This window comes from Medicago sativa, chromosome 3, assembly GCF_051527215.1.
Source record: "Medicago sativa cultivar Bolivia chromosome 3, Bolivia_mono, whole genome shotgun sequence".
Lineage (NCBI taxonomy): Eukaryota > Viridiplantae > Streptophyta > Magnoliopsida > Fabales > Fabaceae > Medicago > Medicago sativa.
The window spans coordinates 90,069,783-90,330,408 of record NC_140751.1 but is presented as its reverse complement, the minus strand read 5'-3'; the positions used below and the strand labels follow the sequence as shown (position 1 = coordinate 90,330,408).

The following is a 260,626-nucleotide window of genomic DNA, read 5'->3' as shown; positions in this document are numbered from 1 at the left end:
TTGTCATAGACTCACGGCATCAAAAAATCCTCCTAATTCTTTTAGTTAGGGAATATGGGGTTTAGTCCATATTTTTTTCTATTGATAATCAAATTTTGAAAATTGAAATGTAAAAACAAGAGTAGTGGCCTATATTCGTCTATTAGTTGCAGCTCTGTCTGCTGTTATACTGAACCTGCCAATGTCTAGTTGTGTTGGTGTGAATTGTGATGTCTCTACGTTAATGTTTTTTCCATAAAACATCGGTTTTGTTCTACATAAATCGACTACCTACATTATAGTATATTGACAAGGAAAATCAATCTTTTGTCATTTCATTTATCTCATATGTCGTGGAAGAACGATCTGGTTGGTATTTTAAGTGTGAGTAAGAGTTCTTCTTCAAAAAAAAGTATGAGTAAGAGTTGATATATTAAATGAAAAAAGTGCATGTTGAATACTATATGAGTGATGCAAGTGAGAACTCTCGTAAATCTATTATGTTAAGATTTTGCGTTAAAATTTGGTCCAATTATACTTCTAAATTATCAGATGCACTCTCTCAAGGCTCACATTCAATTAAAATTGTGGTGTAGAGTGAAGAATACATATGCCATCATTGAATTTACCTATTTTATTTTATTCGTTTAAATCTCATAATTTACTATACTATTTCAAATCCGTCACCAACGCCTTGAAGGCTGAAGCTACGTTTCTCTGACCAATTTGTTGTACTAAGCATTTTGATATTCTCAAATCATTGGAATTACTATAATTAGATTTCAAAATAGTATATCTAAAAAAAATTGCACACTAATCACGAACACACGCACACTGCACAAGTAGTCAGTAGCAAAAGTGATAGATCATCACTAGCAGTGCAGCATCTGATTCATTTTGAAAGGTGGTGTTTGAGTGTGAGATATGGAGTTGGTAAAGTAGCAAATTCGTTCCTTGTGATGGTGAAAGATACTATAGTAACAGAGAGTAGTAAATGGTGAGCGTGAGTGGTAACAGTGTGGAAGAAGAAACACAGACACGGCAACAGCAAGCAATTGACAGCACAATGGAAATATTAGATGGCACTTGGCTCAAGTACATTGACTGCACCAACACAAAATGTAGGAAATGTTTTGTGTCTATCTCATCTTAACTTGACATTTCACATTTGTGAATGCAACAATTGTATTAATTGGCTTGCGACGGTCGGCATTGGGCAAAGCAAACAAATACAACAATGAACGATCTGTCTGTTATAAGAAAAGTGACACCACACTATTTATACTAAAAATAATTGTGGGCAATAATAGTCATGGTGACTAGCCACAATATTTCATCAATTTATAAAAATCTTAAAATAGTTTCTGATTATGTGATTTGCTGGTCAAAGTAGTCTTTAAGTTAAAATAGTTTATCAATGTTGACAATAACCTTTTTTTATAGAGACTGATATGACAATAAGTAAATACTTTTATAGATTGATATGACAGTATTAACGGAACATTTTAACACGATGACTATTTTGATTAAAAAAATGCACAATCAAAGACTATTTTAAAATTTTGATGCATCAATGGACTTTTGTGGCTGCTCGTTACACATTCAATGATCAAAATGAAACTATTGTATTTAATGTAGCAGTTTTATATATAAATATTTATTTATTTATTTTTGTTAATATCATGGTTTTTTTTTACAAAAGAGGGTTTGTTGTTTGTTTAAAATTATAATTTTTTTAAAATGTATACAAGTTTTCTTTTTTGACCATCATGTGCAAAGCTATGGGCGTGACAGTTCAGCTTTGGATCAATTTTTAGTAAAAAAAAACTTCAAATCGGTGAAATCTTCATTGGTTCGATTTGGTTTGGTTGTCAGTATTTTTTTGTTCATTCGGTCGGCTTGTTTGAAATACAATTAAAAAAAATCCATATTCTTATTATTTGTATCTCATGTAAACAACATACTCAAATATTTGTTCGAACTTTGTATTTCATATTTTGTTTTCCACGTTCTCCGTCTCCGTTTTTCACACAACTTTGTATAACTAACAAGAAAAACCTAATCAAGAGATGGACGATCTCAATGGCAATGAGGAACAATGGGTTAGGTATGGCTGGCGGCTACAATTTATTTTTTAGTGGAAATGAAATAAAGTTTGAGTGAAAAGATGATGGAAGTAAGTAATTGATCTCAAAATCAAAAAATGAGAACCGAACAAAACTAGATCAGTTTAGATTGGTTCGACTCAGTTTTGAACTGAACCAAACAAGGTCATATACTTTTTCGTTTTGGTTCAGTTTGAATTTTTGATTTTGTCCAAAGTGCTTACACCTCTATGTAGAGCTACTGAAATGGACTTGTATTTTAGCAAGGGTTGTGCTAAAAAAAAATACATAAAAATAAGAATTTTGTAGTTTAGGTGTTCCTAATTGTTCTGGAGGCACTAAAATACTTAAATACCCGTTTTGATATTTATCCGAGTTACTTTTTGATAATCTTAAAAAATAGAAAATTGTTGTTGACACATTGGAGAAGGCTGGGACACACATGTAAAATACGTTTTTGCCCCCTCGGCAGTTAACTGCCGAGGAATTTAAAATCCGGCTGCAATTAACTGCCGAGGAATTCCTCGGTAGTTAACTGTCGAGGAAAACTGTTTCATCAGATGAAACAGTCACCTGCTCCCCCTACACACTATTTTCATCATCTTCCATAAAACTTCATTCAATCCACCCAAATCCAACATTTTTTTTAATCAAATCTTGCTCAAAAATGATTCAAGCATCAAGCATAGGATGTATCAACACACTTTTGACGTAAAAAAACAGGTATTGAGCATTTTAATCGGTTTATTTTTTTATTATGCAATGGGTTTCTACGTCAGTTACGTAGAACCCTGTTATGGGGAATCTCGGTAGCTTACTACTGAGGAAAACCTCGGTAGTTTAGTACCAAGGAAAACCTCGGTAGTTAAGTACCGAGTATTACATAGGCAAAAATTTTGGAGCGAAAAATGGCAGCTACTGCCATTTTTTCAAAAAAAAATTTTCTTTGTTTTTTTTTTTGTTTTTTTGTTTTAGTTCATTATGGCATTGATGTTTATGCATTAGTTAGTTGTTAATTCATATTTATGTGTTGGTTAATTATAGTAAAGACCGAGAACGCGGAAGATGTTTCGGGAGAGACAAAACGTAATTTTGTCCAAATTTCCGGAGATGTCAAGCCGCATAAGGTTGAAGTCAAACCAAACATTGATGGAGCTTCCATCCATGTTGAAGCTTCTAAATATGTTATGTTGGAACAAAATGTGTTTAACAATGAACCTTAAAGGGTTTTGATGATAACAAGGTATGAAAAATTGTAAATTGGACTAGCTAATATTTGTTCAAGTGTACAGGACCATAATTATAAAGTTACATCATCATTGGTTCTGAATGAGCAAATAAAGAGCTATGGAAACAACAAAAATTTGAAGCTTGGACGCTCCTGAAGGCAACTTGCTACTGAAGAGAAAAAGCGCTCCTGAAGTCAAGCTGCTCCTGAAGAAATAGCGCTCCTGAAGTAAGCTGCTCCTGAAGAATAGTGCTTCTGAAGACAAGAGGTCCAGAAGCCACATCATCAGAAGCTGCGTCATCAGAAGCTGCAGAAGTCATATCATCAGAAGCTGCATCATCAGAAGCTGCCTCATCAGAAGCCATTTCACCAGAAGCTGAATATCAACTGGATTTGCAAAGAATCAAGAATTGAAGAATTATCAATGCAAAAGCTGTCTATTGGATTCGAAAACACAAACAAAGGATTAGTGGAGTTTGCAACGGTCATTTCAAAGGTGTTTGAAGGCGTGTGTTTGCAATTTGGACGAAAGCGTTGACATTGTACTTTGTACGAATTGTACAACCACGTTCTCCACTACTCTGTTTTGTGTCCGCGCTACAGGACAAGAAAACAGCTCCAGAATACGGTTTCGCCTGCATAGATGTTCCTTTGGATAAGGAATGGATTTCAAATTTGTTCTTCATAGGACAACAGCCAAATCAGGCAAAAGATTATTGGTGAAAGATCAAGCTTCAACAACGACTCTTTGGTGTGCTGGCAATTTCACAACGTCTCTCTCACACCTCTATATAAAGGAGTGAAGACCTAGAGAATTGGTAATGCAAGAACGCTAAACGAAAGACTCACAAGATTTTCACAAGTACCAAACCTCTGCTGAAATTGTTCTGCATTCACTTAGAATTTCTGTGTCTCAAAGTCATATCTTAGAAATTCTTAAGTCCATTGAGTCTGTATCTGATTTGTATTGTGAGCACCTCTGATTGTATATCAAGTGTTCAACCTTAAACAATTTTCTGTGTAATTTTGTTTAGTTAGGAAGTCTCTTGCAGTTGTGCTTGAGCAGGAAGTCTCTTGATTGTGTTCTTGAGCAAAGGAAGTCTCTTGCTTGTGTGCTTGAGCATTGGAAGTCTCTTGCTTGTGTGCTTGAGCATTTGTAATCAGATATTACTCATAGTGAAATCTCCTTGGAAGTGCAAGGGGGACTGGACTACTTCCGGATTGTGGAAGGAACCAGTATAATTGCTTTGTGTCGTTCTTCTTCTCTCTCTCTGTTTTATTCCGCTGCATTTAGATTCTGATTATCACTTCAGAAGCTGTCTCGCTTAGCTTCTGATCAGTGTGTTCAGTTTTTAGGAGAAACGAAGAATTTTTCTAAAACACAATTCAACCCCCCCTTCTTGTGTTTTTCTCACCTTCAATTGGTATCTAGAGCCTTGGTCTGTTGTGTAACACTTAACCGTGCAACAGTCAAAGATCTGAGAAAAACATGTCTACTCCTACTCCTACTGGTCCTGGTGATACTAGCTATAAACATGTCTCACATGATTATAGTGATAGTAAGAAAACCAGTATTGGAAAAGTTCCAAAGTTCAATGGAGATGCTGAAGAGTTCTCTTGGTGGAAGACCAACTTTTACAGTTACATCATGAGCCTAGATGAAGAATTATGGGATATTCTGGAAGATGGTGTTGGTGATTTAGTCCTTGATGAAGAAGGAGCTGCTGTGGATAGAAAGAAACATACTCCAGAACTGAGGAAACTTTACAAGAAGCATCATATTATCAGAGGAGCTCTTGTCACTGCCATACCCAAAGCAGAATACATGAAGATGAGTGACAAATCCACTGCTAAAGCTATGTTTGCTTCTCTCTGTTCAAATTATGAAGGGAGCAAGAAGGTCAAAGAAGCAAAGGCTCTCCTGCTTGTACATCAGTATGAGCTATTCAAGATGAAGGATGATGAAACCATTGAGGAGATGTACTCAAGGTTTCAAACCTTAGTTTCTGGGCTACAGATTCTAAAGAAGAGCTATGTTGCTTCTGATCATGTAAGCAAGATACTCAGAAGCTTACCTGCCAGATGGAGACCAAAGGTGACTGCCATTGAGGAAGCTAAAGATTTAAACACTTTAAGTGTCGAAGATCTTGTTAGTTCTCTCAAAGTTCATGAGTTAAGTCTTAATGAACATGAGTCTACCAAGAAGAGTAAATCAATAGCTCTTCCATCCAAAGGCAAGTCATCAAAAGCTCTCAAAGTAGTTGAATCTGAAGAGGAAGAACAGTCAAGTTCAGATTCTGAACCAGATGCTGCTGAAATGGCCATGCTCTCAAACAGACTTCAATATCTGGCCAAGAAGAACAGAAAGTTTCTCTCCAGAAGGGGTAACTCCAGAAGCTCAAAGAAAGAAGATCAGAAGGGATGCTTCAACTGTAAGAAGCCTGGACACTTCATTGCTGAATGCCCTGATCTTCAAAAAGAAAAGTCAAAGGACAAGTCAAAGAGGTCTACATTCAAACCAAGCAAACTCAAGAAGCAGATCAAGCAGAGTTTAATGGCAACCTGGGATGATTTGGGTAGTGAATCTGGATCTGATAAAGAGGAAGCTGATGAAGATGCAAAGGTAGCTGTTGGGTTGGTAGCAACAGCAACTTCAGAAGCTGGATCAGATTCAGACTCAGAAGATGAAAACGAGGTATATTCCAAAATTCCCAGAAATGAACTTGTTGAGTCACTTAAAGAACTTCTTACACATTTTGAAGTAAGAACCAATGAGTTGAAGGATTTAAAAGAAAAATATGCTGATTTGGTACAACAGCAAAAATCAACTCTATTGGATCTGAAAGCTTCTGAACAAGGACTTAGGGGCTTTGACTTCATGTGTAAAACATATGAAGATCAGCTCAGGTTCTTATGTCAGAAGCTACAAGAAAAGTGTAATGAAAAACCTTTAAGTAACCATGAAATTGCTCTTGAAGATTTTATTATATCTGGCATTGACAGAAGCAGAGTGGCTTCTATGATTTATAGCATTTACAAGAACAATGGCAGAGGAATTGGTTTTCCAGAAGTGAAACTTGAGAAAACCAATCTAAAATCTTGTTGTGAATGCATCAAGGAAGGTCTGAAAACATTCTTTGTACCAGAAGGGACTGAGTTGGAAACTGTTGTTCAATCAGAACCTGAAGCTTCTAGTTCTAAGGCTAAGGTTACTTCAAAGCCAAAGAACTCTAAGTCAAAGGCTATGATCAAATCTGATTCCAAGACCTCAAAGGTCAGGATCCTGAAAAGATCAGAACCTATTCCTCAGAGTCTGGTGAAACCAAAATCTGGGGTTCTGAAGTCTAAGTTTCAGAAGAAGACAGTTGCTGCTTCTGAAGTACCAAAACCTAAGGTGATGGTTAATCAGAAGCAACCCAACTCACAGCACAAGGTACAAGAAGTGAAGAGTAAAGCCTTAAGTACTAACCTTCCAGGACCCATAGAACAATGGGTACCTAAATCTAAAAATGTCAATGATGCAGGTATGTCTAAGAGCAGTGCCAAAGCAAAGATCATGGTACCTAGACAGTGGTTGCTCAAGACACATGACAGGAGACAAGTCCATGTTCCTCAGCCTAACAATGAAAGAGGGAGGAAATGTGAAATTTGGAGGCAACCAGTCAGGCAAGATCATAGGTACAGGAACTATTGGTAATTCCTCTACCTCAATTAATAATGTATGGTTGGTAGATGGTCTTGAACATAACCTTTTGAGCATTAGTCAATTTTGTGATAATGGTTATGATGTGTTTTTTGAAAAACCCAACTGTACAGTAATCAACAAGAAAGACAAATCCATTGTGTTCAAGGGAAAGAGAGTTGACAATGTCTATAAAATCAATTTTTCTGAACTGGCTGATCAGAAGGTGGTTTGCCTACTATCAGTGAATGATAAGAAATGGATGTGGCACAGAAGGTTGGGACATGCTAACTGGAGGTTAATCTCTAAGCTTAGTAAGTTACAACTTGTGAAAGGGCTACCAGACATTGACTATCATTCAGATGCACTCTGTGGTGCATGTCAGAGAGGGAAAATTGTGAAATCATCTTTTAAAACCAAAGACATTGTTTCAACCTCAAGACCTTTAGAATTACTCCATATTGATTTATTTGGACCAGTGAGTACTGCATCCCTATATGGAAGTAGATATGGATTAGTCATTGTTGATGATTACAGCAGATGGACTTGGGTGAAATTCATAAAGAGTAAAGATGTTGCGTGTGATGTATTCAGTAGCTTCTGCACTCAAATTCAATCTGAAAAAGAATCAAAAATTTTGAAAGTCAGAAGTGATCATGGTGGAGAATTTGAAAATGAGCCATTTGAAGCTTTTTGTGAAAAACATGGAATTTTCCATGAATTCTCTTCTCCTAGAACACCACAACAAAATGGGGTTGTAGAGAGAAAGAATAGAACTTTACAAGAAATGGCCAGAACCATGATTCATGAAAACAATTTACCAAAACATTTTTGGGCAGAAGCAGTGAATACAGCATGCTATGTTCAAAACAGGATCTATATTAGACCTATTTTGGAGAAAACAGCATATGAACTCTTTAAAGGAAGAAAACCCAATATCTCTTACTTTCATCAATTTGGATGTACATGTTACATTCTGAACAACAAGCTCTACCTAAAGAAATTTGATGCCAAGGCCCAAAGAGGAATCTTTTTAGGTTACTCTGAAAGGTCAAAGGCATACAGAGTGTATAATTCAGAAACACTTTGTGTTGAAGAATCTATGCACGTTAAATTTGATGACAAGGAGCTTGAAGATAAAACTTCAAAGCAAGGTGAAAGTTTTGCAGAGATACAGGTTCCTGAAGCTACTCCAGAACCTGATCAGATAGCTGAATCTGAAGATAGTCCAGAAGCTGAACCCACATCAGAAGCACAAGATGAAGCTGCTTCTGATGAAGCACAAGATGACTCACATCAAGAATATCCTCCCAGAAACACATTCAAACACAAGTCTTCACATCCTGAAGAGCTAATCATTGGAAACAAAGATAGTCCAAGAAGAACAAGATCACATTTCAGACAAGAAGAGTCAATGATTGGATTAATCTCAATGATTGAACCTACAACAGTTGATGAAGCACTTTCAGATGATGGATGGATCCTAGCTATGCAAGAAGAGTTGAATCAATTTCAAAGAAATGATGCGTGGGATCTGGTACCCAAACCTCAGCACAAGAACATTATTGGAACAAAATGGGTATTCAGAAACAAGCTGAATGAGCAAGGTGAAGTAACAAGAAACAAAGCCAGACTTGTTGCACAAGGGTATAGTCAACAAGAAGGCATTGATTACACTGAAACATTTGCTCCAGTTGCAAGATTGGAAGCAATCAGGTTACTTCTTTCCTACTGCAGTTAATCATGGCATAATATTATATCAGATGGATGTCAAGAGTGCATTTCTCAATGGTGTCATAGAAGAAGAAGTGTATGTTAAGCAACCTCCTGGATTTGAGGATATTAAATATCCTGACCATGTTTTTAAATTGAAGAAATCACTATATGGCTTGAAACAAGCTCCCAGAGCTTGGTATGATAGACTAAGTAATTTCTTAATCAAAAATGATTTTAAGAGAGGACAGGTTGACACTACACTCTTCAGAAGGACCCTTGGGAAAGATATTCTTGTTGTGCAAATATATGTTGATGATATAATATTTGGTTCTACTAATGCATCTCTTTGCAAGGAATTTTCTGAGTTAATGCAGGATGAATTTGAAATGAGCATGATGGGAGAGCTGAAGTTCTTCCTTGGCATTCAAATCAATCAATGCAAAGATGGAGTCTATGTTCATCAATCAAAGTACACAAAGGAGCTTCTGAAGAAGTTCAAACTTGAAGATTGTAAAGTGATGAACACTCCAATGCATCCTACGTGCAACCTGAGCAAAGAAGATGAAGGAACTAAAGTAGATCAGAAGCTGTATAGAGGTATGATTGGCTCTTTGTTATACCTCACTGCATCTAGGCCAGATATTTTATTCAGTGTATGCTTGTGTGCAAGATTCCAATCAGATCCTAGAGAATCTCATATGACTGCTGTCAAGAGAATCTTCAGGTATTTGAAAGGAACAACCAATCTTGGACTCCTTTATAGGAAATCCTTAGATTATAAGCTAATTGGATTCTGTGATGCTGATTATGCTGGTGATAGGATTGAAAGAAAGTCAACCAGTGGCAATTGTCAATTTCTGGGTGATAATCTTATATCCTGGGCTAGCAAAAGACAAACAACTATTGCTATGTCTACAGCAGAAGCAGAATACATTTCAGCTGCAAGTTGTTGTACACAACTACTTTGGATGAAACATCAGTTGGAAGATTATCAGATAACTGCTAACAGTATTCCCATTTATTGTGATAATACTGCTGCTATTTGTTTGTCTAAAAATCCAATTTTGCATTCAAGAGCGAAGCACATTGAAATCAAACACCATTTTATCAGAGATTATGTTCAAAAAGGAATTTTAGATATACAATTCATTGATACTGAAAATCAATGGGCTGATATATTTACTAAGCCTTTAACTGTTGAAAGATTTGATTTTATAAAGAAAAATTTGAACATGCACTTTGTATCTGATTAAATGCTTGCTTGCTCCTGAATAGGATTTTAGGATTCTGAAGTTAGTTCAGAAGCAGTAGTCCATCAGAAGCTCTTTATTGAGGTTCTGAGGAAAACTCGCTTCTGATGATGACGTCAGCATCTGAAGTCCAGAAGCTGGATTTATTGCTTCTGAATAGTTGAATTAGTGGAAACGTTGGGAGTTACTTTTTAAAAGTAACTTCTGGCCCACTAACTTGGTAGTTACTCTGTGAACTTCTTACGTGGCCTGTATGTGTTGGTGTATAACTAAAAAGGGCAATGATGATTTAATAGCTTTGAAAGTACTTTTCACGCGCCCCCAATTTTTGTCATTAATGTTATGTTTGTTTGTCTCTTTTGAATTGCAATCGTTTTACTTTTAACACTTTGTCAATTCACACACTACTCACTCACAACAAACACATTTGCTCTCAAACCTCTTGCGAAGTAAGCGCATTCTTCTCAACCTTAGAACCCTAAAATCTTCATCTTCTTCAAATCTTCGTCAATCAACAAATGGCATCATCAAGCTCGCAACGAGAAGTTTCAGTATCTACTTCACGAATGATCCCTGAATATGACTACAAAGGAAGAAGCATGAAATTGGAAGAATGGGAACTACAAGTTCAAATAGAAAATCCGGTAGATTTTGAATCACTCGCCTTCCATGAGTGTTGGATCAGAAGCTACTATGAAGAGCAGGAACTTATGCATTACTTCAAGATGTTGAATGGACCAACATACGAAGCATTGGTAAGACACTTCTGGGTGAGGGCCAAGGTTTATGACAAAGCTGCGTCTATAACTGAAGAAAGTCAAATGGTGTTGATTTATCCCGAACTGGAAGGGAAGACCAGAGAAGAGATGGGACTTGAGCCATTTACAGGCATTGAAATCAGGTCAAGTATTTGTGGTATTCCAGTAAGAATTGCGGAATGGCAGATAGAAGCTGTACTCTGTAGAGAGGCCTCTGGAAAATACTCTGGAATTGATCTCTCAAATACAGCTGAAGAACGCATCTGGAAGGAAAAAGTAAACTTGGCACTGTACAACTCAACGCAAGCAGGAAAGTATGCTGATCTAAGCATGGATAAGAAGCTGCTTCTGAAGATTCAGAATGAGGACTTACTCCCATGTGGTGGAAGTGAGAAACCCAATTTGGCACAGAAGGTCTTTCTTCAGCACTTCATTAAGAAGGAGAAAGTGAACGTGCCAAAATATATGTTCAAATACTTGATAGAGTGTCTGAAACAGAGTCAGCTGCAGAATAGAACCTGGGTACCTTATGGAAGACTCCTGTCAGAAATATTCTATCAAGGAGGAGTCTTGGACAAGCTGAGCAGTGCTGAAGCCTTCACAGATGAGCTGCTTGATACTAAAACTGGAAAGTTCATTAATGCACAAACCCTCAAGAATATGAAGTTGATCCCTGCTGTCACCAAGCTTCATACAGATTTGAGTGAATCACTTGTTAAGTCTGATCTTATGAAGGACTTTCCACCCATCTGCAAGAAGGATCCCATTGAAGTGCAGATGTACTATATCAAGGAACATTTTGAGGCAACCAATCAGAGAATCAGATTGGAAGATATTCCAGAGGAAATGTTTGGTGGTGCTCTGCCACGAGCCAGAGGCAGAAAGTCAAAAAGAAAGATGACTGCAGAGCAATATCTAGAGGTTGAACAATCTGCTAAAAAGGCAAAAGTTGCTACTGACAAGCTCAAAATTGGTAGTTCATCAGTACCTTCTATTGAAGAAGCCATTGAAGACATGGATTCCAGGATGATCATGGATGTTGGCATTACTCTTGATCAACCTGCAATACCAAAGAAGAAAAGGAAGCAAGCAGTAAGGAGGACCAAGAACTTCCCTCATGTTTCTAAGAAGACTGAAGTTGCTACTATTGTGTCAGAAGCTATTGGAAAAGCTATGGAGATTGCTGCTGAGCTACAAGAGTCTGTAGTTTCAGAAGCCAAGCAACTGTTGCTGATGACCAGTGAGTCTGTTAAAGAGGATTCTGATCCTGAACCAGAGAAGGTAATTAATATATCATCAGATTCCGCATCCTCACCATTATCAGATTCTGATGATTCTGATGATGATATACCCTTAGCCCAACTCTTTCAAAAACCAGTAAAAAGCCAGCCAACATCAACCAAAACCAACAAAAAGCCCTCTCAGTCAACTACTTATGAACCAGTTGGTCACATAATTAATGAGAAGTTGGCTGAAATGGCTGTGCAGAGAGAAAGAGTCATTGAGACTATCTTTCGCCTTAACCCTCAACCCCTTAACATTCAACCTCTCAACATGATTCCTCCAGAAAATGTTGAGTTTACCTCAGAAAAGGCCTCTGAAGCAACTCCAGAAGCAGCTGCTTCTGAAAACGTTGTTTCAGAAAACCCCCATCAACACACACCTGAACCACATAAACCCACAACACCCCCACAATCACCAATAGCCATCATTGACCCCCAACTCAACAATCAAACAACAACTTCACTACAACAACCACCAACTGAAACTGAATTTCAACCTTTACCTGAACACTCTCCAGAACCAACTCCCATGGATGTTGACATCTCTCAAGTCAATGTTCAAGACTCAACCTCCACCACACACATTGATTCTGACCAGCCTTCGTCTTCAAACACACAAACACACTTTACCATTCCAGTTCCTAACCCTATTCAAGATTTGGAAATCAATGATTCTGATCTTGAAATCCTTGAACAACCACCCACAGACATCCTGGAATCTGGATATATTACTTCTGAGCTTCTGACAATCCTTAGTCAATTGCTTAATCTTGTGGATCAACGAAGGACAATTGATCTCACAAGTGCATATGAAGACTCCTGGGCATCACTTCAGAACCGGGCAACTGAGCTAATTGAAAGCTTAAGGGCTAAGTGCATCAGAAGCAAGGAAGCTTCTGTCAGGAAGTTAATGGAGCATCTGAATCAGAGTCTCAGAGTAAGAAGTTCTACACTGCTCCTGGCAAACCAGCCTTTCTTCTCAGAAACGGACTATTTGACCAGAGAAGCCAGGTTGTGTAAGCTTCTGAAGAAACAGATGGCACAGCAGCAGCAAGAAGCTAGAGAAAGGGAACAAGCTCTTCTTCAGAGGCAACAACAACTTGAAGAATTGTTGAAGAAGAAGATTGAAGAAATGGAAGAGATGAAGAAACAACAACAAACCAACCCTTAGTTGCACACCCTTATGTTTTTCTTTGTTTGTTGTCTGTTTTAAAATTTCTTAGTCCTTGCTTCTGAAACCATCTTGTCTTATTTCTCTTGCTTCTGAATGCTTACTGATTCTGACTGTTTAGCTGCTTCTGACAATTGATATACATGTTCATATATTTTGCTCTGACTTATTTAGTTCACTTTCTTTTATACTCTCTCCTGTTTGAGTTTTTCTCATATCTTTTTGTCTTTTATGCTTAAATTTATTTTAATTTTTTTTGATAATGACAAAAGGGGGAGTATATGTGACAAGTATTTAAAGGCTCTGAGCCCCATTAATGGCATTTGAAATTTTTGAAAACCTTCTATCATTTTTTTTTACCTTATTGGTATAAGTTATGAACGAACGAAGGAGTATCAAAATTCAAGTAAAATTAATTGAACCATTCTTCTTATCTATAAGTTAATTCTTTCAATGATTCAATTTTGTTTTTAAGCTCTGATAATATTATTGCGCGAAAAATGAATTTAATTAACCTGGATAGAACTTAGGGGGAGCTTACAAACCTCACCTTAAAGACTATCAGACTCAGGGGGAGTTTGAGCTTACAAACCTCAGATTCTGAGCTTACAAACCTCAGAACCCCAAAGTCAACTTGTTAATTAGATTAACAACAATTGATCAATTTTAAATACTTTTGTTTGTCATCATCAAAAAGGGGGAGATTGTTGGAACAAAATGTGTTTAACAATGAACCTTAAAGGGTTTTGATGATAACAAGGTATTAAAAATTGTAAATTGGACTAGCTAATATTTGTTCAAGTGTACAGGACCATAATTATAAAGTTACATCATCATTGGTTCTGAATGAGCAAATAAAGAGCTATGGAAACAACAAAAATTTGAAGCTTGGACGCTCCTGAAGGCAACTTGCTACTGAAGAGAAAAAACGCTCCTGAAGTCAAGCTGCTCCTGAAGAAATAGCGCTCCTGAAGTAAGCTGCTCCTGAAGAATAGTGCTTCTGAAGACAAGAGGTCCAGAAGCCACATCATCAGAAGCTGCGTCATCAGAAGCTGCAGAAGTCATATCATCAGAAGCTGCATCATCAGAAGCTGCCTCATCAGAAGCCATTTCACCAGAAGCTGAATATCAACTGGATTTGCAAAGAATCAAGAATTGAAGAATTATCAATGCAAAAGCTGTCTATTGGATTCGAAAACACAAACAAAGGATTAGTGGAGTTTGCAACGGTCATTTCAAAGGTGTTTGAAGGCGTGTGTTTGCAATTTGGACGAAAGCGTTGACATTGTACTTTGTACGAATTGTACAACCACGTTCTCCACTACTCTGTTTTGTGTCCGCGCTACAGGACAAGAAAACAGCTCCAGAATACGGTTTCGCCTGCATAGATGTTCCTTTGGATAAGGAATGGATTTCAAATTTGTTCTTCATAGGACAACAGCCAAATCAGGCAAAAGATTATTGGTGAAAGATCAAGCTTCAACAACGACTCTTTGGTGTGCTGGCAATTTCACAACGTCTCTCTCACACCTCTATATAAAGGAGTGAAGACCTAGAGAATTGGTAATGCAAGAACGCTAAACGAAAGACTCACAAGATTTTCACAAGTACCAAACCTCTGCTGAAATTGTTCTGCATTCACTTAGAATTTCTGTGTCTCAAAGTCATATCTTAGAAATTCTTAAGTCCATTGAGTCTGTATCTGATTTGTATTGTGAGCACCTCTGATTGTATATCAAGTGTTCAACCTTAAACAATTTTCTGTGTAATTTTGTTTAGTTAGGAAGTCTCTTGCAGTTGTGCTTGAGCAGGAAGTCTCTTGATTGTGTTCTTGAGCAAAGGAAGTCTCTTGCTTGTGTGCTTGAGCATTGGAAGTCTCTTGCTTGTGTGCTTGAGCATTTGTAATCAGATATTACTCATAGTGAAATCTCCTTGGAAGTGCAAGGGGGACTGGACTACTTCCGGATTGTGGAAGGAACCAGTATAATTGCTTTGTGTCGTTCTTCTTCTCTCTCTCTCTGTTTTATTCCGCTGCATTTAGATTCTGATTATCACTTCAGAAGCTGTCTCACTTAGCTTCTGATCAGTGTGTTCAGTTTTTAGGAGAAACGAAGAATTTTTCTAAAACACAATTCAACCCCCCCTTCTTGTGTTTTTCTCACCTTCATGTTAGCCCCGGTGTCGTCCCACTTCAAGCCCACGAAGTGGACACGGCTAGGTTTTTTTCTGACGACATTAAGTTTCAAGATAGAGAAGAATTGCTTGGGTGGGTACGTTGTCAAGCAAATAAGGCGGGATTTACAATTGTTACACAAAGATCAAGCTTGATCCATCCAATATTGCGCCTAGTGTGTGAAAGGAGTGGAGCTCACAAAGTGCCTAAAAAAAACCAAAGCATGCGACAACGGGCTCAAGAAAATGCGGGTGCTTGTTCATGATTAGTGGATATCAAAGTACGCAAACAAAGGAATGGGGATTGAACATTCTTAATGGAGTTCACAACCATGCGATGGAGCCGGCTTTAGAAGGACACATTCTTGCCGATAGATTAAAGGAGGATGACAAGAAGATTGTACATGACTTGACCAAGAGCAAGATGCTTCCAAGAAATATTTTGATACACTTGAAGAACAAAAGACCACATTGCATGACAAATGTGAAGCAAGTGTACAATGAACGTCAAAAAATATGGAAGGCAAATAGAGGTGACAAGAAGCCGTTGCAATATCTAATCTCGAAGTTGGAGGAGCACAACTATACTTATTACTCAAGAACACATGGTGAAAGTAATACAATCGAAGATATCTTTTGGGCTCATCCAACATCCGTTAAGTTGTTTAACAATTTTCCAACGGTTTTGGTTATGGACTCCACCTACAAAACCAACTTGTATAAGATGCCAATGTTTGAGGTAGTTGGGGTAACTTCGACCGATTTGACATATTCGGTTGGGTTTGGATTCTTGATGCATGAGAAAGAGGAAAACTTTGTTTGGGTTTTAAAAATGTTGCGTAAACTTCTTACTTCAAAGATGAATATGCCTAAGGTGATTGTTACCGACAGGGATGGGTCTTTGATGAAAGCGGTTGGAATTGTTTTCCCGGAAAGTTATGCTATGAATTGTTACTTTCATGTGCAAGCAAATGTTAAACAAAGGTGCGTCTTAGATTGTAAATATCCTTTGGGAAAAAAGGATGGGAAAGAGGTGAGTAATCGCGATGTTGTCAAGAAGATCATGAGGGCATGGAAAGATATGGTTGAATCGTCCACTCAAGAGTTATATGCAAATGCATTAGTGGAGTTCCAAGATGCTTGTAATGATTTCCCACTTTTCCTAAATTATGCCATGACCACCTTGAATGAAGTGAAGGAGAAAATAGTTAGGGTATGGACAGACCGTGTGTTGCATCTTGGTTGTAGATCCACCAATAGGGTAGAATCGGCTCATGCTTTGGTGAAGAAATATTTGGACAATAGTGTGGGTGATTTGGGTACTTGTTGGGAGAAAATACATAACATGTTGTTGCTTCAACACACTGCGATACAAATAACCTTTGGTCAGAGCGTTACCGTGTTGGAACATAGATTCAAAGATGTCACTTTGTACTCTGGCTTAGGTGGTCATGTGTCTAGATACGCTTTGGACAACATTGCTATGGAAGAGTCACGTTGTAGGGAAACATTGTGCATGAACAAGGAAATTTGTGGTTGTGTTCAAAGGACATCTTACGGCCTACCATGTGCATGCAAAATTGCAACTAAACTCCTTGAAGAAAAGCCAATTTTATTGGATGAGATACACCACAATTGGCAAAGGTTACGCATGGGAGAAGAAAGTAATGAACTTGGTTTTTCGGTTGATGATGAGTTGAAGGGTATTGTAAAACGTCTCAAGAAACTCCCTTTCCAAATGAAGCTTGAAGTCAAAGAGGCTTTGCAGCAATTGGCATTTCCTGAAACCGCCATGATGTCTCCACCACCACAAAAAGCAACAACCAAGGGAGCCAAGAAAAAAGTGGGCATTGCGAGGTCTAAAGGAAGAATTACATCTACTAGCCGGATCCCTTCTTCTTGGGAGGTTGTTGATTCCCAAAATCCGGATAGTCAACCGTCACCATCACCAACGACATCATCATATAAAAGGAAAAAAGGTGTTCGTCTTGGTAAAGCACCAATTCCCCCACTTCCACCACCTTCTCGGTATCCAAAGCCTAAGGCTATCCCGGTTATGAGGCCTATTGATTATATGCCACGCTTCATGCTTCCATTTATTGATAAAGTGGTGGATGTTATTGGCGATGGACATTGTGGATTTCGGGCTATAGCCGAGTTCATGGGCTTAACCGAACAAAATCATCTCATGATTCGTACACATCTTATTCAAGAATTGAAAGATCATAGAGATGATTATGTTGAATTATTTGCGGGTGAGGATCGTTATAACTACATTTTAAATGGCTTACATCCTCCCGCAAATACAAAAAGTTGTGCACATCTTGTTGATAGGTGGTTGACTTTTTCGGACATGGGGCACATTGTTGCTAATTATTACAAAAGGTTTGTGGTTGTGTTGACAAATCTTGAAGTTGGTAACTCGGAATCTTTTTTTCCACTAAGAGGGCCACCACCGCCGGGTAAGCAAAAAACTCCCATCATGTGCCTTGGGGTAATTCCTAATCACTTTGTGCTTATTTACTTGAAGAATGGTTGTCCACTACCTCCATCATCTACGGAGTGGCACAATCACAAGAAACAAGATGCGGTGACTTGGGAAGATGAGTATTTGGATCAACATGAGTTGTTCCGAAAGCTCATGGCTATTGAAAGTGGAAACAAACCGCCAAAACCACAAAAGGAATCAAACAAAGCGGCGCCTATTTTGTTGGACACTCCCGAAAAACCAAAGCAACAATTTGAAGTTATTGCGGAAGATGAGGAAGATTTTATGTCACTTGATCTTCTCCAATCACTTGGCCTTTAACGAGTGATTTTTTTGTCGGTGTTAGTCCTTTTTTTTGGTAGAAATTACACCGACGTATATTTTGGGGTCAAAATTGTAATGTCAATTTTTTGTGGCCAATATATAAGTAACATTATGTAATTGATATTGATATATATGATAATATGACTTTTATTGACTTGAAACTAGTGCAATACTTATTTATAGCTTATTAATGTTTACGCATTTGTTTTATTCGTTATTACATTCCATTTAATTTTGTTCTAATCTAAGATTATTTTGTTAAAGCTTTTGTCAAGTGAAACATGTCAGAGGTTGCAAGAATTGAAGGGCGTGTTAGGTATTGCGCGTTTAAAAAGACGGTTAAGGTTATGATAACACCGACGGACTCTATTGATGATTTGAAGACACAACTTAACACTTATTTTGAGCATCTTGGTGAAAATCAATATACACGTCACTTGTCTGCTCTAATGCCAATGATAGACCTAGGAGAAGATAGAGATGAATTCGCATGGAAAACGGCAAGCTATATGCCTTGGATTATTAAAGACGATAGCGACGTCGGATTTATGTTTAGGAATATGGTGGAAAATAATGTATTATATATATATATATATATATATATATATATATATATATATATATATATATTATATGTTCGTTCCATATGCAATTGTAATGAATGTAAGTAGGGATTTAATTTAATGATGTGTAATGAGTTGTAATGTGTTGTTTGATTATGGACACTATGTTCCGTTTTGATGAATTTCAAACTTTTGTGTGGTTTGAACCAAATGTCGGTTTGATTTAATTATGGACAAATGTAAAAGATATTGTATTTTTCTTGTTTATGACCGAGTTTTATTGTTGTATAATTGAATTGCCTATGGAAATGCTCTGGTAAAATTACAGGTCAAAACTGGCCTAAAAACGGCTTGGTAAGGGTTAGCATTAATGCAGAACCTGCTGTCTGCATAAATGCTTTCCTCAGCAGTTAACTACCGAGGAATTCCTCAGCAGTTAACTGCAGCCGGATTTTGAATTCCTCGGTAGTTAACTGCCGAGGGGGCAAAAACGTATTTTACATGTGTGCCACAGCTTTCTCACATGTGTGAATAGCAATTTTCTAAAAAATATCTTTCGCTCCTTGTCTAGCAAAAGATACATTTTTCGATAACTTCCATGATAAAAACAAAAGAAAATCGTCGTTTCTCATATGTGTGGTATTTGTTTTAAAACATCAAAAACTTGAATTCTTGATAACCAAACTCTATTCTTCCTTCCCCCTTAATTAAAAGGCAGGGTGGTAGTTAACTATCGTTGTGGGTAATTACGTAATTTCAATATTTTTTTTAGCAAATTTATCAGTCACAAAAGCAATTTCCGTCCTTTTATGTGCATATCATTGACAATTAACACATAAGATTGGAATTATCGAAGAATACAATAAAAATTATTAACTGACAAGAATTAAACATAAATAATTTTTAGAACCCAAAATGGTAGATTAAAAACAATAAGAAATTTGCAATATAGAAAAGACAAACATGGAGGGGATGACATAACACTCGAGCTTCTAGGAGAAGATGAACGATAAGTCATGGAGGAACGATCAACAAGAGAAAACTTGGTTTTGATAAAATCAAAATGAATGGTCCAATCAATAACTAAAAAGAAACATAGCCTCACAAATACACAAAGTGTAATTTTGAACCAAAATTTTATCGTTTTTCATTGCTTTAAGCATGTCCTATTTATATAAAAAGAATGACCAACCTTGCTCACTTGAAATAGAAGAAAAAATAATGCAATAAATTAGGAATATTTTATTTTATTGCATTAGAATTATTCCTTACTCGTCAAGTTTTGTCTTCCTTGTTCCTTAATTTTTTTTGTTTGTTTGTTTGCCTTTCTTGCTCTCCAAGACTTTGTATCTACTGCTCATCAAAATTCATCTTCCATTATTATCAAGCTTTGATGGACACGATCCTTAAGCATGATTCAAACAACTTTTATTTCAATAAAACACAACAAACAAATGCAAACATGGTATGACTAACACATGGGTAATAAACAGCCCAAAACAAAATAAAGTTAAGTGTTTGTCTTAATGAACCATGTTGTGATCCACGCTTTTATTACAAATCACACAAACAAAAACTTCAACCTAATAATTCCTTAAAAAAAAAGAAAAAACTTCAACCTAATAATCTTATCCTCCATGTCCTCTACTTCTAGTCTATTTTGCACCATTAAGGAAGTCGAATTTGCTAAAGAGACTAAAAGAATACTTGTAAACAATTCTCTAAGATTTTCAACGAATATAACTTCTCGTCAATCATACATCTAGAGCTCCATATACAATCAAAACAATACATAGACAGACCGTAGACGCCGCCGGTACCTACTAAAGTACAGCACTTCCTACCAAACTTAATTAGGTTCTTTTTATCATTACTATTGACTGACTAGATTATTCTTTTCAAGGACGGATATCTTAAGATCACATCACCTCCCAATGCAAATAACTCAAATTAATGTATTAAAAAAAGATTTGTTCATCAAACTAACGATTTGGTTCAATTTCTTTAGGCCACTCAAAATAGATAAACTAAAATGTGATCATTTTTACTACATAATGCACGTTTGGTTATGATACAAATATACAATTATATTATTAAATTAAAATATAGAATACTGATGTGGTTGAAAGTCATAATATGATTGAATGCATGCCGGTGTAAAATTATTTTGGCAAATATGATGTGAATAAGAAGTCCTACTACATTACCTAGAAAAGCAAAGATTGAGCAAGATATAACTGAGAGAACTTTTAAAGTTTTAAGTTAAGATGTAGTATCCAACTCAGGTGCGTTTAGCCTGGGACAGTAAACTTGTTTCCCAGGATGGGAAAGTTACATTTTAAAGGGCACGTGGCAGTTACCACCGGTTGAGGCAAACAATAAAATATACCTTCTGCCTTTTTCCTGACCAATTTTCTGAACATGCAAACAAAGAAAAGCTACGCCTACACACTAGTGACTAGTAGGTACTAACCCTGCTCATTATTACTCTATAATTAAAAATAATTCCAACAATAATTTATTAACAAAACTAAAATAAAAATTCAAGATCAATTACGTAGCCCATTATTATTCTTTTAATCAAATAATTTCAATAATAAGGAGTGATTAGTTAACAAAATATAGTGGGTTTTTTTTGCAAAAAAGAGAAAAAGAAAATATAGTCTGTTCAAAACTAATTACGTACTCCCCCTGTATTATTCTTAAAATCAATATTAATTAGGTACGGATAAAAAAAGACTACACAAAAATAAGATATACTGCTAACAATTCTCCTTGAGCTTATTACCGAACTGCTTGACTTATTATATTAACGTACTGCTTAATTTAAAATTTTACCTGATAATTTTGTCAATTTTTTTGGATTAAATAAGTTTTTTGTCTTTATAAATGTATTAAATTTTGGTTTTCGTCTCTAAAAAAATTTTGTTTTATGTTTTGTTCCTAACGAATACAATTTTAACATGATTTGACCTTTTTTTGAACATAATATAAATATATAAATGTTGAACAAAATAAAAGGACATAACATGCATACAATTTGAACATAAAAAAGTTATAATTTTAACATTTACATGAAAATAAAATGGTTATTAAAAACCAAAAACAAAATATTTTTTTTGCGAGAATGAAAAACATTCAATTTAATTTTTTAGAGACCAAAATCAAAATTCGTTATATTTATAGAGACAAAAAACTTATTGTCCTTAAATCTGTCATAAAGTCGATAATCCGAAAAAATTGTCATGTGCAATCCTTTCGTTTATGTCTCGCGATCAAAACCCCTTTGGAATCGTCGATTTTTGCTACGCAAATCGCCATATTGTATCGGGTCAAACATACGGGTCGTTTCAACCCGACTTCAACCCAGACGGGTGAAGAAGACCCATGGCGTGTTTTCACGCGCGCCAAATCTTAAGAAAAAAAAAACAGTTTTTCAGAAAAAACAAGATAAGAAACAAATTAAATAAATAAATAAAACAAATGATAAATGGTTATTAAATGATTTTCGTGGGGTCCACATATTGGTCACACAATACTCAACAAAAAGTATCAACCATTACCAGGTAATTAATCCTGGCCATCCAAATATAAAACTATTAAATCAATGGCTAAAAGTGCAACTTTCCCATCATGGGAAAAAACTATCCATTCCCATACTAAACTCCACCTCCAACTCAATTGTGTGATCACTCTGGATGATCTTCTGAACTCCTTCGATACATTTTAGAAAAAAAGGGAGTGTGAATATTAAGCACGAAATTGATAGATAGACCCAATCCAATCCAATATCCAAAATGAAGTAAAAGTGGGTCCCATGGCGCCACAATGACAAAACAGAAATGAAGATACAGTAGTATTCTGGTTGAGTAGCAGAGTCACAATTTCAATGGCCACGGAACTTTGTGGCGGGTCTCTATTCTTATCCGTTAAAACTCAACGGTTACTCCATCATTCTCAACGAACACCAATAACCGCCACTAGATTCTTCAATTCCTCATCCAAACCTCGCTTCACCTTTCCCCGCCGCAACTCCTCCGTCTTCTGCCGTGTTGCTACTACCAACGACACCGTCTCTAACTTCGACTCCGCCGCTAAAGATGGCCAGGATCGTCTCTCTAAGGTTCCAGTGTCGAATATACGAAACTTCTCCATCATTGCTCATATTGACCATGGGAAGTCCACGTTAGCGGATAAGTTGCTTCAGGTTACTGGTACTGTGCCGCAGAGAGAAATGAAGGAACAGTTTCTTGATAACATGGATTTAGAGAGAGAACGAGGCATCACTATTAAGCTTCAGGTTCATATTCATGTTTTCCTTTTCTTATCTTCATCACTATGTTATATATACACGTGAAAATTGTGGTTAATTGTGTTAAACGAATGATTAATGATTAATGAACTCCTTTAACCATTCAGTTGATGTCAAATTTGTGTCTCAAAATATACAACCTAGCAGTGTGTAGTAAATGTTATTAAGAGAGATGGATTTTTTTCATTGTGTTTGGGAAAATATGATTTTCAAATGTTTTTGAGAATTTAAATTTGTATACAATGGTGGAGAAAGTATTAATCTGATTTTGATTTTGATCATGACAGGCAGCTCGAATGCGTTATGTGTTTGAAAATGAACCATATTGCTTAAATTTGATAGATACTCCTGGACATGTCGACTTCTCCTACGAGGTATGTGAATGTAGTAACTACATACTCTTATATTCTTTGGAGCCTATTTTCGCCCCATCTGTATTACATTTAGTCCAATAAGCTTTTGGTGGATACCAAAAAACCTCTTTGATTCTGGCAGTCCTAGGAGAGCGGACCTAGATCATGAAAGACTTGAGAATTTGAAATCCTTGAATAGAAGATGAAGTAGTGGATGATTTATGATTACCTGTTAGAGACACATTAGCAACTATTCTAATCAAGGCAGCTTGAAAGCTAGCTTTTTTACCGTCCAACCGAGCCTGATTTCTGCAATGCCAAATAGCGTGAACTATAATGATAATGCTCAAAAGAATCACATTTTACATTGTTTAGACCAAATCCTGTCACTCAGGAATTTATAGGTGAATAGCATGTTTTTGAAAATAAATTGTTGTGTTGGAACTAAAAGAAGAGAAAAGGTTACAATTTGGCTGGAATTCGACTTATGAGAAACCATTCTGGAAAACTATTGTGTCTAGCAAGGTTTTAAATTGCAGCCGCGGCAGTGTTGTCAAATAGCAGAAACGGTGCTATAGCGCTATTGCATAGCAGAATTTTTTGTTCTCCATCGCCACTTATGAGAAACCATTTTGGAAAACTACTTTTTCTTTGACAAGGTTTTAAACTGCAGCTGCGGCACTGTTGTCAAATGGCGGAATCGGCGCTATTGCATACCGGAATTTGTACAAACTGCAATTGTGTCCACAATAAGCTATTTTCCGTGATCTGCAATTGACAACACTGAGCTGCGGTGATCTAAATAACCTTGGCGTTACCTTTATTGAAAACGGCTTTGAAAAAAGCATTGAATCAATTACATTCCGAACTTACTATTCGGCCATTTCACTGTGTCAAATCATTCGATTGCGTTCATGTATTACATGTGATTAATTATACAAACTCATCCTCCACCAAGAACACTTTTTTTTGTTATTTTGGTCGGTATTAATAGCCCATCAAAACATTATCAAGGTAATAGTATGATTTTGACTATTCATCTGTGACTAGGTTTCTCGATCACTCGCTGCGTGTGAGGGTGCTCTCCTTGTAGTAGATGCTTCTCAGGTGAGGCTCCATGATTTTAATTTTCATATTTCCTTTCTAGGTGATATCCTCACCGTGAGCTGGTTTTTGCTTTTTCATGAAAAATTATTTCCAAATAACAGGGGGTTGAAGCGCAAACACTAGCTAATGTTTATTTAGCTTTGGATAACAACCTAGAAATTATCCCTGTAAGTATGCTGTTTTATTATTATGCTCTTAACTTTTCTTTTATTTAATTTTGTTTTATTTTAATACACTGAGATACCCATTATCCTTTATCAATTAGAATTTTGAATTCATAAACTCAAAATGTATTTTTTTAATTACGAAGGCTAGTTGCTCACTGTCATGCATGCCCACGAAAAAATCCTGTAATGTGCAATTCATATGTAAGACCATCTGTCGAGCAGCATCTCAAAACAGTTGTATTCTTTTATTGCCACAAAGTTGTGGCAATGGATTTTTCCTTTCCAAATTGCAGATGGTTTTGTCTCCATGTTTCGTTCACTTTTTCGGAAATTATAAACTTTTGAGATATTATAAGTGTATAGGCATGCGCACATATTTAATAATAATGCCAGATATTCTGTAACAGGTTTTGAACAAAATAGATCTTCCGGGTGCAGAACCAGATCGGGTTCTCAAGGAGATTGAAGAGGTTTGTTTTTAAACTAGATCCTTGATGTCATCATACTCTTAACCTTTCTGTTTCAAGGAGGGAGAGAGAGACTGTACAATTCTTCTCAGTTTAAGTTTGTTATATTATGATGCAATGATTTATTTGTTGTTCGACTGGACAAAATTTATACCAATTATTTGTGTAACATTCAAAGTCTCACAGTTCCTACTTCCAAGATTAATTCATAGTAATTGGAGTGGTTAGAGTTTACACGTCAGGCAATTTTAAATTTGAGAACCTGTTAACCAGGACTTTCTTGCACGAGCATTGCCCATTACTTTATTCTTAATTCATGAATCTCGAATCATGCTTATATATTTGTATAGTTTCTAAGTTGAATCGATTTCTTGTAGGTTATAGGTCTAGACTGTAGCAACGCCATTCTCTGCTCTGCAAAGGTCGGTTTTTGTTCTTCTATGTTCTTTGTTGTCTTATTTACCACTTGAAGTAACTCAGATTATGATACTACATATACAATTATTGTTTCTAAACAATGAAATTACTTTCTTTTGTAGGAAGGAATAGGTATAATGGACATTCTCAATGCAATTGTTGCAAGAATTCCCCCACCTGCTGATACATCAAAGAAGCCACTGAGGGCTTTAATATTTGATAGGTACTCTTTTGATTTTGTAGATGTTATTAAACCAACCGATTTAATGATGAAATGAAGCATCATGTTGCCAGTATACTATGAATTTACACGGACCCTTGTTTAAGATTTGGATGACACCGATACTAGGAAAGAATTTTGGTAAGCTCCTTGATCTAAAAATTGCCACATCACATGTACACTTCAGATGATAATTAGTTGGCTTATTTAAGTCCAATGATTTAATTTCCATGTCTGAGGTTCTACCCATAGTCCTACACTTTAGTTTAGTTGATTATTTTGCGTTGAAGTTTAGTTCCTCATAAGTTCATCTAAGTTCAAGGACCTTCTGTTTCAGTTTATGAAGACAGCTTCTATACCCCACACTCACATGCACATAGAGGTTGAATATTTTACAAGCATGCAATATTAAAATTCCTTTTGTTTGTGCGGTATTCTAAACCTTCATTACATTTTGTTTCAGCTGATATTTATTTACATGTGTTATTTATCCTTCAGTTTCTCATATAATGTTTCTATGAATCTTAGTGCAGTTACTACGATCCATATAGAGGTGTTATTGTATACTTCCGAGTTGTAGATGGCACTATAAAGAAAGGCGACAGAGTTTATTTTATGGCTAGTGGTAAGGTAAAGTACATTTCTTATTTTATGCCCCCTTTCCTCTTCTACCAAAGATTAAGTTTGGTGGGGAATTGGGGATGACCTTCAACAAAAGTTGCCTGTTCATAATTTCATTCTTTAAATCTTCAACGTAACTGCAAATAAATTCAAAAGTAGTCTAATCATTGATGAAAACTTTGTTACTGCGATGACTCCTAATATTCTTATTAAACTACAGGATTATTTTGCCGATGAAATTGGAGTTTTGTCTCCCAATCAACTTCAAGCTGAAGAGTTGTTTGCTGGTGAGGTAAAGTAATTCTTCTAAATGATTGAATTGATGGACATTTCATATTGCCTACAATGTGTACTACTGTTTTTGGTTCTGTAAAGATGACGAGGTAAAAGTATTGGTCATGGAACAAGATCTCAATAAAAGACGAAAGAGCTATTTTCATAAACTTTTTAATGAAGATCATGAGTATTATTGAACTCAAAGAACCTTAATGCTAGAGACGAGAATCCATATTACTCCTACTACCAAAGAATTCAAGAAATAAAGGTAATTTTTGTTTGAAGAAAATGACTAATGTTAAGGAAGTTGAATCGAATAATATATCTATTGAAGTATGAAACAGCCTAGATCAAAAGACATAAGATGGCTCACAAAAATGTTTGACAAGATTATGAGGTCTATGAAATAAATAAAAAGTCAAGAGTCTCTCTAGAGAAATAAATGAAAAATCATATAAAGCCTGGGAAAAGAAATAAATGAAAAACCAAAGATATGGAGACAAATATTGGAAACATGATTTCTGCACAAATACAAGCACAATGAAATGTATAGAATGAAAGTTTAGCAATGGATACAAAAATTGTGACATAGAAATGAAAACTGGAGAACATATAGTACCACTATTCTCATGTTTTACGTGCCTTGGGTCCACCATACAAAGTGGTGAAATCAACCATAGGATACAATCAAGGTGAATGAAATGGAGAATGTTTCAGGCAGGCGATAAAAAAGTACCACTCAAGCTTAAAGGAAGATTTTGCTGCACGATTATAAGAACTGCAATGTTGTATGGAAAATAATAATAGGTGGTAAAAAGCCAACAAGAAAGTAAAATTAGTATTGAAGAGATGGGAATGATACCAATGGATGAGTGGTTACAGAAGATAAGACAAGAATAAAAATACAATCATTAGAGAGAAAAGTGAGTAGTACCAATTCTAGAAAATGCTGTAGAGCCTCGTCTTAGGTGGCTTGTACATGTGTGAAGACCTATAGTTGTAACAATGAGGAGGTTTAATCAATGGAGGATAGTACAATAGTTGAGATGAAGAAAAACCATAGGCCAAATATTAAGAGATATTTAGTAGTAAATGGTCTATCTTTGGACCTATTACATGACAAGACTTTATAGCATCAATTGATCCACGAAGACACTCACCTTGTGGAAAAATAAAATCTAGTGGCTGTTGTTGTTTAGTACTTTCGTTTCTCCTATCCCCCCATCTCATTTCCATTGATTGTCCGATGTGAAGCATGAAAGCAGATAACAGATAAACGACTTTTAAGTTGGCATAACAAATATGATGAGATAATATATGCCACTGATGTATTGTTTCTCCTCCTGAACATGTCTGTGTTTGTCTATGCATGTTTTTCTGGCTTGACAATTTTATGCAATGTTGAGTTTGTTCTTTTCTTGCTGTTAATTTTGTAAAGAAAGATAAAGAAGCAATTTTAATTCATTCTGAACATTGATATCTCGTGTTCTGCTTGAATAGGTGGGCTATCTATCTGCATCAATAAGAACAGTAGCTGATGCCAGAGTGGGTGACACGATCACCCACCATTTTAGAAAGGCAGACAATTCACTCCCTGGATATGAGGAAGCCACTCCTATGGTGTTCTGTGGCCTGTTTCCTATTGATGCTGACCAGTATTGATTTCTTATTTGCATTTTTTTTCCTTCTTGAACAAAAGAATTGTATTGTATTGTATTGTTAATCGTTATTGTTGCCGGAGTTAATCAATTTTTTTTGGTTCTGTTACCAGATTTCCCGAGCTACGAGATGCACTTGAGAAGCTTCAACTCAATGATGCTGCACTGAAGGTGGCATTATATACTTATATGCTGGAAAATAGTGCATCTTTTGTTTCAGGCATTTGGCAAGGGGAAATAATTTGCATTTTTATGTATATGCTATCATCTTTCAGTTGTAGCTTGCACTTCATTAAAATTATTATTTTAGTTAGAATAAATTTAACTACCAGTTCACCTTTCTGTAAGTTGTTTAGCTTGATATTAAGTTAATTATTCTGTTGCACTTTTGACTTAAGATTCTTTCATGAAAGAAATGTTCATGTCAAATCTGCTAGGCATAAAGTTAACTTTAATTATAACATGTACGATCTGAATGTGTGGTTTCTCTTGATTTATAGTATATTTATCTATCTCAATACCCCCCCCTAAATATCCAATTTTCTTGCCATGAAGCTGACATTGGTATATTTTCTTTTCCGGTTTTCAGTTTGAACCTGAAACCTCTAGTGCTATGGGATTTGGCTTTAGATGTGGTTTTCTGGGTCTTCTCCACATGGAAATTGTTCAGGTTTGATTTTATTGAAACATGTAGTATCTACTCTTTGGCTTTAGTAGGAAATGCTTGAATGTTCTTATATTGCTTAGTTCTTAGAGATAAGGTTAAAAGTTCTGATTAATTTCAGAAACCTGGTCTTATATTTTCAAGCACTTTATATTACAGGAGAGACTTGAGAGAGAATACAATTTGAGCCTGATAACTACTGCTCCAAGTGTTGTATACAGAGTGAACTGTGCTAATGGTGATACTGTAATTTCTTCTCATTCCTAAGCTCCCTTTCTATGTAATACTTTTTTTTTGTAAACGATTCATTAAAATTGAATCTCCTTTATATTTTTCAATTGTGTAATATTGACACCATCATTTTGTCCAAATCACATAATGCTTGAAGGTTGAATGCTCAAATCCATCTTTACTTCCTGAGCCTGGTAAAAGAAGATCAATTGAGGAGCCAGTTGTTAAGGTTATTACTTGCACTTGTCGTGTTTATTGTTCACTTTTTGAAAAATTGAAGCAGTTCAGGTTAAACCTATTAGTTTATAAATATTGTGTGTGTCCACACATATGGTCTTAACTTGCAATTAATGCATACAGATTGAGATGCTTACGCCAAAGGACTATATTGGCCCGCTTATGGAACTGGCTCAAGAAAGAAGAGGGCAGTTCAAAGAAATGAAATTTATGAGTGAAATTAGGGCGTCGCTCACCTATGAATTACCACTAGCTGAGGTATTTGATTGCATTGGTTCTTGTGGGTTTACCCTGCAGCTGTAAATCATGTGCCTCTGTTTGACTAGTTTGGGCTTCCATGTATCTGAATCTCCTTGAATATCAATCTTGTAGATGGTTGGTGATTTCTTTGACCAGTTAAAGTCAAGAAGTAAGGGTTACGCTAGTATGGAGTATACTGTTACTGGGTAAGTATATCTGAAAGCATGATTTATTGATGATTTGCTGGAATACATGCTGTTGAGTGTTGGAAATTGTAAAATCCATGATTGCAAGACGTAATTAAAGTAATTTTCATAAATAATTAAATAGGAAATACCTATAGTTTAGGAATTTTAAGTTAGTGCTGCATTAAACATCTTGAAAATGAGAGGTAGGAATGGACTGGGGCTAAGAATTTCTCTCTAGCAATTCCAAAATGTTCCAAGATTCAAGTTGGTAGTAGGGGCTGGTTTCAATACAGGAATATATGGGCAACAGCTGCAACTAGACTTATGATGACACTTAATGAGGATTCTATCTTTGTCTCTCATTAAATGAAATTATAATGCTAAGTGTGAGAAGGCCGTTTTTGGCTTTGAATCCTCCTAATTATTTCAGATACCCTGTACTATGTTCACCCTGTTACCTTTTTATATACCTTGTACTCTGTACTGGAATGGAAGAGGAATGCCTTTTCCAATTTAAAGTGCATTATACTTGTATTTATATTTTTAAAGCTGTCTTTGTCTATCTGTTAAATGAAATTATAATGATAAGTGTGAGAAGGTCGTTTTTGCTAAGAATCCTCCTAATGTTCTAATACTTTCTGCTATTTAATTTTCAGTTACAAAGAAAGTGATTTAACTAAACTCGACATACAGATAAATGGTGAATGTGTGGAGCCATTGGCTACGATTGTGCACAGAGATAAGGTAACTTAGTAGTTCTCTTTTCTTTAGTTTATATATGGATTGTAAAAAAAATAAAAAATTGCCCCTCGGGAAATTGCCTATTACAATATAAATAAAACTTGACAGCATATTTGTGAGATATACTAATGTACCATACCAGGTTGGAAAACCAGAATTGAATGTATTCATTCAATCGGTTCTTTTTTTATCTGAAAGAAAATTCTGGAAAAAAGCATTCTTTAACTCTGAACAACTATTTTTTGAAAAAATATTCCAGCATTAGAAAATATTACAACATTACAAGTAATTATATGAAGTAAACTTGAAGGGAAAAAACTTATAAACAACTCCATTTATACCGTTCTTGCTGGTTTCCAGTAAAATATAGCACCTGCATTAAAATTTTCCACATTAAACAACCACTCAATAAATGGTAACCCAACCGTTTAATCTCCCCTAACATTTTTTTTCCCATCCAACTGCACTGCACTCCTCCTTCCTCTATTTGTTTCTGAATTCGCTTCCACTTGTCATTTTTTTGGCAATGCACTGTTTCTCCTCTCCATATATATTCCTTTGAGTCTTTGTATTGTTAAAATTAAATAAATAACCCTTGTTAAAGATTGCAGCTCCAATATTTCTTTTATTTAAAAGTTATAGAGGGGTAACCTTGGCGCAACTGGTAAAGTTGTTTTCATGTGACTGGAAGGTCACGGGTTCAAGTCCTGGAAACAGCCTCTTGTGTAAAAAACAGGGTAAGGCTGCGTACAATACACCAAATGGTGGGACCCCTTCCCAGACCCTGCGTATGTGGGAGCTTTAGTGCACCGGGTTGCCCTTTTTTTTTTTAAAGTTATAGTCAATAACCCTCTGGGGTTGGCCTAGTGGTGAAGGGTTGGACCTAGGAGTCTGCTCCTCTCTAGGTCTTAGGTTTGAATCCCTCAGGTGCCAACAATTCTTGTGTTGGGCCAATCCATAGAGAGCTTTGCTAGTGGATGGTGGGACTGGTCCCCCCGGATTAGTTGGTCCTTAGGCCAGATACCGAGTTTTCAAGAAAAAAGTTTTTGTCAATTCCTATTGTAATTTGTCCTGATGGGAGCATCCACCACCACTTTTTGTTCAACCATTGGATTTGCACACCCATCAGAATAAAAGTGTTGATGTTGTTGCTCCGTTCAAGAGGTCGTTAATTCCTATTGCTCCACCCATGAATAGGTATCAAAGTAATCATGCTCCTCATAGAGTGTATATGGATCTGAGATGAGTTTTAACGGAGACTAACATAGTAAGTTAGGTGTTACTTGTGAATTGTGATGTTGAAGATTTAATCCAGATGTTGTATTTAATAGGCAACAGTACAAGCATGTACAGAACAGTTTGTAAGTTTTGTCCTACTCGAATTATTTAATTCTACCAAATGATATTTTTGCGAGCATTTGGGTTGAAGAGAAATGGAAGATAAATTTCTACCTTTAGTAATCAGAACAGTTGATCAGACCTGTAATTAGTATCTTATTCATTGAGTCAATAATAAAAGAGAATCGAGATGTGAAAAAAGAATTGTTATAGTTACAGTTACAGTTATAAGAAGACAGACTAGGAGGAGGTTTATCTTCAGTTGGCTGTCATCTCTTAGGAAAGTGTGTTTCACAAATTGTCTTGTTTTGCATGAGCAATGCTTCATGTAATATGGGCTGTACCTTTATAGTTAAATTTGTCCCCATTTTCATGATTATGCTTTTTATTTTATATCAAAAAATTGTCAGAAAATCAACATATGACTTGTATTTTCAGGCGTATTCTGTGGGAAGGGCTTTGACTCTAAAGTTGAAGGAGCTCATACCACGGCAAATGTTTAAAATACCAATTCAAGTAAGATCGAATATTCCTAGGATATTAATTCATACTTAAAAAAAAGTTGTTCTATGGTTTTCCTGCTTTATATGTGCTTAACTTTCAGTTCGCTGTTTACTTTCTCTTTCTCCCTCTCTGATTCAGTTATGAAGAGTTGTTTAATTTAATTTTAAAGTCATGAAACTAACCACAATAACATATCATTGGTATCTCTGTTCTAGGCATGCATAGGAGCTAAAGTGATTGCTAGTGAATCTTTATCTGCAATAAGGAAAGATGTATTAGCCAAATGCTACGGTAAGACAAGTTGCAAACCTGGAGGGATCTTAAATAATTTTAACCGTGGTTATTTCCAACTTATTTTTAAAAAAATCCTGTCACTATGATTTATTTATCTATTTAGAAAAGAAAATTTCTTCCTCCCATGTATATATTTACTATTTAGAAAAGAATAATAAATGCATGTAGTAATTTGAAGACACGCTTATATTTACAGACAATTTTTTTTCTTTCTAAAAAAGTACTTATATGAAGGGACAGATGTATCTGTAAATAAATATGGGCAGTAATTTATTTTGTAGTACATTTGATCCTTTTAACTTATATTCATTATGCTTGCCTTATTTCTGATTGCCTGGGTTGCTTGTTTCCAATTGTTTTGGTTTTGATGATATTCTTCTAGGTGGGGACATTACGAGAAAAAAGAAACTGCTTAAGAAACAGGTACCATATTTTAATTTTCTCTTCAGTAGTATTTTTGACAGAATAGAAAATTAATTTTGTTTCACCAGCAATCGGTGGAAATATGAAATTAAATTGCTGATGCGAAATTCATGTATTCATTCTGAGCTTTACCTTAGATTGACCGGAATAGGACTAACGTCTTTCTCCAACCAGGCTGAAGGAAAGAAGAGAATGAAATCAATTGGTAAAGTTGATGTGCCTCAAGAAGCCTTTATGGCAGTTCTGAAACTTGAAAAGGAGGTACTCTGATCATGTTTGCATGTAAGTTGCAGCATTGTTTGGAAGCAATCTGATCAACAAACACGAATATAAACGAATGATATATACCTCAGATGAATCCCTTATAGTATCACATTTATTTTTCTCTAGCCCATATATTTTATTGCGTCCGCTGATTTCCTACTTCGTGGGCAAAACGAGTCGTGCTATATAGCACTGCTCAATTGTAAATATATCGGGAAAATTTGATGTATTCTTTTGTTGTAATATGATCCAAATGTAATCAATGATTATTAGCGGATATACAACATTTTGGTGGATTATTTCCTCATTATCTTTCTTTGACCTCAAAAGGTTGAAATATTTGGCCATGTAAGTGTTAACTCGTTATATATACACACAACCCGCATAAATGTTTAAGCCGATTCGGTTTTTTATGTCACAACTGGCATGAAAACTAAAATCATAAAAATAAAATAAAATATTATATAATATTTTTTTTTTGTAATCTTAGTGGGTCCAACGGGTAACAGTTTTACATTCTTTAAAAAAGAAAATTAGTAGTTTTAAAAATTATAAATAAAATTATTTGATCCAAAATTTTCAATCTTTCATGCAACATTTTCTCACTTTATAAAAATGTAGAATTGTCATTTATCTTCACTCAAAATAAAAGCTTTGAAGTTTGATTTATTTAATTTAAAAAGATTATACTCCGTACAATGCTCCGACCAATATATTTCATCTAGTACTTTTGTCTAAACAATCCACATAATGACATTACAAACTTCTAATACTTAAATCATAATAAGCGATTTTAAAAGCAGGTATGATTGATAATCTTAAAATTAAGATCAAATGACGATGTAAAAAATTGATAATCGCTCTTTAATTTGTAGTATATTTTTTCCACTTCATACATTCTCAAAAAACACCTAAATGTGTGGGATGATGTGCAAATAGCTTTAGATGGACAATGTAAAACAAAGTAACGCTATCTGAACTTAACTAAAGTCTTTTTTACATATTTTAGAACATACGTGCTCATCGCAAAATTATTCAAAAATCACCAGAAAAATTTACTAGTGTTTCAAAGAAAAGAGGGATAATTTGTGCCCCAAAAAAAAAGTAGCGATATAGGAATGTTATGTCATTGATTTATGGTTCACAATCACGAACTTTTCTTAAAGCTGTGCAAAAACGAAGGTCACTACATCCTCATTAACTCATTTAGTATTTAGTATATGAAAATTGCTAAACTTCCCGACAAAATGTCTCGGGACATATTCACGATGGAAATTGCTTGTTGCAACAAAAAAAAAAATGGCACCACTACCTCCGTGTTTTCCGCACTACCTCCGTGTTTTCCGTCAAAAGCAAATTTTAATTGGCTGATGGAATTTCTTGAGACATTCGGGATGAAATGTCTCGGGAAATATAGCATTGCTGTTAGTATATACACTGACTGAAAACCGTAATTCCACCATGCCCCAACACGAGTGGGGTCACATTGAAGCAAAGCATGAACATATATCGCCTCAACAATTTCCCTAATACAATAATGTGGACAATGACATATCTACATTGCGGAATTTCACCAAAACAATGCACCTTAATGAAGCCGATGGAATCCATGGCACCGTAGTTGCTGCAAAAATATTGGCATTGAACGCTTGCTGTAAGTATGATATGTGTACCCCCCAGAAATCCCACTCTTACGTTCATGCTTACTATTGCTTCTCTCCATTCATTTCAAAGCCAACCAGTCAAACTTGCAATTATCTGACCACATCTAGTCTGTCGATCACGTTCAATGCTCGTTCTTTGTCAATATCAAAATCAATCACAGGAAGCTTTGACAAAATCCTATTAAAAGACAATCCCTTGCTTTTATTTGATGAAAGACTGCTACTCTTGGTCAGTCTGCACTTCTCACTCAATGTAGGCTTCAGACTGTCAAAGTCCAAGCTTTTACTAATTCCTTTCATTTTTGTTTTCTTACTTACATCCTGCAGCATGTTTTGCTCATCGATTGTTAAAAATGATGACGGGGAATTTGGAGACTGCTTATTTGTCTCTTCTACGGTAGCCCCAACAGAGGGCTTGATGGCAGACTTCACTTTGCCAGCATTACTGCCAGCCTTGCTTTTGATGGCCAAGCGGTGAAGCCATAAGAGAAGTTCAAGAATATAATGTTCTACTTTGTCTTTATCAGCATAGTGGAATGTCTCAATCCGCATTGCACCACCTTGGAAAACTTTCTTATTCCCCTCAGAGCTTCAAGAACAATAAGTATTTATAATAAAAAAGGATTAGAAGTACAGAAAAAACAAAAGGGAGAAACATACAAATTTCTAATTCAAAATAGAACAGTAGGGACTAGCTGCTTACCCTGTGTTCGCCCACTCCCCTACCCAGCCAAAACCATGATGTGCTCTGAACCGATTTTGAAACAACAAAAACAGTTAGATTATCTTATATGTAAAGTAAATAAACTGATGATTAAAGTTGCTTTTCACGTGGCCACTAAGGAGCTTGTTGACAAAAAGCCAGATATCTTACTTGGATGTGTTTGTGGCAATTGGAACCAACCAATGTAATGTTTTCTCCATCTCATCTTTGATATCCGCTACAGTGAGCTGTGTAACCCAGAGAGCAACCACGAAGAAAGAACAAAAAAACCAAGAAACAAATTTAAGATTTTCTGCAGTGGGATGTGTAAAGCTAAGGGCAGAAGAAAATTGATTTCTCAAAATTTGTTAAGCAATTTCTTAGAATTTTAATTGTATATTATGTTACTGCAAGTTTAACAGACTACTAAAGTACGAAGGCAAAAGTCATATAAGAGAATAAGTATTGGCTGAAATAAAATTGTTAAAGAGTCCCACATCAGTTGAGAGATGGCCCGGATAAATGTTTATAAAAGGGGGCAATCAGCATCGCACAAACCGGTTTTGTGGGGTTGTGTTAAGCCCAACCACGATTTCTAAGAAAAATCAAGGGCATTTATTATTGAGTATTCATTATGATGGGTGGCTACTAATGTTAACTAGGTGGTTAAGAGTCATTGACTAGCAAACCAACTAAAGTCCCTCTTCAGTTGTGTTGTGGACTAGAGGCAAAGTGTGTAACAGCCTAAAGCCTTTCTGTATCTATTCTAAATTGTCCAGATCCATAATTTTTAGTCTGATTTTTCAACAAAGCGGTAAGAATAGAAAGCATAAGTTGGTTCATCATACCTCTTCTACAACATGAAAAGATGGCAATTTGGAACGTAAAGCTAATTTTATATTAGGGGGCAAGTTTTGATACAATGTATCCCTTGTATTTGCAGGCATAGAAATAGACCTGGCTACCTGAAAGCATTAAAAGGATTAAAAAATCAATAGCATGGACTCGGTACAATGCTAATCAATACAAAACAGGTTGTGGTTGATTTTCACTCTTAAGAAATAAAGATTAAAAAGTGAAATTTACATTTAACCCAACAACATGAAATCTGAAAGTTTACATTTAATCCAACAACATGAAATCTGAATGTAGCAGAAGGAAAATAACAGACAAGCAGCCAGAAGAAACTAGATACTTAAAACACAATAAGAGAAGCATTTCTAGAAACTCAATCATATTTTCACCTGATTCAGGATGAGGAAAAAAGAACAGTCATGGAATGAAATATATACAATATAGATTGACTTACAAGAGTATCAATTTGAAGCACTATATTTGCATAATGCAAAGCAAGACCAGCAGGGCCCAATCTTTGGCGATTGCCAATGTTTCCAATTATTGGCTTTTGGCCATCTGCAAGTACCCATGGATAAACAACATTAACAGTGCAAAGCAGAATACATCTTTCATTACAAACTGATTGCAACAATAACTTGATGAGATTAAAAACACAGTGCTGCTAACTGCTCCCAAAAAGTAGACACTTTTTATTCCTTATAAACTTAAAATTTATCAATTACAAAATAAGGCAAACAGTCTAATATGTCTGAGATTTTGACAGTAGCTAGCAAAATGTTAGTTAAGTCATCACAGCAATAAGAACTAATAGTTATTACATTAAGCGGCACTAGGACAACATAAATCAACTGAAGCAAACATTATATATGACTTTAAGTAGATCCAGACCTGCACTCCCAAAGTTATTGCTTATCTCCAAATGTAAAAAATGTACAATATCTACAAGCTTCTCAATAACCTGCAATCCATTAGATTATGAGTATACTCAAATTTTCTCGGTTTTTGACTTGTGAATGAAATGTACAAGATGAACCCATCTGTATGAATAAAAATTAATTCCCTATACTATCTTCAGTATTACCAATTTACATGTGGATCAGACTCAATGAAAGCTTAATAGAGAATTAAACAAATGGGAGGAGGATATGGAGAGATGAACACGTCAAGAAGTAATCTGTAATTACCTCCTCCAAACTTCTACACCAGAGTGATTTTTTCTTTAAATGTTTAATTTGCTTCCTTTGACTTTTAATTTCTGCTCTCAAGAATGCAAGGCTATCACCTATGAGGGGAAGAGTGATACTGCTCAATATAATATATATGAGATAAGAGACTAACACGAACAAATACTGCTCAATATACTGCAAAGTCAGACTTATGGGTAGCTGTGACTTTTTCTTCAAAAGTATTTAATAGTAAGCAATCGTCCATCCTTTCAGAATTGCATTCTCAGTAATAATATATTGTCCTGGCTCCAAATTTTTTTAAAAATATCAGTGAAAACTAGAAGTAGGTGTTTTGGTAACCGCAGTCTGTCTACATAGTATATACACTGTTACACTTTAATATGAATGACTTTGAATGAGACTCGATGACAAATTGAGAAAGCATTAGAAACAGAATAACAAAATAGGATAAGCTTAGAGGAGAACGTAGATATCAAGTTCTTATGTCCATTTCAAAGTCCTTGGTAAAAAAGTTGTTTAACACTAGCATATATCCTTTTCAATATTTCATAACTAATTACATGATCATTGTGGACGTAGTCCTCAGGTTCCACATTTATCGCAATCTAATTGATTACTGAACTTTGGGAAGAAAAAAAACTGATATCAAAATTATTCTTCATGTATGATTATAACTCGATAAGATCTCTGCGTTTTAGGTAAAAAAATTGCCAGTCACAAGCTACAGTTTAGAGTATCGTATTATATCATGGCTCATTATTCCACAATTACCTCTTTGATCGTCCTCTTCACCCTTATGCTCAATATCTTGTTCAAATCTGTCCAACGCATGAAGTTCGTGGTACAGCTCCTACGGTCACAGATAATTTGATTTCCAAAATCATTTACAAACAAATAAATAATCCCTCATAAAAAAACTATTGTTGAATAAAAGGAAAATAGATGGAGTAGAAAAATCACTGTATATTAAAACTTAATAAAGCATTTGGTTTGCAGTCGGATAAAAAGCTTTGAAGATAAATGCTAACAGCTCTAAGGGCACATGCTAATATAGCAAATATAAAAATTATGTATTGGGAATTGTGCCCATTTATTTATCAAAAAGTTGAAAATAAATATTTCTCAATAAATAATTGCTATTTGTGGAATACATGTTAGCAAGACCCTAAAATGTATACGAGTAGACACTAAAAATGGCGCAATAAAGAGGATCCTTGTTTACACCTCAGCTTATTTGATAAATATATCATTTTTAAATACTAATAATATATCTCCAAAATTATTTATGATTGACATCCCCTAAATAACAAGCATTTTGTATTATGTATGATGATAAAATCCAACTAAGAAAGAAAGGACACCTAACCATTATACAACAACAACAACCAAACCTTATCCAACCAAGTGGGGTCGGCTACATGGATCAAATTACGCCATAATATTCTATCATAAACCATATTTGGATCCAACTCATTAATCTCTAAATCTTTCCTTATAGTTTTTCTAGATCTTCTTCTACCTCTTGTAATTTGACTATCCTCCATTTGATCTACTCTCCTTACTACAAAATCTACATGTTAATTCCTCCATCTGTTCTACTCTCTTTACTACAAAATCTACGGGTCATCTCTCTACACCTAACAATTATATTGTTTTTATTTCAAAACAAGTGTAATAACGAAATTTTGATGCGTACTCAAAGCCATGTTTACATGATAACAAATTTTACTATATAGGGTGACGACAGAAATCAAAATAAACTGTACCACCCAGAGACTACCACATAGCTAAAGCATTTTTTATTGAACACAGATGAAATGGTTGAACTCAGAAGTTCTTCATTTGTTAATTGAGCATAAATCATCATGACACACGTAAAATGTATCAAGTACGAGAAAGTGATGGAGAAAAATAAAATTCACTTGGCAATTGATATGTAATGCAAATTATAAAGTAGATTGAAATCCATCTGTTAGAATCAAATAATCAAATTATAATCCTACTATTTGGATTAGAATCAGCAAATCATATCAATTAGCATTTATTGCATTTGCTCTATTTGCTACTATTAATAGATGCAAGTGTAGTCTGATTTACTGATTTAGACAAATAGAATCACGGATTCAATACCTTCAATCAATTTCCTATAATGCATTGTTTGTAAAATTGCAAAAAAGGTCCTATTTGGGAACAAACACTCACTCAACCGGTTAACAATGTTGAAAGAGGGGTATAATAAGTAATAATCTATAAACTTAATTTAACCGCTTGCATAATTGTTTTTATATTAAAAATACTTTTACCAACAGTCCTTTGTTTTATTGCCATATATTTCCAGCTTCAAATGTAACTATCAGTCCTCAAGCAAAGCTAAGTACTTTATTTGGTGACATAAAGGAATACACTCACAGCTGTAAGTTGGACTGAAGTCATCAATTGTTTCATCATTGATTCTGCCTCATCTCTTGAGAGTCTTTGAGCACTTGACTCTTTGCTAATCCTAAATTGTAAAACAAAAAAGACGACTAAGAATAAATATATAAAAGGCTAAATATGTATGTTTTGAAGACAAATGAAAGGCTAGATGAACGAGTAAGTACAATTTATATTACTTCTCAAAGTAACGGTCTAAGTTGTGCCACTGAGGATCCTTTGAACGATTTCCAAAACGAATGACCTCATCAGAAAAAACTTTCAGCTCCTGCCTGACAACAAAACCCAGATCACATACAACTAACTTTTATATTTTAAGGAGTCGCGCAAGTGCAAAACAAAACACTTGAGTTTTTCAATTAATCCAATACTTACCTTTTATCTGCGGCAACAATCCTAAGAAGTTCATCCTTATCCTTTGACACTAAATCATGCACAGTCTCTGAAAGAAGCACCTCTTCTTTTAGATGCCTAATACTTTTTGAGGAAAGAGATTCCAGTAGATGAAAACCTTTGACAATAGTGTTTGCAACCTCGAATGCTAAGATGGAAATTTCACTCCCCTTTATTGCAGCTCCAGAAACAAACCCACTGCCAGCATTTAAATTTGCCATGCTGCTCCCAAGATTGTCCAAAACCTCCACGGCCTTCCCCAATCCAGCTCGTCCAAGGCGCGAACTCACCTCTGAGACCTGAAATAGACAGAACTAAGCAGATGCTATTTTCCTTTTTCTCCCACATAATTCTATTTATATAGAAGCCGTTGAATAATCTTATACAAGACTACTAACACACCGACACATGAGCCCTTTATACCGTGTGTTATGATTCATTTTTAACTATGCAGAATAGGTAATAAACACTGGGTCATAGAAGCTTTCTTTGTTAACAAGTCAAAGAACAACTCTTCTAAATTCTTGAACAAACCATCGATTTGGCCCTAAACTATCATTCTCTCACACCAACTTAGTTCCTAAACTATTATTAATCCATCAAGTTAGTCCCTCACTTCCTTAAAAAATAAAAGGGAGAATGGTAATTCAGGGACTATCTTGGTGGATTAAGAATAGTTTATGAACTACTTAGTATTTTCTATAGTTTAGAGACTAAGTTGGTGAGAGTGCATCCACAAGTCCTAGTTCAAGTAAAATGTCGGATGCCATGATCGGGGTTCAAACCCTGGCACCTCCATTTGTGTGTGTGAGTTTATAATGGCTTTGCAATTTTGTGTATCTACCAAAGTAAATTGGTGAGAGTGCAGGCGAAAATGATGGTTTATTCTAAAATGGTAAACTAAGGGGATGAAAAGTTAGAACTTGTATTCAAAGGCAGTTAAGAACAATAATATCCTTATCACAACAAGCAACCTAATTTTGAGGCTCAAGCATAAATAAACATAAACAATAAACAACATAAATCTAAATGTTCTAAGTAGTAATAATAATAATAAAGAAACCCTAAATCCGAATTAGAAAAGTGGTAATTAATAATAATAATAATAAACAGAATTAGCATCGAGAATTTGAAGTCAAATCTGATCAACAGCAATTGAAATGAAATAAATAAAGTAATATCTGGATGAGAGATTGTGATAGTAGTACTTTAGCAACAGTAGTAGGTTGTTTAGCCCTAGGCTTATCGGCATAGAGAGGGATTCCGTCGTAGAAAACTTCTCCGGGGCCGGGAGGATTATTTCTGTCCATGGTTTGGGGTGGCTGAGGAGGCGTGGTGGGGTTAGGCTTATTATGATCGGAATCGGCATCGGAGGAATTGGCAAAGACACGGTCAACATCTTGGGAGGACCTTGAACAAAGACCTCCCATGAATTGAGAAAACCAAATCAATAATTCAATCTTTGAAGAAGAATTATTATTATTATTATTATTATTATTCGAACTCATTGATGATTTTTGGTCATTGGTGATATTAGTGAGTGAGAAAGAAAGAAAAGAAAGAGCAGTGTCCTCTGTAGTGTACTTATACTACTACTACTATTCTACTAAGGTCAGGTCTAAGGTGGAACAAGGTTTGGTTTGAAAGAGAAGACAACAATGACAATCAAGACTGTCTCGTGACTTGTTCATCACGTGCCTCTTTTACATTTTCAGACCAAAAAGTCTACCCCGCGTAACTATGTAACTAACCCCTTCATATTTTTCAATCCAGCCGCAAGACACTGGATCGAAATAAGAGGGACTAATTTAGTAGTAGGACTTTTTGAAAAATCCTCTTGGATAAGATTGGTCTTACATTAAGGAAATTGCGGACAAGTGCTTTTTGGATTTTTTTTTTTTTTTTGTGTTTGGGGTTCGAATCATACATTGTCCTTACTAACTGAGTTAAGTTTAAAGGACTTTTTGAGTATTGTTTAATCACTTAAAATTAGAGGTGGAAATGGGCTAGGCCGGGCCGGGCTTTGTAAGGCATAAATCTGACCTACTTCAAAAATTATAGGTCTGAGTCTGGCCTATTACCCGTCATAGGCTCATTTTCGAGGCCTGGCCTGGCCTTTTTAAAGACCTGATGAAGCCTGAAAGCTTATTTAAAAGTCTATTTTATGCTAAGGTCTGACAACACATGTAAGCTTACTCCTAAATATGCCAAAACCTATTAAGGCCTAAAGCACACAAATATGTTTGTTACTAAATAATGAATTCTTACGAAGGTCTAATCACACCAATATATCAGCTACTAAATAACCAATCATATGAAGGCTTGTGTTTATGAAGAAAAAAAAACTTCAAAAATATCAATAATGGAAGATATGTTATTGAAAAAAAAAATTTCAAAAATATCAATAATGGAAGATATGTTATATATGAAAAGCTTAATAGGTCGGCATGATGGGCTTAATAGGCTCTTTTTGCAAGCCTTAGCCTAGCCTGTTTAATTAAATGGGCCTTATAAAAAGCTTGAGTCTGGCCTTCTTAATAAACGAGCTAGACCGAGCTAGGCTATAAATAGGCTAGGATGTAGGCCTCTGTCGGACGGCCTGGCCTGTTCCCACCCCTACTTAAAATAAATAATTTTTGCATAAAAATTATGTAATTATTGTTTTCCTGTATGTTTTGATTTCAAGATGGATTTGTTAACCAGTTTTTTTTTTTTAGAAAAATTGTTAACCAATGTTGTAAGACACCCGTTAACAAAATGGAATATGAATACAAAATTTGTTGTGCTAATATGAATATTTAAAAAATGATTTAAATTAAATTGTATTATTTAAGATATTTGTCGGTTGAACTTTCACAACGTCTGACAACTGTAATGTGGAGCATTTAGAAACACCGCAATTTTTGAGTTTGGGAAGATGTCATAGAAACCAGCGCTACGGTGGTGGAACGAGCCCAGAATATGGTCATTGATTGGCAGTTGGCTAACACACTCGTTGTTCTTGCATCAACTAGTCAAAACCAGTCGTCATTGTCACTTAAGGGGGTACCTTCCACTTCGGCCTCACCTAATGTTCGAAAAGTGGCAGCCTCCTATATCGGGGAGATATAAATGCAACATTGACGCCGCTTTCTCCGCCTCCCTCAAGCAAACAGGTATTGGCATCTGTGTTCATGATGTTGATTGTACTTTTGTTCTGGCCAAAACTGTGTCACTACCTTGTCTTGTTTCAGTTGATGTGGGCGAAGCTCTTGGTTTGCACTCAGCTTTGCAATGGTTGAGTGACATGTAATTTGATAGCGTGGATTTTGAAACGGATTCTAAGTTGACTTATGATGCCTTTCTTTCTGACAGGAACGACACATCCGAATTTGGTTGCATTATTTCTTCTCGTCGTTCATTGTTTACTGCTTTATTTTCCAGCTCTGCAGTGGAGTTTGTTAGGCGACAAGCCAACAAGGTTGCTCATGCTCTTGCAAGAGAAGTCATGTTACTAGCTAGTCCTTAGGGGTGGCAAAACGGGCTTGACCCGCAGGACCGGCTCATTTGGCTCGTTATTTTTGGCGGGCTGAGTCGAAGTTTTGAACTCGCTTTTTATAGTTGGCTCGGCTCGGCTCGTCTCGTTGAAAAGCGGGGCGGGCATGGGGTGGGGCGAGGCGGCCCGCTTAACTCGTTGGAAACAATTATGTTACGACGACAACAGGAGGAGGAGGAGGAGGTGCACCATATATTCATAACTAGATGATGATTGACTTGGAGTTGATTGACTTAATAAAAGAATTATGTTGTTGCTGCGATTATTTTGTGAATTGTTTTATGCTTTTGGATTTATCTTGATTGTTTAGTTTATTTTGAGACTTATTTTATGCTTTTGAATTTATTTTGGTTGTTGGATTTATTTTGGAACTTATTTTATGTTTTTCGATTTATTTATTTTGAGACTTATTTTATCCTTTTGGATTTAATTTGGTTGTTGGATTTATTTTATGATTTGTTTTATGTTGCACATTTGCCTTATTTTGCTATTAATTATAATGTTGAATTCGATAATTTGTTAATTATCTTGTTTTTCACAAATTTATTTGCCACCTATTCTTTTATATATTTTTTATTATAAAAGCGACATAGTTTTTTTTTTGTAACAATTAAGTTGTAAAAGAAAAATCAAAAAAAGTTTTTTGTTTGGCGGGCCGGCCCGCCAACTCGCAAGTCCGCCACTAAACGGGGCGGGGTGAGATTTTGAACTCGGTCACTAATTTTGACTCAGCTCGTTTTTAGCGGGCTTAGACGGGGCAGGCCTAAACGGGGCGGGCCGGCCCACTTTGCAATCCCTACTAGTCCCTCTGTTTATTTTGAAATACACTTGTATTGAAACTCTTATTATTAATATGTTATAAGCATGTTTCCGTAAAAAAAAAAAAAAAAAAAAATCTACCATGAAAAATTTTTTACTTTGTTAAACGGCGCATTGTACTCATTGAGAACGATACACGGTGGATTAGAAATGGCGTGGCCGTATGCGTCTGGAAATGGAGTTCCACGTTGACTGTAGTACAACTTCATTCGGCGGTCCAACTATCAATAAATCTTGCAAGGAAGGCTTTACTGTTCTTCAAAGGATCCTGTAGATCGACCCTTTTACAAGGGTTTCCCCACCACCGTTCGCGTCCAAATTTCAAGCTCCCGTTGTCATTTTCGTGAAATCCATCTCTTCTCTTGCGGGTCCATGGAGATTTTTGTGTCAGGGTACATCTTTACATTCGTGGTGGACCATTATCGCTCCTTCCCGGTAAAATTATAATGTTTGTCAGTGTACCATTGAAAATGTCAGGGTCGGCGCGTTTCATGCCGGTATGTGAGATGCTGTGATCAATAATTCTTGCTTGTGGGGTTTCCAATTGAATAATTGAATTAAGTTCGACTCTCTTTTTATTTAATTTGTCGGGTAGCAGTTCTATGGGGTTCCTGTTTTGCTATTTAAGGTTGGGTTGTGTTTGTGGAAACTCCATCCTCTTCCCTCTTCGTATTTTTATTTGTGGATTTGTTCTCAAAGATGGAGAAATCAATTGATTTGTTGTCATTGTGCTAGGGCGTGAGTCATGGACAATTGATGTTTCTGTGATTCACTTAATGTTAGAATCTGGGAGGTTTATTTTCACATCAGCTATTTATAGTGATTCATTTATTGATGTTTCTATGATGCATATTGACTGTGTGTGAATTTAAAATCTAATTTGATCACATGTTGGAATTACGTGTTGCTGTTTTTCAGTTTCATATATGCATACAAAGGGTTTGATAAAATGCTGCAGTGAATTCTCATCAGCATTAGCATCTCCAGGTTTGATGTTTTTTTCTTTTTTAATCCATGTTTAATGACATACCATATAGGCTAAAATATTAAAATTTAGATCTTAATGGTATGTCATTAAACATGATTTGTAATAGGACACTGATATTGAATGATCCATGTAATTGGTAAACTTACACTAACAATGACATGGTTAATGGTGATATGATGTCACTTACAGTTAGGTGTTAATGGTAAACGTTTTAACAATTCGGCTAGAAATGCATGGGAGTTATTCCAATCAACTGGGGTTGAGGCACTTGTGGCATATGATTTTTCAGGTGCTGTTCTGCTAATTGTTACCATTTTTGGTGGATTGATAACTGGAACTTGTGCTGGTGTTTGGGCATGGGTTAAATGGAGTGATAGAGTTATTATGATTGGCTCCACATCCATGCTCATGAGCATGTTTTTGGTAAGTTCCAGTCTCCTTAAATCTTTAAACACATGTTTGGATTGACTGTTAGTTTGATAGGATCACGGTATGCCACCATGATTTTTGTAAAAATTATACTTTAGAGCTTCAACGAAATCAGTGTCACGGTGATTTTGTTAAATTCTCCGTGATTTCAAACATGCATTAAGTTAGTTATTTGTCTTGTGTGAACATGAAATATGTAACTTTGTTTTCAGGTTGGATTGGCAATGGTTGTGGTGGAGAGTGTTGTTACATCGATATATATATATATATATATATATATATATATATATATATATATATATATATATATTTCCTCAGCAGAAGACCCTTTATTGATTCAGAGATAAGATGCTGAATTTTTCAACCAGATGTCTGATACACTACATCACCGACTTCAATATAGGAGTGCTCGAGCTAGGGACTATTGATTCCATGATGACCCTATACGAGAAAACACCTCTATTTGAGATTCACATGTGTTGTTTTCTTTTGTTCTACAACAGTTTATTTATCCATTGTGTAGATCGTATCTATAACATGTTTTCATATAAATTTGGTGTTAAATGAATAGGAATAGGAGAAGGTTTCTGGTTGTGGTGTAATCAGCAATGTGGAATTGGATGAGTGAAAAGGTCATGGTTACATCATGGCTTGGTGTGTAGGAATGGGTATATAAAACTTCAAAATTGTACAGTTTCTTTTATTTTTGAAAAGAGAGCACAGTTACATTATTAAGATGGATTTAAAATTCCAATATCACGATCAGTAAAATTTCTTTTTAAACTAAATTATGTATTTTGATGTATTCATTATTGTTATAAGGTTGTGTATCCCCGTGTATGTCTTATGAATGGAGTTGGTACCCCTGGAGATTGTTTTCTAAGAGGATGGTTATTTTCTGCCGTTGTATGTTGTTGCTGGTTTCGGTGGTTTCTGGTTTCAGTTTTGCGCATTTTGCTGGAACTTTTTCGGATGGTGATGGCTTTGGTTTTGAGAAAATTGGGTAGGATACTCAAGCCTTTGGTGGTATTTTGATTGGTGCTGGTGTTTAAGGAATTATATTTGGGGCTTTTTTTTTTGTGCAGCATGTGTTTGTTTGTTTTGCTGCCGTAACCGTTTGTTTTGGCTTCAGCTGTGTTTTGCTTTTGTTCGGTTGTGTCAGCTGTGTTCTATATTGATTGGTGTAGATGTTGAGCAGTTGATGTAAAATGAGAATAGATGTATTATGTATATACATATCATTGCCTTCTTATGGTAATGCAAATTCAAATGTTCTCATTAAATTCATACCGTATTGGCAATGGTTCAAATTGGCCCATCCACGTGAGTCTCTTCTAGAAATCGAATAAATACATATTGATACAAGGTCAGTGTAATCGATATGGTTTTAATTGCATGAACATCGATATGGACATCAAAGGCGACCGAAACAATAATACAGGAACAATTAGAAAATGATATAGTTTTGTATATTTATGGTATCGTCCAGTGGCATTGTTGGGATACTGACTCACATATTCGATTTTGGTACACACTTAGTTTGATACTTGGTACGTGCTGCTATGTAAACAAAAGGTAAACTTACCCGTGCGCGGACGCACGGGTCACACACTAGTTTATTTACATAGGCCAGACCTACGCACAATAAATCTTGTCAAAAAAAAAATCTTGTCAAAAAAATACACACATGACTCAGCAAAGGTTATGCTAATATTTTTTTAAAAAAAAAGGTACAACTTCATTCGGCGGTCCAACTATTTATTTGCATAGGCCAGACCTACACACAATAAATCTTGTCAAAAAAAAAAATCTTGTCAAAAAAATACACACATGACTCAGCAAAGGTTATGCTAATATTTTCTAAAAAAAAAGGCTATGCTAATAAAATTGTCAAATTAAATTTGTGTGGTCTCAAATCTAAATCTAAAGTTTTTAACATACTCACAAAAATATTTAATTGATATATATATATACACACTCTTGTCGTCTTAAATTATAAGCAAAAAAAAATCATTTTTTGTCCTAAATTATAAACAAAGAAGACCAACTTTTATCATATTTAAATATATTATTATTATTATTCAAAAAATCATATTTTCTAAAGAGAAATTAAGGCTTTGTTTAGTAAAAATAGTCGATAACTGATAAGTAAGTTGATGGCTGAAAATGTATTGTTGATAACTTATGACTGACGATTTATAGCTGATAAGTTAATTAAAATGTTTGGTTAAATTAGCGTTTTAACTAACTGATAAATGCAAAATAACATAAAATTACATTCTTGATTCATAATAAAATTATATTAACTAATGGTATTTTGGATATTTGGTAATTTCTTGTTTTAAACAAAAAAAAATTAAGTGTGTCTATATATATATATATATATATATATATTGGTGTTTATTTCATTTCAGTTTTTATACTATAAAATATAAAAGTATAAAATTTTATTTTTAATTTTAAAACAAAAACAAGTTGGGTACTTGGGTATATATTGAAAGGACAAGTATATACACACCCCGCGAACAATTTTTTTTAGAAAAAAGAAACTGCTTTGTCAAAACATTTAATTTAGAGAAAAGCTAACTTTAATCCTTAAGGCACGGTTTAATGAATCAAATATAACAGTTTTTTATTGGAATGTGTGCATTGAATTTATGGTGTGTTTGTTATTACGGTGGACACCCACCAAACTTACGTTTTTTCCAACTCTACAAATTGAAGCTTCTCAATATCATGTTGGTTTGTGCATTGGGACATGAGATTTACAACTTTAACACCAAACCACACATTGACTTAATTTTTAAATTTGTATTGAATTGAATGCACAAAATTTGAGAAAATGCTTCCACTTTTGGGCTCCTTAACATGTAGACATGGCAACAAACCTGCCTCCACCCAGACCCGTCCACCCGCCCCGAATTTAACGGGGAAAAGGCGATATAACCGGGTGCGGGCGTGAGTGCGGAGAAAATCTGAGTTTTAAGTACGGGGCGGGGGGGGGGGGGGGGTGCTTATTGTAACATCCCAAACTGCTTTCAGGATTGCCGACTGACCCCACAAACCAACACGAGTCTTTTCAGCGTGTTTTGTCCTCACTCGCACGCTTACCGGAAAACTTCCCTGTAGGTCACCCATCCAAAGACTACTCCAAGTCAAGCAAGCTTAACTGTCGAGTTCTTATAGAATGGGCTACCAAAAAGAAGATGCATCTTGTTGATATAGGTAGTACCAAACAATTCTTATAAGTCTTCTTTCAACCATGCAGTCCCATACCTGCATGGCTTCAGGATCCCTCTCATTCCGATGTGATTCTGCTTTGCCTAGAAGCTGCCAGGAGTTGGACCACTCCCCGCCCTCATCAGCCTCTGGAGTTACATGCCCACCAAGCGGAGGCGTTACATGCCCACCAACTTCCGCTTAGTTCGTCCTCAAACCACATCGTACTAGGAGAGGTCTGCTCTGATACCATTTGTAACATCCCATACTACTTTCAAAATTGCCGACTGACCCCACAAACCAACACGAGTCTTTTCAGCGTGTTTTGTCCTCACTCGCACGCTTACCGGGAAACTTTCCGGTAGGTCACCCATCCAAAGATTTCCCGGTAGGTCACCCATCCAAAGACTACTCCAAGTCAAGCACGCTTAACTGTGGAGTTCTTATAGAATGGGATACCAAAAAGAAGATGCATCTTGTTGATATAGGTAGTACCAAACAATTCTTATAAGCCTTCCTTTAACCATGCAGTTCCATACCTGCATGGCTTCAGGATCCCTCTCATTCCGATGTGATTCTGTTTTGCCTAGAAGATGCCAGGAGCCGGACCACTCCCCGCCCTCATCAGCCTCGGGCGTTACATGCCCACCAAGCAAAGGCGTTACACTTATACCTTCCCCGCACACACCCTCTCCCTGCACTCGCTTTTTGAACTTTACCTTATTAAATTTTATAATCTTATTTTTATTTTCTGTGAAATAAGCACCAACCTATTTTAATATATTATTACTCTTTAGAAACATGTTTATTAGAATTATTTTGCTATTTTGAAAAAAGTTTATTAGATCTTTAATTATTAATATAATTATTTTTTGCGTTGCTATGAAAAGATGAAGAAATATGCATTTTTTAAATATTTTATAAAAAGTAGATTTTTTGCGGGTGGGGGTAGGGGTGGGGACGGGGTTGGGTGTTCAATTTTTACCCCATTATGGTTTGGGGACAATGGTGGGTGCAAGGAAGCAAGGGCGGCAATGCTTAAACTCGCCCCCCAGCCGCCCCGTTGCAATGCCTATTAACATGTTCCCTAAGGGCACAAGTTAACATGACCCTTTAATTAAAATAATAAGAGTAAAAATGGAATTAAAAGTGATAAGCTATAAGGTATAAGCTCAAACTCTACTTAAAATAGCGTCTGAAAATAAGCTATAAGCTCGTGGTGAATGATGTTTACCAAAGGGAACTTTTTTTGTCAGACGAGCTTATAAGCTATCCGCTATAAGCTATAAGCTAGCTTCTTTGCCTCACTAAACAAAGCCTAAATGCAAATTGCATTCATTTGGCTATCTCTTTCATTTTCTCTATAACTAATAACCAATGAAAATCGTTTTACATCTTTCTATGAAACTTATTCCAAAGATAACACAAGAAACTATACTACAAACTAATATGTTTTAGTTTTTTTAATAAGTGTGGAATGATTTTTTCCTTATAATTTGGGATGGAGGGAGTGTACATATATATATATATATATATATATATATATATATATATATATAGTGTGTGTGTGTTTTATGTTTGTGCGTCTAAGTTATTAATATTTGTGGTTGTGATCATAAAGAATCACCCAATCAATTGAAGATGCTTTAAGGGCATTGTTTTCTCGAATGGCACATGTACTAATGTGACACATTGATTTCTGACTGTTGTTGGATCTATACATGACTAGTTTCTACGTGGGTTAAGCGCTCACCTTGAATCGCGATGAGTTTTGATTGAATTTGGAACGCTGCGAGGAAATCATGAAGGAGGTTGCCGGTTTTCTCCCTCTCTATTTGCATGCTAGAACGATAGGATTCACCTGGTTGTTTTTTGCGCCTTGGGACTGAAGGTAACGACGATGGTACCGCTGTTGTAGAATGAACATATGGTGGAGGTACAACAATTGTAGAGATGGTGGAAGGTCGTCGCATTACTAGGGTTAGGGTTTTCCGAATTTAAAATTGGTGGAGAAGAGGATGACGTGGTTCCATCCCTTGGAACATTCTGTGGGAGTGGGTTGTCGTGAATGACGTTGGCTAGTGACCGGAATCATGTGTGAACCATTATATCTTTTTGTGAAGAAACAAAAAGGTTGTTAGGACTTAGGAGGTTTGTTCCCCTCTGAAGTCCTTATTGATCTTGATGTTGTGATGGCGGTTGTGGCAAAACGTCATCTTGATGCTCTCCTTGCGCAACATGTATAGGGTCAACCATTTATGACATGCCCCATCGTCGTTATGAGTTAGATTCCTGTGTCGGCCCCGATTAAGGGGAGGATTAGTTGCAACATTCGCTCTACGTACGAAGTTGTGCTAGGTCATCCTGTCATGCGTAAGCCTACCAACATCATCACCCATACCACAACCAAGAGAATAAGAAGAAAAAAAAACAATGAAACATCCTTTAAAGTATCTGATAAAACACCTAGAGCACAAAATATACATACAACGTCCATTGTGTTATTTGATTTCTTAAACTAACCACAATGCATTATTAGTATATATACTATACGTTAAGAGTAAAAAGAACAATCTAACTGATCAACAACTACCGAAACAACCGTCAATTTTAAACACAAAACCCGTAACATATAACGAGAAATAAGTAAAAAACCTAACAGATAAAAATCACAATGTATATGATTAGAGAATTGGAACACTTGTTGTTTGATTGCTTACTTGCTTGACTTTGAAGAATTTGACCGCAATGAATTTACTTTGTGAGTAGGGAGGGAAAAGAAAATATATGATGTGTTTTTGTTTTCAAAGTTTGAAAATGAACATGTTTATGCGTTTTTTTATATGATTAGAGTAGAACAACAATTAAATACTCTTTCGCAAAAAACAACAACAATCTCCTATACATACATTTTAACATGGTCTAAATAGCCAATCCACATGGCAATCTACAATTTTCTATCAAAGCCAATGCCACATGTCATCATTTTTTGCAAACCATTGAAACAAAAATATCGTTGACTTATACATAATAAATTCACATTAAATCTCCTATACATACATTTTTAAATCCACAAATAACTCTAAGATGAGTTATTCCATTGAATAATCAAATTATAAATAACAAATTTCACATGAGACAAATATTTCTTTCCGGTAAATATTAAAAAAATACGAGAAAACCTTTTGTTACCTATAACATAAATAAAATATGAAACAAATATTTATAGTGAAAATTATATAAAAAAAACACAAGACAAATATTTATAATCGATATAAACAAAAAAAACACGAAACAAATATTTTCCACCAATAAATATCAAAAGCACGGGACACAAATTTATCTTTGATACAAAAAAATATCATTCATGAATAACAAAACATGGGTCTAACATTCATCACCGATAAATGTAAAGAAAAACATGGGACATATACTTATATATATATATATATATATATATATATATATATATATATATATATATATATTAGTAATTGATACATAAAAACCACAAGACAAATATTTATCACTGATATATACAAAAACATGATATAAATATTTGTCACCAATAAATATAAAAAAACTGAACAAATAATTGTTGTTAATGCATAAAAAAACAAGAGATAAATATTTGTCTCCGATAAATATAAAAATAATACAAGATAAATATTTGTTACAGCTACTTTAAAAAATACACGACAACTACTTATCACTGATAAATATTAAAAAAACAAAATAAATATTTTTCTCTTATGTATAAAAAAACACGAGACATATATTTGTCATCAATAAATAAAAAAACACATGTGTAATATTTGCCCCTAAAACACAAACAAAATGTGAATCTATATATATATATATATATATATATATATATATATATATATATATATATATATATATATATATATACATACATATATACATCTTTGAAAAAAACACGATATTTTTATTAATGCATAAAAAATACGGAACAAATATTTCTCGGTGAAAAATATTAAAAATAAATATGACAGAACAATTAATCAGTGAATCTTAAAAAACACGGGAAACATATTAGTTATTGATAAATATTTTTTTTTTTAAATGATGCTAGATGCATAACCCAAATTCATTAAGAAAAAAACATAAATACTAAGAAAGAAAAGGAAAACTAGGTCAACGCATTTTCAAAAAGACATAAATCTAAAGTTATGCAAGCCTAACTTATTTCTTATGTAATCTAGGTTAATGCTATTAAGAAGAGAGGGGAACTAACAAAAAAATAAAGGGTTAAACCAATGTTAACTAACATATATGTGCATGAGTTTCTTTCTTTATGAATTAATTGATAGATATTAAGAAAACACTAGACAAATATTGAAAAACATGGGGAAATACAAGACTGAGGAAGAAGGACCTGACGTAGTAAGCCACATAAGCAAAACCTAACATCAACCCTCTACAACCATTACTACGGAAAATCCAGCGAACCCACGTATGCACGCGGAACCGAGTTGCAAAAAAATGCAGAATGGGTATTCTAAGCATTTAAATAGGCGTATGGATCGTTTGCCAACACAGAAACAACCCAAGTTCCAACAGCTCCCTTCAAAGTATTAGTAGGCCATAAACTCCCTTTCGAGCCACAACAACCAATTATGAATTGAATCCACAGAGTTGCAGTGGTCTTGAAACTTCAGTCCCAGTCCAGATCGAGGGATGAACAAACGATATAAATCTATCATTGTCCACCAACGACGCAAGAAGCAACCACAACAGATTAAATCTTTTAGGTATGATTGACGACTACTGTTGTCAACACGAGGCATCTACACACCTAACCCTTTCGAGCATCTTTGAGATAAAACCAGACATGTTGAATCGAGATATGCATCCAACAGAACAACGCCATAACTAAAGAACACATATCTTTAATCCAAAAAACCAAAATCAAGATTTTCAGACCAAATCAAAGAGTCGAAACAAAGCCACCACCCATCTTCATCTCCACTGAACAAAACGAAAATAAACGCAAATAAACATAAATGGAAAAAACATAGCAAAAACCAGATCGAGACTAACTCATAATCGCATCGACGCTAGAGCTCTACAAGACAACGACGACGTTGAACGAAACCAGTGACCACAACAGATTCAACACACACCAAAACTGTGAAAGGACAGTTATGGCGATGATTCATCGGCGACGATCCGAAGCCTATATATATAATTTTCATTTATACATTAAAACACGAGACATATATTTATCACTAATAAACATAAAAAACATGTGACACATATTTGTCATCATTGCGGCAAAAAAATACTAACATATTTAAAAATTTACGCAATAAATAATTTTCATCGATAAATAAAAAAATAAAACAATATAAGATTGAAAAATAATAGTCTAACACCCGTGCATTGCACGGGTTAACACACTAGTTAACTTTCATTTAGAAGGGAGCGATAGTTAATTGTCGTTGGGGACTATAAACACCAATACTCGATGAACAATTTTCTTAATCCAGTTAATTTTGAATTAATTTGTGAGTGTTTTGCGAGGCTGTCATTTTAGGGTAGAAAAAAGTTTTCCAGTCCGGAGTTACTCATTGAGACAAACTCCGAGAATCTAATCTAATCTACGAGTGACTCAAATCAAACCAAACCAAGTCGTAACAACTGTCCCAACCCCACTGCACAATTAATAAAGACAGAAAGAGGAAGCAGCGCGAGCAACGCCACATTTCCATCCAGTTTAAACTTTCTACTTCATTCATTCTTCATCTAAATCTAAATCTTATAATTCCATTCTAGCTAGGGTTCCAATCCAAAATCAAATTCTTCTTCATCAAATGCTAAATCATCATCAATAAAATAAATGTACACCTCCAGCAATTTGATTGGCTTCATCTTGGCCGTTGTTTCCGGCGCTTTCATCGGCTCCAGCTTCATCATTAAGAAAAAAGGTCTTCAACGTGCCGGTCTTAACGGCACTCCTGCTAGTAAGTCAACTCACTTAATTACTTACCCTCTTTTACCTCTCTCTCTGTTACTGTTACCGTTATGTAACTAACTAACTTTCCGTTTCAGGTGTCGGAGGCTATGGTTATCTTCTTCAACCTCTTTGGTGGATCGGCATGGTTACTAGTTAGTACCTAACATAACAACTTTTTTTTTTTATCTCAATTTTTTTTTTCCTTTTTTGTTACTGAATTTGCGAGCTTTATTGCAGTGATTGTTGGAGAAATTGCAAATTTTGTAGCATACATTTATGCACCGGCGGTGCTTGTTACTCCACTTGGTGCTTTGAGTATTATCGTTAGGTATTTTGAGTTGAATTTAAAGTGATTTATGTTCGAGTACATTCATGTAAAATTGAGTTGAACAGTAAATTCAAGACTAGAAATTAGTTGTAGACATAAAAGCTCCAAATTTTAGCTTATAGTTAAAATCAAGTTTACTTGAGATTATTCAAACAAATCAAAAACATACACTTGGATTCTCGTCGTGTAGTTTCCCCTTTTCCTTTTTAAGCTTTGAATTTGAACTCGATCTGCTTTTGTTTGTTTTTGCTTGTGGAAATGGCTAGTGTAGTGCTGTATTGGCTCATTTCATGTTGGGTGAGAAGTTACAGAAAATGGGCATGCTTGGGTGTCTTCTATGCATTGTCGGGTCCACTGAGATCGTGCTCCATGCACCCCAAGAAAAGTCTCTTACTTCTGTGCTAGAAATATGGCTTTTGGCTGTTCAACCAGGTATGCTGCTGCTGCTGCTGACTGAGGCTATTGGTGGTTTTTTGTTTTAAATATTTTTTCTATCTGTTTACTGAATGATGATTTTACTCTTTGGTTGTTCTGGATTCCAGCATTTCTCTTGTACACAGCCTCGGCAATAGCTGTGGCGTTCTTTTTGATTTTGTATTGTGCACCTCGCTATGGCCAAACTAATATTTTCGTTTACATTGGAATATGCTCCATAATTGGATCATTGACTGTAAGTAAATCTTCCAATCCAATTCATCTTTATCATTCTAGCTGTTGACAAAATTCAATAGTGGAGGCGGCCTTTTGATTTACGCTTCTCAACTGATAAAATATCTTGTTTCTCATTTCAGGTCATGAGCGTAAAAGCGATTGGCATTGCTATTAAACTTACATTAGATGGTGCAAACCAGTTTGTCTACTTTCAGACATGGATTTTTACAATGGTCGCCATTTCCTGCATCATTACCAGTTTAAATTACCTTAATATGGTCAGTATCATTCAACATTTTTTATGTTAATATATTTTTACGTATGGTTAGTTTTCGATTATGTGTAGCATCTACTTTTATCTAGTATAAGAAAGCATTTTGGTTTGCAGGAGGTGATTCATAATCTTATATGGTTCATGGTCACTTTTCTAGCTAGTGCCTTAGTATTTTCAACACGAGTTTATTGAAGTTTTTATCTAAATTAAATTGCATGTGAATTTAAGAAACTTGTTGTCTGCTATGAGCTTATTTATAAGTTCTAGATGTAACCTCTCATCCAGATAACATCCAAGTAATGATTGGCTCAGTTGACTGGACCACCTGAACTAATATAATTATAAGTTCTAGATGTAACCTCTCATCCAGATAACATCCAAGTAATGATTGGCTCAGTTGACTGGACCACCTGAACTAATATAATCTTGACGTCCTGATTCCCGAATTTTGAATTGCAAATTGTTGTTTCCATGTTGCTCAGTTGTCATAACTTGCTTGTTAAGTTTCTGGGCATCTGTGGTGATAGACTCTTGTATGGTTGGCATTGCAGGCATTGGATACTTTCAACACAGCAGTCGTTTCTCCAATCTACTATGCCTTGTTCACATCTTTTACAATATTAGCCAGCGCAATTATGTTTAAGGTTGGTATTTTATTTTATTTTATTGGAACAAAGTAAAATATGCATCTTAGGAGTAATCTTTTGGATCAATTTCTCAACTATCTGTGGTAATCCTGTTGTACTCTTCTCATTTAGGACTATTCTGGACAAAGTATAAGCAGCATTGCATCGGAGCTATGTGGTTTCATCACTGTTTTATCTGGAACAACTGTATTGCACAGTACCAGAGTACCAGATCCTCCAGTCAGTACAGGTAAGGCCTAATGCACTTCAGGGATGATCCCTTTGATGATGCAAGTCCTCATAATTATATGTGTCATTTTATTGAGCTGCAACCAAAAACTATTAAAATTTAATACAACCCCATTTCTTAGTCCTCAGTCAGAATATGGCTTATATTTTCTTGTTCACTACATGCTGAATTGTGATATATGAGTAGCCATGCAACAAACATTTGATGCTTTCTTTTTCGTATAAAATATTACTCCCTCCGATTCAAAATATATGTCGCAGTCAACCACTTCACACATGCCAATGCACAACTTTGACCGTTAATATCTTTAATTATCTAAAGTAAAAAACTAGAAAAATTTAATATTTTGTAAATATTTATCGAAACAAATCAAACAACATCTTACATTCTAACATTTGTCTTTTTATGTTAGTTAAAAAGTATGGTCAAAGTAAGTCATGTGAATAGTGCACATTGCAAAAATGCGACATGTATTTTGAAATGGAGGGAGTAAAGTTAAAGGGGGTCTTGGTGCAAGAGTCGGAGTTGCTACCATGTAACTACGAGGTCACATATACCGGTCTGCAACTGGTCCGAACCTTCCCTAGACCACACCATGACAGAGCTTTATATCATTAAGCTGTCATTTTATTTTTTTCAAATACAGTACTGTATTAAAAAGGAGAAATTTAATCGGGAAACATGATGAAAATGATTATATCATGGTAGTCAAATCGTGATACGTATCGTGTATCGTTCGACCACTTTTTTGAATTGTGTATCGTAGCATATCGTGCATCGTAAGATACATGAACAGAAAAAAAAATATGACTTAAAATATCATATATAAACTCCAAAATACTTCAAATATCATATGTGAATTTCAAGATACTTCAAAACTGAAGTCATAAACAAAAGTAGAGAGAAACCGAGTAGCGAAGAAACAGAGATAAAGAGCAGAGAGAAACTGAGCATGGAGAAAGAGAGATAAAGAGCATATATATAGACTGTAGAGAGATTAAACAGAGGTAGTGTGGGAGGCTGTAAAGTACAAGAACGCGTGCAGCTTTTGGGGATAGTTCCAATTTAATTGGAAGGTTACAAAACAAAACCCTAGAACAGAAAGCGGTTCACCCTGTAATATTTAGGTTCTTTTATTTGCGACTTGTGAGCAGTGCCCATACATAGTTTTTTGCTTTTTATTAAACAAATTTGTTATAAACAAAGATTAGGCTTCTGATGGCCACTCTTGTACCGAATACTTGTCATTGTACCAAAGAAAGTACGCTACTTAGTTGATATTATGTTTGATAAAATCTTTTATTTTTCCTGTACTGGTTGATGAATGTTCCTTTTATGTTGATAAGGGATCTTCTTAAAATGATATATTTAGTTTTCAAAACTTGACAACATGATTTTTAAGCCTAGTCCTTATTATAGCAATATTTGATTTTTCCCGCTTAATATGCTTATGCTATAGTTGATAGATCTATGGGGTTTAGTTCTTCACAGGAAATTACTACTGTAATATATGTATTGTCATGGTGATGACTGTAAAGTGAACCAAGCCTTCTAGGTTGAGTTAAGATGTCTTATGTGGCTGTTATTCAGAGTTGAATTCTTTACGCATGCTTAAATCCACCACCTTTCCAATTAAAGACTTGTTTTCATTCCAGCTTCTATGATTCACTTTCTAGACATGGGCTCTGTTTGGTAAAAAATAGCGGATAACTAATAACCTAGCTTAAAGCGGATGGACTTATAGCGGGTAGTATAAGCTAGCTGATAACGGTAACGGATAAGCTAACTGATTGAATTTCTGGTGTTTGATCAAATTAGTGGTTGAACTAGCTCATAAATATTAAATTACATAAAAAAGATATGTTTAATTAATATTAATTTTTTTTTCAATTAAGATTACAAGGGTAAAATTGAGAGAAAAAAGTGATAAGCTATAAGCTACTGAATTAGCTTATCAAAAAACATTTTAGGACAGTAAAAATAAGTTATCAATTTGTGAGAAAATGATGGTTACCAAACATGTCTTTTTTAGTCATGTGAACTTATAAGTTATAAGCTAGCTTATCATGCTTGCCAAACAGACCCTTACAATACATACTTTTTTTTAACTCTGAAAGCTGAAAAGCACCCGTAGCTTCAAATTAGTTTGCATAAATGCATATAAACCTACATCATGGAGAATGTTAGAAAATGAATCATTAGATTTCGAACAAAAATGTTTGGTTTGAGAGCACAGTCAACATTCAGGACACACTGGTTTCTTAGTGTAATATTTTGGTGGTGAAACTGTATGTAACTTAAGTTGAGAGGCTAATGCTGTTTCCAAAAATGTACTTTTAACCTTCCTTTCTGAACAAACTGAGAGAATTTGCCTAAATCATTTATCATCAGTGCAGATGTGTACAGTCCCTTGTCTCCAAAAGTATCATGGTATATCCAAGGCAACAGTGAACAATGGAAACAGAAGGAAGACGATGGACCGCCCCTTAATTTAATTAAGATTATCCAGCAAGATCATTTCAAGTGATATTGAAATCTTAAACTGGTAGGACAATAAATTACATCCATTCATTGAGTTAGCAGTATGAAGCAGAAATATGGCTGGCTTTTGTACATTAAACAAAAGAAAGAAATGTAGCTGTGTTATAGGGTTTGTCTCTGTGATCCCATCCATTTGGTTTAGCAAGAGATTCAAAAGAAATATATCACATTGTGTAGGAAGACAGAGGTAGTGCTTTTTTTTGTGTGATTTTATTCATTGATATCATATCCAATTAAAGCTTGGGTTCTATCATCTGAAACTAAGGAGGTGGTGTTTCACCCAGTTTGTATTTGTAGTAGTTGTTGTACAACCTGTTTTGTTTAGTTGTTGTATATTAATTTCTATCTTTTACCCTTTTCCTTTCCCCATATGTATTTTCTTTTTGCCCCCACCCTCTTTTTTTTTTTTTTTTGACAAGTTAACTGAATTATTTAAACGACCAAGATAGCTGCACTGTATATGCTGGCTGATAATTGCAATTTTAAATATTATAGTGATTGAACCTTATATCGGTGGAATCTGTTGACCAGAAAATGTTTGGAGACCATTAAAGTTCTTAAACAACGATTTTTGGAAACCCACTTGGGTTGGTCTTGTGGCGATGGCTTGAGACCTTAGAGTGTGCTCCTTTTTAATGTTTCAGATTCAATTTTTTGATGCAAATTTGGCTGAGTTAGTTTAACTTTAAAAAAAAAAAAACGATTTTTGGGTTGAAATTGTTTAGCATGAGATAATATAATAAAAGTTTTCCTAAACGCTAATCACAAGAGTATGGAACTCCTATGACATCCACAAGAAGGACTAACTGAAACTCAATTGAGGATTGTTGCATAAAATATATGAAATTGTATGAAGCTGTTTATGTTGCCAACAAGTAAAAATAGCTTTTTATGTTTTTTGAAAAAAACCATCGAGGTGTTTGAAGTGATTGTTTAATAACTATTTATTGTACAAGAGATGTATATATTTTTACAATTAAAGAGAAAATTACGTTGAACCTAGTATATTTTTAATGAAAAATTATGACAAACTTTGCATGAGCTGGAAAGAACTCGTAAAAATAAGTTTCCTCAAAAAAACTTGTAAAAATAAGTTGTGTACAAAAATATGCTCAAACAAAATATACGTATTTATTTCTCAAAAAAAAAAAAAATACTAAATGTTTTTTTTTTTGGACAGAATACTAATCTCATAAGTTATTTACAAATTTTAAACACTTTCATGACGAAAGACAAGTATGAATAAGCTATTTCAAATGCCTTCTATGAGACATGTTATATTTTAGATCAGTTATCACTTTCAAATTTAAACACTAGAACAATCATCAATTTTGTCCAAAAATAAATATTTTTTGTCGTTTTTTCTACACAAGAATTACGATCAGAAAGAGACGCATTCATCTTGTCATAGCAAGGACATATTTCTTCTAACTTTCAAGGGAATTCCTGATTTTAAATTTCGAAGGAATTAAAGATAGTTACGGAAATGTATTGGTTAAGTATTTATAAGAGAAAGAGTCTTCCACAAATGTGGCTGTAGTTTAGTGGTAAGAATTCCACGTTGTGGCCGTGGAGACCTGGGCTCGAATCCCAGCAGCCACAGAATCTTTTTTGAATTTGAAATTAAGATTTTTTTTGTTTCCTATTTCTGGCAATAATGTTTTTCTTAGTCCGAAGAATCAAGAAGCCTATAAGTATGGCTTAATATATTAATTTATATTTTATGGCTTAATAAAATAAAGCTTATAGCATTATACTATTTCCTCAAAAAAAAAAAAAAAAGCATTATACTATGTGCTTGTTTTGATAATCAACTTATTTATAGCTTATAGTATAAGTGCTTATCATGATATGCAACATTGAATTCTCTAATACCAGATACTTTTTATTACTATTTCTTGCAACATTGAAATCTCTAATTAAAAGTAAATATCTTTTGGAAAATGCTATTTATCTAGAAAAATAGCATCAAGAATTTTTCAAGACACATGTGGCAAATTTTAATTGCATGATTTATTTGCCCAATTTCTATTTTTCAGCTACACCTCCTTGAATTGTGGCAAATAGTGCATTGTGATTGGTTGCTCTTTATTCTTGAAGAATTCTTGATGTTTTTTTTTCTAGAGATATAACATTGCTCCTATCTTTTATATCTTTTATTAGTATTTCTTAGACTCATTTCGTCTTGTACCGTGTACGTGTACCATGTCTTCAATGTCGTCTTGTACCGTGTACGTGTGCCATGTCTTCAAAATTGATTAAATTTTAAAATGCGTTCCAATTTGAAAAATGTAAATTAATCTTAAACTCATCTAGCCATTAAAAAAAATCTTTAACTCCTCCACCATAAATAGAAGTGGCCTTGACCCGGTAGTTGTGTATCATCAATCAACAAAGTAATCTTAAAGCACGAACATGAATATAAAATTGTGTTTCATTTTCATGTTCGTCGTCATTTTAATCATTCAAATATATCCCTCTTTGTCCTCTTATCAATATTTTATGATGGTCCAAAAATGGCCAGCGACGTTGTGTATCAGGGGAGGGTGTGCAGTTAAATCCCTTCCAAACAAGTTCACTATCCGTGGTTTATGGGGGGACCAACTCATCTAAGTCATACCCACTCTATTGCTTGGGAAACGGAAAATGAGCTTTGCATCCAACCCTAGTGAGTTTCTTCTTTGCAAGGCTTTTTGGTGCTACATATATACTTGTTTATTTATTTTTTTTAATAAGAAAATCTTTCTTTATATATTGTTAGGTAGGACTGGAAATGAGTCGAGTCGAACCGAACTCGTCTAAGCTTGACTCGAGTCGATAAGAATTAGCTCGGCTAGAAACTCGACTCGAGTTCGAGACGAACCTTTTTTTTAACTCGAGTTCGGCTCGTTTAAAGTTCATAAATCACTCAGTTCAGATCGTTAGGTTCAACTCATTTGACAAAAGTTTTTTTTGTCAAAATGTATAGCCTGACCTTTTAAATAATTTAGAAAAAAAAAATTGAACTAAATAAAATAAAACTACAGACCATGCTGGTGTTAAGACTACTTAAGAAAAAAAGTAGAACTTTATAATTATATGAAAACTATAACTACGGTAGTGTAGCACAGTCCATGTAGTAGCGTAGTCCATGTAATGTGCAGCGCACTTCTCTTTTTATATCTACGTCTCCTAGATGTTTTCAAACTCCCCGATGTAGATCTAATTTTAGTATACATATGTGTTTAGTTAGAAGCCTCTACAAGTATGTTATTAGCTTCTTTTTTTTCCCTTTCTTTTATTATAATTATTGTTAATTAAATTAGTAATAATTCCTCTAAAAACAAGCAAATAAATACTCCATCCGTTTTAAAATGAGTGTCGCTTTAGGCTTTGACACACATATTAAGAAATAGAATGAAATAATCATTGGATATAACGCTTTTACTAAACTGCCCTTACTTTATAAGAAAAAGACAAAATTAAAGTTGCATTGAAAATTGTGTGAGAGAAAAGTTGAAGAGGGTAAAGTTGGAAGAAAAAAAATTAAAGTTGTATTGGAAATGTAAAGCGACACTCATTTTGAAACAAATTTTTTTGGCTAAAGCGACACTCATTTTGAAACGGATGGAGTATTAGACTAACACACACACATATATATTATCGAACCAGTTCATGAACCAATCGAATCGAACTATATACAATTCAAGTTCAGTTTATTTATTTAACGAACTTAATTTTCAGCTCAAGTTCAGCTCATTTGGTTCATGAACCAAGTTCAACGAGATAATTATATAATTGAGTTTCGAACTATTGTCGAGTTGGTTCGGATCATTGTCAGCCCTAATGCTAGGAAATGATCAAGTTTTGGCAGGAATGGCGGGGACGGATCCAGAAAAATTGTCTAGTAGAGGCAAAATTATATACTACAATTGTCTATTTCCATCGTTGTGGTTGCAAATCAAAGGTAAGCCGTTTAATTTTTACCCCCTCCATCGTTTAAAGTAAGTATTTACTCCTATTTGACAAAAAAATTGTTTCTACATACACACACACGCACGTCCGCAAAGACTCACACAAAGGGTATTTTAGATGTACTAGAAAACTACGTAGTTGTGCCTCATAAAACAAACCCAATGCCATAAGTACAATTATGCACTTATGGTTACTCTACTTGAAGACACTACTATATACTTACAAGAAATAAGGTTGTGCCTGTATGGCAATGGAACCACTTACATGGATTGTCCCCAACATAACAGCAGGTGTATAAATTGTAATAATAAGCAACAACTCTTATTACCTCCATGATGATTATTATTACTACCTCCGTCCCAATTTAATTGACACAATTTTGTTTTTCACACATATTAAGAAAAATGTATAAATAAAGGGGAAAGTGGAATATATTGTATTGGGAATGATAAAAGTAGTATTATTTAGTGTTATATTGTATTGGGAATGATGAAAGTTGTATTGAAAATTGAAATGGATCAGTTATTTTGGGACACTTTTTTTTAGAAAATGGGTCAGTTATTTCGGGACGGAGGGAGTACTAGATTTAATTGTAAGGTCGTATGAAATAATTTGAAATAAGAAGTGTGTATTTTTTAGGGTTAAATATGTTATTGGTCCCTACATTTTGCCCTCTTTTGACAAATAGTCCTTACATTTCAATAAATGATTTTAAAATCCCTACATTTTGTCTCCGTTAGCACAAATAGTCCCTGCTGTCAAATAATCCCCAATCACCAAACGGATTGCTGACATGGCAATTATTTTTTTGTTGATACGGGTTTATAATGGATTGGGCCAAACGAAATGGGTAAAATGACCCGACCCATGGATCTAACCCATTTTATTGGTGATTTTTTTTTTTGGTTAATTATGTTTCTAGTCCCTATAAAATAGCGACCTTGTAAGTTTAGTCCCTGCTTAATTTTAATAGCATTTTTAGTCCCTAATTTTGTTTTTCTGCACTGAGTATTAGTCCCTACTCAATTCAAATTTGTTTAATTTATGATTAAACTCTTAAATTTTTGAACAATTTTTTGCAGACATGTTTAGAACATTACTAAAAGTTCGTCCGCAAAAAATTATTGCAAAATTTGATTTCTACATCCAGATTTTATTACTTTTTATCTTTAACTTTTGTCGTTTTAAAAAATTCATATTTAATTCATTTCATGTCAGAAAATTCTAAATTTTAGTAAACGAACCTTTCATAGTGTTCTAATCTTGTCTCAAAAAAATCGTTCAAAAATTTAAGAGTTTAAGGATAATTAATCAAACTTTGTTTTAGCAGGGACTAAAATTATAAGTAATTTTTTTTTATAGGGACTAAAAATGCTATTAAAATTAAGTAGGGACTAAACTTACAAGGTCGCTATTTTATAGGGACTAGAAACATAATTAACCCTTTTTTTTTTATCAGCCATTATATTGGTGATTCAAATCCCTAAATTCCCAAAATTTTCCTTCTTCCTCCTTGCGCAATCTCTCACCTTTCCCAAATTTCTTCTTCTTCCTCCTTGCCATCTCTCTTCTTCCCCAAAAAGGAATTTCTCTTGACTAGATTATGGGTAAAAAATTTCTCTTTTTCGATCTCTCACTCATATAACCACCATAACGTTATATGATAAGATTTTGGAAGCAAAAGATCAGATTTTTTTTACTTCCATAATTAAATTCTCAAAATTTTTATTTCATTCATCAATCCCTCTTGCATGTTTCCTAGTCACAACCTTTCATAATCTAGTCCAAAGAACACAAAGGGTAAGTTGAAGAAAATTTCATTCCTTTTCATCTATGGTGGCCGAGCCACTTTTCCTTTTTTTTTTTCCTTTGAATTCTTCCCTCAAATCTCATGATTTTGTGTTGAACCAGCTTATTTCTTTTGAAATTTCAGTACATAGGATGAGAAATTTGATCCTTAGGGGCCAACACATCTTTAGAGGCATATAACAAGAAGATTGAAGGTTAAGGAGGAGAGTGGATTAAAGAGAAACATAGAAGTTTTAGGCTTTGACATCTACTGAAATGGCTCTTAAGGTGCTCGAACCCGAACTGGGTTTTGGTACTTGGATGGATGGAGAAGGACTTTGTGAAAAGTTTAGGGTTTCAATTTCTTCTTTTCTTATTTTAATTAATTGTATTTTGATGTTAATCACTTAATTAAACTACAAATTAACACTAATGATTTTATTAATTTACATTCATTTAATGTGTGGGACCCATTGCCACATATACATCCATGTGTATGGCCACGTTAAAAAAAATTTGGGGCCCACTTGGTGCCACGTCAGGATCTCGTTAAGAAATTGACCGCAGGGACTATTAATGATAACGGATTAAAAATGTAGGGATTTTAAAAACATTTATTAAAATGTAATGACTATTTATTAAAGGAGGGCAAAATATAGGGATTAAAAACATATTTAACCCTATTTTTTATTGTCTTAAATAAAGTTTATTATAAATCTTGCATTGCCTACTATACTAAAGTGAATAACTTAATTAACAGTGTTTTATCATCGAGAAAATATCTGGTGAGAAATGATTGTATTATTTTAGATTGAAAAGCATTCAGCAAAAACTAGAGCAAAATCAACGAATTTGAACCAATCTCCAATGTTCTCACAATTAAGCTTGTCATACTGTGTTTTATCTCCAATGAAGAATCAATATCATCTCCATATTCCAAGCAAATATTAATCAAGGATGTAAATTGACATTCATGGTCATGAATAGTATGATATATTTATACAGTGTGATGTTTTTACTCTATTCATCGGATAAATAAGATATATGTGTATGCCCTATATCCATATAGGTATCTACTAAATGGATACTCCGTGAATTTTTAAGTATCCACAACTAACGATACTTTCTAAAAAATGATCTTTGTTAATTTTTTTGTATAATTAATATAAAATTTAACAACAAAAGTTCATCACATTCATGTCACTTTCAATCTTACAACAAAAATTCACCACATTCATATTTTTTCTTTTGATCACAGCATAATAATATCCATATGTAATGATATTCACTCAAAGTAATATACATATACATATATTTCATTTCCAACAAAAAAGAAAGTTCACTACATTCAACAAAGTTTTTTTTTTTATATATATTTTTAGATTTTTTTGATGAAGTTGAAATGGTCTTTTATATTTAAGAAAGGATATTTATACCAATTCCTTATTTTGATAACATGAATGAATATCCGCATGCACGAATGCCATTAAATATGTATTTGTATCAATTAAATAACGGATAATGGAACTGTCTATTTATTTTACTCGTGGATAACTGGAATGTTGGAAATTTGAACTTCGACCTTTGCATTTATTATGCGATATCCTTACCAACTAATATAAACTCACGATGATCTCTTTGTTCTAATATTAGTCGATTAAAAGAAAATCAATAATGTTGTATGAATGATAAAAATAAAATAAAAACGCTTAGAATGAGAAGCTCACTGAGAACCCCTTGCATATAATATTGCTATGATTTTATTTGGATAATAAAATAAAAAATGCTTAAAATTTACTTTTGAAAGATATATATATATTTTTAAAAACATACTTGATTTTTATTATGTTAAAATCTACAACAATGAGTTTCAGAATTATTGAATGTCAACCTCACTCTTTTAATTTATAACAAATGAGTATGAACTATCTTTTACCATGTTCGGGGTAAGTTCTCATAAAGACTTCTTTTTTCAAATATAAGATTAAAACTATTTTTTTTTTAATTTATAACAAACAGACCCTAAATAACAACAATAAATAACTTCATATTATTGAAAATAGTCTCTTTTTATATGGGAAAAAATATTATTGAAAAAGGAAATTCTGTATGTACATTATAAGATAGAATATTTTTATCTTCATATATTTGGTTAATTTGATATGTACATTCTTGTCTAGATGTATCTGGTTTTGAAGTTTATATGGAAGGTGAGCAACTAAGACTGTCACGCCAAGCCACATGGGAAATATACAACCTAAGAAGTAATTCTTGAAGTAAACTTGATTCGGATATGCCTCAATGTTATGGGACTAATGTAGGTGCTTTTGTGTATATTAATGGAGTTTGTCATTGGATTAATAATACGACAAGCCAATATTGATGTCATTTGACTTGAGCAACAAGGTGTTCAGTACAATACCGATGCCCTAGGATATGAATGATAGTTTCGATATTGTATTTGTAATAAGGTACTTTTTTTTGAAGAATTGTAATATGGTACTTGATGGTATTAAATCATTCTATTGATTTGATATCAAATTATGCAAAGACAACTACTTTTCAAATATCAATTTTAGGCGAATTCCGTGTGAAGAAATTATGGACTAAACTCTTCACTTTTTGACCCTTACGTTGTTGAACATCCTATTGAAAAGGGAATGAATGATGATTTATTCTTCAGAAGAAAAGATGATGAACTAGTTTGGTTAATCAAGGCTGCTGAGAAATCTCATGTGCCTGGCTGCAATAGCTGATTCTCAACCCCAATCACCTACTACGACTGGCCAGTATCCTTCAAGTGGAATCATGCAGCTGGGAGGATACTTCATGCAGGATCAACAAGCTTAACAGATGACACAGCAACAACTAATGGCTGCGTTCCTCCGTTTTGTATGCTCAACATTTCCAACAGCAGCAAGCCTTGCAGAACCAACTTGGTATGGATTCAAGAGGAAGTCAAGGCCTTCACATGTTGCATAGTTACTGGAGGTTTTCCTGATTTCAGTTGCAGCTCGACAGGCAATGGTTTGCATGGTACTGGTATAAGCAACATTGGAAAGTGCTGATTTGCATTTTTTTTTTATAGGAAAACACAAGTGAAAGAAAGACACTGAATTTTTTTCTTTTTTGAAGAAGAAAGACGCTGAATTATTTCGGTAGATCAATTGAGGGTCCAAGTCGCACCTCATTCATAATTTTTTTTTTATTAGAGAGGACCAAGTGCACACCTTCGGTCATCAAAAGGTGTCCCTGTTGAATGTAACTTAAAATCTCATCATATTTCAAGAGAAGGAAGAAAAAAAACAATAGAAATTCACATCACAAGCTCAGTCACAAGTTAAAAAACAAAAATAAACTAGAGTAAATTACATCGGAGACAATTATGGTGCATCCATTTCTAACTAGACTGGTGTAAATACAACCTTGCATCACCATAGAAAATCAAACCCAAAAAGTAAACTATCATCCTTTCCTATTGTTGGTGGTAATACATCCAAACACGACCGAACTTTCCATGGCACAAATGTCCCCTCATGTGTTAAATTCTGATCACATAGCACACAACATATAGATAAAAAGGAGGGACCTGCCACAAAACTATCATCCTTTCTTATTGTTGTGGTAGTTCGTCCAAACACGATGGATCCCTCCATGGCATGAACGCTCCGTCTTGCGTTGAATACTGATTGATAAGATAACACAACATATGGATCAAAAGGAGGGAATACAAGAGAACCACTAACCAAATTACCAAGTCTAATTCTAAACTAATACCATGACGCAAGTTTTTGAAGATGATAACATTGATCCTACGATATAAATTACAAGAACATTCAAATCAGATGAAGATAACACTTGTTTGCGCCAATAAATTAGCGAAGATCTAGCAAAATTGTTACAAATAAACAAGGGAGCAAATTTACACACCCCAATATACACATCCAGTAAAAACATGAACTTTGTGACACTTCTGATTCTGGAAACACCGATGAATATGTAGAAATTAAAGATAGGGGTGGCAAGATTTGCTCCAATAAAAAGGTCTATATGTAACATAAGCTATGATAAAGATAATGCATTCTTTTTGTACTCGTCTTCCAAACAATATTTTTGCATTTTTTGTACATGATCTTTCTGCATTTCTATACTTCAAATTATAATTCCGGAATTGGACTCCAATAGATTTTCAATTCTCATATATTCCACCAATTGTAGAACTCAATTTAGACCATTCTTGATCAGTTGTTTAATTCCAGACAGTTACAAGAGAGTTTTGAAATCTAATTACTAACTATGCTGTAGACAGTGACATGCCAAATAATTACCACATATACGTGGGTTGACCTAGACGTATGCCTAGATACTCTCAATTCTAGCATGCATTCAGTAAATTAAAGTTTCTAAGTTTCTGACTTTCTCTCAATTCTGTCCCTAGCTCTTGCCATGTTTCCCAACACAAACATCTTGAGATGTGTTAGAAGTTAAAAACTTTCAGGTGAATATATAGGCATACATTATCAATTGAGCAGTGCATGAAGAACTTCTTTTTTTGAAAAATATGCGTGAAGGAACAAATAAAACATCTAGTGAGATGCAGAAGAATCATAAGATACTTACTTTCAACCAAAAGAAAAATCCGCGCAGGAGACGCAAAACTTTGGGGAAATCATCACGAGCTGCTTCTAATTCCTTTAGAAGATCTACAACATGAAACACATATCTCAGTTGCAAAATTTCAAATAACAAAGCGAGTATCCAACCCAATTGGGAAAATTGTTGCATCGCATTTTCAAAGTGGTTTGAACTGATCCAAATTCAAAGTGAAAACAGTAACTTCACATAAGCATAGACAAATAATAGCAAGCACATTAACTACCATATGTATACATTAAACATATTAAAGTTATAGCAATGCAGTTGTATGCTATTACTAATTAAGAGGATGGCCAAATCCTACTTACCAAGATGATGATCAAGAAAAGACTTTCCATCATGATCTCCCTTATAGGCTTTGCTACTCCCACGCAGATCTCTGTATTTTTGGACCGGCGTTCGAGCATTAATTTCTCTTGATAGTTTCTTATGCTCTTCCTCGCAGTAAGGCCTGTTAATTTCTTTCATGAGTTTTTCTCTAAACTCCGTCACTTTCCTTGGATTGACTTCATTATCCTATCAAAAAAGTTCATCCTTAAGCAACACAAATGGCCAACAAAAACAAAATCGACCAGCAAAGTACCAATTTGGATTGCATGCAGTCGAAGTTTGATAAAAGTTGGACATTCCAGACTTCAATCTCAATATTTTAGGGTTCAGATTAAAACATTAAAAAATAAAATCTTGATTCAACACCTGCCGATGTTCCAACTGCGTGCATATGACTTGAGTGCATACAAGCGTGCATATGACTTGAGTGCATACAAGCGTGCATATGACTTGAGTGCATACAAATCCAAACCAAAAAAGTACAAAGGCAAATTGCCTCAACGCCCCCGGCATTCACACAATCAGTGCATCAGTAACTATTGGATGGGATCAAGATCTGAACCATTTGGTCTCGATCCAACGGTTACCGATGGGCTGACTGCGTGGAAGTTACCGACTGGAAGCAACCGCATTCGAACAATGGCACATACACAACATAAAAGAAAAGATAAAATGTTGGCTATTAGAAAAAATAAAAATTGACAAATTTAAGATTGCATATTACCGAGCTTTCCACATTAATTATCTCAATCACATCATCACCATCACCATCATCATCTTGAATCTCCTTTTTCACACTTTCATCGACAAATGCAGCTTTCACAGCTGAACAACCTTCTTCCCCATTCACGTTCACATCATTCTTTTCTGGATTTTTTTTTGGACGTCCTCTTTTCCTTTTAAGAGCATTTCTACGTGCTTTTGAAGCCACGTCACTTTTCTTATTATTAATCCAACGTTTCTTAGCAGCAGATAGTTTTATTGCACCTTTCATTTTCCTACCCCTACCACCCTTCCTTGAAGTCACACGACTAAGTCTCTTTCCACGTTTAGAGTTCTTAACACCAAGCTTACCCTTTTTCTTTGAACATGATGATTCATCTCCAAATTTCACATACACATCATCCTCAACAATCTCAAGTACATAAGATTTTCCATCACGCTTCAAATGATTCAATAAAAACCTATTTTGTTCCTCCTCGTACTCTGTGAGATTTTCTTCATCATCATTGTTGTTGCTGTCACTGTTTTGTTCCTGAAGATGAAGCAGGTGAGATTGTATAATATTGGATGGACCATCTGTGAACTTTATCAAGTCTGAGTCGGCTTTTGGATCGTTAATATAAAATTTGTGAAGAAGGTCGTTGAGCTTTTCCTTTTGAGTATTAGGGTCCCTAATCTTGTTAAGAAGGAAATCATATAAATCTTTTTCATGATCCCATGTTCTCTTTCTAGGGTTCACTGAAGGAGGTACCATTTTTTATGTTAGAAATGGTTTTGATGTGTAATGAAGAAGAAGAAAGATGGAAGATAAAAAAAGAGAGAAAGTGGGTGAAGAAGGCTACAAATAAAGAGAGTGAAAGCGTGTGTGTAATAATAATGATGTATAGGTGAAACAAACCTGTGTTGCATTGCGTCATGCATGTGATGTTGGATAAATGCAGATAGATGTGACGAGTGATAAGCTGAAAGCGACAGCAAGTGTTTCTTTCTACTTTTACATTCTAAATAAACCAGACTACTACAGTAGAGACGATACTAGTCTGGTCGTGCCCTCAAACCAAATAGTCCCATTGTTACACTCTAGTTGCCTTGTCTTGTTTTATGTGGGTGCTTCCAACACTGGAGTATAAGCTTTTTGAGAATTTGAGTGAACCAATCAATTGTGTCTTTTAAATTATTTAAATGTCTTTTTCTTATAGTAATTTTTTACTCCCAACGTCCCGGATTACTGAGTCATTTACTAAAAAAAAGTGTCCCAAAATAACTGAGTCATTTCAATTTTCAATACTACTTTCATCATTTCCAATTCAATATATTCCACTTTTTCCCCTTTGTAACTCTCATTAATACTACTTTCATCATTCTCAATTCAATATATTCCACTTTCCCCTTTATTTATACATTTTTCTTAATAAGTGTGAAATGAGCCAAGAGCTCAATTAATTCGGGACGGAGGGAGTACAAAAATTCATTAATAAATTAAAAGAAAAATGTACACCCTCAGGTCAGTAATATAAGCAACAGTTTGATTATTAGATTCATTCATTAAATGACGTATATAGTCTAAATAAAGACTACATACGTCATTTAATGAATGAATCTAAAAATCAAATTTTTACTTATATTAGTGACCGGAGAGTGTATATATCATTAGCTACGAAGCAAACATAATATTTTTGAGGAAAAATTACATTCACCTTCCTTAAGTTTTCTTTAAATGACATAAACATCCTCTCTAATTTTAAAATAGTCATTGACCTTTTAAAGTTTTCATTAAATAGATTGATTCCTCCCTTCTCTCTAAATAGTGTTATCTTTATGTTAAAATGCAAATAGACTTGAAGATACCCTTCACCCACTAAACTTCTGAATTACCTAACTCCCTTCAATATCTACCTAAGTAATGAACCAAGAACCCTTTCCATCATGGCAGCTATGCTCTAAATTTTCATAGGTATGAAACAATGCTTCACGCTTTCACCAAGCGGTAGAAGCATACACGCCAATTTAAACACACAAAAGCTAATTAGTTTTCTAGTTTTATGACTAATTAGTATAAATGAAAACAAGTAGAAGAGGAATATAGTGTCATCACATCATTCCATGTTGTCATGTCTAAAGATTTGGATTAATATTGGTGGGTTGAATTAGTGGTGCGGATGCATTCAATCATATAGGGAGGGGTAATTCATAGCACTGAGGCTAGCTAATGTTAGTAAAGTAACGGATGGTTAATAGAGTTGAATTGAGGGGAGCTTACTATATTTTTAAAACTAGAGGGGAGGTGTGTGTCTTTTAACCAAACCTTAGGGGATGTCTTGATAATTTTCTCTATTTTTGTTGCCCCAAAAACAATGGTGGCCCTGACGGCCACCCCTGGAGTGGAGTCACTCATCTATAAATGAAATAAGAAAAATGACACTGAGTGTTATTAGAATATTAATGATACAAATCAGAATGATGATTTTTTTTGGTTATCAATATGTTGAATTTAAATGCGAGTGATTTGTTTTACATTAACTATGAATGCGTATAATATTGTATATATAAAAGAGAAGACTCATATAATAATTCATTCGTTTCACAATACTTGTCGCATTTAAGGAAATTACACATACCAAGAGATCAAATAAAATTTGTTATTTTGATAAAATTATTTGTGTTTTTTCTAAAATACCCTTACTCATTTATTATTTCATTCTATTATTTATCTCTCGACAATAAATAGGTAAGAGTATTATTGACAAACCAATAATTAATGTTGTATTGAAACTTGAAAATGATAAAAAAAATGGAAACAAAATTATTTTCCAGAAGCGACATGTATTCTGAAACAGAGAAAGTATGTCTTGAGACTTTTCTTTAAAAAAAAATATGACTTTGGACTTTTTTAACTAAATAATTTATTATTGAAGTCATTAACTAAATCATCCATTTGAACTTTGTTAACCATTTAATTTTTTTTCAAGAAGTTATGAATTTTTAGTTTTTGAAATAAGATAGCTACTTAAATAAGGAAGACGCTAACATTTATCTAAGGACAATTGTCTATATGCTAAAGATAGAAAATTCAAATTGAAAACTGTTCATTTATTTTTGAAATAGTTTAAAATTATTTTTTTATGATAATTATTATTTGTGGATTACTTTGACACATGTATACAAGTTAACATGGTCCATTTATCGATTACTCCCTCCGGTCCTTTTTACAAGAGACAAATGGGTCAACTAAAGTTGATGTATTTGGTTCAAAATGTAGACCAAATACATCAACTTTAGTTGACCCATTTGTCTCTTGTGAAAAGGACCGGGGGAGTATTAATCATCTTCTACAACAATTCTTTGTAGATTTTCTTTAAAAAAAAAATCTTGTCTAGATCTTTTTATCAAATTGTAACACTATCTCATGACACTATCTCATGACAAATGCGAGTAATAACTAGTCTGTTAGTTTTTTTTGTTTTTTAAAATTTGTTTTGAAGATTGGAGGGTTTTCGAGCATAACTTTTAATTTTAAAATTGAATTGGGTCTTGTTAACGAGTGCTCTCGAGACACTCTTTAAGTATTCTAAATTAGGAAGTTATTCTTTATAAAAGTCAAACAGTTCAATTTTCAATGCATTAAAATACACAAATTTTCATAAAAAATTACTATTTTAAGCTCTTAAAGAGTGCTTCGGGACACTCGTTAACATTTTCCAATTGAATTTTATATTCAATTCACTTTATCGTAAATTTATTTTGAATCAAAATAAATTTTTCAGGATTAATTAATTACTCAAAATTAAGTTTTGTCAGTCTAAAACCAGAATGAAACAAAACAAGTGAAGTGTGAGTTTGAGAGTTGGGGTAGAGGATTTAGGAATGGGTCGTAGTTTATCACGTTCACCTTCATATAGAAGAAGACACTCTCGTTCACGATCTCCCTCTCCTTCCCACCGCCGTTCTCGACACCACCGCCGCCGTAGACATAGAAGTAGAAGCTCTTCCTCGCTCTCTCCTCCACCCAGATCACGCACTCCCACTCTCAAACACAACAAAAAAGATCATCCACCTACTCTTAACAACAAAAGGTACATAACCATCCTTTCTTATCTTCTCTTTAACGAACTGATAATGGATAAGCTAGCTGATTAAATTTATAATATTTGGTGGTAAAACGAGCGTTTGAAGTAGTTTATGAATATGAAATGACATAAAAAATACGCATTTAATTGATATTTATATTTTTCAATTAAGATTACAGGGGTAAAATGAAAATAAAAAATGATAAGTTTAAGTTATTAGCAGCTACTTGAATTAGCTTATCAAAAACCGCAATAAGCTTATGAAAGTAAGCTATAAACTCGTGTAAAAATGGCAGTTACCAAACAGATTTTTTTCATTCATACGAGTTTATTAGTTATAAGTTATAAATCATAAGCTCAATTTTATGTCTTACCAATAAGACACTTGTTTGAGGTTATTTAGTGGCATAGGAGAACTTATGAAAAACAGCAAATGACATGCTGTTTTCAATTTATTTTTACAAGCTCTCCAAAGTAGCTTATAAGTTATAAAAACAAATTTCATACACGAAAACAATTTAACTTTATTTTATTATTTGTTATAGAAATAACTTATACATTTGTGTTTATCAAGATAAGCACCGCTTATGTTGTAAGTTGCAAATTAAGATGTTTATCCAAACAGGGTCTCCTAGGCCTTCACTGAATTAAACTTTGACTTTCCTTTGTCTTCTCATTGGTTAGTTTAATTGGCTAGTTACTTTTTTTGTGGTTAGTTTTATCAGTTACTTTCTGTTATCAGCCCCTTTCATATTCATATATATATAAAGGGTGCTTCTTTGTGTTGAATCAGTTCAATTGAATAGAATTCACTTTGAAATATTTAATCAGCAATTTTTTTCTTATTTTCTTCTCTTGGAAGAGATCTTGAGAATTCATATCTTTCTACAATTTATGATGTCGTCTGGGTATAGAAATTACATTACTTGCTTCTGCATTTTTCTTTTTCGTTCATGTTCAATGTTCATTTATTTATGTTCTTTATCATTTTGTATTTGGTAGTAGCAAGCGTCAACAAGACGAAGAATTAAAACTATTGGAGGAAGAGACTGCAAGAAGAATAGAAGAAGCTATCCGAAAAAATGTTGAGGAAAAGCTTAATTCGGAGGAAGTCAAGGTGGAAATTGAAAGGCGTGTAGCAGAAGGCGTCAAGAAACTGTTTGATGATGTTGAAGTTCAACTTGAAAAAGAAAAGCAAGATGCTCTTACTGAAGCTAGAAGGAAAGAAGTAAGTTTTCTGATTCAATATGTTACCCTTTTTCTATGAGATGGCGATTGAAGGGGAAGTTATTGTTTATCCATTCTGTAATTACATTTGAAAAAGGTTTCACGTGTCAAAATTGAAATTGTGTTAAATTTCCGGCAATCGGTAATTTTGTATGAATGAAGTCTTAGTCTGAGATACACCACCTTGCAGAACCCAGAATCTCTGCCCCGTTCGTACAAGTAGTAATTAGATCATAAAAAGGTTTTTGGATATTCCATAGGATTCCCAAATTTGATTCAAGATTTGTATCGAAACATTAATTCAAATTTCCATATCTTTAAACATCTTTATCTGGTACACAATGCGCCACCCTGCAGAAACCAGGATTTTTGCTCTGTTGGTGACAAATAGTAATCAAGTCATAAAAAGGTTTTCGATTGTTCAATGCGATTTCCAAATTTGATTCAAGATTTGTACTGAAATATTAGCTTAAATTTCCATATCTTATCTTTATCCATTAGCACTATGATAATCAGGTGACTGTGTTGAATGAATCTCCACCATTAAAACCTAACCAATGTACGATTTGTTATTTGTATCTAAAAAAGTGAATACTACTTTTAATGTATGGCTTCTAGAATTGTGATGTGTTTGTTGAAATTCTGCAGGAACAAGCTCGTAAAGAGAGAGAAGAGCTGGATAAGATGCTTGAAGAGAATAGAAGGAGAGTGGAAGAGTCTCAGAGAAGAGAAGCTCTGGAACTGCAGAGGAAGGAGGAGGAACGACAAAGGGAATTAGAGATGATTCGGAGACAGAAAGAAGAGGCGGCTCGGAGAAAGAAGTTGGAAGACGAAGAACATGCTAATCGGAACAATTCTACGGGTAAGAACAAATCTAGGGCTAACTCGTACGGTTTGTAATTAGTATTTTGAAACGTGATTTTATACCCCCAAACTTATCTGTACAACTGTACCCTTGTTAGAAACCCTGACCTTGAATGAATATTTGATATTCCTACTGTCGAGATACAGCTTATAAGATCAAAGAAAATTTTAAATGTTTATTAGTTAGTACTGTTTTGATGTTTATTTTCTTTGCATAACAAAATGGTTTCCTCTTTCAATGATTTTGGAATTTTCATTCTGGAGACAGTAGTCAATGATTAAATATACACTTATAAAAAATAGTTTTGTAGAGATTTCCAATCAATATCTGTTTGAGTTGCACTGATGGACCAGTAGAAAATTGCTTGGCCCACCTTGTCCAGTATCTACTTCCTAGAATTAAAACTTTCAAACTTGAAGTAGTATAGTATGCAATATGCTAACTAGACTACGGTAGGAGTGTTTCCCAAACTCTTGTCTAATTAACACATCTTTGCAAAGATCTTTTATGGTTGATCATAAGATTTGTTGTTGATCACAGCTAAGTAAATGCATTACGATGGTTTAGAAGCATCAAGCATGACACTTATAGACTAGGAGAAACGAGAAGCATTGTAATCGTCAGTAGTACTATGATTCGTAAAAGTAAGGTGTAGCACTAGAATACTAAACACATTTCATATATTTTTTTATAGGGTAGTGTTAACTTGTGCCCTTAGGGCACAAGTTAAGGTTCTAAAAAGGGAATTAAATAATAAATTATATCTTGAAAAGAGGAGATTTTAAATTTCTAGAACATTAAATGCACAATTTCCAACAAAAAGTTTCTATCTTTGATTTCTTAACTTGTGCCTTGAGGGCACAAGTTAACATTTCCCTTTTTTATATTGTGTCTCATTGACTCGTTCTTACAAGTTAAAGACAATTTTTCAAGTCTAATTTACACTCATAATTCCCACTTCCCATGAGTAGAGAAGCTTATTTATTTGCCCCGAGTCCTGACCCATGTGACCTATTTACCACTTGCCCTTGGTGGAGCCACAAGTAAAGATGGTGTGGCATTGTTGCCTTGAAGTTTCAAAGCAAAAAGTTGAGGTCTTGTGGATCATTGTTGTGTTATATTGCAGACTTTCAGGTAACTGATAATTGTTTGGTGATTGAGGAACGTGACAATGATCACAGATGCGCACACACTACCAAAAATCATATCTACATCATGCTAGAATTGAGTAAGGGATAGCTTTACTCAAAGGGAACAGGTCCAACATGCCTCATACATAGACCCGCCACCTTTTCAACTTTACTATTGTTTTTGGAATAATGTATGCGATCTTCCTAAACCTATACATAGTCATTGGGCTGTGTCGTTCCAAATTTACCTTCTAACTGGAATGGCATAAAATTCGTAATAACGAGAACAATTGAATCTGACGTACAAGTTGTTTAGAATTTTGATTTTTGATGAAAAAGTATTGAAGTAATAATTTGGCCAAATATCTCCCTGGGTCCTTTAAGTTTCGCGTTTGTTTCAGATAGGTCCTTTAAGTTTCTGTCAGATAGGTCCTTTAAGTTTCTAAGGTTTCAGATAGGTCCTTTAAGTTTCGAGTTTGTTTCAGATAGGTCCTTCTATCAACCTCCGTTAAGGACCTATCTGAAACCTTAGAAACTTAAAGGACCTATCTGACACCTTAGAAACTTAAAGGACCTATCTGAAACATACGTGAAACTTAAAGGACCCATGGAGGTATTTGGCCTAATAATTTAAACAAACTTAAATCTCAATTCATTTGTGTAGAATGTAACTTTCTACAATCTCTAAGGGTTGATTTTGTGGAGCCTTGATAGAGTTTGTGCATGTAAACATGTTAGCGTCCCAGTTAGTCTCTCTAGGGTGTAGTTAATGTAATTCTTTTCGTAAGTGAACATTTGAGTCTGAAGTTTTTACAACATTCTTTTATCTTTCATTTTTCATAGTCTCTTTGAGATGAAGTCAATGTAACTCTTTTTGTAAGTGTTCTTCTGAATCCGAAGCTTTTATTTCTCTTGAATTAAGCATCTCTCACCCTAAATTTCTTGCAACAAATAAAGATTAGGATATTCCATGACTCAAATGGCTTTAGATGACCACTTTGAATTCTTAACCCCTTTCAAATCCGTTGGGTTTTCCTTGTTTATAAAATAGATAAACATAAATGATACTCCCTCCGTCCCGAAATAACTGAGCCAATTGCAATAAAATATTGTCCCAAAATAACTGACTCAATTTACTTTTCAATGCAATATTAATTACTTTTTTTTTCCAATTATACTACTTTTATCATTCTCAATTCAACATCCTTCACTTTGCATTTATGACAATAAAAAATGCACCAATACTTGAAAAGAGCACTTAAAATCATTTTTCTCTCTCATTCATTTATATATTTCCTTTAATATGTGTGAAATGAGCAAATGATTCTCTTAAAGTGGGACGGAGTGAGTAGTTTAATGAGATTTACTAGTAAGATTGACTAAGGGTGCGTTTGTTTTGGATTTTTTCCAAAAAAAATCTATTTTTTTCTTTAAAAAAATCACTTTTTTCATTTTTAAGTGTTTGTTTTGGATTTTTAGAAAAATCATTTTATCAAAAAAATCTATTTTGATCCTAAAATGAAAAGCTATTAGGATTAGCTTTTCTCAAAATCTATTTTTTTCAACAACAAGGAGATAACACATGTGCATGTTAGAACTCATTTTTTTAACAAAATGGATTTTTATGGATAGTAGGCAAACACAAATAACTTTAGATTTTTTTTAAAATCTCTAAAAAAAAATCTCTAGATTCTTTTGACACAAAATCTATTTTTTTTAAAGCTGAAACAAACGCACCCTAAATGAAACGAGTTTCACCTTTATTTATCTTTTATAAATAGACAGTAAAATAAATGAAGTAAAACCAAACTCAAAGGAAATTTTGAGAATATGTGCAACAGAGATAATTTTGTTTAAACATATATTTTTTAGTTTGTAATGATTTACATTTGATTGTGTTAAAATATGCAGGGATACTAATGTTATAAGAGTTATGGTAACAAATGTCCTTACCTCCATCTTAAATTAAGTGTCGTCTTTGTTATTTTTGTGTCTCAATTTTTTTTAGGGGATTGTTTCAAATTATTTATCTCTTTTATATTACCAATATAACATTTATTATTTTTTTCACCAACATGCCCTTCTTTATTGTTTTAGTAAATGAAACATATTTTGTCATAGAAATCAACACTATTAATTATTTCCTTAATAATCGTGTAAAACTAAATATATTACCAATATAACATTTATTATTTTTTTCACCAACATGCCCTTCTTTATTGTTTTAGTAAATGAAACATATTTTGTCATAGAAATCAACACTATTAATTATTTCCTTAATAATCGTGTAAAACTAAAAAAAGACACATAATGTGAGACAAAGTAAGTACTGTTTTAAAGACACTTGCTAAGGAATTTAAAAGATATTTTTTTAAGGGTCTTGCTAACCAATGCTCTCAGGGCAATGGTTAAGGAAACTATAGATACTCCCTCCGTCTCTAAATAATAATCGTTTAAGGTTTATGCACGATTATTAAGAAAATGATTAATTGTGTTGATTTTGATGGTAAAATTAGTACTCCCTCCGTCCCTATATATAAGCACCCTTTGCCTCTAACAAAAGGGTGGTTATATATAGGGACGAAGGCAGTATCATTTACTAAAATACCCTTATTAATTGTAGTTAGTGGAGTAGTTACTCCCTCCGTTCCTTTTTAATTGTCACATTTTGACTTTTTACACAAACCAAGACAACAAATACTTTTACTACTTTTGATACAACAATTTATCTTTTTCCTATAATAACCTTTTTTTTTTTTGAAGAAATTTTTCCTATAATAACCTTAATCATTTAATACTTCATTTCATACATTTCTCTCTCTGCAATAAATATATAGGGGTAATATAGGTAAAGCCACATTTAATGATGCTTTGAACTTTGAAAACGACAGTTAATTAGAAACAAAAATTATATGCAAAAGTGACACTTATAAAGGAACGGAGGGAGTAAGTTGGATGAAATTCAATAAATATGGCTATAATAATGGAAAAAAAATGTTGCATTGGTATTCTAAAGTGACAATTATTTTGAGAAAAAAATGGGTAAAAAGACAATTATTGTGAGACGGAGGGAGTAGAAAATTTGTCTTGAAAATGTAAGTTTTGACTTTTGATTAAGTAATAATTACAAAAGTTGCTTGTTTTGGTTGTTTAACCAATGCATCGAAGAAGACACTGTTTAACATTTTTTTTTAAAACATTTTTGAAATTTTTAAAGATTTGTTTACACAAATTCTAAAAAATTATTAGTACATTTGTTTCCTTAAGAAGGTCAGCATTTTCCATGTTTATAAATACAAATACATTATCACATTGGGCACACATTAATATTGTGTACCAACCAATTGTTAAGTACCACTTTCATTGTGCTAAAAAATAACATAAGTAAAGAGAAACAAATAGGTGGGGTACTGGGTAGAAACTACACCCAATTTTTGTCACATTTGACCATTATGATTAACATTCTAAATGTTGAATGTGACTTAAGCTACATCAAGTATTGTGTAAAGATAAATGTAAACATCACACTATACCCAAAACAAAATGTAAACATCACGTATTCACATTCAATCGGACTATTTTTTTTTTTAGAGGAATCTGACTATAAAATATAAAATATAATTAATTTGCAATTATATTAGGATAATATCTTTGTCTGTAAGACCTTCTCACCAAACTAAAAAAGGATAATCAACCTACCTTTGTGTTTCCATCTCTCTATGGATGCGTGGAATTGAAACAAAGTTCAGTTTCCACTCTTTAGATCAAATTAGTAGATCAGTTTGTCCACCCAACCTATCTAATCCAATCACTTCCGCAACTTTTAGATAGAAATCCAATTGCGAAAGAAACCTAGTAAAAAAATAAATAAAATAAAGGCACTAATAGGTTAACAAAAAGGTGTGGGTATACCATAAAAAGATTAAAATTAATACTACAAACTTATTTCATACACTACACTACTTTTCTATAGGTTTAATGATTTGTATTCATTTTATGTTCACCAATTCATGATACTCCTTATTAATTAGTCATCCAAAATGATGCCTATTATGAAATATTCCATTCACTCAACCACAGAGAGAAAACTACAAAATACAAATTGATAAATCATAAATCCAAGCCAACCACATTCTCCCACGTTTTAACACCAAGACAAATCATAGCCTGCCCTCGTTTAATCCAAGAAAACTTCTCTTCATTGTACGTGTTGGAAAGTCCTAGCTTTATTGTCACAACAATGTTGCCTTAGCATAAATATTGCCACTACGTTTAGGAAATAATAAAATCTTTACCTACCATAACGCAAGACCCGGTATTTGTTGCGACACTACACTCAATCACTCATATCTTAACTTCCCATTCACCACTATACCTATTACGTCTCTCTAATTAGATTACCCTTTATCTTCTCCACCACATTATAATGGAAAAAACGTTACAATTAAGATCCCCATTTCTCATGTGATTAAATTGATTCTTCAGTTAACACCTAAATACCATTTCTCTAGCCAAAAAAAGTTATATATATATTCCCACAATTACAATCACCCTTCACCTTCACTCAACATAATTCATAACTACATTATTTATATAAGTCCTTTTTGTATAACTTAATGTTCATGGCTACACAAAATTGTTCAAAATGTGTCATGTTGGTGACACTACTGGTAACAATTCTCTTTGTTCATCCAACATCCTCAACATCAAGAGGGTTTCTCAACCATCACCAAATTTCTCAAGGCGGGTTCCGAATCACTCTTCGCCATGTTGATTCCGGCAAGAACTTGACTAAACTCGAGCGCGTTCAACATGGCATCAACCGGGGACATAGCCGACTCCAAAGACTAAATGCAATGGTGTTAGCATCATCCACAACTGAGGATTCATCTCAAGTGGAAGCACCGGTTCACGCCGGAAACGGTGAGTATCTAATGGAATTATCCATTGGAACACCACCAATTTCTTACCCTGCAGTTTTGGATACAGGAAGTGATCTCATATGGACTCAATGTGAACCTTGTTCACAATGTTACAAACAACCAACACCAATTTTTAATCCAAAAAATTCCTCAACCTTTTCTAAACTCTCATGTAGTAGCAACCTATGCAATGCTTTACCTTCCCCAACTTGCAGCAACAATGGTTGCAATTATGTTTATTCATATGGTGATTATTCTATGACACAAGGTATTTTAGGTAGTGAAACATTCACTTTTGGTGATGATAAAAAAAACCAAGTTTCTGTTAAAAACATTGGTTTTGGTTGTGGTGAAGACAATGAAGGACAAGGGTTTGAACAAGCTTCAGGGTTGGTTGGATTAGGACGTGGTCCTTTGTCTTTGGTTTCTCAATTAAAAGAACAAAAATTCTCTTATTGTTTAACCTCAATGGATGACACAAAAGAAAGTGTTCTTTTGTTAGGTTCTCTTCCAAATGTTAATGCCACAAAACAGGTAACAACTCCACTTATTACAAATCCATTGCAACCATCTTTTTATTATATTTCACTTGAAGGTATATCTGTTGGTGACACAAAATTGTCAATTGAGCAATCAACTTTTGAGGTTAGTGATGATGGAAGTGGTGGTGTAATTATTGATTCTGGCACAACAATTACTTACATTGAAGAGAATGCTTTTGATTCATTGAAGAAAGAGTTTACATCTCAAACGAAATTACCGGTCGATAAATCGGGTTCAACTGGATTAGATGTTTGTTTTAGTTTGCCATCAGGGAAAACAGAAGTTGAAATTCCAAAATTAATTTTTCATTTCAAAGGTGGTGATTTGGAATTGCCTGGTGAAAATTATATGATTGCTGATTCAAGTTTAGGTGTTGCTTGTTTAGCTATGGGAGCTTCTAATGGAATGTCTATCTTTGGTAATATTCAACAACAAAATATGTTGGTTAATCATGATCTTCAGAAGGAAACTATTACTTTTGTTCCTACTCAATGTAATAAGTTGTGATGAGTATTTGTGTCATATGAACATGGACTCATCAAAATATCTTTGTTTCTCTCTTTCTAAGTTACCTTTGTACTAATATTGTTATGAATCTCTTAGTTCCTTAATAATATGAAAGTTTTCTTTCCACAAATCCAAGTAATCTTGATCGATCATGTTGCATTGTATACATTAGTTGACAGTTTAGTTGGTGATATAGTATGAATGTAAATTTTACCTTGTGAAAGATACAATGTTTGTTTTTGCCCAACGACCACACCCACCTTAAAATTGAAAATAAAAAATTAAAATTAGAAAGAAAAAAAATATATACAAATATTTTTTATTTTCTAGTTTAAAAATCTTTTTAAACAGAAAAAAAAAATTATTATATCAATGACCAAGCTCAAGTATGAAAGCTCTTGCTTCATCTTAGGTAAAATTGACATAATCACTTCACATATAAAAAAGCAGCCTATAAAGTATTGTTTCTAATGCAAAATGCCTAACAAATAAAAAAGCAGCCTATAAAGTATTGTTTTGTTTGTTTCTAATGCAAACTGCCTAACAAAAAAGAAACCCTCCTATCACAGCATTATCTTCGATGGCCCAAGGGTACCTTCCAATCCAAGAATCTAATTACAACTCCATAATAATTACCAATGATCGTCAATTTGACGTACTAAAGTAATTTTTTTTTTTAGCAAAAGAAAAAGTAATATATAGTACTAAAGTAATATATAGTACCACTTTTTATAAAATTAAAGTACGGATGTTGTTAAAAATAATGTCTAAATATATTTACTTGTAAAAACAAATGTCTAAATATATTTAAAATATTTTAGATTTAAAATAAGATATTATTCTGATATAATTTATGTTATGTTTAGAATTTGTTTCTTACTTTAGGGATATCTTAATTAAGATATTCTTTGAAATTTGAATTACAATTTAGACCTATACGAAGAGCGACAATAAAAGTTTAGAATATGAATTTTCCCTACAAAATATATCTTGTATAATATTGTAAATACAAACAATATTATATCCAGAGTTTAATCGGGATATATATATATATATATATATATATATATATATATATATATATATATATATATATATATATATTCAAGAATTGTTCCACCCAATACTCAAACTAAGATTCTCTCAAACGATTCGTCATTTGAGTTCAATCATCTGTTTGACCTAAATGTAGTTTATTATTTGTCGTAACGTAGGTTAATATGCTGAAATTACTGAAAATATAGGCTAATATGCTGACATTGCTGAAAAGGTTAAAATATTTATAATCAAATACAAAATACAAAATCTAATTTTATAATAAGTACAGTAAATAAATAAATAAAAATATTCATATTTATTTGCGTAGGTCAACATGATAGATTAAAAAAATTGTAGCGTGACTTTTTTATGGTATATAATACCTCACATAAACTAGACCGCACATACCTGTTAGTTTGTTTGACCTATTTCAACCCGAATTTTAACATTTATTTTTGTTGAGGCAACCCCAACTTTTACCATGGACCATATTAAACTTGTCCATCAAGACCAATCTACATTTCCCCATTAATTTTTGTTGAGGCAACCCCAACTTTTAACATGAACCATGTTAAACTTGTCCATCAAGACCAATCTACATTTCCCCATTAAATTAAGACTATTACTTTTCTCATCCTATTTCATTCTCGCATGTCCAGTGTTTTTTTTTCTTCCAAAAATGCCTCTGTGATTTTTGGATTTTAAAATTTGAACTGAGTTTTTCCTTTGTTATAGGGTGAAAAAAAAAATGAGTTTTTCACCAATTCGGATTATATAATCCGAAAACCTCAAAAAATAGGGTGCGGTACTTGATTTTTTCGGATTATAGAATCTGAACACAAAACACCTTATTTCAAGGGAAAAACAGTTCGAACTTCAGATTATATAATCCGAACTGTATCAGCACCAATTATGAACTTGTTTGTATGGATAACCAATTTAAGAACCATATTAATCTTCATAACTATCATCCTCCTGTTTTAGGTCATTGTTAGTTGTTTCCAGTCAAAAAAGGATAATCGGGCTACTTGATTCAATTGCTCCAAAACTTTCAAAGAAAATCAGAAAAAAAAATCAAGGATCAAGACTCCCTTATAAGGGACTTCTTACGGGACTCCACCTATCGAAATTCAAAATTCCATCGCATAGACCCATTTTTAATTTTTTTTATTTTCATATTCTCAGGAAAATTCAAAAAAAAAAAATTGCATTAGTTTTATTTGATTTTTAGAATTTTTTGGTGGTATTTTTATGATTTTATTTTATAGGTTTTTAGCTTTTTTTTTACTTTGTTTTTTGGTTGTTTTTAAAAGCAAAATTCAAAACTGCTGAAATTGGAGAGATTTTGATTTCTGATTATACATAAGCATATTTCAGATTATAAAATCTGAACCAGTGAAAAATCATTTCGGATTTTAAAATCCGAAAACCTCATAGGCATTTTTGTAAAATATACAAAGCGCGCGAGAAATGCATAGAGTAAGAAAGGTAATAATCTTAAATTAAGTAGAATCACAGAGACATTTTTTGTCCTCGTGAGCTTAGCTCAGTTGGTAGGGACAATGCATAATATATGCAAGGTCCGGGGTTCAAACCCCAACCACCAAAAAAAAAAAACATTATGTCTTTTACACACTTTATGTCTTTTACACACTAATAAATTTACTGATAATCTCTACCAAAAAAAATTAACTTATAAAATATGAAATAAGGAATGATTAATGATTTTCCAAAAATTATAAATAGTTATAAGGATTCAATGGAAAAATATAAATTTATTTTATTTCTCTATCATATGATAAAATAATAATTTTGAAAGGATTAATGATTTGCCTCGATATATTTAGGCTCTGTTTGGTAAACCCAAAAAAAGAGCTTTTAGCTCTTAGCTTTTAGCTTATAAGCTCATTTGACAAAAAAAAAGCTCTGTTTGGTAACACAAAAGCTCTATTTGGTACAACGAGCTTATAGTTTATTTCAGGAGCTTATAAGCTATTTTTCAGAAGCTACTTCAAGTAGCTTTTGAGCTTATAGCTTTTAGCTTCTCATTTTTTCTTCCATATTTACCCTTATTATTCAAAGCAAAAGCTATCAGCTAATTTTACCAAACACTTCAACTAGCTTATCAGTTAAAAGCTATCAGCTAAAAGCTATCAGCTAACTTATCAGCTATCAGCTAATTTTACCAAACAGAGTCTTATTTTTACATAGAAATGTATTTTTAAATTTGCCTCAATTTCTTTTTTTGAGCCTAAACAAAAAAAAAAATTGATAGGAGAATTCATTGACTACTTTTTTTTTTTTTTAAACACAAATTCATTGACTACTTAAACTCAATCACTTGGTTAATTCAGTTGGGTTTCACAAATTTAAAAAAAAAAAAAAAAAAAAAAGAGATCGGGCTTCATAATTATTTATGTAGTCCAAAACATTTAGGCACCTTATTTCCCCAACTTATTTTTTCTGGTGCACCCTAGTCAGATTATAAAAAATCCGAAATATTTAACAAGTTTTGGAGAATTTTATAGGGTGTTTACGCTGCTCAGATTATAAAATTCATGCTCTTAAGGTAGGGTGCACCCTATGAACCTTTTTTTGCATAAGCTTCTCTCATCAGAGATAATCCTATTAAAAACATGTTCTGCGTTAAATATGGATTTCATTTTCGGTGTAATTTGAACCGTATTATGAACTTTTAATAATCTCAACATTAAAAATTACTTTTCTGACCACCAATACTTCCTAAAAACACATGAAAATACATTTTTGTCTCCAACGGTAGTTAACTCCTGTTCAGTCTTTCCGGCTGCAGTTAACTACCATTGGATCCCAGCTACAGTTAACTCCAGCTGGTTCAGGTGCACTTAAGTTCGGTTCGTGGCAGAGCATCAATTGTGATTTTACGCGTTTTGCTCGAAAAATCAAAATAAATCGAGACTTATTCGGAATGTTGCGAACCTTGGAAAATCCTCTATATGTATTTTTATAGTGGTGTCTGTAAAGATTCGTAGCATTTCGATTAAAGCTCGATTTATTTTGATTTTTCGACCAAACCGTGCAAAATCGCAATTTATTTCCAAGTGCGAGTCCGGAATAGTGACCTAGATGTTGAATTTTTTCACGATTTTTTGCACATATGTTTAGAACAAAAAAAAACAATATCTCCCACAAAAAATTTAAATTTTTTCGACAAGGGACGGATTAAATATAAATTTTTAATGCGTCTAAAATTAAATAGACCAAAACATCAACCTAGAAATCGAATTTTGAGCTGTTTTTTTGCAGACGGCTCTATAAAAATACATATAGAGGATCTGCAAATTTTTGTAGTATTTCAACTAAGCCTCAATTCATTTTATTTTTTTACCGAAACGCGTAAAATCACAGATATATTCCTAACTGCGCATCCAAAAAAGTTACATAGAGGTTGATTTTTTTTTCATTATTTTTTGCACACATGTTAAGGACATAAAAAAACATTTCCCACAAAAAATTAGAATTTTCCAACAACGGACGGATTAAATATGAATTTTTAATGCGTCAAAAACTCAAGAAAACAAAACATCAAAACATCGATCTAGAAATCGAATTTTGAGCTGGTTTTTTGCAGTCACCTCTATAAAAATACATATAGAGGACCTGTAAAGTTTCGTGGTATTCTGAATAAGCCTCAATTTATTTTGATTTTCGACCGAAACACGTAAAATCACAATTGATTCTCTGCCAGGAACTGCACTAAAGTGCAGCAAAACCAGTTGTAGTTAACTGCAGCTAGAGTCAGCGGTAGTTAACTGCAACTGAAGTCAACGGTAGTTAACTACCGCCGGAGACAAAAACGTATTTCCATGTGTTTTTAGGAAAAAACACATGTGTGAAAAGCAATTCTCCCCAACTTTTTATGTTCCTTTCTTGATCTTGGCCAATGTTTCTTTTGAAGGCAATATTTTGATGACCAAAAAGGAAAAAAAATTCTTTTCACACCCTCCAACCTTCATATACGCTCTATTTTTGAATTCTAAATCCAAAAAGTAAAAGTTTATGAAAGACTTTTGAATGTGCTTTACGTTTTTGGAATAATCCAAAATTCAATAGGCCGCACGATAAACCAATACTATGTGATAATAAATTTTAAAATAGAATGAAAAGTTAAACGAAGGTAAACGCATTTTTATTTTTATTTTAAATAAGTTTAAGAAAATTGCTTTTATAACATACAAAACTTTCTAAAAATACATTGGAAACAACGTTTTTGTTATTTTTATTTTAAATAAGTTTAAGAAAATTGCTTTTATAACATACAAAACTTTCTAAAAATACATTGGAAACAACGTTTTTGCTCGCAGTTAACCACCGCCGGATTTCCGACAATAATTAACTACCGTTGTATACCAACACAACTTTGTTGGGTTAATTTCAAAATGTTTGTAAGGCCCCGTACCCAAACCGATGTCTATGTCGCTTCTTACTTTGCCTCAGGGTTAGTCAACAGGGGTGTAACGGAGTAGTCGACCAACCTTTACTACCGGTAAGAAAATTTCCTTGAAAGATACCAATATTTTTATACAAATTTGTTTGAGAAAATAATAAAGACGTTACTTTCGTTGGTTGATTTAAACTTCCCATAGAGGAATTGTTGAAAGATTACGTTGAGATCACGATACTTCTTAAAGTACTTGTTGTCTTGATTTCATTTTCTCTTAACCTCTCCCTGTTTAACCCTCATGTTTTTTAATTTCCATGTACTACATCGTGTAAATTTGTCTAGCATCTTTTATTATAGTATACACTTTGTATAACTGCTCCCTGCTCCACTCTAATTGATAAGGTACAAATTTTATTTTTCATCTCATTCATAACAGCTTAATTACTACTCCCTCAGTTACTTTTTAAGTGTCTTTTTATGGTGAATTTTTCGTTCTTATTTAACTGTCTAGTATTTTAAGGGTATGATTTGTGCAAAAATACACTTCACTATTTTTGTGTTAAAATTCTAAAACAACACTTAAAAAGGAACGGAGAGAGTAGCTTAATAATAATACTCTACATATCAACTTAATTATAATACACGCATATTTTATATATAACAATGTTATAACTTATATTATATATTACTAGCATTTTAAGACATTCTTTTCTTGATTAAGAGAGAGATATTCAATTTATGAGTATCATAAAGAAGTTGGCTTTAGTTTTTTAGGAAAATTGATTGCTGGAAAATTGATTTCAATTGTTCGTCTATACTTCTACTTCTAACTCTTCTTTTTCATTTTCTTTTATGTTTCGTAGCTGAATCACCTAAGAAAACCACCAATTGGGATGAAAGGCCATACAACATTTGAAACCAGATAAGTTTAGATAAGGGCGGAAGGAGTAATAATTATTAATTAACGTTAAAAACTTTACACACGCTAAACTTAGGTTTCGACTACGCCACTGGTCGAGGGAATATGGTGGCTCTAATTGCAGAACTACATCTTCTAAGGGCTCTCCATAAAGCAAGAAGGCTTAACCAAAGAAAGGTGACAAAGTGGTTCGACCAACTGAGTCGTCGCCTCTATTGGTTTAAACCAAATAGACCCTAAATTTTAAGGGGTAACAAATTGAAATAGATTTGTAACCAAAAAAGGGTATGAGAAAATAATTTTGAGCCAGAAAATATCTTAAGTGGTTGACATTGTCAAGTTTTTTTTTATTTTTACGATTGTCTAGCTTGGTTGACATTGTCAAACTAATTAATATACTTACTTTTATTTTCATGTGATGTGAGCTCAAAGACTAACATTTAAAAAGTCTAACAATAAATCTAGCATCAACAAAAAAAAAAATGCCAACAACTTTAAAAACAAAAGTCAAAACTAGAAGTGCATCAAGAAGTTTACGATTTGTACAATGTGGGTGGTCCAACGGTCGGTCACGCCCAATGGTTCCAATGCCTTTGGATATTCCATCACAAATATTCTTCTTATAAAAAAGTTGATTTGGGACATTTCTTTTCATTCATGGTATGGTACCATCTTTAGCCGAAATTGTGACCTGTCGTGTTGCTTGTGTCCCTATTAAGAATTGATTTGTGATCTTATCCCATGGACTTTAAAGGAGGCCACCAATATCATCACTATAATTGGTTTGATTTAAAAGCTTATCTTAACCAACCATCTTGAAATCAAACAAAACTTTGACCATTGCACTCTTGTATAATTTGGATACAAATTTTGGATTGGATAACGTTATTATATGTATAGACCACCTTGATATGGATTGTGAATGGCAATGCAGCTCATATATATTTTTGATACCCTTAGACAAGGTAACAAAATGAATTTAACCAATGGAGATATAAAATTGATTGAATAAGTAATATATGGTCTGAGTTGGTTGGAACTTGGAACCACAAAAAGATGGGGTAGTGTACATGCAATGCAAAATGACTCTTCATACACTCAAATCAATGAGAGTTTTAGGAGAGTTTTTTTTTTTTTTTACCGCAATAGAAAACTTACCTTTCGCATAAGAGAGAATCGTTTTATAGGTGAAATGTAAAGGTGAGTCTAAAATTGTTATTTGGTTGTGATTAATTTGATGCGGCTCACAAATTTATGTCTTATTTTTACGAAAGAGTCATGGTTTCTTAAAAATATACTCCCTCCGTTCCTTTTTAAGTGTCACTTTTGGAGAAATTTTTTGTTTTTATTTAACTGTCACTTTCAAAGTTCAATGCAACAATAAATGTTGTTTTACCAACATTACCCTTAGTTATTTATTGTGGAGAGAGAAATATATGAAATAAGATATTAAATGACTAAGGCTATTGTAGTAAAAGTATAGATTATTGTATAAGAAAAAGTAATATTTATTGAGTGTCTTGGTTTGTGTAAAATGTTAAAAAGTGACACTTAAAAAGGAACGGAGGTAGTATATATCAAGAGAGTCGTATTTTAATCACAGATCATATAAATTGTTGAAAACAATATGGTTTATGTAGCTGGATTGTGGATCATTCACGAGTAGGGTCGAGATTTATGATCGAATTGAATCTTGGTCCAGTTTTAAATAGAACGTTTGTGTCGAGAATAATTCAAATTATTTCAACTACGCTTGTTAGTTAGTACTTTCTATTTATAGTTAGTTAAAGCGGTGGCGTTTAATTTGGGAAAGGAAACTTTTTTCCCATCATAGGAAAGTGAGTGTTTCAGCCATAGATCTATTATTTTTTAATTGAATGGTCCAGATCTTTCACCGGCTACCTCTTTGCAACTTGTTGATAGACAAAAAATGAGATCCCACACATCATTATTTATCTATAAATTCCTCTAAAAATTGTTTTTTTATTTTATAAATCAAATTATTATGTTTTTAAAGATGGGTCATACGAAACCCCACACACTTTCTTTCATCCTAAAATTAGGGCTATTTTGGTAATCTCACATCTCCAACACACTTTCTTTCATCCCCACCACCGCATCCTCCATTGACACCAGCCACCACCATCCTCAAGCTTTTCTCAGAAAACCCCATCGCTCCTGTCCTCCTCTCCGCCGCCTGCCTTACCCTCTCCGGCGTTGTCACCATCGTCTCTCTCTCTATTCCTTTCTCTTCTTCCTGTTCGAGATCTCTGAAATTTATGAATGGCATCTAAGAAAATAATAATTTGATTAAATATTAAAAGGGTTGTTTCCAGCATCAGAAGAAGGAGGAACAACAATGTAATAGCACATAAGCATCAATATGCTACAGCTGTCCACTCATATCAGAATATTTTCTATTCATTGCATTGACCTCAATATTCATATCAGAATATTTGGCATTCATTCATTGACCACAATTGTATCATATTAGGAAGTATTATTAATTTCCTTTCAATCACACTAAATGGTGATTGTCTGTTTGTATCTATATAATGTACCTTGTATCACATATTCAAATTAATACAATCAGTTGATTTACTTTATGGTTTTCAGAGCTCTTTAAGCTTAACAGCAATTTTTTTTTCGATCCCAAAAAAACAAAAACAAAAAAATGGCCATACCAACATCAGATGCTTCTGTTATCAACCCACCACCACCACCACCACCTGGAAATCAGTTGGTGTTCCTAAATGTTGGCTCTCAGATATACATCAAACTTGATGGTGAAAATTACCCAGCATGGCTCATTCAATTTCGAGCCCTTCTCACAGGTTATGACCTGTTTGGTTATGTTGATGGCACTAAACCATGTCCTTCCAAAACTCTGCAAAATGCAGCAACCATAAATCCTGATTACACTCACTGGATCAGGCAAGATCAACTTATACTTCATGCCATCATCTCATCTGTTGCTGCAACAGTTGTTACCCATCTCGGCACTGTCACCAATGCCAAACAGGCTTGGGACATTCTCAAAACCATGCATGCAGGAAAATCAAGGATCCGCATCATGGCTTTAAAGCAACGTATCTCCACTTTTGGGAAAGGAACTCAATCAATGGCTGCCTATCTCCAAGGTATTAAAGCCATTGCTGATGAATTGTCTATCATTGACAATCCCCTTGATTCCACAGATCTGGTTATTCACACCTTGAATGGTCTCACAACCGAATACCGTGAGATTGCAGCTGCTCTTCGAAGCAGAGAAAGTCCCATTGAATTTGCTGAACTCCATGAGAAACTCATGGACTTTGACATGCTCCTGCATCGTGAGGAACCTGCTATGTCAGATTCTCTAGTTGTTACTGCAAATGCAGCGTCGAGATCCCGCGGCCAACAACATCAGCCTAGGTACAATGGAAATCGTACCTCTCATACCGCTGCTGAAAGAAATGAACCAAAGGTGGTCTGTCAATACTGCAACAAACCTAATCATACTGCAAGAAATTGCTTCAAAATCAAGGGCTACCCTCAGAGAAATGGAGGCAGACCACAAGCTAACACAGCTGCTCGCCAATCTGCACCACACCATCCTAGCTGGATCATTGACACAGGAGCATCTCATCACATTGCTCAAGATTTGGAGCATCTCACTTTGGCTGATTCCTACCCCGGCTCAGACAAAGTCTTAGTTGGTGATGGCACAGGTTTGGAAATTACTCACATAGGTCACACAACTTTGAACACAAAACACAAATCACTTAATCTCAATCAAGTGTTATGTGTACCAAATATGAAATCAAATTTACTTTCTGTTTCCAAACTATGCAAAACTAATAATTGTTCTGTTGAATTTTTTCCCTCTTGTTTTGTTGTGAAGGACTTGAACTCGGGTCAAGCTCTGCTGCAAGGACCAATTAAGCAAGATCTATATCAGCTGCCATGTCAAATCACTCCACATACCAACCCTACAGCACTCAATACCAGTCTCCACTCCACCTCAACATGGCATCATAAACTAGGACATCCCTCTCCAGTTATTATGAAGCATCTGACAGCTAATCATCAATTACCAATAAAACTCCCATCATCTCATGAATGTAGTTCCTGCTATTGTGCTAAGAGTCACAAATTACCTTTCTCAAATCATCATATTAGAAGTACTAGACCTTTAGAACTCATTTATTCAGATGTATGGGGCCCAGCTCCTATTAGATCATTAGATGGCTATCTCTATTATGTCATTTTTATTGATCATTTCTCTAAGTATGTTTGGCTGTACCCTATGAAAAATAAATCAGATGTTTTCAATATTTTCGCCCAATTCAAAACCATTGTGGAAAAACATTTTAATTTGCCTATACTTACATTCTTTTCTGATAATGGTGGAGAGTTTGTAAAATTAAAACATTTTTTGGCAACACATGGCATCTCTCACTTAACCACACCTCCTCACACACCTGAAATCAATGGTACTGCTGAAAGAAGACACCGACACATTGTTGAAACCGGCCGAGCACTACTTCATCATGCTAAGCTGCCTGGCCAATTTTGGAGTTTTGCTTTCAGCACAGCCACATATCTCATAAACCGAATGCCTACCCCCATTCTTCATATGAAGTCACCTTACGAAGTCCTCTTTGAAAAACCACCTGATTATAATAGGCTACATGCTTTTGGTTGTCTATGTTTTCCTTGGTTAAGACCTTATACCAAACATAAACTACAAAACAGATCCTCTCCTTGCATTTTCCTTGGCTACTCCTTATCCCAATATGCCTTTTACTGCCTTGAACCTATTTCTGGTCGTATATACACTTCTAGACATGTCAAGTTCATTGAAAATCAATTCCCTTACTCCAACTTAGCTAGTTCAACCACCCCATCAACATCAATACCTCCCATTGATCCCACACTCCATACAATTATTCCTTCCTATATTCAGACCCAACCTGTCCAACAAGTGTCTCATCCTACAACAAACTCCACACATAATGATCTTGCTTCCATAGTGGTCCCTGCACCAGAGCTTCCACTTGCTCAAGCTGACGCAACAATACAAGGTACTCACACTATTCCCTCTTCATCTATGTCTTTACCATCTACTGTCCCCTCATCCAGTGGAAATACTATCATTACACGCTCCAAAAATAATATTTTTAAACCAAAGCAAATTTATGCTGCCACAAAACATACCTTACTTGAAAACTTGGAGCCTTCAACCATCAATCAAGCCTTAAAAATCCCCCATTGGAGACAGGCTTGTTCAGAAGAGTTCAATGCACTCATGAACAATGGCACATGGACATTGGTACCGAATGATACTAGCAAAAATTTGGTAGGCTGCAAGTGGCTCTTTCGAATCAAAAGGAACCCAGATGGTAGCATATCTAGGTACAAAGCCAGATTGGTAGCAAAAGGCTATACTCAAACACCTGGGTTAGATTTCAAAGAAACATTTGCTCCTGTCGTTAAACCTCAAACCATAAAAGTTGTCCTTACCATTGCCCTTGCCTCTGGATGGTCTTTGCATCAACTAGATGTCAATAATGCCTTCTTGCAAGGTCAACTAACTGAAGAGGTTTACATGCAACAACCACCTGGTTTTATCCATGCTGATTTTCCTAGTCATATTTGCAAATTAAAGAAAGCAATTTATGGTCTCAAACAAGCACCTCGTGCATGGCATGATGCACTCAAAGAATTTGTACTATCATATGGCTTTACAATGAGTTTGAGTGATTCTTCCTTGTTCATATACAACAAAGAAGGAATACAAGCCTTCTTGCTAGTCTATGTTGATGACTTGATTCTCACAGGAAGTGTTCCAATATTTCTCAAATCATTTATGAAAGAACTGTCAAATCGATTTTCAATCAAGTATCTTGGTTATCCACATTACTTCCTTGGTGTTGAACTTATCCCTACCTCTGATGGTTTGATTCTCTCTCAACATGGACATATCAGAAACTTGTTACAAACATTTGACATGGCAGGAGCAAAACCCACTCATACTCCTCTTTGCACTTCCACCCCCTTCAACTAGTTGACGGATCTGCACAAGCTGATTCCAAAATGTTTCGCAGCATTATTGGAACTTTGCAATACATCACCTTGACTCGGCCAGACCTCTCATTTTCCATCAATAAACTGTCACAATTCATGCACCAGCCCACACAGATCCATTTTCAACAACTTAAACGAGTCATGCGATATCTCAAACTTACCATCAACTATGGCTTGAAACTTAAGAAACCGGCTCATATGAAATTACAGGCCTTTAGTGATGCAGATTGGGGAGGCAACTTGGATGATCGCACTTCTACATCAGCGTTCATAATTTATTTTGGAGGTAATCCAGTGTCGTGGCTATCCAAGAGACAAAGAACTGTGGCACGATCATCAACGGAAGCTGAATATCATTCTGTAGCAAACGCTGCAGCAGAGGTCATGTGGTTAACAAACCTTCTTAGTGAATTACATGTCAAAACACCAGCTCCTCATCTGTTTTGTGACAACATCGGAGCCACCTACTTATGCTCTAATCCAGTTTTTCACTCTCGAATGAAGCACATCGCACTTGACTACCATTATGTACGTCAACTTGTTCAATTGGGTCAACTCCGTGTGTCTCACATTTCCACCAAAGATCAACTTGCAGACATTCTCACAAAGCCTTTGTCCAGACCCAGGTTCACTTACTTGAGAGACAAGATTGGCCTCACCAACTGTGACTCCATCTTGAGGGGGCGTAATAGCACATAAGCATCAATATGCTACAGCTGTCCACTCATATCAGAATATTTTCTATTCATTGCATTGACCTCAATATTCATATCAGAATATTTGGCATTCATTCATTGACCACAATTGTATCATATTAGGAAGTATTATTAATTTCCTTTCAATCACACTAAATGGTGATTGTCTGTTTGTATCTATATAATGTACCTTGTATCACATATTCAAATTAATACAATCAGTTGATTTACTTTACAATGGTGATATAACATTGTCAGAATTTCATGAGTTTCAACTTCACTTTCCAATGCCAATTTCTAATTCCAAAACAATTTCAATTTCATAACAACAACTTCACTTTCCAGAACAACAACTTCACTTTTCAATTTTCAATTCCAAAGCTTTCACCTTTTCTATTCCAATCTCAGATTATGATCTGAATTTATGGTGTTGGTGTTATTGGTAACAAAATATGTTGTTATATAACAGATCAATATAAAATGAAAGAAGAAGAAGAAGAAGATAATGATATACTTCAGATTAAATTTGTTATGATTCGTCCAGATTTCAGCTGTTGAAATGAAGGGTGGAAAGAAATTAGTTTAAACATTAACAAATGGCTGAGGTAATCTGTGTTCTGTGAATCTAAAAAGAATTGAACTGGTGCAGAGGAGGTACACTAGAATATACAAACATTAAAAAACCAATTTCATTTTTATTTGTTTTTTCTTAGCCAGTTTACCCACCGCCACCTGTCCTGGAAAAGGACACTTTCCCATGGTGGGAAAAAATTGTCCTTTCCCAAATTAAACGCCACCAGTTAAAGCATATGACAATATAAAAGTGCAACTCTCTATTGTAAAATTCAATTAAATTTCATAATTTAATAAAGTACTCATTGAATACACTTATCATTCTCTAACACTTGTGTGTAATCATTCGCAAATCACCCTAACAAAGTGAGGGAATATATCAGATTTTACTCCTCTAACTTTCACACTCCAATTTAAACTCTCTTTTGATTTGTTTTGTCTTACTCCATCCGTCCCGGAATATCTGACCCATTTTCTAAAAAAAAGTGTCCCAAAATAATTGAATCATTTCAATTTTCAATACAACTTTCATCATTCCCAATACAATATAACACTAAATAATACTCCCTCCGTTCCTTTTTAAGTGTCACTTTTGGAGAAATTTTTTGTTCCTATTTAACTGTCATCTTCAAAGTTCAATGCAACAATAAATGTTGTTTTACCAACTTTACCCTTAGTTATTTATTGTGGAGAGAGAAATATATGAAATAAGATATTAAATGACTAAGGCTATTATAGTAAAAATATAGATTATTGTATAAGAAAAAGTAACATTTATTGAGTGTCTTGGTTTGTGTAAAATGTTAAAAAGTGACACTTAAAAAGGAACGGAGTTAGTACTACTTTTATCATTCCCAATACAATATATTCTACTTTCTCCTTTATTTATACATTTTTCTTAATCTGTGTGAAATGAGTCAAGGGCTCAGATAAATTGGGACGGAGGGAGTACTTCTTTTTTTCTCCATTTTAAACATCATTGTTGCTCTTATTTTCTCCAATTTTTACTTAAAACCACCAAATATTTCCCTCCCAAAAGGTAGAGAATAATTTGTCCAATTATTATATCCTCTACGTATCTTCTATTGCTCTGGCATCGACCCATCCGTACGTACCCCAGCCTAGAGCGTAGGGAGTGATCACCATCATTGGATGCCATGCTGCTTTCCAAATCACACCACACAACATTCCCATCTTTTTTTTTTTTTTGGCTAAATTGCATTTTTGGTCCCTTAAATATTTAGGTAGTATCACTTTGGTCCCTTAATTAAATTCCGTTTTATTTTGGTCCTTTAACTTCTCTCCGTTACACATTTTGGTCCTTTCCGTTAGTTTTAATTCAAAAACAATAGGTTTTCTTCATCATCTTATCATCTTTTTCATCTTCATAGCATTTCCATCAGCCTTCAACAACAAGAATCTGAGAAAAATTTCTGAAGAAAATGAAGAAAATCTAACGTTTTTGAATTAAAACTAATGGAAAGGACCAAAATGTATAACAGAGAGAAGTTAAGGGACCAAAATAAATCGAATTTTAATTAAAGGACCAAAGCGATACTAACTAAATAGTTAAGGGACCAAAAATGCAATTTGGTTTTAGCATTTTCGATCTTTTGGTTCAATTCATATTTGCGTCAAGTGTGACAGCTAGAATTAGAAAGCTTATTTACTTGAAAAAGTTGAAATTAGTAAAAGTTCTAGAAGAAAATTTTAGAATTTTTACTATAATTATATTTTCATTTTAGAAAATGCTCGTGGGACACTTGATTTCATTAAATAGTTTAATAATTATATGATATGGTATAAATAAGTTGTATAAGTTTATTTATTCACATTTCACTATTTTGTAAAATTATATTTTCTCTGGACTATTTTGTGATCAGAATATCTTTTAAAAATAGGATCGAGGGAGTAATACTTTACTTTTGCAATTGATTTATCTCACAAAGGGGACATTGGCAACTTGGCAATTTAATTTACTCTATCCGTTTTAAAATACTTGTCGTTTTTTTAAGAATAATTTTATTTCATTTTACTTATCACTTTCAAGTTTCAATGTAACATTAAATATTGGTTTGTCAATAAGATTCTTACATATTTATTGTAGCGAGATATAATAAAATTAAATAATAAATAATTAAAAGTATTATATAAAAAACATAAAGAATTTCATCAAAAATAATAAAATTGATTTGATTTCTTAAAAAGTATTGTGAATAAGAAAGTAATTTGAGAAACATGGTGATTGATTATAAAAAATTGTGCAGGATCTTAGGATTAATTTGTAATTATTAATTCTTGGTCCCGATTCCATGATTAAGACGGAGAGATCCAAGTCACCAATATACATCACATCATCATTTAACTTAAGTGAGGCCATGTGTTATTGTGCAATGCATTAGATGATTTTAGATCCAAATCACCAATTTAAAAATATATTTTTTTCAAAAATATAGTAACACGTGTTCAATGTTAAAGAAAAAAGTCTTCATAGAAACGGTTTTCTTAAGAAGGTTGACTTGCATGAATCATTTCTATAAGATACACCTTCCGATCACTATTATAAGTAAAAAACTACATTTTAGATTCATTCTTTAAATGATATATGTGGTTCATAATAAAGACCACATACATCATTTAATAAATGAATCTAAAATGTAGTTTTTTGCTTATAATAATGACCGGAGGGTGTAGTAGACATGAATGGGTCAGCTAGGAGCAATTTAAAAGAGATACTACTATATAGAGCCAAACATGCACCTAATAAATAGTTAAGATGAAGTGTTGGAGACACTTCATTTTTAACATTTTTTTTTGACATTTATATTTTTATTGAACAAAATTATTATGGGTTCATACTTTACCAATATATTATGCATAAAGTGGTGAGATTTATATGAATATTGTCAAATAAAACGGTGAGTGTTATTAGTATTTCGAAGTTCTATTTAAAGAATACAAAGAATGTTGGCATGAGTGCTCCAACACCTACCGCCGGCCAATGACATTCTTCTTTAATTTAGTCATTCGTGTTTATCGCAAACAATATGAAAATCATTACAAAGAGATCAATTGTGAAAGCAATCGGGTATGATATATATGGTCCCGTAGCTCGTGCCTTGTACTACCTTTGTATATGCTCTAAAATCTTGTCATATCAAATTTTATCTTGAATTGTTGATAGAGACAATTCCACTCGTGCATGCTTCGATTTGAGAAGGTTGTTGCATCTATGGAACGGGAACCAGGTTTTTTTTTCTTCTCAAAACAAATAGAGAGTTCAATTAGTTGGAAAAGGTTAAGAAATGTTTTAAGAGTACATGTTAACAAATTCAAGATAAAAATATTGTCTTAAAATATGTTTTTAAATGATTAATTTTGAGAAAGCAAAGAATTAAATACACAATCATTAAGATAAAGCTTTTATTTTTAGTCCCTTAACATGTGCCCTAGCTAATAGCACTTGTTAGCAAGACTTTTTAAAATTTGGGTCATGTTAACCAGTGTCCCCGGGGCACTGGTTAAGGAAGTTAAAAGGGGAAGTTTTAAATTAAAAATGTCACTTTTTATACTTTTATGACCTTGAATGCACAAGTTTCAATGTAACATTACTACATTTGGCTTCCTTAACCGGTGTCCCGGGAGCACCGGTTAACATTTTCCTTTAAATTTTTACCAAAAACTACAAAATATGAATAAACCCTTACTTCTCTATATGCAAAGTTACTTTTTATTTTTGTTACAAAAAGAGGGCAAAGCCCCGAGAAAAAAGAAATTAAAAATTACACAAACATTATGAAACATGCAAACGCCAAAAATCATAAAAAATGTACTTTTAAGTTCTTTAGGAGAAGTCCCTAGAAAATGCAAATCAAAAGAGTTCAATTAAGTGAGACTGAAATAAGCTAACCAATCGGTTGATTTATTTTCTTCACAGCAGGTGTGATTAATCTGGACATGCCAATTCATGTTCTTGAGATCACGAATGTGCTTTATCAGCGTAGGGATATTTCCATTAAAATTGTAACTTCTTGTTATCACGTCGACTACACCTTCAAATCAATTTCTACTTGAAGATGACTAATTCTTTATCTTCGAGCTAAATCCGTTATGATATGCATGCCCCACATCTCATCATAGAGCACATTACACGAGCCAATTTTATGGGTAGAATGGCTCAAACAAATACTATTGTTCTTGTCTAGGAAGAAACTGCCGCACCTTAAAAGATCAATTAAATTTTTATGAGCACTATCACATTTGAGTTTGATCTATCCTTCTCGAGTCTCGGAAGAGACTGCCGACTGCCGCACCTTAAAAGATCAATTAAATTTTTATGAGCACCATCACATTTGAGTTTGATCTATCCTTCTCGAGGCTAATCCAAGAAAAATTAGAGTATTACTTTTCCCACCCTATGCCTTTCCTAGCGCGCCCTATTTTTTTCCAAAATTACCCTCGGGGATTTCCGGATTATATAATCCGGAATGAAGCAATGCACAGAACTGAAACAGAACTGAAACAGATTTTCATGTCATCGTGGTTTTTATCATTTTTTTTCAATAAATCATTATATATGTTTGTATAAAAGACAATTAACTTAAATATTATATCAAAAAATGATTATATATATATCATTATACCAAAAAAAAGTTGAATTTATATCATTACACATTTCACCTAATGATATACATTTCAACTAAACTAATGATATATATCTAATCTATGGCGCCGAAAGATCAATGGGACTATCATCCACTTCAACCTTCACACCAGGAGCAGGACCAGCACCAACCCTTTCATCGGGATCAAGATTTTCAACAACGTACAACTCTTCATCATCTTCTAGGACCTCAACACCCGCCGCCCGACTTAGCTCATTATAATCTGCCATCCGGCTGACATATCTATCAGGCCATGTGTCTGCATCCTCTCGATGGTATTGTCTCCATAGAGCGGAAGTGGGAGGCATCGGACAACCATCCTTCAATTTCAAGGCCATAAAATGGCTGTCATTCACATATGTCAGACATATCAACGGATCGATAGTTGGAGGCGGCGGTGGACCACATAGAGGGAATAAGGTTTCTGATTTCCCAATGGACAACACAACAACCGTTTGGTTGAATTTATGTGCGATGAGGAACCCCATATCCGGCATTGTCATCCATTTATCCGGTGGTGCAATGCCAATACCGGAGTAGGATAGAGCGTCCAAGACCTCGTTATACCGCCTATCATCATTAATCATTCTCCGATAGCGGTCATTTTCTACACCGATAAGCTCTTTGTAAAGGTTGTACCGGACTAATACGTGATCATCAACAGTCAAGTTACGTAGGACCGCAACTGCTCGGAACCCACAATGGCCATCATCGGGTACATCCGTAACCTTTTCAATAAAGCCATGCATCCAAATTGGGATTTGGTCTTTGTTTGGTATGTGGACCTCAACGGGTGTTGGCTTCTTGGGATTTTTTGGAATTGGCTTAGGAGGAGTAGGAGACATGTTGCTTTTCTGTGCTCTCTTTCTACTTGTCCCTGTTGACCGTGTCTGTGAACCCTGTGTTTCTTGCTCTTGGGAGTCAACAATCTCCCATAGGGAAGGGGACCGCCTTATCGATCGAATGCTTTGCTTATCTTTCTTTGGAGCTCCTTTGGTGGTGACCTTATTTGGCGGTGGACGCATAGAGGTGGTTTCCGGTAAAACAAATTGTCGGAATTGTTCTTTCAAATGCACTTTCATGTTGTAATCGGCGTCCTTGAACCGCGCCTACAATGTGTAACAAAACAGTCAGAGGAAAACCAGTCAGAAACATGCCATTCTGTTACTACTGGTGACTTCCGGATTATACAATCTGAAATAGACAAGCTAATTCGGATTGTATAATCCGGAACTTCCCGATACACCCTTTGCATGAGCCTTAAATGCACTTGCATGGGGCGTAAATGCTACTTATCCGGATTACATATTCCGGAATACAACTGTTATGTCCGGATTATATAATCCGGATTGCACCAGTACATAATACAGAAACAGAAATCCTGGGCAGAACATAAACAGAGACAGTTTTGAAAAAAATACCTGGAGAATATCCCATTCTGGCAATAGAGAGATGTCTTCTTTTTTAAGCTTCGGGTCAACCTCGTACTCGAACCCAACCTCTTCCAGTGGGTGTGAATTTCTTCCAAACGAATGGCGGTGCCGTTCTTGATCTTCAAAGCTAGCATACATGCACACGGTAACCCGTATGTGATCAAACTCAAACAACCACATCTTGATTTATCCGTACCAATTTCAAGTGCTTTATTGTACTCCACTACGAGATGATGCAAAGCTTCCCTTGAAATGTTCCAGATCAACCTAGACCACAACACCTTGTCTTTGAACCGATGTTCAAGCATGATAATGCTCGTCTGAAACGAAGCATGTATTGCGGTATGTTGCAGCTCTAGCATGGCATGAACGGATTTCCAGTTTGTGCTCAAATCACCCATACTACTACTCAGATACTTTTTCAACCGAGCGTGTGCAGATTCAGCTCTGTTTGTTGTAGTATTCCCCATATGAAGGTGTTTGTCAACCCAAAACCTCACAAACTTATCCTTAACCGGATCCAAAATTGTCTTTTCAACATAATCCAAAAACTTGGGAAATTTTGCGCATACAACTTTGAACCGGGTCCAATTATCAATATATGTTTCCTCCGTGTCGGAGTCCACAATAACCATCCATGCAGCCATCACAGTCTTCACAACCGAACCAGGCTTAATCGGTTGCCCATTCTTGCCTTTGCTCTCACATTTTGTCCAATGTGATATGAGCACAACAGAGTAGTAGCTTTAGGGAAAACCTTTTCCACGACATTGATCAAAGCATTGTCCCGATCAGTGACAACTACTTTGGGATAGAGATCTTTGGAGTGCAACATCTCACGACACCTTTCAAGAGCCCAATAAACATTGTCTTGCCTCTCAGACAGCATATAGGCAAAAGCAATAGAGTATGTTTTCATGGTAGAAGTATTACCGACAAACTCAAGCAATGGAAGACGATACTTGTTTGTCTTGTATGTTGAATCCAACACAAGCACCGTGGAGAAAGTGTTAAACAACTTGATAGACTCTGGATGTGCCCAAAAAACATCACTGACTTCATCAGAATCATGATACTTCCTACAATGAAAAACGTAACCATTATCAACCAAAGACTTCAAGAGATGTTGCATGTCATTCCTCGTACTAGAGCTGTCAAAACGGGCTACCCGGCCCGCGTCGGGCCAGCCCATGATGGGCTCGCGCTTTTGCGGGCCGGGCCAAAAAGGCCCGGAAGATAAACGGGCTCAAAAAAATTTGTCCAAGCCCGGCCCTTTGCGGGCTACGGGCTTTCGGGCTAGCCCGGTTATTTAAAGTTTTTAATTAAAAAATTACACTAAAAAATACAAATCAATGCTAAACTTCACAAATTACCAATGTTAATTTGTTATGTGCCAAATATTACATTTTAAAACAAATTTCTAATAACACATAACATAGAAGTCTAACCATACTTTCCAGTTCTTAGTCTAACCATATAAAAATGCATTACTGAACCATTGTGGAAACTAGGAAACAATGTCCAAGCTCTCAGTCTAGCAGTATAACTACTGTTAAAGGAATTCACAATATGTGAAAATTGACAAATAAAAATGCAAACGAATTAAGAATTTTGTAAATTGAAAAAATGAAACTAAACTCAACTTACATCGCATACATACAATGACTTTGGCATCTTTGTCTTGCCTCCTCTAAATGAAGATTGTGCTTGGTTTGAATGTCTTGCATCAGAATCGGAATGATTACCATTTTTAAGATACTCACCATACAACCTAGTCAAATTATCCTTCACCATTTTTTTTTTCTTGGGCTGGGCTGTAGGAAATTATAAATTATAATAATAAAAAATAATTATAAAATAAACGGGCCACCCGCGGCCCGGTCGGGCTAGCCCGCGTCGGGCTCGGGCCTCTACGGGCTTGGGCTAAAAAGGCCCGGTTTTAAACGGGCCTAATTTTTTATGTTCAAACCCGGCATTTTTCAGGCTTTTACGGCCCGGCCCGGCAGGCCCGGCCCGTTTTGACAGCTCTACCTCGTACCCCTATTGGACCGCCTATATCTGTAAGTAACATTATAAACGTGTTTGATGGTAGTTGAAGTGGTACGGTTCCTCTTCTTTAAGTTGGTAAGCATTTGCCTCGGAGGAACATTAGATTCCACCATCTCTTCAAGGTGAACACGTTCATTTGGGTTTAGACGACCGACGGTTTTATGACCTTTCAACACATCTGTCATGCCATAGTTGTGTTTACCATCACCAACTTTGAGGCTCCACTCACCACCAGTCAACAAGTAACCTCTCAGCCTAAATGGACATTCACATTTAACCGAACCAGCTATCTCACGCCGACTCTTTCTCTTTTACTCAGTGTATGAACCTCCCCTTTCACATATCAAAGTAACAAATGCATTTCTTCCGTTGCCACCGTTATCGAATTTACCAATAACAGTGGAAAACCCAAGCTTCCTAGCTTTCTCCCGAACCCACTCCAACAAATCATTCCGTGTTGCAAACTTGTGTTTGGTGGTAAAATGTTCGCGCTGGTCAATACAAACAGCAACAACTGGAGGTGGTACAACATGAGGAATATGAGGAGGAGCATCCACTACTTTCGGGGGTGGTGGTGGGGGATTCTCGGATTTGGCATCTCTGGAATCATGCGCATATTCAAGTAAAAGAAGCTCTTCCACAACAGGAGGTTCATTATGAGGTCCATCATCATTCAGGTCCATCATCATTCGGGGGATCAACAGGAACAACCATAACTGAAAACAGTGCAAAACAGAGTCAGAAAATGAACACAGCTTCTCTACTGCTGGTGTTCGGAAAATGTTATCCGGAATGCATGAACACAGTCCGGATTACGTATTCGGATAAGTACATTGAAGATCATACAACGTGATCAAATCTTAATCGCCTAAAAATCGACTAGGGAAAGGTTTATATACACATTACCTTTGCATTCAGACGAAAATGATGATGTTAACACCCTTTGATGGCCAGATTGCTGCTCCAAACCAAGATTTCGCCCAAATGGAGTGTTTTTTAGAGGTGTAGGGAGTGTTTTTGATAAAGGTGGTCTGCTTCAGCTAGGTTCTGGAGAACTATATATAACCTAGCTATCCGGATTACATATTCCGGAAAAAGACGTCTACTTTTTCCCGCTCGTTTTGAATACAGGGCGTACGGAATATCTTCTCCGGAATACAGCTCTTATGTCCGGATTATATTATCCGGATTGTATTTCAACTGACCAACCCCAAGTTTCGCAAGTCCTCACGAGACAGGGTGATTTTCAAACGGTACGGATTATACATTCCGAATATTGTCCGGAATATATTTTCCGGATAAAGGGTATTTTGGTAAAAAAAATAGGGCGCGCGAGAAGGCCATAGGGTGGGAAAAGTAATACTCTAAAAATTATTATCATTTTTATGAGGCCCTCCCCATTCAGAAGAGTTTGATCGCATTTAATTTATCCAATGAGAACCCTAAATCACATAAAATTTAACTAAGCTCTGTCTCTGATTTTTCTTCTTCTTCTTTTTAAGAGGTGGTCTGTCTCTGAATATAAGCCTATGATAGTACTTACATTTTTTAAAGTTTTACTTGTTCCCGTCCGTTCTCACCTGCTTACATATGTAAACACTAATAGATAATATATTAGATACTTCAAAAAAAGATAATATATTAGATTACCACGGAAGTGAATCGATGAAAGAAAAAAGTAAACAAATGATTTATATGAAAAGTGCTCAAAGATATTTGTGGGCTATGGCATCATGAAAATGAAATGGACCAAAGTATCGAGCAGTACAACAGATGGTACAAAGGATATCTCCACTCCACCGACTCCACCGATAACAACGTCCTCCTGCACTTCACGCTGCACACAGTGGCGGACCCCTTCATGGGCTGGGGTCCACCCGGAAAAATTAAAAAATCAACGATTATAGGTCTATTTTGCGAGATTTTATATAATTTTGTGTCGGTTTTAGGTTTCGGTTGATCCAAATTCCCGCAAAGTGGTGTAGTGGCCCACCCGAAAAATTTAAATAATTCAATTATAGATCTATTTTGTGAGATTTTATACAATTTTATATCGGTTTTAGGTTTCAGTTGATCCAAATTCCCGCAAAGTAGTGTAGTGGTCCACCCAAAAAATTTAAATAATTCAATTATAGGTCTATTTTGTAAGACTTTAAAAAAAAATTCAACGGTTAATTTTAGTGGTCCACCTCAACTTTTTTTTCTGACTCCGCCACTGTCTACACATATATCATACCCCATGACCTATCATTTTTTTTTTTGAGGGACCCCATGACCTATCATCAAAGTGCTTTCGAAGACGACTCATCATACCTTTATTTTATTGCCTAATATTATATTCTGGGAGTTCAGATCATGTAAGACTGCAATACTCGAAACTTCTAATTTTTTTTTCTGGACAAGGACACGAAAATTCTGTTGTAATGCTTTTTCTATATAATCTTATCCCAAAAAAGAAAGTATATATAATCTATTTGTAAAAGAAAAGTCTATATAATCTATAACTATTACTACCGTCCCAATTTAATTGACACAATTTTGTTTTTCACACATATTAAGAAAAATGTATAAATAAAAGGGAAAGTGGAATATATTGTATTGGGAATGATAAAAGTAGTATTATTTAGTGTTATATTGTATTGGGAATGATGAAAGTTGTATTGAAAATTGAAATTGATCAGTTATTTTGGGACACTTTTTTTTAGAAAATGGGTCAGTTATTCCGGGACGGAGGGAGTATATCTTTATAAGAATGTTTTATGAAATAATCTAAAAATCCTAAGGTAGTACTACTTAGGATGCAATTTTTAAAGAAGGCGCGCGGAACACATTAAGATTTGAAGAGGTAAAGGTGAAATATTATGGATTATAAAATGTAGTTGGATGTAAGCACAATCAACAAGGCGATTGATGATTCTACAAAAAGAAAAACAAGGCAATTCATGTTTAATATGACATCACCACTAATTTAGAGTTAAGAGAGTCAAGGTGAAAAATTGTTGAATGTGACTTAAAAAATAATAATTTGATGCTACTTGGTTCTTATATAAAGCAGAAATACAATATTTTCTTGCTCAACAAGACATATGGGTCACAAGGTTATTTCTTGAAGGGCAAGACAAGTAAGACAATTAGCTCACTTATTTACCTTCTTGCTTAGCTAGTCTGCAAGTGCAAGACAAACAGATCAATGTCTATATAATATATAAGATGTTGGTCTTAAGTTCTGACATGAGGTGAGAATGAAACAAACTAGAGCTTACCAAAACACATTGGTGAGCGAATTCATTTAGTCTCCTCGTCAAGGAAAGAGATCGAGAAAAGGGTATAATTATGGATTATTTGTCGAATGTTAATATCATTGATACTTGTAACCTTCCATCATCCCGAATTCTTACATCAAAATCACTTTGAAAATTTAATTTGAATTGTAGGTTTGTTCTAGGCCACCAAATTCTCAGAAATGACCTTAAAATGCATATGTGTGGACTTTGTCAATGAATCATGCCATGAAGTGAAAAACTACAAGTCGAATGTTAATAAATAAAGCCAATTTTTTTTTAGAATCATATTGTTTAGATAACATTTTGGAATTACTAGCAACAATTCACCGAAAAAGCATGTTGAAATAACTACCTATATAATACGATTTTTTTTAATAGTATATATGAATTTTACCCCATCTCTCTTTGTATATGTATATTTATATTTCTATACTATATATAAAGAAAATAACATGTTCTAGTTTTTTTTGGCTGACTTTTTCTCTTTTCAAAAATACCTTCAACTTTCAATATTAACATCACATATAACAAATAGATAAGCGTAAATTCAAATATTAAATAAAAGTGTAACAAACACGATATATATATATATATATATATATATATATATATATATATATATATAGGACATAAACTATGAGAATGCCTATTTTATATGAGAATGATTATTAATCCTTAGATTAAAAATAAATGGTTGAGATTAAAAAGTCTCATTTTAAAACACATGTACATGTCCCTATTCTATCAATTTTCATAAACTGATTCCTTATCTTCTCCGATCCACCATCTCTTCATCTTCATGATTCCATAGCAATACCATCCAATTAAAAAGAACAATTCCTCTTAAAGAAAAAACACGACATAGATTTCATCGTCCATTGTCAATATAAATAGCTTCTACATCCATCAAGATTTGCTTACAATGAAAAAACAAGGGTTGTTGATTGATTTAATTGAGAATCCCCAATTTACTTCCATCAAAAGCTTATGTTCACGACATAGATTCCATTTTTTTTATTAAATTACTAATTCAATTAAGATCTGTAAAATATTAAGAATCCCCAATTCATGAAATTGGATTTAACCTAATGAAATGTAGACAATGGAAAACATGAAATCAATTTCAATCCAATACGTAAACCACATGAGAAATAATGACGTGGGGTTATCTTAGCATAAGGTAAAACAAAAAAAGAAGAAGGTGAAGGTGATGGCTGATGAGTTTATGAGAAATTAACCAAAGAAAGAAGCCGAGTGTATAGTTTACTCTAACTTGGAGAAGATGAATTGGGTCAATGAGAATTGATAGAATAAGGGAAGACGTATATGTGACTTTTTAATCTAAACCATTTATTTTTAATCTAATGATTAATAATCATTCTCATCATTTTCATATAAAATAGACATTCTCATAATATATGTCCTATATACGTGTGTGTGTCCAATTTTTTTAAAAAAGTAACAAACTAGATCATTATATTTATACTTAGTTTTTCATTATCTCAATTACCTTTAAACAAATTTTCTATAATAAAGATCGTTGATGGTGTCATTAAAAAAAAATAAAAATTTAGATTTTTTTTGTTATATTGTTGTTGTCATTGAAATAAATAATCATTAGTTTGGTTTGTAATTATAAACATTTATTTTTTTATTTTTAATCAAAATCGAAATTTCATAAAAAAATGCCGTTCATTATTTTAAAACGCTAGGTAATAAAAAAGGGAAAAAATAAATACGTTAGCGCAATAAAACGTAAGTGCGCATATTTTCGCTAGTATATCATGCTTGTTTTTGGAAGTCAAACTCTAGTTTAGTACTCCCTCTGGTCACATTTATAAGCAAAAAAACACTTTTTAGATTCATTCAATACATAATGTATTTGGTCAATAATATAGTGCAAATACATTATGTATTCAATGAACCTAAAAAGTGTTTTTTTTGCTTATAAATGTGACCGGAGGGAGTAGTCTCTAGTGTTTTGTCAAATTCATTAATAGTAATAACATGTGCACATTAGCATAAAAATGATTACTTCCATCGGTCTTATTTATAAGAAACATTTGACTTTTTTGATTCATTGTATAAATGATGTGTTTAGTCTATATTCTAGACAAAATACATTAATTACACAATAAATCTAAAAAGTCAATTTTTTCTTATAAATAAGACCGGATTATTGTTATATAGTATTATAGACACATACGACAAAATATCATATGCCATAACGTAAATCTGACGTAAATTAGTGATATAAATTTAATATATAGTTTCCACCGTTATTTTTACAAAGAGAATATTTTACTTTGTTTGATTGCTGCTGACTATATATACATATGCCAAAATTTAAAATAATAAACAATACAAAAAATCAACTATACCAAACAAAAAGATAATAATATTTTTTGACATAAAAATAACAACAGTATATATAGTTTTTTTTGTCAAATATAGTTTGTTTGTTTTCTGACAAAAACAACTTTACCAAAAAATAATAAAAAGCAACAATCCTTAATTTATTTATTAAATTACAATGGCCGGACATCCGTACCGTACATGCACATAGACTAAGAGCAAGAAGATTAGAAGACGACAGTATTTGACTACAACCGTGACTGTGCAGTGTTGTCTTCTTACTTCTTAGTGCTACAATTGTTTTCTTTTTAATTTTATCTTTCATGGGTTTATATGTTTTTTAATCAGTGGTCTTCAAATTAAAAAGGAAGAAGAAAAAAGAAGTTAGTGACACTACTTTTGGAATGTGTTGTGCTGATCTTGCGGATAGCATTGCATTGAGAAATCCTATAAAATTTTCAAAAAGCGATGGTAAGGGGACAATGATATATAGGAGTATCTATGATTTGTTATTGTGCATGGTGACCATTATCCTTTTGTCCAGGTTAAGAACATTTGTTTAATTACCATTAAACACGTCAGAATGTACCATATAATTCCACAACAAGAATGTGAAAACCAATCAAAGAAAAAAGATATAATGTCTTTTGAAAAAAAAAAAGAAGAAAGAAAGTGCGAGTTTGAGTAAAAGTAGATGAAAATAAATAAATGCGAGCATAATCAACAACCAGGACCAATTCACCATAGGTTGTGATAAAATTAATACTGTATGACATTCAATATTTTTTTTTTTTTGAGAGAATATGACATTCAATAATTAAAAAGCACAAAAGATGAAAAGGTAGTATACGATGATATGATTGTAATGCTCATGGTCCTAACATATAGTCCTCGATCTTATAATTTTCAGCTTGTCACGCCTAGTGATATCTTGCTTAGAATACAATTCTCTCTTTCAAAAGTTACTGTGATCCATTTTTTACAAAACAAATTTACTATGATACTGATTCATCAAAATTCTGTCAATATGTGTTATGGTTGGTGATAACTTTCTTAGTAAATATTTGTTCAAAAAACTTTCTTAGTATATTGCTATGTTTTGCAATGTTAGATTTTGAGCTTATAGGTGACAACACAGCTTTACAAGAATCCACTTACAGATTAATAAAAAAATTGATAATAATCGTGATGAAGCATACAAACTAAGTTGACACTTCTTTCGTGATGAGATTCACGAGAAAGTGGCAATAGAATCACTTCATTTGAAAGATCATACTTGTGAAGCTTTTGGTAGATCTATAATAATGACAAATTCTAACTTGTCAAACTTAGATAGAAACGGTATCCATGACATGCAAATTTTAAAGCTTGTTCTCACTGTGACCCGACAAACTATGAATTTTCTAAATGATTCATGGGCTAATATGAGTGTGAAGGAAGATATTTAATTTGGTAAATACAAATCAACCATTTTAATTGGTGGTTTCAATGAAAAAGAAAAACAAGTTAAAGCAGCGGATCATGACTCGCATAAGATTTAAGGTAGGTTATTCCAATAGCTCATCTCACTAATAATTTCACGAGCTTTATCTATTTTGCTTTGTATTTTTATATGTTGTTATTTTACTTGAGAGTTTTGGTTCTTGTCCCCTCCCTTTGTACTTTTTTTCTTTTATTCGTAAATTTCAAGGCGTCGTGGCCGAAAATCCCTTTACTCCGTTTCTTTTCTTTAAAAATTACAGAAGGATGACATCTTTTAAATAAATCATAAACGATCGTGTAAATATTTGGTTCAAGTTTTTTTTTATGAACAAAATATATTCATTGCATAGGCGATATAAAGTGGTCTTGGGCGCTCTAACCTTTTTCGGTATTGGTCCTGCACCACCGGATAAATGGATGACCATGCCAGATATGGGTTTCCTCATAGCACATAAAAACAACCACGTCGTTGTTCTACTATCCATTGAGAAAGGGCGATCTGAAACCTTTTTTCCTCTGTGGGGTGAACCGCCACATACTGAGCGATTGTTGTGTATGACACATGTGAATGACAATCATTTCTTGATAATACATTTGAAGGATGGTTGTCATATTCCTCCCACTTGCCCACTATGGAGACAACATGCTCGTGATGATGCAAAAAGTTGGCCTGATAGATATATCAGTCAGATGGCTGACTATAATGAACTATGTCGGGCGACGGATGTTGAAGTCATAGGTGATGACCAAGATTTGTACATTATTGAAAATCTTGATCCAAAAGATAAGGTTGTTGCTGGGAAGAAGGTTGAAGATTGAAAAGGAAGATAGTTTTAATCACGATGATATTGATATAGATTTTAGGGCGGTTTAGATTAAATATATATCATTAGGTAAAATATGTAATGATATAAATTCAACTTTTTTTGGTATATATATAATGATTTTTTGGTACAATTTTATCATAATTGTCTTTTACTTGATTTTTTATCTTCAAAAAAGTATGAATCCACAAAGACATGCAAGTCTGTCAATTCTGTCTAGTACTGTCTATATTGTGTTAGTTCAAATTTTATAATCCAAACTGGATTCGGATTATAAAATCCAAAGGGTATTTTCGGAATAAAATAGGGCACACGAGTAACCCAAAGGGTGGGAAAAGTAATAGTCATTTTCTAAATGATTAATGGGCTAACATGGGTGAGAAGGAAGATATTGTTGATTTGGTAAACACAAACCAACCATTTTAGGAGATTTACTTTTCTCACCCTATTGCCTTCTCGCGCGCCCTGTTTTTTTGACCAAAATACCCTTTATCTGGACTATATAATCCAGACAATATTCGGATTATATAATCCGAAAGGATTTGGAAATCACCCTGCCCCATGGGACTTGCGAAACTTGGCTTGCTTTGGTCAGGGTAAAATACAATCCGGAAAACATAATCCGGACACAATGGTTGTATTCCGGAGAAGAAAATCCGCACGCCTTGTATTTAAACCGGGCGGGAAAAGTAGTCGTTTTTTTTTTCCGGATAACGTAATCCGGAGAGGTAGCATTTACGCCCCATGCAAGTGCATTTAAGGCTCATGCATAGGGTATATCGGGAAGTTTCGGATTTTATAATCCGGATGTCCTTATGTATTTCGGAAAATAGAATACGGACTGTATCAGTAGTGGTAACAGAATGCATGTTTCTGACTGTTTTCCATCAACAACAATAATGACAGTTTTTTACACATTGTAGGCCCGGTTCAAGGACGCCGATTACAACATGAAGGTGCATTTGAAAGAACAATTCCGACAATTTGTTTTACCGGAAACCACCTCTATGCGTCCACCGCCAAATAAGGTCACCACCAAAGGAGTTCCAAAGAAAGATAAGCAAAGCATTCGATCGACAAGGCGGTCCCCTTCCCTGTGGGAGATTGTTGACTCCCAGGAGCAAGAAACACAGGGTTCACAAACACGGTCAACAGGGACGAGTAGAAAGAGAGCACGGAAAAGCAACATGTCTCCTACTCCTCTTAATCCAATTCCAAAAAATCCGCAATTGAAGCCAACACCCGTTGAAGTCCATATACCACACAAAGACCAAATCCCAATTTGGATGCATGACTTTATTGAAAAGGTTACGGATGTACCCGGTGATGGCCATTGTGGGTTCCGAGCAGTTGCGGTCCTACGTAACTTGACTGTTGATGATCACGTATTAGTCCGGTACAACCTTTACAAAGAGCTTATCAGTGTAGAAAATGGCCACTATCGGAGGATGATTATTGATGATAGGCGGTATAACGAGGTCTTAGACGCTCTATCCTACTCCGGTATTGGCAATGCACCACCGGATAAATGGATGACAATGCCGGATATGGGGTTCCTCATCGCACAGAAATTTAGCCAAACAGTTGTTGTGTTGTCCATTGGGAAATCAGAAACCTTTTTCCCTCTATGTGGTCCACCCCCGCCGCCAACTATCGATCCGTTGATGTGTCTGGCATATGTGAATGACAACCATTTTATGGCATTGAAATTAAAGGATGGTTGTCCGATTCCTCCCACTTCCACTCTATGGAGACAATACCATCGAGAGGATGCAGACACCTGGTCTGATAGATATGTCAGCCGGATGACAGATTATAATGAGCTAAGTCGGGCGGCGGGTGTAGCGGTCATAGAAGATGATGAGGAATTGTACATTGTTGAAAATCTTGATCCCGATAAGAGGATTGGTGCTGGTCCTGCTCCTGGTGTGAAGGTTGAAGTGGATGATAGTCTCATTGATCTTTTGGCGCCATAGATTAGATATATATATCATTAGTTTAGTTGAAATGTATATCATTAGGTGAAATGTGTAATGATATAAATTCAACTCTTTTTTGGTATAATGATATATATATATATATATATATATATATATATATATATAATCATTTTTTGATATAATATTTAAGTTAATTGTCTTTTATATAAACATATATAATGATTTATTGAAAAAAAAATGATAAAAACCACAATGACATGCAAATCTGTTTCAGTTCTGTGCACTGGTGCATTCCGGAATATATAATACGGAATGTCCCGAGGGTAAAATTGAAAAAAAATAGGGCGCGCGAGGAAAGACATAGGGTGGGAAAAGTAAATCTCCCATTTTAGTTGGTGGTTTCACAGAAAAAGAGGAGCAAGTTAAAACAGCGGAATGTGACTCGCATAAGATGATTTAAGGTAGGTTATTCCGATAGCTCGTCTCACTAATAATTTGGTAGAAAGTTGTTCCTCTAACTTTTAGACAATTTTATCTGTCTTGCTTTGTTTTTTTATTTTACTCGAGGGTTTTGGTTCTTGTCTCCCCCTTTTTGTACTTTTTTCTTTTCTTTTATTCATATATTTCAAGATGTTGTGGCGGGAAATCCCTTTACTCCCTTTTTTTCTTTAAAAATTAAAGAAGGATGACATCTTTTAAATAAATCATAGATGATCGTGTAAATGTTTGGTTCAAGTTGTTTTTTGTTGATAAACAAAATATATTCGATCCATGGGGGATTTCTTTTACACATTTCATGAAGTAATTGAGGTTCATGTAAGACGTGACATCTCTAAAGATATCTCCTAAAAAAGCTCGAAACATATTTTTTTTAATACAAAACAATTGGTTCCAAACCAAATGGTTAAGGGCTCATATTATAATAAAAGATTTTTTTGTGTGGTGGCCGGGGTCAAACCTCATACCTTATCTGTATTATGCATTAAAGCTTAATACAACTGTGGTATTTATTATGTTGTTTAAAATTAGGGAAATGTTAACTTGTGCCCTCAAGGCACAAGTTAATGATTCAAAATAGAAATATTCTATTGTAATTAATGCATTTGACTTTAACTTTTTTACTTTTCAATAATTAAATGCACAAAATTTAAGAAAATGTTTCCATTTTTGGGTTACTTAACATGTGCCCTAAGGGCACAAGTTAACATGACACTTAAAATTATAGTAATCAAAAGGTACATTTTTTTCCTTTGGTACTGAAAAAGGTAGTACATGTATATACTGATACCTAAAAATATTGACCCTTCAAGTAGGAAAACATTTATGTGTCTCTAGAGAGTCAACCTTTTTAGTAAAGTAGTAACGGTTAATTTCCAAAATAAACATTTTTTTAAACTTTTTTAAATAAAATCAGAATTATTTTATAACGGAAAAAAATTGGACTATATATTAAAAAAAGGTTAATATGTCTTTACCCCCTGTAATTTAGGCGAGTTCCGGTTTTCCCCTGTAAAAAAGATTCTTTCGATTCCAACCCTGAAACATGAAGATTCTTTCGAAAACCCCCCTGATTCCATCTGCACACTCCAGGTGCTGACGTGGCATGACGTGGCGCACCACTGTGTATTTATTTTAGTTTTTAATTTTTTTTCGCATGACATGTGTGTATATACATACCACATCATTAAATCATTTTAATAAATAAAAAAACATTAAAAACTGAAAATCTTTTAAAAATAACAAAAAATCAGATTATTTTTTTAAAAAAAATAAAAGATTGATTTTTTTAATTTTAAAAATAACAAAAAATCAGATTATTTTTTTCAAAAAATAAAAGATTGATTTTTTTTAATTTTAAAAATAACAAAAAATCAGATTATTTTTTTCAAAAAATAAAAGAAAAAAGCAGAAAAGACATTTAGATTTTTTTTCGAAATTTAAAAAATTAGAAAAAAGTTCGGATTTATTTCAAAATTTAGAAGATATTTAAAAATACTGGAATTTAATTTTCAAAATAAAAAAGTTTAGATTTTTTTTTAAATAAAAAAACTGGAAAATATTTAAAATTTTAAAAATCTGGATATATATTTTTTTAAAATCCAATTACAATATGAAAATTAAATTTTAAAAATCATTTAATCTGAAGAAAAAAAATCTATTTTAGTTTAATTAAAAATTTAGGAAAAAAATATGAGAAGCTTGAATTACATAGGAATATTTTTGTAAAAAGAATTATTAATGCGTGTAAAATTTTAAAAAGTGTCTTATTTAAGAGACATTAAAATTTAAAAAGTGAGTACCTCAAATTGCTCTTCCAATCTCTTTTGAACTTCAATTTGTTGCCTTAATGCGTCTGCTATTGGGATTTCTCTGTGAATTTATAGTTAAACTAGTTAGGAAATATAATAAGTTGCATTTACCTAAAAATTAAAATGCTAATTACATAGGCAAGAAGTTTTAGATGAGAATTTGGCTCATGAAAAATATAGTCATACATACATATAATGAATGATAACGATTAAGCAAAATAAGTGAATTTTGATTAAATTCTAAACATCCACTTGAATCATACAGATTCATACATATAATTAGAAATCGATTCGAAAAAGATTTTCTAAAAATTTAGGAAAAAATTTTCGAAAAATACCTGAAGTTAAGATTTTAATAATTAAACTAAAATCGATTTTTTTTCTTCAGATTATATGATTTTCAAAATTAAATTTTCATATTGTAATTGGATTTTAAAAAATATATATCCAGATTTTTAAAATTTTAAATATTTTCCAGTTTTTTTATTTCGAAAAAAATCTAAACTTTTTTTATTTTGAAAATTAAATTCCAGTATTTTTAAATATCTTCTAAATTTCGAAATAAATCCAAAAATTTTTCTAATTTTTTAATTTTCGAAAAAAAATCTAAATGTCTTTTCTGTTTTTTCCTTTTATTTTTTGAAAAAAATAATCTGATTTTTTGTTATTTTTAAAATTTAAAAAAAATCAATCTTTTATTTTTTTAAAAAAATAATCTGATTTTTTGTTATTTTTAAAAGATTTTCAGTTTTTAATGTTTTTTTATTTATTAAAATGATGTGGTATGTATATACACACATGTCATGCGAAAAAAATTAAAAACTAAAATAAATATACAGTGGCACGCCACGTCAGCACCTGGAGTGTGGCAGATGGGATCAAGGGATTTTTGAAAGAATCTTCATATTTCAGGGTTGGAATCGAAATAATCTTTTTTACAGGGGAAAAACCGGAACTCGCCTAAATTACAGGGGGTAAAGACATATTAACACTTAAAAAAATAGAAATGTGACTACTTTAAAAAAGTACGACCATTAAAAAATAGAAATGTGACTACTTTAAAAAAGTACGACCAAGCACTATATAATAGTGGATCAGGGTAAATAACAATGACTTCAAATAAAAAGCTGACAAAAATAATACTACCTCCGTCTCTAATTATAGGACCCTTTTGATAAAATTACGAGAATTAAAAAAGTGGATATTTATATTAAAGTTGTTTGTAATCACTATTGTTTTTACAATTTTATCTTTAAGAGAGAGAGTTAATTTATGTTTTCCATATGTTATTTATTGCTGATTGAAGAAAAATATGTATAATAAATAGGGGCATGTATGTAAAGAAATTTTCCCTCCGTTTTAAAATACATGTCCAAGTCAATTACTTCACATATGCCAATGAACAATTTTGACCGTTAATATCTTTTATTATCTAAAGTAAAAAATTATAAAATTTAATATTTTGAAAATATTTGTCGAGACAAATCAAACAACATCTTACATGCTAATATTTGTATTTATACATTAGTTAAAAAGTATGGTCAAAGTAAGTCAAGTGAATAGTGCACATTACAAAAATTGGACATGTATTTGGAAACGGAGGAAGTAATTAATATAGTTGGAAATAGCCAAAGGACCTTATAAAAAGGGACAAAAAAAATCTCAAAGGGGTCTTATAATTAGGGACGGAGGTAGTAATGAATTAAAATAATACTCCCTCCGGTCCTATTTATAAGAGAAATTTGGGTCAACAAAAGTGAATGTATTTGGTCCAATTTTTTAACTAGATACATTAACTTTTGTTGACCAAAATTTCTCTTATAAATAGGACCGGAGGGGGTATTTTAAAGAGTTTAATGCTGATAAGTTGACAGTCTAAAACAACTTTGCACGTATAACTAATTAATTTGATCTCAATTCTAAGTAGTTTTTAACAAATGATTATAAGTAGTTTTTATACTTTTCTTTTTTTAACAAATGATTTATACTTTTCATGCATAAATAATATTTTGGATGCATTTGATAATAAATTCAAGCAAAGAGACAATTTTTTTTTGGGTAAAAAAAGACAATTTTTATAAAACTCTAAAATTTTGATCTAGAGTCAAAAAGAAACGTCGTATTTAAATGTTAAATTTTATCCAACGTTGGACTAGTTACATCTCATCACTCTAAATATTTTTTATATAACATTCACATATAATAATTTAAAATAGTGTTTAATGATGGTGGATTGACGGTTCAAGATAATTTTGCACACAAAACCAATCAAAACATATAGAATTACCATATCAGTTAATATTTTTAATTTACGTGACAATTAATAATGTTTTGATTAATCGTGTGTGCAAAGTTATTTTGAATTGTCAATCCACCACCATTAAACTTTTAATTATTGGGTTTGCTATAATAGACCCACTCATTTTAAGTATATTTTAGCAAGTAGTACCTTTTCTCTTGGACCAAAAGACCCATATTTTTGTTTTTTTGGGAAAACTAAAACTGAAGAGCACAGATGTAATTGTAATTTTTTATTTTCTTTTTGCTTTTTTTTAACGAGGTCTCCCTCATTCTCTTTCTTCCTTTTCTTCTCTGTGCTATCCCTCTTTTCCCTCACCACTTGCCATTAACGTTTCTGATCAGTGCTTTAGAAACACAAATTTTTTTAACCAAAACTCAAACGCATCATAACTAAAGAAAATTCCATATGATTTTCACTGTCATATGCTTCCATAGTAGTCGAACTTGGATTTGGCATTATAAACATGGGTCAATTTCTCAATCTGATGGACGTGATGCAAATCACATATTTGTGTTACTAATTATTTAATTTAATTAGGTCTTTTTTTATAAAGATATTTAACTAGGTTCAAAGCCATAAAAGCAATATGCCAATACAAGGAGTATGCGTATAGTATTCAGAAAGAGGGATACCAATGGAGAAGAGAATGAGGGAAGAGAATGAAGAAAGAGAATGAGAGAGACCTCGTAAAAAAAAATTAAAAAGAAAAGAAAAAATTACAATTACATTTGCACCCTTCAGTTTTAGTTTTCTCAAAAAACAAAAACATGGTATTTTGGTTCAAGTGAAAAGGTGTTACTTGCTAAAATAGACCTTTATGAAAATGAGTGGGTCTATTGTAGCAAACCCCTTTAATTATATACTCCCTCCGGTCTCAAATGTAAGAAACTTTTCACTTTTTTGGTTCATTCAATAAATAATATATGTGGTCTATAATAAAGATCATATACATCATTTATTGAATGAATCTAAAAAAAGAAAAGTTTCTTACATTTAAGACCGGAGGGAGTAGATTCAACATGAGACTGAGGCTACTATCATCTCAGGAAAAAAAAAAAGAACATTATACTACATTTTTTAAGAACAATTTGAGTGTAAATTTGACGTTATACTCTCAATTACGGTGAAAATTTATCACATAGAAAATGCATAAAAATGAAACTCATTGATTGTTTTTATATTTACAATCAAATCAATGAAGACTATATCAACCAATAAGACTACATAATCAACTAAAAAAAATCAGTGGAGACTATAGTGTTGATTTCATTTGAGAGGCAGGACACAAGTAACAAGTCCCGTCACAATCCCCACCCCAACTCATTCCAAGAGTTGTTCTGTTTCGTTTGTAATTGACCTCGCTGTTGATTGTTACCCTCCCACTCTCACAAGGGTCGCCACACAGCCACACAGAACTGTCCACCCCCAAATAGCCCAGTCCCCACCACCACCCCTATTTCATTTCATTTTATTCCCATATTTCACTATACACACGCCATGAAATTATTACCGTTTTACGTATCTTTTGATAGAACTCCGAATTACCATATCTTTTTCTCTAAGAATCAAAAAGTTAACAACGAAAAAAAAAATTGCTACTTTACCGACAACAAGTTGTTGTAGAGAAATTGGATTCAAATGCTTAAGTAATGTATCATACGTACGAGATAAAAAAATTGTGGTTGAAATGAGAGATTTGACTAAAAATGATTGATAAGATTCTTTAGTCGAGATTATTAACCAACACAGCTGTAGATACTTCACGTCAAAAACATAATTATTATAAATAAAATTATTACCACTTTAATTCTTCACACCAAAAAAAAAATATTTAAAAAATAATAATTTGTTTAATATTGCTATATATATTGAGGTTCATTCCCTTAGCTTTGGCACTCAAAGTCTCACACTCATTCTCTCTTCACCAACACCATAGGAACAAGCAAGAGTTAACCAATTATTATCAAAATCATGCAGGAAGACAAGAAGATGAAAGTGAAGAAGGGATGGCTTGCAGTTCAAGTGGGTTTAGAGGAAGAAGAAGAAGGTGGTTCTTGCTCTCAGAAATTTGTCATACCTATCTCTTATCTTTACCATCCACTTTTCAAGCGTCTTCTTGACCAAGCTTATGATGTTTATGGCTACCATACCAATGGTCCTCTCAAGCTTCCATGTTCTGTGGATGATTTCCTTCATCTTCGATGGCGAATTGAGAAAGAATCTCCTAACCAACATAACCATAACCACCATCAGCATCGTCTTCCTCATGCTCTGATTTTCCATTCTTGTTGACTCGAAATTTAGAACTCTTTCTTTCTTATTTGCCTTTTTAAACACTGCTATGATTGGATATTTGAATAGCTTTTAGTTTTGTTTAGGAAATTGATATGATACCGCTCTGTAATTTTTACTGCCAGAGAGAGGGAAAGTTGAAAAAAGGAATAGTACTATGCTTGGAGACAAATCTTCATAAGCAGAGAAAACATGTCTAGTGTTTGTTTGTGATTGTATGTTTTTGTGTTTTGGTTAATTTGCTGGGACATGGTCTGGAGAGAATATTGATGAAATGAAATTTTATTATTTTCTCCTTAACTTTATTTTTTTCTCTCTTTTTGTGAGTTTTTCATTTGGATTTGAAACACCGCTTCCGGCATTCACATATTCAGGGATATCAATGATAGTTCTCTTGATTGAAACTAGACCATCCGAAATTCAAGATTGGAATTTCAGTTATTTTAATCAAAACATACATTGTATTCTAGACCGTTTTATCTCGATCCAACCACCATGAACGTTTCAGATGGTATGAATGTGTAAATTTATTGTGTGAAGCAGATTATTTTTTAATCTTTATTATCCAATTTTAGAGAAAGGAGCTATGATAATTCAGAGTAGTATGATTGCTCTAGGCAAGTAAACACCAATGATATTTGTATTAGTCAGATATCTAACTCAGAATGTTTTGGGTCAGTTTTATTATAATTGGAACTCATTACTTACTGGAATGCAATACAATAGTTATTGGAATATAGTATAGTGCTTTTATTTAGATTAAATTCAAACTAGTATACTTTGGTATATGATATATGAATGAATGAATGGTGATGAGCTAGTCCCATTATGTGGCAAACAATTGGAATATAGAAATGGTGGGTTGAATTAATACTTGGTGGAGCAATGAAGAGAGGAATAGTAGTACTAGTGAGAGCCAGCGCATGGATACACTTTACTACTGTGCGTGCAATGCAACAACGCTGCAACTGGCTTTGCTTTTTGGAACATTCACAACAACTAACCTGCTGCAACGGATCGCTTATGTTGCTTGCTGCCTCCTTTGTCCCACTTTACACTCTTTACTTGTCTGCTGCTAGGGCTGTACATCCATTTTTTCTTTCTTTCTTTCTAGCTAGTTTATGCCTTTTTTTTTTACAAAAATTCTTTCTTACAATAATAAATTTATAAATCTTTATTGTCTTTTGTGTGGAAATAAAGGGGTAGTCCCCCACAGACAAAAAGAAAAAAAGAATTTTGTTTTACAATAAACTACTAATTAGTTATATTTAAAATAAAAGAAAAATCCGGTCAAAATAAATAAGACACCATAAAACTTTTTCCTTAAAAAAAATTGAGACCCAACGACATAGTATAATTTAAATAATTGTAATATTTATAAATACTCAATTTGTCCCTCAGATTGAATGAATCTCAAAATGCAATGCATTAATGAGATTCATCATCGTGTCTGAAATAGTTATTACATTCATAGTTGACGATATTCAATTGGTTTCAAATGCACTCATGAAATTACAAATTTAAGTATCATTATAATCCCAACAAATACCATAGAAAAATGAATTTTATAATCATTTTGCAATTTCAATAATCAACTTGAAATATGGTAAAAAAAAATATCGACAATCACAAACTTGAATAATTTCATTAATAATAAAAAACAATGTATGTTTTAGTGAACTTATCTTAATTGAGAGAGATGCATTGTAATATGGAAGAACGGGAATTCGAACCTCATATACCCACTTTATAATATAAAAGACAACACTTTTATAATATAAGATTCATATTTTTTTTTGTTGAATTATATATGATTGCATCTTATATGTTATTGTAGAGTTTCCTAAATGCATTACTCGATTAGTCCAAGCTAATAGAAAATAGTGGCGAGCTAGGAAAAAAGTTCGAGCGGCGCACCAAAACAAAATATAATATATAAGCAAAAAATTTGTATTGTAATAAGTATTAAACATAAAGTTTCTCTAAAAAAAAAAAATATTAAACATAAAGTTGATCACCAAAAAAATATGCCGTATTTTTTAAAAATTTAAAATAATTTTTTATGTGTTTCAAGTAACTTGAAAGTGTGATTGTATCGCGTACTATGAGGGAGAAAATGGTGGACCGCAAAGTAATTTTTTAATAACAAGGGTATTTTGGGAATGTCCCATATATTAATTTCTTTTGTGTGGAGTGGATTGTGACCCATGAGATATACTTGCATGGTCACAAGCCCAAATAAATATTATTTGGGCACACATGCAAAACCAAAAGAAAAATAAAAAAGAATATATATAGTTGAATAATGTCGATCGATGTGATTAAATAATTTTTCTTTAATTTTTCTCATTTCATGTGTGAGTGCCTATGTAATATTAATTTGTGGTTGTGCCCATGAAAGATTTTCTCTGTGACCCATATATGCCCTAACGTGACTCAGCCACTGCAACAGACCGAACCAAGATTTGCTGCAGTTGAATTATCCCACAGTTACACACGGTTTTTAATTCAGGTCATTGGATAGGATTACAAAATTGTGAGACTTGTAACATAAACCCATCCAACAGCCAAGAATAAAATTGTGGGAAAAATTACAGCACCAAATCCGTGTCCACAATAGACCCTTTTTTGTGAGGAGCCAACCATGTATCTTTGATGTTGTCTCCTTGTCCAAGTGCATATTTTGTTCGCAATTATCATGTCCATAGTCTCATTGATGATACAATGATGAGTTGGAATCACACAATAGTTTGGAATGTATATAACATGGATATAGATTCCGTTATCGTGAATACTTTTCCTGTCCAGATTCTTGATGGTAAATTAATTTAGAAAACAAAGAAAATAGATACGTACTCAGTCAAAAGTGTGTATTGTCTTTTTGTGGAAGAGTTGGTAGATACATTCCAATCGTGAATTACGAGTTTTTGGTCTGGTATTTTGTGTTTGTGCCTCTTAAAATTAAGAATTTAGTGTGACAAATGCGTTGTGGTGTAAATTGTCCCACAAATTATGCTAGTTGCAGTGGTCAAAGTGAGGACTAGTTGCAGCGATTGCATGCACGAGGACTAGTGTGTTAACCCGGCCAAGCCACAATGTCTTGCTCCCAGTGTTTCAGGTTCATGTGTCTTCATGTGATTAACTTTATAACTGGTTCATAACACAACCAAATAAAATATCAACCATGTGTATTTTCCTTCTTAAAAAAAAATAGAGAAATTCTTGTGTAGATACGCACCTAACACTTGTCATTTACAAACAACGAATAAGAGTGTGACACATAATTAACTTAAAAAAAAAGTAAAATAAATTTACTAAAAATTAGAGTCCTCTTTTCTCTTTCTTCCACGGTTGTTTCTCTCCAACCATTGTTTTCCTGCTCAAGATCATTGCTGCTATCAATGAACAGACTGCTGCTTAGAATAAGAAAAAAATCTTCATCTTCTTCCTATTAAGACTATCTTTAAATCCAACCCAAAAATTCATCTCTTTCACCATTGTTCACTTCATAGTTCATAACGACAAGTGACTACCGCTATGGCTACACATGCAAAGGGTACCCAAAACCTTACCCATCGATGGATCAAACTTTAGCCCACATAAGCATTATTCTGCATTGTTGCTATAATTTACTTTAGCCATTACTTACAAATTTATTTATTCATTTGTTCTAAATTTCAGTTTTTTGTTTTATTTCTTTAACCCCGTTTTGCTAAAGAAAACATCAGTATTTTTATTTTCTCTTTTGAATGGCAAGATAACATAATAGTATTTTCAAATTAAAAAACAAGACGGGTTATCAGGCTGCATTAACAAGATGAATTTGCCTTAGAAGCATGGTAGATCCGAAGAAAAAATAGCAGTATTGTTGGGCAGTGGCGGAGCCAGGAAAAAAGTTGGGGTGGGCCACTAAAATTAACCGTTGAAAAATTGTTTAAAGTCTCGCAAAATAGACCTATAATTGAATTATTTAAATTTTTCGGGTGGGCCACTACACCACTTTGCGGGAATTTGGATCAACCGAAATCTAAAACCGACATAAAATTGTATAAAATATCACAAAATAGACCTATAATTGAATTATTTAAATTTTTCGGGTGGGCCACTGCATCACTTTGCGGGAATTTGGATCAACCGAAACCTAAAAACAACACAAAATTATATAAAATCTCGCAAAATAGACCTATAATCGTTGATTTTTTAATTTTTTCGGGTGGACAGTGGCCCACCCCAGCCCATGAAGGGCTCCGCCACTCCACTGTTGTTGGGGAACTATATATGCCAGAAAAAGTGGATGATGGGAGAGAGAAGGAACGGTTTTTCATTTTTTTACTAAACAATTATTTATTTTTCAATTTTTAATGATGTGTCTGTTTTAATTATGTGTCACACTCTTATTCGTTGTTTGTAAATGACAAGTGTTAAGTGTGTTTCTACACAAGAATTTCTCAAGAAATTATCAACCAAATAAATACTTGTAAATATGTTATTGTAAAAAATATATTATTGTAAGAATTAAAAACGTGGCAGGGACATTGCATAATTTATACAAGGGGTCAGGGTTTGAACCGCAGACACCCACTTCTCCATATTTAATTGTGTGAGCTGCAGGCTACTAGACAAAAAAAATTCGTGGTACAGTAGATTGATTTGATTTTAGGAGGTGATCCTAGTTGTCCGTAAAAGGTGGCGAATGAATTCAATCGAACAGTAAAAATAATGTAAAACAAAATAATTATCCGTACTTCAACCGTCACCTCCCTAAATTATTCCCTCCCTCTCTCGTGCGACGCTTCTCCTTCTCTACTACTCGCAACCACAGATCCATCCATTTACGAACCCTAGTCCTCCATTCTTCCATAAACCCTCACACAACAACAACTCTCTCTCTCCAATTTCCTCTCTCCTCTTTTCCCCACACTACAAATTCTAGGTTTCGAAGCAAGCAACAATGGAGTTGCCCGAGGGAAGTAAACAAACGTTTACCAAAAATAATGAAGAAGAAGAAGGTACGCAATTTCACTTCATTACTATTTAATACCTTTGTATGTAAATTCTTGTTGCGTTATACTTATATCCGTTCTTAATTATTTGAATCTCAAGAAAGAAAATTATTATTATTATTATTATTACTAGACTAGACTTTAATTAATATCTGCATAGCCTATGGGTTTGATGAATGAGAAGAGTAGAGTAGAGACGATGATTTTGTTTAGTTTATTGAACTGAGTGCAATTGAAGGTTATTATAGGTTATGCTGACTCTCGTACTTTCATTTTAAGGATTGAAAGCATGATAATACAATGGGATTGGTTATGCTTTCAGATACGAGGCAGTTAGGTAGCAGTAACTAGTATGTATTTGAGGTCTTATATGCGTGTCTGTTTGGTTCTGCGATGACAAAAATTGATTTTGAGTGAATTGATAATGTAAAATTGAATCTAAGTGGGTTGAAGATAAATATGATTAATGTTTAACTGCATTCATGTAAGAAAGGGATGAACAATAAGTGTAAACTTGGTTTCAACTATGGAAGGGATTGATTCTAGAGGAGTAAAATTGATTTTTGCATGTTTGTATGTTTTGAAGTGGAACTAATTCTACTTGAAGCTAGAATTTGTAGCTTTTGGTTTCTACAATTGATTTTAGTTAAATTCACTTTCACCTAAATATATCCAAACATAAACCGCTCTACATTCAATCCATTTTTAGCCATACTCAATTATATAAATTGATTCATTTAGAATCAATTCTCACCACGCAGAACCAAATACACGCCAAGTTTGAGTGTAAAAATCAACTGTAGAATCAAAAACTCCAACTTCTAGTGTCAAGTTAGAATCAATTTTGGATCCTTCATAAGTGGAAATATAGAACTTCAGGTACACTTTGAATGGCAAATCTTTTTCTGTTTTTTGTTTTTGAAGAATACCATGATCCATTTCCTTATTTTCTCAATTTTATTGTAAAAAATTGAGCTTTCAATGAGCATCATTTAAATATGCTCCTTCCCCTCATTATCTTAGGGTCAGTTTAAATTGACTTATTTGAACTTGTGTAATAATAAACTTGTCAGACTGTTTGGGAGAACTTAGAAAATGTCTTATGTGTTATGACATGCCCATAAGCAGTTTTCAGCTTATTTCCATAAGTTCTCTAAGATAGCTTAGGAAAATAGCTTATAGCTTACATTGAAACAATTACTCTATTATGTATTTTGTTATATAGAAATAGCTTATATATAAACACCTATACAATAAGCGCTTAATTAAACTGGTTATCCAAACAAGTTGTAGAGAAAAACAAAAGACTGAAGAAGTCACCTTCCTAGGAATGCATCATTTCCCTAACTATTTATTTATTTATTACCTATTGGTGCTTCAAATATAGGCAAAGGCTATATTAAATTTGAAGCAGCGAATTGCTCATTTATCTCTTTTCGCAGACCATCTAAAGACTGCAGAGAAGCTCGAGTCTGAGAAATTAGCTAAGATCAATTTCAACTCTACCCGTATAGTTGATTTAGATGCACTTCTTTGTGATACCTATGATAGAGATTGTCCAAAACCAGTTCATTATCAGAACAGGAGAGATTTGATTCGCATCTTCAATATGATGGCAAAGGAAATATATGGTAATCTTTTCTTGTTTCCTAAAAAATCTAGCTTGCAAAATTTGCTTTCAAAAGAATCTAAGAAGTTGGTAACATATTTCTTACGTGATTGGATTTAATTGTACTGATTACTCAATGTTTCTTTATCATTTACGTGCACTATTTCAACTTTTTTCCCATTTTGATTGTATTGGCCTGATTCACCCCATTTCTTCTTTCTGATTTCATATTGGAAACACGTCTTTTGGTAGAGAAACAATTTTTGCATTGGGATTGAACAGTTAACAATGTAGGAAAACAAAATCACGCTTTTTTAAAATTAAAATGACCTTGTACCTCTCCTTTTTTATCATCTATTCATTTTCATTTTACACCTATTGGTCCTTTTACTTCAATTATAGCTCAATTTTTAGTTTATCCCCTAACTAAAACAATGCCTACCTTTGATAATACATTATTTTCCCTTCAGGCAATAGTATGGTTTCCCCTGTTGTGGAAGAATATGGATCATTTGTAATGGACATTTTCAATGAAAGAAGTGATCTTGACTTGTCTATCAATTTCAGTGATTCCATTGAAATTAATCGGATGAAGAAGATTCAAGTCCTTCGGAAGTTCAGCAAGAAGTTACGGTCAATTCAAAGTAAGCTTATTATACTATCAGCTTTTATTGTTAGCTTTTGCCAAAGGAAAAGTTCTTCAATAAGCATCACTTACTCTTGAATTCTATCTATCAACAACATACTGTTCTATGTATGCATGACAGGCAGAGTTATTTTTCAAGAATATGATCTCATAGCTTTATATCATCCGAGTTTGCTGAACAATTGATTATTATCATGGTTCTTTTACCTAACTTAATTTTTTATCTTGTCTGTGTATTAATCTTTACACTAGTCAAAATTGTTCATGCCACACCTTGATTGAATTGTGGCAAGGCCACTATGCCTTGTTTTATATTTTTGGGATTCTCAAAAAGTGCCAAAATTCCTATGTTTGTATGAGATTAAATTATTTGAGAGAAAAATTGCAGTTTCTCTAAGATTTGGCTCAAGGGTCATAAATACCTGAAAGTAACAAGTTCTAGATGCAGTATAGATATGACAATGGGTCTATAACTTCTTATATGGTTACCGCAAATTTGGACATAACTAATTTTCAAAACATAGTGAGTGGAGTAAGTTGGATGAGGCAGCCGGAAGAGACTGAGACCAGATATAGCCTCACATTGAGGTGTAGATTAACATAATTGTTTGTTAATAAACAAGGAGCACATCCAGCGCCTTCTTCAAAAGAAGCTTTTTCTTTTGTTATCCAAAAAAAAAATCTCACTCTTTTTCAAAACTGCATCAACTGTTTTTGTTTTATGTTTTGTGGATACATTGTTTTTATACGTTCCACCTTGAAATGCGGGGTAATAAATTATTTAGAACATGGAACTAATTGGATATTTGAGAATATTTGTACTGAAAGTCACATCGTAATTAGCTTTTAAATAAGAAAGCTGTAGGACAACTTAGTTTTAATGAGTACAAATATTTTAATTGAAAAATAAATGTTTTGGTTATCTTTGTTATGCTCTTGTTAAAAAGGATTCTGACATGGGGTTTGGTTTATTCTATTTTTGCAATGCTGATATGAATCTACAGCTTCTAAGTTGTTGTAGAAATTATAACATCGATGGCTTTTGTGTTGCAGAAAGTGGGCATGTTACTGCTTTAGAAGTCATCCTGTCTGCCAAGGTACCAATTGTAAAAGTTACTGATATTGGAACAGGTGTTGAATGTGATTTATCAGTCGAAAATCGGGACGGCATTGCAAAATCCCATATTATCCGTGCAATTTCTGCCATAGATGGAAGATTTCAAAAGCTATGTCTACTGGTAATTATGATACTTCTGCACTTTTGATGTTATTTCAGTAAAGTTCAGCGTCAATATGTTTACTCTGTTTTAAATGCTATTGCAGATAATTTTTTGTGGTGTTTGAGTTAATATTTTATTTAATACCAATTTGAAACGAGAAAAGGAAACAGATGGAAAACCTGTAGTGATATTGAAATTGTGATAAACAATCAGTTTGGTCATGGTTAAACACAGGCTTTTTGTTAGGTTAAATTGACAGTGACAAATTGTGTGTGGGCGAAAAAATCTCTCTCTTTCTGGTCTGAAGGCGTGTTGTTGAAACATAACAGTGACAAATTGTGTGCAACTGTGATCTCTATTTCTGGTCTGAAGGTGTGTTGTTGAAACATATTGAAGTCAAACTGTGTGACGAGTTTTGTCAAAAAGTTACCATTGAACTGGCTTTTCAAAAGTTTTTAGTGAATACATCTGAGCTTAATCTTAGTTTTTACATACCCTTCTTTGCTGGTGGTATCATTTGTAACGCACTAGTTTTACTCTCTTAAATGTCAAACCTACTGTCCCGGATACATGTTTTTGTATAACTGACTAATTTTTAGAAGTCATTTTGGTTCTTATATATGCATATTGTAGATGAAATCATGGGCTAAGGCACATAATATCAACAGTTCCAAAGACGCTACTTTGAATTCTTTGTCGATTGTATCGTTTGTTGCTTTTCATTTTCAGGTATTGAACATTTTAAATATTTTTTGAAGCACATATTTATTTTGGAAGCATTACTTTTTATATCAGAGTCGAGAATTGGATTTAGTCAGTTAGTCAATAATTCAATGGATTTATATTTGATTGTTAATTTACAGAGCTCTTAAACACAAGTTGTGGCAATATAATGCAATTTTCAGGATAATTTTATTGATAAATATAGTTGTTCAGCATCATTTTAATCTGTTGTCATTGGCTAAATATTATCAGTGTTGTTATTCATTTAACATGTTATTTTTTATATTAGAAAGACACATTAGTAGTTAATTAATCAACTAGCGTAGGTGAGATGATTTGTTGTGCAGAGAAGACCTTTTCCAAATTCTTTTTCTTGAAAACGCATGGTTTACATGGTAAAATATCAAGCGGGATATGTATATAACTAAAAATTGATTGTAAATATTAAAAATTTCTCACCATGAATATATCTTGGAGTGATACATGAATCAGTTTAGAAACAAATTAATTCAACATTACTTACATATTTCCCAAATAGTACCTTGTGATGCCTTGTCTATATGTTATTTTCTTCGCTGAGTTCTAATACTATATTTTTCATTTATTTCAATTGCAGACTTGCGATCCTCCCATTTTACCTCCATTCTCTACTTTACTTAAAGGTAAAGTTTCTGATAGATAAAAGTTTTTAATTGAATATTTAGTTGTCCTTGAATTTATACGAACATTCTTTATGATTGGAGACGTTGACCCAGAAAAAAATGTGTTTATCTATTCCCAACCTGTAACACCTGTGTATGCAACAATCTAGGTCCATCGTTCATGTATTACAACTAGACTATTAGTACAAGTCCACTCTTACAAAAGTATTATCACCGAAGACTTTTAAAATACTTGGCATCCCATAGTTGTCAAAGCGGAAACGCGGCGCGGCGCGGCCACCCCAAAAATTGACGCGGCGCGGTAAGCGGGCGCGACGCGGGCGCTTTTACATGACGTGGACACTAAAACTAAATATTTTATTATTAATTAAGGACTAAAAAAGTATGAAAAAAATATATTTAGTATTAATATAGATGAGAAAATTTTATTTTGCATTCACATTTAGACTTCATCTTGATCATATTAATTCCTAGATCTCTAGATCTCTAATCAATCTTTCACTTCTTCCCTTTCTTCTTCATTTTGACTGTAAAAAAAAGGATGATTAACAGAGAACAGAGATGAGATTTTGTGGTTTCTGATGAGATTTTTTTGTTGACCCGCTTTTTGCCCGCGTTGACCCGCTTTTTGCCCGCATTGACCCGCTTTTTGCCCGCGTTGACCCGCTTTTGCCTAACGCGCGACTCGGTCGCGTTCTGACGCGCTAGGCTGTTTTCAGCCGCTCCGCGCCGCGATCGCGCCGCGTTAGACCGCTATTGACAACAGAGTGGCATCCTATATTCTTAGCTTGTTTATAGATGAACATACTAGCAGAGTATGTTAAATAAAGTCTGGCTAGTATGGACCTCCTTGATAGGTGGTTCATGATGGACCCTCATATCTTATAGTGCACATTGCACACCAACTTTTTTTCATTTCTCCCTCTTCCTTTTCGCGTGTCCCTCCTCCGTGCACATTGCCAACCACCGATCTTCATCCCTCGCCACAACACTCCTCGTTCAGGATAACCACCAGCCAGTAAGGCCCACCTTGACATTACTACCTTATTTTAGGATAAATATTACTACCTTTTGCCTGTTATAATCCTCACCATTGCTCGCAGTTGATACATTTTGCAATACTCGTTTTTGTTTGACTGAAGCACACACCACACCAATTGCCGTATCTATTCTGAACACCAATCTCATTTAAGAACCTACAAATGGAGGACACCATGATAATTGAATTTTAAAATGCCTCTTAGCCTCAAGATCTGCCTACAATTAATTTCTAGGACTGTGTTGCAATTAATTTTGATATTTGTGTATAATTGTGTTTCAGAGGGAGCTGACCTTGAGTCTGTGACGAAGGCTGTTAAAACTTATACGAACTATGGGAATAAAAACAAACAGTCATTGGCCCATCTTTTTGTTACCCTTTTAGTCAAGGTAGTTACAATGTTTTTCTACCTACTGAGAATTCTGATTTACTATTATATGTTGTTTTATATATGATAATAATTCTCCTGCCTCTGCATCCAAACCACCGGCACAAGTGTCGTTTCACAGTCCTGCATGCAAAGTGTTATAGCCATGCATTCAAGATTTTTATCCCCTCTTTGTTTGATAGCTCATCCTTTTGTGACCTATTATCCGATCACTAACCTTGTGCTTTGTCTTCAACATTATTGATTCAGATAGTAACATTTTTATGTTGATTGTTGTTCTGATATTTGGAAAGGGGTTGTGGATGTTTTAAAAGACCTCATACCCAATCACTAAATCCCGTGTTTTGTCTTCAACATCCTTTGCTTTTGTGGCCTCTTTATGGTGGAAAAAATTGGAAATGGTTTTATTTTTGCTTACGTATTATGCTGCGAAAGTATGTTGAATACTTGCTTTGTCTTCAACATCCTTTTCTTTTGCTGGATCACCAACCTTGTGCCTCGTCTTCATGGTCCTTTATTTCGAGTGTTTTTTGGATTTTAAATTTCTGGTTCCGAAAAGAAACCTGGTCTTGTTGCCAGAAACCTGGTCTTGTTGCCAGAAACCTGGTTGGGAAGATGATGAGTGAACGAACGCTATGTCATTTCTGGCCTCTGTCTGAAATACTGCGCTTGTGTGGTTTCCAACCAACTCTGACTTTCTTCTGCTCTCCAGTTGAGTCTGTTCTGGTTTTTGTTCAGGCACCTATGTTTTCCAATTACCCATTAACAATGTTAACAGTAGGCAGATCTGTGTCATGTTTTTGGCCATTAAAAGACAATTTTTTCCCTGTTTTATACTTTTTATCTCGTTGGAAATTTGGTTATGAGGGGTACTAGAGGATTACTTAATTGTCTTGTTCGGGCCATAATATATATTATGTATTTCAATTTCCCGGAAACATGTTCATTTGGTAATTTCATTTTAGCGCAGCTAGCATCAGTTGAAAACCTTTGGCAGAATGGATATTGTACGAGTTCATACAAAGGGTCGTGGGTTTTAAAAAATTGGCATTACTCAATGAGTGTAACTAAATTCTTTTCCATCACCCCTATTTTAATTGGATTATTACCTATGATATTTAGTTTATTTTGATTTTTGATTATATATTTTCTTGAACAGGTGGAGGATTTTACAGATCTATCACAAAATGTTGCTCGAGCAGTTAGAGCTGAAGGGTTTAAGACGATCTACAAATGTATCCATAATTCCATTGACTACCTTTCGCGGTTTTTAAACGGCGAGATCCAGGGAATTGAGTTAATGGACCATTTGTTTGGAAAACCTATGCTTTTTACTCTAGGCGTTGAGGGTACTTCTAGCAACATCAATGAAAATAAGAATATCCCTCCCACTTTGCATAATCCCCGTCCACTGAAAAAGAGACGCATAGTTAAAAACCAGGCTGGGGATTTTCATCAAACTGAACCCCGGGGTGCAGATCAGGTGCATGTACCTCCTAGTAGTAATGTGCCCAATGGAGTTGAGGGTACTTCTACTAGCAACACCAAAAATAAGAATAACCCTCCTACAGGTAAGGTGCATGTACCTCCTAGTAGTAATGTGCTCAATGGAGCTGAAAGTACTTCTACTAGCAACATCAATGAAAAGAAGAATAGTCCTCCTACTTCGCGAAATCCCCGTTCACCGAAAAAGAGAACTGTAGTTAAAAACCAGGTTCGAGATTTTCAACAAACTGAACCCTATGGCACAAGTCAGGTGCATGTACATCCTAGCAGTAATGTGCCCAATCGACTTGCTTCTTTCCCTCCCCCACTTCCCTACCAATCTCGATACCAATCATCGTTTGCTACACATAGTACAGATTTTATGGAGCATCATGGTTATGTTCCAGGACATGTTCCTCCTTATTTCGGCTTAAACCCAGCTGGTTTCCAAGGTTCTTATAATCCTACCTCACAGTCTAATCATGTTTGCCAACAAATACCCGGGGGCTATGTTCAGACATTTCATCAAAATGCGGTAGCTTCAAATCCCTATCATGGTTCATTCCTGCATTCCTCACTACAAGGAAGAGACTATGCCTCACTACACGCAAGAGACTATGCCATATACAGTCGGAGAAGTGGTTGATTCGATCTTATGGGGGTTGATTTTCATACATACATTTTTGAATTAACACAATTAACTAATGACATACATGTTGGCAACCAATTTCCTTATATACTCTCCCAATTCTCGTGACTGTCTTAAATCAAAACCTCCCGAATTTGTATGTAGTGTAGAGTTGAAAAGTGTTTTATCATTGTTCTATAGCTTGGAAGCAAGATCGGGAAATTCCTTTACTTCTAGTTTAGCTCTTCTTTATTTGGGAAAGCAGTGTAGGATATGGTGATAAAACTTTCCACTAACTGTTTCATGCAGGTGTGTTCTGTTGTGAGTTGAAGAATAGATTTTGTAATCAATAGACCAGGAATAGAAGGGCAAATTCTACTCAGGATCTTTTATTTTAGGCTTAATACATCATTTGGTCCCTTAACTTATTTTTGGTTTTCAGTTTGGTCCCATAACTATAAAGTGTCTCAATTTGGTCCCATATCTTTTCTGCCGTTTACCATTTTGGTCCTTTCCGTCTGTTTTTAATCCTAAATGTTTAAAGTGGACCAACATTATAGGGGTCCACCATAGACCTTTACTAAGTTTTTAAATTTTAACCATTTGATATTTTAGTTAAAAAGATGATCGTTGGATTGTGCATGTCTATTCTATCTTATAGTGTACCATTTATTAACTAATTTTTCCTGTATTCTTCATCCTCTTCTTAATCATCATATTCAACATAATTTTCATACCAACAACCCACGAGCCCAGAATTTTTACTTCTTTCTCCTCATTTCTTCTTTTTCTTTTTCTTTTTTTCCTCTTCCCCTCATTCTCGTTCTTTCCCCCTTTTCTTCTTCTTTCCTTTTCCTTTCCTTTTCTTCATTCTCAGTTTTCCTTTTCTTTCCTTTTCCCTTTCTTCATCATCGTTTTCCTATTTTCTTTTTCTTTCCTTTTCTACTTTTTTCCCTTTTCCTTTCCTTTTTTTATTTTGAATTCCAAATCCTTCATTCAAATAAAAAAAAGGATTTGGAATTAACAACATTCAATCATCAGCAGCAACAAAATTCAAATTCATAAACAACTCAGCAACATTCAAATTCATAAACAAACCAATAAACAATTCAAATTCTTTCTTTATGAAATTCTCCTCTTCGCCATACTTTTAGTTCTCACCTTAATCTCTATAGGTTGAAATATAACTTTGTTTCTATCTATTCTTCATCACATTTTCAATTTATTAAATTGAGTTTGTTTGTAGGTTGGTTATTGGCATGGAAACTGGTGTTGGTTCACGTTCCTTTGGTACAAGAGATTTTTGGTCTAAAAAAAAAGACTGATTGTCTTTCAAAAATTTACAGCAATCTTAATAATCCCCCAATTTCATCTTCCACTTAGGTTCGTAACTTCTCTCACGTTTGTTTTTGCACAATTCTTGTTGTTGGATTTCGATTTGGGGTCATGAGATTTGGTGTTAATTCACGTTTGGTGTTTCGATCTGTTTATTCACTTTTGGTGTTGCTGCTGTTGATTACTATTTGGGGTCTCCGAATTCATTTTTGAGATTTTATGATTACTGATTTTGTGTGATTTTGTGTGATGTTTTGAATCTGTGGTTTGGATTTTTTGTGAATTTAAGTTTCAGTTACAGAGAAGTGATTTAGTTTTTTGGAAAGAAAAAAAAAAAATCTGGAAATAGTTAATGAAGATATGAGGAAGATATGAGGAAGAAGATGAGAGAAGATGATGAAAAATGGAAAAAATTAGGTGCTGACAGTTCACCATTAAATACAATGGGTATGCAATCAAATGGTTAAAATTATATCAAAAAATTTAGACATTAAAAAACTAACGGAGAGGACCACATTAGTAAACGGAGGAATAGTTATAGGACCAAATTAAGACACTTTACAGTTAGGGGATCAAAATGAAAATCAAAAATAAGTTAAGGGACCAAACAATGTACTAAACATTTATTTTATTAGTGTATTGCTGTTGTCATTTGTCTTTTTTTTTTGTTGACTTAGTTTATTGAATTATTTAGGAGAACAATGTTAGAGTGTACTTGGTTTTCCGTCATTGTCTCTTACCAAAGTCATGTTTTACCATTTAAAAAGACAAATGACATACATGATCTATCGAATTAACACGATAAATTATATTAAAATAAAGTATCGTTTAATATTAGTGCTATCTTTTGCGGTTGTTTTTAGACATTATACTCCATGTTGACAACTTGAGCTTAACAGTGATATGAATATGATATGATTGTGAGATAGATATGTATATATTTTTTTTAAGTAGATTATTTAACGAGTACAGTATGCGTGCAAATCTGCAATTTAAGAAGATAATGAATAAATGTAATTTGGCACTATAAACGTTTGACACGAAAAAAAAATAAAAAGCATTTACTAACACAAATAAAATACAATATACTACCTCCTTTTTTTTTGTCAAGTAGTCTAGTGACTAGAACTCATACAATTTAATCGTGAAGAAGTGGAGTGTCCGGGGTTTGAACTCTGGCCCCTGAATATAAAATGCAATATCCCTAACATATAATAAGTTTACATCATTTCTTCGATGATGAACGATAAATACTATTAAATTGTAAAAAAAAGTAATTACTCATAAATTTGATACTACTACTACTAACATTCTTTTTTTTTTTTTAAGACTACTACTAACATTCTTAATTCTTGTAATTTGTATAATTGGAAATGGAAATAGTACTTATTGAGAGACTGGTATACACATCATGTCATGTGATTATAACTTTGACTAAAATCTAGTTTTATCCTTACAATATAAAAAAAAGATATAAAGTAAAATAGTAGTAACTCAAAAATTGATAGAATATAAAGTAAAATATAATGAATGACAAAAAAAATAAAATGATTTGGAATGATTGTGGAGTGTTGAAGGTGAAGAGGGTTAAATAGGTAAATTGGCGGGAGGTGGTGTAGGCGCGTATACTCTAGACACATTGAACTTTAACTAACCGCCATTTACCAGAAGAAAGAAGAAAGAAAGCATACGTTGCAGTATCACTAGCCATAAGATCATGATGGCATGAAATTAAATGTTTTCCCTTTCCCTTCACAATATACGATTATCTATCATTTAACTTCAATTCAATTCAATTCGTTACTTTCCATTGATGATTGATTATTCTTCTTCAAATCAACAAACAACTTCCTTAATTTCTAAGCAGAAATGTGGCACCGTTTATCATCATCATCCAAATTCAACCTCAGAACTCGTGCTTTAGGGTTAGGGTTTCTTAGACGATCATTCTCCTCTGAACCGGGAAAGAGATTCGCTGCGTTATGGGGCAACGGCGATTACGGTAGATTGGGTCTCGGTAATTTGAATTCTCAATGGAAACCTGCTATTTGCACCTCCTTCCATAATCAAAACGTTCAAGCAATTGCTTGTGGTGGTGCTCACACGCTATTCTTAACAGGTTCACTTTCTCTATCTCCCTTCCTTCCACTTCCATTTTCCATTTCATTATTCTTATTTTTTTCTTCTTCTTTCAATTCGGTTGAGATCGATTGATTCCTTCCTCGCTTGATCAATGATGTATTTAGTATTTGATGGTCTTAAATATATGCAAATGTTAACTATCTTTATCATATTTACTGCTATTATTCCTAAATTACCCTTCATCCTATGTTTGGTTTCATGTGAAATTGATTTGAGTTTTAACATTTTCAGTTGCTCTTGAGTAGAATTGATTTTCCCTCTACATTTGATTCTAACTTGAAGTTTGAATTTGTAGCTTTTGAGTTTAAACGTGATTCTTACACTGAAATTTATCATTCAACTCACTTTTATGTAAATGTATACAAACATCAGTCATTTTACATTCAACTCACTTTTAAAGCAAAATCAGTTTTTCAAAATAAATTTTTGTTACCGCAGAACCAAACATGCACATAGATTTTATTTTTCAATTATTTTTTTGTTCTAATGGAATCCATAAGGCGCAATTTAGAAAATATAATTTTTTTTTTGGTTGCTTTGAGACATGTAAAGTAACCCGAGGGAGTACTGTCTATCAAGTATAAAATTTTTGTTATTATTCTAAGTGGTTGCGTAATTTTATGAGAATTGATCGGTTGATTTTTTTTTTTTTGGGGTTCCTTGGAATGTCTATGGTTTCGAGGTTGCTTGCTTATTTTAGTAACAGTTTTCTTTATGCCACTGGATGGCTACAATGTGGCAGTCTTTGAAATTGGTGATGAGTCTGGTGACTATTGAAGAGTCTCCGTAATGTTCGAGTAGGGGCTTACAAATTGTACTCCTTTCACAGACAATGGATGTGTTTATGCTACTGGTCTCAATGATTTTGGACAGCTCGGTACATCGGAGAGTAAACCCTACTCAGTTGTATGATTACTTCGCCTTTTTTCCTGTATCTTTGTCAAGTAAACCGATGACAGTTGCAACATCTTGTTCTTTTGCTCTAGTGTTCATGAGTGCGTTACTTGCCAGCATTTTCTTGTTTTCGGTATTTTATTCACTTGTTTATAATGTTTCAGGTGCCACTTCAAGTTTTTGGGCATGAGAAGAAAGTTGTACGGATCTCTGCTGGTTATAATCATTCCAGTGCAATAACAGGTCTGTGTTTATGGATACCATTGTCATTCATCCCAATAATAACAAGCTTTGGCCCTCGATAACTTTTATTTGAAGTTGACTGATGTTTTCCCCTTCAGAATAAATATTTTATAACTTACGTTTTTTCAAGAAAAAGGGAAATATAGTATGTGACTGGTTAAGAAATCCGTTGTTGAACACATTGCAATAAGTTAATCTTAATCTAATAGTAGGTTCACCAAGAAGCTATTGTCCAAAACCATATATCTATATCATATCAATATAAGAAGTCATCAATTAATCACTACTTTTTTTATTATAAGTAACTAGTAGTTGGATTGTTGAAAAGCAAAAATTGTACAGATGCTTGATTTCAATTTGTCCTGAGCTTATATTATTTTGGCATGTATAGATTAGTTACCAGAGGCTGCTTAGTGCTTTTATTTTTTGTTTATTCCTTTTAAAGCTATTAGTATTATTTGTTAATGCGTTTTACGTTGTGAATTTCTGCACATTCTATAACTTATTGTTTTTAAACAGAATTCTCTCTCTCCCTTTCTTACTTGCAGTGGATGGAGAACTGTACATGTGGGGAAAGAATACAACTGGGCAGCTTGGACTTGGAAAAAGTAAGAACTAGACCTTGTTTTAGCATTTTGACAAGTTGAAGAGCTTTTTTCCACTGAAACTAATAATATTATATGATTTATAAAAATGGGTACTATACTACTATTAGTAATAGAATCCCCTATAGCTGATAAGGTTGGCTGGTGGAAAGTGGAAACTACTATGAGTATAATGTCATTTTACTTACATGCAGAGGCTCCCAACATAGTTCCTTTGCCAACTAAAGTGGAATACTTGGATGGAATCACCATTGAAATGGCTGCTCTGGGTTCTGAGCACTCACTGGCTATTAGTGGTATGCAATAAACAATCATAATTTTAATTCATATTGGTTGCTGATGCTAATTGATCTATTTTGTTCCTTTTTGTAATATTTTTTTAATTTTTAGATTAATTATTTATATAGTCTTGAGCTACAGAAGAATAGCGATGGGATAGGTCAGAAAAAATGATATATCCCAATTTAAAATTTACAGGTTTCAGGTTGAAAAAGAGAGAAGAGATTTTGAATAAATGGTCGGCATATGAAATTAATCGGGCAAATTACAATGTGATATGAAAGGCAGAAAAACAATCCCTATTTATATTGGGAATCTGGTCAAATTGACTCCCAAAGAATGTAACCCTAATACTAATCAAACAAAGAAAAACTTCAATGAAAATCCCAAAGAATAATTTTCTGTTTATTATAAGATATGTAAAAATAAGCTAACACAATTATTCCTCAAAAAAAAATTATTTCTAAAATGAAATAAATTTTCCTCATCTATTATGTGCATCATTCTCTCCCTTTGAGATACAGTACAGATAATTAAATTATCACTATCCAAAACACACAATTTTTAGACAGGGTGTATTTTGCTTAAGAATTAGGATTACATTGTAATTCCGTGTAAATTGAGACTATTTTGGGGCAGTCCTTCAAAAAATGCATGAAAAATCCCTGGAATGGAAGATATGAAATTAATAATGGTAAATTGGTAACAACATACTTAGATCTATAAAACATTAGAATGAGCTTAGCTGTAAGAAAACTAGAATATCAATATGATTTTATCTTTATATCTAGCTTTAGTTGATGCTTTGACATCCTGTATTATTTGACTTAGTTTTGTAAGATAATTCCAGGGATCATCTGACAGCAACTTAGAACTACCCTCAAAACTTGAAGGTGATTAACATGAGAAAGATGGTTGCATTGTTTTTCGAATCAAGTTCTCTTACAGTAAAACTAAGACCCTTTCAGAAAGTATAGTATACAAGTGGAATAAAAATTTAGATCACACTTAATTGTGATTATTAAAGTGTAAAGTGATTTTCAAAGAAATCTTACAGATGAGGTCTCATAGCTATTTCAAAAAAAGAGTAACGCAATCAAGCAAACATCTACACATTCTGAATACAATACGTAAGTCTTAAATCAGTGAAGAATGCATATGCTAGTGCTACATGAATGTTCTGTCTATACCGGGCTTATGAACTTCAAGCTAAAAGAGCTTTTGTATGATGGCCTTGGTAATAATGAGATAATGTATGAAATATAACCAATTACCAGGCACAGACCTTGTTGCTTAAACTTTTAGGATCCAATGGTATTTGACAATGTGGATTCTCTTCATGATATATATTACTTGAGCTTGTTGCTTAAACGTTATTTCTTTGCTAGATGGAGGAGAGGCCTATAGTTGGGGAACAGGAGCGTCTGGTAGACTTGGTCATGGTCATGAGTCAAGCATACTAGGATTCTTCAAAAGTTACAGGTTTTTTTTTTGCTTCTTTTCTTTTAAAATTTTTAGCTGCATTAATCTGTATTTATGTTTTATTATTACACTTTACCCCCGTATGATTTTTTCCCAAAATACTTTGCCACCTCATGGTATAAAATCTAAGACTTACCCCCTTTGTGCTCAGCCCCATTAAATGTTTTAAATTAAAACATAGCATTGTACTATTTTTTCTCTTTTTTCAATATAATTTATAATTGGAACATACTAAAAACCACCAATTTTTCTTTTCGTCTTTCATTCTCCCAGATCAAGTGAGCATCCATTTTTCCACCTTTTCTGCTATCCTCCACTCATTAGAGAAGTTTGGAGAGTTTTTGAAAATTACATCTAATATATTTCATTTTTGCATTAGAGTAAAACCCAAACTATAGCACCGTCGTTCATTTTGGAAAAAATGCTGTTGAGCATATTGGGCTTGGAGTTGCCTATAGCGATTTCCATTTGTATAACCGCATGCAGATCTCCTCTATACATTCATGGTTAACGTTTGAGACAAATTGATTAACTGTAAACACTAAAGAAATAGGAGATGCAGTAAAAAATGTAACATTAATCAAGACCCGTTAATTTAAATATAGATCAAGAAAATTCTAATAGATAATTAAGCTTATGTAGAGCACAAGGCTGTTTAAATTTATACAAAATTTTATACACAAAAAATCAGTAGTCTCCAGGAATCCTTTTCCCCCTTCCGCGTAAGAATGTCTTGGGCTTGTTTAGTTTCAATTTAAAAAAAAAAACATATTATGTTTTTAGTTCAATTATAAAAATGTCATTGACACCTTATTTTCAAAGTTTTGTAGCAGCAGTTAAGACGAGAATTTTTTTTTTTTGTTAGAGTAATTCAGAATAGCTAGCTTGCAGTTCAGTTGGGTAACTTACAATTATTCAGTTGTAGAAGTGGTTCGGACCACCTCATTGTAAATACTGCACTGTGTAGTGTGTACACAGGTTCTCAATCAATGAAATCATTTTTCAGATTCAGCAATACATACTATCTTTAAATTCTCTCTTCTAGAAAGTTTGCATGCTATTACATTGCTAAGATCAATGACTGCAGAAAACCCCAAACTTCCTACTCCACCGCCCTAACCACCACCACCACTCAACCCACATATTTGGTTCCACTTCAGTTGGACCACATCCTTCAATCTCCTCGACTTCTTCTCTACAGTGCTTTGGAGATCTGCAAAAGTTATATTGATTCGCCATTCTCTTATAAGAACTGTTGCCCTTTAGCCTAATTACCTGCCCATCTTGAAAGAAAACAATGAACATTGCTTTTCAGTAGTTATAACCATCCCCAAAGTTTCCAACCACACTATACCGAAAATTGCATCCACTACTATGAAATATAGCAGAAATTTAAATCTATCAATTCAGAAAGGATTTAAAAGAAAGAAAAAATGCTTGTAGCTTTTACCCAATGGAAATACAAAAGTGAATGTGACACTGTTATAAAATGAAGTGTGCATTCTGCACTTGTTATATTAGACAAAGTTTCAACATCCACAACTATTTTGACTATGGTTCTAATATTGAGATCTATTTTATTTTCACCTTTGTTAGTCCAAGTTTCAACATCAACAACAATTTTGACTATAACTCTATTGTGTTGAAAACCCGCCTTGATTAAAGATAAGGTTTATAAGGTTGAGTCAGGTCTCACCTTGCAAGCCAAATTTGTAGGGTTGAGTGAGATCCTAAGCTCAAGATGAAAATGGAATATAGTCTATCTGAGATCTGTTATTGTGTCATGATCTCTGTTATTCCACACGCTTTGTCCACACCCCAGATGTCCAGTCCTGTCCTGGGCATCATGGGGTGTGTTGAGATCCTGTTGTTCCTTCGTATTAGTTCAGGCTTTATAAGTCTATCCATAATCTTTAAAAGGCATGTTGAAAGTTCAATATTGACTAGAGATATGGCCTAAGTAGTTCTTATAAGGCTTGGACAGTCCTAGCCTTACCAATCAGTTTTGTTGGGTTGAGTTAGACCCTAAATCCAAATTCTAAGAGATTAATTGTAAGCTAACCATACTTTTCAATTTATGTAGATCTATAATAATGTATTTTTTGAAATCATGCAGTGAATACAGCCCAAGGCTTATAAAGGATCTCGAAGGAATCAAGGTGTGATGTTAAATTTACTGCCTGGTTGTTTCTTATATAAGGTTGATAAATTTATTTCAAACTTGTTATTTATCACCTATGTATTTTGGCTTCATTCTTGAAATATTTATAGGTAAAATATGTAGCTGCTGGGATGCTGACCTCCGCTTGTACTGATGGTAATTGAATTTAATTATATCTTTATTTTTTTCTTTCTACTTTCTCGTTCATACCTTTGGTTGTACATCTGCATTTGGAATTAATCTTTGATTTTTGCTCTAACATGCAATTCGTGCAGAAAATGGCTCTGTGTTTATATTTGGAGATAAAGGGATTGACAAATTGGTAGGTGCAATCGGTATAAATCATTATTTTTTCTCCTCTGCTACTACTTGTAATGACAGATATTTTCTTCAATCAATATACTCAGCTCTTGAAGGGGACGAGCAATACAACAAAACCATCGTTGATCAGTGAACTTCCATACGCTGAAGAAGTTGCTTGTGGTGGCTATCATACCTGTGTCTTGACAAGTAATCATCAAGTTCTGAACTTACACATGTGTTGATTTGTGATAATTTGTTTACTGCTTCATTCTATTTGGTGTTTGTTGTATAGATTTTGGTGAACTTTATACTTGGGGTTCAAATGAAAATGGCTGCCTTGGCATAGGGTATCCTTTTTATTCTTAAAACTTGTTACTTTGTCTTTCTCATTTTCTACATTTCCATTCCCTCATTTCTCTTTCTTTCAAGTGTTTTGATTCTTCAAATCATTTTTATCTAGGTCCTCATATGCCATTCATCTACCTGAAAAGGTTCAAGGGCCATTCTTGGAGTCTTCTGTTGTTCAGGTTTCTTGTGGCTGGAAACATACAGCTGCCATTTCTGGTAAGTTCTTTTCTTCGTATAAAAGACAAAGAAGTACCTTACGTTAAGTGCTTTTTCTTGTTAATTTTTTTTTGGTAACATAAAAAAAAATAGGTGAATGCATGCTTTTCTTTTCTCTTATTATCATAAAAGATTGTTTCATCAAGATGGACAAGGCATCAAACAAAGCAACACAAGAATATTGATATTGAGTATGTGTCTGATAGTTTTGATGTTTTATAGGAACCCTGTGTCATCATGATAAAAGAAAAATTCATTTACGAGAATATGAAAGACTTAGCAAAACGATGGTAAGGTAATAATTAAGATGTAACAAGCGTGTCTTGGCAGAACAACAGTACGGGAATCCGTAAGATGTAACAAGCATGTCGTTTGTAGTAACATAGTCACCCCTAGCAAGTTTCTAAAAAGAATTTTATGTGTTAAAAAAATAATTGCCGTAAATGAGCGAAAGAATGTATCATCATCTTTCAAGAAAAAATTGTGGACTGATTTTGAAGGCTAACATTAAGAGTGTCATTCATGACATTGTATTAAAGAGTGAAATCTAGAGAAAAGAGAACTTTCGCAAAAAATGAGATTGGCATTTCTCTGATCAGCATGAGAAAATAACTTTCTGGGCATCAAACGTGATTCACTATTTCACATGAGAGAGCGAATATATGGCTGGAAACATAAAACACTTGCAATCCCCATAAAATTCAACCATGTTGGTTTAAATCGCATTAAAAGTTTTGGCAGTACTATTGAAATCTACCTATAGTCCTTTGTGAACTGGGATTGCTGAAACGCCTGTATACGGTTCACACTTCTTATATATTTGGATCAATGCATCTCTTTTTTTCCCAACCTCTTTTTCCATAAAAGAAAAGAAAAACATCTCTTTCAATATTCTCATATACGAACTACCAATGAGTGATTCTACTGACAGCCATGGAACATGTCAGAAAATTTAGGTGCTATATCTTCAAGTTATATTGCTTCTTACACTTGTCTAATAGGCAATTAGTTAATTGAATTTAGGAATGAGGAAGTTTGGACTTAAAGAACTTTATAGGTTTCTTGCCTCTTGGAGAATTTCAGCCTTTTATTTATTTAGAGTATTTGTTGGTGGCTTACTTGCATGAGTCTGGGTTTTTTAGAAACCACAACAACACTGCACGACTACTAGATGCCACTAATGGTAGCTTCACAATATCACATCCATTTTTGCCTTGGGATGCGATAATTCTGACTCCACCGCACATCCCTGTGCGTAAACTGGGATAGCCTTCATGGATTTCTGCACAAAGCTGCAGGCTTTGCATGGAGATATAATCACCTTTTCCCATTGTAACATATGGATGACCCCTTCCATTATTCCTTTTTGTTAATTTTTTTTCCTTCATTTAAATTCATTTAATATTTAACTTACTCTCACTTTTAAGACTTGATGTGTATACTTTATACTGTATTGGTAGTTGTGAGATAAAAGGATTTTATTGCTGCCGTCTATGCTGAAATTTTTCGTTGATTTTCAGGGGGAAGAATCTTCACATGGGGTTGGGGAGGTTCAAATGGAACTTTTTCTGACGATGGACATTCTTCAGGTGGACAATTGGTATGCTTCTGTTTGTTATAATTTATGACTTCATGTATTTTTAAGTGTTAATCGAGAGACGGTTATCACAATGGTCAGGATGTCGTATTCTATGACAAGTCCTCTGACAGGAGAACCAAAAAAATTGTTTAGAGTAGCAAGGCATTTTATAATTAATCACAATTTTTCAAATAAAAACGACCACCCATACACTTAGAAACTTTCTTCATATTAATTTAGGAGTCACATTTGCTTAGGAGTGTGGTCAGTTTGATTAGTGGGCCAGGTGCAATACCTAGATGAATTTGATTAGTTTCTTGCCTTTGATTTTGCAAAGTATACAATTTCCTGCGCTGCAGTACTATAAATGAAACTTATGCTTTCAACTCAGGGTCATGGAAGTGATGTGGATTATATAAACCCTTCAAGAGTTTGCTTTGCAGAAGACGTGAAAGCATTGCAAGTTTCATGTGGTTTCAATCATACAGGTGCTATATTTGAGTATGCATAGGTTTGGCTGCTCTGGGAATTCATAATTATTTGTAACCGATAGAAAACAATCGGAAAAAACAGTAATTCATGCGCCCCATGTATCTTTTGTAGATCACCATATTTGCAGAATGTATAACCCCACCCATCCAAGAGGCTCTAGGAAATTGCAGCACCCCTTAAGTGAGGGTGAGGCATATATTGTCCTGTTTGTATTTTATCATTCTTTTCACAAGAAAACAAAATCACACATACTGTATATAGTTGCAAATAAAACTTCCTTGATGTACAAAACTTATGAAAAGAAAACTGCTTCAAATAAGAAGTGTATGCAAATGATGGTAGAGTTAGGATATATTTTGTTTTTGTTATTTGTGTGGCTAAACTGAGTTATTGAAATTCCTCTTAATATATGACTTGAGGTACATACTCATGTCCTTTGATCTGTTCCTCAAGAAAAGTTAGTGGGATGCTTGAATGATCGTAGTAGGTGTTGATGCAATCATATAAGCCTATATCATCTAAATTGTCACCCTACAGGTTGATGCTTTTGTAGCATTAGTGTGTATGGATATTCTCATTTTGCAATACACCAACGAATGCATTGTATCCATCAAGCATCATGCATGTAGGGATGGGAATCCTAGCGACGTTGTAGGACAGAGATAATTTTCAAAATTACAATGCACTTCATCTTTAGTTTTTAATGTTTTGGATAGCTACTAGCAATATGGAGGGAAGGATTAAATTTGTATGACAGTAGTCAGAGAAGACCACCACCCTGTTTTTCAGCAACAGCTTCTATTACTAATACTATCCATCTATTTTTAAAAGAGAAAAATCACATTTTGGACCATTTAGTGTCATCCAAGTGCCAATAAATTAGTGATTTTAAAAATAAAGCTTGCGATGTGATTTTGTAGAAAAATGCAAGCAGCTGTGCTTTGAAGTTGTAAGCAGCTGTGCTTTGAAGTTGTAACAAAGCAAAGTGTATGGTTGATTATGCGGTGATAGGAATTGATTTTGTAAAATTGATTCTCGGTGAGTTGAAGATAAAATGAATTGTGTTTGAATATATGATATCAAAGTGAGTTGAGTTATACAGTTGTGTGTAAAAAGAAAATCAATTTTAAAATCTAAAGTTACATTCTCAACTTCAAGTAGAATTAATTATGAAGGCAAAATCAAATTTACTTAAAGCAATCAAACATGTTAAAATTAACTTCGGAGTCATATTTGATCTATATTGAAGTTGAACTAAATATACATTAAATCATCTTTGTATTCTGTCATGTGATATGCACAAAACTTCCTAATAAGTGGAAGATGGGTGATAAGTAATAACAAAGGGACATGACTTGCCTGTTAAGTTTTGGCTCGAGCATTAAGAGAGTTGATACGAACTTCACTCCCGTCCTCTATACAATCATTACAAATGCCTATTACTATTTTCTCCATTTTTAAGAAAATAATTGTTTTTCCGTTAAATAATAACTAAATAATTGTTTTTAAATTTTAAAGTTTTTTTTGAAGGAAAATTTTAAAGTTGTTTTACTAATTATTTTTGTTCATGATTATGCGATCTTATAATTTTTTGGCTTAATTATATATTTTTTTTTTGAGGGAACTTAATTATATTTTTTTTATCTTTTTATTTTCACGCGTTCATGTAATTGGGCATCTTATTTTATGCATGTATTTTGAATTCTAGAATCTAAACCAGTATAACATATTTTTCTATTTTTCAGTTCACAATATACCAACAATTTATGTGATCCACAACGCACATAAACTAATATAAATTGTTGTGTTGGATTCATTTCCATCCACATGACAAGACAATTCACTCCAACCCAGTTGAAATGCACTTTGACCTAGTTGTAAAATACTACAACGAAGGGAAACTTAATTTGTTTAAGATCCATAATGATGTTATACTGTCTGAATTGAAGAATCAACTAAATGGTCATCTCAACCATAGTCGAGAAGGATGACCAGTGTTAAGTATCATCGTCCGTCAATCGACAGAAATTGACATGTTTGGTTCACCAACATGTAACTTCAATACAACGAAGATGTGATAATCATGTTCTCTATAGTTGGTCAGTATATAGAGAACTTGTTCATGCTATTCAGGCGTTTGACTCTCCATGAATATTTGATGAAATTGGGATGTGCACGGTTGAATCAGAAGAAGAAATTATTTTGTCTCATCCATGATTTGGTTTGTGTTTAATTTACATTTTTAGGTTATGTCGTTGTTGTAGTTGAAGTATGGTGTTGTTGTTTGTTTTTTTGGTTGATGTCGTTGTTGTAGAATTTGATTTAATGAAATGGATGTTAATCAATTTTTTATTTTTATTTTCATCTCATTGAGTTCGAATTCTAGGATCCAAAATCTCACATTAATCAATTTCTTAATTTTTTTTTTCCCTCTCATTAAGTTCGAATTTTAGAATCTAAAATCCCACATGTTTCATATTGTAAAACTCGAATAGACAATTTAAGAAGATGCATGCGATATGTAAAGAAAGAATTTCACATAAAGTTACTATCCATGAGGGAACTACAAATGTATACATGCACATATCTTTTTAAGTTGTATATATGAAAATGTGGACTATCAGACTATGGTACCATATTCATTGTATTCCCTAGTTCTAAAGCTGATATTTACGTGAAACTTCTAAACTGATTCATTTAGACATGGGTTTGGGTGATCAAACCTCACAAGGATCAAACCTCACAAGTCAACGGTTACTTTTGCAGGATTTTAAACATATTGATATAGCTTAGGTAATAGTATTTTATTTTTTATTTTTTATGTATTAATGAATGTCTTTTTATTGACAACGGTCTGTAAATTTTGACCATAAAAAGAAGCAAATCTATAGTAACAAAAATTGAAAAAATCTTGAAACTATTGAGTAGTTAAAAAAACACAAAACAGTTTAATGTTTACTGAACTAAATAAATAAAGCATTTGAATTTACTCAAATTTACGTTTGATCAGTTAATTAAAAAAAACTTGAGTAATTAAAAAAGAGAGATTAAAGAGAGAGAGAGGGGCGTGCTGACATTTGATGTCTAACACATCCTTACAAAATTGGTTTATAAGGTGATGAGTGTCTCCTATTTATAATTCTTGTCAAGAGTCTTATCTATCCGATATGGGACTTGAGTTTTTTCCAATACACCCCTCACTTCCAACACTCTTTTTGGGCTTGGTGTGTGGGATAAGTAGGTGGCGCTTGAATTCAACAAGCTCTGATACCATGTTAAAATTTAGGGCCTAACTCACCTTAACTCAAATCCCACATCGGATGGATAAGACTATTCATAAGAGTTTATAAGGAGGAGACACTCCTCACCTTATGAACCGGTTTTGCAAGGATGAGTTAGTCCCCAAATTTCAACAGAGCGTGCAGATGGATATGTGATAAATATTAAGTAGAGATTGAAAAGAGAAATGGCATTTGTACGATCATTGTTTGACAACTTTCTCTCTCACACTCATAATTATGTTTTTATTTTCTCTCTCTATTACTTTGGTTTGTGTCGAATCACTTTTTCTTTGTAAATTTATGGTTGTCTTATAAGTTTGTCATACAAATGGTTGTTTAAATAACACACCTCAATTGAAAAAGGCTAAAAACAATAAGTTACACCTTTCAAACTCGAGTATAAGCACAAACAAAAAAAAAATCAAATAAAGTATATGTATCCAGTTCAAATTTTTAATCAGATAGATCAATTTTATTTAACTTTTTTTTTTCTTATATTTGAGACCAAAGTTATAGTAATGAAAGAATCGTATTAAAAATGTGAGTAACCCGTTTTGGTCTTGTTCCTGGTGTTTGACTGGGAGACAACTTATGGTAACATGTAACAAATGACTTTTTTCACCAACGCCTATAGGTCATTCATTCACAAAGAATATTGCTTTTGAAAAGTTGAGATCATCTAGAAGTGACTCAATTTGAGAGATTAGTGAAACTAGTTTATGAAAATGGTCTTTTTTTATGAGTCATGTTATTTAGTGTCTCCGTGACACTTTTTAAAAAAGCAAAAAAGAAACACCTTTTTGTTGATGTCAAAGGTATAAAAAAAGGAAAAGAGGTCAATACAAAGCTAAACAAAACAAAACAAAACACACGTTTAACGAAACAAACAAGGAGAAGAGTTCTATTATTTACTCATAGAAGGTACAAGGTAACTTAGAGAACCTATTCAAATTCAAAAGCTTAAAGTTCAAATTCCTCTCTAATTATTATTTTTAGTATTCAAACCTTAAAGTTATTTTTATTTTTTTTTACTTTCAGACCTACAAGATATATAACTGTACAAAATAGATGATGTGACGAAGGGTAACTAGAGTTCGCTATAATAATAATAGGGAGGAAAAAAAATCTTTAATCTTGTAATTTGATGTCACGAATGTGTAAAAGAGAATAATCTTATACCATAAGTTACATTGTGAAAAATGTGTTAATTTTACATAAGTATTTTATATTTAAGGATTAAATGTACTTTTGCCGCATGTCATTTTGGGGAATTCCGGTTTACCCACTATAATATTTTTTTATGGATTCCAACATTTTTTTTTGAGAGATTATGGATTCCAGCATTGTAATTTAAATATTTTTCTCTTTTATACTTTCGTGACATCAAATTACAAGATTAAAGATATTTTCTCCTCCTACCATTTTGACAAATTCTACTTTACCCTTGTCACATCATCTTGTACAATTATATGTCTCGAAGGTCTAAAAACAAAGAATCTTTAAATTACATGATTTGAATTTGAAAAATAATAATTATATAGGGATAAAATGGAATTTGAACAACCGGATAAAAGTTATTTTTCATTTATGGGATATGGTTAAGTAATTCATTTTATTGGATTGACTTGTTTATATTGATTTTTTTTTCATTTAAAATGATAATAAAATACCAACCACCCTTTTCAGTAATATATTTAACATGTTTTTGACTCAATACTATATTTAAATTCTCTCTTAATAATTTTAACTATTTTAGCCATCATTTATAAATAAAGATATCATAGTTAATAAAACATATTTCTAAAAAATAAAAATGACTATACTGCATAAAATTAAAAAGGTCAAATACCACTTTAGGTCCTTTTAGTTTGACAGAATTCCCAAATTAGTCCTTTAAGTTTCGAAAGTTTCAATTAGGTCCTTTTAGTTTGACAGAATTCCTAAGTTAGTCTATTAAGTTTCAAAAGTTTCAAATAGATCCTTTTAGTTGATAAATTATTTCATTGTCACCGTTTCAAAAGTTTCAAATAGGTCCTTTTAGTTTGAAACTTAAAGGACTAACTTGGGAATTATGTCAAACTAAAAGGACCTAATTGAAATTTTTGAAACTTAAAGGACTAACTTGGAAATTATGTCAAACTAAAAGGATCAAAAGTGGTATTTGACCAATTAAAAAATGAACACTAGTTTTAATAATCATATAAAGTTTTCTAGAAGAGTCTTATACCATAAATTATTTTAATATTCATGATATTTTCTAGAAGAGTCTTACCATAAGTTATTGAGGGAGTACAATAAAATTACAAAGTAGTCCTCAGTTAATTTTTTTTTAACTGAAGAAATATTAGCAACGCTCTCTTTTCAACCTACTCTCTTTTATTGAATGAAATTCAGGCCAATCTCGTTAATTTATATAGAACTCAATTATAAAGGGTGAGATTTATATTTGATTCAACAAGAGAGTGAATATTAAAAAACGCGTTAAAGTTAGAATATTGCTACCGATTTTATTTGAACATAATAGTCCTTGGTTGGTGATAGGTAGTGATGGAGGGGCATCTCTTCTAAATCTCAGTTATATTGATTGTTGTGTTGGATTGGATAAGTACAAATAATATTACATTGTTTTTTTGTTGATTGATATTTATCTTTGACTTAAGGATAATAGTGGTAATTAAAAAGGGATACTAAATTTTGCAAAGGTAAATAGTAATTTTAGGGACATGTTGGAACATGTGAACGCGGTGAATAAAAAAAGAAGATTAGTGAGAGTCAGTGCTATGCAGTTGTGCCTATATATATGAGACTATAGTTAGGGTTTTGTCAGAGTGAAATAAGAGAGGGTAAGCGGCAGAATAACATTCAGATGAAGGGTGTGGGTTGGTGATCTATGTTGTGGGTTGTTGAGGGGAATGTTGCCTGGTTCAAGGCTTTTCATAGTTTGATCTATCTACTATGATGAAGGCTTCGGACCAGGCTTCATTCCCCTCAAATTAAACCTCTTTTCATTTGGTCACACGTTGATGTGATCATAATTAAGCTAGCCAAACATGCAAAGGTTAGGATAAGAGGAACGCTGTCTGGCTCGAGGAATGCTCAGATCTATTCTGATCTGATCGATATGTTCATATCTAATTGATTCTCGGACCAGGCTTCATTCCTCCCATCCAACATTTGCTACATATTCATTCCCCACTGCTCAATTTTAATTTCTTCATCCTCTTTGGTGATACTTACATTTGCTTTTGAGTTATATGTATTACATATGCTAATTTATATTTCTGTGTTTTTTTTCTAGTCAGGATTTGAGTACCACAAAAGAACCAACGTCTCTTTAATTAATTTTCAGTTTAATACATGTTCAAATCTAGATCCAAGGTTAGTGAATTTTCCAGATGTAACAAAAAATAATACCATCAATGTTACTTCAATGCTTATTAATCACATATATATTCATTTCTTGTAAAGATTGTTATCAAGAGAATGATTGAAATTGTTGAAACTCGGTTTTTTTTTTGTATGAATATTTTCTTCTTATATACATACATACATATATATATATATATATATATATATATATATATATATATATATATATATATATATATAAAGACACACACACACACACACTCACTAACATGTTTCATGGTTTTTGTGTTACAGAATATTGTCTGATCATTATTACATCATGAAAATTTGTCTCTTGTGGAATGGATTGATCAAGTACTACTCATGAACATGTGGATCGATGGAGGAATCAACATTTCTTTCCCCAATCTCATCTCACAGGAGAAGAAGATACAAAGACAACGACAACGACAAAGTCCATAGTCATGCATGCCGCAACTCCCACGACCCTCTCTCTTTGTAGCTTTCTGTAATTTAAGATTAGTTTAATTAAGGAGTATTAATTTTGTTGAGAGATTAACAAGGAGTATTATGACTATGTATTATTATTATTATTATTATGTTATTATACAAAAGAGAAAGGAAGGTTCATATATATGTTCAAACAAAGCCCTCGTGTTGATTTTTCGTGTATAAACAAGAAATAAGGTGAAAGTATGTACAATGAAAACCTATCAGATGTGAAATTCTTTCGTTCTTTGTCTGCAGGGTGAAAATTTGTCCTTTCACACCCTTTTTTAATTTATTTTTGAATTAATTAACTTGTTTTCAGCTTGGAAGTGAAAATTTTTATAGGGAAAGGGAGCTTCCCTCAATTCACTGAGATAATTAAGACCACATTATTTTCAGCAATCTGTCTGTCTAAATGAAAATACCTGTACTACAGGATGAATTAACAATTACTACCAAGTAAATCTAGCAATACAATCAACGTAAAAGCTAATTTTTCACCATAATAATTTTGTCAAAAAATAAATAAAAATTTCACCCTAAGATTTTTTCCTATAATTGAAACAAAACAAACAATTATATACGTATTTTAACATAAAATGATCATGTAATAATATATAGTATATATAATATAGAATACTCAATATATAATTGTGTTAATTTTAAGCTCTTGTTTCAGAAATATAGTCTTTGGTTAGAGAGTCATGTTAATATTTTGATGTTGTTATGTACTTTTCTAGCGTCCCTCTTTTGGGAGACTATGGAGTCTGTTTCTTTATAATTTTTTAGTCTTTTGAGTCTTTTCCTCCTCTATTTCACAAGAAAAATTAGTCTCGTTTCTGAATTATGTGTGATGGTGTACTGTGTGAAACAAGGAGGGAATGATAGGGGATTTGAAGGAGATGAACGAAATAGATAAATTTTATGTGTGTGTTGTGTACATACACTGGAATAGTTAATGAAGATTAACGGTAGAAGCTAGCTATGGATTCTCTATGTATGCATAATGCATGCATGTGTCACTCTATCTTGAGAATAGATATGTTTTTAAATGTCTCCATACTCAAATATACATATATGATGGCGCAAGTACCACCTTCTTCTCTCTTCTATTACAGTTACTAGTACGTGCGCGCGTGTGTGTGAGATGTGTGTGTTTTAGTGCAACGTACGTATTTATGGCGCTTTTAAAGTTGTTGAAAATTCTGAAACAATCTTTAGAAAGAAAAAGCTTGGATCAACTTCTTTTCAAGCTCTGCGCATTTGAAAATGAAAAAAGAGAGGGTGAAAGAGAAAGGAGAAAGAAAAGAGAAAGAGAGTAGTAATATTAAATGACTGACTATTTGACAAATCTTGGAAAATGAAATGAAAATGATGGAGAGAAAGAAAAGAGAGGAAAGAAGGGGAGAGTTTTGCATGGATGAGATTAGAGAAAAAAATACAGAAATTTTTAAGTTTTTGGAGAGAATTGAATTTGTAAGAATGATAAATTAATATTTATGATTAAAATATTTTTAACTTTGAAAGTATTATAACAACATAAATTGGATTTGAAAACCTTGCCCTAACCACTCAAAGGCCTTCTAAACTCCTCATTCAATACAATTTTTTAGTTTTCTTAAATCAGGCGAATTTTGTGTGGGGAAGAAAACTAAGCCATCCAAAACCCTCCACCCTTATAGCCCACCATTCTTTCCACTTCTCCCTTTTCTTTTTTTACAAACCCTCCCCTCGGAATTCCCAAAGAGAGCCTTATGGAAACAATATTGCATATAATTTATGGTTTGCGGTTTCATTTTATCATCAATTTATTATTATCACTTCAACTATTTCTTTCTCCGCTTTCTTCAGTTTCCTAGAGCGAAGAAATTTTCTTCCCTAGTGTGTATACTTAACTATATTTTTACTCCCGTGCATTGAGGAGTTCTCCCGTTTATACCCGAAATAGAAGAGTATCTAATCAACCTAATGTCGTAGATTTCACTTTGAGTATTTTTTTTTAGTATCATTAATATCTGAGTAATATTAAGATTATACAATCCAACCAAATCGCTAAAATATATTACGTCTTTTTCGTGGCTCGAGTCAACAAGGCTACGATAAATGACAAATTTGTCGTCCAAGAATTTTTAAGGTTCCTGCATTCGCAAAGCTAAACTCCAATCTATGGATTCATGTCATTTCATTTAAATCAACGTGTGTGTGGCTCATTTGGTTAAGTAATATTGAGTTATTTTTTTTGGTAAAAGTAATATTGAGTTTAAGGAGAGAATCACAATTAGATCTCTCCATAATACATTTTTGAGAAATGACAAATAACTTTAATTTGCAGCATAAACACTCGAACATAACGATTCAATCTCTGCATAATACATTTTTGGGAAAGGGCAAATCTAAAACACCCAACCTTATTAAAAATGTTGTTACTCCTATTTAGAATCAATTTCACAAGTCTACTAAAACTATTAGAACCGATAATGGTAATGAGTTTCTTAAAAAATGCTTGTATAAAACTAATAACAAAATTCACTAAAATTCATGTGTAAAACACCTCAAGAAAAGAGAATTGTTGAGAGAAAACACCAACGCCATTTGAGTATGGGCCAGAGTCTTAAAACTTGTTTGTTAAACTATTTTTAAAATCACAGTTTTGAAAACTGTTTTGAATTTTTTAGTTTTGGGGACTAAAAAAACTAAAACATGTAAAATGATAACTATTGTGAGAAGAGGACTTGAATATTTCAAAAACTGAAAACAAAAACTATTTTAAACAGGCCCTTAGTTTCTCTCAACTTCCAATTTATTTTTGTATTTATGCTATGAATCATGCTGTTCATTTAATAAATAGGTTTTCTATTATTTATTTTTTTTGAAGGAAAGGTTTTCTATTAAATCTCTGAATTTTAGTACACCTTATAAAATTATATTCAATACTGATTCTTATTTGCAAATTGAGAGTTTTCGGTTTGATTAAGTTTTGCTCCTACTTTATTTACTCGTAGAAAAAAAAAGTGATTCTCGTTCTACAAAATCTATTATCTCAGTCAACAAACTGGGATTAAGGGTTACATTCTTTTTTATTTCAAATCAAGACAAATTTTCATTTCAAGTGTGTCATTAAACCCAACAAGTATGACTCTTATTTGATATAAACATTCAAGTGTGTCATTAAACCAACCTAAACATCATAACCATCCTGAACCAAGCAACATCATCACTATCCCTACTCATAAGAAAGCTATAAGATAAGATGCAAATTATTGATTTTCAAACTTAAATACAAGGTAGATGGTTCAATTAATAGTTAAGGCACTTTTAGTTGTAAAAGGTTTTACTCAAACTGTCTTATTTTGAAAGCTTCAACCCTAATGTAAAAATGACTACCATTCACATTCTTTTATCTTTAACATCCTCATCTAATTAACATCTTTATCGTGTCAATAGAACATTCTACACCGTGATCTAGATGAAGAGGTTTATATATGAAACTTTCTCCTAGTCTTACCTCTCCATGTAAGAATATTTTTTGTAAATTAAATAGGTAGTAGACAGTCTAACACCAAGCTAACAAATATTATTTTGAATGTAGTAATGTTTTACGTTTAATATTAGGCTAAATACTTCCAATTGCCCTTTAAGTTTGGCTATTTGAAACAAATTTGCCTTTTAATTTTATTTTGCAACAAATTAGTCTCTTAATTTGTTTTTTTGTAACAAATAAAATTTGATTTTTTTTTGGTAGAATTTGATCCTTCATTTCGGATAGGCATGGATTTATTAAGGTCATTCTGCAATTATTATCACATCATTTCAAGTACTTCGTCCGTTTAGGTGGTTTTTCTCAAAGAAATATCGTCTGACATTGAATATTATTTGTCTATCTTTTGTTTGAGTTATCAGGATGGAAGGATGGAAAGGAACAAGTGTCTTTTTTAGCACAAGGAGGAAAAATTGACAACATTATGTGACAAAATAAAGTACCAGTCTTACACGTGGTTGGAGGCGAACTATGTGACTTTCGCTTTTGACTATCATTATTGGTGGTTTAACACTCTTTAGTGTTTGTGTACAATTTCTTAGCTTGTTTCATTTTATCTCGCTTTGGTTGTTTCGAGTTGTATCTATAACCGTATAAACTCTTTTTAAGTTTGTTTCTGGTACATCTTGTACCTGAAGTACTTATTCGGCTTTTTAATATATTCAATTTTGGCTTCTTCAAAACAAAACAAAAAAGTCTTAAAATATTTACTATGTTACTATTTTTTTCATCAAACTTGGTTAAAAATGTTTATTTTACAATTTAACATTTGATGCGACAAATACAAAAAGTGTTTATGATTACTTACACACATTTTCTTTTTTTTGTTTCCAACTTCAAACCTAGTTTTATCGAGAAATGTTTATAAATGAAGTAAGGGTCTTGTTATTTTGTGCCCTTAAGACACAAGTTAAGGAATCCAAAGTAGAAGTTTTTCATAGAAACGAACAAAACATTGACTTTAAAAAGTTGAATGCACAACTTTTAAAACAATTATTTATATTTTAAATTCCTTAGCATATGCCTTGGACACATGTTAGCATTTGCCATGAAGTAATCGAATGATTTTGTTTCAAACCAAATCTGAATGACTATGAATCTTACTTTGAGAAAAATGAATATGGATCAATCAACTTAACATTAAATGTATGTATAAACATTTTTTAAATGAGTTTGATGAAAAGATGATAATGGTGAAATATAGGAAGTAAAAGACCAATTTGTTGTATAAAAACTTAAAATTTAATTTGTTACAAACGTTTAACTTAGTTTTGACTTTCTTTCCGTTAAATGGTCAAATGGTTACATTGGAATAAACAGAGTTTTCGGAGTTCGAACTTCAACCCTTATATCAAATAGTCTAATGATTTTGTGAGACCCGTGTAAGTTTTAACCAATAAAAAAGTGCCTTAGAAAGCGTGTATTAAAAAATCTTTGTTGCTAGCGTTCCTCTACAATGTTCTTATCAACCGAAAAAAGATTAAACTCATTCATAAAAAAAAATAAGAGTAAATTACACTCCCCTCCCCTCAAAGATGCTTGAATTACACTCCCCTCCCCTCTTATGTTAAAATATACACTCCTCTCCCTTGAAAAGTAAAATTTATATTCCCCTCCCCTATAAGATGCTTGAATTACAACCCCCCCTTAATAATTAAATATGCACTACATTTTAATCTATTTTAGCATAAATAAATATTTTTATGATATATATTAATTTTGAGCCACCATTTGAAAAAAAAAATTCATTTCTTTATAATTTAAATGTCAATGATAATTAAATTTAAATATTTTTCTATTAATTTTATAATTTAGAGTATAAAATTAAATTTTAAATAACCATATTTTATTGTCTTTAGTAATTTTTCGCATATTTTAATCTTATTTTGGGTTGTTTCCTATTTTGTAATAGGGTTTAAAACTATATGTTAATAAAATTGTAAATCAAAAATAGCTAAAAATATGTATTCAAATTTTGAATATATTATTATTATTATTATTATTTTTAAATTTTTTTTTTGAATATATTAAAATAGACCAGCAATTCTATTTTTTTTCAAAATGTGTTAGATTATTATTTTTTTTGCTAAATTATTAGAAATTAAAAAAAGAATATTGAGGGAGTAAAGTGTAGATTTTAACATAAGAGGTGAGGGGGATGTAATTCAAGCTTCTCTTAGGGGAGGGGAGTGAAATATTTTCTAATATATTTTATTTTGAATAACAGGGGAGGGGTGTATATTTTAATATAAGAGGGGAGGGGAGGGGAGTGTAATTTACTCAAAAAATAAAAATAAAAACGTACAAGTTCAAAACGATGCGTTTAAACTGGCATAAGGCGACAGTATACTGAGTCTGCGAAGCATCGTCTTCCTGAATTCAATTCAATTCCATTCCATAGGGTTTTCAGAGTTCAATTCTTCAGTGCCAACAACGCGTCTTAGATTAGATCTACTCATTCTTATTTCAATTTATTAACTAACTAAATTCTACTCAAGATCGCAATTCCGTTCGGTAATTTACGAAATCGATCAATTTTATCATTTTCAGCGACACGATTCGATTTCTCGTTCCTTGATCACGTCCAACTGTGTCATAACAAGGTTTGATTTTCGTTATTTGAGTTTAGATCTCATCTTAAATTTTCATTTTTTTTCTCATTTCTATCCGCATTTCTGTTTCACAGGTACAGTTGGCAAGGTCTTCGATAAATGGCAACCACCGCTTGTTTCATCATTGTTAGCAGAAATGATATTCCCATTTATGAAGCTGAAGTTGGAGTAGCTGCTAAAGTATTGTTCAATCTTTTATTGGTTTATGGATTATTTCTTTTAGTTGATTCTTGTTGGAAGTATTGGATTTTTTAAATTGTGATTATAAATTTGGTCTGACACTCATGGATCAATTTAATTTATGGGATGTTAGAGGCCAATTATTGTCTGAAAATGTTATGGTGAATTTGATTTTACATTATAATTTGTTCACCTGATTCATTATAAATTAGAAGTGAAAACATTCGAGAAAGTTGGTGTAACACCTATTGTAGAAAAGATGGTGGAAACTCGGCTTAGGTAGTTTGCACATGTAGAGAGAAGACCTGTAGATTCTGTAGTAAGGAGAGTAGCTCAAATGGAGGGTAGTTCATTACAGACAGATGAAAGCCTAGAATAACCATAATAGAAACTATTAAGAATGATTTAGAGATCAATGAGTTGGATAGGGATGTGATATAGAACATTATGGCGTGGCTTGATCCATGTAGCTGATCCCACTTAGTGGGATAAGTCTTGGTTGTTGTTATTGTTGTATTCATGTAAATGCTTATGTTTTTCTTCCATAACCTTGTTTTTGTGTGGATTAGAAAACAAGGGATCTTGTTTTCTTCACCGAGTTTAAATTATTTTGCAATCTAATGCCACTCTATGACAGAGGGAGGATGCTGCTCAGCTGCATCAGTTCATCCTGCATGCAGCTCTTGATGTTGTACAGGACCTTGCATGGACTACTAGTGCTATGTGAGTTACATATTGAGCTGATATGTGATTCAAGTTCAATTATAAAACTTTGGTTTCATGATTATCTCTTTTTGCCTCTTGTTTTTGTTTCCACAGCATTTTAATCCTTAGCATTCTCTTTGCAGGTACTTGAAATCAGTGGATCGGTTTAATGAACTCGTGGTGTCCGTGTACGTCACAGCTGGTCATATCCTTTATCATAGAGAATTATTTTATATATTAGATAAAAGTTATTTTGATTTTCCATATTTTAGGATTATTTTTGTTTTTCTTATAATAAATAAAGTTCTGAAAACCCAACTATAAGAACCATTTAATTTAATTTGCTTCTTTAATGGGACGATCATGCCACTGTGTTCCCCTACCCTCTACTCCCCTGCCCTTCATAGGAAGTGGAACAAAATAAAAGAGCCAAGAGTGGACAATGATCAATCAAACCTTACATCCACATACATCTTTATGCATTTTGTTATTTTGTGATAATTTCCTTGACCTGTGGTATACATACCCGATTTATGTTGCTTCACGATTCTCGTAATGATGATGGCATTAAGAGCTTCTTCCAAGAGGTGCATGAGCTTTACATAAAGGTAATCTTGCCTTCAGTGCTATAGTGTGGTTAATATGCTGCCTTTCTTTAATTATTTGTTAACTTCCATTCTATCTGTTAGGATATAGAATAATAGCCGATTAGAATAGTTAATGTAGTTAAGGGTTGTAAAGTTAGTTACTTGCTTACTATTCGTTGGTTATTTGGATTAGTTAGAAAGTATAAATAAGAGACCACGGGTAGATATCATCTTTTGAATATTGTGAAGTTTGTGAATACAATAGCATAAATGAATTGATAGAGTTCATGGTTCATGATAAAGTCCATGCTTACCAATTCTTGAAGTATGCTTTGATAGCTAGACAAAATGACAAATAAAACAATAGCTGCTGTAATATTATTTTCTGGTTTCATCAATGTTAAATGAACCATGTTGTACATGTTCCCTCCTTATTAGTAATTAGCATTTACATGTTTCACATAGCAGGCATATGCCTATTTGCCCAGCATATACCTGGTACATATTTTGAGTAAAATGACAAAGTTGTGTTTTCAATTTTTTTATAAAAGTTTGCTGAATTCCATTTTAAGTGTGTTATGATGTTGACTTGGCCATTTTATATATATACACCCCTTCTTACTATCAATATTTCACCATAGGAGAACATGATTAGTTACCCCCCCTTCTTACTATCAATATTACACCGCAGGAGACATGATTAGTTGCCTTGTATATGACTAGTACATCATTTTGAACTAGAATATCGAAAACCACATTTTAATTTTTTAACAAAAGTTCCACGAATTCCATTCTGTTTGCATTATAGGATTTGTATTAACTTTATTTGTATGTTTGGAAAATTGCAGACTCTTCTTAATCCTCTATACTTGCCTGGCTCCCGAATCACATCATCACATTTTGATACAAAAGTACGTGCCCTTGCACGAAAGTATTTGTAGAAAACTACTAGTCTGCTCTTGATGATCTGTGGTTGACAAGTTGCTTGTTCACAAAGCATTGAGGCCCTTACTTTTCCTACCTTAGTTCTTGATTAGCTTTGAAAAGCTTTTTTATTTTACGGCAATGGTAGATTTCCTGTTGTCAGTAGAATTGTGTACTCCAGTCATTAGCAGAAGGCCGTGTTTGGAAGGTCGTTTACAAAAGTTGTTACATTGCTAGTGTTACAATTTGCGATGCTTACTGATTTTGTTCTTGATGATCAACTATTTGATTTTAAGTGGCAAAGAAATATTGTTGCCCCCTTTGTGCTTCAAAAGTTTGACAGTAAACTATCTCTATTCATTTTGAAAGATTACTGTGTCGCTTGTGTTTTCTAAACACTTTTTTCAGCACGTTTCTTTTTATAAATTGTTTTCCTTGTATTTTGTGAAAGACAGATGTTAATGTAAAAAATTAGTTTAATTAAAAATAAAGGACTCCTATAGTGACAGAATTTCTGCAGTACTACATATTATAGTTTTTTTTTCTTTCTTTCTTTCAAACACAATATGTAATTTTACCAATATTATAGTTTAATTAAAACTTTAAGAATTTCATTAAGAGCCCCTCCAATACCGGTGTCGCATATGTTTTGTAAAAATTGTAATGTTTCGTTTTAGAGGTTGTTTCCTTATATTCGTGAAATTTACAAATGATAATGTAAAAATCAGGTTAATAAAATTGAAGGAGTCACATGGTGACATCATTCCTGGAGTATTACTTTATAGCTTAAATTATTCTACCAACACAATAAGGACATTTTACCTTGTTTTTGATTTAACAAATAGATTGCTAGTCACTGCTTTAACCCTTCCCAATATTATCTTTCAATAAATCATTATATTGTCAAAAAATTCAATAAATCATTATAGGTTTTGTCAAAAAATAAATCAGTATAGGTTACTATCATCCGTTTAAGTTATATTACAATTTTAAATTTCTAAATGTTATCCAAAGCAATCTAAATCAAAATGGAAAACAACACAATCGAATAATATTGGATAAGTTTTAATCTCTGTGAAATATTTCAGATTCTTTTTTCAAATCACGATATCAATACATGTTTTTTTTTTTATTAGTACGAGATATTGCATTAATCTACTATTTGTTGTAAATTTGATCAAGTGAAAACCAATCCAATCTAGTCGGATTTTTTTTAAAGGAATCGTCCATATTGGTCTGTGTGTGATTTGAATCTTTAAATCAACAATTTTTTTTAATTTAAAATCGATCTTAACCGCATTATGATCACCGTGTACTCCAAACCAATATAATGATCTCAAATTACTTTATACCAGACTAGCATTATGTCGGAACTTCCGATATGGATTGATCAACATAAGATTACTAAATAAATGATTTTTTTTTACAAATACTAAATAAATGAATTTGAATGGCTATAAAAAAGTTTTGATACAAATAAAAATTTCAAAAAACGTAACAGAAAAATGCTTGATATTTAGATCAAAATCCCTCTGTTTCTTTTTTTTTTTTTTAGGTGTTTAAATTTACAACATTGACTAAAAAAATTTACTATAACATTAACCAATGTTTAATATTTTTTAGATCAAAATCACATTAAAACACCTGAACTTAATTGTCATTCAAAAATTAAACAAACCACAAACACGTTCACAGTATTAACAATCCCTCGGCAACCCACGATATGAACTAAACAATCAGATAGTTGATGATCTAGACAAAATAATATATTAAGCTGAAGAATCTTTCAAAAATATTCTTTTACATGTTCTCAATTTTCACCTAATACGAATTATTTTTTGATCAAAATTAAAACTGATTACAGAACATCACCGTATACCACAGCTGGAAAAGTTGCAGATATCCCAATATGAACTGAACAATACGAAATTCAATAAATATAAATAGAAGAATACCGTGCCATTTGATAATTTTATGCCACGACTTTATATCAACATGTACTCATTTGTAGAGAGAAGAGATTACTCGGTAAACTTACATCAGATGAAAAAAAAAAATGGCTATTAGAAGAGCTTCACATCATTTGCCTATTCAGTTTGAGCAAATATTTGATTTACGACAGAACTCGCAATTTATGCAGTGATGACTGCATGTTCTGTTTCCAAACTGGCAAACATATCACTGATTGGCGCGCTTTAAGTAGACCAATATACTGATGCTTGTTAGAACAACAGCACCTGCAAAAATTCCAGAGCGGAGAGACACTATACTGGTTTTCTGCTTAGTGGCTATATCAGTGTTTGGTTTTAGTTTGGTAGAATCAGCAAACTCCAAATTCAATTTTAGAGCCTGAAATACAAAGATGCTTGCTACAATCAGTTTGATGCATCATAGCCAAACCCAAGGAAGCCAAAATAATCAAATGAAAAGACTAGTAAAACAGAAATCTTTACCTTCAGTCCTGCAGATCTAGCATAGCTGACAGCAGCAGCAAGATCGTTATTAGTAGCAATTATAATTTTATCACCCTCATCATCTTCATACTAGAATGGAAGAAAAACCGATATCATTATATTAAATACATATAGCAAAACCAAAATGCAGACAAAACTGAATTAGAATAAAACACACCAGCAGCCTAGGGCGTTCTCCATCATTAACAGGACCAATTCTTTGCATAACAGCTGATACAAGCTCGTCTTGATTTTCAGAACCTACAAAAATTGCAGAGGAAAATTCTTGTAAGTTCCTATAAGTATAAAACATGGTATGAAAAAGGGAAAAATTACGAGGCCTAGGATTTATATGCAAGATGTCAGTAGCAAATCTTTCCCCAAAATGTCTACTCACCAGAGGTAAAGCGATGCACTTGGCCATTGAGATCCTCAAATTTAAAAGTAAATGAATTTCCAAAACCTGCAGATTGATATGTGGACTTTGTGGTATCTGCCCCATCCAAAGTCAGTTGTCCAGAGACTTCACTGCAACAAAACAAATATAACTATTTGCAGAACAGAACAAAACAAAACACATAAACAATTCCACCGAAAAAATTATATAAACAACATAGGTATTACCGAAGTACCTGTTAGTGTCGTAATCTTCAGGAGGCTCAAGAGCAAAAGCTGAGTCCCAAAACTTTTGCATAATTGTGCTTGCCACATCATTAACATTTCCGGAAGAGCTACTTTCGACCTACAGAGTACATAGGACCAAAGGTTAATACAAAAAGGAAAATGAGGCATTAGTTAAGGAAACAAGTATAGTAAGAATTTCTTGGAACTTGTGTAATCAAATACTTAAAAGTGTAGAAAATGTTGTTTACAATGCAAAACTTACCTTTTTAGTTTCCTTACTTAGTGCCCCAGGGGCACTAGTTAGCATGACCCATACAAAAATGCATTTAGTTTTTATCATAAAAGATCTTACTTCATTGTTATATAAGGTAAGAAGACGCCCCATAATTATAAAGGGCTAATTATAAAGTAGGAATGGGAATGAAGTGATTGGTGGTTCGGCAGACCTACAAAACTAACAAAATAAAGACATTTGGGAAAATAGCCAAATTATTACCAATACGTCAATCGTTCAAATATAGTAGGAAACTATCAATATTCAATAGACCAATAATCTCAAGTCTAAAAGGCAGAAATAGTTTACAACAGCTTGATTCCTATGACATAATTAAAGCAAAACATTTGAATAATGGTTGAAGAATATGCATATGCCATTTATGAAACTAAAGAAATAAGAGCCGACTTAAAATGTCAGTAGCCCCTCTTTTTCCATGTCTAGTTATCACCTAAAAACAGACATGCATCATAACCAGATTCCTGAATATATCCTTCAACATATGCAATAAATTCCAAATAGACTTTATAAATATCGCAAACATGAATTTACCAGAGAAATTGCAGCATGAGTTATCTGCAAAACATCCACACAAGCAACGACATTTCCATCTGCGAAACAAATAATATTCAGCACAAAGTTCTAAGAAATTATAGAAGCGGTTGAGAAGGCAAAGTTTACCTTTGTCCACCACAGGAAGATGTAAGAACTTCCCATCATGCATCATATGCAGAGCATCAATAATTGTTGTCTCTAATGTTGCACATTGTGGGTTTGGAGTCATTACCTAATAAAGAAGAAAATCAAATCAATTCTAAATACTTAGCAATGGAATCTCAGAAGAACAAACAACTTTCCAGTAATGTTACTTCAGAAAACAAAACTACAACAACCTTTTCCACTAGGGTCGACTCTGGTGAAAGATTTGGAGCCATAACACGCATAAGAATGTCTTTCGAACTGCATAGCAGATCCACAGAACAATATATAAGGCAAAGGAAAATATTGTCCAAAGTGCATTTCATATGTATCGATCAAGGAGATTTCTGATCTAAAAAACATAAAGTCGTATATATGTCATTCCGTAACAGAAAGAGAAAAAAGCCTCAGAAAGGGATTTTACGTCAATATCCCCTGAATCTTGCTTTCTGTTACAATCACAGATGAACTGACACGCAACTCTTGCATTCTTTTTGCAGCTACATGGACAGGATCTGATGCCGATGTAATAGCAACCCTGGAAATACATAAAGCTACAGAATTTTAAAAAACTGTTATAAAAAGAATCCTTAGGCAATGCATAAATACACAAAGAAAATATGATGTGAAAATTACTTTGTATTTTCACCGAGTATAGTTGACAAGGAAGGCTTGAACATGCGCTCCCTCAATGTATCAATGAAAGCATTTGGAGCTGACAAAAGTAGTGGCAGTTAAAACAAAAATTCGGCATCATTGCAATATGAAGGGAAAATATGGCAATTTTCAATACATTCAAAAATTTCTATGAGAAGCCACAAGTTTTTGGCTGCAAAACTTTAAAGTTTTAATGCACTTGACTTGACAGTATCCAGTCCTTTACCTTCTTTTCTAAAACTTAGCAGAGAAAGTCTTACAAATTAACCTCAAAAGTATGTCACTGAAATATAGATATGCAAAGAAAAAACACCAGCACTTAGACCATGAAATTTTTTAAATTACAGCAGAGGAATTTCTGCAAAAATTCATTATATTTTTTGTTTAGTAATATTAACAATTAAGTACCCAGGTGATTGACTGCTCATGCATGATTCACATTTGTCACTCTTTCAACAGTAACTTAAGAGTCATAAATGAGAATGTATTTTTTGTTTAGTAATATTAACAATTAAGTACCCAGGTGATTGACTGCTCATGCATGACTCACATTTGTCACTCTTTCAACAGTAACTTAAGAGTCATAAATGAGAATGATTTGAGGGGTGAAAGGGAATAATATGATCTCATTAAAAGAAAAAAGAAACAGTGAGCCAAAGCACTCATTTGATAATTCTCCAAAATTATATTTTACTGTCAGTTCCTTTGTGCATTATTTCCTTCCATAAAGATAAAAAAAATGCTTTAAATTTTGTTTGTAAAATCAGTGAAGTCATCTCATGAATTAGCCAGAAATATAGATCCCAATAATAAATAACAACCGAAATGGCCATTCAAAAAAAAAAATAACAACCGAAATTTTTTCCCACTTGGCGGGATTGACTACAAAGATCAAATAACACCAATATGTCCTATCCTAATATCATTAATCATGTTTAATGCAAGTTAAAACTGTACCTTTCTCTAAATGATTTGGCTTATTGTTTTCCTTGATTTCCCTCTACAAATAAGTGATAACTACTATACCATCTACGACCCTTACTGGAGGCTCAAATGGTCATCTCTAACAAGCCCTAATCATCTGAAACAGGCCTCTACAATGATTTCGCAGTAGGTGCTACTTCAACTTTCTCTTTAATGTTTTCATTTATAATCCTGCAGTGTACTTATGTGTCCGCTCATCCACTTCAATGTGTTTATCTCTACAATAATGAGCTTAATTTCTTGTTGACTCTTTATCACCCAACCCAACATTCGATCTCATACAACATTCCAAATCTTAAAAGAATGAAATAAAATTTTCCTTAGTGATAAATGACAGTTTTTCAGTTGCAAATTACTCCCAAAGATGAAGTATTATTTTGCTTCATCCACCTTTATACCGCTTGCATTTACCTCTATTTTCTCATTATTTTGTATGATGATGGATCCAAGATAATTAAACTATAAAACTTATTGATACAACTAATAAATTCAACCATGGCTGTTATAAGCATATACAGTCGTACCACATGCAAGTAGAAGCAATTCATAAGTTCATGTATAAGCAGTACCAAATTTGTATGGTATGCATAGAGGTAACTGTTAAGCAATCTATGTTACTACCTCGCTGATTTTCCACCCCCTCAACTGCAGCAGCAGCAATGGCACTCCCTTGCTGAGAAGCCTTCTCCACCCTAGCTATGGCATCATAAAGACATTTGGTGATATCCAATATGGCAATGACTTCACCGTTTTCCACAACTGGGAGGTGCCTGAATTTACCTATCATCAGTTAAGAAAAAAAAAATATAGTCATATCTCTCACTCAATGAATTAATTTCCAGACTATGACTCCATTAAGCAATATGTAAACACAAAGAGAATCTAATAAATTCATTTATTCAATTCAAGCATCATCAACTGGTTAAAGAAGCAGAAAAGGTAAAGAGAAAATAAAACACAGGCAGAAACAAAGTTAAGATAGGACCCTACAACAGACAAGAAATAATCATGGCCCTGCTTGCTGGAAATAACTCCCAAAAAAATTGTAACAGCAAATACTAGATTAGTTGACAGATAAAGGTTTTGTTGTCAAACAGTAACCACACATCTATTTCTTTCAGTTCTGAGCTGGAGGAGCACGACAAATAACATGAAACAAAGGAGAAATCAAATCTTAAAAATTAAGTAACAAATTTAGCACAAGAAAATTTGAGGAATCAAAGGGTGAAAGGAAGAAAACAGAAGAATTGTTTTCTTTTGAAATTCATGTAGGTAAATAGTGTGAGCTGTAAACTTGTACATAGTTATTGGTTCAAGGCGACAAAGTTGTCTCCCAACTCGAAGGCCCCAAGTTATTCGTTTGAGCTAAATTTCCATATTTAGCTTCCATAACACTTCCATTGAAACACACAAATTGAAATGCACCAGTAGATGTCAGAATGTGACAGAGAAAACAACAAAGCCCTAACCTGCAAATAATCTCCATTCCAGGATCTAAACTGTAGGAGATAAAAGATAAACACAGCAACATCTTGATAATTTAAAATATCATACAAGATACAACGCTCACCAAGACAACGGTACAAAAAAAGAAAGAAATGAGTGTAACATCATTGTGAGAATAACAGCAACAAAAAAGGGGATGAAAGAAGAATGCAAAGAAAGTAAGTAACCCTGAATCATCTTTTGAAGAGCATCAATGGCGAGGGTATCAGATGTAACAAAGATAGGATTGCGTGTCATAACTTTGGAGACATGTGTCTCATCCGGTGACAATCCCTCAGCCACAACTCTAGTAGCAACATCCTGAATCAGAAACGTATGCAAAACACGTAAACAACATTGAACATTAATATTGAAATTGAATAATATTGAAAGATAGATAGAGAGACATACCTTGTCAGTGAGAATTCCAGAAAGAAGAGCACTGGAATCAGTTAAGAGAACGGCATCAACACGGCGAGCGGCCATTCGTCTACATGCATCGGTAACGGTTGTCCCATCGGGGATGGTGAGAGCCTTCGACAATTTCACCTTCTTCACCGTTCTTTCTCCTCCATCTCCCCTGTAACAAATTAATAATAATAATAACAGCCACAATTATAAATAAATCTACAAAAAAATCTAGAATTAATTCCATAATTAATTGTAATATAGATTTGAATGTGTGCAATGCATGGTAGGAACAGGAATAGAGATTATACATGGTAGGAGAGGGAGGTTTTCCGTTTCCATTTTCGGCGGCGTGGGATTTCTTGGAAGGACGTTTTGTTGTTGTCTTCTTCATTTTCTAATCTCTTTCGCGCGCTCTACCAAATGTATCAATAAACCTGTACCACTATACAATTGAATATACTATGGAGTACTACGCCCTACCCCACATATCTCTATTACAATTCACAACAGGTTTGTTAGTTAGTTAGGGTTCTACTTTGATTCCATTCTGTCACCTCATAAATTATAAATTGGTTTTTTTCCCATTCATGAAAGATTAATGTATAATACAATATGTATGTATGGCTAATATTAATCAGCCATTGAGTGGGTACCAATGGACATAATAAATATTTTTTAAATAAAAAATGCTTAAACGCTTGAGAATTCAAAATGGCAATTAGTGGAGTGACATGGGAAATTTGAAATGTCATTTCATATTTTCATCCTTATTTAATTTTGAGTAAACAACCATTTTTCCTTGATAACAAAAAACAATTGTCCACAAATTTTAGTTCAACTGATAAAAATGTCGAAATTATTAGATCGGATATCGTGATAACGTTTGAACCTCACCTCCTCATTGATGTATGAATTTTTAATGGCTCTTCAAATCTATCAACCGAATAAAACCAATTTCTCTTTCTATAAAAACTTTTTTTTATGTAAACAACCATTTCTATCCATGAATAATTTCAAAATTTCAAATAAATTATAGAATAAACATTTTGTTTGTCATTGTAAATACTAAATTGAGGGTCATAATATATTTAGCGACAATGGGATAAGTCATATATGGTATCAATTCCTTTTTTTTAATGTGTTTTGGATGGTGTTCGTGATAATTTATATTTTGACTTTAGTAGTTTCCTTAGAAAAGGACATCGTTCTTCCTACAGCTCAACATGTGTTTGACGAGTGCTTTTTCAGTAAAACTGTTCAGAATATGAAAGTAAAATTTGACATGACCACAAGACAAACAATTGTTAGGTGTACGAAAACATCACATGCTCAGGATTTTGTTCTAGCTATACATATTGATGCACCATATGCTCCCATAGAAATTGCACTATCATCAAGTATCGCATCATGGCTCCATTATTTCCTATTGATGAGGTTTGTCATGTTTGTAGCAAGGCGTACTTGAATATGTTTGGGAAGCATGCATAATATTATAAGTAACTTCCGGGCTTCAAATGTAGGCACCACTTTGTTAAGAATGTTCTATTCAATATCTTTGGGCGGAGGGAGTATTTGTGAAGAAAAAGACTTATGAGAATTTATTGACCAACCCATTAGAAGGAAGATCGAAACTTAAGTCGGCAAATGGTCTCATGTACGAGTGGGTAAGAGTGAAACATGCATGTGGATTTGACTAGAGTTTTTTCACATGTGGGATCGGGGATCAGCCATTTTATCGTGGGACAACAACCCTCAAAACTGCTTCAAGCAAAGTGACTAAACATGAAAAAAACATGTTCCGACAATCAATCGACATGTATTGTGTCTCATAGATCTATGAATATAGTTTTCAAAAGAATTAATTTTGTTATTCAAAAAGAGTTAGTGACATAGTTTGTTGATTGCTTGCCTTTCATTTATGTGTCATTTTTTATATTTGTTAGAGACTTAGAGTAATAGTAAGAGTGTCTCACACATTCTTAGACCAGAATAATGGTTTGTTTATCATTTAGAGAGTTGCTTTTTTGGCATCAAATACCTCATAATGACACATGTAAATGGCGCTTTTGCCTCCAACGGTAGTTAACTGCCAGTGGTTTTGTCCGGCGGTAGTTAACTGCCGTTCACATGTAAAGCATAAAAAAAAAACAAAAAAAAAAAAAGCTCCAACGGTAGCATGAAAACTATATCTTTTTTTACTTTTGCTGCATCTCTCTTCAAATGTTTATTATTCTAGGAAGTACTAAACAGTGAAAAAAGTCATGGTTATACTCCCCTATGAATGACTGTCTGTTCAGTTTGGTGTAAATACTACCTCTTCTTCCTTGGTTCATCTTCGTGGAAAACAGAACCACACAACTACAGTTCAGATATAACATGTAACTACAGTTCAGATTTAATGGATTAAAATAGGTATTTCCGGTTGTCCAAGTTGTTGCTTTTTGAATCCAAGATGGATGCGGTAATATTTGTATAAAGACTTAACTGCTTGGATGCGGTTCACACTACCTACTGCTAGCATCAATTATACATCATACTTTCACTATTATACTCTTGTTTCACCAATTATACAACTTCACCATTTTTTTCCCTCATCAATCTGTTGAAGAATTGCCTCTTTCTCCATGGCCAAGCTTTTGTTTTTTTCTTCATATCCATAAATAACAGAAACATTGGACTTTTGTTTTGAGTTCCTCTTTTCATTTGTATGTTGCAGCAATTCATATCCTCCAAATTTTGACAAGTAAATAACATAAGTTTTTGAGTAATTAATTTATGATTGTTTTTCAACAAATCAACAAAGATGAAAAACATTTTTGAGAAATTAAGAAATTCATGAGTAATCTAGTTGTTTTGAAAGTTATTAATCTGCTCTAGCTACGAGCTTCAAGAAATTGCTATAAGACTTCAAGCATCAGATAAGAATTTTATTTGGGTATTGAAGAAAAGCAACGAAGATGGAGAAGAAGTGATGTGTAGTCTGAATTGAAGAAAAGATTTCAGCTGTAATTAACTACCGCTGGCCCCAGCGGTAGTTAACTGCTGCCGGGTTCTCAACAGTAGTTTACTACCACTGGAGGCATTTAAATATTTTACTTGTGTCATTGTGAAGTTTTTTATGTCAAAAAAGCAATTTTTTATCATTTATTTTGGCGTGCGGTGTGGGCGTGGCCATGTCATGATGGCATGGGGTGACTAGAGCCAAGAGGTATGCCCGAATAAGTTTTTTTGTGCTAATAGAACCGCATGAATGTTTTGGGAGGTGTTATTAGAAGCAGCAAGCAAATATGAACTAAAACCAGTTGCGTGCCGTGTGTCATGGAGAACAATGTACTATGCTGTTGAAGTCGACTGTAATACATTTTCTTTTTTTTTGAAAGGATAATAATACATTCTCTGGGATGCTTATTATTGGCTATTGAAGTGAAGTAAAATAGAAAAATTATATTTGATAATATAGGAACAGGGCCGGCCCATAGCCCGTCGAGGCTGGGCTATGACACCGGGCCTCCATTTTTTTGGGGCCCAAAATATTTTTTTTTATATTCAATGCCATAAAAAATGATTTATATACGTTCAGTGTTGGGTAAATAACAGAAAAAGTGCGCTAGTTCAGAGGTATTTCTCTTTGATTTGCAGCTTCAATGACCTGTGTTCAAGTCCTGGCAGGGCTCCTTTTTAATTAACCTGTGTTCAAGTCCTGGCAGGGCTCCTTTTTAATTAGCGTTTTTTTTTTTATATATATTTTTCCCACATAGGGCCTGTCATTTTGGCTCAAAAATTTATTTATTTTCAACATTTAACCCAATCTAAACCCTTTGTTTTTTGTACCCATTTTTTTTTAAACCATCAATTTTTTGTGTGTTTTTTTTTTGGGGCCAATTTCTTAAATTAGAACTGGGTCTCTAAATTGTTTAAGACGGCCCTGTATAGGAATGACATCTTGATGTGAGGATTTTTTTTTTTGTTATCTTTTTTATTCTGCTAGTAAGATTTTGTTATCTTTTTCATAAATGAATTTGTGCACTTATTTATTTTAAAAAATTATAAAAAAACAGCAAAAAATCATAAAAGACAAGAAGAAATGAGAAGGATTAGTATCTATTTAGTTCAGCTTTTGCATCATTCAAAAGCAATTCTGGTAGCTTTAAAATGAAAACTAGCAATTCCAACATGTTTTGTTCAGTTTCTCCAAATCAATTCTCATCTCAATTCTGGTTGAAGCTACAATTCCTAACTTTTGAGTTTACAAAATCAACTCTCCATTAAATTTTATATTTTAATTATTACAACTCATTATTTTCCTTTTGTCCTTTATCAATGCTCCTTCTTTTTGGTTTGTATTTAATTTAATGAACCAAATTTAATCAAAAAATCTAATGAACCAAATTAGCCCCAGAAAATATTTATGGTCATGAGTTACCAAATTTTGGATTTTTCTTTACAATTTTTCCGTCCAAATTTACTGTATTTTTTCTTTTACGTTATATTTTATCATTTTTGGCAACCAACTCTATTATTATTTAACTTAAATATATTTTTTTATGTAAAATACATAGAACAAATATTTTGTTAAAAAAATTTAGTTTAATGATCGTATTTTTTTTTTGACAAAAGGTTTAATGATTGTATTTATTATTTTTAAATTAATATATAGAAAAATTTATTTATTTAAATTAAATAATATATCTGCATTTAGTATTGATCTACATATACAATCAACTATGTCTATTTTAGTAATTATACATTCAAAAACAATTTTAATCAAAACTCTTCGAACAACATCCATTCAGTTTAATCAATTCTACATTATTGTATCCAAACATAAATCAATTCTCTCAGAATCAGTTCTTTCAGAATCAGTTCTTTCAGAATCAATTCTCTCAAAATGAATGTTGAACCAAACACACACTAAGGAATGTGGATGGATAATAAATAATAATGGACAATCAACACAGTGACAGTAGTGAATGAAAATGAATCTAATGATAGTAATATTGTATCCACAGTTTGCATATGCACAAAACAACACAGCGAACAAACAATGTAAATCAATACTATTTCAATACAATAACAACAGCAACAAGAACAAAAGACAAAAGCAAAAGAAAAGGAGTATTAATGGCAGTAGTGAAATTAGAGAGCCAATGAGCGGGAACTAAGCGCATTTGTTTGAGACAAAGTTACTCTACTACTACCCACCTTGAATCAACTAGAGCGTACTGTAAAAAAGCAGCAGTAGACTTTTCTTGTGTTTGTTTGTTTGTTTGTTTTAAGACCCAAATCCACAAATGGTCCCTACCTCCTATGATGTTTTTGTTTTTCTGACATTCCTTCAATTATTTGTCCCTGTCTTTTAATTAGTGATGATATGCCTTTTGTTTACTCTCGAATTCAGGGTGGAGGCGTGAAATTGGGGAGACTTGCAATTTTGAGTGTAGTAAAGAAATAGACACCCTCATCCCTTTCACTCCACATAACCGTTAAAAAGTAAATTCTAAGCAAATTTTCTTCTTTCTTAAATACTGAGTCAGCTCTAATCTTTCTTTTTATATATTAGCACCAGGTCAAGTTATGAACTTCTACTTTATAGTTATTTTAGATATTAAGTTGGATGTTTTTACTGAATTATTATTATTATAGATGGAACGAAGGAGTTGGATGTGGCATAGTAAGTCATTTGAGAAAAGTTCCAGTGAAACTCACAGTTCTTCTGACTCAATGTCATCTCATTCTGAAAGATTATCTGCTCATGATCAGGTACCTCTTTTTTTGGCTACGTTATTGTTAACTTCTATTTTCAATACAGGAAGGAGGGGTCCTAGGTAGGTAGCTAGCTGTTCTTTGTGTTTGGGGTTATGTGAATTCCCAGGGTAGTCGTAGTAACTAGTAACCATATTTGGAAGTGAAGGTTGTCATTTTTGTTAATAGGATGAAGAAGAAGAAGAAGAGAGATTGAGGGAAAGCTAAAATGTTTTGGCTTTAACGCTCTCATTAAAACAAAATTGAGGAATTTTTAGCAATGATAAGCATTCTAACTAAGTTAATTATAATTAATCAACTTGCAACCTCTGTAGCACCAATACTTTTGATTGAAGGCGTGTCTGATGTCTGGCATGTGTCAGTATCCTACAGCACCGACACATGTGATTACATTGAATTATGTCATTTTCTCAACTTATTATCAGTGTATGTGTCATGCCTGGCCTCCGTGTTTGTGCTTCATAGCTTGCAACAAATCATAACTAACTACCTTAAATAATATTCAATTCTAACACTAGCTTCATGCCACTTAAATACTCCACCGGACACCTCATAGTCATACTACTCGACGTCAGACTTAGGTACCTCATAATACCCAAGTCCCTATTAAAAACCTTGTTGAATCAAGAATACAAGAGATTGTGTTGCTTACATGATTTTAAGTTTATAGGCAAGCTGAAATCATTGTTTTATTTTATTCTACGGTCTTACGATGAATCCTGTTCTGTCCGCTTTTAAGTTTGAGATCCCTGATTGTTCAAATTGTTGCTTGTTTGAGACGGAAAATTACAAATCTGATGTTTTCTCCGTGCTGTACAGGTATATGCCACTCAAACTGTTCCATCTCCAGAAGTCATTTCCGAGGCTGCGTCAAATGAAGAGGTTGTTACTGATGTGCATACTCTAACTGGAAAATTATCCGCCGCTCTCTTAGACATTAGTGCCAAAGAAGATTTGGTAAAGCAGAATGCCAAAGTTGCTGAAGAAGCTGTCTCAGGTATTTGTTGTTTGTCCATTTTAAATTTCTCCTTCATTTGGCTGTCAATTTTATCCAGTGAGAAAGCCGAGGCATTGGTATCGACCTTTTTGTTTTTTGGTCTGATTGTTGTATTTGTTCAAGTTCTGTCTCCGTTATGGTTTATAAAAAAATAAAAAAAAGAATACCTAATATCATCTAAACATAGGTTATCAAAGGAACCAAAGACTGCTATATTAATATTTGATTATATTTAGGCTGGGAGAAGGCTGAAAATGAAGTGATGACTTTAAAACAGCAACTTGATGCTGCAAAACAGCAAAATGCGGTTCTTGAAGATCAAGTTAGTCATCTTAATGGGGAACTAAAGGATTGTATGAGGCAGCTTCGACAAGCTAGAGAAGAGCAAGAGCAAAAGATCCTTGAAGCTGTTGCAAACAACTCTTGTAATTGGGAATCCAAAAGAGACGAGCTTGAGTGGAAAGTTACTGAGCTTGAGGTTCAACTTCAAACAGCTAAAGAAGATGCTGCTACATCAGTTAACTCTGATCTTCTGCAGAGGCTTCAGGATGTGGAGAGGGAGAATTCAAGTCTTAAAATTGAACTACAATCTCGACTCGAGGAACTAAAATTCAAAACCATTGAATGGGATTTGAGCACCCAAGCTGCAGAAAGAGAAAGCAAGCAATATTTGGAGAGTATAACGAAGGTGGCTAAGCTTGAAGCTGAGTGCCAGAGATTGAATGTCGTGGCTCGCAAAACATTCTCTGTCAACGATCGCAGGTCTTTGACTTACTCTTCCGTTTATGCAGAGTCATTCACAGATAGCATGTCAGATAATGGAGAGAGGCTATTGGTGGTTGAAAGTGATATGCGTAAATTCGGAGGCAGGGAGATAAATGAAGGTGAACCAAAGCATTATGACTCATGGCCGTCTGCTTCAATTACAGAATTGGATCAATTTAAGAATGAAAACATCACTGCACAAAACCGTATTGGCCTTTCAACTCAGATCGATCTGATGGATGATTTCCTCGAAATGGAAAGGCTTGCTGCATTGCCAGATACTGCATCAGACCAACCAAATGTTGGCCAGGGAACAGACACAGTGTATGCTGAAGTGGAAGCATTGGTTCAAAAGAATGATGCATTGGAGAAGAAGCTAGCGAAAATGGAGGCAGATAAAATTGAGCTAGAGATGGATTTAAACGAGTGCCAAAAGCAGCTCGAGGTATTACAAGGCCGGGTAAAGGAAGCAGAGTTGGAGGTAATTGAGCTTCAAACTCAGTTAGCTTTTGCAAATAAATCGTACGAAGAAGAATATGAAGAACTTAAAGCATCCCGAGAAAAAAATGAGAAAGCTGAGTCAAAACTGAGAGCTGCTCAAACTGAGGCGGAAGAATTGATCTCAAAAATCTGTTCACTGGAGGAAGAGATTGACAAAGAGCGGGCTTTGTCTGCAGATAAACTCGAGCTAGAGGTGGATTTAAACGAGTGCCAAAAACAGCTCAAGGTATCACAAAGTCGGGTAAAGGAAGCGGAGTTGGAGGCGATTGAGTTTCAAAAACAGTTAGTTGTTGCAAATAAATCGAACGAAGAAGAATATGAAGAACTAAAAGTATCCCAAGCAAAAAATGAGAATGCTGAGTCAAAACTGAGAGCTGCTCAAACTGAGGCAGAAGAATTGATCTCAAAAATCTGTTCACTGGAGGAAGAGATTGAGAAAGAGCGGGCTTTGTCTGCTGATAATTTGGCCAAGTGTGAAAAGTTGGAAGAAGAGCTTTTGAGAGTGAAGCAAGAAACTCAACTCCATCAAGACACTGAAATACTGCATAGGGAAGGTATTGATGGCGAGTTAATGTTCAAGCAGGTAAGTTTGGTAATACACAATGAGAAATCTATAATCTTATGTACTGCTATGTATTTTGCTTAAACAGAATAGCTAACAATCTCACTCTTTTTGGAGGATGGAAATTGATAATTGTGAATTGCATGATGCTTAGAGCTAAGTTTTAGTTAAAATTTTAACATGTGAGGCTCCAGATTCCAGAAAATATTTTGGAATTTTGGTTGATGATTAAATAGCTAAATTTTTCATAAACCATCTTATATTTTGGCATCATTTGATGCAGGAGAAGGAACTAGCATTGGCTGCTAGTAGATTTTCTGAGTGCCGGAAAACCATCGAATCTCTAGGACAGCAGTTGAAGTCCCTTGCAACATTGGAAGACTTCATACTTGATTCAGAGGACACTATGGAGTCAACTAGTGAAGTTACAACCCCAGCTCCCCAAGATGGCGGTGAGCAGTTGAAATTACATAATAGTGATTCTGAATCATCAGCTTCGCTAAATCCATCTATTAGCTTTGGAAAAAGCCACTTCAGTTTTGGTAGGTTCTATCCTACAAGGTCTTAAGCAGAACAGGAAGACATTGTAAAAGAGGTAAGAGAAAAAATAAAGTAAATTGTAAATGTGCTTTATAATAAGCATTTAACGTGTATAAATCTAAACTTAGGTGTACATATATCTAGATAGCACTAATTGCAGAGTTGACACTGTTCATAAATTTTTCCTTTTTGCCGGGAAGGAGTTTGAATCATGCAGCAGACTGTGTCCCGTCCATGACATAACATTAGTGTTTCAAGTTCTTTAAAACAAAGTGTTTTACAAGTTTGATTAGTTAGTCTCATAGACGGTTTAAATGGACCAGACTCATAATTTTGAAAAATAATAGGTTGAAACAATGACTAATATGTTACACCTAAATTCCCATTTCAGGAAAGAAAAACGGTTTTCATATACATTCTCTAGCTCTTGTAGTGTCGTTTGAATATTGCATATCTGGGTAGGGGAATGAGTTAGGAAAGACATGCATTCGTTAGTAATATTAAGTACCAAACTATAATTTCGACACTCAAGGAATTGAATAAAAAGGGCAAAAATCCGAAATTTTCATCAAAGGCATCAAGTTTTATAATAATGGATGAAATCCAATCCGCCTAAAGGGGAAAAAATCTTAATAGCTCAAACAAACTACAATGAAAGCTTTCCTTTAGCTGGAAACAATGTGCTACTGGTACTATTCATCCTTTTATCTTCTTAGCAGATCATAGTAAAGCTCTGGCTTTCTGTAATCTGGCATGCAGATAGCCTGAAATCACAACAATACCAGATCTTTTCATTTATAGGCATGGAAAATTTATGAAGCATGCAACTCAAACGACTATATCTCCATAAAATTCTTCATTTGTTTCTGTTATAAACTTGCAAATATAATGACTCTTTAATATGCATATGCTGTAATCATTACATATATAATGATTCATTGATATGCATGTTCTTCATTTGAATTTGAATGATATAAAAGAAATGACCAATACTGCACAAATGAATATTATACAATGAAAGAAATGTTTACCTGCATTGCAAATGCCAAGTGGATTAGTGTTGCTTCAGACCAAGGCCTTCCAATAAATTGAAGACCAATAGGCAAACCAAATTTATCATACCCAACCTGTGAAGTGTGAAACACATATAGATGTATAGTATACAAATAACAATTAAAGTCTTGTATAAATAAAAATAAAAATGGTATAAGTATGATGTAACTAACTAAGGGAGAATATTTGCTCAAAAAAAAAAAAACTAAGGGAGAATATAACCCTACCGGGACAGTGACAGCAGGAAGTCCTAGGAAGTTTCCTGCTATGGAATAACGAACAAGTGCAGCTGAAATAACGGCAAACAGTTATTAAAAATAAAAAATAATACCAATTAATAACCTAAAAAAATATCATGTACAGTTCAACAAACATATAAATTCCTTGTATACCTCCATTGACATAGTCAAGTTCACCGGTCTTCAAGGCATCATCTTGAATTGGATATGCTGTCACACTGTTAAATATATCATAAATATGTAATTACACAATCAAGAGAAAATGGAAATGGTTAAAATAAATCATTTTTTGAAATTCAATAGAACATGACAAACCCCGTTGTTGGTGAGACAATGACATCCGCTTCGGCAAATATTTTCTTGTGAAACTGCAATTGGCGATTCCTGTTCACATTTAAAGAACAAGTTGCCATAAACACACAAATTTCAATGATTTGTAAACAGTGAAACACCGGCATTGAAACACCTTGTTTCAGTTACCTGATTCTTTGAGCTTTAACATACTCTATGCCACTGAAAGCACCATAGATACTTTGTGCTACCCTTACATCCCATCCTAATTCTGCAAAATTCCTTTGGTAGTAATGTAGTGATGTCAAAACTATGCTCTTTCGATCTAGAGGGAAACAAGGAGTAAAGCAAAAAGTTTGTAAGATGGCATACTTTTCTTTATAAGAATCAAGCGCAGTGGAACACTCCGATCCGATTGTTATATAATGTGCCAGCCGCATCACTTCTATTTCTGGTACCGTGACATCTATTATCTTGTATGTTTGAAAAAATATATATTAGCAGGTAAGCAAGTATTGGCTCTGATGTTTCTCAGATGTAGGTTAAGTAATTATTTTTGAACTGCTTTTCGAGTGTTCTATCTTTTAGTCCCTAAAATTGAGTTTGAGAAATTCAATACTAGAATTCATGAAATTCAAAAATAATGATTCGAAATTGAAAATATTAGATCACGTTAGCGCTTTGGGGGATATTTTCAAGACTGAATTTACCTACCCAAAATGTCCAATACGATCGATGATTTTCAATTTCTGAGATCATGTTTCAATTTTGTTAATTTAAGGACCAAATTCCTGGCAACTCACACTTAAAATTAAGATCCCTTTTTTTTCTTTCTAATTCACACCAAATAGTCAATCAGTTTAGATTTGTTGAAAAGGGAAAGAAGAAACCATTATCTAATAGAGTTTTTCTATTGTTCAATACCTTCCAGTTGTAATGATCTTGAAGCTTATGCAAAGCTAGAGAGCAGCATACTTTGACATCATTACTGCAATCATCAAACCACTAATCGATGGAAGTAGTGGTTAAAGAACATAAATGATGTTAGAACAATCTAGTTTTTTAATAATGATAATGCATGTTTATATCCTACAAATAGGTGTCTAACCTTCCCGTATTTCGCCAACCTGATGTGAGATATGGACTTTGTCAAGCTTAGCCGTGGAATATTTATCTTGGTCTGAAGTATTACACAAAGGTTTTAAAGGTTCAAAGAGATTATTAAAAGTGTATATCTAATCAGAATCATATGTGATATTTGAAACATTGGAAGACTAATAAATGATCAAAATCATTAATTTGGAAAACAAATTCTTACCAATACACTTGAGGGATGATGAGATTGAATTTCGCCACTGAGAGCTGCATAACTGTAAACAGTTGAACAATAGATGCTGTAAAACCAATCTTAAATCTTCCTTGAAGATAAAGTATCAAAGAAAAGGCTACTAACACAATCATTGCATCCTCAACGGTGCCTGCTAGTATTCCAACCATTCCAACTGTCCAGTTTATAGGAAGAACTCTGAATGTGGCAAAAGGGCATTCTTTTAAAACATTACGACAACCCTCCTAATATTTAATATGATATGGCCAAAATGAATACTCACCCGTCATGTGGTATACGTGCGAAAGTTGGCTTCAAACCAACAACACCACAAAGAGCAGCTGGCATCCTTACAGATCCTGAACAGGTGCAAATATCTTAGTAATTCACCTGTTTTTCTCTTACAAGTATATATATATACAAGGGAGAATCTCTCAAAATAAGGAAAAATAATAATCTAAGGAAACTGTATCAACGCATATAAATCAAATACCTCCCCCGTCAACACCAAGGGCAACAGGGCACAATCCTGCTGACACCAAAGAAGCAGATCCACCAGAAGAACCTCCTGCAATTTTTTTGCAATCATATGGATTTCTAGTAGGCCTGTAAAGTAAATAAACAGACATGTCAGAAGACTCCAAATATGTAACATAACATGAATGAGCGTAACACGTTGTACTCTTACCCATAATGTGGATTTATCCCACTAGTTCCAGATCCAAGTTCGTGCATATTGGATTTCCCAACAAGTATGGCGCCACATTGCCTTAAACGCTTAACACAGCAAGCATCATCTTTACAAGGCCTTTCTTTATGGAGCCACTTGGTACCTCCTTTAAGACACCATTTTAAGATGCTTTAGTGAATTATGAAATCAACAGCTTAACTATTTGAATAGATGACATCTGAGAAAACAACAGCACATTACACTACCTGTTGTTGGATAAGGTAAACAATCTATTTCGTCCTTTATAGCAACAGGTACTCCGTCTAGCACAGAAATTGGTTCCCCTGCAAAATATTGTTGTATCCGATTAAACGGTCTAGGCTGTTAATTTTATCAACTAACAATATTAATTTTAAACAATCTTGGGCGTTAATTTAGATCATACAGTTGAGATTGACACCTGCGCGACGCAGTTACTGCAACAAATTTGTGTTCTGGTAAAGAAGCATGCATGGTACTTCTGAATGCAGGAAGCACAAGTATTCGTGCTTACGAGTTTCAATAACACGTCATGCATCATTTAAAGGTTTAAAAAAGTTTTTGATTTTGATTTTGAATTGAAACTCGAGTTGTTACAAATTACCTCTTTGATACCGAAGAGTTGATTCAGTTGCTTGTCTTAGTATATCTTCAACATTGTAGTGAATAAAAAATCCCATTTGGAGTGAAGGTTTTATAGATTCTTCAATTGCAGCAACAAATCTTTCTGCAACCTGTGTAAATGAAAATAAAGAAGAAAAAAATCTAATGAGTAAAGTACTATCAGGAGTCAGGACTCAAGAACCAGATCAACCACTACAAATATGAAGGACTTGTGGATTTACTCACTAGACGTACTAAAATTGAATAACCTACATCTTTATACCATAACTTTATGCACATGCATGCTAAGTTTTCATGAGTGAAACATCTAAAAAGAACATTAAAAATGAAATACCAAGCGTGGTGTTATATCGCCGGATCTGTAAGCTTTGGAATAATCCATTATTGTCCAGCGACAGAAAGGATTTGTTCCATTTGGTTTTTTTCCAACAGATATAGGCAAGCAATCTATTGCATGTTGAACTTTCTCAGGTGGAGATGAGGAAGGATCTATGCATTTCACTTCTTTTTCTTCAATGTCTGCAAAAATATACTTAAATCATTTATCTTCTATCTACCAAGGTAAATATTATTCAATCAAATAAGGCTTATTTATGACCATAAATAAATCTCCTCAAACCTTCAAAATTATGTAATGGAACATACAAAGGTGACTCTTCTAGCTCTGCATTTGTAATAAGCTGCATAAATAAAATAAATAAAAACAAATAAACACTTGTTATATGTTGTATAATGTTGTGTATTTATGAACCAAGTGCATACTACCTCATGAATAAGATTTTTTTTGAGCAAAATGTACAACAATATGTTTCCAAGTATTGGCAACTCCAATAAATAAGTGAAAATCTTGACCAAAATTCCTGTCATACGAGGAGCTGCATGCAATTGAGAAAATCATTAGCATTTTGTTTGCATGCATAACCATTGAAAGCAACTAAAGTTTTTAGGTGTGACAATATTAATGTTATTGTATTGCACATTTAGAATCTTGTGTAAGAAAACCATTACCAAACAAATACCAACAGAATAAGAAACAAGAAACTATAAATGAGAATGCATTTTGGAACCTTTGACATTGGCTTGGAGGTAGAATTCAGTGCTGTAAGGGCTTAAGTCGACATCATTTGCAGGTGTGTAAACCACACACTTACGTTTGAACAAAGTCATTATCCAAGTTGTTGCTATTTGGAAAGTGAGACAGAAAAACAAGAAGAGAACAAGAAGTTATATATATAACAGGATAGTAAAAATAGTACAGTACTACTTTACTTATAACAAGACTTGGCGGAGATTGCAAGAAGAAGTAGTAACAGAGTGGAATTTATACCGAGAGTTAAAATATGGTGCAAGTTTCATGTTTTCTAGAAAATTGGTGTGAAAAAGTTGATAAGAGTTGTTTAAAACAACACACTTCTGACATTTTTAACCTTAGTTTTTCAAGAATTATTAAATTTTTGCTTATTACAAGTCACAAGTCAGAGGCTGACTTATAATGTTAGAACTACTCCATTTGTTAGGTAACGCTGCTAAGGAAAAAGGTTACAAATAGTCAAATACAACTATAAAACATGATTAGAGTGGTTTGTCTGCTTTTACTCCTTCACTTATTTATTTTATAGACGAAGTGACAAATATCATCGACACATAAGTGTGAGGTCCCGAGATTAAACTCATGTGAAGGTGTCCAACTTGGCAATATCAATATTGCTGTTGTGTTAGACCTTACAAACTCCTTCACTTATTATTTGTCTTTTTTTTTTTAATTTAGTATCATCTACGCGAAACTACAGAGATTAATCTATCTGGTCGGTTAAAATCATAATGGGTGGTAAAACTCTCCATAAAAAAACTTAACATCGTTGTATTTCTAGTGCTGGATTCCAACCTACAACCTCTAGTCATGACTAAATGACAAAAATTTTAAAAATAGTAATATTAATTTGTTGATTATGTATTACTAATATTTTAAAAAATTTATAAGAGTATTAATTTAGCTTTCTAATTGATATTCATTGCTTACTTGTTGATTACACTCCAAGGACACTTGTTTAGAATTTTAAAATGGAAAATTTGTCTGGAAAATTGTGCATTTAAGATATTGAAACAACAAAAAATAATTTTTTATATAAAATTTATCAATTATTTTTATTTTTGAATCATTAACAAGTGTCCTAAGCATAACCCAATAATTAATAGTGTTTTTTATATATAATCTAGTGGCTAGAATGTTATCTCTTAAGATAAATTAGTGGAGAATTTAAGTTACAATGTAATTATCAGCTGAGTTATGTGATGGAAACTAATAAAGTGTGTTCTGATGAAGAAAGTACAATTTGAAATTTGAAAATGTTCTATTAAAAGATACTATAAAAAATCTTAAGAGTGAGCTATATTAGGGACATGTGGGTAGTGTTCTGATGAAGAAATATTTAGTACAGTTTGAAGTTTGAAAATGTTCTATTAAAAGAGACAATAAAAAAAAAACTTGTCATACATTAAGGACAGGGGTAGTGTCATGCGATTTAGGTTGGGATATTAATAAATGAGAGGATCGGTATATTTTGTTTTAGTTTTTTTTTTTTTAGGAAAATTTTAATGTTGACGAGTGTTTTTAAGGTTTTGTTTAAATAAGTTTGTATTTTTAAGATAAACTTTCTTTTTGTCATCATTTTAATTTTAACTAATGTTTTTAAGACGCTCATTAGCATTTTTTTTAAAGAGTTAAATTAGCTCACTGAAATTTGCATCAGAAAGAATTAAACTTGAGACATTTAGAAAAACATACTCCAAGGTCTCACGTCAATATCACTATACCAATTTAAATGGGTTAAAAAATAAAAAAATAAAAAAAAATAAAAAAATAAAAAATAAAAATAAAAAAGTAAATCGAGAATATGAGAGCGAGTGACGTGAGAGAGAGACCTCGCGGTGGCCGGAGTTTAGACCGATGGCAATCGCACCGGAGCTTTTCTCCGGCTGAGAGATACTCTGGGGGGGGTAGGGGTCCAGCCTGGGTGGCAGAAATTGGGGGGGATAGGGGAGATTGGTCTGTAGTTAGGTCTAGGAAGCGGAAAGCGACGCAACCGGTGGATCGAGGACGGGACAGGACAAGGGTTTCAGAGCGACGTGGCGGCAGGGATCATGGCAAGGGTTATGCACGGCAGTATCTTGGAGCGGATGAAAAGGAATTACACAGGGAATCACGTTGGCATGATAGGGTTTCTATTGATCACAAGGGTTCAACGGAGCAAGTGCATGGCAGATTGGATTTTGCTCCTGTGAAACGTAAAGCTGCGTCTCATGATGAGGGGCGGTTTCAGAACAGTGGTGTTAAGGCCTCGTTTTACATCACCAACATTCCAGATTCTATGCCACTGTATCGGTTACGACAATATTTTGAGGTATGTGGAATTCTTTCAGATGTTTATATAGCCAGACGTCTTAATGCTCGTGGTCAGGTGTACGGTTTTGTTAGATATTTGAATGTGAAAAATAGAGACAAACTAGGGCAGGCTTTGAATAATATTTGGATTGGTGATTATCGAGTCTGGGCTAGAGAGGCTAGGTTCGACAGGTTTGCGGTGTTTGATGAGGATGTTAGTTTTGATATGGCTGATGGCCGAGCTGAAGTGAATGAGGTGGAGGTTCAGCCGGTTGTGATTACACACGGGAAGGGCATTAGGAATGTGAGGATGAGGAAGGAGGAGATGGAAGTGAAGGAGAGTGAGGGAGAAAAAAATGTGTTGATTGGAAGGGTGGATGTTAAAGTAGTAAACAAGAAGGAAAAAAATGAGTTGAAAATTCAAAAAAAAGAAAAGAAGAGTGAGGATGAGGGAGTAGTGGGGAAGGAGGAGAACGTTTTGACGTTGGATGCAAAGAAGGAAGAAGTGATAAAATTATCGGCAATGGAGGATGGGAGGTTGGTGTGGAAGGCGAAGGAGAAAAAGGAGGTAGGGTGTGATGGTGTGTGCAATAATCATATGCGGTATCAATCAAATCCGGAGGATTGTTTGTGGGCTAGTAAGGGTATGGTGGCAAGGGTGGTGTCGGGGGATTCATCGCTTTCGTTACAACAACGGGTGGAAGAGGCAGGTTTTTTGAATGTTGTGGTTACACCGATGGGGAGCGATAGGGTTTTCCTTTATTGTTTGGGAGATGGTGATATTTGGAAGGTTTTTAACGATGCTATTCATTTCTTCGGCATGTTATTTACTGACTTGCATAAATGGTCGTCGGAGGATGTTAATTATGAGAGGGGTGCATGGCTACGAATTTACGGGACTCCTATGCATGCTTGGAATGATGTGTTCTTTAAATTATGTGTGTCGGCGTGTGGAAGATATATTCGGTCGGATAATTGCACGGTGGATAGGGCGCGGTTCGACTATGCCCGCGTTCTTATTTCGACATCTTTTATAGAGGTTATCAATTCCTCTACTGTGATTGTTATAGATGGATCTGAATATGCTATCAAGTTGGTGGAAGAGTGGGGGTGTAATCTAGGGGAAGACGCGTTCTTGTCGGAAGAGGAGTTGGAAGCACCGCTAGATACTTTAAATAATATTCAGGATGCAACTGGTATGGCGGACTGTCATAATGAAGTTGATGCATTGGTGGATGATTTAAATGATGATTGGTTGGAAAATAATGTTGATCAAGGGAGGATATTAGAGGAACAAGGGTGCAGTGCTGTTAATGTCCAGAGGGTTGCGCCTGTGCAGGAAGTTAATATCGCTGCTGTACAGTTTCAGCAAGGACCAAGAGCAGATAATTTGTTCTTTCCAGATGTGAAGCATGCGTCCAGCAGCTGTATTCCTGTGGCGGGGTCAGGTACGGTTAGAACAGACCAGCAGGTGGAGTCAAATTCTGCTCCTCTAAGTAACCCGAAACAACAAAAAAAGAAGCATGTAGGGACTGTTTTTAAGCATTCAGCAGGCTTTATTAAAAGAATTGCGCGGCTGCCTTCGAAAGATAGAAAGCAAATTCTGAAGTTTTTGAGGAATCAGGAACGTAAGAGAAAAGGGGGGTCAAGAGCTTCAAAAGAAAAGTCTTTGTCAATTTCTAACTCAAATAATTCGTCTAATGTTTCTGTTAACAATGATTTGGAACATTGGGCTATTCTTCATGATAAAAAGCAGTCGGTACCGGAGGATGTTCGGGAGATAGGTGCGGTGTTGGGGGTGAATGTTACCGGGGACAGACATTTAAATTTATTAACCAAGGAGGGTAGAAGAGAGTTGAGGGCGGAGAGAGGGAGTATGTTGGAGGAGGGGAAGGAGGTGGAAGGTGGGAGCATTAAGGGAGGGGTGTAGGGTCTGGTGTAGTGGGTGAGGGTGGGGGTGGAGTGTGGTGGAAATGAAGATTACTTCTTACAATGTAAGGGGGTTGGGGGGTTTTGAGAAGAGAGCAGAAGTCCGGCGTTTTGTTCAAGAGAAGAATCCGGTAGTGGTATGTTTACAAGAATCTAAGTTGAGTATGGTTGACGGCTTTACTGTTAAAACTTTGTGGGGTACCGACAGCTGTGGGTTTTCTTATCAGGCTTCTTTTGGGGCATCTGGAGGTTTAATCACTATGTGGGATACGTCCGTAGTGGAGGTTTGGTGTACTATGAGTTACAGACATGTATTGATCATTAAAGGAAAGGTTTTAGCCACGGGTCAAGATTTTATTATTGCTAATGTGTATGCACCGTGTGATACAAATGGGAAACAAGCTCTTTGGACGCGTTTGTCACAATTCATTCTTAACAATGGCGAGGCAAATATCTGTGTTTGTGGGGACTTTAACTCTATTAGATGGGAGGAGGAGCGGAGAGGAAGAAATGTGATTTTTAGACAGTTGGATGCAGATAATTTTAACAGTTTCATTGAAGGTAGTTTTTTGTTGGATTTACCGATATGTGGTAGATTATACACTTGGTATCGTGGTGATGGTATTTCGATGAGTAGGATTGATAGATTTTTGTTGTCTGCAAAATGGTGTGAATCTTGGCCAAATTGTATTCAAGTGGCTCATCAGCGGGGTCTTTCAGATCATGTTCCGTTAGTTCTTTATGATGATGATACAAATTGGGGACCTCGCCCTCTGCGGTTAATGAAGTGCTGGTCCGAGTATGATGGGTATGTAGAGTTCGTACGTGAAAAATTAAATTCTTTTACTCTGGAGGGATGGGGCGGTCATGTTCTGAAAATGAAGTTTAAAATGATTAAAGGATGTCTCAAGGAGTGGCATCAAAAACATTCGAAGAATATTGACGGGAAGATTAGGGATGTTAAAAATAGACTCTCTATTCTGGATACTAAAGGGGAGGAAGAGGAGTTGTTGGAGGAAGAAGCTAAGGAGCTTCGAGAGTTGTCTGTTGATTTGCATTCTATGTCTCGAGTTCATACTATTATGAATTGGCAAAAGGCGAGGATGAAATGGTTAAGGGAAGGAGATGCGAATTCCAAATTTTTTCATAGTGTGATGTCTTATAGACAACGCAAGAATTCTGTAAATATTATAAATGTGGATGGTGTGCTTGTGGAAGGGGTTCAGAATATTAGGACGGCTGTTTATAATCATTTTGCTGGTCATTATCGCAGTCATGATGTGGTGCGGCCAGAGGTTAATGGCTTAAACTTTAGAAAATTGTCTTTTGCGCAGTCAGGCAACTTGGTGCGTCCTTTTTCGTTGGAAGAGGTAAAACAGGCGGTGTGGGATTGTGATGGGTTTAAGAGTCCCGGACCTGACGGTATTAATGTGGGGTTCATAAAAGATTTTTGGCATGAATTGAAAGATGATTTTATGAGATTTTTTGTGGAATTTCATCGGAATGGGAAGTTGACAAAGGGATTAAATTCGACATTTATTGCGTTGATTCCTAAGGTGGATAGTCCCCAAAGGCTAGCTGATTTTAGACCAATTTCACTTGTTGGTTGTATGTACAAATTGTTGGCTAAGGTCCTTGCTAATCGACTTCGGACGGTTTTAGATTATGTGGTGTCGGATGCTCAGTCAGCTTTCGTTCGAGGTAAACAAATTCTAGATGGTATTCTTATAGCGAATGAGGTGGTGGATGAAGCTAAACGCATGAATAAGGAGTTATTATTGTTTAAGGTTGATTTTGAAAAGGCCTACGACTCTATTGATCTCAATTATTTAAATTCAGTGATGTTGTGTATGAACTTTCCGACACTTTGGAGAAAATGGATTATGGAGTGTATCGGGACAGCCACTGCTGCAGTTCTCGTTAATGGTTGCCCAACAGAAGAGTTTCCTATCCAAAGGGGGCTTCGCCAAGGAGATCCTCTTTCGCCATTTTTGTTCTTATTGGCGGCAGAGGGTTTCGATGCTTTGATGAAGGCTTCGGTGTCTAACAATATTTTCCAACCGTATGGTGTGGGTCCTATTGGGGAGGTTAGGTTGTCTCATCTCCAGTTTGCTGATGATACTCTTATTCTTGGTGAAAAATCTTGGCTGAATGTGCGTACGATCCGGGCTGTGTTGCTTATTCTTGAGGAACTATCGGGTTTGAAGGTTAATTTTAATAAAAGCATGTTGACGGGTGTTAATATCTCTACTTCTTGGTTGTCAGAAGCGGCTGTGATGTTGAATTGTAGAACTGGATTGATTCCCTTTGTGTATCTGGGGTTACCTATTGGAGGTGATAGTGGGAAACTAAGTTTTTGGAAACCGGTTGTGGATCGTATTACTGCTAGATTGTCGTCTTGGAATAATAAGCATTTATCGTTTGGTGGTCGCCTGGTTCTCTTGAAGTCTGTCCTGTCTTCTCTCCCGGTTTACTTTCTTTCCTTCTTCAAGGCACCTACAGGTATAATTTTCTCTATCGAATCTCTTTTTAAAAAATTTTTTTGGGGGGGTTGTGAGGTCTCAAAAAAAATTGCTTGGATAAAATGGGATACAGTTTGTTTATCTGTGAATAGAGGTGGCTTGGGGGTTCGGAGGTTAAGGGAATTTAATATGTCATTATTAGGGAAGTGGTGTTGGAGGATGATGGTTGAGAAGGATGGGTTGTGGTATCGTGTCCTTAAGGCTAGGTATGGGGAGGAAGGAGGCAAGTTAAAGGAAGGGGGTCGAAACTCATCTAGGTGGTGGCGGTCGATTTGTAATGTGAGGGATGGTTGTGGGTTGGCTGTAGGCAGGTGGTTTGATGATAATACTAGGCGGGTGGTTGGGAGTGGTTGTAACACTTTTTTTTTTGGACAGATAACTGGCTGGGTGGAGTTCCCCTAAAACTTCAGTTCAGCCGTCTATACGATTTATCTGTGCATAAAGAATGTACCGTGGAGGATATGGCGAGAGCGGGGTGGGAGGAAGGTGGTCTTGGGTGGGTGTGGAGGCGTCGTTTGTTGGCTTGGGAGGAGGAGAGTGTGAGGGAGTGTGTGGAGTTGTTAAATAACATTGTTTTGCAGGTTAATGTTCAGGACAGTTGGAGGTGGTTACTTGATCCGATTCACGGATATACGGTTAAGGGGGCTTATCATTTCCTCACTACTTCAGATGTTCCCGCAACTGATGTCGCTGTTTTTGACGTGTGGCATAAAATGGTTCCTTCAAAGGTATCTTTGTTTACTTGGCGCCTTCTTCAAGATAGAATTCCAACAAGATCAAATTTGGTGCAGCGACATGTTCTACATCAAAATGACATTGTTTGTGTTGGAGGATGTGGTGTCCCTGAATCGGTGGATCACCTTTTCATTAGATGTCAGCTTTTTGGGCGAATTTGGTATCTTGTTTGTTTGTGGATTGGTGTCCCTTGTGTTTTTTCAGGTTCGGTAACGGAGCATTTCTCTCAGTTTATTCATTTGGCGGGTATGCCGCGGTCTTCTCATTTTTACTTAAAAGTTATTTGGCTGGCTTGTACATGGGCAATCTGGAAGGAGAGAAATAATTGTGTCTTCAACAATATGGTTATTGATCCTTTTAGTATTGTAGACAAAGTGAAAATTAACTCTTTTTTATGGCTCTCGTCAAATGTTGTTCCTCTTTCGTTTGGTCTTCATGATTGGTGGAGAGACCCAATATCTTGTATGGGTATCATGTAATTTATTTTTATTTAGTTGTATTGGGTGCGGGCATCTTTGTTAGATGCCTGTCGTTTGTTTCAGACTTTTGGGTGATTCATCACTTTTAGCACACCTTGTGCGGGGTGAATCGCTTCTCTTTTGAGCAATATATTCCATTTTGATTTGTTCAAAAAAAAAATGGGTTAAAAAATATTAAGAGAGGATATTAACTCGTTTGTTGTCGGCTAGCTTATTTGATATATATGTATATATAAACCGCAATCAAAATCTCTCATTTCAACAGTTGTGAATTTTGTTTTAAAAACAACCTAAAAAATGTTTTGATAATTTAAATGGACTTATGGAAATTCAAAATGTAAAGGATATTGTGAGATGGAGGCAGTACAAGTTAAAAGTAATTTTCATATTCATGATATGTGAAAGCATTACAATGGCTTTATTTGATAATAAAATAGATAAGTTAATCGAATGAGTTAGAAGTGTTTGGTAAAATTGGACGAACCGAAAAAATATAAAATGATATGAAGGACATATATTACAAGATACTTATTTAATTTTCATTTTACTTGTATCATTTATAAAAAAAAAAAAAAAAACTGTTATTTTATTATTTTTTTAGTATTTGTTGTCATCTTTTATTTGGTGAAGAAGGGACCTAAGGCTTAAAACAAACTAGGAAGCCCTAAGGAAAACAATTTCTAAAGAATGACTCAAAAAAATGTGCGAGATGAAATCAGAATAATACGAAATCAGAATAACTTTAAATCTAAATTCAGCTCGTGTTTAATAAGGACATCAATTTGATTGACTTCTCGAAATATATGCATCCACTTGATAGAACCCACAACATGACTAAACTTAAAAATCTGGAGGACAGTGTGATGATACTCACTAAAGGTAGAAACCTCATTTTAAATCATATGAATGGCTTTGAGTGCATCACTATCAACAATAACATTCCTTAAAAATAAAAAATAAAAAAACATTTCGAAGACCGTGAATCTTAGCCAAAGCTAAACCATAGTAAATTTCCCAAAGTTCATCTTACAAAATTATGATATGTATTATGTGTTATTGTTATGTAATTTATGTTTTTATTAAAAAATAAGCTAATATAAATGATTAAACAATATAATATAATTGAGTCAAAAACAAAATATATATATATATATATATATATACATATATATATATCCTGTCAATATATATATATATATATATATATATATATATATGTATGTATATATATGTGTATATATATATATGTATGTATGTATGTATGTATGTATACTTTTCGGAAATAAATAAAAATATTTCTTAGATTATGTATAGAATATCGAGTAGGTACAGGGTTTTCTCTACTGAAAATATAGTATAATTGTCACCAACAATAATTTTGAAAGGTTGTGAAAAATGTCCTCCTTAAAAATATTATCTCTTTATTAGAGGAACTCAAGAGTGTTCACCAAAAAAGAAAAAAGAAAAAAGAAAAAAAAAAAGAGGAACTCAAGAATTAGTGGTCACCCGATCGTTAATGCAATTTACTACTCGAGTACATATTTAAGTGGTCCAATGCAATTTTGTTTTTTGAAACACCAATGCAAAAATGCTGCCTCACATGATATTGTCTTTTTTAATTACTTGTACAATTTATAGTGTGGAAAAAGGAAGCTTAAGTTCGGTAGAAATTGCATGAAAGAGGAGTCTGTAAGTTTCAAAAGCACGTAAGTGAAAAACATGCGGTGCTCTACTACCAACCAAGGGTTGTTAGAATCATTTATTAAGGGTCCTGTGTGTGGCTATGAAGAACACTTTAATGCTCAATTCAAACAATTTTAGTTTGGTAGGTTGAGAATTTGAAGAATATACCATTATGTATAACGATATTAAAAAACATGTGTTCATTAGGCATGTTATTGGAGATGTTATGTTGGGGGTGGTGGCGAAGTTAGGATCCTTTCTATTTGTCAAAATAAATGAAATATACAATTTGAAGAGATATATATACAAAAAAATAGATAGTAGGTCTTACCACTATATGGCTGGGAATAGGTCAGGCTTTTTAGAAAGCTTGTTTAGTTAAAGGCAAATGTTAACATGTGGCACATGTTAAGGAGCTCATTATAGAAATATACATATTAAAAGTCGTGCAGTCAACTTCTAAAATGTTAAAATACTATGTTTCCCAATGCAAAATTGCTTTTTTTGGATTCCTTAACATGTTAGTAGGCTTCAAGAAAAGCATGTTAAGCCTAATAGGCCGGCCTATTAATACTTATTTATTAAAAAATGTTTTTTTATATTAAAATAATTGCATATATTAAAAATATAAACATCTTTTTCTCTATCTATTAATCCCTTAATAGGCTTTGTTTTTATAGGCTTTTAAGTAGGTTTTAATCTTCGATCAAAAAAAAGTAGGCTTTAATCTAGTTAAAATTTACTTGTAGTGAAATAGGCTTTTAAGTAGGCTTTAAGGCATGTTTAGCCTATTTAGTAGGCCAAATGAACTATTTGATGGCCTTAATGTAAAGTAGGTCTGTAAGTAGGCTTTCAGACCAGTCCAGGCTTTTAAATAGGTCATGTCAGGCCAAGAAAAATGGCCTATGATAGGCCATAGGCCAGACACAGGCCTGTAAAATTTTTCGTAGGTCAGGCTCAGACCTATCAAAGCCTGGTCTGGCCTGACCTATTCCCACCCCTACTTACCACTAAGTGAGTCTCATCAACATTAATTATTTTATATTTTTTAAATTTTTTTGTGTGTCTTTATCTCTCAAATGAAAGAAATGAAGAGAATAATAAATTGAGAGTATCTTTAGACTCAACCTACCAAACTAAAATTGTTTGAATTTTGTTATTATAGCTTAAAATTTTTATATGTTGATTTAAAAATATTTCAATTTAATTTCAAGCGTTAAAAATTTTAATTGTCTCTCTAAAAAATATTGTAGAATTTAGTCTAAGTACTTTTCATGAAAAAAAAATTGTTTTTTTACTCAAAAATATATTTATTCTATTTTATTTTTTTTAGAAATTTTACAAAAATTATTCAAGAAAAGGTAAATATGATTTCAATATTACAAATTTTGATTTTGATTAAACTATTAAAATATATTTCATAATTTTCAACTCTTCAAATAGAATTTCATCATCAATCTTGACAAAAAAAAGAATTTCACCGTCAACATCATCAAAACTATCTCTTTTAGATAAATTTCAAGATACTTAAGGTGCAATTTTAGGTCATTATTAAAAATATTAAATTTTTTAATATTACAAAAAATAAAAATATTCTCATATGTTATGCTGCTCACATTCGGTGCGTCAATTGGTTTCTTTCTCATTTTCATAGAGCTAGTGGAGGCAAAACTCACACACTAAATATAAAAAAGAAATGTATTGTAAATTCAAACTCGCACCCCAGCATATCACATGCTTATGCACTCTATTTACCATTTGAATTGTACTTACCAAACAAAGTTAGTCAATTGTTCTTTTCAAAATAAAAATAAAAAGTTAGTCAACTGTTTAATTTATACACTATACAAAATATAATGAATTCAAAAAGATTTCTTAGCCGATTTAGGGTGCGTTTGTTTCAGCTTTAAAAAAAATAGATTTTGAGTTAAAAGAATCTAGAGATTTTTTTTTAGAGATTTTAAAAAAAATCTAAAGCTATTTCTGTTTGTCTACTATCATAAAAATCATTTTTTTGAGATTTAAAACACTTCCACTTGAGTTCCTTGCATTAAGAAAAAAATAGATTTTGGAAAAGCTACTTGAAATAGATTTTCATTTTGAGGCTAAAAATGATTTTTTTAGCAAAATGGATTTTTTAAAAATCTCAAACAAACACAACAAAAACTAAAAAAGTGATTTTTTACTCAAAAAAATAGATTTTTTTCAAAAAAAATCCAAAACAAACAGGCCCTTAGTCTGTTGTGTGCTTTTATATAAATTTTTGTTATACTAATATTTTTTCCCTATGAATTTGACATTTTTGATCAAACATACATTCACTCTCCATTTCACTGGAAACTTTTTCAACATTAACAATAGCAGTAGCCAATTCATATTCTCTATCTCTTTTCAATTCTTTAATAAACATTTTACTAGTTTTATAGTGAAAGCTTCCAAAAATTGAGAAACCCAGAAAAGTGTACAAACTAACAACGGAGGAACAGTTATTTTCAATATTTTGCCAATTATCATTGCAAAATAGAAAGGACCAGAGTTTAATTTTAAAAATCCCAAATTTTGGCATCTCAAACACCTGCAGGAAAAAAATTAAATCAAAGTTAAAATACAGACAGCTTCAAAACATTTTTATGTTAATGAATTGTCCAGGAACATTACCTTCTGGTTGCCTTCAGCCTTCATTTATTAAAGAAGTTAATTGTTGACGAAATGTTGGAATTTTGTCTGCCTCAACATCCATGATCAATCCCATTGAACTGTAATTCTTCAGCTGTAACAAGAATAAACCGTATAATTCAGAATAATTGATGATGAAATATTACCACACCCCATTCTACAAATCGGATAATATAACTGAAATAGATTTCTTTGCCTTCTAGATTAATAATTTTAAATTTCAAAGTCCTATTCCTATCTCTTTTTGTAGGTTAAAGCACGGCACTTCAAATTGAAAAACCAGAGAAAATACAAGAGCCAGAGTTCATATCTAATCCTTAATGTAACAGACTCTTTCATATTCATTCATTAAACTAAAATTAAGCAAATTAACGGGCAAGTAACAAACCCTGAAGTGATTCTAAGGCAGTGGAGAGAAATGAGCTAATCAAACATGTCCCATGGTACTAAAAATAAAACTCTATTCAGTGGCGGAGTCTGGATCGGAGGAGGCTCCATGGATCAAAGGCTAACTGATAACATGTAAAACTATATGAGTCATTGCTAACTTTGTGGCGTGTGGATATTCTGTTTTCATTAATTTCTCAATAAAGATGATCACATCTTTATATAAAGCTGTGAATCCTGCACATGTGTGCAGGTTATCAGAAACGGTTTTTAATCCTGTGCACAGGTTAGTGTAACTAACCTCAGCTGTCACTAACAGCTCGTACTTCACAGACCTATAAATATTGCATGGTTAACCTATAAAACTTCTCTTATTACAATCGAAGTAAAATAGACAATCATTCAACAAACAAATTTATAGAGAAAAAGCTTGCTAAAATTTATTAAAGATGTCAATTTGTAGAAAAGAAACTAAAAATTTGCACACTGCATTTCATTTATATAAACATCGCAACCCCACAAATAGACCACATGGCAAAGATCAAAAGAAGAAACAAATACAGTGCTTATTTATTTCTCAAACGAGCAGAGGCTTATCTATGCATTTCAACAAGTTACTTCCATCAATTAAACCAAAAAAGAGTAACTTGCCTCATGAGGTGCAGGTTGCTGCGTGCGCAAAGGAAAACAGAAGGACCACGAGCTTAACTGGAAATTATTTTGGACAATAATCAGTGATCAGAGACAAAATAATTCAAAATGATGGCACTAAGATACTAATACCTTGTGAAAAAGTTCATCCTCAGGCTTAACATATACTATTGCCTCTTCACTATCATCGCTCAGTTTTCTTTTCTGTTGTTCTGCATTCTTGTGCTATATTTTTACAACCAGAAATGAAGTAAAATGTTACAAAACAACAAAAATGGAGCAAAAGAAAATGATTGTAACCATAAAAGCTAAAAATAACAATAAGAGAACAACAATAAATAGGAAGGAGATACTGCAAAAGCATAATACCTTGTAAATTTTGCTAAGAATTATATAATGCTTAAACTGGAAGGAAGTCCGGAGGTCCTCTGTTGGCTGTTAAGTGTGCAAAATAACAATATAAGTTTTAAATTGAAAATTAGTGCACCAGCAGTCAAACAGAAAAACATGTTAACACCCTCACCCATCTGATACTATCAACATCTCACCTCATCTTCTGTGGCCCATGACACTTCATTAAAAAGAGAATCATAAAGATGTGGTAAAAGCTGGGGAGGAAGGTTCACCACACGCTGTGATACCAGAAGACCTACGTGGTGTGCTTGTTCCCCCAAAAGTAATCTCAACTTATCAGCAATGCCCTTCTCTTGGCCTGCTTTAAGGAGGAGAAATTCCTTGAGTTTCATAATACACCTTTGCTCCTAGCAAAATTTTAAAGGCTCAAATTAGATTAGCTTCAAGGAGTTTCTCAAATAAAATATGTATTTGGATCCAAACTTACAAATAAAAAATAACCTTATAAATTGTAGATAACTTAGATTAGATGACAAAGCTTCTAAAAAAGTTGACGGGTAGATGTTAAGCAGGAAATAACAAACTAGTTCTTAGTTAAGTTCTTATGACTGTTGAGATGTTAAACCAGTCACAAACAAAATTTTCAAATTGTTGCAGGCCACTATTCAATGAACCAAAGACATTAAAGAAAAAAATTGAAGATTGAATAAGAATGAATTGATCAAGGTTCATCCCATACAAATATACAAATTCCTTTTTTTTTCTTGAATATGAAAATACACATATGATTACTATTTTGGTGGGGAAACTTTCTGCAACAACTTGCTCACTAGTAAACTTGCACAAGGGGGAAATGGATATAAAAACTAAACACTTGTTTCCTAAAGAAGAAAGTAAGTGTGATCTTAAGGTGATCACACAGTAAATGCAATTATTATATTACATTAGAAAAGAAAGAGGCAAACAGATGAGGCACAAAACATCATAAGTGATAACATGTGACTTACCCTATACCTCCATAAATTAAGAGCGGTAACAAGAGCAAAAACTCCTTCGTCCTCATCATCCTCTACCTTCACAACAGTCCCTACAGTGGTCTGTTCCAAAATCAAGTCTGCAAAGCCACTCAAATCCCATTCTTCAACATCTAGGTAAGTTTGCAGCAGGGTCTTAACTCCATGGAAATCATTGGGTTTAGGATCAAAAAAGGCAAAATCAGCTTGGACAACTCCCTGAAACAACAGAGACCTTGTATCAATCAATTTTACTTGTTCAATGATATGATCTTGAAATTTAAACATTTTAAAGTATAATAACACAGGTCGTCATGTAAATTGAATCATAGAATAAGAAGAGATTTTACATCAAACTCCCTGTCAGATGACTCTGACCCTTCAGGTCTTTCTTCCAAAGTGTGCTTGTTGAAGCCATTACCTAGGAAGTGGATCAGGAATAGACATGCAAAGTGTAAGACATAAAACATAAAAGGCACTTAAAAGCATGGATTCATCAACATTTAAATTATAAAAGAGAAAAAGGCGTCTTACTAGTAGAGGAAAGGGTAGGGTTCGCAATGGATTCGTAATGACGGTTTGGCTTAGAAATGGATGCCATACGAGCAAGAGCGCGGCCAAATGGGGAGAATATAATGGGCCAAGATTTGGGTCGTTGACGCCTTCTTGGCTTTCGAGGCATTTCGAAAACACTGAAAATGGTTTTTTTTTTTATTGATTACGGTGACACTGATACGATATAAGTTAAACAATAATAGAATAACTTCTTCAAAAGTAATGAAAAGCTGAAAATGCAAAATAATAGGTTTTGTACCGCTGCTGCTAGGGTACATTCTGAGCAGATAAAATAAATAAGACAGTTTTTTTTTTTTTTTAATAGCATAAATAAGACAGTATAAATATAATCAATGGACACATTTCAAAATTGTGGAAATACTATCGAACATCTGTAGCGCCGACACTTCGGACAGGACACGGACACATATGGTTACATTCCAAATATATAATTTTCTTAAATTACTACGGTGTTAATTTCTTATGATCAAACTAATTAGGGAGGAAATAAACTTTAGGTATCGCGAATTAAGGCATAGTGCATTTTCATTCTACTACTATAGAATATGTAGAATCAGTTATGCTACTATGGCTGCAGAACAAGATGGCGACTCAGTAAGCACCACCGTAAACCTTCATGGTAAAAAGCATAAAACAGAGGAAAGGAAATACCTGCGGTGAGGACGTACTAAGTGTGAGGCGAACGGAGGTCGAAGTGAACGATGAAGGTGGGTGGAGCCGTGAGCGCTGAACACCACAGAGTGTTAAGTTGCCAAATAGGTTGCGCCGCTGCCGGAAAGAGGCAGCGGAAGCTATTGGAAGTACACGGAGAAATATGTTGCCGAATACTTCTGGGGTGTGTTTTACTTTTGTTATTTTAGGCCTAATTTGTGAGATATTCTAACAACCAAAAATCAACAACATTTGTGACAACCACCAATTTTCAAAGGAAAAGTAGATAGTGACACGGAAACCAAAGCAATAGAGAGAGAAAATAAAAAGATAATGTGAGTATGAGAGATAAAGTTGTCACATAGGTTGTCACAAAATGGTTGTTAGAATATCATTTCTCCACTAAAAAATACGTGCAATAGAAATAAAATTTTTTGATTGATTGGATTACAAAAATTACATATATTAACCAAATTGTTCAGCTAATTTAATAGGTTGTGCCAGAAAACTCCCTTACTCATGGTCCTTGGCACTTTGCGTTTGACTTTGGTCTCCAAATCTTCACGGCGTAAAAACTCTCTTACACGTGGACTTGTGGAGCTTTGCGTTTGACTTTGGTCTCCTCCTTTACAACGTGGCTTGTTAATGTAGTACGTAGCTCCTTCAAGATTGTGTATCTTCCTTCATTCACCAATGCGGTTAATGGTGCTACAAACATGAAATGTGGGTTTCTTTTACCCTAGAAAAAAGAGTAATGTGGGTTTCTTTTGAAATGTGGGTTTCTTTTACTCATTCACCAATGAGTAATGTATATAAGCGACTCATTTCAATCCTAGAGAAAAATATCATATATTAATTTCCCGTTATGGTTTCAATCCTGAAGTTAGCTTAACTGATAGTGTACTAACAAAAATTCACGTAATAGTGCCACATGGACTATTATAACCATCTTAATGCTAACGTAACATGTCAAGTCAAACCTTTTATTTCCATCGTTTAGTATTAATTACGAATATATTAATTATTACTAGTATGGATACCCGTGCCAAGCACGGGCTAGAATTCAACCATACTTAAGTGAAAAAATGTTGTATGTATCAAGTGTAAGTTACATTTCAACATTGAATAAAAGAGTAGAGGTTGGACAACATATAAGTTGGAAGACTCATATACTTAATACCTTAAATATTCGGTGAAAATGTAATATCATTCTCACTTGGATGATTGCTCTAGCTCCAATGGATCGATCCACACCACCGTGAGTTCCCCCATAAATTCCAACGATCGTAACAAAACTCGGTTCGACTTTGTAGCGGGAGCGCAAGTGGGAGAGTTGTTATTGTGTCAAATGTGAGTAAAAGTTCAACATTGAATTCAAGAGTAGATATTGAGCAACATAATATTTCTAATATCTTAAGATTTAGGGTGAAGATGTGATGTCAATATCACTTATGTGGTTTCTTTTAGTCTAAAGTGATGATTAAACTAAATGTATGATCCCCGGTAGTAAGAAAATTATGAACTATTTGTTTTTTTAAAGTTTTTAGATGTCATGTATTTCTTTCAAATAATTCTTAATTCATTCTTTCAAACATTAATTTTAAATGAAACATGAATTCAATTTGTATGAATAAAAGCTCTCGCCAATTTGAGATTTTGAATGAGTCGCTTATATACATTACTCATTTATCTTTTAATAATAATACTTCATAAGAATGTAATTTCTTCAACTATGAGTTCCACAAATAACTATATTGTTATATTCCAACAACACTTATTTATTTTAAAATAATTTATTTAATTAGATCTGTATAAAAGTGAAGAGAGTCGTTTCATAAACATTATTCTCTATTAGGCCCACCACTGTTTATAATGGTGTTAGCCCTATGGCTTTAAAGCTAAAGGGGTCCTAGTAATCTTAAGTTAAGTCGGGAGGTTAGTAAAGTTTGACCATTAACTGTTCCACCTAGAATCAAACTCATGTTCTCCATAATAATTCGTCGTTGATGGAGCTAATTGACCACATGAACAAAATTTCTTGTTTTATTTATTTATTTTTTTAATTTAACATCGTGGTGATTTTGTTTGAATCTACAACAATTACTAATCAACATTTATTTATCCTCTAAAAAAATTAACATTTATTTATTCAATATTGGTATTAGCATTTTCTTTCTATTTTCATAAACTCCTAAAACATACAACACTCATGACATTCATATTTAAAAATAGTTTTTATAATATATCGTTTCCATTTTTTTTTGAGAGAATATCCTTTCCATTTATATAAATTAGAGCAATCAGAAAAATATACTCATGAGATATTTTGTATTTTTTCTCTCAAGTACTCCAGCAGTTAAATTCACACAATGAGGGGTATAAGTTTGAACATTGACACATGCATATCAATATCAAATGGAGCTTCCAACCGAGTTGCAATTATAGGACTGTAAAATTTATTTGAGCATTAATATGAATTATGAAATTTATTTTAAATATTTTTACTAAAAAAGCATTGATTGTAATGTGATTGAACTCAAGTGGTTAGTGAGTTCCAAATTAATCAGGAAACCCGAGTTTGATTTTTTCAGTAGAACAATCTTTAGATCAAACTCCGGTATACAAAGAGGTCCTTTACAACAAAAATATTTTTTTTTCACAAAGAAAAAAATTCCTATTTTGAGAGGTAAAAAATTAATTACTTCACAAATGTTTATAATTTGAATTTAATTTCAATTGAATACCGATATTAATCATATTTATGTGGTTAAAGGTCACTGCATGAAATATATTAATAATATAAATATAAATTCCATATTAATAAAAAATGGGAATACAATCTTGGTTTAATTTCAAAGTAACTTTTTAAAAATTAGTAACAAATTTGCTTAATTTTTTTTTTGTAGCAATTCTCATGGTCCAAGACAAAAAATTGTAAATTATAATTAGTGATGATGGTGCTATGAATAAGAAACTTCTATAATAAGCTGAAAAAATTTAATGTATATAGTATAATATTTAAGGCTTTAGTAAAAAAATTAAGACTTTTTTTTACAAAAGCTTAAGGCATTGTTGTATACTTAGAAATATTTTCTCACAAATTAATTTTAGCATATGTGGTCATATCAATGAACAAAGTTCATTTGATTAAACGTCATAATATTTTCAAATGAAATTCAAGATGATAAAAACAACAATTGGGACAAAGACTATCACTGAAATGAATAGAAAAGACCGTGTTGGCTCTTTTTTTAGATTCGATTTATGTCCCTAATTTTTTATCGAGTTAGATTTACGTCCCCTACTTTTTTTCTCCATAAATTTTATTTTTATCTTAAAAAAACTTGCTAGTGTAGATCCTTAAAATGTCAATTATTTTCTATTTTTAATTTGCAAAATGTCTTTTTTTTAGGGAATTAGCAAAATGTCTTGAATACTATTTAAAATGAAAGACATAAGATTTTATTGATTATCATAGTTTAAAAGTTATATATCTAATTAAGAAAAAAGATATCCTATAAAACAAATGCTTTTTTAATGTCAAATGTTAGTAATTAGTTAGATTTTTTTTCTTTCCCGAAACAAAATTAATTGTTTTCTTCTTCATCCAATTTTGTACCAAAAACCTATAACATCATGGAAAAACACATTCACACCAAACCAATAAATACATTGAATTAGACAATTGATATAACATTAAATTCTTGCATGGTTTTGCATCTTTTGTAGAAAAATAAAAGAAAAAAATGTCATGTAAACATGCTATGTTATGATTGAAAGTTGAGTGGAAAAACATACAATTTGATTGTTATAAGAATTATATTTGTTGGAAAAAAAATTATATTTAGCTTATTGTTAAAAAATACATGTATGATTGAGACCTTTCATGATTTTGTTAAATCTAATTGGTCAAAAATTAAGACAAAGGGTGGATAAATCCATTTGATTGGCTGAGAAATCAAACAATGATAATAATTTGATGGTTGTCATTGAAACATGTTTTTTTTTGAGGGGGCAAAGTGTCATTGAAAGTCATTAATAAGAAATCAAAAATTCATTTAGTTTTGTCATTATAATACTTTTACAACTTTCCACTTATAAATAAGGTAATTAATAAAAATATTAATGCAGTTTTAAAGCATATGTGATTATTAATTTTAATAATAGAATGAATGATGGATACAAAAATATGACGTTGAATTAAACATAATATTTTTTCACTTAAAAAACATAATAATTTAATAATCTTTAATTAGGATATTAATTTTAAAAATAGTATATACTCATTTAAATATTTAATTAGGATGAAGGAAATAAAATATAAATGATTGTATGGTTTACTATTTTTTTGAAAATGCACTTAAAATTTTAGGGTAGCACCTTGCTCCCTTTTAGTTAAAGAAAAAGGAACTTTTTGACTCAAAAAACAAAAATCAAAGGTGCCATAAAATCGATTTTCTATTACGTATTTCTTATCTTTTTCACTCCAAAGTTATCGATTCAATCAATTTTTTGAAAATAGGATGCATTTCTTCTTGTCTATTTACTAGTTTCCATCTCAAGCATAAAGTAGCAAGAAAAAAATCAAAAATCAAAATAACATATAAAAGAGCAAGATATTAAAAGTAAAATAACAACATAAGAAAAATTAAACAAAAAAGAATAGATAGATAGAAAAAGTTGTGAGTATTGAGGGATTAAAATAAAACAAAAGGGGGATAAAAGTGATTATATTTGAACGTGGTAAAAGAAATCCTTCGTATATATTCTAATTTATATGTGATGCATTTCTTCTTTTCTCTTGATTGGCTTCCATGTCCAAAATAAAGATCCGAACAAAAATAAAGAACATATAAACACCAAAAGAAAATTGAAAAGAGAATATGAATAAGAAACATCAACCTAAGAAATCACATAAAAAGGAACATAACAATAAGAAATGTTAAATAAACAATAAAACAATAAAAAATAAAAAATAAAACAAAAAGATAATGAGGTTGAAAGCTCAAAGCAGTGATTTTTTATGGGAGGAAGAGGTAGATGAAAATAATAAAAAAAAATCAAATTGTCTATATATAAGGAAAAAATCATATCATGATCAATTTTGATTGGTTGGTGAAAAATAAGTGAGTCATGATTCAATTTTAATTGGCTAATAGAAAATGAATGAGTCAAGATCCATTTTGATTGGTTGATGGAAAAGCATTAAATGAAATGGGGAGTATGAAGATGCCACGTGTACTTTTCCTCAAAGATGTAAACTTTTGTATTATATAAAGATAAAGATTAGTAAGAGGTGCATCAACAATGGAAGTATTATAGAGATGATTATGCTAGTCATAGTCTCTCACTTCTTCTTCTCACTCTGGGTTTGAGAAATTTAGAGTTGATGACGAGATATTTTGATATATTCACATTTGCCTGAAATAATGAGGGGTATTTTCATTTTCAAAATCAACTTTCATCTAAGCAACATTCTTTCATCTAAGTCAACAAAAACGCGCCACTTCAGCAAAGAAAAAGGGACCATGATCAAATTTAAAATGATTTGTAATTATAGTGTTTTTTTTAAAACAATAAATAATTAAACGGATTAACAATTAAGCTACACAGATTTACGGAGACATTTTACATATTTAATCTACGACAAATGTTCTTCATATAAAATTATCAAAGATTAATTTTAGTCGTTGATTCAATTAAGACCGAACTGAGTTTATTATAAAAGTAAAAATAAAAGTTTATTACAAAAGTAAAAATAAAAATAAAAACAAAAACACTTTACTTATGCAGGAGCGGATATATTCAAACAGAACCTTAACCAGTTTCCGCTTGGTGATTGTATCGAGTTCGCGATGGCAGACGGTAACCGCTCCAACAGCAACAAACCAGAGTGGCTTCAACAGTACGATCTGATTGGGAAGATCGGAGAAGGAACCTACGGTCTCGTCTTCCTCGCTCGGATCAAATCCGCCACAAACCGCGGAAAATCCATCGCCATCAAGAAATTCAAACAATCCAAAGACGGCGATGGTGTCTCTCCTACCGCCATCCGTGAAATCATGGTACTATATTTTATTTTCCCTCTCATTTTTAAATTGTAGAATTCACTCAAATTATTGGATGATATGAATAAGTTAGTTAACTAATACTAATGCAATTGTTTTCTGTTATTTGAATTTTTAACGTTTTCATGATTTTGAGTCAATTTCATTTGATAATGCAGTTGCTGAGGGAGATAACACATGAAAATGTTGTCAAGCTTGTGAATGTTCACATCAATCATACCGACATGTCTCTCTATCTCGCCTTTGATTATGCTGAACATGACCTTTATGTGAGTATACCGATACAACATTACATTCTATATACATATTTGACTTGAATTTCTCATTTTTGTTTTCTAATTTATCATAGCGATTCCTCCTCAAAATTTGTAGTTTCTGATATCGGGATTTTTTATGTTTTTAATTTTTATTTAATTTAAAGGATTGCATTTTGACACTCCCACCCTAATACTTTAAGGCTTGGTTGTTGTTATATACTATGTGTTCATATATACACATATTACGAGCTTTACGATGGATTTTGTGCTATTGTTACTTCAATGTCTTAAAATGTTATGTGAATTTTCTACAAGGTTGCTCTATAGGCCCCCTAGGTTGCTCAACTCTGAAAAAAGGCCGATCGGAATTTAGCTTCTAATAGGTTTGTTCCATCGGAAGATACATTCCAATAAATTGAGGGGCTTATGGAGCAACTTCCAATTATCCATGGGAAGACATGTATTTAGGTAGCAAGGAATTGATTTTTCTTGTAGTTAGTCGAGTGTAAAGATTTCAATATTGAATGGCAGGAAATAATAAGACATCATAGAGACAAGGTCAACCAGTCGATTAACCAATACACTGTTAAGTCAATACTGTGGCAGTTGCTGAATGGACTGAACTATCTGCACAGGTGGGTCTATTTTTTGTGAAGTTGAAGATGGTTCCTTTTATTTATTTATTTTTGTATGTTGAAGATGTTGAATAAAGGGGGAGCCTTGGTGCAACTGTAAAGTTGTTGTCACATGACTAAAAGGTCACAAGTTAAAGTCCTGGGAATAGCCTCTTGTGTAAAAGACAAGGTAAGGCTGCGTAAAATACCACAAAATGGTGGGACCCCTTCCTGGACCTTATGTATGCTGAAGCTTTAGTGCACCGGGCTGCCTTTTTTATTTTTGTATGTTAACTTATTTTATTATATTTTCCCTTCAGTAATTGGATAGTACATCGAGATTTGAAGCCATCAAATATATTGGTATGAATTTTTCCACCTTATCATGATATGTTAAATTATTTTTAGCCCCAAAAGTAGACATTTGAATTCAAATTTATTTATCCATATCGTCAAAAAAAATTATTTATCCATTTTTTTGTGCACCCATCTTTCTAACAACCTTTCTATGAACAGGTTATGGGCGATGGTGAGGAACACGGAGTTGTTAAAGTTGCTGACTTTGGGCTTGCAAGGATATATCTAGCCCCTCTGAAGCCATTATCTGAAAATGGGGTATGAGCACATTTTTCATCTGTGTATTCGAGAAGTCTTCATACATATTTCCTGCATGACTATGCTATTTTTAATATTTTGAAGAGTTGAAATCTGGCTATGCATATAATACTACAGTACCGGCTTTCTGCTGTAAGCCAAATAAGCGATGAGTGATGGGTATTGTTATTCATTTCAAGTTTAACTAATTGAGCTGTTGAGCCTGCTGTCGAAACTTGACGTGTTTTGATTTTCTATGTTTTGGCCGTTAAGTCTATTATCATCTTTAAACTTCAGTTAGCTGAGCACCTGTACCACATTTTACCTTTTGATATGTTTGATCGTTTAAATTCCTGATTTTATATAATACTAACTTGCAGGTTGTTGTAACCATTTGGTACCGTGCTCCGGAGTTGCTTCTTGGAGCTAAACATTATACCAGCGCTGTTGGTATCCTTAAATTAAGTTTTGTGTGTGTTATTCTATCTCCCTCTCTTCCTTCCCTCTCTCTGTGTGTGTGTGTGTGTGTTGCATGTATAAAAATTATGATTAACTATGGAGTTGTAATTGTGTGATGCTATGATTGTTATCAATGCATCGAGGGTATCTCTCAAGTCTTTTAACCTGTGTTGTACTTTTTTACTACATTGGTGTTTCTGCTATCCTTAGTTTGACTTGAGGTTGATGCCTGAATAAGTTATGGCTTTTGATGAATCTGACACAACAATTTTTAGGGCATACACAAAATGTTGATGTGGCATAACGTAATTTTGACGACTGTAATTTTTTTAGTGGATGTAATTATTGTTGGGGACTTCGGTACTCATAATCCAAAGGTAAACTTATCAATTGTGTGTAATAAATGAATGTGTGTGAACTCTGTATGATCTAATTGTAAAAGTGCTTTAGTTATTTTTCCTTAAAGAGACATTTAGATATGTGGGCTGTGGGATGCATTTTTGCTGAGTTGTTGACCTTGAAGCCACTATTTCAAGGTGCAGAAGTTAAAGCTACACCAAATCCTTTTCAGGTACCTGATGCTAAAACTTGCAGCTTTTTTTATTCTATTGTTGAACGTTGCTAGAGATATAGTATCATTTTTGGATTCTAAATAATCATTGTTCCTTTGTGCAGCTTGATCAACTTGACAAGATATTCAAGGTTTTAGGTAATTTATTTATTTACTGTTTTTCTTTCTCCCTGCTGAGGGATTTTCATTCTCTTGATGATATTCCAGATCCACTTACTTGGACATTGTTACTGTGCCAGGTCATCCCACATTAGAAAAGTGGCCTTCCTTAGCACATCTTCCCCACTGGAACCAAGATACTTCACATATACAAGGACACAAATAGTAAGATCATTATTGGATGTTTATTCAAATATATGCAGAATGGACCTATTTTCACAGTGTCGAGTCCTTTGTTTTCTCTTTTACTTGCTTGTTTTTTGTAACTGATATCTTTTTCCATGAAACTAATGGATCCGTTATGCTTTTTGCAAACAGTGACAATGCTGTTGAGTCCTTTGTTTTCTCTTTTACTTGCTTGTTTTTCGTAACTGATATCTTTTTCCATGAAACTAATGGATCCGTTCTGCTTTTTGCAAACAGTGACAATGCTAGTCTCAATAGTGTTGTGCACCTATCTCCAAAAAGTCCTGCATATGACCTTTTGTCAAAGATGCTCGAGTAAGTATTTCTAAACCATTGCGAAGGTTTTTACTGCGCCTCTATATGAAGGATGTACTTCTTTTTCCATTTAAAATCTAAATGATGCTAAACTGAACATGGTGAAATGTTACCCCCTTATACGCTTATGATTTGTAGTGCTATCCCCCATAATACTGTGAGATCATCATCATCATCATCACTTATTGCTGTACTTGTCCCTGTTTTTGTTGATCTTGTAGTTATGGTACGCAGGTTAATCAATCCCAAACTTCCCCTACCTTTTTCTATGTTGTCACTAGCGCCACTTTTGTGGCTAATCGTGGTGGAGTTATGGTGCCTGCTGCAAAACATTCTGCAGGTGCGGTGTGTTTTTCAGGTGCGACTATTGCAACTCCCAATTGCTCTAGAATTGCGCCGATTTTGTCATGCCACAGCCATTATAGGGGCTTTTGTGTTTCATGGCCATAAACAAAATCGATGAAAGGGATGAGAGAAGAATAAAAACAATGAAGAGTAGGATATCTAGTTATAAAAGAAGAGAGGACGAAAAAAGCATGTAGAGATGAGATTTAAGACACAAATGAAGAAATGTGGCACCTTGGTAGTCTGTTCTATGAAGGGATATAAAACCCTTGAGAACTAGGGTTAGCTTTGAATGGGCTTGGCATGTATTAAAAAATCTGAAAACAAACACGATAGAATTCAAACCCTGGGCAAAGCAGCCCTTTTAGTCTGCAAACCTACTGAACCACTACCATCCTGTAGAAATTTTATATACAGTATTATTATAACAACGTAGATTGGATTTGAAGAATTTAACTAAGCCCTCCAATACCTCATCTGATACAACTTTTGAACAACGTAGATTGGATTTGAAGAATTTAACTAAGCCCTCCAATACCTCCTCTGATACAATTTTTGAGTTCCTCCAAATTGGGTGGGGGGGGGGGGGGGGGGGGGGGGGGTTATGTAATATGAAGAAAAACAAGCACCCCAAAGTCCTTTCCTCCCAAAACCCTCTATTGACCCTTAGCAAAAAGTTTCCATGAAGTTCAATTTAGGAAGTACAAATACTATTTGCAATTAACTAAATTCTTGATAAGTGAGTTTAGGTATTTTGCCTTATGATCGAGACCGGAGGAAGTATCTATATACATATCTGTATGTAGTATTGATTATTTAGTAAAATCAAATACAAAAATTATAATAGTATTCATCCCATTACACACTACACCAATATTTGGTTTCGGAGCTGGTCGCTCTGAGCCGCTATCGAGATTGACAACATAGACCTCTTTCCATGTTGTTTGAAACTTGAATTATTTTAGGTTCTCATGTTTAGTGGTTACAATCAATCAGATTAACCTGTGTTGCAATCTTCCCATTTACTAGAGGTTGCAGTGTTGCTGCTTTCCTTGTGAATCACCATCTGAACCACAAAAAGAGTATATCTGTTATTGAGTGCCGGGAATATGTTGATATTGAGAAGGATTTTGAGGATCTCTCTACAACACTAAATAGATATAAGGAAATCAACCACTACTTGATAAATTCTTATTCTCTAGTGTTCAGAGGATTATCATCATTCTTTAAGCCATGGATATTAGGGGAAATTTCATTCCCTTTGTGTATTTCTGTGAAAAAGATTGAGTTACCTAAAACAGTATATTAGAATCAAGTAAATCTGTAGATATTCCTTTAATTATACAACTTCCTTGATTGATTGTTATTTTTCCTAGAGAATACAACTTCCTGGTTAGTGTTGTTTTATTAAGCATTCAATGCATTTACTGTAGCACTATCTAGTCACATTATACCTTTTTCTTTTGGGAATGTGGAAATCCCAACCTGCCCTACAGTGACCACCATGAACATTGTCACTTGCCAACTGCTCCTATTCATTATTTGAAGAAACAAGAAATGCCAAAAAGTTCGAATTCACAACCAATAACATTGGCTTAATTGGCATTTACATACTAGGAATATTTCACCTATTAAGGAGGATTTTCCGATTACTTAAAATAGAGGTGATCAATCTCAGTTGACTGTATCTCGGGCGTTGACCTGAGAATTCCCCAATTCCCTCTACTCGATGAATTTGTTCTAAATGGAACAGCGAGCTGTGTCGAAGTCACGCCTGTGCTAGAAATGTGGCAGACACTCATCTGCGTTGTGCAGCCAGCCGTCTTGTGTATGCTTCACATGCTTTAGATCCTCGAGAGTGACCCCCTTATTCTGCAACTGAGTGCGGGATCTCTCTATCATGTCTGCTTCTTCTCTTTTGCAAGCCTTCGTAATAGCCCCATCTTGGGGAATATTTTCACCAAGCATTTTTCTGATTCCCGTCTGATTTGGCATACCATGCTGTGATAGGATGCCACATCCATTTAATATTTTAACGCTAAACATTGCCAATGGGAGTTGTGATACTATGTCATTCCCATTATTGTCATTCTAGTAAACCAAATGCAGCCTTATTTTAATTTTGTTACATGTGGAATTCAACCCGTTAGAATTTCATCTAGTATTCATGGAATATGTTGATTTGCTGCATGATTTATTGTTTTTATGAAAATTCTTCTATTTTTTCCCTCTATTAGCGGCATGCGTATTTATGTGCAGATATGATCCGAAAAGGCGTATAACAGCAGCACAAGCTATGGAGCATGAGTATGACTCTTTTTATTTTCTTTTATTTTTGCATAAAATCTACATGCCTAGTGATTAAAAAGATGATTTAGCCAGAGATGGATCTCAGGGAGGGCAAGCACGGGAATATCCACCGCTGCTTAGAACATACATATGATTTTGTGCATTAAAATTGATTATGCATTAAAATTGTATTTTTGTTGTCCCATCATAAAACTGGTATCATGTGACCTTTGCATGCAGGAAAATTTAGTTAAATATGCATTGCAAAAAATATTCTTATACCGTATAATGTTATATTATTACTAAATAATATTTATATGCTCATATTGATAATTACACATTTTAAAAAGATATTAAAATTATCAAACCACACTCAATGTGTAAAATATATATTTTTTTCATGTGTATTTATGTAATATTTATCATTATATATCTTTTGGCCCCTGCTTTGATAAATTTCTGAATATGTCGTTGGATTTAACTTTTATTTGTTTATTTCTACCTATTGAAATCTTGACTAGATACTACATATTTTCCTTGCGTTTTTTATATTCTTGTTATGGCACTATCAAAGATTTTCTTGAATTGATGTAGTTACCATGTTACTGTTGTATTTAATATAATCCTGATTGGAATTTTCAGAAGTTATTGAGGATGAACAACTAGATTGTTGTATTTAGTAGAGAAGCTTTCTCTAAACTAATATTTACCAAAAAAAAAAAAAGCAGTTATGCGGCTCTGCTGCTGCTCAATTAGATAATTTGGGGTGAATTTATAATATGTTTCACTTATATTTCAGTCACGTTAGAAATGCAATATAAAAATTATTGATGTATATTAGAACAACTTCCGAAGCTTTTTGTGAACTAATATTTACCAAAACAAAAGCAGTTATCTGGCTCGGCTTTTGCTGAATTAGACAATTTGGGGTGAATGTATAATATGTTTCACTTATATTTCAGTGATGTTAGAAATGCAATATAAAAACTATTCACATTTTTTTGCTTAACATGTTTTACTTTGTTTTTCCAGGTATTTCAAAATGGAACCACAGCCTGGACGGAAGTAAGGCCTTTTCTTCCTTCCTCCTTTGCTATTTGGCGTTGGTCTTTTCATCTTTTACCCATTTTTTATCGCATAAAGCCTTTTCCTAGAATTATTGATTACTTTCATTGCTTTGAAAATTTGTTTGCAAAATTTATGAATAAACTATATTCAATATTTCTCTCAATGCTCTATGTATAGTAAAGCAGTTTTCTTCATTAAGCATGTGTTTTCCAAGATCATTTATCTCCTTTAGTTAAACATGTTTGCAAAATCAATGCCCAGTGCACTTGTACCATGCCAACCTGGAGAGGCTTTTGTGAATTATCCCACACGTCCGGTGGACACAACCACAGATTTTGAAGGGACAACCAACATGCAGCAATCACAGCCGGTACGTGATGATAATTGGATATCCTTTTGCAAAAATCTCAAAAGAAAAAGATATTGAAATTGTGCAGGCTTATGTTATCCTGTACCCATTTTGATATTGCAATTGTTGCAGATTTAAAATTTTCATTGAGTATGGCATATGATTATTCATTACTAATGGATATGATTCAACTGTCCCTAAACTGTCCTTTTGTGGAAAATAATCATATATTGTGAAAGAGTAATACTCTCAGAAGTTTAGCAACTGACCTGATTTTAGTTCATATTTTTTTTTTTAATCTGATGGTGCAGTACTATAAGAATCTCTACTTTTTGTGAAGTCTTATTATAATTTTTAATCTGACAGTGCAGTACTATAAGAATCTCTATTTTTTGTGAAGTCTTATTATAGGTTTGAAATTAGAGAGCAGTAAGTTTTATTATAGTTTAGCAATAATGATCTTACTATCAGTGTTTTAAAAATCGGCTCACTGATCGACATGGTCAGGGCACTGAGTAACTGGTCGAACCTGTGGGTCACCAGTTGAGCCGCATAACTGTTGACCCAGCTTATACTAAAAAAAATATTCATGCCATATAAATTTATTATTTTTTTACAAGATACATATTATCCTAAATTTATGTTCTAAAAGTGGAATATTAATATGAATAACATATTGTGGAAATAAAAAAAAAAACCTATTAGTTTATATAATATCTATCATTCTTTTGTGTTTACTGTATGGATTTTAAAATAGTACAAGTTATATACAACAATAATCAAATCTTATCCCACTAAGTGGGAACATAATGTTCTATCATATATAATCATATCTCTATCAAACTCATTAACCCCTAGACATTTTTTATTAGGCTGTTTGTGAGTTCAGAGGGAGTGGGAAGGCTTTGCGAGGAGAGAAATAGAGAGAAATCTCCCCCTTTATTTAAGAGAGTGATTTTGTAAAGAATATTAGGCTGTTTGTGATTTTAGAGGGAATGGGAAGGCTTTGGGCGGAGAGAAATAGAGAGAAATCTTCCCCCTTGTTTAAGAGAGTGATTTTGTAAAGAATGATAAGAGAACGCTTATAATTAATATATTTATAATTTTTAGAGTATTATAACAATATGGAAATGATTTGAGCAATATGTATTGAAGTTCTCCAAAATGCTCATCCAATACATTTTTAAAGTTCCCCCAAATTAGGTGGATTTTGTATTTTGAAGAAAAATGAATTCTTCAAAAGCCTCCCTTCCCAAAGCTCTCACTTCCTTCAATTTCTCTCTTTCTTTTTTTCAAAGCCCTCCCTTTCCCTCCAAACTCGCAAACAGGGCCTTATAGTTTTTCTAGGTTTTCCTCTGCCTCTAGTGATTTGACTACCCTCCATTTGATCTACTCTCCTTACTATGGAATCGACATGTCTTCTTTCTAAGATGCTCAAACTACCTAAGTAGAGTTTCCACCATCTTTTTTACGATAGGTGCTACCCCGATTCTTTCTCTAATGTTGTCATTTCTAATCTTATGTGTTTTGTCTTACCACACATTCAACACAACTTCCTCATCTCTCCTACGCTTATCTTATTCTTGTGTTGGTTCTTTACCGCCCAACACTATGTCCCATACAAAATTGCCAGTCTTACAACTGTATGATAAAATTTCCCCTTCATCTTTGAGCAGTATTTTTGTATCACATAAAACACTTGGTCCTCCTTCATTTCAACCACCTAACTTGAATTCGATGGTTTACATCTTCTATTTCTCTGTTGTTTAGTACTAGGGACCCGAGATATTTAAATCGTGTAACTTGCGTTGTGGTATGATCTCCAACTTTCATCTCTAAACTAGAAATGCTTCGCCTTTTGCTAAAGTTGCATTCCATATACTCTATCTTGCTTCTACATAGGCGGAAGTCACACGCTTCTAAGATTTGTCTCCATTCTCGCATTTAAAGATGAATTATTACATTATACCAACAAAAAAAGATGAATTATTTCTTAAATATTACGGAGATATAGTACAAGTTATATGGCAAGTATTAATTACAATTTGATGTTCTTAAATCAAATTTGTGTATTGGATATATGAATGAAAAGCAACATCAGAGGCATCAACGAACATATGGCGCAGTGGCTGAAGTTACATTGTTGAAGATTATTGACGCGGGTTCGATTCTTGACCATGCCACTTACATATGTTCTTAAATCAGTCTTGATAAATAGCAGCCATAGCGGTTTTATACCGCTATAGCATAATGGAATTTGGAGAAACCATATTGTTCCATAATACACTATCTAGTACAAAATGTTATAAAATAGCCGCTTTAGTGGCACTATTGCGTAGCGGAATTTCATCAATCAGATATTTTCCGCTATCCGTGATTAAAACCATTGTCTTAAATCAAGTTTTATTGCCTAAATATTACATAGATATAGTACAAGTTATATGGCAAGTATTAAGTATATGGCAAGTATTAATTACAATTTGATGTTCTTAAATCAAATTTGTGCATTTGATATATAAATTAAAAGCGACATTAGAGGCATCAACAGACAGATGGTGCAGTGGAAGAAGTTACGTTGTTGAAGATTATTGATGCGGGTTCGATCCTTGATCAGGCCACTTGCATCAAATTATTTTTTAATTAAAACGGTAGCCTGTTTTAACTGAACTGGACAGCACCAATTTCTATCAGTTTGCACGAGTTTGACTGGTTTAACGAAAATTTGACCAGTTCAAATGCATGAGTGGTCTAGTATGGCGACTGGACCAATCATGGGTCTGGTTTTCGGTCAGACCAGCCTGACTGACTGGTTCGGTTTTTAATACACTGGAATGAATTGCCTAGGCTTCCCCAAGTTTTGTTTACCATTTTATATTACTTTAAGTGGGTTGTATTGAAAAAATATAGATAATAACTGTTAGTCGAGTTTAATTACTTCGTGCTAAGGTTATTTATATTTTCAATGGTTTTGCCATATTTAACTTGATTTGATTCATAACCTTGTATGAATAATATCCCTAGTAGCTTCTATTAATGAAAAGTTTTGATTCCTGCTGAAATTTAAGTCATTTTAAATTGCTTACTCATGATTCTTACTAAGGGTATTAGCATACTACACAGGCAAGCATAGGCACGCATGGACATTTCCACTTCATTTTTTTTGAATGTGTATTTTTTGTTTACCTGAGTCAGGTTTCGTCTGGAGCTGCTATTGCTGGAAACATGCCTGGTGGTCATGCGTCAAATAGATCTGTCCCTCGACCAATTAATGTTGGCATGCAAAGAATGCATCAGCTGCAAACTTATAATCTCACATCCCAGGCAGGGATGAGCAGTGGAATTAATCCTGCTGGCATCCCAATGCAACGAGGTGTTCCTCAACAGGCCCATCAGCAGCAACAGGTTTGTTGTTTATTTGGGAAAGGTGCGAAGTGTTACCTTGTTGTCCTTTTTTATGGTGAATTTGATTTGTTATTGTTGTCTTCTGTTTGACAGTTGAGGAGAAAAGACCCAATGGGAATGCCAGGATATCCTCCACAGCAGAAATCAAGACGTATGTAAGGTAAATAACATTGTTCCACCACATAGTAATGACAAAGGTGGTGGTGATAGTCCTCTATCATAGAGAAACTTGGCATTTCATAAAACTGGAAGAATTTCTTTGATGTGGACAATCTGAAATATTATCAATTTTCCCATGTTTTGGCGGAGTAGTTTTTATCAACAATTAGGATTCATGAGTTATTATGTGAAATTTTGAATTAAAGCTTTCATGAAGATTCTTACAAAGTATTTTTTTTTTTGACCGATACTACAAAGTATTTGAGATACTACAAATTGCGCATAATCTGATTCACCACTTTAGTAGTCCCTTGTGATATTTAGGCTGTGGCAAACATCAAACTGTGTAGTGTGTATATCCTTGTCGCTATTTATCAAGGTCATCAAAGTTGGATCGGTCGGTACTGATCAAACCGAAACAGACCTTCGTATGGTCAAATTAGTACTGAAAACTGCCTAGCAGAAAACCCAGATTTACCACTGGAAAATCAGCATAAAACTGCTAAAACCACCGGTCAGCCTGTTTGTCGGAGTTCATATAAACATGCAAAGCCTGAGAAAATATTACCCGAAAATGGCATTTTATATTTGACTTGTGTTGTGTTGCCTCTTTAATTCCTCAGTGTGGCTCCGGTTTGCTTGTAAATTTCGTAATTCATAATTTGACCAGAGGCATACAACAAGCTTGTATTAGGTGTCATGGTTGTTTCTCATGTCTCAATTTTATTTTTTACCTTTCCTTTTCAATATAATCTATTCATGAATTGGATTAGGATTCTCTCATGTTGAAATCAACATGAAGAAATAATGTGGAGAATCTTTACCTTTGAAATATAGAGAGGAGGGTTTAAGAATTCGGAAAAAAAGGGAGAAAATGTGGTTAAAGGTGGAGCTTTAAAACACGAGAGAATGAGTGGAAAAAACATGAGAAGATCATGATCGTCGTGAATTAGGATGGTCATACTCACGAAGTAGTAGTTAAATATATTGTCAGAATTACCAGAGTCCTATTTCAAAGCAGAAAAAAGAGAGATGTATTATATTTAGGTAAAGAAATATGTATTATTATAGTTAAAAAGTATAAAAAAAAGTAATATATGGTTAAAAAGTATAAAAAAGTAATATATTGAATATAAAAATTATATTTTAGTATTATCGGTCCATTCTCAGCTTAATTCCGGCCATACCTTCAATTCTTACATCGGTATCTACACCGCTTCTATGTCCAATTCTTTAATAGTTCGTGTCATCACTGTTCCTTAATAGTTCGTGTCATCACTGTTCAACCTTTTTGCATACCTGAACTACTAGTGTAGGATGACTCTTCTATATTTGCAACAATGCTGAAATATGATGTCTCATGATTAGGTGGAAGAGATTTCATGTGAAAATATAGATTTGAGGTCAACAGTCGAAAACTTGAGCTAGTTCAGGACAATTCGTAACTCCGGTATTCTGATGATCTGCTTTCATCCTTGAGGTCCTCACTTTTTGTTAATGATATCATCAAGATTTGTTGCACACGAGGCTGGATGCTACAATATGAATTATTCTGATGGAACACCAATGGAGTCATTGAAGGGGAATAAACAGAGGAAATAGTTGAGCTACTGGTGGCATGTATATCATGGTTATATATAGTTGTACAACTTTCTTGTATTCTTATAGCTGTTCCACCGTGTAAACTGTTAGGGATCATATAGGTTTTAGCAAAAATTGAACCAACTGTAACCTTGTTGTAGTTGCTGTATAATATTTTCCTCAATCCCCAATTATACGCCACTTGCCTTGATCCCCAATGTAAATTATATATATTTTTTTTCCATTTTGAATTTGTTGTCCTCCTAAAAATCTTATTACTTTTTGACTATGGACTAATTTTAGTAGAATTTTTTTTTTTAAAAATACGCAATTATTAGAATTATAAGCTTTCTACAAGACATATATGGTCGGAATTGATTATGCTTAAGAGGTAGAACATGCTGATACCATAAGCAGCAGTTTAGCATAAATATATCACTAGGGACATTTTCTTCCTCTCGTGTTTCTAGGGTGTTTGTTAAAAGGTCACCACAAACATTCCTGAAAAGGTGAGGGTAGAAATATAATATACTCATTTTTTTTTTAAAGAATACTCATGTTTGTTATAAGTTTATAAAAGTTGTTTTCGGGCATTAGTTTATTTTGAGAATAAATATGCATTTTTTCAACTTTTTATTTTCATGTCTAGAGGGTGAGAATTTTGTTTTTCTGGGAATAAAAGACAACTACCTACTTTCTTAGAAAAAATCAAGAAATTTACCGAACACATTCATGGGAATGATATTTTTGGGATTTAAGATTCATAAGAAATAGTTAATTATGGGAATAAACTTTGAAACCATGAAACAAACACACCGTTGATGTTTGACTATTTAATTTTATGGTCTTTTATAAGGACATTTTGTTAAGCTTTATGTAGAAAATCTTTTTTTTATAAAGTTTCAATTTTTTTTTTTTGAGAAACAAAGTTTCAATATATTAAATGCATCATTCGTAAAACAAAATTTCTTAGTTTTCTTAACAAGTGTCCTTCCTAAGAACATTTATTAACATTTCCCTTAATTTTTTGTGTGAATAGAACAAACTCTCTATGTGAGGAACAATTAAACCAATACATTAAATACTTTATCCTTTGTAAAATTAGAATTTCGTTGTTAAGGTGTTTCTTTTGACTATGACAATGTAATTATATTCGGCAAAATTTAAATAGATTTTATAACAAAAAAATTACATTCCATAAATCTTAAAATTTAAAAACTTATAATGTGAATGTAAAAAAAAGTTACTTTGATCATATGATGAAAATTTATATGTGTAGTTTGTTTAGATTTTTTTTTTTTGAGACATTTATGCTACATAAAATATTAGAAATAATTAAAAACTATTTTAAAAAATTAAAAAATAAAAGTATTGAAAATGAATGTGGAAGTAGCTTGTGAAATAAAAAAAATCTTAATTTATATGTAGAGAAAGTCTTAGGTTTAGCTAGCTTTAGTTTTTCTTTAAAAAACAGTCAAAATATCTTTTCTTTTTTTTAATGAAAACCAAGTGAAAAGTCCGCCAACCTATTTGGAATAACGTTCATAATGAAATTAAGAATAATGAAAATCTTACTTAGAACATAATAATGAAGTTAAGAATAACGTTCTTTTTCTTCAATTCTAACACAAGATTACTTACTCATGGACCCCACTGTTTGGAAGTCTAAGTTGCTCATAAACTTCCAAATTTTCCAAACTAAACCTCCACAAAGCGTCAAAAATTGGAGCCAAACCCTCTTGTAAACAGCTTGAAGCAATATCATTAACATCTTTGATAACTTTTTTCTGTCTCTTTTTTGCTTCAATCAATCTCTGTCTCAAAGTTTCCAACCTTTTATCAGATGCATTCAACAGTGGAATATCGTCTTCATCAAAATTTTCTGATGCCTTCATTTTGATAAAAGAGTGATAATGCTCAGACTTGATAATAATATTCTTGCAAAAGGATCTAAGCCTTTTCTTGTAATCCTTAAAAAGAGATTTCACTCTAACTTTCTGTGCCTTTTCTTCTTTTAGCTTCTCATATAAGTGATGCAAGTTTGATGCAAAACTAGTTATGGTTTTAGACACTTCAATTGTTGAAACCTTCATTATTTCATTGTACCAATTGTTGCAAACTCCAAAAATAGGAGGAGCTTCTAGTTCATCTTCAGTTTCTTCTGTTTCTTGGGGAGCACACTTTTGTAGCCAATCATTCAAGTGTTGCACTAGGGTCTTCTGTTTCTTGATGAAATTACTAAAGGACATACCCCAGTTCAAAATCACCTTTTCTAATTTCAAAGTAGCTTTGATGCTTGATTTTTTCTTTTTTGCAGGATCTAATATATGTACATGACTTATGACCTTGTTGATAGCTTGGAATTGTTTCTGGTGACATGTGCTCATGGTCTTCCACAATTCAAGTAAGCTATAAAAGTGATGCAATGTAGATATAATTAGAAAATATCATAATCAAATAAAAATATTTCAATGGAAGCAAAAGTCTTTTCTATTCTTTAACTTAAATATATATATATATATATATATATATATATATATATATATATATATATATATATATATATATATGTTACATATATGCATGTTTGGGTTGACGATGAGTTTGACAGAATCAAGGTGTGACACTATGATTTTAGCGAAAGCTAAATTTTAGAGCTTCAACAACGGTCTTGTTTGGATAAACATCTTAATTAAGTGATTGTAGAATAAGCACTCATGATATAAGTGTTTATGTATAAACTATTTCTACACCAAAAGATAAAATAAAGTCAAACTACTTCTATATAAGTTGTTTTTCATAAGGTATCATTGTGAACTTATGGAAATAAACTAAAAACAACACATGGAAATGTCATAAACTGTTTTCTTAAGTTCTCCAAAACAATCTCACAAGTGCTTATGCAATAGATAAAATCAAATAATTCAATCTAAACATACTAACCGTCAATCCAAACATGCACTATAGTCTGAGTTGCTATCAAAAGAATTTTAACACTAGATTTCAAAATAAATTCCATGCCAATACATAGTACATATAAATAATAAAAGAAATATGGCAAGTTAAGCAACATACCCGTCAATCAATTTATTGAGTTCAGGAAGCAACATATGATCTGTTAACACATTGATCTCTCTTGATATCACACTGATTGAAGTTACAGCTACACTAATATCTGAATCTAGAAGTTTAATAGAATAAAGAGTATCATCAATCTTATCTGACTCAGAACCTTTCATATCCAATTTTTTTATCCTCTTGTGCAGCTTATCATAGAGAATTCTAAGTTTCTCTTCACCCTGTCATCAAAATTGTTTAGGAAATATAAGATTAAAATAAAACTCAACTACAAGTGTTTAAACTATCAGAAACATGCCATATCTATATATATGATAAATATAAGTAACTATTTACCAACACTTCTTCATAAAGTTTCTTTTCCCACACATATAGCTTCTCCAAAGTTGATGAAAGGTCACCAATTTTTTTATGATCTTGATTGGTTTGCATCTTAGCTTTGGACAACTTTTTTGTTCCAGGAACTGGCTGGTATGACATGTATGAAGGGTGCAACCACGATGGTACCGAAGGGAATATCCTCCCAAGAACACAAGATGCAAAAACTGCAAGGAAGTAACGGAAATCGTAATCATGATCATATCCTTGTTCATTTTATATGTGTGTTTTTGAGTAAGAAACATACAGTCATTATATTTCATGATTAATATCTTCAAATGAATTTATAATAGTTCATAAAATAACAAAAAGAATCAAATACTAGTAATGTTCATTTATTGATCAATTCACAGACAAAAAGCGAAGAAGAGTAAATTGATCCTACCTCTTAATTTGGTACGGACAGAATGATATGGTATCTTTTCTGCCTCGATAACCAACGAAAATTCTCTTCCACAATCACATAGATTTTTGAACTCGTTCTTTATATCGAGCACTGCTTCCTTTAGACTCATTGTGCTACTAGAAGCTGGTGTAGTAACACCAACACCACTAGTTTCTGAAGATTCATACTCCTCTATTTTAATCTTAGACCCCAAGTCACCATTGTTTATTTCCTCAGTGCTTGAAACTGAATTTCTATTAGAATTTAGCCCTTCAAAATTGCTGGAAGTGCCATTACTTGACACATTTGAACTTAATTCACTTTCATCTTCTAAATCAGGAATCCCTTCTGTTTCCCTTACTTTTCTCTCATCCTCATCATGATGATTATAACTAGGAACTTCATAATTCATGCTAAATGGATATAACAAATCAAACTTAGAGGCTTGAGGTGGCGGGGGAGGAGGTTCTGAGACAGTACGGGCAGCATTGTTTTGGTGACTAGTTCCATGGTTATGTGACTCATTTTGGTGACTAGTTCCATGGTTATGTGACTCATTAACATGAACAGGAGACACAACCATAATTGGAAAGGGCCTGGAACCATAATGTTTATACCTATCAAACCTTTGTATATTTTCCTTCATTCGACCATATTCATAGGCTCCAAAATCTTCATGTGACGTATGCATATGATGAATATCCTCTTCAAACGGTGTTGCATTCTTATTAAACTCAACTCTTGACTTCTGTTGATTCTTCATGTTGTTTCTATCATCATCAACATGGTGTTTACAATGGATTGATTCATCATTCGATTCCGAGCTAAAATCAATGCTACTTAGTTCTTCTTCACTGTCATCTTCATCTTCTTCTTCTTCTTCATCGTCATCGCAGTGTAAGTGATCCAAATCAGAATCATTAGAGGAAAAATTCAAATTAAGACAAGAATGATCAAAAATTACAAACTCTTGTTCCACGTATTGATTAAGGGAATTTCCAAGCTTCAAAAGAGATTCCAAGTATGTATCAAAGGATGTAACTAAATCATATCTACAATACTTAGCGGCTTTAATAATATCCTTCCTTTGTCTACATAGACTAACTAGTGATGATTTTTGCAACTTTGAGTGACCCTTGATCATTACGTTACTTAACTACTGAACTGCAATCAGTAAAAACATTGAAAAACACAATCAGTTTTTAACACAACACTAGTCTCATTAGAATACACAAAAACATTGAAAAACCCTAAAACGAAGCTGTTTTCGTCATCAAAAAAGTAAATAAATAAATAAACAAAAACTGAAGCTGAGCAACAAAATTATGAAAAGAAAAAGAAGAATGAAAGAACCTGAGAAGTGAAACTTGGTGAGTGAGGCTAAAGAACCGTAACACAGTGATTGAGATTTAAGGGAGTGAGTGAGGTTCACACAAAACCTCGAAACATCAACACACACAAAAAAATAGGTTTGAGGTTTATGTGTGTGTCAGAGAGACATCTAAATATATAAAGGGAAAGAAAATAAGTATATTAACGAAATAAGAAATTTATAATAAAAAATATTTATTAAAATTTTCAATTTGATTATGTTAATTAATTAGATTTCCTAAAAAAATAACATTAGATATTGCACTTTTTTATAACAAATATTATAGTATTTTTCTAAATCTACGCAATTTGGTTATGAAGCTAAGCATGTAAATGTTGACTTGACGCACAAGCTTCCGTTAAATAAGGTGCAACAAAATTCTACTAAATCTTTTTTTTTTTTTTTTGAGGGAGCTAAATCTATATCCATATTTGAATACATATTTTGACAGCATATTCGTATAATCAATTGCCATTTATATTTGTTTTTTTGGTTATACTAACCAGTGCCCTAAGGGCGGGCACTCGTTAAGGAAACAAAAAATGGTAACTTTGCATTGAATTCAACAATTTTTTTACTTTTAAAAAGTCAAATCTATAACTTTTCACCATTTCCCAATACAACATTTTTAAATTTGTCTTCTTAACCAATATCCTAAGAGCACTCTTTAACCTTTCCCTTATTTTTTTTACTCATTAATGATTTCATAACATTGCATAAACTATAAAAAAACTAGCGTCAAGAGTACATGCTCGTTTTTTCTGCACTTAACTTTATGTTTATTTTATTTTATTTGATCATAATATATGTATCAAAAGTCCTAAATAATACATTCAAACATCTTAATTGTACAATTTAAATGTGTAAAAAGTCTTGAAGAATGTGTTTTATGGACTTTGATATTGTACAATATAGACATGTAAAATATTCTGATAATTTTTAAAGTCTTATATACAATGTTAGACTTCTCATAGTTGTCCTCGTGAACTTAACTCAGTTGGTAGGGACAATAGATAATATATGCAAGATCCGTGGTTTAAACCCTGACCACCACAAAAAAAAAAAAAAAGACTTCTCATAATCGTCTCGATTGCACAATCCGGATAAATCCTGTTTAAATATTATAATTTGAAAATGGTAAAATTGAAAGGGAAAAAACAAGAGATTTTAGGGATTTTTAAAATGTACGAGAGGTGAAATTCACTTAAAACAATTGAACAGAGACTTGAATATAGAAGGCAAGCCAGCCACACATACCCATTATCGATTAAAAGATCACCTAGCCATTTACTTTCCTAAGGTGTATTTTTATTTTTTTATTTCTTCTTTGATCTAAATTTAACACAATATTGTACACAAAAAAAAAAAAAATTAACCCTATATTAATGAATAGTGGACATGAATATGATTGCGACTCAACTCGAGTAACAAATTTGAAGATCGGAAGAAAATGGATGAATGTGACTCAAGCCACTTTGTTCCGCCGACACGGAGGTCACATATTAATATGCAAAATGATCTACTTTCTCCAAGTTTTTGTCTTTTAGTGTATATACCGCCACTGTACATGGCGGTGTACAATTTCAGGCGTATTCCTGCCACGTGTATGGCAGTATACAACAGCCAAATAGAAGATTAAACACGCTCCATAGCTTTTGAATTTTACCATTTTATGTTTTGAATATGACAACAATAAATAAACTCAACAATATCCTATATAAAAAGAAGTTTAATCACCAAGCAAACGAGAATGATGTGCGGAGGATTAGAAGGGGAGAGTGGGAGTGGGAAGAAGCGGCGGTACAACTCAACATAGACGGTGAGGACACCTATGTTGTGGTTGAAGGTTGATCGATCGAGTTTGTGAGTGACAATTTCGCGGGTGGAGGTTAGGTTGAAGGCGGGTAGAGAAAGTGCTTGAAGCTCCGAGTGCGAGAGAGTTGTTAATCAATGGAAGATAACCACTTCATCTAAACCGTTGATTCTTGTTCCTTCTCCATCATCTTCTTCACTTTAACTCACTCACTCGTGAAAATTGAAATTGAAAATGCTTCTTACTTGAACATGGAGATTAAATCTTTCTTGTTTTTCTCATTTAAATTCACTTTTACTTCACTGCTGTTTTTCACTTGATTGGTGGTTTTTTTTTTTTTTTTTGCTTCACCAAGTGTTTTTCTACATACAACGGAAATGGTCTACCTTGTCTCTATCCATTGGTGTCAAACTCCAAAGTCCCACATCCATAGAAATAACAAAAAAGTGAAATTATATAAAAAGAAGTGTAGATCAAACAAATTGTTAATGGTTCAATTAAGAATGTAGCATCATGAAAATCAACAGGTTCTATAAACATTTGTTATACTAACAGTACAACCTGTTAATATCATCTCAGATGTTGTTATAATATAAATATAAATTAAATATAATATAAATTCAAATTCAACTATAATTATTTTTTTGAGATTTTACAAAAACGTTCTAAATTTTATACGACTTATAAAATGACTTTTAATATTTTACAATTTTACATTGCATTTTTTATTAATGTTTTTTTTCTATCTATTAATGTTTTTTTTATTAATGTTGTGTTGTGTCTTTGTTTGTGACCCATGACTCACTTGACATGTCTTCGGTCAAGTTCTTTTGCAATCATTACAACAATTTATATAGTTTAAAATAATAAAAGAAAAAGAGAAAACAAATGATCAATTCAAAGAATTTGGAGAGAAGAAAAAGAATTTAAAAATCATGAATTATGTATTTTAATATAAATCATTCAACATGTGCAACCAAAGTTCTAACAACAATTAATACACTAAAATAACTATTTAATTTTAATTTATCGAAATAATTGTTTGAACCAATATTTAAGAACAAAAAATGATACGCGTAATTGAAGGGAGAGAAAATGATAGTTTATGAGAAGTGAAAAAGTGGGATAAGAAGTGGGGGTGCAACCAAAGTTCTAACAACAATTTACACACCAAAATAACTATTTAATTTCAATTCATCGAAATAATTGTTTGAATCACTATTTACGATTTTTTTCATAAAGATTTAATTTTATTGTTCCTATTTTTTTAAGTTGTTCCTATTATAATGGAATTTGACTGATTTTTTTAATTAAAAATTTAAATAATACTTTTTTGCGAAAAAAATTTAAATAATATTAGTAACAAGTGAAGCACAAACTTTTTGGTTAAGCTTAAAAACCGAAAAGAAAAAAAGTTATGTTTGTTTAAATAAAGGGTTAAATATGTTTTTGCTCCTTATAATTATATCACCTTTTCGTTTTAGTCTCTAATTTTTTTTTCTCCAAGTTTTAGTCCCACAAAAGTTTTCCATCTTCACATGTTTGGTCCTTCCTTTTAAGTAAACTCATATATAGAATTCATATTTTTTAATAAAAATTTGCATAAAAGTTATAATATTATAAGAAACTCTAAAAAATTAAATAGAATTTTTTAACTTAACATGAATTAAATATGAATTTATATATTTTTTACGGTTAAAATTTATATTTATTTTATATTTTGAAAAAAATCTAAAGAAATTTTTTAGAGGGATTAAAAATCGAAGAGAACTTTTAGAAGAACTAAAACGAAAATTTGATATATTTTTTTTTTTTTGGTCAAGTAGTCTAGTGGCTAGAATTAACCTTTTTCAAGTTGAATAAGTGAGGTGTCCGGGGTTCAAACCCCGGCCTCTGTATATAATAATGCATGTCTCTACCAACTGAGCTATGCTCACTGGACAAAATTTGATATATTTATAGGGACCGAAAACATATTTAACTCTTAAATAAATGAGTCAAACTTAAGTGACTCATTACTTTTGTACAAATCAAACACACGTTTTATTTAAGTGTTCAATCCAACACATTTACAACCTTATGTATAACATTATCACTAAGAATTTCAAGTATAGTTCAATAGTCTTTCAAAAAATGCATAGTTCAATAATATTGACCAACTAAAAGATTAATCATTGTGTAACACAAATGATAGATGGTTGAGTAATTTGGTCGGAAGTTCAATACCTTGCCGTGCATATAGAAAAACATATAGTTTGCACACGGGGGATAAGTTTGTATAAAAGTGCTAATTCTAGAACCTTAGCAAAACAAGTACACAACCAATTATGTCATTTCTTATGCTTTTGTTTGGGGATATCTCCTGCTACAGATGAATATACAAAATGGGTGTATTTCATCTCAACCCAGCAGAAAACTCAGCACTACATAAGTACATATTATTCAGTCATTCACAGTATTGAGATATGCAACATCTTTTCCGGTTAAAGGAACATTCATGGATATGTGAGATTATGAACATAGAGCAGTGCAGTAAGCTAAAAAATCTCTTTGCAGTTCTTAATATCCTCAAATCTACAGGACACGGAACTGTCTTGATTTGTCGAATAACTTCTTTCAAATTCAACAGTGAAATGAATAAATGATAGCTCCAGCAGTCTAAATGTGATTTGAATATCACACACCAAATGCAACTTTGCTACTGTCATCATGGATACTATTAACAAACCTCTTTAGCTTCATTTCCTTCCATTAACCTCCATAACCAAATCATGTGCATTCAATAGAATGGAAACTCCTTAACAATCAATGGATTTCAGTGTTTCCCACTTCTCCATGGAAAACCCTTCCTTCATCATCTTATGAATCCAATACAACACAAGAGATGACGAGGTTAAGATACTGAATCACTTTGCCCCCTCCATTAATACACGACTCTACCTCTTTACCATCATCAGAGTCAGAGAACTCATTTCAATTTCAACACCCCCTTCATTCAAACATGAGAATTTGTAAAATTAATAATAAATTTATAGATACTATTGCATACAAATATAAAACACTAGCATTTCCACCCGTGCAACGCACGGGCTAGAAAAGATTTATTGTGGCTTAAATCAAATACTTATAGCCTCTCATGCTTTTTGAGGAATATGAAATTGTAGACTTAATTAAATAGAAACTTAAATGAAACACATGCAACTCGATGTTTTAAAGGAATATGAAACTTTAGACATTTAATAGAAATTTAAATCAAATACTTTATAGCCTCCCGTGATGCATAAATTGATAAGTAAAAAGTGGCAAAATATTTAGTTAGCTAACCTTATACAATTTAGCCTCCCGTGATCCTCTTATGTTTTAATATCCTCATATAATTTCCAGAGCATCAATTTAGCTTTATTAAATTTTTAATATATATGGGCTGAACAACCATAACCCTTGCTCAAGGCCCATTATTAAATTAAATACTTTTACACCTCTAAAAATTACTAATTGTTTAGATTTTTAAGCTTTTGTTGGACAGTATCATAACTGATTGTGTTGATCAAATTTTAGAATATGTACTAATCAAAATGATATTTTGATTCTTACCAACTTAGATGTTAATGAATTTGAACTTATAATCAATTTGAAAATGAATTCATCTATGATGGTTGAGTGCAAATCTAAAATTAATTCACTGGTTATAAAATAAAATAGTACTTGTAGGATTGCCACAAAGCGTGATTCACCTATCTAGAATGTAAATTTCACAATTTACATAATCATCAATTCATTAAGATCACCAAAATAATAACTCTCATTTATAATATAATAACTAAAATTTATGTTTGATTTCTGGATTTAAATACATGATTCATTGAAAAATCTGTAAAAACAAACTCACTCTATTAGTATAAGTCTATAAGTGAAATAGCCAACTAAACATAGATGTTTTACTCAAAAAAAAAAAAAACTAAACATACATGTCATTAAATTTGTCAAAAAAAATAAAAATACATGTCATTAAAAGCAATACCTTAGTCAACTGAGATGTATATCCAACGTCATTATGCAACTAAATATAATAATAAGTCAATAACTTAAATGATGATTATTATAGATAAAGTCAAAGCTCATAATTAATATTACATCCCCATTACATAACCAAAAAGACAGACTCATAGAGTACCAAAACATTATCAGCTGACCAAATAACATCAAGACTATTGTCACCTAATATATTAATGACCAACAATTCTTGTTATTCCAATACAGCAATTAAAAAGGGGACCACTTAGGAATACTAAGACGATAATTTAAATCTTCTCAATCTTGACAGTCCTCCTGAGTAGCTTCTTAATTGGAACATTCATGTCATCATCATCATTGGTGGGAGATGCCCTTTTGCTTGATGAAGATGCAGAAGCTGAGGGGGGTATCTCCTGGCAATATAAGCATGGCAGGATATTAGTGATACAATATGACAAATAAAATCCTAATTATTCACTTGATTTGAAATCAAAGTTAACCTGTTTAACAACATCAGAAGCAGATTCAGCAGCCTTAGCAAGTTTTAGTTGAATCTTCTCCACGGGTTCAGATAGGGGAATTGGCTCCTAAATAATTTAACAAATACACACTATAAGACCATCAATTGACTGAACCTAATATAAACAAAAAAACGTGTAGCTATTTTTACCTGAGATAAAAGACTGGATTCTCCAATGTGCAGAGGGTTATTGCCCTTGTCCAACAACACACTTAGAGAGGCACTTTCCTGATGAATATGGACAAAAAAAAGTTAAGTTAAAAGTCTAGCAAAACTACTTATAAACTCCAATATGAATTCGGAATGTAACAATCCATATTAAATGTACATTAGTAAGCTTAAGGAATGAGGCCTCTTCCTTGTCCCACTTTGACATAAACTCCTTGATGATTGCAGGGTCAAGACATATCTTGCGCACACAGAACGACTGCTCAAATCGTGTACTGAAATCTGCTTTGATTTCCACTTTGAAAAGATAAGTCTTTCCAATAAGCGAGGCAGGCTCAGGTGCCATCTGACCCTCCTGGATAGCCTATCAAACATAAATACCATTTTGTTATAAATCAGCCAAGAACATATGAAATAAAAACAGTTATGTTATATAAAAACTATTTCAAAACTATAAGATTACCACTTCATGCTCAGCAAGGAGATCAGCACAACTCTTGTTAAAGAGTGTAGAGCAGTCTCTGTCAAAGATGACCAGAGTTGCACAATCAGTCTGGTCAACTCTTGTTTTAACTTTCGTTCATCTTCTGAATTTGAAACATGTTTGTGTACAGTAGGTCCGTATAACAGTCATAGTGAAGTACCAAATATTATACAAAGTATTGATCAATTCAAAAGAGAAGTACCAAAACCCATTGTCAATGATAGTTTCAACACCTTTGTGGCTCCATATGTAACTACAAAATAAAATCAAAGAGAAATATTAGTGAATGTATAGAATACAAATATTATTTATACTTACAATATAAATAGAAACATGAATCAAATACGTATAACCTCATGTGTTTTGAGGAATATAAACTTTCAACTTAAATCAAATACATATAGCCCCCGTGTTTGAGAAATACAAAACTTTGGACTTAAATCATATGCCTACCTAAACTACTAAACTTAAAAGTGGTCATATTTATTACATGAGATAGTTTGTCAGGAGCTCTTAATTTACATGAGTAAAGCATTGTTTGTTTATCTAATATTCAAGGTTTTGTTTCAGTCAAGTGAATGACTAAAAGATAGAAAAAGGAGTACCTTTTCATAAAGATGTTGTGAACATTCCTGTGATTAAAGGGCACACCATCTGTACTATCAAGATCCTTGAATTCTTTCTAAAGTAAAGTCCAATTACACAAAGCCTGCAAATAAAAGAGCAATGTCAAGGTAACACATCTAGCAAAAAACATCTGATTTCATCAAAGAGAATAGATCTAGAGGATAAGCTATACTCTAAAGAGAACAGATGGCATTGAAATGTGCAATACCTGCTGCACCTTGTTCTAATAAAATGAGGGCCACATAGCAAATTTTTTTATGACAATTCTCTCCCACAAAAGTATGTTTTCAACCCAACTTATAAAGGAAAGACATCAAGAAATGAATCACAATATAAATAGGCGAATGAAATGTTGTTAGTAGTTTAGGGAGATTATTTACTTGGTTAATTAGTTTGATAGTTAGTTAAGTCTCGTATTCATTTTTCAGTAAGCTTCCAAAGCATTTGTCACTCAAATTTCAAGCAATTTTTATAATCCTAATATTGACTTTGACCATACTAAATGAAAACTATAACAAACAGATCCACAAAAAATGGCCAGGTTAAATTGGCACAACAAAGCAGTTCTAAAAATTAAATAAAACAGTTACTAAAAAGTTAAAGTTGTTGTGACCATCCGGTAACTAATTCACGTCATCAAACATCAGCCCTTTAATTCACATCAAGAAAAACTATGATTATTTGTTCTTTCTCTAATTCTCTTACATCAAAAAATAGTCAGAATTAGAATGAAGTTCAGCTGAGGCATATATGCAATAAAATCCATGAAATAGTTGTTCTTTATCTTAATGCAATATAATCCATCAAGTAGATCTAACCCACAAACATTAACTTAGAATGTTACATTGCAGTTGAGGCATGCAAACAGAATGGTGAATGCACAATAAAATTAATAGTCAATTCCTAATCCATGAATCAAATTAAGGAATGAGAAACAAAATTATGGTACCAATAGCACTATACAAATTCTGAAGTGAATAAGCTATGAGAAGCAAAGGATATCATACGACCATGACAGATTTTTACTATAATTTAGGCAATTATATGACTATAATTAGAAACAAAAGTCAATGAAAAAATGGACAAAAAATCATAATTGCTTTAGCTGATATAATCATGTTTATTGATATAAGCTAGGGAATTCCATGATTTTTACTATAATTTAAAATCAAAGAGCCAGCAAATAAAATAATTGAATTGAATGTGACTACAACAAATAAACTCAACAATATCACAGCTAGGCTCATGTCATATATAAAAGAAATATAGAAACTCAATTATAAAATATAGTACTCCATTCAAGTAAATTGTGTATTTGAAGAAAATATGGTTGTAAGTGAATAAACAAATTTCAAATCATGGTTATCGTAAAAAAAATATTGTCTGCCTCAATATAAAAAAAACTCCATGAAAATTATCAGAAGAAAAAAATCAATATAAAAAAAATCACCTTGAGATGCAGATAACCCATTCAAATGTCTGCCTCAACAATCCCATGGAACCTTATTTTTTTTTTTGTCCACTTTACTCAACTGCATGAAAAATCAAAACAGAATTATAAAAATTCAATGAAATCAAAACTCATGAAATTCAAGAGCAACAAATTCATCATCAAATTCATCCTATTTCCACTTAATACAATTAATTTACATACCTATTTTCACAAATTCATCCTCAAATTCATGCGCAACAATCTCTGATTGAATATGCAAAAAAAAAAAAAAAACTTTAGTAGAGTAAGAAGCAATCTCATGTCAGATTTAAGGAACAAAATAAAGTGGTTCTAGAATCTGAAGATGAACATGGATCTGGAATCCAAAAACGGAAATAGTTTTGGAGTTCTTACCTCTTCTTCTTCTGCACGTTGCTTCTGTATTCTTTTCCGTCAAACCGACGGCGGTGACATAGGAGAGGAAGTGTGGTCGCGAGACAGAGAATGAATGGAAAATAGATTATGGAAGTAATGAAGTGTGAGAGAAGATGAGATTCAAAATTAAGAGAGAGAAACCGATAAATGGGAATGAGATTGTGTTTGAAGAGAGAGATTGGAGAGAAATTGGGTCAGATTGGGATGAGAGGAAAGAATAAAATAGAATGGGAGAAAAGTGAGTTGAAATTTGAGAGTGATGTTTGTTGGGATAAGAGAAAAAGTAGGAGGGAAAGAATGATTTAAAAAATTTTGAAATTTGAATTTTGAATTGGAGAGGGAAAATGTGTGATAATGATATTTTATTGTATTGTGTAATTGCTTAAAATGGCAAAAGTAAAATTATTTTTTAATGATGATGTGACATGTAGTGGCTTGAGGATGTGACACATTGGATTGAAGATGTGCCACATTGGATTTGTGTAAAAAAAGTTGCTATTTGTTGCTTCATGTTTGTATATTATTAAGATTTCTTATCATGTTTCTAAAAACTTAAGCTACCAAAGATATGGAATGAAGGGATTAGTTTCAATAGTTATTTAATCTGAATACAACATATTACAATCAACACATAAAAGTCTCATTTGTTGTCTACTATAAAGCACGGCCACAAACACGGATACTGGAAACGATACTCACACATCCTCGACGGCTATAATTTGGGAAAATAACATAATTAACTATAGCCACATGTGTCAGTGTCGTGCCGAGGTGTTGTCTATTGTCATCATCTAAAACCTCTCGAATTCAAATATAATCAACACATTGAATTTTATTGTTTTCTACCTAAAAGAAAGAGACAAAAAAGGCCAAAAATAGAAAAATAAAATGAAGCAGAAACACATGAAAACACTTACCAGTTTCATGCTAAACAGAATATATCATCAGTCATCAACAAAATATACTGCAAAATCCTCAAAGGAGCATTTTCAAAATCCAAATGAGGCAACCTCAGTTCCCTCACTCTGCAAGCCCCATCAGGTGCTCCAACCCGACCCACCCGAACCCGGTTCGCATCAACCTTCCTGAAAAGGTAAACAACACCTCCACGACCACCACCACCTCCGCCACACTGATCCACAGAAGGGTTTTCCTTCGTTTTAAACAAGGTCCAACCTTTCCCAGCAAGAATCCTGCAAAACCCCTCCATCGTCTCAACCCGAATTCCGGTAACCCGAGAACATAGAGAAACAGAACCACAATCCCAGTTACTGACGCCACCACCGCACGACCCAACAGTGTCAGAATCTCCATCGGAAGTGAAAAGAACAAGCTTGAAGGCGCGTGGGAAAAGGGTAACAAAAAAACGAAGATGGGTCAATGGCGTTGTGGCGAAAGAAGGAAAAGGAATCGGAACGGCGTCGTTTAAGAGAGAAGAAGAAGCTGAAGAAACAGAGAAAGAGGAAGTGGATGGTGTTGAAGGAGAAGAAGAAGAAGTTGAAGGTGTTGAAGATGGATTGGAGAAGATAATGTGAGAAAGTGATGGTGTTGGGTGAAGATTCATTCCTAAGTCTCTTGCAATTGTGGCAAGTTTGTATGTGTTTGTTATGATTTCTTGGGTTGGGAGGAATAAAAGACCTGGTCTTTTCTTGAATCTTCTTTCTTTTCTATTTGTTTCTTCGGATTGTTCTTGTTCATCATCATCGTTATGATGGTGATTTCGGTTAAGAAAGTGAGGGTTTTGGTTTATGGTTTCACCTAAGATTAGAGAACGAACCAGCTTTAGTGGAAGCATCTTTGGTTTGGTTTGTGTTCTTCACACTTCACATCATAAAACAGGTTTTGTGACTCGTGTCCTTGTCCTTTTGTTTTTGACGAGATATTCAGGATCTGTTTAGTCGCTTTCCTTTCCTTTCTTTGACTCTAGTGAAACAAGGAAAAAAAATTAGGGTTAATAGGCTTTTACCCCCCTGTAATATAGGTGACTTTTGGTTTTGCCCCCTAGGAAATTTTTTTTTTAGATTCCGTCCTCGTAAAATGAAGATTCTTTGGTTTTGCCCCCTGACCCCAATGAGTCAGCAGAATCTCCTATGTGGCACGCTGCGTCAGCAGATTCTGCTGACGTGGCGCGCTGACTGTATAATTATTTTTTTTTTTTTTTTATTGGGTACACGTGGCATTTTTTTATTTTTTTAAAAAAAAGTTAAAAAATAAATAAAAAATTCTGGAAAATTGAAAAATTAATAAAAAAAAATTAAAAAATTCTGGAAAAATTAAAAATTAATAAAAAAATTGAAAAAAAATATTAAAAAATTCTGGAAAATCGAAAAATTAATTAAAAAATTCTGGAAAAATGAAAAATTAATAAAAAAATTGAAAAAAAATAATAAAAAATTCTGGAAAATTGAAAAATCAATAAAAAAATTGAAAAAAATATTAAAAAATTCTGGAAAATTTAAAAATTAATAAAAAATTTTAAAAAAATAAAAAATTCTTGAAAATCGAAAAATTAATAAAAAATCTGGAAAAATGAAAAATTAATAAAAAAACTATAACAAATATTAAAAAATTCTGGAATTTTTTTTTAAAGAAATTAAAGAAATCTGGAAAAATTAATCAAAATAAAAAAGTATCTGAAAAAATTTAAAAATTCTGGAAAAATTAATAATAATAAAAAATTATTAAAAAAATAAAATAATCTAATAAAATGAAAAATAATGAAAAAATTTTGGAAAATAAAAAATTTCTGGAAAATATTTAAAAAAATTCGAAATTTTAAAAAAAAAATAAAAAGATTAATCATTTTTAAAAAAATGAAATTTTTAAAATTTTCATTCGTATTTTTCGAAATTTTGATTAGTATATATGCATTCATCACTTTAAAATTTAGTTTTGTATGGTTGTATTAGGTCCAGTTTAAATTTGAAGACATGCAATTGAAATAAAACGAACCAACATGTCATAACATTAGTGAATGAGAAAGCTAGATTAATAGAGTTCGATATTGCACCCGATAGAAGAACAACCGGCAAAATTCCAGGAAATACTAATAAGTTGTAATTTTTAAATGGTCGAGAAAAGAGGAAATAATGGGCGATAATAGAACACATGAATCAACGAATGTAGTAGACATTGTTGAAAACAAAATTTCGAAAAATACGAATGAAAAATTCAAAAATTTCATTTTTTTAAAAATGATTAATCTTTTTAATTTTTTTTGAAAATTTCGAATTTTTTAAATATTTTCAAGAATTTTTTCCAGAAATTTTTTATTTTCCAGAATTTTTTCATTATTTTTCATTTTATTAGATTATTTTTCATTTTTTAATATTTTTTACAGTTTTTTTATTAATTTTTCATTTTTTCCAGATTTTTTATTAATTTTTCGATTTTCAAGAATTTTTAATTTTTTTATTAATTTTTCAATTTTTCAGAATTTTTTAATATTTTTTTCAATTTTTTTATTAATTTTTCAATTTTCCAGAATTTTTTAATATTTTTTTTATTAATTTTTCATTTTTCCAGAATTTTTTAATTTTTTTTCAATTTTTTATTAATTTTTCAATTTTTTAAATATTTTTTTTAAAAAAAATAAAAAAATGCCACGTGTACCCCAATAAAAAAATAAAAAATAAAAATAATTATACAGTCAGCGCGCCACGTCAGCAGAATCTGCTGACGCAGCGTGCCACATAGGAGATTCTGCTGACTCATTGGGGTCAGGGGGCAAAACCAAAGAATCTTCATTTTACGAGGACGGAATCTATAAAAAAAATTTCCTAGGGGGCAAAACCAAAAGTCACCTATATTACAGGGGGGTAAAAGCCTATTAACCCAAAAAATTAATAAAATATCATCTAAATGAATTAAAAGATTAAGGAAAAATAGTCACAATAATTCTCCATCTATCGAAATTTTAATATAATTTTTTCACGTTGTTAATCAAAATAATCTTAGATGTTAAAATAATTTTTCAACATCATATATTAACTAAACATTTTAATGTAGTAATAGATTATTTTGACTAACATAATAAACAATCAAATACAATTTTAAAATTTGATACACTAATAAACTATTATAACTTTTTATTACACATTCAGAAATCAAATGACTTTAATCTCAAAAGATTAATCTTTGAAGATGAGATGAGTAAACCCACCATGTAAAACTCTTTGGAATTGAAGAGGTTTTTTTTTTTATCTTCTCATTCAAATACTTTTAACAAAATTGCTTTTTCGGTTTTACTATTTACTCTCAGACATCTTAAAATGACGCAATTACTTCAACAACAGTTAACTGTCGTTTGTTTTTAACCGTACTTAACCGTCGTTCTAGATTGATGCTCAAAATATATAGGAAAAAAATTTGAAGAAAAAACTATATTGTAGGATTATGTTGGATCAAAATTAATGATTTATTCTAAAATTAATCGAGACTGGTTTTCCTTTGAGTGCAATAGTTCTAATTGATTCATATATTATAGGGTTAATAGTGTTTTACCCCTGTAATATAGGTCATTTCCGATTTTCCCTCCTGTGAAATATTTTTTTTGAATTTTATCCTTGTAATTTGAAGATTTTTTGGTTTTGGACCTTCACGGAAAATTTCACCCTCTGTAATTTGAGCAAATTTAGGTTTACCTCCCTTGTAATTTGAGCAAATTTTGGTTTACCCCCTGTTAATTTGAGCAAATTTCGGTTTACCCCCTACCATATCTTTGATTTTGTACAGTCAAAATTCTTGAAGGTCCAAAACCAAAAATCTTCAAATTACAAGGACGAAATCCAAAGAAGATATTTTACAGGGGATAAAACCGAAAATGATCTATATTACATGGAGGTAAAACACTATTAACCCTATATTATATTTTCTATGATGGGCTTTTAGGTTGTTGTCCAAAGGATTCCTCAATGGAAGAAGAAACATACCAAGCCAATGTAGCACATCCTGGGTTTTATAATGATTGTCACTTGGTTACTGTTCTTTATGGAGCAAATTTTTGTATGATAGTATGATACAATATGTGCCCTATCCAATTCAAGAGCCTGGGCATTTTTCTGGTTTTTGTTGTGTTGTGCGCGCGCAATGGAAAAATATTAGAGTCTGTTCATTTTCTTTTTAAGTGGGTTAATGGGCTATTGAGTTAGGCCTAGTATAAAGAAAAGAGTAATATCGATTGAGCCCGGGCGAGTGCCCAGGATTGCCGGGTAGTGTCTTCGCCACTGATCACATGATTTTGAGATGGTGAGACCAACTATTATTTTTTCTATTAAGAGAGATAGTCCTTATACATGTGACGGTAACTAGCCATTAAATACTTTTTTTTTCTTCGTTCAATGAGGGCCCTTAATTGGATGGAATCCATATTAGGTAGGGGGTCTCGTTAACGAGTGCCTCCGAGACACTCTTTAAACATTCTAAATTAAGCAATTATTCTTTAAAAATGTCAAAGTTTTCAATTTCCAATGCACTTTATTACACAAACTTTCATAAAAAGTTACTATTTAAAGTCCTTAACCAGTGCTCCGGAGGTACTAGTTAACATTTCCCTTAGGTAAATGACTCCCCATTGATGATGCTCTAATACATCGCTTAAAGGATACAGCACAACTCTTTTTTTCTTTTTACGCAACAATGCAACTCTTTTTTTTTTTTTAGAGGAATGCAACTCTTTTAGTTTCTATACAAACTCCACCACTTTTTTTTACACAGACAAAATGACTAATAATCATGGAAACTCACACACACAAGTGGATGGGTCGAGGTTCGAACATTAGTCACCAGGGTCGTTCCTATGAAATAGGAGGCTCGGTTCTATTTTTAAAATAGGCCCCAGTAAAATCAAAACGTAATTCTTTTTGTGTAGCTAAGCTTCATTAAAAAATCAGAATCAGAAGAACTTTTAAACACGAAACAAAACAAAATAAAATTAAGTGAAAGAGAGGTGAAATTTACCTAACGGTGTCGTTTGGAATGCCACTCTTACGTCGTAAGAAAGGGGAAAACGAATGTTTTATGCGAAAAAGAAATAATTGTTGTGATTCTTTCAATGGAGGTGGGTATTATAATTTTTTTTTAGGCCCATAATTTTTAGAGGCTTGGTTCGGTAACGCTTCTTGCACTCCCCAAGGTCCGGCCTTGTTAGTCACAACTTCTGACTTAACAATTTTGATATTTTCACCGGTTGAGTTAGAACTTATTGACACATCTCCACTTCTATATGTCAGAAATATTCATATTATAGACACATTTTCATTCTTCTCTTTAAATGATACACATTCTTTCTATTCTTACATAATAGGGATGATAATGTGTATCAAAGAGGAGGATTGTGTTCTTTCTGGAATAATAAGAAAAACATGTACGTTTTACTTAAGTATATATTTATGGTGGATTCTAGGGTGAGGGATCAATTAAGTCCCTCACCGGTGGACCACGAAGAAATTACAGTTGGATTTAATCAATGCATCATATTTGTTGGAAACAAAATTAAGAACATCTACATCTTTCCACACACAATTTTATCTCATCTCTTCTCCTATATCCCTTTTGTTAGTTCCATCACCGACCCTTCCTTTCTCTTCTCTTGTATCAACGTTCTTCTCCTCCAAGTCCAACTTGTTCTTCTCTTTCACCATTTATCCTCCATTATATTTCTTATAGTTCAATTGTACAATGATTCTTCCTATAATTTTCATCTTTTTGAAAATCACAAATTAGGGTTATCAAAGTCATTACATGATTGAATTTCATGGTAATGCTGAACTCAACCAAAAGTTTGAGCACACGCATGATCTAACCAAAAAAAATGTAATTATTTAAAGGAGGCAAAACAAGAAAACCCAAACATGTTTTATTGCATGAATTTACTTATGGTACGTTTTAGAGATTAAAAAGGTGTTGGCCAAAGTGGACTTTATTCCCTTGAAGATTGAATTATAACTCAAGCAATGAATGTGATTGTATTCAATGAAGTCTGGTTATTTTCATTGTTATAAAACTAAGGGTGCTTCAGAGATTGTAGATTTATAATGGCAAATGGTTATAGTGTGGTATGATTCTGGAAGTTATTAAAAACATCAGATGCTGAGAATTGAGAAAAAATAAATAATTAAGATTGGGTCTGATGGAACGTAGGAGGAAGAAGAAGAGAAGAGGTGGGAGAGATTGTGTGTGAAAAAGTAAAGATGCTCTCAATTTCATTCTGAATGAATTTGATCCATTGATTAAATCCAACCGCAATTTTTTCGTGGTCCACCGGTGAGGGACTTAATTGATCCCTCACCCTAGAATCCACCTATATTTATATCTTGACAGGTGAGAGTAAATTCTATGAAATATAATAATACCAACCCGAAAGTTTGTCTTTACAAGGAAGGGATCGATATCTAGTGATTACATAGTACAATTAATGTAGTAGATGGCAGCGTAACTTTATCATCATGCTAATAATTATGTTGTAAAAATAGAAAAACAACCAAAATCGTGGATTGTGAATTTTGAGTCAGTGGATGGATCTTTTTCTTTTCTTTAATTGACCCCTTGAAAATATCTTATACCAATTGAATAACTTGGACGTGTGTTACGTGAGTGTAGTTCAATTTCTTCTACATATATTTATAACATTGTGCTAACAAGTTAGATGTGAATGTAGGGTTAGGCTAACTTTTATGTAATGTCATGCTCATTTGTAACTTTTGTCTTGAAACATTTATATATGATATGTTGGGGGTGGGGAAACTTGTCTATCAGTGGTCATTTTGTTTTGTTGCGTTTGGTTCTTTCAGTGTTATCAGTCTTTTACATGTTATTTTTTAAAAGCTCCGTTAAGTATCATCTCAAAATTAGAATCTCAATTTAAAAAAAATTGTGGTGTGAAGAAGCAAGGAAAGTTAAATGTGTTTTGTACGATAAAGATTACAAAGCCAAACTCTAATTGAGCTGACACCTGGTCTAATTCGTAAGCACGATGGCAGTTTTTAATTTCGTTTTTTCGTAAGTGTGGGGATCTCTAATATCCTTCATGCTGAGATTCTAGCTCTCTGGATTGGAATCAAGTTGTATTGGGAGGCAGGCTATAAAAAACTTATGTGTTGCTCCAACTCTCTTCATGTGATGCAATTGGTGTTGGAGGACACTCCACGTTTCCATCACTATGCAAATATCTTGGAAATCATCCAGAACTATCTTGTTAAGGATTAGATAGTTACTATTCGTACCATATCCTTTGAGAAGAAAATCCATGTGCAGACGTTCTTGTTAAGTTAGGAGCTAATAGTTCATACCATCTTGTCACGGTCAATGAACCTCCTCCTTATTTATCATCTACTTTCATGGGTGATACCTTAGGCTTTGTTTGCGAATTTGGAGGGGAAGGGAGGGGAAGACTTGGGAAAAAAGGAATAAGTAAGTGGAAGAAATAGAGGAAAATGGGAGAGGAGGGCTTTGGGGGGTTAACTTTTCTTCATAATACAAAACCCTCCTCATTTGGAGGAACTAAAAAATTGTATTGGAGGAGGGTTTTGGGGGGTTTTGGAGGGTTAATAAGAATTCTTCAAATTTAATTTATGTTGTTATAATATTTTTAAAATTAAAAATAAAGTAATCATATGCATTAATTTATCATTCTCTAAAAAAACTACTTTTTTAAATTTTTTGAAAGATTTCTCTATTTTTCCTCATATTTTGCACCCCTCAAAGCCTTTCCTTTCCTTCCCCTCCAAACTCCAAACAAAGCCTTAGGTGTGTCCTTTCTAAGGACCTAGTTTTTTTTCCCTCTTTTTTGTTTTCTTTTCCTTCTCTTTTTCTCTTGTAAACAAAAAAAAAAATCATAAGATGATTTTTTTTTTTTTTTACAAGCTTGACTGTAATGCCGTGTGCAACAAGATTTGACTTTTAAGTAAGCTCTTTTTTTACAATTAAATAAGCTTGATAATTGAAAATTGAAACAATTATATAATTTGAATTTAATGCTTGATAGAAACAATTTAAATTTGCATGCTGACTCAATTCTCTAAACAAAAAGAAACTAATGTGTGTTAAAATAATATAAATGAAACATACTTGTTTAGAATATGAAGTAAGAATATCAACGTGTCCGGTAATAATTTTCATATAAAATATATCTCTTAAAAAATATAAACTATATCTCACTTTCAACATACTCAAGTAATTAAACATAAATATACACTCTAAACTATATACTAACCAGTCTGGCTCCAATAATTTTTTAAAAGTATTTATGTATGGAGGAGGGTTACAAGAAGAAAAGAATAAGAACCCAGCGCAAAGCATGCATGGGAAGAAATCCCACTTCTAATTATTGAAGCAATGCTTTTACTACGTACACACACACACACACCTAGATTTAAATAAAGTCTTGGTTGGTATTTCTTTCATGCATTTCAAACACATAACGCAAGAAACCACAACATAGTCTCAGTTTTCTCTAATCACATTAATTAATATCTTTATTTCATGCTTGAAATAGAGAAATCATGAAGTCAGGGAAATTGGTATTCTTTGTTGTTCTACTCTTGTTGAGTTCCTCTACTTGTTTAGCTTGGTTTGGTAGTAGTAGTAGTAGTAGCAAACACAAAATTTCAAGTTCAAGTGCAAATGGAAGAAACTCCATTCTTTCATATGAACAACCTTCATTGTCGTCGTCGTCATCATCGCCTTCATTCTTGAATCGTTTTCGTTCTGGTTCATCGGTTGTGTTCCCGGTTCATGGAAATGTTTATCCTGTTGGGTACGTAAAAAGAACTTCCTTTTTTTACATTCTCTCTGTTTTTCATTTTTTTTGTTTCCTTCGGTTTCACTTTATGCCTTTCTTTCTCCTAGGTTGCTTTCTTCATGCCTTTTCCTATTTGGCCCTCCATGTTTTGTTCTGTTATTTTATTCCTCCTAAAGTAATTTGAATAATAAAACATCTTTATAAGGTTTATTCACCTTCCCATAATCATGTTTTTCTTTGTCTCATTCATACCCTAATTGAAAGCTTTTTTTTTAATATATAGATGGATCTATGCATATAAAATCATATCAAGTGATTTTGTGGTCCCGTTCCAATTTATGTGTATGTTATAGGTTCCATTTTTTAAGGTGACAAAATTGATTTTAGGGGTATAAAATTGATTTTGACATGTTTGGATGTTCTTAAGTATAATTTATTCTGTTTGGAGAATTTATTCTACTATAACATAAAGCTAGAAGTTGGTGCATGTTTTAAATTGCGGTAAATTTAGCGAAATTAAGCTTTTGCAAAATCACGATGACTCGCCATGATTTCGAGAAACTCAATGCGAGTTCGAATATGCACCAATTGGTTTTTACAATTGATTTCTAACCTTAAATTTATTGTTCAATCACTTTTACATAATTAATTCATTCAAAATCATTTTTTGTTGGCGGAGAAACAAAAAGTCAAAAACAATAATGCAAGTCACCCTTACTTTTAACATATGCAGGTTTTATAATGTGACTATCAACATTGGGTACCCACCAAGGCCATATTTTCTTGATATTGACACGGGTAGCGACCTAACATGGCTTCAATGTGATGCGCCTTGTTCGCGTTGCTCTCAGGTATTCTCACTCACTTTACTCATTGCCAACATTCAAAATTACCTAGCAAATTAACAACTTTGAATTGCAAAGCCTTTTTCTTGAAATGAGATTAGATTCTAGACCAGATAGATATATGTATGTCTGTAGAATCTGTTTGATTAAAATTTCCTATCAAAATTAATCTTCAATAACTGTTTTTTCAGACACCACATCCGCTTTACCGGCCTAGCAATGACTTAGTCCCATGCAGGCATCCCCTCTGTGCATCCGTGCATCACACGGATAACTACGACTGTGAAGTCGAGCATCAGTGTGACTATGAAGTTGAGTATGCAGATCATTACTCATCTCTTGGTGTACTTGTCAATGATGTTTATGTTCTCAACTTTACAAATGGAGTCCAACTTAAAGTTCGTATGGCACTTGGGTTAGTGACTCTTTCTCACCCTTTGCTAGCCTTAAATAGGCTTTACATACCCATACCACTCTCACTTCTTTAGGTTTTTAGTCCTAGTTGGATAGCATAAGCGTTTGCTAATCATATAAGTGCTTATGTATAAGCTATATCTATAACAAAAAATAAATGAAGTCAAATTGTTTTCATATAATCTAAAATTTGTTTTCATAAACTATCCCGGAGAAATAATGGAAATAAGGTGAAAACAACGTATGTACGTGTCAGAAGTTGTAACAACCGGAGATTTTAAAGTGAAAGTTTCCAATTTATATATGGGGCTTACAATGCAAAAGTTACCATAATACCATTAACTAATAATAGTATTTACTAATGTACCATCAAGTTCTTATTTCTAAACTACTATTCTAAGTGTGGGATGTTACAGAAGTTAAACAGCCTCACAAATGCCTATGTCAGTAGATAGATTCAAATAAGTCAATCCAAATATCTCTGTGTATGTTCTGGCTAAATTTAGCCTTTCTGCAACAAGTGTTTCAGAAAAACACAATTGTTGCATGATGATTATCCATACACTTAATCCTTTATTAAGAAGTAAAAATCAGGCTATCTAGTACAACTTTTTTGGTTATTTTATGCAGATGCGGCTATGATCAGATTTTTCCAGATTCTTCCTACCACCCCGTAGATGGAATGCTTGGCCTTGGCAGGGGAAAATCCAGCTTGATATCACAGCTGAATGGTCAGGGTTTAGTGAGAAATGTCGTTGGACACTGTTTGAGTGCACAAGGCGGAGGATACATCTTCTTTGGAGATGTTTATGATTCTTCTCGATTGGCTTGGACTCCAATGTCGTCGAGAGATTAGTAAGTAGATCTTCACAAGTCAAATACACATTAATTGTAATGATATTAATATTTCTATCTACTAATTTACGATTTTTCTCAGCAAACATTACTCAGCAGGGGGAGCTGAACTTGTTCTTGGAGGGAAGAGGACTGGGTTTGGAAATCTTCTTGCTGTTTTTGACGCTGGGAGTTCTTATACTTACTTCAACTCTAATGCTTATCAAGCACTAATTTCTTGGGTCAGTTGAAAGCAATTTTCGCAATATCCTCGAATTTCAAGCATTTTAAAATGCATATGCTATTACCACAAACAAGACTATGTCAACGTCATCATACAATCTCTAAATTGTTCGAAAAAAATATATAAATTATTTATTTCTTCACTAATACGAGAAAATATTGGCTCATTGCTTAACACGGTTATTCCGTTTTATTTCCATATGTAGTTGACGAAGGAATTAGCTGGAAAGCCCATAAAAGAAGCACCTGAAGACCAAACTCTCCCTCTATGTTGGTATGGAAAAAGACCTTTTAGAAGTGTATATGAAGTCAGAAAATACTTCAAGCCTATTGCACTTAACTTCCCAGGAAGTGGAAGATCGAAAGCCCAATTCGAAATCCCTCCTGAAGCATATCTGATTATATCAGTGAGTCAAGTCCTAACTAATCACTTTCTTCAAGAATCAAGATTTACTTTTTTATTGCTATCAAAAACTCACAAGTAACTGATACCTTACATGTGTCATGCTGACAAATTGTTCTTCCAGAACATGGGAAATGTTTGCTTGGGCATTCTAGACGGCTCTGAAGTAGGAGTGGAAGATGTAAACCTAATCGGAGGTAGGAATGGCGTTAATCTCTATTTTCTTCTGATGCTTGTTCCTGTTAACGGATATTATCAATTGTGCTGCTTTTGTCCACTTTTTTTGCTTTATCTTTTCACCAAAACTCTTGATGAACTATGCATAATTAAGAAAGCCCTCGTCCTGTGTATGCAGACATATCCATGCTAGACAAAGTGATGGTATTTGACAATGAAAAGCAGTTGATAGGGTGGACAGCAGCAGATTGTAACCGAGTTCCAAAATCCAAAGATGTCAGCATTTGATTACGAAAGATACATCGGCCACTCAGTTAATCAGTTTACATCTGCTATCATCATATAGTTGCTATTATCCCACTTTATAGAACACGATATATGGTTGTATGAAAGGAATGTTAATATGCTTCTAAAGATATATCATTGTGCATAGTATATTGTTAAGTGGTATAGAGGTCTACACTGATGTTTAGTGTTGAAAGTGTAATTACAACTGACAGTGATCAGCCATATAACAACATATCATGTTAGTTTGATTGCACGGCATTGGGGATTTCATTTAGAATTGGAAAGCGAAACAGATAATCTAAGAGTAATGCAGGTTTATGCAAAAAGATTAGATGCATCTGTTGATTCTATGATTGATTGATTTTTTTTTTTTTTTTGATAGATTGATAGGTTTCATACAATGATATATTATTAGTCCAACTTTTTTTTTGAAAGATTATTAGTCCAACTTCTTTCACAATTTTTTCAGATTTGTTCATATTTGAGTGTTGAAAAGAAATTATAAAACCACCCTACTATATCTCAGCTGTTCTGAATACAACAATCATGTACCAGAAAAAAGTTGGACAAAATATAAAAGTTAAAATTTAAAAATATCAGCTTGATCACAACTGCCCCCATTCAGTCAAAAAATACTAGTATGCTGTTTATTTTTGTCTCAACAAATAATGTCATCTTTTCTCATTATAGAATTGTAACTTGTACAAATCTGTATAATGCGACTCGCAAGTTGGGAACATTAGTTAGACAGAGTAACATCATCAATCATAGACAATTTAAGTTTACATGACAATTCTTTGAGCAGCATCAACTTATTTGTTACTAGTAAAATGGCAGTTGTTTTGTGTTCTGACTTCTGAGTATTTTAATACAAGTCTTTTACTTTGAATATTGTTTCTGTTCTGGATTCATAAATAAAGCGTATAATAAAGCAGCATTCCATCTCTTTGAATTGAAAAAAATAGAAGTTATTATATTTATATGTTACAAATATATGAAAAAATGCTTTCATACCAGCTACAGAACACTACATGGCCCATTAGATTTGGATCTACACCTAGTGGAGATAAGATAATCCTACTGCTTATTTGTTTTTTTACTTACACACTGCAGAATCTATCTCCTTCTAGAATTCATCTCTTTTTGCACAAATTAGGTCCAATATTCCAAATGGTCCATGTCAACCAAAACCACAATTCCCTGATCACTCTAGAACAGAGAATAAGAATAATTACCCAAGTGACCACATACAGTGGTTAATTAGGTGTAATGGGAGAACTTAATGATGACTTTTCCTACAAAAAATTAACTAATTAGGCAACTCCCCAATATCCCTTTCCAAAAAATCTTGTTTTCTTTCAAAAAGAAGAATCAAAATGGCTTTTGTGGGTACATGAACATGTCCTGTAACGGCGAAAGCTGGTTCATTTGGTACTGATTGGTCCCAAAGGGGTCATTGTCAATATCAAATGAAAGAGCATTTTCCAAGTAATTGAGCTGAAAATCAAACGCGTCATCCAGCTGTATCCCAAGATCATTCCACTTAGGTTCACTCTGTACCTCCCTGTCACACGTGACATCCGGTGAAACCACGTGCCCACCGGAGCTGCTAGAGTCCGTATGCAGCTTTGGAACTGAATCTGAAGTGTCCGTGTACAATTGGTAATTCCCCAACTTTTGAATTTCTGGCTTCATCTCATGTTCTTCTACTTCTTCATGTTCATAATAATTATGAACCTTTGGTGTGTTGCTAGTGTTGAATTTCTCAATCTTGCCTTTCTTGTTGTAAATTCTACACAACACCCAATCATCAAGCTGCAAATTGCAAAGCAAACCACAATCAGATAAATCCATTTTTGTATGAAGCATTAACACAAACACATAGACATCACCAATAATAATCTGAAGGAAAAAAAAACTAGAAAATGTTGTGTGAGACACCAAACATACCCTCAAGTTGTTTTTCTTTCCGGCTGATCTATCAACGTTGGCAAGACGATATTCGTGCATAATCCAATTAGTTTTAACTCCTTTGGGGGCTTTACCGGCATAGAATACTAACGCCTTTTTAATCCCCATCGGCTTCAATTTCCCAATTGGTTTATCAGCTCCAGTAGCTTTCCAATAACCACTTCCAGCAGCTCGATTTGGCCGCGAACCATTAGGATACTTTCTGTCCCTTGGAGAGAAAAAATACCATTCTTTCTCACTATGGTAACCCATTTCTGCAAACATAAATAAACAAAAAATAATTATTCATTTGCAATTGGGAGGTAAAATAATAAAATTTGACTAAGGATTGTTCTAGCTAGATTAAGTACCTGGAAGCTGCCATGGATCAAACTTATACAAATCAACTTCTTTGACAACGGGAACAGAAATAGATTGACCAGCACATTTGCGACACAAGTAATGATTCACCAATTCTTCATCAGTGGGGTGAAATCTGAAACCAGGTGGTAATTCTAATTCACCTTGCATTCTTGTTTCTTGTGTTCTTGTTCTTTGTGTTAATACTACTTTGACTGAAAGCTTGAAACGTTGACTATGTATGTTGTTGATGATAATTGTTGTTGTTGTTGTTGTTGTTCTTCTTCTTCTTCTTGCTATGTTCTGTTTTGTGAGTTTGGAAGTTGTGAGATGAGACAGAGAGTCAATGAATGAGTTATGTTTTATAGGAGAGTGAAACAACGATGTTATTGGAACAGAAAGTGATGAGATGAATTAAGACACGTGCGCGTGATGGCCAAGTTGGAGGTCGTATCTATTTAATTTTCAACACATAATTATCATTTGACTGCAGACACCATGTGGCGTTAACTGAGTGGTGCATGGCACGTGTGAGTGTTCGAGCATTTTGGTGATTCTGTCATTGCTTACGTTGTTTTTCTGACCCGTACGGTTGTTTTTCTAAATGTCGGCTTCAACACTTATTGGCTGTGGCTGGCTAGGTCGACCGGACCACACCGGACCAATCATCTTGCCTCTTGCTCTTACCCAATGGATCATCCTTCACAAATCTTTACTTTTTCATGCATTCCCATTACCTTTTGCTTCCTTTTCTTTTTGTGCCCGTTTAAATTTCTAAAATGTTACTCCCTCCGTCCCATTTTAATTGAGCCTTTGGCTCATTTCACATTTATTAAGAAAAAGTGTATAAGTGAAAGAGAGAAAAATGGGTTTGAGTGCCTTTATCAACTATTGGTGCATTCTTCTTTATCATAAATGCAAAGAAGAATATATTGAATTGGGAGTGGTAAAAGTAGGTATTAATTAGTGTTATAATTGAAAAAAAGTAATTAATAGTATTGTATTTTTTTTTTACAAAAGTAATTAATATTGTATTGAAAAGTGAAATGAGTCAATTTTTCTAGGACAATATTTTTTTGCAAATGGCTCAGTTATTATGGGACGGAGGGAGTACTATGGACGATGTGTCTCATTTTTTATTTTTGAAAGAACAATGTGTCTCATCTATTAAAAATAAAATATTGGACATAACAACTGTACTATAAGTATTTTATTTTAAAATTGTTTTTTGAACTGCACAAGTTGTACTATAAGTAAATATGATGCTTGTTATTCTAAAGTTAATAATTCACTATCTAAAATAAATAGTCTTTCAACAAAGATTAAATTGGTTGGTTTTACTATCCTTAGAAAAAGAAATATTGAATGAAATTGAATATATTAGTTTAATTTATATGTCTGTATGAAGAATTTAAATAAAAGTAATTTTATTAAGAGTTTGAAAGTGTTAGCGGCTAAGAGAGTTCTTAGAATTCAAGAAGAGGCGGGTGTCTCGCACACCTTGAAGGAAGGAGGTATTATTGACAAATTGGTGGAACTAGAAGAGGTTGCGGTAAAGATAAAGGATGGTAAAGAAGGGGTTAGGTCTCGTCAATGATTGTTACGACCTTTAATGTTAGGGGTTTAGGTGGAAGAGTCAAGAAGAATAAGATTCGAGAAATAGTTAGATTCAATAACATTGATTTTTTGGCATTGCAAGAGACTAAGCTCCAAGAGGTAACCCCCTCCCTTTGTTATTCCCTTTGGGGGGGGTGAAGATTGCGATTGGGTGTTTAGGTCGTCCGAAGGAAATAGTGGGGGAATTCTTTCTATATGGAGGAAATCTAGTGCTAATTTGGTGTCTTCCTTCCAAGGGGAAGGCTATGTGGGGGTTTGTTTGGAATGGGGGGTGGAGAAAACAAGGTGCGTCCTTATCAATGTTTACTCTAAATGTGATTTACCGGCCAAAATGAGATTATGGGATTGTCTTGTTGGAGAGCGTGAGAGTAGAGGTGGTGGAGCGTGGTGTGTGGTTGGAAATTTCAATGTGGTGAGAAGAAGGGATGAAAGGAGAGGAGTTAATGATGAAGCTTCATCGGCCCAAGTTTTGGAGATGTTCTTGTTTAATAATTTTTTGGGAGAGATAGAGTTGGAGGATTTAAACGTGATAGGCCGTCGTTTCACTTGGTACCATCCGAATGGGAGATCGATGAGTCGCATAGATAGGATGCTTATATCGAAAGAATGGGCTCATGTGTGGGGAGAGAATTCTCTTTGGGTGTTGCCGAGAGATGTTTCGGACCATTGTCCTTTGGTGTTAAAAAATGGAGGTTGGAGTTGGGGGCCAACGCCGTTTCGCTTCAATAATTTTTGGTTACAACATGGGGATTTCAAAGGGGTGGTTGAGGATGCTTGGAGGAATCAAAATGTTACCGGGTGGACGATTTTTGTCCTAAAATAAAAATTGAAGGGACTTAAATTCAAAATCAAGGAGTGGAACAAAGTGGAGTATGGAGGTATGGAGGAAAGGGTGGAGATTTTGGTAGAGGAGATTAGAGGGCTTGATGAGAAAGGGGAGGAAGGAACTTTGAGTGATGTTGAAGTGGGTCTTCGTAAATCTAGGTTCGAAGAATTATGGAGACTTCTTAAGGCAATGGATGCTCTTATTGCTCAAAGATCGAAATCGCGGTAGCTTGAGGAGGGTGATGCCAACTCTAAGTTCTTCCATAAGTGCCTTAAATTGAGAAAGAGTTGTAACTCAATCAAGGCCCTTAAGGAGAATGATGGTTGGGTGGTGTCGCCGTTTGAGGTTCGATCGAAGGTGGTAAATTTTTTCACTAACCATTTTTCTTTTTGTAGGTGGGAGAGGCCAAAATTGGATGGGGTGAATTTTGTAACTTTATCTTCGGCCGAAAATGATTTTCTGACGGCTCCTTTCTCTTCTTTGGAGATTGAGGCGGTGGTTAGAGAGAGTGACGGGAGTAAAAGCCCGGGCCCGGATGGATTTAACTTTGCTTTTGTCAAGGAGTTTTGGTATTTGATTAAAGATGAGGTTGGAATCATGTTCAATCAATTCTATGCCAGCGAAGTTTTACCGAAGAATATGTTGGCTTTTTTTGTGACGCTCATTCCTAAAGTGTCCTCTCCTTTGGAGTTGAAGGATTATAGGCCTATATGTTTGCTAGGTTGTCTTTATAAATTATTAGCAAAGGTTTTGGCTAGGAGGTTGGCCGGGGTCATGAATACTATTTTTTCTCCATCTCAATCGGCGTTTCTTAAAGGTAGGCATTTGGTGGATGGGGTGTTAGTGGTAAATGAGTTGGTGGACTTTGCGAAAAAAGCGAAGAAAGAATGCCTTATTTTCAAGGTTGACTTTGAAAAGGCATATGATTCGGTAGATTGGGGTTTTTTGGAGTACATGATGGGTAGAGTGGGCTTATACGATAAGTGGGTGGCGTGGATGAAGGCTTGTGTTTTTGGTGGGAGCATGTCCGTGCTTGTCAACGGTAGTCCTACGGAGGAAATTTGTATTCATCGCGGTCTTAAGCAAGGGGATCCGCTTGCTCCGTTTTTGTTTTTATTGGTGGCGGAAGGTTTTAGTGGTTTGATGAGGAACGCGGTGGATAGAAATTTATTTGAAGGCTTTCCCTTGGGTGGTAATGGGTTGGTGATTTCCCACTTGCAATATGCCGACGACACACTCTGCATTGGAAAGGCAACCGTGGAAAATCTTTGGGCAATGAAATCTCTCCTTAGAGGTTTTGAGATGGCGTCCGGGTTGAAAATTAATTTCTTTAAGAGTTCTTTGATTGGGGTTAATGTTGGAGATGAATTTATGGATATGGCATGTAACTTTTTGAATTGTAGTCAAGGAAGTGTTCCATTCAAGTATTTGGGCCTCCCGGTGGGTGCATCTTCGAGGAGCATGTCAGCTTGGAATCCCATGGTTGAGACCTTAAGTGGGAGGCTAAATAGTTGGGGTCATAAATACATTAGTTTTGGTGGTAGAATTGTGCTCCTTAATTCAGTCCTAAACTCTATCCCAATTTTTTATATGTCATTTTTGAAGATGCCGGTGCAAGTTTGGAGGAGGGTTGTTCGGATTCAAAGAGAATTTTTATGGGGTGCGGTGGGAGGGGGGGCGAAGATTAGTTGGGTTAAATGGAAGTCGGTGTGTCAACAAAAGAAGAATGGAGGAGTGGGGGTTAAAGATATTCGGGTTATGAAGGTGAGTTTATTGGCTAAGTGGAGGTGGAGGTTGTTAGATGGTGAGGGAGCCTTGTGGAAAGAGGTGTTGGAAGCGAAGTATGGTTTGTGTGTTCGGCGTTTGTTGGAGGGGAGTCCTAGTGCTCGGCCGAGACAATGTTCCTTGTGGTGGAAGGATATCATCAATCTTGGGGATTTTGGTGGTCCTAATTGGTTCAACTCGGAAGTGGAACGGAAGGTGGGGAATGGCTTAGCTTCTAGTTTTTGGAATGATACTTGGAAAGAGGATACTTGCTTCCGGGACAAATATCCTAGACTTTTCTTGATTTCAAATCAAAAAGAAGCTACGGTGGGGGAGGTTGGAGTGGAGTCCGACCAAGGGATGAAATGGAGTTTACTTGGAGAAGACATCTATTTATGTGGGAGGAGGAGGTCCTTCTAAGCCTTAGACAGGATTTGGAAGGTATGAGGTTGACTTCTCATGAGGATGTGTGGAGATGGAAACTAGAAGACAAAGGTGTGTTTTCGGTGAAATTGGCGTATTTGAAGTTGGAAGGATTGGTTTTGCATGAGGACGTGTGGAGGGAGGAGGAAAAGGGGGTGTTCTCTAACTTGTGGAAGAGTCTGGTGCCTTCCAAGGTGGTGGCTTTTGCTTGGAGGGCTCTCGTCAATCGTATTCCAACTAAACTCAATCTTGTTTTGAGGAATGCTCTCGGGTCGGATGAGTTGAGCATGTGCACTTTGTGTAATAGGATGGGGGAATCAACCACTCATCTCTTTCTCCATTGTGACATGGCGAGTTTAGTTTGGTCAAAATTGATGTCTTGGATAAATTACTTCTTCCTACCCCTCCGAACCTCTTCGTTCATTGGGAGTGTTGGAGTGAAGGAGGGAGAAATAATACGATCAAGAAGGGGTTTTGGATGATTTGGCACGCGACGGTATGGGTTTTGTGGAAAGTCCGGAATGATTAAATTTTCAAAAATATTAATTATGTGGTGGAGGAGATTGTTGATGAGGTGAAGGTGTTGTCTTGGAGATGGCTTTTGAGTAGGACTCATTTCCCGGTTTGTCTTTACTACGAGTGGTGTTGGAATCCAATTTGGTGCCTTGATAGGGATGTGCGGCGGAGATGATGTTGCTGGATATCTAGGTGGCTTTGGCAAGGGTGCTGTAACATATTGGTTGTGTTGTGTTGTGCTACCAAAGAGGAGGAAGGGGTGCCCTTTTCCAAGTGATTCTCGGTGCAGCATGCTGCCTTGCGCTACCAGCATGGGGTTTTTTCTCTTTTGGCCCTTCTGTATAGCTTGCTGACTGTCCCCTGTCTTGGTTCACTACTGTTTTTAAGGTGTAGCGGTTTGGAGTTGTTGTTCACCGTTTTTTAGGCGCTGTGAGTTTGAGGCAGGGGTATACGGGTTGTTGATAGCTCGTATATGTCGGCCTCATATCTTGTTTTTGTAAGTTCAGATTGTAACCTAAGAGGGGGGTGAATTAGGTTTCTAGGAATACTGGTTAATTTTTCAGAGTTTAGCGTTCTTGATAATTTTTCCGGTAAATAATGATGAAGGTATGAATGCGGAAAAATAAAAGAGTAAGGGAAGAAGAAAAGACACAAGAGAGTTTATAGTGGTTCCCCTCTAAACCTTAGGGTCAGTCCACTCCCTTCACACCCCGCGAAGGAATTCACTATGTTAGAATCTTTGTTACAAGCAATCTCACCCCAAGACCCCCTAACAATCTTTCTAACATAAACACAAGAAAGAAACCCTCTCTCTTGATTACAACACAAACACCAAACACTTTTGGTGGACTTTGAATCTTCCCGAATCAAAGAACCTTTTACAGCAATCACAAGATAGCACCCCACTATCTTTAACAATAATTCTCACCAACAATGGCAAGAAACTTTACAACAAAGTAATTGAAGAATAACAAATGTATGGCTGTATATCTTTATCAATATCACTCTAACAAATGGACTTAGTGCTCAGAAAACTTTTTAATAAATGTTAAAGTATATGCAAAGTTTTCCAAACAATTTGAATGAAAGTTTAAAAGCAAGTGATATTGAAAATATCAATTGAGATAATGAAAGTTGTTGTGTGTAAATTGTTTTGATGCTCAATTGAATTTATAGAGGCTAAAAAGATGTTTATGAAGTAATGTTACTTTTCAAAAAAGTTCACAAAAATGAATAGAAATAAGTTTGAAAAGGCACCTATTCATAGGATGAAAAAATAGAGCAGGATGCCTTAAAAAAATAGCCGTTGCTAAATAAACAAGTTTAACTAGCCAGTGGTCCTTTTAATTTCAAAAACCATTGTATTCCAAATCAATGCCAACGGAAATGCACTTCATAGAAATGAAAAACAATTCATTCTCTTTCCGTTAACAATTTAATTCGGCCGTTAAAAAAAAATGCTGATTTGAAAAATCTGATTAAAGCATGTATAATAAATAATTATGCCTACAAAGTAACAGAGATAAATGTGCTGAAACAAAATTATTTTTGGCATAATTAGGTATTTGATTTTTCAAAAACAAAAATGATTTTTCTAATAAAAAATATTTTTATGCAAAAATCTTATAATGCAAAATCACATTTAAATGAAAAATTATTGAGAGTGTGTGATTTATTTTCATGAGAGCTTTAGCATTGCTTCATATGAAGATTTAGAAAAAATGTTTGGAATTATTTTCTGAGCATTCTAAGTTGTTCCATAAGTTAAGAATGATAAATCAAAGATAAGGACCATACTTACAAAAGAGTATAACCAAGAAGCCTAGTCACTAATCTTTATTCTTAATCATCATCTTGTGCCTCCATAGTTTTTCTTCTTTTGTGATGTGTGTTTGTTATCATCAAAACCCAGTCAAGTCTAAGAAGGAAATCTTCTTCACAGTTTTCAGTGGCTTTTTAAGGGGCTCCTATTTTCTGTTGGTGGGGTTTTGGTGTTCCGTATATATGCGGCACCTATTGTATTTTCTTTGTTTTACCGCGAGTCTTTTAGTGCTTCTTGCGCTTGCTCGTCGAGAATAAATTTTGTCATTTCAAAAAAAAAATTAAGAGTTTAATTAGTATATTAATCGGTGTATAATTATTTTACACTTATATAGTATACTAATGAATTTTTTTTATTAAAGTACTATTATAAGTTTTAAATTAAAATGATATCATCTTAAAATTTATCTTATGCTTTACTGTGTGCTGGATTTATGCTTTACTGTGTGCTGGATTAACTTTTTGGTTAAGCAAATATTTTTCGACGGAGATTAATCATCCTTATATAAATTGTGATACAAGAATTAGACAAAACCACATTATCGCCCCAATTTTGCCTAATGCTAGTCAATTCAAAATATCTTAGCTTGATTCAACCGTGATTTAAGTAAGTCAAGATCTTTAGCGCCCACGTACGCAAACTAGCGTCATCGTTTACGTCTATGTGGCTTCAGTTCATCTATAACCCACCAAACCCCTCTTGCATCATTTGTAATTCTTGTGATACAAGAAATTCAAGAACGGGGGGAAGAATAGTCTAACACCCAAGTTTGTTTTTTAGCATTATCTTATTGCGTCCATCAAAAAAGCATTCTCTTTTTCGATTTGTCACATCAACCAATTGAATATTCAGCTCACAATGCTTTGTTAATGTAAAATATCAATCTCGTACCCCTATTGCCAATTTATAAGGTCCACTAATTTCCATCCCTTCCCAATTTATCTCATTAATTATCTGGAATAAATTAAATTAAAGAAAAATGTTTTTCCTACCCGGATAATTATGAATCACTAATTATGGGTTATGGATAATGACACAGTCCGAACACAATGCTTAGTAATCCATCACATGTTTTACCCGAATGTTTAATCAAATATGTGGAGTACATAATCAAATAGTTGATTCAAATGGTTAATGAGTGTTTGGCTTAATTGCATGTTTGATCCTTATGTTTATTTTATTTTTTAAGTTGGTCTTTTATGTTTTAAAAGTTTTAAGTTGGTCCAAAACATTACTCACGTTGGAATAAGTTAGTTTCAAGTTATATTCGTAGATTCCCGGGAATAAAAAGATATAAATATGCATGTCTATGTTTGTTACAAGTTTACTAAATTTTATTCCTGGGTATAAAACGTTCCTGGAATAGAAAAATTTTCCCAAAGAAAATGGTGGGAATAAAGTTCCCATTAAGATGGGAATAATTTCATATGTAATTACCTATTATAATCCCTATTTTTATGGTTCCTGAGAAGATTATAATGTTAAACAAACATCTTTTTTCTATATACCTTGGAATAAAATTCCCATCTTTATGTTCCAAGGAATGTTATTCCTAGAAATAAATTTGGTAAACTTGAAACAAACACACCCTAAGGGACCAACTTAAAACTTTTAAAACATAAGGGACCAACTTGAAAACTAAAATAAACATAAGGGATCAAACATGCAATTAAGCCTGAGTTTTTTAATGTCGAATTATTCGAAATAAGCCGAGTTTGAGTTATGATGTAATCAATTTTTTATGAAACTTTACTTACTTTTCGATCATACTTCCTATTATTAAGGGTCTATTTTCTCTATAAACTAAAAGATTAATACAAAGAAAATGTATGTAGTATATACAAATCATAAACTTTACTTACTTTTCGATCATATTTCCTATTATTAAGGTCTATTTTCTCTATAAACTAAAAGATTAATACAGAGAAAATGTACGTAGTATATACAAATCATAATAAATAAATGCATATAATGTCAAAAATAAAATAAATAAACGTATGTTATATAAAAAAGAGTAATGTTAACTTGTGCCCTCAAGGCACATGTTAAAATACTCATTATAGAAATACACATATCAAAAGGCGTGCATTCAACTTCTTAAAAGTTGTTATATTGTGTTTTCCAATGCAAAATTGCTCTATTTAGGTTGCTTAACATGTGCCCTAAGGGTACAAGTTAACATGACCCTATAAAAAATGGTTAGACTCTCTTTCACATTAACCGAATGTTTTATATTTATGGGAAATACTAAGACACTTGTTAAGAAATCTAAGAAGAAATTTTGTCTTGAGATTGATGCATTCAATGCAGTGAAATTTGAAAAAAAATATTTTTTTCTGTGTAAAACTTATCAATTATTTCTATATTTAAAATTTTAAATGAAGCAACATTAAAACTTTTGAAGAAGAATTGTGTTGCCTATCGTGATGATATCTAAC

The 260,626-nt window shown here is 33.5% G+C and overlaps 21 protein-coding genes, 2 long non-coding RNA genes, 1 other non-coding gene and 2 pseudogenes across 40 annotated transcripts; 16 read left to right on the top strand and 10 right to left on the bottom strand.

Moving 5' to 3' along the window:
* Positions 1–22,577: 22,577 nt before the first annotated feature.
* On the top strand, positions 22,578–33,748 carry LOC146941779 (Small GTP-binding protein). Its single transcript, XM_085755624.1, has 21 exons — positions 22,578–23,019; positions 23,319–23,405; positions 24,435–24,491; positions 24,593–24,658; positions 25,066–25,128; positions 25,503–25,547; positions 25,665–25,765; positions 26,296–26,392; positions 26,604–26,675; positions 28,160–28,314; positions 28,431–28,488; positions 28,907–28,987; positions 29,141–29,227; positions 29,370–29,441; positions 29,573–29,707; positions 29,822–29,895; positions 30,534–30,621; positions 32,395–32,472; positions 32,676–32,751; positions 33,137–33,177; positions 33,352–33,748. The coding sequence occupies exons 1-21, from the start codon at positions 22,609–22,611 to the stop codon at positions 33,445–33,447; spliced, it is 2,040 nt and encodes a 679-aa protein (XP_085611750.1). The 5' UTR covers positions 22,578–22,608; the 3' UTR covers positions 33,448–33,748.
* An 806-nt stretch (positions 33,749–34,554) lies between these two features.
* Positions 34,555–42,352, bottom strand: LOC146941778 (protein PSK SIMULATOR 1-like). The gene is made up of 12 exons (XM_085755625.1): positions 41,888–42,352; positions 40,662–40,978; positions 40,466–40,558; positions 40,263–40,353; positions 38,625–38,703; positions 37,851–37,948; positions 37,555–37,624; positions 37,118–37,221; positions 36,657–36,773; positions 35,980–36,056; positions 35,809–35,853; positions 34,555–35,694 (listed from the first exon to the last, which is right to left on the bottom strand). Exons 1-12 carry the CDS (start codon positions 42,185–42,187, stop codon positions 35,196–35,198), a joined length of 1,890 nt encoding a protein of 629 aa, XP_085611751.1. The 5' UTR covers positions 42,188–42,352; the 3' UTR covers positions 34,555–35,195.
* Positions 42,353–45,142: 2,790 nt separating this feature from the next.
* Positions 45,143–47,238, top strand: LOC146941777 (uncharacterized). The gene is made up of 2 exons (XR_015032487.1): positions 45,143–46,444; positions 46,663–47,238. It is a non-coding gene; the product is annotated as an uncharacterized LOC146941777 (long non-coding RNA).
* Positions 47,239–55,388: 8,150 nt separating this feature from the next.
* LOC146941776 (putative magnesium transporter NIPA6) lies at positions 55,389–60,827 on the top strand. Of its 2 annotated transcripts, none has more exons than XM_085755612.1 (9): positions 55,389–55,656; positions 55,745–55,801; positions 55,887–55,977; positions 56,249–56,409; positions 56,520–56,647; positions 56,769–56,906; positions 57,454–57,546; positions 57,661–57,778; positions 60,175–60,827. In XM_085755612.1, exons 1-9 carry the CDS (start codon positions 55,533–55,535, stop codon positions 60,303–60,305), a joined length of 1,041 nt encoding a protein of 346 aa, XP_085611738.1. In that variant the 5' UTR covers positions 55,389–55,532; the 3' UTR covers positions 60,306–60,827. The 2 variants fall into 2 exon arrangements, with proteins under 2 accessions (XP_085611738.1, XP_085611739.1); XM_085755613.1 differs by having other exon boundaries at positions 60,170–60,827.
* Positions 60,828–61,849: 1,022 nt separating this feature from the next.
* Positions 61,850–61,921, top strand: TRNAH-GUG (transfer RNA histidin (anticodon GUG)). The gene has a single exon. It is a non-coding gene; the product is annotated as a tRNA-His (tRNA).
* A 3,818-nt stretch (positions 61,922–65,739) lies between these two features.
* Positions 65,740–66,514, top strand: LOC146941774 (uncharacterized). The gene is made up of 2 exons (XR_015032486.1): positions 65,740–66,073; positions 66,207–66,514. It is a non-coding gene; the product is annotated as an uncharacterized LOC146941774 (long non-coding RNA).
* A 2,809-nt stretch (positions 66,515–69,323) lies between these two features.
* On the bottom strand, positions 69,324–72,707 carry LOC146941773 (uncharacterized; annotated as a pseudogene). Its single transcript, XR_015032485.1, has 4 exons — positions 71,772–72,707; positions 71,026–71,233; positions 70,682–70,764; positions 69,324–69,746 (listed from the first exon to the last, which is right to left on the bottom strand). The product of XR_015032485.1 is annotated as an uncharacterized LOC146941773 (transcript).
* A 2,864-nt stretch (positions 72,708–75,571) lies between these two features.
* LOC146941772 (uncharacterized) lies at positions 75,572–78,114 on the top strand. Of its 2 annotated transcripts, none has more exons than XM_085755609.1 (3): positions 75,572–75,843; positions 76,840–77,065; positions 77,713–78,114. In XM_085755609.1, exons 1-3 carry the CDS (start codon positions 75,635–75,637, stop codon positions 77,962–77,964), a joined length of 687 nt encoding a protein of 228 aa, XP_085611735.1. In that variant the 5' UTR covers positions 75,572–75,634; the 3' UTR covers positions 77,965–78,114. The 2 variants fall into 2 exon arrangements, with proteins under 2 accessions (XP_085611735.1, XP_085611736.1); XM_085755610.1 differs by having other exon boundaries at positions 75,576–75,843; positions 76,843–77,065.
* A 4,919-nt stretch (positions 78,115–83,033) lies between these two features.
* Positions 83,034–85,161, top strand: LOC146941771 (Eukaryotic aspartyl protease family protein). Its single transcript, XM_085755608.1, has one exon. The coding sequence runs from the start codon at positions 83,676–83,678 to the stop codon at positions 85,029–85,031; it is 1,356 nt and encodes a 451-aa protein (XP_085611734.1). The 5' UTR covers positions 83,034–83,675; the 3' UTR covers positions 85,032–85,161.
* Positions 85,162–103,427: 18,266 nt separating this feature from the next.
* Positions 103,428–108,162, bottom strand: LOC146941770 (uncharacterized; annotated as a pseudogene).
* Positions 108,163–115,211: 7,049 nt separating this feature from the next.
* LOC146941769 (uncharacterized) lies at positions 115,212–116,815 on the top strand. Its single transcript, XM_085749985.1, has 2 exons — positions 115,212–115,241; positions 115,763–116,815. Exons 1-2 carry the CDS (start codon positions 115,212–115,214, stop codon positions 116,813–116,815), a joined length of 1,083 nt encoding a protein of 360 aa, XP_085606111.1.
* A 6,546-nt stretch (positions 116,816–123,361) lies between these two features.
* LOC146941768 (auxin-induced protein 6B-like) lies at positions 123,362–123,682 on the top strand. The gene has a single exon (XM_085749984.1). It carries the CDS (start codon positions 123,362–123,364, stop codon positions 123,680–123,682), a length of 321 nt encoding a protein of 106 aa, XP_085606110.1.
* A 4,742-nt stretch (positions 123,683–128,424) lies between these two features.
* LOC146941767 (uncharacterized) lies at positions 128,425–137,513 on the top strand. 3 transcript variants are annotated; one of them, XM_085755604.1, is made up of 9 exons: positions 128,425–128,691; positions 130,128–130,316; positions 130,862–130,938; positions 131,994–132,178; positions 132,794–132,889; positions 133,500–133,545; positions 134,867–134,973; positions 135,943–136,035; positions 136,132–137,513. In XM_085755604.1, the coding sequence occupies exons 3-9, from the start codon at positions 130,884–130,886 to the stop codon at positions 137,101–137,103; spliced, it is 1,554 nt and encodes a 517-aa protein (XP_085611730.1). In that variant the 5' UTR covers positions 128,425–128,691; positions 130,128–130,316; positions 130,862–130,883; the 3' UTR covers positions 137,104–137,513. The 3 variants fall into 3 exon arrangements, with proteins under 3 accessions (XP_085611730.1, XP_085611728.1, XP_085611729.1); XM_085755602.1 differs by having other exon boundaries at positions 130,765–130,938; XM_085755603.1 differs by lacking the exon at positions 135,943–136,035 and having other exon boundaries at positions 130,765–130,938.
* A 2,563-nt stretch (positions 137,514–140,076) lies between these two features.
* On the top strand, positions 140,077–149,516 carry RUG1 (Regulator of chromosome condensation (RCC1) family protein). Of its 3 annotated transcripts, none has more exons than XM_085755607.1 (14): positions 140,077–140,539; positions 141,392–141,468; positions 141,621–141,699; positions 142,248–142,307; positions 142,499–142,600; positions 143,972–144,065; positions 146,182–146,224; positions 146,337–146,382; positions 146,502–146,548; positions 146,634–146,736; positions 146,822–146,876; positions 146,990–147,093; positions 148,614–148,682; positions 149,064–149,516. In XM_085755607.1, the coding sequence occupies exons 1-14, from the start codon at positions 140,290–140,292 to the stop codon at positions 149,075–149,077; spliced, it is 1,143 nt and encodes a 380-aa protein (XP_085611733.1). In that variant the 5' UTR covers positions 140,077–140,289; the 3' UTR covers positions 149,078–149,516. The 3 variants fall into 3 exon arrangements, with proteins under 3 accessions (XP_085611733.1, XP_085611731.1, XP_085611732.1); XM_085755605.1 differs by having other exon boundaries at positions 148,614–148,693; XM_085755606.1 differs by having other exon boundaries at positions 148,614–148,693; positions 149,032–149,516.
* Positions 149,517–162,174: 12,658 nt separating this feature from the next.
* On the top strand, positions 162,175–165,217 carry LOC146941765 (SNARE-like superfamily protein). Of its 2 annotated transcripts, none has more exons than XM_085755601.1 (6): positions 162,175–162,444; positions 162,534–162,633; positions 163,271–163,356; positions 163,482–163,546; positions 163,864–163,946; positions 164,774–165,217. In XM_085755601.1, exons 2-6 carry the CDS (start codon positions 162,553–162,555, stop codon positions 164,864–164,866), a joined length of 408 nt encoding a protein of 135 aa, XP_085611727.1. In that variant the 5' UTR covers positions 162,175–162,444; positions 162,534–162,552; the 3' UTR covers positions 164,867–165,217. The 2 variants fall into 2 exon arrangements, with proteins under 2 accessions (XP_085611727.1, XP_085611726.1); XM_085755600.1 differs by having other exon boundaries at positions 162,528–162,633.
* A 1,385-nt stretch (positions 165,218–166,602) lies between these two features.
* LOC146941764 (CBS domain-containing protein CBSCBSPB3-like) lies at positions 166,603–173,007 on the bottom strand. Its single transcript, XM_085755599.1, has 14 exons — positions 172,745–173,007; positions 172,437–172,605; positions 172,214–172,346; positions 171,162–171,320; positions 169,536–169,614; positions 169,324–169,437; positions 169,094–169,160; positions 168,882–168,987; positions 168,753–168,811; positions 167,935–168,044; positions 167,700–167,830; positions 167,481–167,563; positions 167,303–167,392; positions 166,603–167,198 (listed from the first exon to the last, which is right to left on the bottom strand). Exons 1-14 carry the CDS (start codon positions 172,825–172,827, stop codon positions 167,028–167,030), a joined length of 1,554 nt encoding a protein of 517 aa, XP_085611725.1. The 5' UTR covers positions 172,828–173,007; the 3' UTR covers positions 166,603–167,027.
* Positions 173,008–177,787: 4,780 nt separating this feature from the next.
* On the top strand, positions 177,788–181,836 carry LOC146941763 (filament-like plant protein 3). 2 transcript variants are annotated; one of them, XM_085755595.1, is made up of 5 exons: positions 177,788–177,926; positions 178,080–178,196; positions 179,019–179,196; positions 179,433–181,045; positions 181,308–181,836. In XM_085755595.1, the coding sequence occupies exons 2-5, from the start codon at positions 178,080–178,082 to the stop codon at positions 181,590–181,592; spliced, it is 2,193 nt and encodes a 730-aa protein (XP_085611721.1). In that variant the 5' UTR covers positions 177,788–177,926; the 3' UTR covers positions 181,593–181,836. The 2 variants fall into 2 exon arrangements, with proteins under 2 accessions (XP_085611721.1, XP_085611720.1); XM_085755594.1 differs by having other exon boundaries at positions 177,788–178,002.
* Positions 181,837–182,099: 263 nt separating this feature from the next.
* Positions 182,100–187,267, bottom strand: LOC146941762 (fatty acid amide hydrolase-like). 2 transcript variants are annotated; one of them, XM_085755596.1, is made up of 21 exons: positions 187,135–187,267; positions 186,875–186,988; positions 186,573–186,682; positions 186,427–186,487; positions 186,142–186,326; positions 185,788–185,917; positions 185,411–185,488; positions 185,163–185,310; positions 184,968–185,080; positions 184,758–184,833; positions 184,601–184,672; positions 184,466–184,517; positions 184,256–184,327; positions 184,072–184,152; positions 183,520–183,620; positions 183,337–183,429; positions 183,172–183,240; positions 183,010–183,074; positions 182,845–182,906; positions 182,596–182,691; positions 182,100–182,328 (listed from the first exon to the last, which is right to left on the bottom strand). In XM_085755596.1, the coding sequence occupies exons 2-21, from the start codon at positions 186,972–186,974 to the stop codon at positions 182,269–182,271; spliced, it is 1,824 nt and encodes a 607-aa protein (XP_085611722.1). In that variant the 5' UTR covers positions 186,975–186,988; positions 187,135–187,267; the 3' UTR covers positions 182,100–182,268. The 2 variants fall into 2 exon arrangements, with proteins under 2 accessions (XP_085611722.1, XP_085611723.1); XM_085755597.1 differs by lacking the exon at positions 187,135–187,267 and adding an exon at positions 187,072–187,090.
* A 1,434-nt stretch (positions 187,268–188,701) lies between these two features.
* LOC146941761 (uncharacterized) lies at positions 188,702–191,119 on the top strand. Its single transcript, XM_085749983.1, has 2 exons — positions 188,702–189,530; positions 189,621–191,119. The coding sequence occupies exons 1-2, from the start codon at positions 188,702–188,704 to the stop codon at positions 191,117–191,119; spliced, it is 2,328 nt and encodes a 775-aa protein (XP_085606109.1).
* A 7,746-nt stretch (positions 191,120–198,865) lies between these two features.
* LOC146941760 (protein BCCIP homolog) lies at positions 198,866–203,074 on the bottom strand. Of its 3 annotated transcripts, XM_085755591.1 has the most exons (10): positions 202,846–203,074; positions 202,153–202,310; positions 201,969–202,039; positions 201,613–201,837; positions 200,800–201,012; positions 200,621–200,686; positions 200,384–200,476; positions 200,252–200,308; positions 199,196–199,307; positions 198,866–199,112 (listed from the first exon to the last, which is right to left on the bottom strand). In XM_085755591.1, exons 2-9 carry the CDS (start codon positions 202,298–202,300, stop codon positions 199,209–199,211), a joined length of 972 nt encoding a protein of 323 aa, XP_085611717.1. In that variant the 5' UTR covers positions 202,301–202,310; positions 202,846–203,074; the 3' UTR covers positions 198,866–199,112; positions 199,196–199,208. The 3 variants fall into 3 exon arrangements, with proteins under 3 accessions (XP_085611717.1, XP_085611718.1, XP_085611719.1); XM_085755592.1 differs by lacking the exon at positions 200,384–200,476 and having other exon boundaries at positions 202,846–203,050; XM_085755593.1 differs by lacking the exon at positions 202,153–202,310 and having other exon boundaries at positions 201,613–201,910; positions 201,968–202,039; positions 202,846–203,025.
* A 5,584-nt stretch (positions 203,075–208,658) lies between these two features.
* Positions 208,659–221,531, top strand: CDKE;1 (cyclin-dependent kinase E;1). 2 transcript variants are annotated; one of them, XR_015032484.1, is made up of 16 exons: positions 208,659–208,910; positions 209,072–209,182; positions 209,702–209,805; positions 210,105–210,147; positions 210,301–210,399; positions 210,759–210,828; positions 211,314–211,408; positions 211,513–211,546; positions 211,648–211,732; positions 211,991–212,068; positions 212,303–214,720; positions 215,735–215,767; positions 216,032–216,140; positions 219,312–219,521; positions 219,615–219,681; positions 221,049–221,531. XR_015032484.1 is itself a non-coding variant. In XM_085755590.1 (16 exons), exons 1-15 carry the CDS (start codon positions 208,701–208,703, stop codon positions 219,678–219,680), a joined length of 1,395 nt encoding a protein of 464 aa, XP_085611716.1. In that variant the 5' UTR covers positions 208,659–208,700; the 3' UTR covers position 219,681; positions 221,049–221,531. The 2 variants fall into 2 exon arrangements, 1 of the variants encoding a protein (XP_085611716.1); XM_085755590.1 differs by having other exon boundaries at positions 214,673–214,720.
* A 1,367-nt stretch (positions 221,532–222,898) lies between these two features.
* LOC146941758 (nitrate regulatory gene2 protein-like) lies at positions 222,899–226,246 on the bottom strand. Its single transcript, XM_085749982.1, has 4 exons — positions 225,103–226,246; positions 224,676–224,884; positions 224,337–224,560; positions 222,899–223,670 (listed from the first exon to the last, which is right to left on the bottom strand). The coding sequence occupies exons 1-4, from the start codon at positions 226,244–226,246 to the stop codon at positions 222,899–222,901; spliced, it is 2,349 nt and encodes a 782-aa protein (XP_085606108.1).
* A 4,232-nt stretch (positions 226,247–230,478) lies between these two features.
* Positions 230,479–237,851, bottom strand: LOC146941756 (topoisomerase I damage affected-like protein). Its single transcript, XM_085755539.1, has 2 exons — positions 236,885–237,851; positions 230,479–231,276 (listed from the first exon to the last, which is right to left on the bottom strand). The coding sequence occupies exon 1, from the start codon at positions 237,760–237,762 to the stop codon at positions 236,890–236,892; it is 873 nt and encodes a 290-aa protein (XP_085611665.1). The 5' UTR covers positions 237,763–237,851; the 3' UTR covers positions 230,479–231,276; positions 236,885–236,889.
* Positions 232,369–236,158, bottom strand: LOC146941757 (uncharacterized). 3 transcript variants are annotated; one of them, XM_085755541.1, is made up of 10 exons: positions 235,947–236,158; positions 235,755–235,796; positions 235,551–235,632; positions 234,079–234,182; positions 233,676–233,726; positions 233,453–233,576; positions 233,150–233,353; positions 232,972–233,049; positions 232,802–232,888; positions 232,369–232,714 (listed from the first exon to the last, which is right to left on the bottom strand). In XM_085755541.1, the coding sequence occupies exons 7-10, from the start codon at positions 233,333–233,335 to the stop codon at positions 232,589–232,591; spliced, it is 477 nt and encodes a 158-aa protein (XP_085611667.1). In that variant the 5' UTR covers positions 233,336–233,353; positions 233,453–233,576; positions 233,676–233,726; positions 234,079–234,182; positions 235,551–235,632; positions 235,755–235,796; positions 235,947–236,158; the 3' UTR covers positions 232,369–232,588. The 3 variants fall into 3 exon arrangements, with proteins under 3 accessions (XP_085611667.1, XP_085611668.1, XP_085611666.1); XM_085755542.1 differs by having other exon boundaries at positions 233,453–233,573; XM_085755540.1 differs by lacking the exon at positions 235,755–235,796 and having other exon boundaries at positions 233,453–233,726.
* A 7,516-nt stretch (positions 237,852–245,367) lies between the features above and the next one.
* On the top strand, positions 245,368–249,368 carry LOC146941755 (aspartic proteinase Asp1-like). Its single transcript, XM_085755587.1, has 8 exons — positions 245,368–245,721; positions 246,440–246,557; positions 246,743–246,966; positions 247,596–247,820; positions 247,903–248,041; positions 248,249–248,449; positions 248,570–248,642; positions 248,801–249,368. The coding sequence occupies exons 1-8, from the start codon at positions 245,468–245,470 to the stop codon at positions 248,908–248,910; spliced, it is 1,344 nt and encodes a 447-aa protein (XP_085611713.1). The 5' UTR covers positions 245,368–245,467; the 3' UTR covers positions 248,911–249,368.
* A 488-nt stretch (positions 249,369–249,856) lies between these two features.
* LOC146941754 (NAC domain-containing protein 2-like) lies at positions 249,857–251,552 on the bottom strand. Of its 2 annotated transcripts, XM_085755589.1 has the most exons (3): positions 251,232–251,552; positions 250,861–251,135; positions 249,857–250,725 (listed from the first exon to the last, which is right to left on the bottom strand). In XM_085755589.1, exons 1-3 carry the CDS (start codon positions 251,389–251,391, stop codon positions 250,282–250,284), a joined length of 879 nt encoding a protein of 292 aa, XP_085611715.1. In that variant the 5' UTR covers positions 251,392–251,552; the 3' UTR covers positions 249,857–250,281. The 2 variants fall into 2 exon arrangements, with proteins under 2 accessions (XP_085611715.1, XP_085611714.1); XM_085755588.1 differs by having other exon boundaries at positions 249,857–251,135.
* Between the last annotated feature and the right edge of the window lie 9,074 nt (positions 251,553–260,626).

Bases quoted from the DNA above. Each gene is read 5' to 3' on its own strand.
- LOC146941758 (XM_085749982.1), bottom strand. From the start codon at position 226,246: ATGATCAAGGGTCACTCAAAGTTGCAAAAATCATCACTAGTTAGTCTA. The intron at 224,885-225,102 runs GTAGGATCAATT...ACTTCCTTGCAG, and splicing joins TGTCCGTACCAAATTAAGAG to TTTTTGCATCTTGTGTTCTT. The intron at 223,671-224,336 runs GTATGTTGCTTA...TCACTTTTATAG, and splicing joins CTCAATAAATTGATTGACGG to CTTACTTGAATTGTGGAAGA.
- LOC146941768 (XM_085749984.1), top strand. From the start codon at position 123,362: ATGCAGGAAGACAAGAAGATGAAAGTGAAGAAGGGATGGCTTGCAGTT.
- LOC146941769 (XM_085749985.1), top strand. From the start codon at position 115,212: ATGGGTGAGAAGGAAGATATTGTTGATTTG. The intron at 115,242-115,762 runs GTAAACACAAAC...TACACATTGTAG, and splicing joins AGGAAGATATTGTTGATTTG to GCCCGGTTCAAGGACGCCGA.
- LOC146941757 (XM_085755541.1), bottom strand. From the start codon at position 233,335: ATGGCACCTGAGCCTGCCTCGCTTATTGGAAAGACTTATCTTTTCAAA. The intron at 233,050-233,149 runs GTACATTTAATA...CATATTCATCAG, and splicing joins CATTCCTTAAGCTTACTAAT to GAAAGTGCCTCTCTAAGTGT. The intron at 232,715-232,801 runs GTTAACTTTGAT...TTATATTGCCAG, and splicing joins CTTCTGATGTTGTTAAACAG to GAGATACCCCCCTCAGCTTC.
- LOC146941761 (XM_085749983.1), top strand. From the start codon at position 188,702: ATGAGAGCGAGTGACGTGAGAGAGAGACCTCGCGGTGGCCGGAGTTTA. The intron at 189,531-189,620 runs GTGAGGGAGAAA...TTCAAAAAAAAG, and splicing joins GGAGATGGAAGTGAAGGAGA to AAAAGAAGAGTGAGGATGAG.
- LOC146941763 (XM_085755595.1), top strand. From the start codon at position 178,080: ATGGAACGAAGGAGTTGGATGTGGCATAGTAAGTCATTTGAGAAAAGT. The intron at 178,197-179,018 runs GTACCTCTTTTT...CGTGCTGTACAG, and splicing joins GATTATCTGCTCATGATCAG to GTATATGCCACTCAAACTGT. The intron at 179,197-179,432 runs GTATTTGTTGTT...GATTATATTTAG, and splicing joins TGCTGAAGAAGCTGTCTCAG to GCTGGGAGAAGGCTGAAAAT.
- LOC146941756 (XM_085755539.1), bottom strand. From the start codon at position 237,762: ATGCTTCCACTAAAGCTGGTTCGTTCTCTAATCTTAGGTGAAACCATA.
- LOC146941772 (XM_085755609.1), top strand. From the start codon at position 75,635: ATGGGTCGTAGTTTATCACGTTCACCTTCATATAGAAGAAGACACTCT. The intron at 75,844-76,839 runs GTACATAACCAT...TGTATTTGGTAG, and splicing joins CCTACTCTTAACAACAAAAG to TAGCAAGCGTCAACAAGACG. The intron at 77,066-77,712 runs GTAAGTTTTCTG...GAAATTCTGCAG, and splicing joins CTGAAGCTAGAAGGAAAGAA to GAACAAGCTCGTAAAGAGAG.
- LOC146941760 (XM_085755591.1), bottom strand. From the start codon at position 202,300: ATGCCTCGAAAGCCAAGAAGGCGTCAACGACCCAAATCTTGGCCCATT. The intron at 200,687-200,799 runs GTGAGATGTTGA...CACACTTAACAG, and splicing joins CATGGGCCACAGAAGATGAG to CCAACAGAGGACCTCCGGAC. The intron at 199,308-200,251 runs GCAAGTTACTCT...TTCTTGTTACAG, and splicing joins AGCAACCTGCACCTCATGAG to CTGAAGAATTACAGTTCAAT.
- LOC146941779 (XM_085755624.1), top strand. From the start codon at position 22,609: ATGGCCACGGAACTTTGTGGCGGGTCTCTATTCTTATCCGTTAAAACT. The intron at 25,766-26,295 runs GTACTCTTTTGA...ATCTTAGTGCAG, and splicing joins AGGGCTTTAATATTTGATAG to TTACTACGATCCATATAGAG. The intron at 32,752-33,136 runs GTAAGACAAGTT...ATATTCTTCTAG, and splicing joins TGTATTAGCCAAATGCTACG to GTGGGGACATTACGAGAAAA.
- LOC146941762 (XM_085755596.1), bottom strand. From the start codon at position 186,974: ATGACTTTGTTCAAACGTAAGTGTGTGGTTTACACACCTGCAAATGAT. The intron at 186,327-186,426 runs GTTTGAGGAGAT...ATATTTTTGCAG, and splicing joins TCCATTACATAATTTTGAAG to ACATTGAAGAAAAAGAAGTG. The intron at 185,311-185,410 runs GTAGTGTAATGT...GGTGTCTTAAAG, and splicing joins TTTACCTTATCCAACAACAG to GAGGTACCAAGTGGCTCCAT.
- RUG1 (XM_085755605.1), top strand. From the start codon at position 140,290: ATGTGGCACCGTTTATCATCATCATCCAAATTCAACCTCAGAACTCGT. The intron at 141,469-141,620 runs GTATGATTACTT...ATAATGTTTCAG, and splicing joins AGAGTAAACCCTACTCAGTT to GTGCCACTTCAAGTTTTTGG. The intron at 146,549-146,633 runs GTAGGTGCAATC...CAATATACTCAG, and splicing joins ATAAAGGGATTGACAAATTG to CTCTTGAAGGGGACGAGCAA.
- LOC146941765 (XM_085755601.1), top strand. From the start codon at position 162,553: ATGGCAACCACCGCTTGTTTCATCATTGTTAGCAGAAATGATATTCCC. The intron at 162,634-163,270 runs GTATTGTTCAAT...ACTCTATGACAG, and splicing joins AAGTTGGAGTAGCTGCTAAA to AGGGAGGATGCTGCTCAGCT. The intron at 163,947-164,773 runs GTAATCTTGCCT...GGAAAATTGCAG, and splicing joins TGCATGAGCTTTACATAAAG to ACTCTTCTTAATCCTCTATA.
- LOC146941776 (XM_085755612.1), top strand. From the start codon at position 55,533: ATGTACACCTCCAGCAATTTGATTGGCTTCATCTTGGCCGTTGTTTCC. The intron at 56,907-57,453 runs GTCAGTATCATT...TTGGCATTGCAG, and splicing joins GTTTAAATTACCTTAATATG to GCATTGGATACTTTCAACAC. The intron at 57,547-57,660 runs GTTGGTATTTTA...CTTCTCATTTAG, and splicing joins CCAGCGCAATTATGTTTAAG to GACTATTCTGGACAAAGTAT.
- LOC146941767 (XM_085755602.1), top strand. From the start codon at position 128,634: ATGGAGTTGCCCGAGGGAAGTAAACAAACGTTTACCAAAAATAATGAA. The intron at 130,939-131,993 runs GTAAGCTTATTA...TTTGTGTTGCAG, and splicing joins GAAGTTACGGTCAATTCAAA to AAAGTGGGCATGTTACTGCT. The intron at 133,546-134,866 runs GTAAAGTTTCTG...ATTGTGTTTCAG, and splicing joins ATTCTCTACTTTACTTAAAG to AGGGAGCTGACCTTGAGTCT.
- LOC146941754 (XM_085755588.1), bottom strand. From the start codon at position 251,391: ATGCAAGGTGAATTAGAATTACCACCTGGTTTCAGATTTCACCCCACT. The intron at 251,136-251,231 runs GTACTTAATCTA...TTATGTTTGCAG, and splicing joins TGATCCATGGCAGCTTCCAG to AAATGGGTTACCATAGTGAG.
- LOC146941778 (XM_085755625.1), bottom strand. From the start codon at position 42,187: ATGAGTTCGAATAATAATAATAATAATAATAATAATTCTTCTTCAAAG. The intron at 40,979-41,887 runs GTACTACTATCA...TGTCTATTTCAG, and splicing joins AACCTACTACTGTTGCTAAA to GTCTCAGAGGTGAGTTCGCG. The intron at 35,854-35,979 runs GTAAGATATCTG...AAATCGGTTCAG, and splicing joins ATTGCCACAAACACATCCAA to AGCACATCATGGTTTTGGCT.
- LOC146941764 (XM_085755599.1), bottom strand. From the start codon at position 172,827: ATGAAGAAGACAACAACAAAACGTCCTTCCAAGAAATCCCACGCCGCC. The intron at 171,321-172,213 runs GTTACTTACTTT...AACTGATGATAG, and splicing joins TCTTCAAAAGATGATTCAGG to GTAAATTCAGGCACCTCCCA. The intron at 168,812-168,881 runs GTAAACTTTGCC...TTTGTTTCGCAG, and splicing joins TCTTCCTGTGGTGGACAAAG to ATGGAAATGTCGTTGCTTGT.
- LOC146941771 (XM_085755608.1), top strand. From the start codon at position 83,676: ATGTTCATGGCTACACAAAATTGTTCAAAATGTGTCATGTTGGTGACA.
- LOC146941755 (XM_085755587.1), top strand. From the start codon at position 245,468: ATGAAGTCAGGGAAATTGGTATTCTTTGTTGTTCTACTCTTGTTGAGT. The intron at 245,722-246,439 runs GTACGTAAAAAG...TAACATATGCAG, and splicing joins GGAAATGTTTATCCTGTTGG to GTTTTATAATGTGACTATCA. The intron at 248,450-248,569 runs GTGAGTCAAGTC...TTGTTCTTCCAG, and splicing joins AAGCATATCTGATTATATCA to AACATGGGAAATGTTTGCTT.